The following is a 244,313-nucleotide window of genomic DNA, read 5'->3' as shown; positions in this document are numbered from 1 at the left end:
AGGGATTTTAAAAACACTTGTTATCCTAGAAAATCTGTTTGAATCAAACTGGGATTTGCTATGTGAGGTCTTATGGGCGTACTGGATGTGTTAGACTCTATTTGCATCTGCCTTGTCTTGGAAGTGAAGTTACCCTGCAGTTAACAAAATCAACATATCCCCAAAGAGGCAACTGTACAGTCAGGCAACGTTTGTCCAGAGAGAGCCACTGATAACAGACATGCCATAAAATTTCTCAAAGGCCTCCACTTCTTTGACCTTTAAAAACAGCCTCTTTATCCCCCTCCCCTTTCTGTCATATAATCCACGAATGGTTCATGGCCAAGCAAAGCAACAGGACACCCCTCCAGAGGGCCCCTATCAGAAACTCTGTAATTTTTATGGCAGGGTGCTTCTGCAAGCTCTGTTCTCTTTGCACAGCTGCGAAACAACTATCCAACAGCAAAGCCACGTCCCAGCACCTCCTGGCAGAGACCAAAAATTACAGCAACAACTGTGTTTTATTCAGGAAAAGTATGATTCCTCTTAAGATCCATGGCTAACACGGTCAACATTGTGATCAGAAATGTGCCATTTCTCCAATATGTTTGTTCTAAATAAAGCTCAAAACAGTGATAAAGCTGTCCCTCTCCTTCTGTTCTTGCAGGTCTTGCAAATATGCATCATCTTGCTCACGGGGACACCAGTGACATCAGCACAGCTGGCAGGGCCAGCTGTGACCGGTGGCTGAGGACAGTTGGCTCTCTTTGCATGCTGGGCACACAGGCTTGCTTGCAGGGCAAACCGCTCTCCCGGACTCCCATTGTTTTGCTTCCAGGAGGGCCTGAACTAGGTGGGGAAGCAGTTAGGCTCCAGACGTTGGAAAGACTTTTACAGCACAGTAGTTATTTATAGAAGCCGAAACAGAAGCAAGAGCCTAGAAAGCAGCAAGAAAGAGGACATGGCAGGGCTATAGCCAAGTCTGGCATGCCTGCTGTATTAGCATCGTGGTTTAACTGCAGGGCTTGCAGTACACATGCATGGGAAAGTGCCCTTTCAAGTCCCATGGGATGTTGCCATGCAGCTTCTCAATGCTCTTTTGACCCCGTACACTCCCACCACCGTGAAATCGGCTTAGTATTTCCCCCACAGGCAGCAGTGACTGGCAGCAGCTAGGGAAGGCAGATCTGATCTGCTGCAGAGCCTCCCCGCTGCTGAACAGGGCCAAGCAGCTACGCCTGCCCCCAGGCAGCACCTGCCCCCAGGCAAGATGCACGTGGCAACCGGAGGTAAAGGAGGGTGCTTCTCATCTGGTTTTCATTTTCACTGCAGGGGAAGGCTGTCAATAGCCCTGGGAGTCCTAGGGAGACCAAACTAGAATTTAACTGTGGGAAGAGGTGTAAATCAGTCTGCCTCTAAAGCCCCTTGGGCTGGGCTTTTCCTGCTGTCTCCAACACCATCAGCATCTTTGCCCTGCTCTTTCTCTGGGGCAGGGTGAAGGCGCACAGAGCAGCGGACAGCCCCAGCACAGCACCCTCTCTGGGAATACAAAGCACCTTATCTGCAGGACCCCAATCTCCCCGGCCAGGCACCCAGCACCAGCCAGCTGAGCGTGGGGCTGGGACCTGGGCTGAAAGCCACTCCTTTTAGCTCACCTGTAGTGCAGCAGTGCCTTCAAAGCTGCCTTTGGCTCCTCTGGCCTCCTTGACTAACGTTCACAACGGCAGGGCCAGCCTGATATGGCCCCTGGATGGGTACCTGTCCCTGCTCTGCGCAAATGCCTCAAGGCCTGGAGTGGCTGCACCCAGGCAGATGAGATCTCATTGGCGGCTGCTTAGGCACAGATGTGCAGCAGCCTGCCATGCACATCCTCTGCCTCGGGCTCCTTCCCCTCCTCTGCACAGGGCAACACAGAGAGTAGCTCCCTGCCTCCACAGGAGCAGGGCCAGAGAAGTGAGAAGGAAGGATGCAGGAGGCAGGATCCAGTATTCAAGAAAATGTCTTTATTGTACATGTTGGCTTCTATTGCTTGTATCCCCTCCCCAATCCCATGTAGTGCAAAAAATTCAGAGAAACAAAGTTCCACATAAATAAGTCAGATAACTTACAGAGAAATCAAAGTGAAACGGTTTGACATGGAGTAGACCGGCTCTGCCTACCAGTAAGGCCAAGCGAACCTCTCCCCCCATGTTGGGGGGCAAGGGCTCCTGCCTGGTCTTGCTGTCTCATGGCAGACCGACCCCGAGGTCCCTGGGCAAAACACATCAACATACATAGCCTGGAGCCACCCGCTCAGGGGTGCTCCTCAGCTGGGAAAAGCTCACATGGGAGATCACACAAATAACATCTTGGGTGAGACATCGCTAACTAAAACTGGCAGAGAAGCCACACACAGCTGACAGTTCTCCTCCCCTCAGACAGGGAACTACGCATAGACAGACAGACACAGACACACAGCCCCTCCGAGGCCTCCTCCTCGGCAAGGGATGTGCAGCACCAGAAGCAATTCCACCCTGGAATCTCCCAGGGCAGATGCTGACACCTCGTGTCCACACAGTGTGGGTCAGGGTGCTCCAGACCCCTGCAAGCTGCTGGGGAACTATTTTGCCCTTTCCTTCCTTCTTTATCTTTTACAGGAAAGCAGTGAGCATCTGCATAGTTAGTACATCAGAGACACAAAAGGCTCCCTCCTCCCCAGGCTTCTGCAGAACAGGCTCAGTGGTGATATTGCTCAGGACCCAGCCGGTGGGTGACAGGAGCCACACTGCCCCTTTTGCTGACCCTCGAGGCAGGACAGCACTGCACATCGTTTGTAGTGTACATTGCTGAAGATCACTGGGGCCAAGGGTGTGTGGCGCAGAACTCTCCTCGGCCTGCTGCACTGCCAGCTTCCCCCGCTGGTTTTGCCTGCCTGCCACCCCTCTAAGATAGCAGCCCCCCTTCACACTACAGCGGCCACAGCTGGACCAGATGCTGAGCCACTGCTGTAACAACTCATGCCGTGTCTGAAATGAGCCCCGTTCCTCCCTTCAGCAGTCCCTGCGCTGCTCCTCTGTGCCCTTCAGCAGCTGGCTGGGCTGCACCGGCCTTTCGCCGTTCCTCACACAGGTCCTCAGCAGGACCTTGGCATACAGGGCCAAAGCCCAGCAACAACACCTTCCACTTCTGACATGGCTGTAGGGCTTTTAGGCTCATTCTCCTTCAAAGAGGTCCCTAGAGCCAGGGGCACCTTGAATGCGCTGGCCGATACAAGTCCAGCAGAAGACAAAAAAACCTGATGTTGCTTACAGGAATGGGATGGGAAGGAGTGGGAGCTCGCCCATGCGTAGGCACACGCACGCAACAGGGCAGACGTCACCGATTTCATCGTTACTCTGAACAAAGCAGATTCATGTCGCCTAGTTAGGGCAGCCCTACCGGGGTGCTGACCAGGAGGCAACCTGCACTAGCAGAGCCCAGACATTTACAGGGACCTCTGCAATACAGAGGACTGGGAGAGCTGCCAAGCTGTGACAGGCTGGGGCAGAGGCTTGACAAGTGAGAGAAGAATGAAAAGCAGATTTAGAGTCTGTTCCAAAAGCCAAAAAGGCCTCCTGAGCCTGAGGGGCCCAGACTGTTCTTGGGGAAGAGGCTGGGGGAGAAGCAGCCCAGATTTTCAGAAGCTGCTGGTAATTTCAGGTGTCCAACGTTAGGCACTGTAAGTGGGCTTGTAAAACATGCAGGCACCTGTCCAGGATAAATCAGATTGCCATAAAAATTGTCTTAAGCTGGGGAGTCCCTGTCTGATCTCAAACTCTCCTTTCACCCCGAAAAAAAGAGAAAAGAAGAAATCTCTAGCCACTAGAAAATTTAGGCCAACGAATACCGTAACAAGTGAAATCTGAACTCTACAAATGAGAAGAAGTGGGGGGGGGGGGGGGGGGAGGACAAAGGAATGAGTTCAAAACAGTTAGACCATGTTTCCAATGCTACATTTGAACACTATTGAGGTACCAGTGGTTGAGTCATTCCTATGTAACGTGGAGAACACCTGATAATATGTCTCAGTTCAAGGCTCATACATTCACCCTACAGCATATGCATTGAAAACACCACCCAAGAGGTTCCATGGCACAGGTGGGTCTAGGCCAGACCTGTGACTTACAGTACTAATTTATCAACCTTTACTTCATTAAAGTGGTTGCTTAATTGCCAGGGAGTCACTAATTGCAAATGGTCCCTTCCATGCTGTTTTCACTGTAAATACAGTATCTCACACATGCACACACCCCCACACATCTATAGAGAACATCTTCCAGGACACAGTCATCATCTCATCAACAAATGAGAAATCAATTGCATCCCTTCTGCTGCCTTAAAAGCAGATGGGATGGGGAATACAAGAACAGTGTAAAAAATAAAGGGCTATGAAGTAATTAAAAATTAAAATATTAGCATTCAAATAAAAAAGGCAAAAAATTAACAATAAAAAAAAGTAATGCCAGGCAATCCTCATTTAGAAGGCTAGACTGTCCTTGTTTAAGAACCAATACCTTTCCATAAACTCAGAATCTGCTCTGCAGAGAGGAACAGCAAACAGGCTGCTCTGTTCCCAGCCAAACTGTGAACCAGGACCACGTGCAGGGAGTAGGCAGCCGCACAGTCATTTGAACCTGGGACAGCAATGGCATGGATGCAAACAAGGTCATTCAACCCATCTGCCTGGCTGGGGACTCCCCAGAGCAATGGTCAGCTGGGATCTTAGTGAATGAGGTGGGGCCAGCTGAGTATGGAGATGCTGGAGGGTTCAGGATGCTGCATCCAATTTTGTCTCCAAACCTCACCTCCTCCAGATGCTGTCCCGTAGCTGGGCTTCTTTTGTTTGTGTATTTTAAGGCATCAATTAGACACCATTGAGAACCATACAGTGGCCTCAGAGTCTTTAACAGTGCACAATAGGCTTGGTAAAGAGTTTGGCTACAGTGACATTCAGAGGAGCAGTTGCACATTCAGCCATGTCCCTGCGAGGAGTGCTGTCCACCTCTGCCACCCCACTGGACTCCTGGAAGCCTCCAAGGCTGGCTGTGCTCATATGTGTGGCACCGGCTGGATCACGTGAATCCAAGAAGCAGCAATGGTTTAAAGTTTCCCCTCCCCAAAGAAAATATACGCCCTTTGGGTGAGTGGTGAGATGAGTCTGAACAGAGCAGAGAGCATCCCCTCTCCTCGCCCTCTACAAGGAGGGTGCTCGTCCAGGAAGCACATTTCTAACTGCTGTAGTCGTGCTGATCCGATGTGTGCACCAGGAGTGGGGATAGCTCCGGGGGTCTGCAGGAGTGCTGGGGCTGGAGGCAGCAGCCGGTACCTTCACTCTCCTCCTACAGCGAGCGGCTGCCCCGCGGGGCGGGCCATGCTGGCCTAGCACTCCGCCAGGCACCCCTGTCCCCTTGAGGTAAGGTAGATCCTGACTCTTTGTCAAAGGCTTGTCGAAGACACCGACAAGGTGGGCGAGGAGGGGGGGCGGGAAGTTGAGGAGTTCCAGCACAGCCACCCCCACGCTGCTGCGGCGTGTGAACATGCACGAGGCTGCTACCCACTTGTTGGTACGGGGGTTGTACTTCTCAATGGAGTTGAGGCTGGAGCTCCCATCGTTGCCACCCACTGCATACAGCCACCCATCCATGGCCACCAGGTCGTGGGTGCTCCTGGAATGACCATGAAAAGACCACAGTGGTGTGAGGCTCGAACACGGTGTATGTGGGGCATTAGGGGAGCTCAGCACCTCAGAGGAACCGGCCAGAGCTCTGTCATCCCACAAAAGGGAGTGTCCAGCCTCACAAATGCCCAGTGAAAATGAACTACTGGTGCTCCGTCAGTCAGTGGCAGAGTGCAATATAGAGCCTCAGATCTTCCTCTTCACTCTGATACCCTCCTCCTGCTAGAGGAGGACCACCTCTAAGTAACAGGCCCTAGGAGCCTAAAATCCTTGGACTTCCAAGCCTTAAATCCTCCCACAGCCCAGCAACATCTCCTACATGGCCTCAGCTAGCTGTACCACCTGATTCTTTATGGCCACAGAGACTGCCGAGAATAAATCCCTTTGCAGAAAGTGCCTGCTGCAGAATGTCCCTGCTCTGCCCTCCTGGCACATGCGTACCAGTCCCTCGCAGTGCAGCAGGGAGTATTGGCTGCCTTTGTGCAGGCAGCACAGAGCCAACCAACTGCAGCATTAGCCAAGCCCTGGGGCATGGTCTGCATTTAATGGTTTGCAGCGCCAAGCACAGCAGGGCTCTCGGTGAGATGGGATCCCTGTTCCTGACTGCAGGAGCTGAAGCTCCCCTGCAGCTTGGGACTGTGGCAGTGGCAGAGCTCCTTACCTACGGATGTTCATGGGTGCCACACTCTCCCACGTGTTGGTTTTGGGGTTGTAGCGCTCAACAGAGTTAAGGCAGCTGGTCCCATCGTTGCCACCAGCCACATAGAGCATCCCCTCCAGCACGGCCACTCCTGCACTGCTCCGGCGGCTTAGCATATTGGCAATGGGCGTCCAGGTGTTGATCTGGGAAGAGGCAACGTTTGTTTGTGAGCCAGTAATTTTCTACGTATCCCTGCCAAACCAGTCCTGTGGTAACCACACAGCTCCTCAGATAACAGTCCTTCCCCCAAAAAGACTGCTGGGGGGACCTAACTTCTCTCCTTTTGGCTCTCCAGCAGAAAAGCTGCAGGCTCCAGGAGAGGCCACTGCCGACTGGCTTGGGAAGGCGCAGCCACAGCTGGCAGGAGCCCTGCCAGCCCAGGGCCCTGAGCAGAGATCCCTGTGCCAGGCCACCAGTCACGTCACAGATGAACGCCAGCCCATCACTGGAGTTGAGCTGTATCTATTTCAAAACTGTACAAGCCACAACTGTGGCTTGACAGCTCATGAAAAACCTCCAGGACCCTCTCTGATCTTTTTGCAGTCATCTAACCTGCTCTTAATAGAGCTGAGAGATCCAAGGCCCAACACATGCCCCTAGCCTGCCACAACCCCTTCTAACTGCTCTGGATGTGTGTGCAGGGAAGGACCTCAGCTGGAAGCTGGAAAAAGCTCAGGGCACGTACCAGAGCCTTTCCTCTTCGAGAAGTTGAGCTGGCCTACAGGCAATGGGGATAGAGTGTTCTGGCAGCTGACAACCTCAAGGAGATAACCCCGAGCCTGCAGCTTTGGCTCACTTTGCTCTGGATTGCACCCCAGATATTCTGCCCTGCCAAAGAGCTGGGGAAGGGGCTGATACCCGCTCCATCTCATAGTCACGCACGGTGGCTTAAGTCTTCAAGGAGGCAGGCAGGTGAGTGCTGAGCAGGCTCCTGTGGGCACACTGCCTGCTCCACTGCTGCTGCAATACATTGCTAGGAAGTGGTCTTAATCACTTTATTAATCACTTAATCACATCATAAGCTATGGCAGCTCCAAGAGACCACGCGTACCTGATCTCTCATTGTCTGCTAAGTTCTCTAGCAACTTGTGTAGCCCTCAGCTTTCTGCAGGGCCCTTTCAGGCACGCATAAGGAGGGGAGAGGGAAAAGGGTTATCAGGCATGCTCTCTCTCGTATTTACCTGGGGCTCATACTTTTCTACTGTGGCTAAGTGGGATGAGCTGTCATATCCCCCAACAGCATAGAGGTTGCCTTCTGCAAAGACAGTCACACATGCACAGGAGTTAGCTAAAGAGCACGGCCCCAGTCCCAGCACAGCCTCCCACAGCTCTTGCACAGGTATCAGCTGAGCCGCAGTGCCGCCTGCTCCCCAGGCAGCCAAGCTCCTCTCAGCAGGGCTCCCCCAGCTCCCCCTCCCCTTGCAGCAGGAGCACTGTGAAATATTCATCAGGCAATTTCTCTGCCACACTGCAAGCTTCCCAAAGAGCTCGTTCGCCTGCCACTTCTTGACCTCCTCATTATGGGAGCTGCAAGTGCTCCCCACCAGAGCAATGGGTTGGTTATTTTTAGCAGCAGAGGCTGGAGCAGGGGAAGGCAATAAAGGCTGTGGCAGGCAGAGAGTATGAGCTGGTGATGGAGGGAAGGAAACCTCTGAGTCAGCACTGAGAGCTGAAACCAGAGAACAGGGCAGGGGAGAGGCACCACAGAGACACTGGGACACTGCACAGCAGTTCCTGGGATGGTGGGGAACAGCATGCTAACCTGGCATCCCCAGGGAGGTCCAGCACCTGCTAGGGTGAAGAGTCATACTTGCATTAACCCCATAGCTGCACTAAACAATGAAGTGGTTCTCACACTGCACCCTCCTTAGGGACAGAACTCATTCAACCAAGTCAGGAGACATGGCACCTAGCGTTGTGACACCCCTGGCAGAGACAGTTTTGACCCTGCACCACCGCTTGGATCATCACTAAAAGGACTGTCCTGCTTTTGTAATGATGGAGTAATAAGGTTATCTTTTCCTTTCTAGGGACAGGTGATCATCCACAGCCAGCCCTCTTGCTCCAAAATGGAAGGGCCACAAAGGAGCTGAGGAACAAGTTCTGGGTTCCCTCATGAGTTGCCTGCAGAATGTGATGAAACACAATTACACTAGGGAGACTGAGGAGGAGGGCAGAGGCAGAGAGCATGTCAGGACATCGCAGAGGAATGGCTGGGCTACTGGGACTCACAGCTAGGGAATCTAGGAAGAAGGGGTGGGAACTGGAACTGAATAACATGAAAAGGAACCACCAGAAATGCAAGAGACAGTTTGCACAGAAGTCAGCCAGGTCCTCATGCCATCACCCACCTAGTGTTGCCACCCGGACGTAGCGTCTCCTCGTGCTCATGGCAGCGATGGATGTCCAGGTGCCTGTCAGAGGGTCGTACCGCTCTGCGCTGCAGCAGGCAGGGACACAGGAACATAAGGTGTGACACTGGCAAAGCCCAGGTCAAAGCTCTTTGACACAGGCCCTCAGGGGCAGCTCCCAAGGAAGCTTGGGAATAGACAGGGAAAATGGAGGGAAGAACTGACAAAGGCTGTGTTCTGTTGTGACAGAGGGCTACAAAATGGGTTTTCCCCGCAAAAAACTTTGCCTGGAAGGCACTGGAAGACATAGCTGGATTGCAAGACATGTACTCTGGGGCCAGTCCATCTGTCAGGAGCAGGCCTCGTGGGCTCCCCCAGGCACCCAGCACCAAGGCCAGTGCAGGCAAGAGCAGTGGAGGAGCCTGTAGCAAGACAATCCCCTACCTGTTCAGACATGAGGCCCCATCGTACCCTCCAGCAGCATAGAGAAGCCCATGAAGCGCTGCTACACCCAGGCAGCTCCTCCTCGTGCCCATGGATACCTCAGGTTGCCAGGAATTGGTGACAGGATCGTAGGACTCCACTGTGGCCAAATCAGAGGTCCCATCGTAGCTGTAGGGAGAAAAAGGGAGAATGCGTTAAGAGCTGTGAAGCCTGGACCGCAAGTGAGGCTGCGGGCTTGTCCCACTGCGCTAGAGACGATCAAGGGCCTAGACAGCACAGCTTTGCTTGTGTCCCTGCCACCACCCCTCTCCGCTCCCCGCTGCCCAGCTTCCTCGAGGCAGAGTGCACCGCAGCACCTGCTGGCAGCGCAGAGCCCCGAGCAGGGCTCTCCTGGGGGTCTGCGAAGACCGCGGGTCGCAGAGCCCTGCACACTGGGGAGGGGGCGGGCTGGGGAGCAGCAGCGTAGGGCTAAGGGAAACGGGAGGAAACAGCACAAGTCCAGGACGTAGCCACCACCAAACTGAGAACTAGCAAACTCACTGCTCCAAACTGCAGGGGCAGCAGAATAGTTTTCAGTTGCTATGCCCACAGTTAGTAACCCAGAGATAGCGGACTGCTTTGTCCGGAGGCTGGCCCTGGGAGGTTCTGCTGGCCACCTCTGCTCCCAGAGCAGCTTTTTGCCACTCTTGCTGCCGGCTCTGTACAGCAGGTGCTGAAGGCAGCCCTGCCAGCTCCCTGCGCACACCTCCCATGCCCTCCTTACCCGCCCACAGCATACAGCTTGTTCCCAATGGCAGCAACGCCCACTCTGGCCCTGCGAGTCGACATGGAGGCCACCATGTGCCACCGGTCCGTCCGTGTGTCATAGGCCTCACAGTCCCCATGGATGGCGAACAGGCTCCCCCCACCTGCACACGGGATGGCAAACAGAGCAAACAACAGTCCAAAGGCCCTGGGAAGGGGGGTCGCACGTATGTGAGCATGTGGCAGGGCCTTACCCACAGCAAACAGCACAGTGCTGGCCCCCTCGCAACGCCGTGGCCTCGTCCTGCTGTTGCTAAGGACCCCTCTCTGCTCTGGCATGAGGTGGTACTTGAGGGCTTCGATCAGCAGGTCCTTGCACTCCGAGTGATGCCGCACCAGCAGCTCCGTGTCCACATTGCTCATGAGGAAGTCCCGGCTCAGCAGGGGCAGCCGCACACACTTCATAAGCTGAGGGGAGAGGAGTTAAACTCCACTGGCAGGGTGAGAAAGGTTTATGCCAGTGCTGCAAACCCTGGGGACCCTGGCAGGAGCCTGGACCGTTAGCTTTCACGTCTTTGCAGAGCCAGGAGCCCTCAGCCTAGCCGTGACAGGTCCCACAGATTCCCACCCTGCCTGCTGCCGGTACTCACATCCTCCTCCAGATCTGATGGTACAAGTAACAATCCTCACTGCAGACACCAGTCCCCTCCCACCCAGCACACCCCATGTTGCATTGCCCACAGGAGGGATGTCTGAGTGCACACAACCAGCAAAGGTGTAGACAGAACTCCTCTACCCCTGGGGCAGGTGGAAACCCTCAGACAGAGTCTTCCTCATCCTGCCCCATCTCAGTCCCAGCCTTCGGGAGGACACCCAGGGATGCTTCCTCCCGCCGCTACCACCTTGGAAGCATGAGAGGAGCGAGACTTCAGGAAGCCAGGGCTGCTGGAGGCACCAACAGCCTCTACTGCAGTTCAGGGCTCCGTCTGTGAGCGGGTGCCCATGCTGTGCAAGCACTGGCAGCCCCACAGGAAAGGGCTTAACCATGTCTTCTCCAGTTGCACCTTTGGCAGGCAGGATCGCAGGCCCATGCTCCAAGATGCAGATGCAGGGAGGCAAAAGCATGAGCTAAAAGAAGTCCCTGCTCAAATTTGCCTGAGCTTTTAGTTTGAGGATGCATGTGAAAGCTCAGGAAGGCTGCAGGCAAGGCTGATCTCTCCTGCTGCCCACACCCTCCCCAGAGCTCTGCATGCCCAAGCTGCCAGGGGTCAGACAGGGCATCCCCCTTGGATTTGTCAATAGTTTGGACTTCACTCTAGGAGACTGAACTTTCTCAGCCACACCCTCATCTATGCCTGGACTGGAAACGGTATGGCGAGGACCTGCTTGCTGTCCTCTGGCCATCCTGCAGTTTCCATCAGCTGTGTGTCCACTCAGGCCGGGCACTTGGAGCAGGTGGGTAGAACCAGGGCATCCTCCTCAGCAGACTCACCCTGGGGACATGCTGTCTTCTGCTGTCCACATCATGTTTGACCCAGCTGAGCACAGCCCGGTATACCTCCTCCTCTGATGGCACATTGAGGCTGTCACTAGAAATGAGGTCCAGCACCTGCAGAGTGGGGTGGAAAGGGCAAGTATTGGTTGGTATGGTTGGGAAGGAAGGGACACGTTCACACCCCCAGGTAACTGGCCCAGCAGAACAGTGCTGTCAGAGGCAGAGCCCCTGCCTCCTGCAGATGCTGGCAGATGAGGGGTGTACAGCTAGTCTCCCACTGGATGCAGAAGGACCCAAAGAGCAACCAGGTCCCCCCAAAGTAGGCAGGTGCAGCCATGTGTCTCCTCTCCTCACAGCACTGGTGTGGAGACAGCTCTGCCCTCGATCATCTTTCTTGGTTCATTCCCCCGGTTCTGTGTCTGAAGCTGCTGCAATGCCTGACACTTCCAATTAGCATCGGTGAGATCAGGCAGCCGACTCTGCTTGCACACGTCCCTTCAATATTTCATGGGATAGAGCCAGGTGCCCTGGCTGTTCCCAGCACACTCCACCAGCCCAGGACTACAGAGCTGGAGCAGGTGGAGATACACACCCTCCCCTCGCTGCCACAAACCCCACTGCCCCGGGAACAGACAAAGGGAGGTGTATGCATCCTGGTAAGGGACCATACAGGGTCAGTTGATGCAGAGAAAGGACTGGGAATGCCTCCAGGCCAGGGCACAGCACAGTGCCCTACAGAGAGCAATGAGCCAGGGGCCATACTGGCACCACGTGAAGAGCAGCAGGAAACATTAGCTGAGCGCCGAATTAAACATCACAGGTATGTGACCAGGGCAGCCAGGACTTTTCCCTTGTGCTGTGTCCCTGGAGAGAGGGCAGTGTACCCAGAGCTCACATGGCAAGCGCCAGCAACAGCAATTATCCTCCGTGTTACCCTCCCATCCCTATTTCACATGGGATTAAGCTTATGCACAGCATTCTTCCCACATACTGTCTCTCCATTGGATGGAGAGGACCAAAGCACAGAATCTGGATACATTTTCCTGCCAAACCCTGTCCCCTCAGTGCAGGTTCCTTGGGCTCTTGACACACAGACCGTGCCTTCCAGGACAGAGCACAAAAAGCCTTGTCACACACATATCTTCACACTCCCATCAGGACCTCACCTGTTTAAGAGGCAGCAACATGAACTCCTCCGTCTTGGACACCTCCACAAAGTGTTGGAGGACATACTTGTGTGCAGACTTGAGGAGGTCGCTGCACGAGTGCGTGTCAGCAAAACCCCGGATCCCCAGGCAGTTGGATGGGTCGAGCTGGCTGAGTAGGAACTTGCAGCAAGCATCCCGCACACCATTGAGCTGAAGCAGGCTGGCAGCAGGAAGAAGTGTCTGGCAGTGAAAAAGAATGAGGGAAAATAGAGTTTCCAGGGCAAGGAAACCATTTTCACCCTTGTCTCACTGCAAGTCAGTAACAGAACAGGCTTACTGAGCCCCTTCAGGCACACAAGCGCATAAAGGACAAAGCATTCTTTGTTTCCAACAGGACTAAGCTAAAGAACAGCTGAGAAGGGCACCTGTAACTCCCCACAGGGCCAGGAAATGGCAGGAGAATGGCAGATGCTCAGGACCAGACCTGGCCACTGCATAGTGCCCCAAGGAGCCATTCCCAGCCACAGCAGTAACAGGAGCCACCCCTCTGGGCACAGGGGAGCAAATGAACTCCCTGACCACTGTTAGATGCAGATGCCATCACAAAACAACAGCTGAAAGTGTTGAGCAGAAGGAAAGAAGAGTCCCCAGGAGGCAAGTATTGTACAGAATGGCTTTGTGGAGAAGACAGATTTTGGGGTAAGCTCCTACCTGTACATTCCCCTCGCCCACCACAATCTCAGCTGTGTAAGCATATTGCACCAGCTGCTCCAGGGCCTGTGGGTCAATGTCGTGCAGAGTCACATGGGTCTGGCGGCTCTCGCTCATCTCATCTGGGGCAACACAGACATTAGACATGGACAAAGTCCCACAGCAGGATTGTCTCCCCGCAGGAAGACTTGACCATGCACGGAACAAGCCACATCCACCTCCACAGCCCCGCATGACAGCCCAGGAAGGTCTCCTGCCCAGCTCTTAATAAGGAGAAGCAGCAATATACTCTAGGGAATGGGGTCCGTGTCTGCAGGATGGGCATCAAGATACCCATGAGGGGGGTTACGAGCAAAGGGCTTCACAGAAGGGACTCAAATGGGGAACGTTACTGCACTTGCTCACAGAACTGACATACAAGCACCGCATTTCCATAGGGTAGGGCAGTGAGAACAGGGAGCAGAACAAAAGGGGGCTTGCAGAGAGGAGAGGGTTTGAAGAGCGGGAGATAACTGGCCATGGGAAAGAGAGGACACTACTTGCTTGTGAACATGGCGTGGAAGTATGGGCTGCATGACGCCAGCACCACCTTGTGGGCCTTGATCTCCTTGGTGCCCACATGGAGCACAATGTCACAGAGCAGCCCGCGTTGTCGCATGCGGTTCATGCACATGAAGGCGTCGTGATAGTGCCGCTTGGAGTTGTGGGAGATGCTGTGGCCATCACGGTTGAGGAGCTGCACACCCCCTTCCATGGCTGCAGGTAGTAGATGGTGTGCTTCCCTTCTCACCAGCACTGATACGGAGGAAAACCAAAGCATTACCCAGGCAGGAATAGCTCTAGCCCCAGATATTTCCCACTGTCCCCAAGTATACCTGCCATTGCTCAAAGACCCCATTCAAGAACACCTCCCACCCAACCAGCCCCTGCCGGGGAAACATCATCCAGCTCATAAACCCATGATGGGGAGGAGATAGTCTCTGGAGGAACACAAGTAATAGAAAGCGATGCTCAGACTCTTCTCAGCTGTGACACTGCTTCCCAACTGTGTTCATCTTTGGATCGAAATCCTCCTTACCTGCCTTCAGAAGGGTACTGCTCTACAACATATGCACCATCTCCAAATCTGCCTAACAAGGCACACTCCCAAGAGCAATGTTATGGACCACAGCTCTTCGAGTGGTGGCTGTTCCCTTCCAGCTTCCAGAAGACGCTAGGAGATTTGTAATGAATACATCTGCCTTCAAAAGTTCAGCTTGGAGAGCTGCTGTCTTTCCTGTGCCCACACAATTCAGAAGGATAAGGCAGCGGGCAAAGGCAGCTGCAGCACAGAGCTCTACAGTCCCAGTCCAGACTCCTGCAGACCAGGGGTTCAACTCTTCCTGCCATTTTATATTCCAAGCCCCTTTTTGGGGAGAGGCTGGGGATTCCCAGGTGGTCCGTTAGGGAATGGGAAACATGCATTTTAATATCCTGATCTCCACTTCCCTCCAGCATCCTCTACCCAGGCTCACCCAGCCTCAAGGCTGCACCAAACAGTCCTGCTCCAGCACCACAGACTCCTGTTCAGCGCTGGCCTAGCAGGTGATCTGGGCAACACAGAGCTCCTAGATCTCCCTGGAAGCATCCCAGCTGAGACGCTGGCTGTCCTTCAAGGGGTAACTTTGAACCTCAGGTAGTTTTGGTTTGACAAGGCTGACAGAAGAAGCGGACAGCAAAGATCAGTGATGCTGATCAGGCCGCTGGGACCCAATGCAGAACTCAGTCTGCATGCACACCTACACGCCACTGAGCATGGAGTGGGACAGTCCTTCCACACAATCTGGGACAGCCCCGGCAGGGAACAGGAGTATGAACTTGATCAGCTTGTAGAGCTCAAACATTGCCTAAATCAAGGAATAAGGGCATTTATTTGCGCAAAGATATTTTCTCTTTCCATTCTGTTTGCATCTAGGCTGCTCATGGTGTTTTGAAAGGCGTCTGACTGTCCCCCTGCAGCAGCACCAGAAGGAGAGGTGGGAGAATGAAGAGAGGATGACTGAGCAGCAAGAGCAAGGAGAAGGAGGAAGCAGGAGAAAAAGGCAGCTTGAAGAAAAAAAAGCCCGTGTGCTGCACTCGTGCGCCTACCCCCGCATCCCTGCGGTGAGAGAATCCCCTCAGTCTCTGTGCTCCTCACGACACCTACACATTGCCAGCCGTGCCGAGCCTAAAAATAGAAATCTACCATGCTGTACCGGCTCAGCCCCGAATGCAGCTATCCGTTTTTAAATAGCAATTGTAACATGTACTAGAGTCTGGGGGAGGAAAAAAGATGAATAAACATCTTTCCTGAGCAGGAGAGAAGCCTGCAATGCCCTCTTCTATTTGTATCATCCCACGTGATACGAGATTCCTCATTTCACTGTCAGCAGGGAAGACTCACGGGCACACAACAAAGGCAACACCTGTTGATGCTTTCCAGTAATGAGTAGGATGCTATTGTGCCTTTGACAGGAAAGAAGAAACCCTGAGCTAACTGGCCCTCTCTTCCAACACCCCTCAGCTGAGCTTTTCAGAAAGCTGCCACATCTCTAGGGCACCCTCAGTGTGTTAATTCACGTGCATGGACACTGCTGGATGAGAGCTGCCTGCACAAAAGTGGTTTATAATTATTAGCATCTCTACCTGGGCTCAAGAGCTCCTTTCCCAGATCTGGTTCAGTGGCACAGACAGTGCCTTCTTGCTTTTACTCCTCTCCCTAGCTGCAAGCCTGAGGGTCTTCCAGACCTGCTTGAGCTGGTCTACCTTTTTAATGCACTGCTGAGGCATACTTCTCCCCATCAGTATTTAATCACGCCCCAGCTCTAATTGAGGGCACTCGCACCACCTATTCTGGGTGCTGATAGCCAGGGACAGGAGCTCCCAGCTCCACAGTGGTGGGAGGACCCGGGGGGGACAACATAGGACAGGACAGAAGAGCAGGAAAAAGATGGGATTGCTTCTCCTTGTGCTCTTGGAGACTTCTGAGGAAAGGTTTGCCACCCCAGCCAGGCAGGGGGAGCACACAACTCCACTCCAGCGGTCAGGGGAGAGACACAGAGAGCAGACCAGACTGAAGGTTGCTGTAGCCAATGCACTGGCATCACAGTAATCAAACACATTTCCAAAGAGGGTCCGAAGTGCTGGGCTCTCTTCCCAGCCCTGCCACTGAGTCATTGCACAACTCTGAACAAGTGCAAATGCAGAGTGACAAGGGTGACATCATCTTTCCTTGCAATGATTCCCCTGGTGAGGGGGTAGAGACCAGCTATTGCTCACTCCCGCTCCACCCACACCACCCTACTGTCACAGCAAGGGATGGCATGCACCTCACAGAGCTCTGAAGGGCTGGTGCCTCCCTCACCCACACCGCTGTGCAGCACCCTGAGCTACACCATCACGTCACTGTCTCTGATGTGACCCAGCAGGGAGCAGGGCCAAAGGGAGATGCCATCCCAGTCACCGCACTGCCACCAGGCTCCCAAGAGCATCCACACACCAGGGGACAGCCCACAGCTGACCTGACCCACAGGCAGCCTGAACCAGCTCTGCTTGATGATTTTTCACTACAGCTTCAGCCGTCCCTCCCTCAAAGAGCAGCTCACTCACCCACCTTGGGAAAAGGTCACCCTTCCAAAGCGCAGGGAGCGCTGGCATGGGTCTGGCCTGAGGTTTGCCATGGGTACAGCCCCTTCAGTCCCACTTCCCAGTGTCCCCTCTAATCTGCAATAACTTGTTCCCACCAGAACTCTTTTGCTTTAATGGATCAGAATATGATCAGTGGGGAAAAAGGGAAAGGACACCCCACTGCTGCTTGTGCTGCTCCCCGTGCCCAAACTCTCAGCTTCATTGGCAACACTGAATACTCCTTATTTCCTTGTAAAACTTCATTCCCAGGAAATGAAGGTCTATGAGCACCGCTAAGATATAATTAATGAGGAACAGTGCCTGGACCTCGAGAGACAGTAAAGCAGTGTCCAGAGCTCCAGCGCGGGGAAGTAAATACAAGCCCACTTTTGTGGAGCACGCAGCAGCATGAATGCACGTGTTACGCATCAGCTATAATGGATGCGGTGGTTGACTTGTAATAACTCTTAGGTTATGACAAAAAAAAGAAGGCGTTTGTTTGGCCTCTATGCAACAGAGCGTGGCCATGCATAACAGCTCTGTTAATTAATGCAAATGATCCCTGCCCAAAGGGAGGTCTGTTCTCTTTGCACAAAAAAACATATTTTGCTGAGAGTGAAAAGAAGCATGCTGAGCAATAAACAGGGAACAGAGTATCCTCCAGGGAAAAGTTCAGAGCCTGCCCTTTCCCCAGGAAGGCCCTGGAGAATGGCTTTTTGTTGACAGCCTGGATGGAGATTTTGTGTCTGCCAGGCTGGCTAGGAGACTGCAAAGACACATCCTGTACAGCTGGTCAGATGTTGGGGATGAGTCTTTGCTGTGGATAAGGTGACATCCCCTACTGTAAGGCGTGACATGCCCTAAGTCCTGACATACATTCATGCTTAAATCCATCACTTCCATGTGTGCCCTATCCCTATGCTGATATTCCGGCACCTCTTTTCTGGTAAACCAGCTACAAAGCCCTGCTTTGTGCACAGCACTGCATCTCCCACAGAAGGCTGCCATTAGACCTTCAGGATAAGACATCAAGTCCTTGCGGGCACTCACCTCTATCCCAGCATGTCACAGCGCTAACAGAGCAAAGGGCAGCACAAACAAGGTCAATAAGGTAGCACTGTGTTGCCAGTTCCCCTTTCAGAGGAGCAGTTTTCCCCCCCTTCTTGGTGCTGGGGTTCTGTCTCCCAGGCACAAAGTCCTTTTTTTGCCTGCAGACCTCCTCTGGCTCTGTCCCCAGGCAGGAAGGGGCTGCTGGCGGTGCTACTCTGTTGTGCCCTGCAGCTTCAGATCTCTAATCCGGGTGGTGGAGCCAAAGCAGTGCCTTCCACAGCAGCACAGCAGAACTCATCCTGGGGCCGAGCAACAGCACAGACACCTGGGGAAGAAGGAGCTTGACAGTAGAGTCACAGGCAGGAATCGCTGCTTCCAAGTGCATCTCCATCTCCCCCACACTAGAAATCAGAATTCTGATTTTTAACCCCTCTAAGAGGAGTCACAGGCCATTTGCTGGTAAGCAGCCTCGGGCAATTCAGCACTCTCCCAAAGAACTGAAACACGAAATACACATTAAAGATCAGGGCAGGACTAGACTGGGGCAGCCTAAGGGGGGACAGGCAAGAGCCCCTGCCCAGCTATGTGTGGGGGTGTGCATACAAGGACAAATAGCTTCTTTTCTCCTGGGAGCAGGGCTGGGAAGAAGATGTGCTCCTGTGTTCCTGCAGACTCTTCCTTCCCGTCACCAGCCAAGGGACACAAACAGCTGAGCTGGCAGTAACAATAGCTGCTGTTATGCTGTTGCAAAGTAGGACCACTCATACAGCTCGTACCAGCATCCAGAGATGCAGCCGAGTACACTACAGGCCTGCAAATTTTCACCTTACTGCTTTGTGGAGGCCCCATTAATTTGGCTGAGCTACCCCTTTTGTTGAACCCTGTCCGTGGCTCTGAAGCCGATGTCTAACAAGAAGCTTTAAACTACCAGATGACTAGCAGTATTTTTGCATCAGTAATCCTCCTGCAGCAGGCATGTCTAAGACACCAGGGCTGCTGTCTTCATAAGCTACAGCAGACAAACACTGCCCTTACACCTTTAACTTGGGTATTCTAAATTCTTGCTTCTTTCAGAGGGCCTAGCACTGCCCATCACAAAATACATTGCATTCTTACCTTTCCTGCTCCCTTCCCCACAGCAAACACAAAGAGGATTGGAAATCATCCAGTTGTCTAAACCCAGGACTCAGATGCAAAGCAGCCGCTAAATTGAGGAATTGTCCCCACCAGGACCTGTCCCATCAGCACCACTGATACAGACAGATAACTCTGTCCCCTCAACACAACACTTAGGGGTTCAGTCCCTTCTCAGCCCCTGTAGCACTTTACCTGCATCCAGGGAAATCAGACACTGACAGCATGCAGCAGCTCACATCCAATCTTTCTAATACAAGGTTAACTGTGCATTCAGCCTAGAAGAGCCAGCAATTGTGAGGAAGCAGAGGGACCTAATGGTTCAGGACTAGAGGCTCTGAACTACTCTGAGCTACCGTGAAGGCTGATTTAGAGCTGCACCTATACAGAGGTCAGGACTGCAAATACTGATGGAAATGTGCCTTAATGTGGCAATGGGAGCTGTCATTCCTGACACCAGCTCTGCCTTCAGAGGCAGCAGTAGGGACAGTAGAATTAGGAAGCTGACAGCAGACTGCTAGACTGAGGACTCTGACACCTTGCACCCCTTTGCTACCTCCTGATGGACACAATGGAGGACATAAGCACACCAAGAACACACAGGTGGGGTGAGCTGCAAGGAGAGGTTAGGAGCATGCACCTCAGCCCAAATGCTTCTTTCCACCTGCTCTCCTCTCTTTTCTGCTCCCACTGCCAGCACTGCCCCTGACCACATTTGCCTTCTATTCCCCAAGCCCCCTTGCTATGGACGGGAGGGTGAGGTGAGCGCTGCTCCTGCTGATCAGTGGAATTAATCTGCTCCGAGCTAGCCTCAAGGCAGCACAGGGCACCGCAGACAGAGCTGAGTCTGCAGGACTGAGAATCCCCAGCTCTCAGTAGGGTTTGGGTTTTTTTAATGAATTAGGCATAACTGACACGCACTGAATCCTCCTGTCTAGACATCTGCAGAGAAGTGACAAGCTGCCAGAGAGGATGTGGAGCCTCAGCAAGGGGGTGGGGAGGACGAAGAAAAACTGCACACAGTTGCCAGCTCTACAGCACAGAGACAGCACTGGCTTCAGGCAAGAAGGGCACTCAGCACATTGACCTAGTCAGTGTCTTTCAGCAACTCAGTGGGTTGTAATCAATCGGCTCTGGTGCACACAGAAGGTTGGAGGTCTTTTCTAATTAAAGCCTCTTTCCCCATTACTCCTGGGGAGTTTTGTTTGGAAACTCAGCTCAGAGTGGCTCTCAATCATGCCAGCTCACGCTCAGAAGTGCTTTAGCTGAGAGGGCAGGGAGCACAAGGCCTCAGTGCCTGCATTGGGACATTCCCACACCTGAAAGAGATCAAGGGTATCAAACCTGCTTAGTGCCTCTCTGCGTACACAGTTTTCTCCCTCTCACACACACTTTGCACAGGCAGCAACTCTTCCTGCAGACATCTTCAAATTCAGCTTTTGCCTTCAGTATTTTGCACTCGGAGGATCACAGCATCTCCAAGCAGGACTCCATGGTTGAGGGATTTAGAGGCATCTGTGCTAACATTTGGGTCATTAAATAATTGGTTCTAAGCGTCAGGACCCAAACAGGTTTGGGACTGCCAAATTCCCAGTTTAGGGAGAAACAAGAAATGGAAACTAATTCAGGCCTTGAGATGCTCAGCAAAATGTGCAGGTCTCCAGATGCACTGGGATTAGACAGTGGTTCCTACACTCCACCACAAAGTGCACCAAAATATAAGCACAAGGAGCCCTTTGCCTCGGCCAAGGACTGGAAATATGGGTCACGGCTCAATTCCCCCTTCCCAGTGTCTCCCTGCAGACACAGGAGAGGAGCTACCGTTGCAACCAGTGCTATTTTATGGCACAAGCAGTGCCAAACCTCTACATGCCAGCATCAAGCAAGTCTCCTCTCCAGGCAGCAGAGTGATAGTTAACAGCTTCAGCTGTGCTACCCATCACTGTGGTATTCCTAATCTCCCTCTAGTCTTCACCATGACAGACATCTCTGTGCTCATTTTTCAGACAGGTAAACTGACAGATGAGAGTGCTCAGGTCATTGGAGGCAGTCCGTATCAAAGGATCTCAATATTCCTGGCTCGTAAATTTGCCCAGGAGCTCCCTCTCTGCAACATCCTTGGCCAGCAGCTACTCCAAGAGGGACTGTGCCCTTTACCTGTCCGCTGTGCAAGGTGATGGTGTCTTGAATAGGTGGCAGCAGGCCAGCTCAGAACAGGTTGCTACCACTCAGCAATGCCCTGACGTCAAACGAGTGGGATGAATTCGGTGAGACTCAGCATGAGCTACTGTTCAGCTTCTAAAGGAAAAGTTGACTCCATGATGTGAGGCAGCGTGGCCTACAGGCTCTAGATGAGCAGATCTTTTACAGACGGGTAAGCCAGGGAACAATGCTAGTGCCGATGCCCTGAGAAGCACTGCTCACAAGTGATTCTCTGAACCAGGAGGTCACCAGCTGCACTTGTCCTCATCCATTTTGCAGAAACTGCGTGGCCCACGCCATGTTTATGGACAGCTTACAAAGCCTCCTGCCAGCTTCAGTCATAGCGTGGGTTGGCAATGTAGATGTACTGGACCACATAAGCAGAATGTGCTTCCTCTTCCAAACAAGCCCAGTGCTTCACTTCACACTGTGGAGCAGCGGGAACCTGTTTTCAAGCCAGAAAATGATTAAGAGAATTCCCTCACATCTTCTTGCAGGCAGCAGCACAGGCCACATACATGAAAACTCAGATATTTGGAGCACGTGACATAATGGCCTTGAGTTTGCTGGTACACTGGGGGCTCGCCAAGGCCAGCGGGTCCCAGACCCTGGGAATTTCAGCTGAAGGAGCTGTCCCTGAGAAGTCATATCCTTTAGAGGAGGTAGTGTGCTTTGTAGCCAGTTCTGGCAGGCCAGGCAGAAAGGGTGAAGCCTCTCAAGCCTACCAAGCCCAGCTTGCCTAAGGGTTCGGAGGCAAAGCTCCAGCACCTGAGAAAATGCAGAAACCAACACTGAGACTTTCAGCGTGGCTGTTTGATTTTTTTTTTTTTTTTTTTTGAGCTGCTGAGCCTGAAATGCAGCAAAGCAAAACCTGAACCCAGAAAAGTCTCCCCACCAGATCTCCAGTCTTCGGAGCACACCTGCCTTGACGTTCACATGCCACTCCATCTACAGAGACCCAGACTGATGCCGATGAGAGCAAGGCTGGATGGCCACCAGACAGGCTGGCAGCACAAAGAGGTTCCATTGCCACCCTCACCAAGCTGACCTTAGCTGACAGAAAGCATAAGGGACCATCCTAGCTACCCAAGATGCCAAGGAGTGACTCCATTTGGATCCTAGACTGTAAAGCCAAGAGAGCAGGTGACTGCTCCATCTGCCAGCTCCTGGTCCACTCTGAGTTAGATTTTACTGTGATTCATGAATTAGTCAGTTCTCAGGAAGGAAACTCAGATCTTTACACCCAAGATCCTTAAGAGTCTTACTCACTGCCATGATGAATAAAGTATTTCCAGCAGATGCTTGTGGGCCAGGAGAGAAACTTGGGGTGCACAGGGGAAAGATTCCACAGAGATGTTTGCTTGGCTGTAGCGATCATAACCAAAGTACATTCAAGTGTCAGCGAGCCACAAAACAGCGAACTCGTAACAAACCAGCACTCCTGGTGCAAAACGCTAGCACACAGACACCCCAAATGTGTTGTGTAGGCCCCATCCCTCCTCCCATCCTTAAATGCAGCTTCTGCCTTCGGACCATCCATACTGAGAAAGGGCAGCAGCTCCCTGAGACTCATTTGAGCTGTATCCTGTCCTAGGGGCAAGAAATTACCTGCAGCAGCCTAGCGCACCTGCAGACTGTCAGGACCAAAAGCACCTGAACATCCACATGTTGCTGAATCACTCCCGAACTAACCCTCCCTCCCTGTGGTCTCCAGCAACAGAGCGTGCCCTGAGACAGCGCTCATGGGACAGTAGCCCCTGAAGTCAGAGGAGAGCAGGCTTCCTTTACAAAGCAACTCCATAGAAGCGCAGCCACCATTTCTGCAGTTTTCTGGCTTGGCACAAAAGCCTGGTCAGTCAGTGGCTGTGTACTGACGCACAGAGCGCGGGGACAGCCACCAAGCCGCTGTGTTTCTGCCTTGTTGTAGGGCAGCCGAGGCTGCAGGGCCAGCGCTCGTCAGGGAGGGAGGCATTTGCTCAGCCAGCAGAACCAGACCAGCTGCCTGCCCCAGCCTGATGCTCCCCAGGACCACCACCGCCAACAGAGATGCTGTAGCTCAAGGAGAGCCCTCTGCCCTCACAGCCACTGCAGAGGCCAGAATAAAGCTGCCTCCCGCTTCCCCCCCGTCATGCTATCAGAAAACCTGAGGCGACATTTCTCCCTGTGCCCTTCAGCTCCCCCACAGCCAACGATACCGAGCAGCCCGGGTGCTTCCACCAAGGGGGAGTAAAACCGCGATGCCAGAACCTCCCTGCGGCTCTCCCCGCCCCCCTGCCTCTCCAAAGGGCCCCCAGCCTCTTCAAAGGCTCTGAAGCTGCGGGTTTTCCCGTTACTAAAGGGATCTCTCCGGGACTTGGCGGAGGACGGGGACACAGACCGCGCTTGGCACAGCGGCCAGAGCCGCCGAGGCGCGGACACGAAGCGGCCGAGGCAGCCGGGGGCTCCCCCGGCCGCGCTGCGCCGTACTCTGGCCGGGAAACGTGCCCTCCCGGGGGGACAGGCCACCGGCAGCGCGGAGGCAGCGGCGTGGAGTGATGGAGAGCTCTGCCGGGGGATCCTCTTGCCACTGCCCCCCACCTCCCGGTAACCCCTCCCGGGGCGCTCCCGCGGGGCCCGGGCGCCAGGAGAGGCAGCGGAGGGGGCGCAGGGCCGTGCCCCGGCGGTACTCACGGCTCCGGCGCAGCGGCGGCCCGGCCGGCGGGATGCTGCGAGGACCGCTCTGCCCGCAACCGCCGGCCCCACGGCGCGGAGACGGGCAGGGGACAAGTGCGCGGCTCCTCCTTGGGCCGCGGCGGGACCGGGGACAGGACCAGGGACGGGGCGGCCCCACGGCTGCGGCTTCCTCCGTCACCCGGAATAACCCCACCGCGGCGCGGAGCCGTGCGAGGGATACCCACGGCTGCGCGCCTCCCCCCCCCGCAGTTAAATCCCGCCGCGCACGTGCCACCGGGCTGCGGGGAAAGGGGAGCTGGCCCCGCCCCGCCGCTCACTTACCGGGCACGGGGGCCCGGCCTGCGGGGGGTGGGGACACGCGTAACCGCTGCCCCGCTGAGGCAGCCCGCGGCCCCGCCGCCGGAGCCCGGTGGGCCGGGCGGGGGTGGGGCTGTCCCGCCCGGCCGCGCGGCACTCTGGGAGCGGAAGCGGCGGCCGCGCGGGGCTGAGGCAGGCGGCATGGCAGCTGCCGGCAAGAGGTGAGCGGCGGCTTCGCGGGCCCGGGAGGCGGGGTGGACCAGACCGCACCGCACCGCAGGCGGGGGGTCGCTGGAGGGCGGCAGCGGCGGGGCCCGCGGGGCGCTGCTGAACTGCGGTGCGGCTCGTCAGCCTCGCGCTGCCGGCCCCAAGGCCGCCGTGAGCGGGTATGCCCGGCGCTGCCGGCCCGGCTCCCCGCTGAGGTGCCCCCTTGTCCCCCTTCGCTGTCCCCAGGAAGCTTGCGGAGCTGAGCCTGGACGAGTTCCTTGCTGCCGGCTGCGAGTCGGAGCCTGACGGCGGCTCGGAGGAGGAGGCGGCGGCCCGGCCCGGCCCGGGGACCGCGGCGCGGCGGCGCGGGGAGGCGCGGCGGGCCGGCGCGGAGGGGCGGCGGGCCCGGCCGGCGGCCAGGTGAGGGAGCGCTGTCGGCCCGGCCCACCCGGGCCGCGGCCTCGTCCGCTCCGGGGCGGCTGGGCACGCCTTCAGCGCTTGTTTGGCCGCTTGCAGTTTCTACTTCTGCGTGCTTTTATAAGTAACGATCGGGCTTCGTTGCAGCATCTGTCAAAGAATGGGCTAGTTCTGGGAGAAGCTGGGCCAGAGGCGTCTGAAAGGGCAGTGCTCAAGGTTGCAGTGTGGTGACAGGGTACAGGACGATCAGGTTTTCTGTCGTGCTCATGTCAACTCAGTAACTGCAGTGGAGAAGAGCTTGTGTGTGCTTTTAATCTCTTACAGGGAGGGGATGTTGGAGTCAGGCAGAGTTTACTTTGTTTTTCTTCAGTTTGTGCATATTTGCTTTTGTTGAAAGACACTGTAGTGTTTGCAAGACAGAAACCTACAAAGTAGTTCTTGGGCATTGCTAGAAGCCAAAACATTTCTTTAGCACTAGGTAAGATCTTACTAAGCTTTCACTGTCAAGTTTCTCTGGCACTACAGCTTTCAGTGTTCTTTATAAAAGCTTGCAAGAGCAATTCAGAGAAATTGAAACACACTTGGGTTTTTTGTTTTGCAAGGTGTTTTCATGACCTCTGATCAGTATCCCAATACAACCTGATAGCTTGCTGTCCAGATTTCTTAATTCTGAATGAAAATAATATTTCCCGAGTCCTCTAGAGTAGCTGTTAAATGGGATCCAGAACCCTGGTAAATCCATCACCATTCAAATTAGCCCCAGGTATGCTTTAGTGCTCAGAAGTTGCTTGCTTTTCTTACAGCGTCAACAGAAATTTGAGCAATTAATAAATACATGTTAATTTTTGTCTACCAGGAAGAAGGGAAAGGCATCTGAACATAAGGATCAGCTCTCCCGGCTGAAGGACAAAGATCCTGAATTCTATAAGTTTTTGGAGGAAAATGATCGCACGTTGCTGAATTTTGATACTTCAGACAGTTCTGATGAGGAGGAGGCATTGCATATACCACCTGATACACTGGAGGTACTAGGCCCTATGGAATGTGGAAATAATTATCTTAGTTACTTGCATGTTAAGTATTTGAGTTTCAGTGCAAGACCTAAGTATATTTGGGCTTATAGTGGCACAGGTGGCTGGGGAGCAGCTTCCCCAAAGATCATCTGCAGGTGTACAGGCTTGTAATCCAGAAGTCAGCTGTGGATTTGAACTGAGCATGAGGAGTTTGTTAAAGATAGTGAAAGTAGAGTCTCAGAGTGTATTTTTTCTGTGGCTTTGGTTTTGTGTCGCTTTTTCCGATGAGTTTATGATATGCTTTCTCCTTGAGGTTTCATGTTATTGCACATTACATTTATGTAGCAAAGCTGCAGGGCTTAAGTAGCTTTTCTGAATTTAGATGTATTACAATTTCATTATTGCTTTGCACGAAGTGCTGATAGCAGCATTTAATAAAATTCACTGTGCCCTGCCTTCTTCTTCAGTAGCTACTCACAAAAGAGCTGGGGCCAGAAAAGATGCCTGTAAACCTTTTTTCAGTCTTGGTACTGACTTCTCTAGGAAGCAAGTGATGAAGATGAAGAAGAGGAGCATGAAAAAGTCAAACGGAAGAAAGCTACTTTCATCCCCGTGAGCTTGAAAATGGTTGAAGAATGGAAGAAAGCTGCAGAGGTGAGCAGGGAGTTGGAATACAGCACATTGAGTGTTCTTTAAACATTCTTTCACATGTCATTGCCTCTAAAAGACCAACTTCTGATTTATTCATCTTTCACAAAAATGTACAGAGAAGATGGATGTCCTACATACAAGGTCATACTCCTACAGCTCTTGTTACTTCAGCGTGACTTATCTTTGCAGTTTTTGTTGGGCTGCAATATTATAGAATGCTTGTACTGCTTCTGAGGGAGAAGCTAGAGAAACTTTTGTGGCTCAGAAGAGGTCAAAACGGTTAACTTCTGATTTTTCACCCTCTTGCTAGCATTGTGCCAGAACATTTCAGTCACATTTTTAGTCGTAATGAGTAATTTTCTGCTTCTGAGGGGGATGGAAAGGTCAAACTGGATAGTTGCTTGCAGCTGATTGATTGCTTTTCAACCCCCAACCAATGAAGAGCCCTAAAAGCCTGTTTTAGAGCAAGTGAAGGCTACTACTATGTGTTAACACTGTCTTAATATTTTTTTCCTCCTTGTTAAAGTATGGAGCTATTTTTGCAATCAAACTTACGATGAATTCCAGTACTCCTCTCCCAATAAAGTAATTCAGAGTTTCAGAACATTGCTTTTTTTTCCTCAGCAATCCTTTTTTTTTCTTTCCCCAGAGAAGGCTAACACCAAAACTTTTCCATGAAATCACTCAAGCCTTTAAAGCATCTGTAGCAACCACCAAAGGAGATAATGGTGGGGCTGATCCCAGCAAGTTTCAAGTCACTGATATGGCAGGTGAGTTTGTTGCCGTGCTGCTTCTGTGAGATAAGGGAAGTAATTCGGTAGGGAAGGTTTAGTTATTGGAAGAGAATAGGGATAAGTACTAACAGGAGTTAACTTACCCTTTCATAGGCTTCATCTCACTTAAGTAGCTTATCTTCCTGGTGGTGAGTCTGTGCAGTAGTATTTCTTCTGGTGTCTCAGTGTGTAAACATACTTCTCTGCATGCCTGGAGCAGCTGGGCTTGCAGACTGCTGAGGGAAGTACCATCCTGCATTCACCAGACTACTTAGAGTGAAGCTGAAGTTACATATTATTTATGTACTTGTAGTGCACATTTCTTGGAATGTTTGCTGTGGCTTCTTGCTTTCCCTCTTAGAACTAATCCTACAGGACTATTTTAAGTCTTCTTACCAAATAATGTTTTATAACCACACAACAGTTCAGAGTTCAGTTGTACTATGAAGTTCACATTCCCCTAGCCAGGACCTCTAGTGTCTAGATCTCCTCCTCTACAGGATTTTCATGCCTGTAGAACAAATGAGATGCACCTTCTCTCTCCAGCCTAGCCCTCTTTTGCATAAGCTCCAGGTTTTGCAGACAGTCCTGTTTAGACTCAAAACAGCATGGCTGAGAGGAAAACGTTTTTGCTAGTATCTCAGAGGATGTGACCTGCAGCCTACCTACTTTTACCACCGAATTAGTAGGTACTTCTGCACTGTGTTTTATCAGCTTGTTATTGCATACTATCTAGAACTGGCACTGTGGGATGGGTCTACTTGTTCTCCTTAGACCTTTCTTGGCTGGCTTAGGGCTTTATATCTCTTTCATTGTTTTTGGTAAAATCTCATTCTTTAATGCAAGGGATTATATAGAATTCCCATGTTGTCAATTTCTGTGACTTTTTTTATTAAAAAGTGCCTTTAATTTTCATTATGTTTTGGGGGGAGATTGGTGGTAGACTCCTAGTCATGGGTCAGGCTGCTTTTGTGCTTGGTGCTCTTTACTTAGAGAGCAAAGAGATGACTCCTGTGCTGGAAGGCTGTCAGTTGTAATCTTGCTGTCTAGAGAAAAAAAAGTCTAGGGTAAGACAAACTGGTGTTTTCTGGAAGCTTGAGGAAACACAATAGTTCTGCTATGGGAATTACTGGCCTCAGTTCCTTGAGGAGCTCTTTTCAGATTAGCTGAGAAATCAGGAATATGTGAAAGATAATTTACAAATGCTTTGTTGACTTTTTTTAACCAGTGTTCAATGCCCTTGTATCCTTCTGTGTCCGGGATCTCTTCCGCTGCCTGCAGAAAGTGCTTCTTCTGAAAGCTCCAAAGAACAAACTAAAGTAAGTCTGAGGAGACTTGAGAACTGCAGGTGAGAGAAAGGTGGGTGAGGCTTTTCATAACTGCAGCCTGGCTGTGAAGCTGGAAAAAGATGGCAGCTCTTCCCAAACACTAGCAAAGTTGCCTGATTATATTCACAGTCATCTTAGCCATGTTCTTCCTTTCTTCCACTGAAATATGTCCTCTAATACTAGACACCAGCCATTTGCAGAGGACAAGTGGCTTCAACGGAAAGAGATCTGGAGCTGCATATGCTTGCCCTCAGGAGCATTGTGAGTTGGTTTTCAGAGGAAGGGACTAAACCTTCTGCCTATATGTAGTCAGTGTCACAAGTGTGTGACTATTTAATCCAGGGCTTTAGCAGCTGTATTATGGCTTAGAGACTGGTGGTCTGAGAGAGCTGGATCATTTGAGTTTGAGCTGTTCACTGTGAGAGCATGGATGGAATGGAAACAACCATGCAACCGGGCAAAGAATGGTGCAGTTCATATTTCTCCAGAATGACGGCATTGGTCCAGTACCTTGGTTCAGTCACGTTTGCTGATGCAATTTGATTTGACTAGAGAGGAGGAATGACAGTTTTGAAATCTCAGCTGCTGCCTAGGAGCTGGGAGTTCTCCGGCTATTTTGTGGGTTGATGCTTAAAGCATTTCAGAGTCGGGCTGGGCACATAATTGAATAGGTAACAGCATGGCTTACCCAGCAGCAGCTGGAAAAAGGTGAGAGAATTCAGTAAGTACCAGTCTGAACTACTGCTGGGTGAACCAGTGCCATAGCTGGGGGCTATAAGCCCAGTTTCATAAAATAAGCTGTGAAGTTCCCAGTATGTTTTGCAAGCTGGAGCAGCCTTACTTAGTCTCTGTGCCTGTTTCCTACTAGACATTCACAGAAGCTTCAGTTCTGTGACACAGTTCTATTACTTACTTCATACTCTGAGCTCTTCTGGTTTTCCCATTGTTGGGTACAGTGAGTATTGAGTGCCTTTCAGAAGCGCTTTCAGTTCCAGGATAATTTTTGTGGCAGTTATTTTTAATTTCCCTGTCACAGATGAAGGGAAGGGTGACCTAAACTTTAGATTCCTTGTAGACAGTGGTGCCTAGTCAGAGAAGTAAATTTCATTTCTTTGTGTAAGTATCAGTCTCTTTCCTCCCTAGGCCTGACATGTACAGACCATGTCTGAATTTTGGGGTGGCCTGGGGGCACGGCTTCATGAGTGCAGTGTCAAAAGTTTAGAAGAGACAGAACAAATGTCTTACAACTAGTTTGATCACAAAAATAGACTTTATTGCTACAAGCCAGCCTGCTCTGTTCTTGGGCAGTGGCTGCAAAATGCCTGACTAGAAATATCAGTGTGAGAGATTCAGGTCTCCACCAGGCTTTCTGGCTGTCATAGCTCCCTGTATCACACTTTCAGAGATCTAGGTACTCTGCTGGGAAGCTCTTTGAATTGAATTTTCTAATGCTGTGCTTCAGGCAGTTTTTACATAGTAGAAGTACTTTTCACCCGTGACAAAATTGTTACTTCTCTTAGTTCTTGTGTTGCAAGCAGTTTTTACTCACTGTCAGTATCAAGGAATTGAACTCTCTATTCTTTGTGCTGCTGAAATCTTTATTTGATGGGCTTTTTTAAAGCTAAACCCAACTCTTGCTCATTTCCAGAATGGTCCTTCCTTCCACCAGCCCGCTTTGGAGCAAAGTGCGACTGGATGTAAAAGCGTACCTCAGCTGTACCATTCAAGTAAGAAATTTCAGCCCATTTGTGTTACTGGGGTTGGTCTCTGCCTTGCTGGGCTTTTGTTCAGGATACTTTTGGAATGAGGCAGATGGGCCTTTGCATCTGTAAACAACATTGCTGAAAGGAGAGCCAAATGATCAAGAAGATAATTAACAAAGCAGGTAACAATGTAGCCTCAAGTGCTTTTCCCTTTGGAAAGACAGTTATTCCAGTTTGAGGGCAACTTTCAGGTCATCCCAATACTAGGAACCTTGGATATTGATTTCTGTGCCTTCTGTAGTGGAGAATAAATAAGACTTACTGGCTTAGACTGTGGTGGGCAGAAGCAGACTTGCTGAGTCTCAGAGCCCTGGGCATCTGAGATTTGTGTGTCCATCCAGTTCCCTGTCTTGTTTTGGAAGTATTTGGTTGTAACAATTTGGAGGTCATAGGATGGCTAGGTCAAAATAGGTAGCCTGTAAAGAAGGGCTGGGTTAACGTTCTGGCAGTTCTTTCTGGCTTAGTTTGTCTGACAAATTAATACTTAACAGGCTTTAACATAGTTTGCAGTGCTGTGCTCCTGTATTGTGCTTTAATTCAATTTTTGGCATTATGATCCTGCCACTTCTTGTAGTAAATACTAGGAAGTTGTTATGTTGATAACCTTGCATATGACATCTCCAAGTATAATTATGCTCCATCCTGCTAGGATGTCATATCTATCCAAAGCTGCTGATGTCTGGTGTTTCAGAGAATTCATGGATTATTTCTGAAGGAAATTGCTGCCTCCTGTTAAATTTTTTGTGTGCTTCATCATGCATTACCAAATTTGGAGTGGTAAAAACAAACAATATTATTGAAATAATCATTCTTCAGAAGCTGAGGGAAGGGAATATAAGGAAAGAAAAAAAAAAAAAGTGCTGATGTCTCTTAGCTGGAAGCTGGCAGAATGACTTAGCAAAAAGCATTTTGATCAGTAGAGCTTTTTTCTCAAGTTGTGGTGCTTCTTGCCAGCAGCAGAAGATTGCAGTAGAAAAGGGAAAGCTTTCAATGCAGTCCCATTGAAGTAAGCCCTGGTCCTGTGCTTACTTCTGAGTGCCCTCGGTCCCAGGCTTCACTACAGTGTTTTTATGACATTGTAGTTTGTGAACAGTACCTTTTACTTTCCTTTTGGGGTGTGAGGGACTTCGCAAAAGGGACCTGCTCAGTCCAGAATCTTTGTAGTGCAAGAAGGAGAATGAGGAAGAAAGTTAAAAGTAGAAAAAAATGCCACTGCTTCCAGCAACTGGAACTGCAGGCAAGAGGGGACACTGCATCAGGCAGAACCTCTCACAAATTTAAGGGACTTTGAGTTTATAATTTTCTTTAGAAACTGCAAACATCTCTGGGTTTGGCTCCAGGTGAACTGAGCTGAACAATCTGGAAATACAAAGATACTGTTTCTTAATACTTTGTCTAACCTTTTCCCTGAGCTAGAGTTTGCCTCTTGATACCCAGTGGTATTCCAGCTTCCCATTAGAGAAATCCTAGTGAAATCCAGTAAGTTATGAGATAGCCCAGATGGTCTGTTTCTAAGTCTTGTGTAGACTGAGGGTGTCTTCATCGTGCTTTGACCATTTGTAGTGAGATGACAGGCATGGGTGCCATGCCATCTGTAAGATGTCTTAAACTGTATATACACTTAGCTTTTGCAGTATACACAAGTGAGGCTTTAGTGACTTTTATGTGGTGAGCTCAGGTGCTATTAGCCATCCAGGTCCAGTAGCCTGAGCTCACATTTACCAGGATGAGGTACTTTCAGGTGGGTTATTTAACCTGCCATGTGTCTGTTCCTCTCCTGATAATGGTTTTATGGGTTTGTTTGAGCCTTCCTAGGGAAGGCTGGTTTTCCAGTCCTTTGGTAACACAGAAATACTTGGAAACAGCAAAATACAGATGCTTAATGATAAAAGAAGAGGTGATTCCCACGCTAAATGTGACTGTGTTTTGTTTTCCCTCCATAGCTCCTGTCTTGTTTAACAGAAGCCTCAGTTGGTGCAGCAGTCCTTCAGCATGTCAATTCTATAGTGCCTTATTATTTGTCCTTTCCAAAGCAGTGTCGTGTACTTCTCAAGGTAAGGGGATCTGCTGTGATATGTCATTTGGATCTGAGGTACTTTCTTTACCCCTTTAGATGAGCCTCTCATGGTATTTGGCCTGGATCCTATGGTAGTTCATTCTCTTGTACTCCCCATTCATTTGCTTTTCTTTTGGTCCTGGAAAGGACTCCTGATTCTCTTACAGGCCTTCTAGGTGCCATAAACCATGCCCACACTGAGGTGAGTGGGCATGTGTCTGTGGGTAGCTGCTGCTAATCCCCATGAAAGCAACACGGGGATGTTCTGGGGAAGCAGATGGAGTAATTGCTGCCTGTGTGTTGAGTCTGTGTGTATGTCTGTGATAGCATTTCACTCTCAAGAGCTGGGGGTGGAATATTTTTGCAGAAACTTAGTCCCAACTGCTGAGCACTTGAGAACAACAAAGGAGGCGTGAAAGAACAGAAGAGGGCAACAGGGTCACATTTAAATGAGAAGCTGTGACAAAATTTAAATGAGGCTGGGAACCCTTTGATGATAAAGATGACTGGTATACAGAGATGGGAGGCTGGTACACCTCATATCTGAAGGTCTAGCAGTCTGCTTACTGCTGCAGTAGGGATTTTTGAGTAGGCTTTTACAGCCCTGTAGCTGGAATCTTTCTGATGTCCTGTACAGTTCATTAGCGCAGATAAGGTAACTAGTTTTTGGAGGCATCAGCCATGATTGTGGTCCTACTCTACCAGATGCTTCCTGTAGGGCCAGACAAGTCCAAGTGAATCTATGCTCTGAACAGGCAAATGCAGGCAGGCCTGGGAAGAACAAAATCTATTAATTTGCTTTTCAAAAAGTTGAGGTGACAGATCAGTGTATGATTGCTTTATACAGTGCAGAAATGTGTAAAATTCAGATTGATGAGTTCACATGTCAGTAGTGGCCGTCTATGAGCCCAGACCTCTACGCAGACTAACCTACTCCTCTCCAGCTGGTATTTTTATGGTGGACTGGGTGCTTGTCATCATGTCTGTACTAGAGTGACTGAGGATATGTCTCGACATAAGTGCTGCCATACATGGGTCCTGTCTCTGGGTTCAAACCCTGCTGCTACTCTACTGTTTGAATTAATACAGTGAATGTGCAGGCAACTAGAATTAAGTCAATACTACCACTGTAATTGTGGTGTAGCTGTATTGCAGAATTCGGTGTAAGACATAAAAATTACTTTTTTGTTGAGCTGGAAGATATATTGGCCAGATGTGTAATCTGCTGTGGTGTTGCTGTCTAGTGGATGGTGAGGAAGCTTTGCAAAGCCTAGGACATTGAGTTGCACGCGCAGGCTGGTGCCTATGCTCAGAAGCTCAAATGTGTATTTAGGCACATGAATAAAAGTGCATGTATTTTTCAGAGATGCTCATTTTGAACAGTCTTCTTTATTGCTTGTGGAAACATCAACCTCACCTTTTGTGTGGTCTCACAGGTAGAGTGTGAGGACAGAATGGCTGTTGTGACCGATTCTGTGATGATACAGCCTGACATCTTTGTATCATCTTCTTCCTTGCTTTTTTGGCATGAAGGAGGGAAGCTCAGACCTGTCTATAACCAGGAAAGGGCTCTTTGTCCCTTCACTTATCTGTATGTTTTTACTTTCCATTCCAGCAAACAATTAATTTGTGGAGCACAGGTGAGGAAACAGTAAGAGTACTGGCCTTCCTTGTGCTGAACAAGATCTGCCGCTACAAGAAAGAGGTGTACCTAAGTCCCTTACTCAAGGTAAGGCTGGTACTTGCTGTACTCTGCAGCGTTTCTTACTCCTGTTCTATGCGAAGACCTTAGAGCATGAGCTGCAGCCTATTAGGTAGGATAGCTGCTGGAGATGGTGCTGGCTACCTTCAGTAAGTTAAACAGGGAAGAAATTCTGTGTTAGGTCAGGGAAATATCCTGCTTCCCACTACTGCCCTTCCTGCTGGAGGCACACAGGGTCATGGAGAGCAGGGAGGGCCTCTGGTACTCAGCTGTCTGCTGGATGAATACACATTTTCCCAATTCTTGAGGGCTTTCCTCAAGTGCTGACACACTACTCGGCACTATTGAGCTGCTCTGATCTTTCAGGTAATAGCAGAGGTTCCCAAGTGCAGTTTGCTTAGGTACCACTGTTAGAGAAAGAGGACTGGCCAGCCATAAGCATGTATAGCTCAAGGGCATCCCACAGTTCTCTGTTCTGGCAGAGAAGTAATGGTAGAGGCATCTCCATGCTCTGTGCTAAACAGATTCTTTCCTGTCTCCCATCAAGAAGTAGTAGCCTGGACTGTTACTTCTGCATATTCATTGAAGTGACTTGTCTTTATGAAAGGAACGTTTCACCCTGGTTTGGACATACCTGGGTGGGGAGGGTTAGTGAAAGAATGTTTGTAATCTGTTTCATGTGGTTCGTATCTCATCCTTTCCTGCACAGCAAATGTACATCGCATTTGTGAAGAATTCCAGATTCACCTCTCCCAATGTCCTGCCCATGATCAACTTCATGCAGCGCACGCTGACAGAGATGTATGCTCTGGACACACATACCTCTTACCAGCATGCCTTCATCTATATCCGTCAGCTTGCCATTCACTTGCGTAGTGCAATGACAATAAAGAAGAAGGTGGGTACCTGCCAGTGTGGAAGGCGTGAGTATACCCTCATATGGGGAACGTGTGGAGAAGGGAAAATCACAGTAGGTACTCCAGGCTTTTGGTAGTGTCTCTAAAGTGTCGCTACTTGTGTCTGACCTGTTTTAAAATGTGCCAAGGAATTTTTTTGCTAGAGGCTGGGAGCTTCAGAGGTCACCTTGTAGTTGCCTGTGCTAGTCTGGAATTTCAGCAAGGAAGGAGAGAAAAGGCAACTGCAGGTTGGGAGTCACATTTCTCTCCCCAGCTTGCAAGAGTGTTTGATGCACCTTCCATCTTCTGCCTTGGGCACCCTTTTTCCACTCTGTGAAGCTGCCATTTGCAGCCTCTGTTGCAAAACCTCAAGGTAAAGAAGATTAAGAACCATCCTGGTGTGTGTATGTTTCCAATGAAGTGTGTACTGTTTAAAGGACTAAATTGAACAAAGCAGCTCAGACCTTGTGGGAGCAGCCCTGATTTCAACCACCTCCAGTCTGACCTCGGAAATCTGAGTCAGATTGCTAATCCTGGCTTTATTCATGTTTAGCAAAACAGACCCCTATAGATTAATTGTTCAGCTGCTCTCAAACATTGCAGGATTGGTGACCAGTTAAATCTCCTGGCTGTTCAGACATGGGGATAAATGAAGTCTGGGCTGCATATGCCTTAATTGGATTGCATTGGCTTCTTACACCCTCTGTTGTGGCCCAGACAAGAACTAAATCCCCTTGATTTCACAGCTGGGGAGGGTTGTAGGAACTTTAAATACAACAGCACAACCAAAATTTACAAATCCAAGTGATAAGCCAATTTAAACTGGGTGGTTGTGGAAGGTGATTACAAGAGCAGATTGCTTATCTGTGCAACAGAAGCTGAGAACAAAGCTTCTCGGTATATCTTGGTGAGCTGGGAGAGCTCTACCACTTCCAGCTGCAGCTTAAGTCCCTATTGCAAGGTTTGGTCTGGTAGCTGCAGTTGAGGGCTTTGTACTTGTTTCAGGACTTGTGCATCATGCTTCATCCATGCAAAAGAGGAGGTGACCTGGGCCTTGAAAATCTGTCTGAAACACAGGCTGGAGCTGAGGCATCTTGTTAAGTGTGATCTCCTAGGTTCTTGATGCAGTTCTAGGGACTGTGTGGGCCTGCAGAACTCTTTGGAAAGGGGGTGTCCTTAAGGGACTCCGGCACTCTTGTAGGCTTTTATTTAATCTGGCACTATGAGCTGCTTAAGCACGTGGCAGGGAGAGCAAGGGCTTGCCCAAACATTCTTGAAGGCAGAGTCTCTTGGATCTGTGCAAGACTTGACCCACACCTACCTATACTATGAGCCAGCCTGAAATGCCAGCTCAGTGTGTCATTGCATTTCAGGCACGCTGCTGGCCTATTGCGTTGGTTTTGCTGGTAACCATGAAGACTGACTGAGAGACAGAACTGAAAGTTTGTTCTCAGCCCTGCTGCCTGTCATTTCTACTCCGCAGTTGAAAAAAAAAAAATATGAAACTGTACTGGGTAGCGTGTTTTCCAAAAACATGGAGTGTTGGGTTGATCATTTGGTACTTGCTTTGACAGTGAATGTTTATAGTAACATCTTTAAAATGAGCACTAATATACTGCCTTTCAGAGTTAGTAGGGCAGCTGTTTGGGGGTTTTAATTAATACAGCTGAGGGAAGCGAAGCCTCAGGTTGGGAGGACAAGCTGCTATGTAGCAACCAAAGGAATCTGAGCGCAGAGAGGGGAAATCCAGCTTAATTTAAGAAATTGTTCTAGCTTGAATCTGTAGTGTAGTTTTACACACCCTTCCCCCCCACACCCTCTGGTCTGCAGAGGCCAGAAGGCAATTTACAAGGGTGTCAGAGGGGTACTACTTTCCAGCCTTCCTCCCTGTGGGAGACCGGGGACTGTCACAGGGACTGTGGGTAAATGGAACAATTAAAGGTTTCCTAATGCTTGGCCACATCCCACTGTCTGCTGTGAGCTAGGTCATTAAATCATCCTTCTCAAATGAGCCATGCTTGTGAAGAAAAGCAGTCTGTGTGGTGCTCATTATTTCCTTCAAGGCACTAACTAGTACCAAATCGTAATGTTGCCAGCACAGCAACTTGCTGGATGGTGGGTCAGCCACTAGCATCAAAGGGACAGCTAGTATGTTAGTTACTCCCCTAAACAGTACACAGTGTCCTCTTGGAGAATGCTTGATAAAATGAGTCCTGTAGAGAAACCAGACTGAGCTCCTCTCAAATGCCACATTATCAAGTTTGTGCCTGTGTTTTTCCCTTTTCTGCAGGAAAACTTCCAGTCTGTTTATAACTGGCAGTATATTCACTGTCTGTATTTCTGGTGTCGGGTTCTCAGCACAATCTATCCCAGTGAGGTCATGGAGCCGTTGATCTATCCTTTGACGCAGGTCATCATTGGCTGTATAAAGTAAGTAGGATTTTTTTTCTTCTTTTGGCTATACTTCTCTTTCTTCATGTGGCAGAGCAGTTTCTAAGGGATGTTACAGTTACGTGATTTGGATTTAACCTCGCATTGTAAGGCATCGCCTGAGAGCTGCTTTTGATTAGAGTATTTCAGCTGAAGATGTGTTGTGAGCACTGGTAGGTTTAGGTGCTGACAGAGCTGTGGTGTAGGTTATTCTTTCCTAGGCTAAATTCTCTGTATAAGAGAAACTGCTGTCTGAATAGCCTGGACGGATTATCCACCCAGTGTATAAAGTGGCAAGGAAAAATGGACTGACTTGCCTCAAGACCTAACAGTGCCAAAGTACAGAACCAAGTCCTCATCTCTAGCTCGGTAAATACAGTTAGAAGATGCATTTTGGTGCATATTTGTTAGAAATTGAATTACTAGGACATATTTATTGCTTTTAGTATGTCCCTGCTGAGAATTTCTTTCTCTGTTTCCCATCAGTTTATATACAAAATGTTTGTGCTTAGAAATGGCTGTTAATAATGAGCATTGAGGGAATTTCTGAATCTCTCATGATCTCTGCAATCCTGTTAGCGCTGTTAACCAGATTCTTGGCTTTAAAACACCACCCGCCTGGTCTTGAAAAACTCCCAAGTGGTGATGAAGTTAAGCAGATTTAAACGATCATTAGAGTATACACATCCCTCTTCCCATCCCCCATGTGCACAGGCTGCTTAGCACTGCTGTTGTAGAGCTTCAGTTGTCCTGTGGATGAATCTACATAGTCTTCTACCTGTCCAGGCAGATAAATTGGCTATCTGGGGCTAAGGAAAGGTGAATGGGGTGGAACTTAGTAGGAGCAGCAGATACTAAAAAATGTATCTGTGATGGACAGGGCTGTTTGGCATGAAGTACATTTACTGTCTGACAAGGCTTTAAAGATTTGGGAACCTGACAGATGGGTTCTAGGGTTGGGAAGATAGAAGTAGATAGCACCCTAACTGAGCCAAGCTAGTGTCCGGGATATAAAAGGCGGGTAGGTGGGTTAGCAGATGTGAGAATGATGTGGCATGGTGGGCTACACAGTGGTGGGCTACACAGAAGGAGCTACCCAGTGGCTCCTTCCTGAGTATAGGCAACCTCTTCTCAGCGTTGGTGGCTGTGCTGTCCACACTGAGGCTAGCGAGAGTCAGTCAGTCTCTGTGCCACATCCCTGGTGTAGATACATCTGTAGCAACCTTGTGTTAGAGCAGAACTCGGGTTGTTTGTGTTTGAGTTGGGAGGAGAAAATAATCTAGCTTACAGGTCAAGGGCTTCATGTACCATTCTGTGCACTTCTGGAAGACCCGTTTAGGGGTATACATCTGCTTGAGGGCTGCTTAGTACCTGACTGCTGAGCTGAACCTCTCTCTTTGTTTCTCTGGGCTGCTCAGCTTTGAGAGGGGTGTGTATGTGACCAGGTGGTGGGGCAGGATGCTGGGTAACACCTGGAATAGCTCCTTTCACTTCTGCTCTTGATGTGGTGGTGTGCTCTGGGGTGCATCTGGAGGGTGGTACTGCCGGAGTGGGCTCCCCCGGTGCCTTTTGTGCCGGGAGGTGGCGCCTGGCTCCAGCGCAAGGGCAGTGAGCAGGGTGTCTGTCTGTCGGCTCCTTACACCGCGCTGGCCTCTTAGGTGAGAGGGATGGGGAGAAACCACCATCCATCACAGGCTTTTTGCTCTAAGCAAGGACCAGGACAGAATTTCAAAAGCGATTAAAGAAAACTAGCAGAAGACTGCTAAAATCAACATTAGCTCCCTCATTTTCTTGCTGCTTCTTCTTGCTTTCTGGCATATAAAATGCATTGAAACTATTTAGAATAATAAGTATTTAAGGAATGGACCCCATCTGTGTCTGGCAGTTACCTGTGTTCAAGATGTGGTCCATGGAAGTTAGACTGCTAAATGGAGAGGTGCTGGAACTGATGGTTTCTGACTTCTGTGATGCTGGGAGGAGCCTCATTGCTGAGTATGCTCGTGGAATTGCCATGTAATAATGAGCGGTGCTGTTCTCACAAACAGCTGAAAGGTTGCAGTTAGTTTGACCAGTGGGGCAGTGTTGTAGGTATTGCAGGGTTAGTAGAACATGGAAATTTCCACTTTCCTTTCTCTGCTTTGTGCTTTTCTCTGCCTCTGTAGTCCATTAGTTAATCCTTTGGATCTGTGCACTTGCATTTGTCCTAGCTGATGGTTGTTTTTCTTTGCAGCAGGGTTGTTGCAGAAGCTCCTGTTCTGGTATCCCTTTTCCCCTGATCCCATAAAGTGTTTTTCTAACCATGTCTGCTTGGATTTCTACCTTGCTTCCAGTCTAAGCTATAAAAATGAGGTTCCTCCTTGGCTTATAGTTAAATGAGGATTTTTGGTGCCTGTTAAGTTTTGGTTTCCGATCTCTCGGCACATATAGGGGAGAAGGCAGGTACAGCCTCCTCTGTGGAGAAGCAAGCACAGCTTTTGTGTCCCTGAGCAACTTCCTTGGTGACCTGTCCTGGTGGGGCAGAGGCTGATGTTGGAAGAAGCTTTCTCTGTCCTCTCTAGCCAGAGGAAGATTGTGATCACCCAGGAGTATAACTGAAGTTGCTGCAGCAAGTAAAAATAAGCCTTGAGAAGCCTTTAGGCTGTTCTCTGCATCGCAGCCCATGCCCTGGATGCATGTGAGAAATATAGCAGGTATTCCAAGAGACAGCGATGGTAGGACATTAGAGAGCGCGCTCTGCTGAGATGAAATGTGAGTCAGTTTAAACCCCCTGGCTGCACCCTGTAGTGACTAGGCAGTTGGACCTTCCTCAGCAGAGCTGGGACCCAGCTGTGTTTTGTATTCCCTGTGCATCCAGCCATTGGGAAGTTGAGCAGATTGTTGCATCGCTGCGCACTCTAAAATTAATGGTCTTGGTTTACAGTAAATCTATACACTTAACAGGTTTATTCCTCGATCAATTAATTCCTGAGAATGGCTTTCGTCATCTCCAGTGGTGCCAGATCAGGGGTGCAAAGTAGATTTATTTCTATAATGGATCCAATGATAATTATTTCACTATTTGGAGGGGGGGAGATGCAGGTGATTTATGGTGCCTGGTCAAGCATTTTTTTTTTTTTTTTTTTTCTTGCTCTCCTGGATTGCTCAGCAAGCTCTTCGGGGAGGGGAGGCATTCATTTATCAGACTTGAACCTGTTGTCTGGGAACTGTGGAGTTTTTTGTTAAATAAAATAAAACCCTTGTTAATGCTGGAGGCATCCACATCTTCAGGTACAAGTCATTCAGAGTGAGTGGTTTCTAGAGTGGTACAGTAATGAGATCTGGTGTCTTTTAGGGATATCTCTTCATTCTGCCCTCTGCTACTGGCTTACATGGTGCTGGGGGGAGCTGACCCTTCTCAGTTCCAGCCTTACAAAGGGAGGCAGCTCTACTTCTTTCTTAGTACCTGAGTGTGTAATGGTTTGAAGTGCAGGTCAAAAAGTCTGGCCTCTTGCCCTCCGTGCTGATTACTGGCTGTTCAAATGTACATGTTGCCTCCCTGAAGGAGATAGGAATAGCTCAGGTGCTCCTCTGGATTGGAGGGAGCTAAACAGATTTAGCTGTGGGAGGTCATTCTCATTCCCACTCTGTCATTTCTGATACGCTGATCACTGCTAGTCCAGCTTCTTCTGCCTTGGCGACATTCCAGTTGAAGAGGGTCACTCTTCAGGTGACAGCATGAACTGTGTGAGTACACAGAGGGTACATAGCCTGAAATGGGAAACATTTTCCTTCTTGTTGTCTGTCTGGTATGCTGGGGGAGCCCTTTTCTTGGTCGAACTTGCTGCTTTAGATGGGCATTTTACTGCTGGTTCCTGCCATTTTTTCTTGCATACCTACCTGTGCTGGAAGGATAAATGCTGGAAGTGTTGAACGTAACTAATCAGCATCAGTGGTAAACTTCATCTGCAGAGCTCTTGTCTTGTAGCACTTTCTCCCAGTGGAAGCTGGAGAACTAGTGCTTTGGTTGCAGGAATTTGTCTCTTAGTGTTACAGCTTTAACATGTGTGAGTTTTGTTTCCAACTATGGGATAGCTTCAGCAGCTCAAACAGTTTGCTGTACGATACTAAAGCTGTCTTTCTTTTGTAGAGTAGGAAAGCCTCTCAAGTGTTCCTGAAGGCTGCAGGTACAGTTCCTGTGTAAGCTTAGCCTAACATCCTTTCTTTTTTTCCTTTTTAGGCTGGTACCAACAGCTCGTTTCTACCCTCTGCGCATGCACTGTGTCCGTGCACTTACATTGCTGTCTGAGAACACCAGGACCTTCATCCCAGTGTTGCCATTTATCCTGGAGGTTAGTTGGTTCCTGCGGACCTAGCTAAGGCTGATGCCAACTACCTAATAAACACACTCACTTACTATACTCACTAACTAAAATCCCAAGGTTGCCTAGTTCGCTTACTTCCTAAAATTCCTGGCAGAGAACATCAGCCAGAATGTACTGTTTGGTTAGCAAATAGGATTAAACTTTTGTTGGCCTATGGCTGGGGAGCATCTGAGATCAGCTGTGTGCAAAAATACATACCTAGGTGGTTTATCTAATGCAGCTGGAATAGGCAAAGGGTTTGCCAAAGAGATTCAGAGCCTTGTCTGACTGCAGTAACTCCCCAGGCTGTGGTGTTAGTTGATCCTGCTGGTGTGTTCATATCTTAGCAAAAGGAAGAGTTTCTCCCAACTGCAGATAAAGGGAAATGAAAGGAAAAAGCCTTTCAAGAATTAAGAATTTATTTAGGAAGATCTCCATGAATGCAGCCTGACAAAATGCAGTATGTTTTGTGAAATACTGGTGCTAAGAGACCATCGAGCTTTCCTATATCTCAGACACCTGACATCTCTCCACATAGGTCTTTCTAGCTTTGCTCTTGTGAGAAGGTAGTACAGAAATGGAACAGCCAAATTTCACTGAAGACGTGAGTGAGGCAGGATGAGGAATGCAGAAGCCCTAGTAGGTCAGTATGAGGCTGGACACTGAAGAGGAGGGAGGGAGACTTCTGCAATAAATGACCTGAGCCAGCTGGGCTCATTTCTAATCAAGTTCTGTTGAAGCAAAGGCTTTTGTGGTTTTGTGTTGCTGTGAATGTCCTTTGCAAGCCACATCCTCTGAGGCTGTGGAAGGCAGTGATGTGTATAAATCTCCTGCCTCTGCTGCTGCTCCCTGGCCCTGACCTGTGTGGCTTTGCTATTTGCCTGCTTCCTTCCCCTTGTTCATGCATTTTTTTTTTTTTTTTAATTCTGCCAACCAGATTTAGTGATAGAGGCATTTCCACTCTGGGGTAGTGGAGCTTGGGGTGAGGATGGTTTTGGTGCTTTTTACTTCTTAGTGCTCTGAGGGATCAAGCCTTTTTGTCCTCAGGGCCTTCCTCCCTCTCTCTGCATTCTGGCCCCAACACCTCAGCTCTAATCGGTTTGTCGGGCCCCACACTGCAAAGTGAGCTTCCTCCGAGCTTCCACCAGCCCCCGACCACATCCGATCCTGCTGCGTGTGTTTGTGAGGCACTACTTTCCTTAGCTTGTCCAGGTGTTGGTGACAAGGCAGAGGTGGGGGCAGGGTAAGTGTGTGCATGTATGTTGCTTGCATACTCTTCCACATTACTCAAACAACTATTTTGCTTTAACTTCTATAACCCAATGTGACTGGCATGATATTAAACTCCCAAATCTCCTTGCAGCTGTCAGCCTTTCCCTTCTTCCTGCCTGTCTCTTGCAAGGGATCCGTCCTATACCCTGTGGAGCTCCCAAGAGTGGTCAGGGCTGTTCCCTGTGTACTTCCATCTCTCTCTGGCTCCCCCCTCCTCTCTGTTACACAGGTATCTGAACACTCTTATAACACATAGTGTCTCCACAAACTGTCTCTAGGCAGATGTATTCCAGCTGTGCAGATAAGGTGGTAGGAATCTTTAGCACACACAGGGGGAGTGACCTGCCCAAAGTCCCAAGGTGGCTGTGGTGATGCTGGGAGGAAAATCTGCATTCTAATGACCAGCCACAGTACTTTAACTATGAGCCTGTTTCTATGAGCTCAGAAATTCGGTTGTGGCTTAGTCAATAGATACTAGTTCCATGCCACACCACGTCATGAAACAAAAATCCATTTTAAGCCCACTATCCAAACCATCATGTGATTGAGGGATCTGCTCAGTGTGTTGGTACTATGCAGGGGTAGACTTGAGGGGCATGACTGAGGTCTGAGGCCTGGATTGAAGCCTTCCCAGCATAAGGTACGCTCCATTTGGTAGGAAGGAGGAAAGGCTGCTCTTTTTGTCACTGTTGTAACTGAATCCAAGTGCAGTAAAATAATGGCTGTGGAGTTTGTGACCCTGTCTTTTGTGCACTTTATGGAGAGTGCGCTGCATGGCCTTAGAGTGCAGATTCTGTGAAGTTTCTTGTGTAAGAAGTGACTATAACTCTGTTTCCCTGCCGTCTCTCCATCAAGGAAACCTAACCCTTACTATCTCTTGTCTCAGCCCTGTCGCTGCTGTGCTTTCAAGAGATGCCAGATTGAATGTTTGTGCAATTCCCATAGTCACAGGAATTCCCCAAGCCCCTACCAATAGAAATGAGAGCTGGCTGCCTGATGCTTCTTGACAAGGGCTGATGCTCTCCAGCATGGGCATCCAGTGCTCTCCTCTCTGCTTTCCAGGGTGGAGCTTGCTAAAATTAAGTCTTGGATAGGAGGTGGCAGCTTGGGAGAGAGTGTGAAGCAGACAGGCTTTTATTTTTGTGGTGTTATTCCCCTTGAAGGTCCTGTGAGATCCCAGGCTTTTTTTTTTTTTTTTTTTTAAATCACTTCAATTATTGTGTGACAGACACTAGTTTCTGCAGCAGGAAAATTGGTGGCTTATCTGCTGGAAGGCAGGTGTGGATAAACAAGGTGGAAGTCTTCCCACAGGCAGACTTCACACGCCAATTTAAAATTGGCTTCATCTATGGAGGGATGGGAGAGCAGGTTAACCCTGATGCTTAGGAGGGCATGAGTTTTTCACTTTGACACTTAAATGGCTTGAGTCTTGTTCTAGGTGTGTAGCTTGCTTCAGAGAAAGTCCCCAGGGGCTTGGAGTGCAACATATATGGGAACTGGCAGCAGATCATGTTGGAGGAAATTGGCTGATGCCAAGATTTTAGTTGGAGAACTGGTAATGCTGGACGTTGTCAAACGTTTAAGCACAGATCTGAAATTAGTTTTCTACAAGACATGGACTCTTTACCTCCTTTGCACAGAGAGGAAAAACTGGAATTTTAGACAGACTAAGCTGAACCACTGCACCAACTGAAAGTGTATTCTTTCCTTTTCCTCACTCTCTTCCCTCCACCGCAATATTGCAGCTCTTAAATTCTGGATCACAGCCCTGCAGGTACCAGGGGTTGTTTGAGTGAAATCATGCCTGACCAATCTAATAGACTTCTACAGTGAGGTGATTGGCTCCATGGATGAGGGGAGAGCAGTGGATGTTGTTTATCTTCTCTTTATCAAGGTCTTGGATACCAACTCCCATAACTTCCTCACAGACAGGTTGATGAATTGCAGACTAGATAAGCAGACTGTGAGGTATATTGACAGCTGGCTGAACTTCCAGGCTCGTGCTGCGATCAGTGGCATGAAATCTAGCTAGAGGCTAGCCACTAATAATGCACCCTCGGGATCAATATTGAGGCTGATACTGGTTATCATATTCATTAATGGTTTGAATAGCGGGGTAGAGTGGCACCATCAGCAAGCTTGCAGATGGTATGAAGCTGAGAGGAGCTGTTGATACACCAGAGAAGTGTTCTGCAGTTCAGAGGGACCTTGACAGGTTGGAGAAACAGGAGGGTGGAAACCTTATGTAGCTCAATAGAGGGAAGTGCAACATCCTGCACCTGTGGAAGAGTAACCCCACAACATCCTGGGGGCTGACTGTCAGGAAAGCAGCTTTGCAGAAAAGGACATGGACAACAAGTTGACTAAGGGCCAGGGATGTGGCATTGTAGTCAAGAAGGCCAATGGCATGCTGGGCTGCGTTGGACAGAGCTTTGCCAGCAGTTTGACTACGGTCTTTCCCTGCTGCTGAGCACTAGTGAGACAACAGCTGGAGTGCTTTGTCTGATTCAGGGCTCTGTAGGGCAAGAGAGACATGGATGTACTGGAGTGAGTCTAGTGAAGAGCCATCGAGATGAAGGGATTAGAGCATCTGTCATGTGAGGAGAGGCAGTGAGAGCTGGGACTATTTAACCTCAAGAAGAGAAGGTTCAGGTTCTTATTAATGTGTATAACATACCTGAAAGGAGCGTGCACAGAAGACAGAGCCAGGCAGTCTTAAATGGTGTCCAGTGACAGGACAGGATGCTGTGGGCACAAACACACATAGGAGGGTCTGTCTGGACATCAGGAAACACTTGTTGGGTTTTTTTTTGTTGTTTGTTTGTTTGTTTTTTTTAAACTGTGAGTGTCACTGAGCACTGGCATGGTTTGCCCAGAAAGATTGTGGAGTCTCCATTCTTGAAGATACTCAAAAGCAATCTGGACATGGTCCTGGGCACCTGGCTTTAGGTGGCCCTGTTGTCTAGGTTGGACAAGATGACCTCCAGAGGTTTCAACTTCAGTCATTCTGTGAGTAAAGAAGTTGAAGCCAGATTTTTTTTCTCAATGGCAGTTAGACAGGCAGTACACAGGAAAAGAAATACAGAAGGTCTCACTTAAGCATTGAATGAAAAAAAACCAAAAACAACAACCCCAAACAAAAACACACACACAAAAAAATCCTGACAGTTTTATATAGTGAGGCTGGAGCAGGTTGCCTAGATAAATAATGGAGTGTCTGTCCTTGGAGATACTCAGAATCTGACTGGACATGGCCCTGAGCAACCTGTGCTAGTTGACCCTCCTAGATGACTTCTAGAGGTCCCTTCTGACCTTAACAGTTTTGTGACCAAGTGCTTCAAGCCAGCCTCTGCAGAAAGTTGGACAGCTTGTCTGAACTTGACAGTAATCAGACTGCCTGAGTGGCTTAACTAGACTCTCTTAGCCCTTCCCTCCCTCAGCTAAGTGGGAGGGTGACTGACAGACCTGCAGGCAGGCCCAGCAAAGCGCTGTATGTATCCCTGCTGCGAGCTGGCCTGGGGCAGCCAGCTTTGGGGTGATCAAAGCAGTTGCCAGGAGACTTTTGCTAGAGCCTGAGAAAGGAATGGGGGGTGACTGGGGCGATACAGTGGGAAAGTTCTGGGTGCAGAGCTGGCTCTCTGCTTTGCGCTCTGCCAGTACAAACTGTATATCTGAGCACCCTTCTGACTAGCCATGTGGAAGTCATCTGTGAGCTTGAGATTTCCAAAAATCTCCTTTCTCCTTCCTGCCTGTGTTGACCCATCCTTTCCTCTGTCTGCTAGTGGTTATCACTTAAGCCAGATTGTTGGTTTCTGACATTTTCTGGCCCTCTAGTCCTTCATTATTGTCTTTCTACCCTGCCACAGGATTCCCAGACATCAGTCATCCTCTTCTTCAGTCTAGCTGTTAGCTGATCTATTCTGCACAGTCTTGAGATGGGAACCACATTTTCCCCCCTTCCCGCATGTCCTGACCAACTCACTAGCACCTCCTGGGAGACTTTCAGAACCTCTGGTTGCATTTCCCCGCTTGCCTAGCGGCACGTTAGGATCCCACAGAGCCTGATGCCTTTTGCTTTAATGTGTCTGACCTCAGGGATCAATACTACTGTTTTGGCCAAAGAAATAACCGCGCATAACGAGGTTTATAGCATCGATTCCCTAGGCTAGGGTTCTTTGTTTTCACAAGCCACCAAGCTTGTCCCTCCCTTCCAAATAACCTGGATTGACAAATAAAATGTAAAAAAATCAATAGTCGTCTCTATGCTTTTCTGGCCTGGGGGCATCTATGTGACCTGAACACCCTCCCTTTCCTTCTCACTGCACCCTCTGAGCAATCAGCGTGCTGCATCCCCATGTTGGGCTGGTTGGGGTCTGATCATGAATGTGTTGCTGCTGCATAGAGGGGAATAGAAATTGTTTCCCATTCAGGAGTGCTGTTTAAAAGCACTGGGGATAGGGAGAGGAACTGCAGGCTGCTTTTGAGATGCTCGAAAGTATGGGTGGGCAGGATATGCTCCTCATCAGCCCCCATCAGTGGTTGTCATCAGATATGCAAATTATTACCAATTGTTGGCTCTTGTAGATTTTTTTTTAAAACAAGATCCTAGTGCTGGTGAACATCTCCCTTGATTGCCACTTGTTATCCCCTGATGGGGGTCTCGGGGACTGTCCCGGATCAGTTGCGTTTTACAGATATTGCCATCTTTCTCCTGAGATCTGCCCCGATCAGGCTGGGAAAGGGCATATTTGAAATGCTGATCATTTTAAAAACCTTTTGCTCCTTTCAGTATCACAGCTTCAGAGGAAAAGCAGCACAGTGCACAGGCTTGCTGTGACAGTGTGCCCCGATGTCTGCCCAGAGCAGTAAGGACCAAGGCAGATTCTGGCTCTAGCTGATGTCAGCTGAAGATAGGTTTCCTGTGCACCAAATGTAGCCTTGGGGGGAAGTGGAGAATGGAAGCTTGTTGATTCATCTTACCCTTCCCTAGTGAAGTTGGAAAACTCCTCCCAAAAAGAAGGGAGTGAGGAAAAGGCTTTCATAGTTCTTGGTCGTGATTAGTTTGTTACGTTTTAAGGCAATAATGGCTCTTAACTAAAACCAAACTTGAGATGCCACCCTGGAGAGCCAGTCATACACACACATGTGAACTTACTTTCCTTTTTCTTTCTACTGTGTAAGCTTCATACCTTCCCTTTCAGAAATACTTCTCTCCCCAGCCATTATCATTAAACAAGCTCTGGAAAAACACAAAAGCAAAGGTGCAGGTCTGCCTTTTGACATTACATACTAGTCTACTGCGCATCCAACTGTACCCTAGAGCTTGTGTGTCCTCATCATTTTGATGAGTAGGGTGCATGGTCTGCTCTCAAACTTTGGGAAGGGACCGGTTTTCCTCCATGTTCCTTGCTATAAAATGAAATGTGTCCATGGAGAATAATACACACTTTTTCAAAGGCCGTTCAGTTATAATAGTTACAAGGAATGCCAATGGGAAATGTGCTAGAATAGAAACCTTGCTTGGCAAGGGGTGTTTTGTGAAAAGGGCTTACTGGTCTCTCTGCTTCCTGGGACAATCATTTCAGTGACAATAAAAGTAATGGATTTGGTGTAAGCAACATTTAGTCTTGCAGTTCTAAAGCTTCTCACCTTAAGGGACAGCTCCAAAATACAATCAAGCTTTGTAGTAGTATCCTTCTGACCATTAGAAGCATGGGTCTGAGGAACAAACCTCTAGTTTCTTGTGCTGTTGGTTGTGTTGGTTTCCTTTTACCTCACACTTCTGTGGAACCTTTTGCACTCAGGTCTCTAAAACTTCAAGTGTGGTTGGTGTTTGCTCCCTAACTATCCTTAGCTAGAGTATTTAGGAAAGCTGTGGGACAGTAACCAGAACAGGCAAGGAGGAATCAGGATTTCTGGATTGTTTTCTCAGCACTGCCACCAACTGTGTGATCTTAGCTGAGTCATTTGGGATCTATTTTGTTTTATGGTGTGATCATCTTTACGCTCAGTTTTTTCTGTTGTAGATTTTCCAACAAGTGGATTTCAACAAGAAGCCGGGGCGTATAAGTGCTAAGCCTATAAACTTCGCAGTAGTCTTGAAGCTTTCCAGTGCCAACCTGCAGGAGAAGGCCTTCCGAGTAAGTGGAACCTCAGTGGCCAACAGTGCACAGCTTCTCCGTAAACAATAGCTGCCCTAGGGATTTCCTTTGAGTTCCTGTCCCATAAGACTGAAGACTGGTTTCCCAGTCTGGGTGCTGTAGGGTTTAGTTCCTATCTGATATCTCTATTTCTGCTTCCCCTGCTCAGGATGGACTAATTGAACAGCTTTATGACCTGATGCTTGAGTATTTCCATTGCCAAGCCTACAGCATTGGATTCCCAGAGCTGGTTCTCCCCACTGTCATTCAGGTAAGGCGTTAAACACTTCTTTGTCACACTATGAATGTGCACAGAGCACGATAAAGGTGTTGAAGCTGCTAGTTAAAGTAGTCAAGATGGCCCTCATAATGTGAGGGGAGAGCTGTTTACTTCTTAATTATAGTTTTTCTTTGCATTTTGGGGAATTCATGGGGAGGAAGAGAGGCATTGTATCTAAGTAGGAGGCTGAAGGTGATTGAAAGTGGCTGTGGGATTAGCCGCTGTCTTGGGAGCCAAAGTGGAGAAGAGGGCTGCATAACTGCTGTAGAGACGTGGTTTTGACTAGCGAATGGAGGTGAGTTCTTGGCAATTCAGAGTTGTCCAGACTGGTGTATCGTCTCAGAGCAGTACCTGTGCTCTGTGAGCTCATGTTTCGCCTTGCCTTGCGGCCTCCCTCACGTGCTCTCCACAAGATGGCAACCTTCCCTCCCTTCGCGGCATCTCCGCCAGCTGGGGCACTTCTCCCAGAGTCCCTCCGTGCTATACAGTGCTTATCTCCATCCCTCCTCCTTGCTGCACCTGACAGCAGTGCTGCAAAGTAAGTCTCCTTTGACTCTCCTTTGGCATTCCACAGTGCAGGGTGTTCTTCCTAGCTACTTCATGTTTACATACTCTGTTGTCCGCAATAAAACTTCCTAATAGCCCTGTGCACCTGGGGATATTGTGCATAATACTTCCTTAATACCTCGCTAGCTGGGTGCCTTCGGTTTTGCATGAATAGTGACCTCTCTGCTTTGAACAGTAAGATTGCTCAGTACCAACATGCTGGAACTTGTTCCCTCCCTTCCTCATAGTCCTGTCTATTTTTAACTCACATGGCAGGTGTCATCCAAGATTGGCAGAGGACTAATGTTGTATCCTCCATGGGGACATGAACCTCTACTTTGCTGTCTGCCGTGAGACCTGGCGTCTGCATGCCTTGTGGCTACGATGCCTCTGGTGTGCCTCTGGTGTTGACGTGGGAGCAATGTCTCAGCTGGGACCCACAGACTGCTTGGGAGGCAGATCTCCTTGTTTCTGCTGTATGTAATAGGCTGGCATCTGTCAGGTGCATGACTCTTGGCTGGGTCCCTGCAGCCTGGCACAGGCCATTGCCTAGCTGGCAGTAGGTTGCTTTGGCTAATGTGAGCTGACAGGCACTCTCTGTGCTAGGAGAGCAACTCCTGTGCTTGCTCTCGCTTTGCGTGCTTCTCACTTATTGGCAGAGAACAAGGCCCTTTCCTCTCAGCCAGCAGCTGTTGAGAGCATTGAAGCTGTCGGAGCCGATGTTCTAGCTGGAATGAAAAACGGCTGACGGCCCTCTGGCACCAAGCGCCCTGTGGCTCCCAAACACACCCTGGGACCAGCCTGTATTTCTGCAGAGAATTAATGCTATCAGATTCCTATTTGGCTGCCACTAACCACAGCCTTGTGGCGTCGTCTGCTGGGCTGGGGTGCTGAGGTTAGCTTCCCAAAATCTCACAGTCTTCGGGAAAGTGTGGAGGGGGGAGGCTTTGCTCCTGGAATGGTTCCAGTTAACTGTAAAAATCCATCTGTCCCAATTCTTCCTCCCCGATGAGCTCACGCTTCTCTCAGTGCCGTGTCGCAGGGGCTGTGTTCCAGCTGGCGAGGGTTACATTCCTCATCTTCTGGTCAGCGGCTTTGGGAGAAGCTAGGGTGAACTGCCTTCAAACTGAACTCTAAACCCTCCTTGCCTGGAAGGCAGGAAGCACCCCGGCAGGTCAAAGGGAGGGAGAGCCAGCAGGGCCAGGAGACAGTTCGAAGTCTTCTGTTCTGCCCAGCCTCTGGGATGACCCCATGGTGGTCGCTGTGTCCATAGGCTGGTAAGGAGCTCAGAGTGCAGAGCCTCTGTGGATACTTGGAAGAGACTGCCTCTTCCCTCCTTTAAAGCCCTGACAGAGGTATCACAGAGCAGAGGTGGCAGGTTAAAGGGCAGAACGGCAGGCGTCGATAAGAGGTAGGTACTTCTGGGTGGAGGCAGGGGATGGCATGATCTAGGATGACTTGCAGCTAGATAGAAGGGCAGGAGGTGCCATTTGCCTTGCCAGCAGCCACTCCTACTGCTGCTTGTTCTCTGTCCTGAGTTGAATATTCCCTCTGCTTTTTGTGAGTGGGGGATTTGGCTTGATTTGTGTTCCCTGCAACACACATACCCAGCTGCTTCAGATCATTTATAGTTCCCTGCGTCATTTACAGTAAGAGGAGTTGGGTTTTGCTGTGGTCTATGCTGGTCTAAACCATGGGTGTTTAAGGCTGGCAGTTCGACAGAATCAATCCCGCTAATCACAGAGCTGCTTAGCTAGGAACTGATGTGAGATGTTAATGACATATACACGTACACACATACATGCGTGTGTTCTGATTGCTTTTATTCTGGAAAGAGATGATTGTTGTATTTGGCAGAGTGGAAAAAGGCATATACAGTGTCCCTTTCTCTCTCTCTCTCTCCTCTATCTCCTTTTACCTTCTTGGTTGTGTTCCCTGCCTCGTAACACAGGAGTGAGATCTCATTACGTTTCGTTAATATCTGTGGCAGATAGTGGTGGGACTGTGAGGGATTGCAGGGGTAGGAGAGAGGAGGGGGAAAGAAGATATTGCGCATACGGCTGTGAGAGCAAACACACAACACCAAACTGCACAGATAGAGCCTGAGATTTTGCAGGATTTCTGGTGACACTTCTGCAACAAAAGAAAAATGATAATGTATGTGGCAGCGGATGAAATGGATCTGGGGCTGCAGCTGTGGGGATCAAGTGAGATAAATCGAATGACAAATGCATCTCTCGGCGGAGATAAATATGCAGCACCTATAAAAAAATAAATATTTTAGAAAGAGGGGGGTGAGGGTAGAGACAGGCTTCACCAGCAGAAGTATAGTTTTGCTAAAGGTTTCTTTGTACTTGTTTGATTGGCTGTATGCTTTCTGGAAATGGGGGAAGGTGTTCACTTTAACTCCCATTTTTCTGAGGTCAATGTATGATGGCAGGTGGGTGTGTGCTGGGGATAAAGGGACAAGAGAAGCCTCTGCTGCTAGGTAATTCTCCATGTGTGTAGCAGACAGCAGATCCTGCAACAATATACCCATCAGGAGAGCAGTGTCCTCACAAGAGAGGGCCTAGGTGTAACTGACTGTCACCTCTTGATTAACATTTAATACCTATCCTCTTGGCATGTAAGATCAAGCCAACATGTAGGCTTGACAGGAGGGAGACATCTTTTTCCTTCCTCCAACTGTGTCTTTTGAGGCAGAACATTTGAAGCCATAAGCAGAGAAGGCAGTACTGTATTTGCTGACTGGAAACCCTTTATCTCTACTATGATAGCATCTGCAGGTCCCAGCTGAGATGAAGGTTCCATTGTGGTTAACCATTCTTTTTTGCCTTGTTGGAACTCTTTCTCTGAATCGACTGTCTGTGTAGCATTTGTGTGTACATATACATGGCCTGAGTAAAGAGCTTGGCCTGCAGAATTTGGACAGCACTCCAGAGGCTTGTACTGGAGCTGGTGAAAAGTGTTAGCAGATAGTGTAGTAAACTGGAATTCAAGCCATGAGTCAATCTGGACACCCCCATCTCTCTTTCTGTCATCAAGAGCATCCACTGCTGCCTCAGCTTTTAGTTTGGAGGTGTTAGAACAGTGCAGTGGTGTTGGAGGACAGTTTTTATCGGGAGGGAAAATCTTCTTTGGCAGGGAGAAAAGACGTTTGCTTGTGGATAAGGCTACTGAGATATGAAAAGAAAACAACACAAGAACGTACCGTGTTTGCAATGAAGCCTCATTGTCTGAGAGTAGTGAAGTGTGCTTTGGGTTCAGAGGGAGGGCAGGAACAGATTCTCTGCGAGTAGGATGGTCCTTGCCCTTTCAGACAGCAGTAGGGTTTGTAGTTTCTGTGCAGACTGGCCCTTGTTCTGAGGGTTACACATAAGGCCTTGGGTCTAAAGGAAAGAATTCTCTAGGCACATGCTGCACAAGTTGCCCACAGAGAGGGTTATTTTGTAAATTTTTGTGTGGTGGCTGTGTGGGTTTGCACTCTTGAAAAATGAGTGGTGCCAGTTGGAGCTAGGTTGGTAAAGTCAGACATTAAGTAAACTTCACCCCATGTGAGACTGCAGATGGCCATTTGTCCTGACCCACAGCCCTGTTGCTGTACCAGCACCAAGTTTTCCCACTGAGCTATGCCAAAGATGCTGACTCCAGTCCACAGACACTTCCACCCCGATTTTAAGTCTCTCCTCAAACTCTGCCTTCAGTCCTAGCCATGAGTCTCATCCACAGCCTATTTGATATTCCCATTCCAATATAGACTGGTGTTAATATAGTCTTTAACACACAGACACCTTCCCCCATTCTAATCTCCTCTTCTCTGCGCTTTTGGCCAACTAGCATGCACAGGTATCCCCTGTTCCTGTTCTCTGTGCATCTGGTCCGCAGTCCCTCTTACTGTCAGGCTGAGCAGGAAACTACCAACAGCAGCTAACAGCTGAGGCCCCAGGGAGCATAGTCTTTTTTCCTGCTGGCTGCTTGAACTCCGTCGATATGTTTTTTTCAGAAAGAAGTAGTGTTAAAGGGTGCAAAGAGCTGGTTTTGAGCAAGGCCTCTGTGCTGGGTTGCATACAAACATCTGACCTGTCACTGCAACGCTTTGCATCCTCTCAGCCCAGGGTGTCAGGACACCCAGGGCTGAGTATGGGTGATACATTGAAGTATGGTATGCATGGAAGGGAAAAGGCACCCCATGCTGTCTGTCACTGGGGGTGGGAATTGATTTTTTGCTGATGGGATCTGTTTATGGAAACTATTACGTTGCTTTCATTCTTCCTCTCCTTTTCCTTCTTCCAGTTAAAATCTTTCCTGAAGGAATGCAAAGTTGCCAACTACTGCAAGCCCATCCGGCAGCTCCTGGAGAAACTGCAGGAAAATTCTGCCTACATCGCCAGCAGGCGTCAGAAAGCTACCTTCGGCGTGGCCAGCAGGGAGTCTGTGGTGAGTCTGCTACTTCGATTTGGGCTTCCTGGAAAGACTGTCAGACTCCAGCTGCTGGGGTTGAGCGGGTGGCAGAGGGGGGAGGGACGACAAGATATGGAAACAGTGTGTGGGGTGGGGCAGATGTTCACAAACAACTGAACTTGGCAGGGCTCTGATGCTATAGCTGGCACGACTGTGTAGCCAAGAGCCTCATGGAAAACACAGTCCATAAATTGTACCCTTCTATTATAACACACGTGCATGAAGGCACCTTGCTTTGCTGGGGCATCTCCTTTGCTGAGAGATTTCTTGTGCTTTCATCATCCCATTCCTGATACATAGGTGCCAGTTCATGCCTAAAGTGATAGGGATGATTCTGCCAACTCTGTAAGCACGTTTACTTCTAGTTTGTAGAGACCAGTCTCCAGCAGTGTAGAACCAAACTGTCAGCAGACTAATATTTGGTAGTTTAGGATCCTGGGGCAAACCTTTCCCCGTTTTCCTGGGCCTTTGTGGGGACAGAGCTATATAATCAGGAAAGTTGTGAGCCATAAGAACAGTGATCAGGCATCTTGGGTGCTTCACTGGCTTCTCAGCAGAGATGGTGGTATATTCTTCTGTCTGCAGCTGAAGCAATCCAGCCTGCTGAGAAAATGCTGAGCACATTTGACACCTAGAAAGGCTGCAGCGACTCTGGGTGGCTCATAGTGCCTGTGGAGCAGTTGAGTTAAATGTCAGGATTCTACCTTAGTGATGAGATGGAGTGACAAAGGTGATGATGGAGACCCCCCTCTTCTCTTAGGGAGTAAACTGTAGCACAGCTAGAAAACAGTATATTAGAGAGTGTGTTAGCTAGTAGTTGGCCACGTGGCTACCAGGCTGAGAGATGTTGCCTTTCTCCTTGTTTCTTCTACTCCAGGAGTCTGCCCGCTCTGAGCGAGGTCCTCCTAGGGATGGTGTAGCATATTGTCAGGACGTTCCTTTCAGTGTCCTTTCCTGAATCTTTTTTGATTTTGCTTTGCTCCACCCTTCTTTGGGGTCCTGTTGACCTGCCTAAACTCTGAGGTATTTGAAATCTAGGCTGTATGTAAACGAAGCTAAAGGGAGGAAGACTCGCTAATGAAGCTTTGTTTGTGTGTCCTTTGGGTTGAACATTTTATCTGTGCCTTTTATCCAGCACAGCAGCCTTTGCAAGCCTGCAGCAGGTAAACTTTGTGTGTGTATACCTCTGTGTGAGAGAGGGTAGTGGGTCTGACTCTTCCTTGTGTGGCAGGAGAGAGGTGAAGACATCTGTCTGCAAGATAATTGATGGGTCAAAGTAGTCTCTTTGGCCACATGGTATTGGAAAGTCTGGAGTTCTGCATCATTGAAAGCTCCACCTGTTGGCATGGAGCTGAGCATGGAACAGAAGTTGCAGTGCAGACTAATTTGTCTTCAGACACTAAGGGGCAGGGACTGCAGGAAAATTAGCCTTTGAAATCCTGACATATCAATGCCAGGACACAGCAGCACTATTCTGGCATTAAGGGGTTGATGGTACTAGGTTTGAAGTGACTAAGTAGTGTTTGGTTCTGTAAATGCCATTCTGGGTTGGACTGCTTTGCTAAAGGAATTATGCTTCCCATCTGGAATGAAGTGGTTAGGGTTTTGCTGTTTAGTATTTGTGGGCAATGCTGTGACCACCCACCCACTCTGCAGAGTGTAGAGATTTCAGCCTTTAGGGCTCCCCATGAAACAGATGAGCTGGGGAAGGTTGTTGGCTAAATAAAACAGGGTTTCCAACAACTCTGCCACTGTCTGCCTTTCCCAGCAACTCTAGCTGCAGTCCCTTGTGTAAGAACTAAATTATTATTTTAACATCTTGTTGCCTGTGTGTCTCCTAGTTGACATTGGTGCATGTGCTTTCCGAGGGACATCTGGGTGGCTGAGTAGCATGCATCAGGCAGGGTTGTCTCTGGAGGGGCAGTAACAGGCAGCCTGCTTTCAGTAAGGGAGGTTGGTAAAGGGAAGCAGGCACCAGTTTGCCAGGCCCGTTTGGAGATGGCTGTTCTGCCATTTAAGGAGACAGAGCAACAGTGCTGTTCTGGGAGGATACCTGGATTGCCTGTGCAATCTGTATTTTTGCACCGTGCTGTTGTTTTGTGGGAGTAGGGAGCCCTTCTTTCCCTTCAGTTAATGGGATATCTTCTGGGAGCAGAGGAAACTGCCCACTCAGTACTTCTGTGGGGTGGAAGAGCCATAGTGGCTTATCTTTTGTGTCCAGAGGGCAGGTTTTGTGCCCAGGTGGCCCTGTGTTTTCCCCCTGTGCCTCTGCAAGCAGATGGTGTAGGTTCCCAATAAGGGCCAAAGCTCCCACAGAGACTGGGCTTCCCAGAACGATTTGGAGTGTCCCTCGAAGTCTGGGTTGAGTTTGCCAGGCTGTCTCCAAGATCTGTGGGGCATTGGCACTTCTTATGGGCAAACGCTGCCAGAAATGCGAAGCGAAAGGGGGGTGAAGGAAGAGGAGGTATTTGCATGTCCCCCTTGCCAGCAAGAGCAATTGATATCAAATGCTCTCTGGTTTTCACATGCATGTGTTTGTGCCTGCTGTGCTGTAGGGAGCAGAGCCCAAATTCTAAGCTAATTCTTCCATGCAGCATGCTGAAATGCAACTTTCATGGGGGGGAATTACAGAGTGGTGGGTGTGATTTATAAAGGTGGGTTTTGCCTAAGGGCCTGTATTATATAATTTTAAAGAAGAAACAGCCTGCGGATTGAAGTTAGTGCTGTGGAGGGAGCATGGTGGTGCAATGTTTAACTTAACGTGGAGGGACTGTGGAGGTATCCCTGCTTGCATCCCAGGAGCTGTGGTATGGAGGGATAGGCACTCCAGGTGTGTTCAGCCTGACTTCTTCCACGTTATTTTAAGATTGAGAACTTTACTTTTTTTCTTCTTCTTTTTTTGCAAGAAGCAGATTAATATTTGTCAGTGGTTTTTTGAGAGTACAGTGCTAATAGATTGCTATACTAATTAAGGTTTTTGTGAGGGGAGCCAAAAAACATGGAGCCCGCAGCTGAAGTTGAATCTAGACCCCTAATGTGCAGCTCGGGTTTTAGGTTTGTCTGTGCTAGTGCAGGCCCCTTGGATTGGAAGGGGAAAATGCTGGGAAGCAAAAGGACCTGCAGAGTGTGCCGGGCTGCGTTACAGCTCTCTGGCTCCCAGGCAGACCTTTGTGCTGAGCTGGGCAACCTTCGTTTAAAGAACATTATAGCCCAGCACGCTGTCATGCTTAATGAAATGTGAAGCGAGGCAATGAGCTGATGGAAAGCACTGCCTCATTTCTGTGGGATTTCCAGATCTTCTGCATTCGTCCCCATCTCACGTTTCAGATGGGAGGTTTTTCTGGAGGGTGGGTGATGATCTTGGTTACATCTGTACAGGTGCTAGCACTGGGCTTGATCCGTGCTGGGTGTTGCCTGACAGCACAGTGAGGCAAAAGCAGTAATAGGAGAACTGCAAATGGTTGAAGTGGGTGTGATCACATCCACTCTCTCAAAATTCCTTTTGAGGTGTTCTGACTAGAAAGATGGGAGTGTTTTAATGGTCTTTTTTATCTCTGGATTCCAGCACACCTTAAAACTGAAATAACTGTATCAGGCAGAACAAATAGACACTTGCCCTCTGTAAGAAGAGTCTTTCTCAGAAGCTGTCCATACCAAACACCATCAACAAATTGCCTGATTACAGCTGGCAGCCTGATATGAGCCTGATCTATAAATGGGGTGGCTTTGTATTCCTCAGGAATTGCTGCTCTTGCCATAGCGGTGGGTCAGATTGATGGTAAAGCTGTGCTGTCTGCTGGCTGGCGTCTCCGCTAGCAAGTGCTGCTGGAGTCAGTGGTACATCAGCTGTGCTTACAGTCAGCCTGCCGGGGAGGAGACCAGGGAGCAGATGCAGGCTCCAGCCGTGCAGACCTGGAGCCGTGCTACAAACAATCCTGTAGGGACTGAGTCTGGGACCCACGTTTATCAGAAAGGGCCTGTTTGGCTTGATGCAATATTGATAGCGCTTGTTGTAGGATGCATAAATAGATTCTACACCATTAGAGTGCAGGTGACACAAGGTGGTCACCATTTAATTGCCAAAGTTCAGCTCCTGGTGCCAACTGCAGAGACCACAGATTGTCTCCGCTTCCCTCACAGTGATGAGCCAAATCAAGCTGGTGTAGGCCGATGTATTTCACTGCACAATATATACCAAGTATTTGCTTGTTTGTGTAAGCTGGGAGCTCTGCGCTGCTATCCATGGCAGAGACCTGCTCCTTCTATCTTGTTCATACGCTGCTCTTCAAAGAAACTTCTTCCCATACTTGGCTCACAGGCTGCAGTGTACACACCATAGCTCCCTAGTTTTGTGGCTCAGCTCCCCAGAAGCAGTTGATTTGAGATCTGCTGAGGAATATTTGAGCTGCTGCTGTGTTTTCTGCTGTGAAGATGGTCTGGCCTTTTGTTCCCACCCTCAAACAGGGGCATTGTGTACACACAGGTGCCCACAGAGAGCTCCAGATTTGTTCTCAGCCCTGGATTCAGGATACTCTTTTTCCATCTGTATTGACCCTTGAGTGTATCTATGCTAACCTTTGTTGCTGTTGCTTGTTCCCTTCCTCCTTTGCCTGTTTCAATTCTTACCTGTATGTCTTTCTGAACGCATTAGATTGACTTTTTACTGTGGGGTAATGCAAAGCCTCTGGGCACTGTGGTAATCCAGTTAACAGGTACAGTTCTGGTAAGTTAAAGGGATGTTGGCAGGTTAAGAAGAATGTATTTTAATATGACATACCACCCGCGTTTCAACACTAACATGCCAAATGATTGAAGCGTAAAAGAATTTTTAACCATCTAATTTGCTTCCCACCGTTTACGGTGTCTGCACCTTCTTGTTCTCCCTCTTTGGACAGCGGAAACAGGCTCAGCACTTTGTGCTCTGCTCTCTCAAGGTTGGGATGAGTCCAAGACCCTGCGGGGGAATGTTTGTTTCAAAAATAAACACTTGGCTGTAGAACAGGGGGAACAGGCAATCAGACGTCTTTGGTACTTAGGTCTTGTAAATACTTGCGTGAGGTTTCTGAATTAAAAAGCAAGAACTGAACAAGTGATCAAATGCCTCTGTAGAAGGAGTAGAGGACACATTTTGTCCTGATAGGTCCTCTGATCTGTCCCTTTGATTCCTACTTTCAGATTTCAGAAGTAATTTCTTTTTCATTACAGTAGGCTGCAACATCTGACTTTACTTCTGTGTCAGTGTCTTCTCACTAGTGCTGGAGTAGAAGTGAATGTTCAAGGCCAAGATAGTAGTAGTGGATCCCAGAAGGCATTAAGCTGATTTTAGGAGGAGCCTATCGTGAGCTCTCAGCAATTCTGGGACTCAGGCCTCTTCTAGAATGGAGAAATAGGAATCTGGGAACCCACGTTTCAGACCACCATGCTGAGAAAATCTGGTGATCTTCCATAAGCTAAAGCATCTTACGCACCACCACACAGATGCTCCTTTGTGAGGATTTTATGCTGTCCTTCAGTGCCATTGGTATCCTATGCTTTGGTATTGCATAAATAAGCTGTTGCATTGGCCACCCTGTCCATTTCATCTTTGGGCTTTCTTTGATTTCTCTGCAGTGCCCGGGCATTGCTTTACCTAAGGAAAGTTGTCAGTCACACCACTCCTGACCCACTAGTTGCTTAAATGACTGTGTCTGAATTCACACTTAGTCCTGCTGGCATCTTAGTTATGGTTGTCGATTTCCCACCCAGGAGCTTGGAAAAGGTGGTTTGGGGAAGGGTCTTAACCTCTGCTCTTGACTCCCTGCGCTTGCCAGTTTTATTGGAAAACTGCTTTGAAAACCTTTCTTAAATTTGCACCCCCTTTCTCCACAGGAACAATGGGAGAAGCAGGTCAAAGAGGAGGGGACACCTCTGACCAAGTATTATACTCAGTGGAAGAAGCTAAGAGAGAAGGAGATTCAACTGGAAATCAGCGGCAAAGAAAGAGTAAGAATGAAATGCCTAACTTATTGAACATCATCTGTGCCATGGGTAGACAAGAGAGCCATGTTCTGGCAGCAGGATGGTGCTGGTCAAAACCAGCTCCACGGTGTGAGCTGAAATTGGCTTGAGCTGTGTGAGCGCATAGGCTGAGCATTCTTGGAAAGAGCATGGGCTGGTGTCTTCAGCTCCCTGCAGATTTGTCTTGCTGGGATCTCTAGGAGCAACATCTGTGTCCCCTGCCTGTAGCCTGCTCATTTGCCCAAGTTAATAGAGGACAGTGAGATAGGATGAATTAGTGCTAGGGTGAATTTCCCTCTGCCTCTGTTTAGGCTTATGCTGTTCAAGACTCATTGTAATTCAAGGCTAGGAAGCCGAGGACGGTACTGACAGAGCAATTGTGTGTACTGGCAGGGGTGGGTTGGATAACAGATTCGGTTGTGTGGGCACCTGGGGCAATAGCCTTGTGGATGTTGTGTTGCTTCTGGAACAAGCATTTGATGTAGTTTCAAAGTTTAGACTGTACACGCAGTTTGTGTTCTGTGTGTTCATCCCCACATTCATGGACCTTCTCACATTGCTTTGGGCAGTTTGCATCACGTCTTGCAAATTGCACTGCTTTCTTGATAGCAAAACAGTGTGGGTTGAGCTTGTGTAGGTCTTTAGCTCTTTTGCCAGCTCTGCAGAATGTGACTGGATTGCCATGCTGAAACCTAACTTTGCAAGAAAGTAGAGAGGGGAAAGTGCCTCCCTTCTTAGCAGAGGGAATATCAGAGATGAGTTCTGTTTGCATTTTCTTATTTTACTCAGGTGGGGGTGGCTGTTTGCGAGGTAGGATTTGCTGTCTGGACAGAAGTGTTCAGACTGCCATTTCCCACATCTTCTGCCCAAGGGAAGGCTCCTTGGCTGTTCCGCATGGCACTGCACTCCAGGATGCAGAAGGTGGGGGTGGGAGCTTGCTTACATTAGGAGTCTAAAGGAAAGCTGTCTTGATGCTAATGCAATGAAAGTAGCTGAGCTAGGCTCTTGGCCAGGGAGCAGGAAATAGATATAATTGGTTCTCCAGCGTATGGTGGGGAGCAATTAAAATAATCGATGGGACATGAAGGTGATTGGCTCTGAGACAAGTCCCAGAGTGTGGCAGAAGACCTGGAAGATCACAGAAATGCTCAGTATCATGTAGCATCCAAAGGTAAGAGCAGGAGGCTGAAATTTCCTGGGGCAACCATGCAGAGGGAACAAAAAACACACCTGTTTTCTGTGCAACCCCATCAGGAGAATGTGGCCTTTGCAGAAAGGAAATTGGAGGCAGGGGAGGGGAGCTAAGAAACAGCAAGAAGTGATGGCTGTGAGCAGGGCTAATCTCTTGCCCAAAACTGGCCCTGCTGGCATGAGCTGACACTTTCAAGGTACTGAAGCAGCTATCACAAGGGGAGAGATCAGCCCTCACTGTAGACAAGCCCCCGCCTCATTTTAAAGGGGGGAGGGGAGCTGGAGCTCCTGGGGGTGGCCAGGACCAGCTGAGGTGGAGAGCTCCCAGTCAGGGGGATTACTTTGGTATAGTAGGGCTCAAGACAGTGACTTCTGAAACCAGGGCAAATCTGAAAAGCAGTGACAGGGACTTGTTTTCTCTTGGAGAAAGTGGGCTGAACAGATAAACTGGAGAGAGAGACAGACTTTGGAATTAGCTTTCTGAAAAGCCTGTGGCTGCCTGGCATCTTTGCTTGGTGAATGGGGCCGTTGTCTCTCTCGGTGGGGACTGCTAGCTTAATGATGCAGCATTGTGAGCCCCAGCAGGAGAGTGAACACCATGAGGCCCATTAGGGCTGAGAAAATCCATGTCCCATTAGCAGCCATTGGGGGGAAAAAATAACAACAGAAAAAATCAGCCTGGCTCTCAGCTGCTACGAGCTGCAGCTTGCCTTGTATAACAACGCTGACCCTGTCTGCCCATTCCATTTGCTTTTTCCAATGGTTTTTAACGGGATGTAGACTAATCGGCTTCGTGAGACTCAGTAGATAGTAACCCTCTAGCTGGAGATTAAAAGACTGGCCCCCAAATTACCTAATTACTGCTACTGTGTGATGAACATAGGCTGTATCTGTGAGCTGTGGCTCAGTAAAAATCTCATTCCTTTGCTTTGTGATCACCCCGCAGCTAGTAGGGTTTTCTGCTGCCTTTACTTTGAGGTGCCCATCTTGAAGGCACTCCTGTGGAGCCTTATAATGGTGGAGGTAGCACAACTCGGGATGATTCAACACCAGGTCCTTTTTAATATGCTCAGGTTGGGTTCAGCCAGGACTGATGTCACCCAAAACTGTAGGCTGCCTTTGGAAATGGGGACTTTTCCCAGGCTGTATGAAAATACGAAGTCCAAACTGACAGCCTCTGCTCCCGGCTGTACATGCCCTGCACAGGATACTGGAGAAATTTTTCACAGTGATAAGTTTCTCTCTTTTGCTCCCTTGAATTGGAGAAGACTGTTCCACATCACGTTCATGAGACGTTTTACTCATACACAGCTCCATTTCCACATTAAACCTACTAAGTGCTGTGTTCCATGGAGACTTCCCATGTTCAGGATGTGTGAGGAGGGCCAGTAAGACCTTGGATTATTTTTGCATTTTATTTAATGCTGCTGAGGAATAACAGTGACTGGGGTCATGGAGAAAAGGACTAGACAACAGTGACTTGGGCAGTTGACGCAGCAGTTTTTTGTTGTCAAAACTGGGTTTCTGCTTCTGTTTGTGACACTTTCAACCTCAGTTATTTCCTGGTTAGGCATCACTGGGCTCGCTGCTGCTGTTGAAGAGTGATAGCTACCCATGCTGCCAGACAGGGATTCTGCAGGTAGCATGGCTGTTGGTGCAGAAGAAGGCCCAAAGGTGCTGCCTGTGACTGTGAGAACCTCCAGAGTCGGCTCAGTTGTACTGATGACATGCCGCAGGCTACAGTTCCCAGTACCTGGGAGGGTACTCCTGAGGAGTGACATCTCTGGGACATGAGAGGCCTTGACCCATATGGAACTACTGAGAAAGGACATGGTAGTCCAGGTCTTGGCTGCAGAAAGCACCAGTGCTTCTCCCCAGGGCTGAGATGATGGCAGCATGACCTGGCTGGAGCGCTTGAAGAGGCAAGGAATGTATAAACCGAAAGGGATCAGATATGTGCACTGTGTTTGTGATCACAGCCTAATGCTGGGTTGGAAACATAGCTGCTGATATATTTTAGCTTCTGAGACCTTTGTGTTTTATTTCTGGAGCCTCTAATGGAATCTCTGTTTCTGGAGCATCTCCCTCTGCCCTCCCACCTTCCATAAAATTACATGCTAGAACAAATGAGAGGAGTGAAGCAAGTCTCGTCCACCAAAACTGGTAGAGGCCAAGGAAAATGTTTTCACCCTAGCAGCTCCCCTGCCCCATGATAGAGCTTTCTGAAGCATAGCCACTCTAGGAAAGAGGATGGTTACAGTATGTCATTAGGTCAGCTGAGGGCAGCCATTTGGCAGTGACTCTGGATTGTTGCTCTTGCTGCGTTTTGCTTCCCAGATCTCTTCTCTAGCATGCAATGACTGCTGTTTGGAAAGCCAGTCATGCGCTGCTTTCTTCACGCATCTTCCCAGCACAGAGGCTGCTCAGCAGGTCTCTTCAGGGCTGGTGGAAGGAAAGGCATCTCATAGTGGAGAAGAGCAGGTGGGAAGATGATTCAAAATTAGGACCCTGCAAATGGTGGTTGGTGATTTGCTTCCCTCTCCCCTTCTCTGGTCAGCTTTTGACTTTCCAGCCTGGTGCTGCAGGTTATTGCTTGTAAGTGCTCAGCTCCCAGAATCAATACTGCCCAGCTGGGGATCATAACCGTGAAACAGGCTGGGAGAAATTGCTGGAACTGGCTGCAAGAGCAAATCCGGGTCTCTGTGTCTCTCAGTGTTTCCCCCCCCAACTCTTTCTGTCTGCTGAGAGCTGTCTTTCTATGTAGACTCTGCTTTGCTGCTTTTCCTGCTGGGGGAAGCTCACAGGAGGGTTGAAGTGGATGTGGTCATAGAAGAGTGTGTTGAGGGGTGGTCTGTCTGGTGGGAAAGCAAATGAGTTATTACTTGCAGGGCGAATGTTTCCAAGCAAGCTAATGTGTGCTAATGCATGAGTGCTTCCCAGGAGGTGTGCAGCCAGGAATGGGCAGCAGGCAGTTGATGTTCAGAGAGCACTTGGGATTTAATTTGCATTCTGATTATCTTTGCCCTGCTGGCCTGAGCCCTGCAAGTAAATCCTCCCCCTAATCCCCCTCTAGAGAGGTGTAAAGAGCAGTGAGGTGGTGTCGATTGCAAGTACTTAATGGCATTGATATTGGCTGTCTGCAGCAGCAAGGCTCTTGGCCCATTGATCCCCATCAGGGCTAGTAACCGGCTAGTAACTGGGGAAGCCATGGTGTAGACAGACCTTAAGCATCCTCAGCACCTTGCCATTTAACTGCTGAAATCTGCAGCTGAAAAGACAGTGCCTTTGCTATAGCTGTCACAGGTTTTGGTGCTGGTGGAAATCTGCCACTTCAGAGATGACCAGCACAGTCTTGCTTGATTGTGCTTGGCTGCCCAAGCTCACAGGGTCTGCATGGCTTTCAGTCCAGAGATCTAGGACAGCCAGCTTGTCATGGATGCCTTGCATTTTTATCCATGTTAAGGTACCAGCAGTAGATGGCCCGTTAGCAAAAGTACTTTATTGAGTAAAGATCAATAGAGCAGTGGTGCTTTGCGTGTATCATTCACCTTTGTAACTGACTCACAAATCTTTCTGTTGCTCCCCTAGTTGGCAGCAAGGCAGACCCAAATGTTCTTGGCAGTGTGGCTTACACATACTGGACAAAGCCAAGTTCCTGTGTAAGCTCAGCATTTTATGTTTGAAAGTACAAATTAAGGTTGTTCTTACTCTTGGTTTTGTTTTTTTCCAGCTTGAAGACTTGAACTTCCCAGAAATTAAGCGTAAGAAGCAAAATGAAAGCAAAGAGGAAGATAAGAAGGAATTCAAGGACCTCTTTGAGCTGGACAGTGACTCTGATGAGGAGAATGTCGGATTGCCTATAAAAGGTATGCCCAGCCCCATAGCTTCTCCTTGTCCAGAATTCTGTAGGGCTCTGTCCTAAGGGGGATGTGTGCTGGCTGTGTTGGGTTCGAAAGATACACTGTCAGAGAGAGAGCGGGATGATGCTGCTGCTTTTTGGAGGCATTTTAAAGTGACAGGCAGAAGGGTGTTGGGAGGCTTTTATCTTTCTCTCCCTCTCCTACTTTGTCAGTCCAGCTCATTTTAAAGTTTTAGTCCTGCAGTCTTTTTCTGTACATGACCCATCATCTGTCCTTTCCTTAGCACCTTTGTTTTGTCATGATAGCCCAAGAACCAGAGGAGGTTTGGCTGAACACAGACCCGGCTTTCAAAGGCTTCAAAGTAGCAGCTATGGTTCATATTGTAATTCCCAAAGAGTGAGTTCTCCTTCTTGTGCTTACAACCTGTGCAGGTTCTGGACTGAAGTCTTACCTTGGAGAATGCAAAAGTGTTTTCACTTTTCTTGCACCACGAGTGGAGGTGCACAAGTCCATGTTTTGTTTCTGCACTGATAAAAGAGGAATAAGAATGTTGTTCTACCTGACAGCATGCTGGATCTTTGCTGTATATGTCATTGCAAACAATAGCTATCGCAGGGGCTGGCTACCAGAACAAGGATCTTCGATGGAAGAATGATTATCCTCTCTTTGTGTGCACTTCTGATTTATTTATTTTATAGTGACTGACATTGCAAGTATTTTGGACAAGCCAAGAAGTGTAGAGCCCCTGGAGAAAATGGAGTGATGTCACTCTCTGGCTGTGACCACGAGGGGGCCACAGTAAATTGTGGAACCTGCCTAAGAAGTTCACCGCATAGTCTGAGGAAAAACTTAAATGTTCTTTTTATAATTTGCAATGTTTGGGATTTCACAGGTTTTCTGAATGCATTGTTATTCATATAGTAGGGCGACTTGCAGGAATATGGAGTTTTCTTGTTCGGAGCTTTAATCTACAGATAAAATCCTAGTCTGTCAGATGCATTGTAAGGCACGAGGATAAATCTTGAGGCCACAGAACCAATGAGCATGGTCTCCCTCACAGGCATCTGTGACACAGGAGGAAGGAAAGGTTGGAAAACTCTTGTTTGATGACTTGAGGTTGAAGTCAGTGAAGTTTTGTAGGTGACCCAGCAAAGAACGGGAGGAGAGCAAAAGTGAGCACATGGCCCACCAAGGTACTGACAGATCAGTGTGACATCAAAATGATTTGCTGAGATACATCCTTGCGATCTGGGGTTGTCCTGCCTGCCGTATGAGTCAACGCCTCAGAAGAATCCCGGTGGGCTCTAAAAATCAGTGATAACTGCAGTTCCAAAGGCAGGTTACTGGGAGCCAGGGAGACCCAGGGTCTCTTCTTCTGCTTCCCAGGAACTGACTTTTATGTACACTTGGGAGGTTTCTTGGACTGATGGATTTCTGGATGTACACTGGGACTCTGAGGCATGTCCATGATGGATGTTACTCATGATACAATATCTGTGACAGCTGTCTGTCTGGCACCTAAAGTATACAGTTTCCACCTTGTTTCTGATGGCTGCTTGGTCACTGTAGAAATCAGTTGAATGTGAAGGTTTGCAATCTACTTGTTAGGCACGGCTTATAGCCCCCTGCCTGTTCATATGCTTGTGACATCTGTCCATTAGGTTCTTGGGCAGCTTTAAGGGGCTGACATATATTGTGAAGCGAGCGCAAATGAGGACTGAGGTCCACGTGATCTGTCAAAGGGCTCTCCCTGCTCTGTATCTGGTCGTGGTATCTAGTCACAGAGCATGCATCAGCACTGCAGTGTCAGTAATGAGTCTTGCCTTCCAACATTCCTGGGTCAGCTGCCTCTCCCATAGCCTTTGTTCTTAGTAGGGTGTTTTCTGGAGGGAGGAAACAGGCCCTGAAGGCAATTTCCATCTCAAGGAGCAACTGTGCTCAGCCCTACCGTGGATCCTGAGGTGCTGGGTGGAGGCAGCAGAGCACTTGGTCTGTACTGTAGTATAGGGTGAAGTCCCCTTCAGACAATGGTGTGGCTCTGCAGTGAGAAAGGGACGGGGAACAGGGAGGCTGGGAAAAGTGCCTGTGTCTTGGGAGATGCATACAATGAGCTCTTGTTCTTACTCTGTGTGGGGTGTGAGATGTTCCCAGCCGTGCTCAGCATTCAGTAAATGTCAAAGCTGGCTGCAGATGGAAGTCAGAGAAGCCAGTGCTTCAGTTTGCTGCAGTTCCCTGTCTTTGTGGCCATTGTTCTACTGGGTGGTCAGATGCCCTGCAGCTGCTATGGCCTGTGTATTTGCCTCTTTACCTGTGAGGTTTGAAGGCATAACAATCTCCTCTTTTCAAATACGGCAAAAGGAGAGTCTAGGACAATAGAAGGACTTTGGTTCATCTTGAGTCAGCCTCAGACTACTTCCAAGAGAGACATGTTGAGCAGCTGATGGCAGAAATCTAGGCAGGAAGATAAGACTGCCCTGGATGAACCTTCTGGGAGAGGAAAACAAGAAATATAGCTAAGAATGCCCGATGATGCTGACCTCCTTGAAAAGTGGCAGGGCGAGACAGGTTGGTGCTATGAAAGTAGCTGTGGCACTGATATGTTGTGGGGGTCTGGGAAGGTTATCAGAGCAGAGATCAGCCCTTCTGACACAACACTACTTCCAGACATGGATCGATAGAGATGGGGCTGGTAGACTGTGCCCTCCTCCCTGCTCTGGGAATGGAAGCCCGGGCATCATTTAGGACTGCCAAGGCTGATGTGGGAAAAGATTTACTGGAAAGCTCAGCCATACCCAGAGACATCCATGCTTTCCTCATTAGCAAGGCTTAGCAGCAGCACCCAAAACTCTGTTCAAAGTTCTTACTGGTAAGAGCCAGTTCCAGAGTCCTGGGGATGTGTAGGTCTCTGCGGAAAAGGGGGAGGGAGGGACTTCTGGAAGGAAAGAGTTCCCTGTCAGAAAAGTCCTGGCTACATAGTTGCAGCGGTTGTTCTGAACTCATCCTCTTAGGCAGCCCCATGGGTTAAATCTGTGAGCGTGGTTGCCCTGGTCTGGAAAATGCTCCTCCCCCTGATGATGACTACATAAAAATCTGAACTTCAGAACCTGCTGCTGGTGCAGCATCATTGTGGCTTTCTGGTGGAATGTTGGGTATGGAAGCATAGTGAAAAGGACTCCCGTCTCTCACCTACCACAGCATTTGGCTTGGTAGAGTCTTTCCTATGTTGACAGGATGTTTTTCTTCTGATTAGTAATTGTTTGGCCTGTCAGGTCCCAGACCAAATTCATGAGAGTGGAAAACTGCTTGCTAAAAGCCTAATCATCAGTTTTCTGTTATTTAGCTGCTGTTCAAAGCCCACTATTTATTTTTATTTAAATTAGGTGTTGTATCAGGGAAACGTTGATTTCAGTTTACACTGTCCCTAATCTTTCTGGAAGAGGGTAGGCCTGGAGAGTGTTCTTGGGTTAACTATTACTACCCAGAACATCTTGCTCATTAACTAACTTCTGCCTTCTGAGGCACTTTTGAAGACCTTTGTATTTCTCACAGCAGAGCAGGCTTCTGAAGAGCTCTTTCCAGTCCCAGGCAGGGAGGGAATGGCATGCTTCTCCCAGACTGAGAGGGTTGGGGAGCTCTCACAGTTTGCCATTATTCATTCCGGGCGGGGGAGGCAAAGGGAGGCAATGAAAAGTGTCCCTGCATGTGGGAGCAGGGGTAATGTGCAGATCCTATTGTCCTCCAGCAGCACTGGTGCGGTTGTGTATTACCTTCCCTTCTGTTCTGAGCGTCCCCCTCTTGTCCACCCCCACCTCCACCATTTTCATCTGTGCTGTAGCAGAGAAGGGATATTTGCTGCATCCAGCCCCTGGCACTGCTGCAGGAAATGGCCACCAGCAGACTGGTGTTTGCAGCTCGAGCAGCCTTTGGCCCCAGTGTGCTGCTCCCAGATGGGAACCACCCGCCCCTGCTCTCCTCCCACTGGGGAGCAGCAGCAGCGGCAGCATCTGTCAGAGGCACCTGCTTCGGAACCCTCCTGGAACAGCATCCCTCAAGCAGGCAAGGAGAGGCCACTGGGGACTGCTCTGGAGTTGAACAGGAAGCATCCTAGATTTCCCAGAAAGTAGGAGAGACTGTGGCACAGGCTGAGGAGCAGATTCAGATGCGGTAGGTTCCTGTGGGGAGAATTGGTGTGGACATAACATTGCGGTAATGGATTCTCACAGGGCAGGTGCTCCTGGAGGTATCCTTGGAGTGATTCCACAGTGGCAGTCAGCTCCAGCCAGGTGTTACAGCCGCGAATCTTTCTGCCCTTCAGCTCCAGGGCTGCACTATAATTGCATGTGTTGAGGAGAGGGATAAAGGGCAGGTGCATAAAGATGCAGGTGCCAGCTAAACACCTCCAGTGCTCTTGCAATATATGGAGGCAACTAGGAAAGAGGAAAAAGTGTGTTCAGGGCAGGGCGTTCAGCAGCTTAGAGATGTTCTGAACTGAGGATTGCGGAGAGACTGTTTTGTTCAATATCCACTGACGGATCTGTTGGTTCCCTGATTGTGCCTGATCCTTCCTGTTAATGTGGCTTCCACAGCATCCTCTGGTAACACAGTAAGACATGCCACAACTGTAATGTAGATATTTTTTGGAGAAAAAAAACCCACTTTTTTTTTCTTTAAGCTTACTGCCCACTGAACTCATTGATTGGCATCTTGTGCTAGCTACAGCCATCAGTCTGCTTTAATGGACCATGTAGGATCCAGACATAAACCTATCTCTTAGAAGTCTGTCTTCTTCTGAATCCTAACCACAGTTCTGCATTAGGCCAGAGATGAAAGGCTGATAGCAGGCCATCCACTCCCCTTGGCTCAGGCCTTCGTCCTAGTCCTTCAGGTCTTGCAGGACACAGCAGTAGCTAAGCTCTCTGATCCTTCCATATTTAACCTTAGACTTAGCAGCCTCACGGCAGCCAAAACCATGATAAGCCATTTATCTTTGACAGCAGCAGCCTTTTCCCTAGCTCTGTAAGCTTTGCAGGTTGTCTTCTTTCCTGAGTCTGAATCCTGACTTCAGCCTTTGCTGTAGGCCACAGGTCCTTGGTAGAAAAAGCCTCCCACCCCCTCTGAATCTTCATTCTGTCTTCTCAGGCCTTGCCAAATCCAACAATGAATGAATGAATCTCTTCTGAATCCTAACGAGGCTAGCAATAACAAATGTTTCTGTGTCTGGTGTCACATTTATAGAAGTCTCATTGGGTTTTCTGTGTGGTTTGGGCCCCCTGCTCTGTCAGTACCAGCATTTCTGTTTATTTTAGGGGTTCCTGAAAGGACAGAGAGGATGGTGTACAGTTTTTTAGAATTTGTTCAGTAAGTTCATCAACACAAATCCATACTGGCTTCTTTCAGAACCTGGAAGTTAGGAATGCTGGTTAGCTCCCTGTCAGTGCATCTTGCATTGCATTGGGACACCTCAACCAAGATCAAGTTTGGTAAGGGGTGCTGCTGCATAGCCCACTGAGGAGGAGTAGTCCCTGCTCAGTGAGTTGGTATGAAAAATTCAGGTGTAATAATTGAGGCAGGAGAGGGAGGGATGCCTTGACACAGTTGGAGTGTAGTTTGAGACAGGACTTTGAGGTCACGTGTCCAGGATCCTGGCACAGTGGTCCTTCTAACAAGGTGATGTTGCCTGTCAGCTGTCTATTTCTGGTTGCTTTGTTTTCGTCTACACCTGGCTGTGGTGCAGCCACATCAGGGAGTAAATGGCTAGCAGTGTACTGATGCATGCAGCAGATATGGCTGCACAGGAAAAGGAAGGCAAGTGGTGAATTTGAAAACCTTTTTTAATCTTGTGGATCGGAGGGGAGATTCCCCCTACCTTGTGCAAGTGGAGCTGAAAGCTGCCTGCTCATTTCAGCAGGATGTGCGCCCCCCGGCATCCTCTCCAAGGGGGCAGGAAAGGTGGCGAACACAATTCCATCATATCAAGACAAGCTGTCTTCTACGATGGAGAAAGCATTTGGCAGGCAGGAGAGACTCCCTTGCTTGGGTCTCTGCAAGGTCTGAAGAGGGGAGAGAAAAAAGTTTGCATGTTTCAGGAACCCCCGAGCAGGCAAGGGCAGAAAGAGCCAGGAGATGCAGAGGAAAGAGCGTGGATTTGATCAATCTGTGTGTCGCTAGTGGGGGTGGGGAAGTTCACGTGTTCCTCCCATTTACCAGCTGACAGATCTCTGGGAGGAAAGGTGGCTGCTCCTGGAAATTATTAATGGCTTAGAAAGAGGTGCTGGACTGCCTCGTCATGAGGCAATTAAAGGCGAGAAGGGAGTGCAGCTGCAGCGTCTCTCTGGGCCTGGCCGTAATGAGTGATCTGTCCACATTAGGTGTTGGTGTGCCTTTAATGAACTTGAACAGGTTTCTTCATTTGTCCCTCACATAATCATATTACATCAATTTAATGCCAGAGTGGTGAGGGCTAGGGGTGTGGAAAGAGAGGTCAGACATTTTCATTTCCTAGCAGAATAATCGGGGCCCTTTTCAGTGGCAAAATTCCTGCTGTGGGCTGTCAGCTTGAGGATCTAGAGGCAGAGTGAGGAAGAAGAGGGGAGGAGCACTGGTTAACCACAGCACCCTCAGCATCGTCTTCTGAAACCTGGCTGATACACTTCTGCCTCAGAAGATGGAAGCTCGAGCTCTGCCTGAAGGCTGTACTGGGGCCCCTGTGTGTGCCCACCAGTGGGAGGCGAGCAGGAGGCTGGAGAAGTTCAGTAAATTCCTCTTCGTGGCCTGCTGCCTGTGTTGTAGCACACAGGAGTGACCTTGTACCCAATTCCTGCCCCATAGCTGGTTTCTCTGCATACCCTAAGATGAGCTGGTAGCTGGATCTGTCAGTGCTTTTGCTAGTGCTGCTTGATGGATGAGAGCTTGCCCCTTGATTGTTGCCTGAGCTTCTCAGGTGCCCATCAATATGATGTGGTGCAGCGAATAGCACTACAATCCATCTCCTGTGGAGCGGGTGTTCTCCGCATGGCTGCAAGCGCCTGAGAGCGCTCCGTCCATGAGATGTAGCTTCCGATCCCTTGGGGGGCAATTGCACAGAGGCTGCATGCTGGCAGAGCTGACAGATGGGTGAAAGCAGAGCAACCAGGGTGATGACGGGGAGCTGGGAATGCTAGCAGCCAGCTTATTAATGGCTCTGTATCCAGTTCAGTGAGTAACATAGGGCAGCTGCTGAGGAGGGAGGATGGGCAAAAAATAGATGCCATGATGGGGCCCAAGAATCACAATGTGAGAAGGATGTACAGCCAGTTTCCAAGCAGAGTCTGAAGTGTGAATTAATAGCTTCTTCAGCAGCTTTTATAAGCAAGAACGAGCAACCTGCAGCACTGAGCTGGGCTTAGCTCAGGGGTGGTGGCTGGAAGGAGGCAAGAGGAGGCTGGTTCTCTTCTGCTCCCTCAGTAGAGAATGTATGTTCTGTCATTTAAATGCCTGGTGACTCACACTGTCCTCAGGAGGGGAGAGAGGGGAGAGGCATTCCTCCAGTGAAGTGAACTCTACACCAGTAAAAGAAGTCCAGTTCCAGAGGCTCAGAGGCAGATAATTTTTCCCCAGGTCAAGCATGCAGAGGCTCTTAATACTTCCTCCCACGCTGCCTTGGGTGACGTGGCTAGCCATCTACAGAGGGAACTTGCAGCAATATCTGTTCCTAGACCTTTTTGTTGTGACTAACAGAGGGAATAAAGCTAAGAGAGGTTTACAAGGATACCCTGAACCAGAGAGTCTACCCCTGTGTTCAGTTATATATAACCATAGAGGGGTGGAGGTGGTATATGCAGGCACGATTTCTCAGTGGAACAAATCCTTCTCTGGTCTCAGCTTTGTGACTTACTCCTTCTGTTGGCTCATGTCTGTTTGTTAGGCCCATTTCTTCTCACTCTACTCTTCTGTCTGTCTTCCTCTCCTAGCTTTCATGTCTCTGAGCAGGGCAGGCAGTTAGGTTAGTGATGGACACTTGGGTGCCACAGCACTGGTGCTCCATAAATACCAGGTAGCAGCAAGTCCTGGGCTTTAGCAGTAAAACCCTGCTATGGGCTTTTGAGGTGATTTCTGTGATTCTCTGCATCCTGGCCTTCCTAGCCTCTAGCAGGTACCTCTGAAATGAAATGCATCCTTCTCTGGACTTCTAGTGCACGGGGACATGGCTTTTGGAGAAATATGGTAAATTTCCCCTTTAGTGTGTATATGACTGTACTCCTGAGGATGAATGTTGGGATGGCAGTACTTTGCCCTTTACATCCTGCCTGCATGTATGCTTGTGTGCTGCTCTTTATGTTTCCATTTACACAGTAAAAATACTTGCAGGTAAAGCCAAAGCCAAGCAGGCATCAGATGACAGTTCAGAAGCAAGCAGCAAAGACTATGGTGAGGATGATGATGATGAAGAAGGAACATACGAAATCGAGGAGGACGAGGAAGAACTGGAAGACTCAGATGGTAAGTAGTGTGGTTAGGCAAAGGGGAAGGGAGTTACTGACAGCACTGGTAACTGCTCCTTTGCATTCTGGGGGTTCCCCTGCAAAGGAACTGTCTCCTCTTTTCTTGCTGTGCTGCTGTTCTGAGCTGTGCAGTGTCAGGAGGGGCTTCTACACAGACACACAAACACCCTGCACAGGAAGACCTGGCAGTTCTGAGTTTATGCTGAGAAGAGAGCGAAAGGGTTAAGGTTTTGCAGGCCTTGCTCTAACGAGCCACCAGTCCTTTTCATCTTTTTTCACGGGCCTCCTGCAGAGAGGCTCAAACAAACTCTTGAAGTACAGCCCACCCCAACAGGGTACAGAAACCTTGCTTCAGGGCTCTCCTTGCTTCAGGGCTCTCCACAGGTTACACATGTGTGGGGGTGTGGAGGGTGCACTTCACTTTTCATCTGAGCAGTGCTGCAGTATGGGGCACTGTGCAGTAGTAACCCTTTAGTTGCTGCTTCTCAACAGGTCTTCCCAGGACAGGAGACCTTGTCCAAGTCCTGCACTCATCTGGGTTATTTGCCAGTGTACAGTCCCTGCTAGAACCACTGGCTTTGCTCTGTGCTTGGTCCTGATCGCTTCTGCCAGTTAGTAGCCACTGCCCAGAGACAGAATCAGTAAGAGTGGTGGGTGTCGGTGTGAGACGCCACCAGTTTAGCATGCTCCTAGCAGGCCAGAAGAACAGCTGTCTCAATGGCTACTGAGAAAGCTGCCAGCTCTGTCACCAGGGCTGTGCCAGAATGCCGAACCAGGCTTTGTTGCAGCCGAAGAGAGAGTATCTTTCTCTTCCGTCCACTGCACCGAGCCACAGCTAGAGAGCCTGCTCGGCACCCCCGCAGAGTGCAGCTAACCACACTCAGCTCAGTCTTGCCTGCATCTGCCAAGTTGCTCTGCTAACGTAGCAGACGGAAGCTGGGCCTGCCAGGGGCTCTGGCTGCTGTGTTCATTTGCTGGGTTTTGTGTGCCACTTGCTTAGGCCTTTGTATTAGAGTGCCAAGCCTCTGCTCCTCGGCATGCCATTGGGTGTGATGTGTGGTTGTGGGGAACAGCCACAAAGCTCCTGTGTGCGGGCTTTCTTTACTAGTTTGGGGAACAGGGAGAGCAGGAAGGGGGAAAGAGTCCAAGTGAGAGCAAAATCTGAGTGATTTAGCATGGCAGATGGCTGCGGCTTGGCATGCACACCCAAACCTCGGCGCCGAGAATAGATGGGCATTTGATGCATGTTCTGACAACGCTGTAAAGGATAAAAGAGGGAGAGTTTTCCCTCTCTGCCTATTGGAGTACTCAGACAAGCTGAAGGAAAAGCACCCTTCCTTGGTGTCAGGGGGAGCAGGAACTCTGATCTTCCTTTCCTTCAGCCCTAATAGCAGCTTCCTTCACTTTGGGCTGTAGGAGCATGGTATAGAGCCAGCAGTCTCTTAAAGCCCAGATATGCTGGTGTAGCAGCAGTCACATTCAGGCCTGGGTGCTTCTGGCCTGTGGCACTTTTTCAGACATCAATCAGGCAGGGCAGAGAGGCAGATCCGCCCCTTCTAAGTCTTAAGCTGTGTGTGCTGAGTGTTCCTGTTGTGCTTTTTACCAAAACACCTGCACGCATGCAGTCTGGTTGGGTGATGGAATAGCAAGAGGCTTGTGTCTGTGACAAGCTTCCCACCCTCCAGCAGGTCAGTTAGGGCATGCACATGCTCTCAGTGCCCTGGAGAGGCACTTCTGTGGTCCTGATGCTCTTGTGTCACCAGCGTGGTTTTGAAGGATGGGAACTGCAGTGACCATCCAGCCCCTGATCTGGGGCAGGGGGATAGCTTTTTGTGCTTTTTGTACTTTTTGGCAAGGGAGCTGAATTAGCAGAGCCTGGAAGCTGATTCAGGAAGTGCTGAGCAGAGAGAGCAGAGCCACATCCCACAGCTGCTGCTGCCACCCTCCACAGCCGGTGAGAGGCTGTGGGAATAAGACCAGAGGTAGGAATTTGTGCTGAGCAGATGCTTTGCTCGTAGAGCCTAAGAGAGATGGTCTGCAGGGCTCTGTTTGGAAGCAAGGTGTAGGAAGCTCAAGCCACACTTCTGGAATGAAAAGGAAGGGCACTGGGAATGGGGACATGTACGGTCCCTAGAAACCAGTTCTCACTTGTGCTCCCCATTTAAAATACCATTCCAAAAAGGAGGGAGCATGGGGCTAGTTTTGCATTTGGGAGTCTGGCTGTTACCTATGATACCTTCTTTCTGTCAGCTCCTAGCGCCTAGCCTGACATCTCCAGTGAGGAAAACTAACCTGAACCGTGCAGGCTGAAGGTTTGGAGGCCTGTCTCATGCCCCCAGTTCTTCCTTTGTGTTTCTGCCTCAGTTAGGTCTCCTTTCCCAACAGTTAGTTTGGTCTCCTCTCCTATTGCCCCAAGTACTTCAGAGCCAGCGCTGTACTGAACACCCTGCAGCACTCTCCTACCACTATCTGGGAGCTGCAGTGGCGCCAATAATTAATGAGCGTCTGGGATTAATTAGCAATAAGTTGCCTTGACTCACCTCACTCTCACTCCCAGTAAAGCAGGATTTACACCTCTCACTCTTTCCACCCACAGAGGAAGAAAAGGAAGCCGCTCGGGTTTCCCAAGGGTCACACAAGCAGAGGAGCTGCACTCAGGGGCTGTCGCGATCTGAGCTCGAACAGCTAGCCCAAGGAGAAGAGGACATTGTGGAGGATTTAGCTTTCTCTGACGATGACTGAGCACCCTCACAGCCACAACCCCCCTCCAAGCTTATTCTTTACAAAGCTGCTGTGTATTGGATCACCCAGCCTTCAGCACCTGTAGCTGGTTCTCAAAGAGGTGGTAAGAGCTGGGGAGCATGGAGGGTGGGAGGCCAGCCCCAGGTGCCACCAAGGACTTTCTCAGTGACACAGCGGAGATACTACTTGGACTTTCAAGCCTTTTCTACCAGCCATGTTTTTGGTAACAGTAAAATTGTGGTCACATCAAGGCCAGTAAAACTGCTCATCATAGATAATAAAAAAGCCCTTACTGAAGTCTGCCGCTTGAAATAGCATAGGGTTCAGTTTCAGCTCCTGCTGGAGCATGAGTGAGCTGACCAAGGGAAGGACAAGTTCTTTTGTCTAAAGGTCCTCCTGTCTGTTCAGCCAACCACCTGTGTCACCTCGTATTTGCTCTGGGGCCCTCACTAAACCCTCCCTGTTGCCAAGAAGTGCTTAAGGATTGCATGGAGTGTTTTGCAAAGCCTTCATCAGTAACATCAGAAGCAGCTCAGTCAGTTCAATCAAGCTAGCTGTAAGTATGCTAAAGAAGTTAACTTTACTTAAAGCGCCTTAGGATACGGAGGAGGGTGGGCACAGAGATGGGAGGTTGTGCAGGCGGGAAGGAATAAGAAGAGGCAAAATAATAATGCAGGAAACATACTTTCATTTTGTGATGGCTGTTGGATTTGCCTGGGATGCATTTGCTTAGCAAAAACAATGGACAAGTCTGAGCCTGTGTTTTGTAAACAGATATATTGTTATCCACAGTGACATAAAATCACCTCCTTCTAAGGCCGGTCCTAGCTGCTGATGCTGGTGGTGAACACGGTTTTGTTCCGAGTCCTGAAAACAGTAGTGATGATTGCAGGCTGTCTTGGGCACCCAGCCTTTCTTTATGACCTCAAAGCCAACTACTGCATCACCTGGGCAGCTTCTAGATGCAGCTCATTACATGTCTTCCTGTAGGAGTGGTGCTTGTGGGAGAACATTGTGTAGCTCAAGGTGGGTAAATGCAATTTGTGATCTGCTGGGAAAATATAAACAGCTTATCTCTTGTTAGTTTGCAGGACTGGCAGCTGGGAAACAAATTTATTTGGAAAATAAACTGGCAATAGAGGGTATTTGCTGTTAAGTATTCTTAGGGCGTATTTGACAGAGTCACTCCTGAAAATTAACTGTGCCTTTTGAGAGCATTGTTATTTGTTAATGCAGATTTTTAGAAAAGAAGATAGGGGGCCAAGACTAAATAAAATTTTTATTCTTTGCCATCATTCAGTCAGGTCAATAGCTGTCTGTAAGCACTAGGGGTGGCCAAGCCACCTGCACAGACACAGCCATCTCTGCTTTCTGCACTGCCTACATGCTCCCCTCCAGGCATCTTTACTCCTGCGCACCACAAGAGGAAAAGATGCTTTTTTAAAAAACATGTAAAAAGAACAACTTTTCCTTTTTTTCTTAAGTTCTGTTTTCATGGATTCAGAAGAACCACAGCTCAAAAACATTGCCTTATTGCAGATGAAAACCCAAACTTACTAATGTGTACTATAGCCTGACTAGTGGTCTCCCTTACCCACATGTGTAAGCGGTAACAACTTGGTGTATGTAAAGAGGTAATTAGGCTCTTCCTGTCCTACACCGAGTGCTGCTCCTTTCCCGCTTCCAGACATCGTTACCACACGGGTAATTACTGCTGTAGTACAGTGTTCATACAGCTTCATTCAGAGTTTTGGAGCTTAGCGGCAGGAATAGGGTTGGCGAGGGCTTCTTTCTGCAGTTACAGTAATTACTAGACCTGCCCTTCCTAGACATGCACCCAGATACCCTTTTTCCTGTAAGGGGGAGGAAGTAACCTCAGAAATTAGTAATTTGGGTTTTATTATGGACATCACGATTATCATCATTATTATTATCACTTATAGCCCACTCTGAGGAGGCCAATGCACCAGCTGCTTCATTAGGGGTTTGGGCACGCTCAAGGCTGAGGTTCCCTACAGCTGGTAAAGGCAATTACAAAAGGGAGCCTGGGATATGACTGCAGAGATGACTTGTAAGGCCCCAACTGTAAGAAAAAGGTTTTAACTTACCTTTTTTTCCAAAAGAGAAAGGAGTTGCTTTTCCTCCTTTCTCTAACATAGCTGGGCAAGATGCTCTCTGCCTTTTGGCAGCTGTGAACCAACCCTCAGATCGGTTTTTAGGCCAAAAATGTAGTAGCGCTAACACACACAGAGTTACTAACACCAGCGGTAAGGCATATGGCCCCAGTGTACACAGTGAAAGAAAGGAGACATTGCGTAAAGCAATCACTTGCAAGGAGCTCAGGAAGCTAGGTACCATTTGTAAATTAAGTGTTTTTCTTTTTTATTTAAATTGATTGCTGGAAAGCATTTTTATCGTGATGTGATGGATAATGACGTTTGTTTTTTTTTTTACAATATAAAGAAGCTAATGTACCACCAAGCTATTTTGTAAGAAAAACGGTAGCACGTGCAATGTTTAAACAAAAAAAAAAAGGGGGGGGGGGGGGGGAGAGAGAACAGTACCACATGTGCTTGTTGTTCACAACTGTACAAGTCACAGGAGGTCACCCCCAGGAGTTACCATCTCATTCACAGTAGTAAAAACTCTATCCATTGTTTTTAGCCTGAATCCCCCAACATCCCTCCCCCTCCTCAGGGAACGCACAGGTATCTGTCTCATGGTCCACAGCAGGCCAGAATGTGCAACTACATCCACCTCTGTAACAAGGCTTTAAAAAGAACAAAACCAACCCTACAAACAAAAAAAACCCACCCCAAATGTATAAATGAGTCTGTTGTACACGTGAAGGAGGGAGGGGGCCACACTGGAGTGAGGGCTGTGACCCTTCATCCCACCAAAGCACACACTTTTTTCTTCTTTTTAAAACAAAACATCTAATAGGAAAAAAGCCCCACCTCTGCAGGGCTGGAGCACAGGCAGAGTCCATTCTCTGTGTGTGCTGACAGGGACAACGTGCCAGGGGAGAGGGCATGCCCTAGCCTGCGGGACAGCACTGAGCCGCCTGTGCCGTACCATCCACACTGAAGTAAACATGGACCGGAACTTGCCTTTTTTTTTTTTTTTTTTTTTCCCCTTTTTTTTTTTTTCTTCTTTTTGTCTGTCTTTGGTATTGTTTTAGAAGTTGCTAGAGATGCATAGACACCTGAATGAGGAACTGAGTACCATTTCCAGGGAGGAGGAGATAGCTGGGAAGGTGGTTGGTTTCATTTTTGATGGGTTTTTTTGCTCAGGGGTGCTGAGTACCATTGGGAGGAGCAGTGCCCATTCCCCTTGCCTGCTTGGAGTCATACCCAGAAGTTCCTGAAAGCCATGTTTCTTTGAAGGCAAAGAAAAACGTTCATTCCCTGTCCATGGCTCTCCATCTCAGACTGGTGAGCGAGAAGGGGTGTGAAAGGGAATGGGAACGCTGCTGCCATCCTCTAGAAACATTTTCTTTCTCTTCACTTGCCTTGTCTCAGTACATCTTTGGATAGTTTTCTTTCCTTCCCTTTTTACAGTTTTTAGGACTTTTGTTTGATTTTCTTCTTTCTTTAAACAAAAACACATACGCATCCAAAAAAATTAAAAACCTCCCTTCCTCACTCCTGTGTCTCACACTGCTGAGGGAGGCTCTCCTGGTCTCTCAAAATGCATTACCTTCAGTTTGTTCAACTGAATCTCAGTTCCAGAAGCAGTCAAGAGCTGTCCTGCAGTTAAGATGGAGGTTTTGTGGTGTCATTGATCCCAGCAATGATGGAGGGGTTTCCATTTTCCTGCTTTGGTGAGACACGGCTGGCGGAGGGCAGGCCACTGCTGAAGGGGGAGGCCACGCTGCCGGTGGAGGATGGCCGGAGATCAGCTGGGGGCAGGTCCCGCTCCGGTGGCCGTAAACCAGGAGGTTGCAGTGGGAAAGCCATGGGGAAGCCTGCCATGTACAGAACTCTGCCCACTCTCTTGGCAACCTATTAAAAAAAAAAAAAAAAAAAGAAAAGAAAAGAAATAAATGCGGGGGGGGACAAGCAAAAAGGGATGACAATGTGCACAAACTGTCTTCAGAAACCCACAGAGGCTGCATTTTCATGCAGCAAGCCCAGGTTCTGTACTCCAAAGTGAACTGCAGAGGGAAGAGCTAGGTTACATCATTTGAATGAAGAGCTACCATTCCCAATCTACAAAAAAAGCCCCAAAACAACCCTTAGTGGTGACTTAACAGAGAAGACCAGGGATGGTTTCCTCCTCTCTCTTTTTTTCTAAAGGACTCTGTGTCCTACAGTAGTGCTCCCCAGCTCTGTTTCACAGGGCGCTTTGGTGCCATGCACCAAAGTACTGCTGGAGCTACAGGGTCTACCCTATAGATCATGTCTCAGGCTAAAGATGTGCTGGGACTTGCAGTGCAGGCCCTTTTCCTGTGACGTGTTTTGCATATGTCCGTGTTCTTTGGCTAGAATGAGACTGAAGGTATTGCTGAGGTGAGGGCTGAAAGGGTGTGCAATCTAAAGCTGAACCAAGTCCAGCCTCTGATCTGAAATAATTGGATCTCACCGTCTCATCAGGGGACTATGGAAACTTGCAGCCTGTTTCCCCGGCTAGATAAGGCTGCATGCGCAACTGTGACAGTGCTCTTCATCTTTCATGGAGCCCAGCTCACCCCTGTTGTGAGTGATACACAGTGGTGGTAAGCAGCAGTTCCTAGGCATCTCTGCGACACGAGGCATTGGGAGCACACCTGGCTGTAGCTGCCTTCAGGTGAAGGTGCATCAGGTGAAGAGGGTTGACCAATTCCTACCATGTCTGTTGTTAACAGGCACCACTGGATGGGCAATTTGATGCAACACTTCTGCTCTCCCTTCGCTAACCCAGCCCAGGGTGCTGGACTGGCGGACGGTACCAATGTCCACATCTGAAGAGCTGGAATTGCTCTTAAGAGGGGAGACAAGGGGGGCTGGGGCAACAGGGTGGGGGAGAAAAAAACAATCTGGCTACAGGGTGGCTGCTGTTAACTGCAAAGGAAGCTATAAGCCTGCAGCCTCTCCCTTCTGCAGTACTGAAGAAAACTCCTGAAGCAGTTCTCGCCTCCCAGCAAGGGCCAAAGGCCCCACAACTTTCCAGCACCTACACAGCTGTTTCACATTTAAGCTTAAAGAGAAACACAGGCTTGTGTTCAAACCAGACAACTGCAGCATTATTCAGTTAGCAACATCAGGACTTTGCTCCCCACTTACTCCCCCCCAACCATGCCTTATACTAGAACTTTAAACACTATTGATTAAATTGAAGCAGGGTTTTTCTAGTTTCAGCCCATATCCCATATTCCCCCTGCCAAATCCAATCTCGGAATGTCTGTGAGCTATTTGGGGTTCTCTGTTTTTTAAGAAATATACGAGTTTTATTTCCTACTGAATTGACCCACAGGGAACAGTTGCCCACAGAACCTTTTTATTAGCCCCCTCATAAACAGTGAGGGCTGTAGGGAAAGCAGTAAAGTTGCTCTTATTGTTTTAACATAATGTAACAAATGTATAGCTTGTGGGTTAGGGAGGCTATGCCAGAATAGTGGCTGTCTGTGCAACCCATGTATGTGCACATGCACATGCACATTACTGTCCTAACTATTTGCATGACATAATACCCTAGGGAATATAATAGAACAGCCTGTTCTTGACATGTGTCAGAAGCTATTTTCCGATTGTTAAATGGATAAAGAAGAAGCTAGTGGAGATGTTCTTCTAGATTGGAGTCCAACCCAGAGGAAGTGGAGGCAACTCAAATGGAAGTTGCCATGACTGCTGGTGAATAGCGAAGCAATTTTACGAAAGCAGCCCTCTACAAGCAGGGACTTGGGAGCCAAGTCATAGAGGGAGGGGGCTGGGGGGAAGGTATTTTAAGAAGAACCACCATCGCTATAAGGGCACAACAGCAAACTAGTCTGTTGAGGATGAAATACAGCTCCCTAAAAGAGAGAACTTGAGTAACTCGACAGAGGCAAGTATAATTTATACTTCCAGTGTATCAAAATACAAGCAAAATAGCACAAGCTGGAGGGTGGGGTGGGGGAAGTGGTGCAGCGTGGGAGGGGGGTGGCATGGCCCATCAGCAAGACCGGTAAGCTATGACTAGCAAGAGGTAAAAATGTTACAGAAGTCTATTACTAGCACAACAGAGAAGGGAAAGAACTGGTCCATTACTCACTGGGGAGGGAAAGTAATCAACAGATGATGCTGAGACATGTTAAATGCATTTGTGCTTCAAGCCTCGCTAAAAAGGAGAAGCACCAAGAGCCACCTAGTTATGAGGAAAACGAGCAGCAAAAGGCCTTGCGTCCAGTCTAGAGAAAAAAAAGAGACAGCAGGTTCCTGAGATGGCTTTACCCAGTCTCTAGGTACTTCAGGGTAACTACTTTCAGGTTCAACTGATTTTAAACAATCTACCTTGCCTCAGAGTTTACAGCTTTTCTCCCTTCCTGGCCGGTATTTGTGGGAGCAGCCTGTGTCTTTTCTGGCAGGAGCTGGTCCATTTTAGGAGATGCCCACTGCATCCCTGTTACTCCCTCCCACCACTTATTCTGAACTGTTCGCTTCTGCCCCGGGCACTGAATACCACCTGTGTTTTCTTCCTGAAACAGTTGTTTGACTGGCTCCAGGTGAGGATATGGAACATTCTGGAGGACACATCAAGCTTTCTTGAAACCATAATTACAAATAAATAACTGAACAGTTACTGCTTAATAAACTATATTCAATAGACTTAGGTCTCTTGACAGCCCTATTCCGACTAGGGACAACTTTAAAGCGCACCACTTACTGCTACATAGCCCATTTTCCTACCTGTGACCTTATCTTCAGTGCAGGTCCGAGTTTGAGCCCCATATTGTTCAGCAAGTGCTCTTCCGTTAGGAGGGGCAGGGTCTCACCATCAATGGCCTGCTCTCGGAATACCTGGAAGAAACCAGAACACAGGTCCAGGCTTAGAAATGACAGTGACTTATCTGATGCGCTTGCCTTGCCGTTGCACAGAAGGGTGCTGTAGAAGAGGTAGCTTCTAAGAGCCTCGGTGGTGAAGCAGGCCCCTGTTAATATGACAGGTATATACAATCCTGTATGCACAGCTAGGAGCCAACAAGTAAAAGGAAACACGTGAGAAGGTGAAATTAGGGCTGGTTGGGCCAATTTAGATAAAGCATTACTTTTTTTTTTTTTTTTTTAATGCTGGGATGGGACATGAAATTTTTTCTCTGGGGAACATCCCCAGGTTTAGCAACCAAAGCAGCTGACCTAAGCACAACATTATGAGTAAGCCCAGCTGACAGCATACGACAGCAGACTTGAGAAAGAAGAATGACATGCCCAGAGGTCCTACCCCAACTACATAAAGGGCAGAAGACATAGGAGAAAAGGTAAGAATCTAAATTTTGGCAAATCCTAGTCACTCACACTTGTGTGAATATTTGGAAAAAGTTGACCCAGTAGACTCCAAAAGTATTTGCAGTCTTCAGTGAGGCATATGCAACTGAGAAGGAACTTGCTTGTTCATGCATTTCCTTCTCCAAGCTGCTAATTTCCAAAAGAGTCTCCAGGCAAAATACATAAACAGATCTGTGAGGCACATCTGCAGGTTACCCGATTCATGTGCAACACTGTTTTACACTTTTTTTTTTTATCTCCTCCTTTGCCTGTGATATATTGCAACTATGCCTAGGACATGCAAGCAGCCAGGAGAATGCAGTCAGCCGTGCTGTTTGGCAGTGGCTCTCGATACCCAGACCGGTATCCCAGACTCTGATTCCACCTGGGATCAGAGAAGATGAGCCCTCCTGTTTCAGCACTGGGCCCTTTCTTTTTCCTCAACACTTCTAGCAGCATAGACTAATAAATATTGCAGTACCACTGTACTGAGGCAGCCGAGCGGTACCACTAAACGTGGCATGAGCCTACTGAGCCAGCCGCGCTGGCCCTTCAGCCAGTGTCCATCAACAATACAGCAAGACTCTTGCCTCTTCTCCTGGTTAGCTGCGTGAGGCAGACCCTGGACATGTGCATAGGTTTAATCACAGAAATGACAGCAGGGCTAGCACAGCCTTGTAAAATGGCAGTTTCATATGAATGCATTCTAATACCCCCAGCCATGCAAAACTGTACCATTTTAACACATTCTTAGGGACAGGCAAAAATACTTTTTTTGCCTCTCTTTCAAATGACAGGGTCATACAAAGGTTTTCCACCTCATGTACTATATTATAAAGGTTAAGGTCTGGATACGTGGTCTTACTGCTCCATTCTTCATATATAGAGCAGGGCTGCAGTTACACCAGCTTCCCCTGGGTGTTTATTCTGGATGTAAAGGCTTAATACTTCAAGAGTAAACTGCCATCGCTTGGTAATTTAGCCAGCAGGTTCCCTTTGGTTCTGCGAGATGTCAGTCAGATGCTGGTTTTCTCTTACTAAACCACACCTCCGCTCCACAGCTTTTTTTCCCCACCCCAGCTCATGCTGGATGCTTGCCCAAATGAACTGTCTGTGGGGCCTGATCCTGCTGTCTCTCTCCATGCATGGCTTATGCATAGCATTATTATTACTAAACACTATGGCAAGGGAGGGTGTTTCAATTTACTCTAATGGCTGCTTCTTCAGCAGCCAACCGTAGCCCAGAGCCATCCCTTTGGAGAGTGGCAGTGGCTGTTACAGCCAAGGCAGCTGAGCTGTTGCAAGTGGTTTTTATTGCTGGACTCCACAAGCAAAGCTGCCCGTGACTGCAGCACGTGTATCTGCTCTTTGACCTAGCAAAACTTACTATACTGATTTCTTTTCCTTCCTCTGAAGCCAGTGTGGCTGGGAGCCAAAAGCTTCCTTTCGCTCTGCACTAAAACTCTCCACAAAAAGCCTTAACTTGAGAAAAGCATCCCCCTTGGGTGTCCCACAGGTCTTGATCCGCTGCAGAGACAAAGCTGAATATTGTCAAGGGCTGAAATCAGGCATGGCAACTTTTGTGTTTGCTGAAATTTTCTTGTTTGTCTGCAACATGTTTCTAAATGCACAGCATACCACCAAACTCTTGCTGGGTTTTCCTGGCAGGAGAGGCCTGCAGACCAGTGCCAGACCTCCCCGGCAGCTGTGGTTTTGGAGAAGAGAACACAGACAGCTCTGCAGTTTAGAGCCATGGAGCTGGGTCACCCTTGAACACTGGCATTTTCACATAGTAAAAAACCTGTTAAGCATATAACCCTAGAGCATAAAAACGCATCATCCCTTAAGCCATGCACCCCCTACATAATGCAACATAGCAAGGCCACGACAGGAGGCTGTTTACAGCAGCTCCCCTTATCGTAAAACATTTTGTTTGCAATGCACTGAGAAGATTGCTGAACCTTTGTCTCAGCGAGCTATTGATTTCTTCCCCACTGGTATACCAGGAGCTGGCATGGAAGGTGTAAATGGATGATCCCTCTGCAAGGTGGTTGTGTTAAAGATTTCTGCACATTTCCTACAGGCCTAATTCAGAAGCTTCCAGGCAACTCTGAATTTCATTCCCCAGTGCAGGAATGCAGATAAACTGCAATACCACCAGTGCGAGAGCACGCTATCTGGGGTGGGGGGTAATAAGGAATGCGAGTAGCTGTATATTTTGGCTTCAGAGCCTTTTGCTTGAGCTCTCTTCAACACACACTGCAACCCACATGTACTCTCCTGAACCCACCACCCATCCCCTTATCATCCTCACTAAGCCCAGCTCCTGAACCAGCTTCTACACCTGCAGACCTGCTGCTTCTTGTTCCTGTAAACACCCATCCATCCACCATCATTTTTTAAGCAGTCCTTTCCCTCCCTCTCTGCATCATCAGAAACTGACCCATCTCTCTTCCACACACCCAGTCAGCCTGATCCGCTCCCAAGCACATGCGAAATCTCTGTCATTCCTCTTGGGGAATGTTACATGTACCCCATCCCCATAACAAGCATTCACTCTCCTAAACAGTGCCTCTCGCGTGCAGGCACAGCTGCTTGCTCCAAAGCACACCGGTTTTACAGGTGGTTTTATTAAAGCATGTTGTGATGGGATTAGCATCATGGTTAGGGGGCAAGGAAGGACAGACTTTAGATTGAAAACACATTATATCCCATCACCTGAGCAGGAAAGGGGAGGTGCAGGGCAATTCCAGGTTTCCACTTGCCCATCCCCTCCGGAGGGATGCAAAAGCACACACATTTCCCCATAGCACGCTACCAAATCAGCATAACCTAAAGGGAATTGCTTCCCAAGGGCCAGGTAAGCACACTGCTCTCCTAACAGGTGGTTCCAGCAGAGGCAGGAGTGCTGAGCTTCACCTTCCCAAACAGCTGGGAGCAGGGTGTAAGTTCTGGGAGAGGACACTTGCCTAACACAACTAGTAGAGGGAAAGACAGCAAGGGCCAAAGGGGAGGAGGTGGCAGAGTTTTAGAAATCAGATTTCAGCCAGCCTGGATGTCAAAGCACAGCTTTGCACTCCTTAGCTGTCCATCAGGGAGTCTCCTCTCTTGAAGTGGCATCTTTGGAAAGCTTGACTCCTGCTCTCCTTCCTTGCAAGACCTTGTCAGCCTAGGATGTCTCTCCGCTGAAAGGCTGGATTGTTCTGAACTTTGGCCCTTTGCCTCTCTATCTCTGCTACTTTCAGTCCCTCCCTTCTAAGCACACTAGAGCCCCTTTACAAGGGTGTCCCAGACAGCTCAGGAATCTGTGCCTTCGTAGTTGGCGCATTCTCTTAATGGGGCATTTATAATGGACTCTAGAAGATGCAGAAGCAAAAAACACAGGGTTGTTTTTTGTACTGCACCTCATGATCTCACACTGAGCAGGCTTTATGAAGCCCCCATTACTGATGGACGTTTCAACTCTGCTATAATGAGCTTAAAAATCACAAGTCACTATCGCTCTACAGCAGGGGTCCTCAAACTTTTTAACCAGGGGGCCGGCACGCGGATGCAGTGGCAGGCCGTCATCTGCGGCTGCTTGGTTTCCCCCCCAGCCCCCGGCGGGGGGGGGGTGTCTGTAAATACCGAGGGCGGATTGAGGACCCTGGGGGGCCGTATCCGGCCCACGGGCCGTAGTTTGAGGACCCCTGCTCTACAGTGTAAGCATGGAGGTTACTTTGACACTTGTGCAGCCAGGGTCTCTCGCAACCCCCCTCTGTCCCCACAGCGCTCTGTGTGCAGCAAGAGAACGCAGCACCTTCTGCCAGGCTGGCTGGTACCACAAGCTGCCCACCCCGATGCAGGGACTATGTGACAGCCTGTCCCTCGGTACAGCCACTCCACACAAAGCCACCACTATGCCCACCTCTGCCACAGAACACAGGACAGCTTCTAAAAGCATGAGCTGGACAGGGAGAGACAGTGACACTAAGTCACTAACCACGATCAACCCTGCCACTCGAATGCTCACTCCTGACTTTGCCCCTGCTCCTATCCTCTCCTGCTGTACTCGCTGCTTATTGCCGTCCATCCGCGACGCCCGTCACACACCTTCTCAGGGTCTTTGCTGGCAGCAAGTAGCAATTTAGCAATCCAGGAGAAAAAAAACCAAAAAGCCCCTGCAGGGCTCTAAGATACACCTTTGGTTTATATTGCGGTGGGCTGGGCAGTCCTGGGTTAACGGCTGGACTTGGTGACCTTAAAGATCTTTTCCAACCTAAATGATTCTCCTGGGAGGGACACTGCAAGTCAAATAGGCACAGACAGGAGGGAGAGAACAGGGGCTCGCAGGGAGGATGCTCCTCCCATGATGTTCTTGAGGCTGTTAAGAGATTTACCTGAGTGTACTCGGTGCAGCCAGACAAGCTGGACACAAAGCTGCATACATCCTCCACCGTCCATTTGCTGATGTCTTCCAGCGCAGGGCTTTCCTCACCATCCAGAAACAGACCTCCCATGGTGCCTGGATTGTTTGGAGTTGGGGGAGGGTAAGAAGCAGGGGAGGAGAAAGAAACATAAATCATTAAAATCCCACACGGACAACAACTAGCCTGCAATCTGAATATTTTTCTCTAGCCACACATTCATCTTTAATGACCTGTCAATTAAAGCACTGGGCAGGGTCAATTCATAGGCCTCTTCCTCCTGGAGGTCCCCAGCTTAGAAAGGGGGGCAGGGGAAAGGAAAAATCCTAGCTAATGCATTTCATGTGTTTAACGTTCTTCAGCTGTGGGGAAGAAATTGGGGGAGGGGAGAGAAAAGAAAAACCCTGAAGGAGTGTTTCTCCACATGCACCGCAAAGCGGAAAACTCTGACTGCCCTGTGGGTTTCTTTCCCTCAACCCTTCTCCTGGCTACGTGCTCCGAATGGTAACAGGCCCTGATGCCTCTCCCTGGTGGCCCACTGCCTTGCCGGAGCGCGAATCACTGGAGAACATCTTGCTCTTTCAAAGCGTTCATTTTCAATCCACCCCAGCCTGAAACATCCATCGGATCGGTCTGCCCCAACACAGCCACCGTCTCGGAGCGCGCTGCCCTCTGCTCCGCCACAGGAGCTGGGCATCTCTCCTGGCCAAGCATCTGACGGGTAATGGGATGACCCCTGCCAGCCCCTGCGACACTCCAAAGACAGCACAGCTCGGTTCAAGCTGATATGTCAATTCTCCGAAACGCAACAGCGGTTCAGGTCCCAGCCCTGTCAGCAGAGACGAAGGTGATGGGTTCCAAAAGGGTGGAAGAGAGCCCCCCCACCCCTGTGCTGCCCGTGCCTGACAGCACAGGACGTGCACACGGGGAGAAAGCTGGGCTGGAGCCAAGAGGAGCCGGAAGAGAGGCACAGAGAATAAGAACAGCGAGAGAAACGCCAGCCAGGTATCGACTGCAGCATGTAAAAGGAAAAAATGCAGAAACAAGTAATGAAGAAACCTAGTTCCAGAAACCACCACTTCGGGGGTGGGAAGGCACCATCAGCCTGTGGAACTCACTGCTGCATGATGCCATTTACACCGCAACCCGGAGGACATTTATAGGGATGTGAACATCCATGATTATAGTGGGTAGAGAAAGAGTTTATGAGGGGCTACACTATTATGCTTCAGGGCGTGAAGCAAGAAATTACCAGAAAAAAATGTTTCTCCCAGGGGTCTATCATGACAGAATTATCGGTCCTGCAGGCTTAAGGTGCTTCCCTGAGGTGTGTGATCAGCACCATGGACGCAACCCCTGGCTTCGACTCCTTTGCTCTGGCCACAGCAGTTCAGAGAGCACTTCTGCAAACAGTGACAAGGTAAAGCGGGACGCAACAGAGTCATGGCAGGGAGCACGAGCCGGGAGAACGAGGAGTGGCCGGTTCCCTGGGGGAACGCACCAGTTCAGAGGCAAGAGGCACAGAAAGAGCCAACAGCAAAGCCGCCAGCACAGTCCAGGGTAACGGGAAAAGGACAGGATTTACAGAGGAAGTCATCATGCCAATAAGATGCATGTAAAACACCAGCAGTCTGCGCAAGAAGCGGTCAGATGCTGTGTAACCATTTCCACCACATTTCCGCTCCCTACTTCCTGCTTCCCGGCCCAGCCTCGTCCTCCGCGCCGCACCACGTGCCCTCCCACCGCCCCACCGAAGCGAGACAGCAACGGCTGCTGCAACCGAAACTGCACCCCCCGCCCAGCACTGAGCGGGTGACGGGCACCCCCCGGTGCAGCGCCAGCGCCACCAGCCCCGGGCCCGCCACAGCTCCACATGCCCCCGGCAGATGGGGACACGTCTGCATCTCTCACATGCACAGCCAGGGCAAACAGATGGGCACCAGCCCCAGGGCCAGAGCACCTTGGCTGGAGCTGTGGGGAGAGCCAGGAGGCCTGCCACCTCTGCCAGCTCTACCTGTCCTTCTGGAGCAGGGATGGGGCTGTCCCTCTCTCTCCCCACACCTCGGTGACTCAGACATGTCCCTGCAGGCCTCTCTGCTGAGCGCTTCTTACCAGCCCGGGACCCTCAGCGTGCTTGCCTTGCTGTGGGCAGCAATCAGACATTTTGCACCTCCTTCATATCCTTCATCTCTACCGCAATCTCCTTCGTGCAGGCACAGGGCTCGCAAGATGCTCTGCTTGCTGCTCCCCAGGACAGCTCTGCCTGGCTGGGACTTGCCGAGTATGGGGAGCTCGTTGCCCCTCACCTCGCCACCCTCCATCCCCCTGGAGGCCAGGCAGCCCCTTGCTCACTTCACACCCCTTCTTTTTCCAGCTATAAAAAGCTTCAAAGACTTCTGTGTGTCTGATAACAGTTGCAGAGAAAACCATCGGCTGTCATGCAAGCCTGGCGTCTGTCAGCACGGGAGGTGGAGGCAGAGGCCATGGCCAAAGAGCCAGCGAGCACTTTCCTCCCCCTCGCCACCCCCACCTACCAGACAGACAGATGGACACGAGCCCTCATTCCCCTTCCTATTGCATTCCATTTTGCAGGAGACAAACACACAGCTGCTTATGTTAAAATTCACAAAATACTCAAATGGCTCAGGGCTCCTTTTCCTTTTCTGCCATTTTGGGGGAGGGTTTTTCTTTCTCTGGGTGGGGGTAATTCTCCTTCTCCTTTTTGGAAGAGTGGCTGCAGCTTGGTAAACAGAGGAAGTGAAACTGAACTCAGTTATTCCAGGCACAGTCAATGCTTGGGCGAGACACCTCCATCTGCAGCCAGAGCAAGCGTCTCTGAGGGGATCTGACTGTAACAGCCAACTGCTTTAAAATGAGGTACTTCCTTATTCCAAAAGCAAGCCAAGGATTGAGTTGCAGCAACACAGTGCTTGGGAATGAACTCCCCAGTCACTAGCCAGCCAGACCCATCCTCAGGGTTTAACTTCAGCCGGCACAGGGAGAGGCTGGTGAGTCCCTGCCAGGCACACGCTGCCCTTCGCCAGGTCCCCACCGCTGTGGGCAGAGATTTAGCCCAGATGCTGCATTCACAACTGGCAGGGATGAGGGGAAAAGTGTAAGGCTTCCCTACAGTCCCTCTCCTGCACACGTGCTTGTGATCCCGGAACCACACTGAGTGTGGGATTATTTGCGGGGTTACAGACATTGCCAGCGGAGCTGGAGTAGCAACTGCTTCTCCTACAGAAGCCTTTCTCTGTGGTTTTCCCTCCTTTGTCTTGTCGTGCCCCCAGAAGAAAGGAAGGGAGAGGTCAAGATGCACACAGATGCACACACAGTAACCTGCTGTGTCCAAGACTGAGTGCAAGACAGGCCTGCTGTATGGGAACAAGAAATATTTTCCACATACCCACACACAGACAAATGCAATACAGCCAAAATATTTATCTCAGAGAGTTTGTTTTCCCTTCCCATTTATAACAGGGAAACAGGGACTGACTGATGGAAATATTCTTGGGATGGGGAAGGTAAATACCAATACTTCGGGTTCCGGCCACAGAACTTAAAAGCTAGAGGGTGGAAACCTATTTTGACTGAAGTTAGTGGCAAAACACTCCCATTCCCTGCAGAGAAGCCCAAAACCTCATGATGACTGCGGAACAGCTCAGCCCTAGTAGCTCCAAAGACTCGGTCACCATTCTGGGTCCTCAGCACCCTTGATGTCAAGGTTGTGGAGCCTGGTATTCAGGTGTCCCCCCTGCCCTTTTGCTCCCAGCCGTCTGAAGTCACCAGATGCAGGAATACTGGCAGGAAGGACTGCTGCAGGATGACACAGCAGCTGACCACAGTGGTCCCTCTGGCCTCAGTGTGTATCTAATTTGCAACTAGTACAGGTCCAGCCCTCAGCACACTGCACGCAGTCACCGGCCCTTTCCAATTTTAACATCCCTAAAGCAGAAGGGTTCCTGTCCTTCCTCCTGTCCCTCCTCAGGAAGATACATCACCGTCTGCTCCATCTCTGTGGATGGCTGCACCCACTCACCACTGCTCTGGCAGTCTGGAGAATGATAATAAATAGGTGCCAAGTGGCTAGAAGGGAGGCACCTTCTATTATAATAATGACATGTCACTGGATCCTGCTGGACTGCGAGGATGCATAAAGGGCAGCATCTATTCCCTGCCAGGCCTCCTCTGTCTTGCTCTATGATAAATGACGGTCCGAGAGACTGGTAATGGATTACAGAGCATTTCACCAGATGGGGCCCCGCGTGTAAGAACTGAAAAGAATCCATCGTCCCAGGCCAGTGTCTTGTAGACAGGTGTCCACGTAAAAGCCCTCACCACCCATGCCGCAACCCATTTATAATTTCCCTCCCTCCTCCTGATATCCAGCTGCTTCAGAAGAGAAGCCAAACGCTGAACAGGTCAGGGAGAGCAACCCTTCTGGTCAGCACAGTGCGGGAAACCTCTGCTGCAAATCCGGCAGCCAGGCTGCAATAGGGTTGCCTCTGCCGCACGGAGACGGGTGAGTTTTTGCTCCTGGTATCACAGGAGACAATTCAGGTGCCAACTGGGAGACCAGTGCACAAAGCAAACCCACTTGAAACTCAGCCCACCTATGGGTTTAATCAGTTTTGCTACCTCTCTCTAACCCCTTCCCCATTCCACCCTGTGCACGCACTCCCACTCCTTCTCACACACCAGAGAGGGCTTGGGTCATGGAGTGGCACTGGAAGGCTTGCGTTAATTGCTCTCCAGACTACAGATCAATAGAAGGATTTTAGCCTCCTGCACACTCCATCCTTCACCTTTTCCAAAGGACGGGGCTGGAGGAGGGCGGTGGGAGGAGGAGGGGAGCAAGGCTGCTGAAACCTTGACAAGATGAGGTCATCGAGCAGCCGCCAGATCCCCAGAAGGCAGCTCAGGGAATCGACCAAGCTCTGGCTGCCTCATCGATATTCTTCCCAGTGGGGACAGAAAACGGCTCTGTGCCTCCAAAGGAGGAGCCTCCCGGTGCTGGAAGACCAGAGGAACTGCCTGAAACGCAGCAGTCATTTTCAGCCAGCCACTTCCCTCCTCTCCTCCCTCTGGCTCTTCCTCTCGGCCTGCCATGTTACCTGCCTTGTTCAGGTCGTTACTTTATAACGACAGCCTCCAGCCTCCAGCACAACATAGTGACCATCCGGGCCAAAGGAGCAGTCCCTGTGCAAAAAGGGGTTACGGAAATTATCTGGCACCAGGGGAGAGGTGGGTGCAGTTCTGCCTGTCTGTAGGTGCTTTGTGTTCCCCGAACCGAAGTAACACATTTTTCATTGACACACCTTACCCCAGCACACCCCACGATCCCCGCAGCATTTGGATCAATATAGCTCTCAATATTTCAGTTGCTGAACTCCCAGCCCCCCTACCAGCCTGCTGTGCTGCACCGAACAAGATGCCCTGCCTTCCGAAGAGAAGAGAGAGAGCTTCGGCCATGGAGTTGTACAGTGCCAAGCAAAACGGGGCCTAAACTCTGTGCTGCTTTCCCGCAAACAGGCAATATTAACAGCCGCGACAGCATGTGAAGCTAGCCAAAAGCAAAACTGTCCTCAGGAAAAGACCTACAGCCCTGGAACAGGCTCCACAAATCACAAGTGCTCGAAAACCGGGCAGTGAAACACAGCCCTGATCTTTGCCGAGGCCTCAAGACACGATCGTGATATAAATTCGAAGTGATAATAATAAATGGCCTATTACAGTAACTCACGGATTGCTGGGGGAGGGAGGAAACCCATCTACAGTCCTGGCCTCCCTGCAGAGCCTCACACAAGTGATGAGCACCACAGAGCCGTGTGTTTCCCTTTTTAATGGCCAGGAGAAAAAGGCTCCTGTGAGGAAGCCTCAGCAGCCCAAGGCAGCAAGAATATTTATCATGTTGGCCACCTGCCTGTCATAGAAAAATCGCTTCCTCCTTCCTGGTTGGAAGGCAGCTCTAATGAGTGATGGGCAGCCGCATTCACAACCGCAGCAGCTCTTTGCATAGAAAACAGGCAGCCTCAGCGACCCACATGCCATGCCTCCCCCCCCCCCTCGCCCCGTTCTCCCTCTTCTGTGTGGCAGGAGGTCCCACCTCCTGCTAATTGCTCAGCCAAGTAATTAGCTGAGGCAGATTTTGGCTCTGGGCTATGCTGGCAGTGCTGCCAACCTGCTCCCCACTGGAGACCCCTGGGCAGACCAGCTACCGGGGTCTGAAGCCCCACTTTGTACCACCTGTACTCACTGCTCCCTTCCAGCTCCAGCTGTGCCTGCCTCTGCCCCTCTCCACAGCCCAAGGGACTGCGCCGCTGAGGACCAGAGAGCTGGCAAGGACCTCCCTGCCTGCCTGCCGTACCCAACAAGCACCAATGCAGCTACAGCAGTGCCTGTGAGACTGAGAAACACCCCACGGGCAGGGGAAAGAGCCCACCTACCTCTGCCCGGGGAAAGGGGCACAGCAGCGGTAACTCCGACACCCCCAAGGGCATAGGGCAGCCAAGATCTACAAGTCACTGCCGGGGGACTCTGACACCCCATCCCAAAGGTGCTGTCTCACATGCTACCCTGGAAACGTGCCAGACAGGACACTCAGCAGGCAGGAAAACGCTGCAGCCTTAATCCTTCACTTCCCCCGCCGCAAGCCACGGCAATGCACAGAGGGAGAGACGAGCATGTGGGAACCAGCCAGGCACCCTCCAGCCCCGCACGTCCCCAGTGCTGTCCACACCTCTCCCTGCAGAACAGCCTCTGCCTTGCTCCCAGCCTGCGGCCTCTGCCCACACAGCGCAGATCCACGTCACCCCGGCAAGCTCTCCTTTGGTTCTTTGTCCTGCTGTACCCGGGTGTTTCTCTCCAACCTGGGCCCTCCGGTCCCTACTCCTCGGCAATCGCATGAGCACAGCCCAACAGTCTTTACAGCCTTTCAGGCCACCCTCCCTGAGACAATGCTTCTGGCCCTTCACTTGTAGGGCAGCACCTTGCAGCCATCAATAATTTTTGTTGCCTCCCCCTGAAGCCCTCCATTATTTACTGGTGTCTGTCCTGAAACATGGCTTCCAAAGAAGGCCCAAGCATCTGCAAGATCCCGTAGTCCATCACACTGAGATCTCACATGCTCAGGATTCGCTTTGTCCCTGCTGGCCCTCTTTATGACCCTTGATTTGCTTCATTGCAAATGGGTCCATACTAATTGAAAGAAGGTGCTTGGTTCCCTGCAGAGAAAAAAGAGCTGCAACCACACTGCAGAACAAGAAGGGGGAAGCATCCCACTTCTGGCATGCTGCAAAACCTGTCGCTGCTCCAGCCAGTAACTCAGCAACAGGCACTCACCTGCATGGAAGTACGGGCTCATCGTGTAAGGGAATCCGAAGGGCAGTGGCTGAGGTGGTGGGATGGAGGCTGGCGGGAGATATTTCACCTCGTTTTTGTTGATGCCTGGTCCAAGCAAATGGCTGGGGGACTCAGCACTCGAGGAGCTGCAGGGGACATTTTGGACAGCAGCCGTTTCACCCAGCTCCTTGGCCCCTTCACAGACTTTGCCCGTCTCTTTGCACTCCTTAAGCTCAGTAGCCGAGCTGCTGCTCTCAGCCTTCAGGCTCTCCGGCTTCTCATCGCTCACATCCGCATCGCTCTCAGAGTCCTTCATCTCCTCATCATTACAGTCCGGTGCCCCGTCCCGCACCCGGGGCTCTGCCAGCTCCTTGGCCTCACTCAGCCCCTGCGGCTCAGCGCGGTGGTGTGCCGACTTACGGCTGCCCCGCCGGGGCTGCTCCTTGGGCGGCGTGGCACTGTTGGGGACACTGGGGTTGAGCGACAGCAGGGGAGTGTTATTGTGCCGCAGCACCAGCATGGCATTCCTCCGGGAGAGCTCCTCCCGCAGCGGGTGGCCCTCAGGGATGTCGTGCACATTGCGCAGGGCCGGGTGGTCTGGGGGCAAACCGGGATGCAGGCTCAGCGGGTCACCAGCCAGTAGCCTTTGCCTGTGGAGATTCTCCAGCTCCTTCTGGCGGATGATCTCAGCTGACATCTCCAACCTAAATTGGGAGAGGCAGAGAGGGAACGTCAGGGAGGAGGGCTCCGAGTGACGTGCTAACACCCCGCCATGCCGAACCTGAGCTTGCAGGACCATGGTGTCACCTCCACACCCACGCCTTGTTTCCACTAGTCTCACCTGGGCACCACTCTGTCACCTGGGCACATCTCACCCCGCACAGCACCCCACGTTGCTCTGCCTGCTGCTAGGAAAGGTAAGGAAAACCCCAACCCCAGCCCAGGCAGGCTAGCCCTCTACACTCTTTACCTTGCCAGGTTTTGCTTTCGTAGCATCTCTTGCTGCCGTGCGAACATCTCTGCTTGTGCTGGCTGCAGGAACCCGTAACCTGGGGACAGGGATAACAGTGCCAAGGGGTTATTAATCTCAGCATTGACTCTTGGGTAACTCAGGGTTGGCTCCCCAGAGGGCTAACTGAGCAGGAAAGGGCAAGCGGGAGCTGCCTTTCTGTTCTAGGGCCCATTTATGCCCTCGCTCCCAAGGCAGTGCAGCCTGCTGCTCAAAACATGGGACCAGGAGGGCTGCTGGGGATTAAAAGAGAGAGCAGAACAAGGCAACCTGCTCCTATCACTGCAAAACCAAGGGTGAAGTCAGCACAACAGTAACAGGGAAACACAGAAATCATGTCTGGGCTGTGAGGCTACAGGACGGTTTGTCACAGCCTGCGCCTTCCCTCTACCCGCTTCCCCTGGCTGACCGCCAGCATTTCGTACGCACTCACCTGGTGTCTGGCACAGAGCCGAAGGCACCCCAAGGAAAGGAGGTCTCAAGTGGGGCCCCAGGGCAATATGGGGTGCATTCTGGGGTGAAAGCAGAGGCGGTGGGTGGGATATCTCCCTGCAGAAATCAGAAAATAAATCCATGTTGAAAACCCGGAGGCTCCATCCACAGTGCCCAGGGGGCCCAGGCTCGGGAAGAACATCCTTTCTGCAGGTGACCTGCATTCTGTGCCAGAGGCTGTTCTGAGATAGGAAGATACATATTCACCCACATGCAAAACTTTTAAAAGGGAGATAGAAAAAGAAGCAGAACCAGAAGGGGAAGAAAGCAGCCAGGACTCCGTAGGTCCCACATACTTCCCACCTTGACACGTCTGCTTCTGTGGCCTTCCAGCTGTGCTGTTCAAAGGGGTTTTGGCTGCCCAGGGATAGCAAAAGCAAGGCTGAAGATGCTACACCTGCCTGTCCCCTTGGCAAGCTTGGGTTTCTATCTCAACTACCTTACAAGTGGAAAGGCATTCTGTATTTTGGGAACTGAAGTGTGGGTCCACGAAGACTGAAAGGCGTGACTGACTGGTACACCTCACAAAAAATCACCATCCTAGCTGGAAAAAGGGGTGATTTTTAATTCTGGATGGAAAAGCTGTAAGAGAGGCAGAGGAAGATGCAGACAGGCAAGACTGGGAGAGGGATGTGAGCAGGAAATGCCACAGGGTCAGTGGAAGGGAATACGACTGGTGAAGGAGCGGGTGATGGTGGCCAGAATGGGTAGAGCAGATGTAAGGTGGCAAGTAAACTGGAAGAGGCAGGTTTGAGGGGTGGGGAAGAGGATGATGCCTGGAAGCAAGGCAGGCAGCACTTGCTTGTTGCGGGGAGGTGCGTGGGGGAAGCAAATGAAAAAATTAAGACAGAAAAAAAAAAAAAAAAAGGGCAGGAAGGGAATAAGAGCCAAGGTCTCTTCCATTAGTCAAATCTGTCCTGGGAGCCTGCAACCAAATCTCTGCTTTCCGGCTGCACGTCTCTTAATTCCTTTTGATGGCCACTTACAACATTATTACCTTCACCAGGGCATCTAGAGGCAAAGCCAAGTGCTGTGCCGTTTATTTTCATTTTACAATATCTCCCTATAAAATCTGCTTCAGGAGAGACTAGAGGGCAAGAGAAAGGGAGCAAGGAGGTGCATGTGACTTTGCAAAAACCAGACCATACGCACAACCATGCTCCCCCTTTCAGTGCGGGGATGCCATGCCAAGTGTGGGATAATGTGACAATCCTAGCCATCCATGCCCCCACCCCACACAGTCGGGGATGGATTACTACCATGGCTCATGGAAAGCCAGTCAGGGACTCTCTGTGGATGAGGTGGGCAAGGAAAAGATTCCTGTCCTTTCCCTAGATCTTCCCAGCGCGGTTTTATCCTCATTCTGTGCAACTGCCACTACAAAACACTGCCACACAGACCCACAGCACAGAACAGGCTGACTCCCCTCCGAAATTCCTCCTTCTCCCTAGCCCTTGCCCATGTGCCTGTCTCTGCCTCCCCCCTTCCCGTCTGCCTCTGCTCCCCTTCTCCCCTTCCCCTGGCTCCCTCCGTCTCTGCTTTCCTCCTCCTTCCTCCCCTAGCTCTCCTCTAAACTAATTGCACAGCTCGCTGTGTCTGGAGGAGAGCCACAGATCGATCCGTCGCTGTTGAAATGTTAATGCTAATCGTATAACCGCTCCGCCAGCACCTCGCACTTCAGTGGCAGCTCCAATTAATCTCAGGTAACGCAGCGCGTGACCTTCGGCTCAGAGCCGGGGCAGCAGCCAAGCGATGCTTATGTAATTACACCATGAAGTGTGTAATCACCTGCCCTAATCCCCGAGGCCTCACAATTAGCCGAGGCCTCGGTCGCTGGGCTGCCAAGTGCTTTGCCACCCCGGACAGCCTGCAGATGAATAACGGACAATTAAAGCGGCATGACGGGGGCTAGGAGGTGTCCGTTCGATCGTAATTAGCTGTAATCATGGGGAGACGAGCCTGGCAGACGTGCTGTTCGTTTTATAAGAAGCAATTTAGGAAATCAAGTCGCTTTTAACCATTCCGCAGCCAGGCAAACTGTGACCATGCCCTCCGTGCCCTTTACATATGCAGAAGAGGGGACCCTGTCCGAGAGGTGACAATGCGCAGAAGCCCCAGGTGCAGGCAGCACACAGCTCAGAAGGAAATGCTAAAAACAAAGAGAGCTTCTTGATTTCAGCCAAGACGCCACAATCTGTGCCCAGGAGGCTTGGTGTCGTGTCCGATGGGGATCAGGACTGGGCACTGGGAAACAGAAGGCTCTCCCTTTGGTGGCAGCCCAGTGTTCATCAGAGGGCATTTTTATGCTTTAATTTTGCACTACAGGGCCTAACTTTGATCCCTAAGGAATTCACATCTGCTCAAGACTCTGCAGTTCATTCCCTCTGTCCTCTCACCAGAGCTGTGCGGCTTCCCTGCCTTTCAGGGCCAGGGATGAACTCATAGTTTGCAGTGGTCAGTAAGCGGTGCCGGGGGGGCAGGGGGCGGCAGGACAAAGCAGTCACTGCGGGACCCGATCACATTGCCGGGCACGTGGCTGAGCACGGCACCTGCAGTGGCTCGGGAAGGGGCTGGAGGTAGTTGGAAAAAGGGCTGTAAGAAACGCATCAGGAGCAACTTTGAACGTGAGAGGTCAGTCACTGCTTATGTTACACAAGCAAAACACACTGGGGATGAGTCCAAAGGTTTAGAAAATTCAGGGAGACGTTTACACCTGCTGTCATCATGCCTGCCCGACACAGTGGACCACATGGAGACCCCAGAGCTGTTCTCTCAGCAACACTGGAGCTCTCCACCAAACACGCGCATAGGGCAAAGCTGCTGGCTGAGGCCAGATAACCAGGACCAGCCCAAGGTCCCGTGACTGACACCGTCACACCCCTGGAGCCTGTGGCCTGTAGTCTGAGATGGGAGGCTGCACGTGCCCAAACATGAAGGGGTCATTGTACCTCTCCTGGCATCCCCCCCTAATGCTCAGCATCAGTCCCGAGCAGCAGGTAACCTAGAAAGAAAGCAGGTATGCTCATGAATATTTGGGGGACAAGGGACTCCTCTCCCTGCAGGTAGACCGATATTCAGCAGGTGTAGCAGGATACTCACAGCAGATACTCATGCTGCATAGCCCCCGTGGAGCAGCGCTTCACACTGCCTGCGCTACCACAAAGGACAGATGCTTTCTGCCATCCCACAGACCCAGCCCCCTGGCCGTCCAGGCGCGGGACCTGTCAGAGCCTGCTGCTGTCCCCCCCCCCAGCCCATCTGCCTGATCCTTGGCATGGAAACCTGGCACTGGAGGGAGGGAGTATGACCAGGTCGTGTCCTGGCACAGAGCTGGGAAGACCTCCCAGGCTGCCTGGTACAGATACAGCCAACTGCTTCCAAGGAAGCTTGGAAATGTACTGGCAACCCCAGAGCAAAAAGCCCCAGAGACTTTAACAAGGGCTACTGTGCTTTTAGACGGATGTGCACCAGAACACAAATCCTTGCATGCTTTCTCAGGTACGTATCAGCCTTCAACCCCCCCCCCCCCCTTAATTTCCTTCCTCCTCTTCTTCCCCTCTCAGAGTAAGGGCTGAATTACAGTCCCATACTCTGAGGATGTGTATTTAGCCGTTGGCAATTACATCTGATAAGCCTTGTCCTTACCTTGCAGAGAGCAATTCTGTGTTACTACATATTCCTCCCCTCACCCACCCCCCCCTTTTTTTTTTTCCCCCTAATATGCCAGCTGGAGGCTTGTGAGCAGGGTATTAGGGGATTTGCACTGCATGCTGCTAAATTTGATATGTCCTTTAACAGGAGACAAATGGTTCACAAGGCTTAAAAAGTATCGACTTTTCTTTAACAATAAGCACTAATGGCCTTCAAATAATCAATATTTAAAGTCATTATGAGGTTACACATTATACTGTTAAAATCAAGCCTTTCACTTTAACCCCATCATATCCTCCCAACCCCAGAGCAGTGCTCCCCCCAACTCACTCCAAGCTCAAAAGGAAGGCTCGGAGCACAGGCTGTGACTGGAGATGTGAGAGGGTCAGGAAATGCAGATTGAAACCGGCAAGGCATGGAAATAAATTTAGAACGGATGGAAGAGGGGGGGAAAAAAAAGAATGCATGAAAGCCCTGCTTTCTTCTGCTTTGCATTTGATAGGAAGAGACACTTTAAACCTGAGGTAATAGCCAAGCAGCACACAGCTCCTTGCTGTTTTGCCATCCGCAGACGCTGTCTGTGCCAGGAAGGGAAAATAAATAAAATGAAAGGGCTTTCTAAAAATGGTGTTTGGGATTTCCAGGCAGAGACATGTACTGGCGCTGCCCTTCTAGGGCAGCAATGAGACCTGGACACAGAGAGGGTCTGGTTTATGCTGCCAGGAGAAATCGCTCACTCAAAATCCAAACTGGTGCTAAAACCAAATTAGTTAAATCAGGTCAAGCTCTTTGGCCTTTGCTCTGCATAACATTCAGCCAGCTGGGATCTGGTGAGGCATCCTCCCAGTGCAAAAATCAGAGAAAGAGGGATACAGCATTCAGAGCAGAGAGGGGGATGCAAGGCTGGAGTAGGAGGGAGAATGTGTCCACAGACGACAGGAGAATGTGCCCAAGGAGCCAGGAGTGAAAAGGAAAGCCTCTGCGACTGGGGCGGGGGAAGGAATTAGGTGATGAAATCAAAAATGGTAGCAACAGCAGATGGAAAGAACACAATCCAAAAATCCTTGCTGGGTATTTCAGGCACACCTTTGCACAGAGAAAGACCTCTGGCTGAAGCACAATGTTTGTCAGCTTTCTGCAATGAAAGGGCAAGGAGTGTATCTCTGAGACTCTGCAGCTCCCACTCCCAGAACACTCTAGCCAAAGGGCTTGGCTTCCCAGGACCTCAGCAGATCAGGATGCTGATGGCATCTCACCCAGGTAGTATTCCTTGCTCCTTGGCACTCCTCCTGCCTTCACCCCATAGCTGTCTACGGTCCTAGAAGATGAATTGTGTCCCTAATGCTCCTTATAGACAGCACCAGAGACAGCCAAATACTGTTACCAAAGTACCTGCCCCTCAACACTTGCCCTTTCTCTATCATCTGCCTTCTGCCCCTCCTGTGAAAGAGGGCAGGCTACCCCACACAGACCCCATGTCATATACTGTACGTATGTGAACAAGCTCCCAGCAACTATAACACAGACCTGATGCATCGTATTTAGCCACCAAGCTTCACCACACTCATCACACTGTTAAGCAGCTCATCCAGCCTCATCTGAGAACCCGTGCAATGCCTTTCATTTTCAGGGTATAAAAGTTTTTCTTTAAAGGGGGGTGAATGCAAGTGTTCCCTAGGCTTCATGCACACTAGCCTGCTCTGTGAGAAGCATTCTGCTCATTTCAAGAGTACTATCAGGAGCAAATTCTGCAGCATGTACAGGGAGATGAGCACTTTGGGTAAGAACATGCCAGGCTAAACGACCCCAGCAAAACCAAGTACACTGCCAACAAAATTTGGAGACAGGATCCAAGGAGTAGGATCCAAGCAACTCTGCATCTCTGCAGGGCACAGCCACCTGCCATTTTTGCAGGAGACACAGCAGTTTGGAGATGGGAAGTACTCCAGGCTGGAGTAGTTACAATGACACCTTTTAGTTGCACCCTCTCCTCTTCCAAGTCTTTTTATAACACTGAACTCAACAATCTTTTCAAACAAACCACCAGGTCCTGGCACTCTGTAATCCAAGTCTGAAGCAATCTAGAGAAGCATCTAGGAAACCCAAACCATGAAACCAAATGGATTCTCAAGCCTGCTGCTTGACTGTACTTTTGGCAAGACATATCAGTTTTACTAACTCTTCAGCAGGCGGAAGCTGGTACAAAGAGGTGAAGAGACCAATACTCTGCTACAAGGACCTCAGCTGCTCCAAGAAAATCCGTATTCAGTGTGTCTGCCTGCACACGTGTGTATCATGTCCTTCAGAGCCAGTGCCCACCTGCCTGCCTTGGGCTTAGTATCATTAAACCTACCAGCCTGTTTCTGACCAGCAAAGATGGATGCTAACTAGTTGAGAAATGTCTGAACGTACCCATCTTCACCTAATGAATGTTTGGGAAGGCTCATCATCCACCTCTTCACACCCGGAAACTGGAAAACTGTATACGTAACTCCCACTAGCAGGCAAAGGTCTCTGCAGTCCTACCTTTGCAAATCCAGCAGCTCTGCCCTTATAAATAGAACTAGGTCACCAGTATAGGTTTTCCCCCCTTGCTTTACCAGAGATAATGGATGAAGTCTGGAGTGGCCAATTATTCTTGCCCACAAAGCTGCTGCACTAGAGAGCTGACCTGATCCCCACAGATCTCCCGATAGGAAGCTGAAATGGAATTTTAACACCATGCCAAACAGTTCACATCCCCCTGCATCATGTGCTATTACTTCTGCTCTTGGGAAAGGAGATGCCATAAATCTACCTACAGTTTGCCTACGTATGTGAGCCAGCTTCCTCCATTCCCTTCTCCTCTGTCAGTGCCTACTTGAACCTTTTAAAATTTCTATACCTTCATAACAAATGTGCACAGAGGCTGCTTTGATTTATCCTGTTGACAAAGACCACGGCAGCCAAGTACAAAACTCAAGGCTAACAGCAACAGGGAGAATGGAGGGGAGAAATGAACCCAGACAGCGCTTCGCTGCTTAGAATACATGCCCACGGCCTCTCCTGGCATACCTAAAACGCCTGCAGTGCTTTGGCAAAACAGCAAGAAAACAGTTTGCACATGACGGCTCCAACCAGGCCATTTCTGAGTGGAAGCAGAGCGATACATGCCGACCCTTAGTGACACTCAGGTGGCTGCAGACCTCTGGGGAGAAATAACAATCATGTGAACCAATGTCAAGGAGACATACCAAGTCACGGCTATGGGGCAGACTTCTAGCTTCCCGTTTCCCAGCAGGACTCCCCAGCTCTGCTAACAGAGGATTATCACACCTGAGAGCCTGGCCAAGGAGGCAGGCCATGCAGGGTCGTATCACACCCTCCTTGTGGGAGCAGACAGCAGCAGAAAGAACAGGCAGTCCGGTCTGCCATGCCCTGGCACACTGGAAGAAGCAGGCACAAGATGTGCCCAGCCAAGTCCACCATGGTGATGTTTCATGTCGTTTGTCTCAAAGCTCCCTGGAGAACTACTCTGTCCAGGCATTTAGAGCAGGTCCTGTACGCATGGTCCAAGGCAGGAGCAGTGTAGGAAAACAAAACCAGGGCTGATAACATGCTATGAGCTTTGTTTCAGTCTGCAAACTCTTGGACAGAAATGAGATTACAGGAGTATGTAGCACAGAGAAAAAGGCAGCTTCTTTCTTTCATTCCCACCAACACAGCCACAAGTGGGTGCAAGTGTCCTTGCTCTATACAACATGCTGCATTATACTGCTCTTTGAACTGAGGTGCTCAAAGGCCTTCCCAAACATTCAGTACAACCTGCTTTCAAAATGAGAACCACTATCACTGTGCAGCAAGGGAAAATGAGACACAGAGTGACTTCTGCAAACTTAACCCAAGGTCCTACAGATATTTCTCTCAACATCAAAGGCAGGTCATGCCCCTATGTGTTCCTTTCCCCCACCTCGCCTTGCTAGGATTTTCTCCTCGCTTATGCCAGCGCAACTATTCCTAGGGCTGCTTGGAGAACTGAATCAAGATGAAAAGGAGTGGTCTTCCAACCGTTAACTCCTGGCCTTCAGTCTCTGTCCTCTGACCTAGCGAATGACTTCCCTCTCCCTCCAGTAACTGCTGATGAACAACGGCCCTAACTCCAGCCCTCTCCTTAACCTGCTAATAACACCTTCTTCCCAAGTGATTTACTGCTTCCTGGCCTAGCCCAGCTCCATTAGCTACAACACCTGTCTGGCAGTGGCAAGTACCTCTGGATTTGATACATATCTAATGCACATTCAGGTTGCCCCTCCTATGCGAAGCACCTCACCATAAGCAACCTCCACCCTTCCATACGTGCCTTTTCAGCCAGGCCTCTGGCTGGCCTGGCACTTCTCCAGGCCACACATGGCTGGAGAAATTTTCCTGATGACTAGCTGCACTAAAACTCATCTATCTCTGCATTCCTCACAGGTCTGCCTACAATCCGCATGGACTGCACTGGATTTTATTAGGTGGGTTAGCCAAAGTACACCCTTGTAGGAGAAAGGTTTACCAGGTCTGCCCAGCGCCTACACACTGCAAACCCATTGGTGAGAAAGAAGAAAAAAAAGACAGGATCTCCAAGGCTATAAGGGGGGCGGGGGGAATATTTTAAACTCAACATAAACATATGCGTGCTACAGAACTAATACTGCAGCCTGCTGCCTGCCCCCACTCCAAGATGAAAGCCAAAAAAGTCTAGTTACTGGAGTCTTTCATAGCTTGTCCCGTGATACCCAAAGCCTTTGCATCCCTGTGGCTACCAGGCCCTCTCCTGCCTCTGCTGTCCTTGTCAGAAACACACAGAGCTTTAATTTAATTTCCTTCTAAAGTTCTTGATTGAGGAGGGAATAGCTTATGGCACAGAGCAAAATAAATGAGCTAGAATTTCTGGGGCGGGGGGGAAGATTTCTAGCACTCCTATCAGTAGTAAAGGCAAACTGTGCCTCCTTCTTCCTCAATAAAGAAAATTTCTTTTCTTTCTATTCCATCCTAGAGCATTCCTTCCCTCTCACTATCTGAGGATGCTATACAACGCAAACTTAAAATAATCTTAACTTGCTCTGTGCCAAAGAACAGGTTAGAGTCTAGCATCTGCTCTGGAGATCCAAGGCAGGACTGGGACCGTTCCCACCGCAGCCGAGACCGGGGCCGTTCCCAGCAGGCAGAAGTCGCCGGCCTGGATGCGGACACACACCGCAAAGCACAACCGCCCCCCGGTGCAGGGACCCCAGCACGGGGCAGCACACCGGCACCTGCATTGCCCTGGGATGCGTTAAGGACCCAGCCTGCCCACCCGCAGGGGCACTGCCGCCCTCACCCAGGGATGCCCTGCTCCTGGACCCTTACGGCACAGGGCACCCCCTTCCAGAGCATCTCCGAGGTGCGGCCCAGCCCGCCCTCCCCCTCCCCGCACCCCTGTGGATGCCGCGGCGGCGGGAGCAAACCCCGCCCCGGGGCGTGGGGCAGCCGCGGCCGGCCCTTCCCCCGCGGTACCTCTCGGGGAAGTGGGTGTCCCTGTGCTGGGGGAGGCCCTGCTTCCTCCGCTGGCTGGAAGAGTTGCTGGCCGAGGGGATGTGCGCTTCCATCGCGCCGGGGTTGCGCGCCGCCGCCGCCGCCGCCACCTCTTGCCGCGCCCGGAGGAGATCTGGGGAGAGGGAAGGGATGAGCTGCTGCCCACCACGGGCCCCCACGGCCCCCCCGCCACCCCCCTCCCCGCACCGGCCCCCCGCAGGCACCCACCGCCCGCCCGCCCTCCGCCGTGGGGGGCTGCTGCGGCCCCTTCGCCTACAGCCGCGCACCGCCCGGCCGGCGGGGCTGCTGCGGGGCTGCTGCGGGGCTGCTGCGGGGCTGCTGCGGGGCTGCTGCGGGGCTGCTGCGGGGCTGCTGCCGGCCCTCCGCGGGCGACAGGGCTGCTGCTGCCAGGGCTGCTCCCGGCCCGGCCCACCCCGCAGCCCCTCGGGCGACAGGCTGCGCCTTTGCCCCCCCGTCCCCGCCGCCCCCCGTCCCCGCGGGGCGGGCAAGCTGTCAAGCGGCGGGAGGCGGGGGAGCGCGGCCGGCCCTGCGGCTCGCCGGGCCCGGGCTGCCCCGCGTGCTCACCCGGCAGAGCGGGCTCTTCGCGGGATCCGCCTCCGCCGCCACGGGAGTTTGGCAGCGGAGGAAATTGTGCAACTACGGGAGGGGGTGGATTGCTGTTTAATTGCCTTCCTGTCGGAGGGAGGGAAGGGGGGAGGGAGGAAGGGATTCATGCATGCATGCATGGGGGGGAGACAAAAAGGAGAGGGAGGCTTCCTACCCGCCCACCCCGCGCCCCCCCGAGCCGCGGCAGCACCTGCCCGGCCGCGCCGAGCCCAGCGGGGCGCAGCACGATCCGCCCCTCGCCCCGCTCCGGGAGCCACCGGCCCGGCCCGCGGCCACCCGCGCCGAGGCGACCCGCAGCCCCGCTCGCCGGGCACCGCCGGTTTTGGCCGGTCCACCCCCGGAGCCCCCTCGAGCAGCATCCCCACCCCCCCCCCCCAAAAAAAAAAGCCGCGACCCAGCATCTCCCGCTGCTGCTGAAAGCAGGGGACTGGGTCCCGCTTCCCTCCGTAGCCCCTACCCCCTGGGGCAGGCACCCCCCGCCTCTCACCCAGCCGGGGGAGCCCCATCCATGCTACCGGGTCCATCTTAGCTGCGGCCACCACGCCTCAGAGCACCGAGGGCTGTTTCCCCGAGCGCGGTGACCCCCCTGCCAGCCACGCAGAGCCTGGGGGATGCTGCGGCTCTGGCCTGGGCAAGGGGGGGGGGGGGGGGCAGCTGGCCCCGGCAGGTCCGTGCCTGCCTAGCACAGCTCTGCTCTAGCAAAGACTGGGCCACAGAGCAGGTGAGGATGGGGTACAGAAAGAGGCCCCTTCCAGCCATAGGCACAGCACCTCCATCAGCAGGTCATGAAGAAATGCACCCCTCATTAACCTGCTCTGCCATGGCACCATCGCAGAACCCTCTACCTATTTATTACATGGGCAGACTGTGCAATGACAGCTTATACGTGTGTACAGTCTTTCCAAGGTGGGTGTCAGTGCAGACAAACTGCCCACACGAGTGCCTTGTGATGGACAATGCAGGCATGGCCAGACACACCACAAGCACAAGTTAATGGGGATCACAGCGCACTCCCAGGAAGAACAGGCAAGGCAGCAAGTACAGTTGGCGTGCTACTGCACTTGCCTTCTTGGGGAACAATGCTGGACAGACCTATGAGAAGGTCTAGCGACACGGACACCCATAGCAGTTGCTCTGGCAGAGGCTTTTTCCAGAATGCTACTCTCACAGTTAAGCACCAGGAGTCCCTTAGTTCCTGTACGTATTTGAAAACATCCCGTACACAACTTGCTTATATCCCACAACAAAACCTTTGCTGCCATTCACATGATGCACAGCAAACACACACACACACACACGCATACTTAGAGGAATCCTCCTTCACACACTCACTGCACACCGCTCTGCAAAAGGAAACCAAAACACAGCTGGGGAGAGGAGGAAGATTTATCTTAATGAACACACCCTGGTCAGGACCAGCTTGCTCTATGGAGATTTCAAAGCACTCCACATCCAGCAGCATATTAGTCCTCTCCCTGCAACTGATTCATAAAGCTAGGTTAATCTAAGAGTGTCGCATGACCCTGGTAACGATACACTTTTCATCTCCTTGCCTTCCTTTACGCCACCGTGCTGTCTTCCTTTGGTTCTGGAAATCCCAGCCATCCATACTCCCATTAGCCACAAGATGTGCGCAGCTAAGCTTGAGCTTCACCAGTCACTTTTTCAGACATTTTGGCCAGGGCTGAAGCCCCGTGGTGGGGCTGCAAGTTGGGGTGGAAACACTTTTTGTGGGCAGTAAGAATGACATTGGTACCTAGGCTTTTCCAGCCACATTCACGCACATACAATCCCTGTCCCCACATCCCCACAACTGAGGGGACAAACATTAAAATAACATACAATTCTGAACTGAAAAAGTACGTAAGAAACAGTGAAACAACAAACTCTATCAGATCACATAAAAAGCCTAGAGAATTCTCTGAGCCAGGGACCATGCACCTTCAATGTTTATAAATTAATTATCTGAAAAACCCAGGTCACTCCTTATTGCCACAGTGCCTGTAATTTAGAAGTCTGGCATGCAGCCAATTCCAGAAGCTGCATTGATCCTGAATGACCGCAACAACCCCCCACATGCACACCCTCTCCTCTTTCTCTCCCCTCCCTCCCTCCCTCCCCTGCGGCCCTCCCCCCTCACAGAGCCCCCCCCCCCCCCCCGGATCTGTTATTTACAATCCTGTACTCTGACAGTTGGGAAATCAGATTGATTGACAGTGGGACGCTGGCGGATGGAGGTTCCAGGCACAGAGACAGACTGAATTCAGAATGTGGGATGAATGCCACTGGGAGAATGGGGGTGGAGAAGGGGGGTCGAAAAGCAATTAAAAAAAAAGATTTCTAAATTATTAACATTTTTTAAATTATTAATGTTATTGGTGCCTCCATGTGAGCCCGCAGATAAACTGTGCTTTGTACTGGCACTAATAATTTATAGCCCAACCAGAGCCCTGTGGTGTGGAGACAATCCAAAATACACAAAGTTTTGTCTTGTCAATGTTACACGAGAGTCTGTCTGTGCAGACTCCTTCTCTGCCTCTGCCTACCCCAAAACCTCAGTGTGACCCCTCACCTAACAAATGCTGATAAGACAATTTAATCATAATCATAAAAAATACGTCAGGCTTTTAATGTAATGAGCTACTTTGCTCATTACAAGGGGGGAGAAGGGGGTGATAGCAGCTGTTCTGCAGCACACACTCTGCCTGGACGTACATGTTCCATGTGTCCAGCAGCCACCTGGTGCCCAGGTTAAGCGCTCTATCCTGACTGTCACAATACCAGCACGCGCAACACATTTCATGTCGCGTACGTGCTCTGTTGTATTCAACATGGTCTACGCAGACCTATGCGTCACGGTTGAATATGCAGCATTTGCATGTCTGCATGTGTTACCCTTCTGTGCATGGTACATGTTAGATGTTGTCCTCTCACTTACCGTGCTTGTGTTAGTTGCATGAATGTGTGGGAACTCTACACCTACAGTGTGTGGCTTTGTCCCCGCACCTATGTATCATGCTTGCAGGAGCTCTGCAGCTCTGTGAATGCCTGGGGCAGCTGAACACCACACACAGAATCATGTGCCATGTTCACCACGGTGTGCCTAAGCACAGGTTTATGTCGTGCCTTTGCTGATAAGCAAATCCTTACTCCACAGTGGAAGGAATTGCCTTCTTGCCCCCAGAGAAGCCAATCAAATCAAACAGAGTGGAAAGGAAGACAGCCTCTTCATTAAACTAACAAGGAGCCCTGGGGATTTACACTCTAGACCAGAGATTCTTCTCCAGTTCTTGCTGGATGCTTCGCCAACATTGCTTGCACTCCTTACCTGGCTCACCCAGGCAGTACAGGTCAGCCCTCCACACCTTGGGTTGGAAGCAGCAGAGGGGCTACAGATTCATAGTGTTGCTTTTTGACGACACTTCGACCCTCTGCTTCCAAGACTGGAACAGCATCACCACTTCTGTCTCCCTGGCTTTGCCTGACCCAGACAGCTCAGTCACTTCCTGCACGCCCAGCTCCCGCATCAGAGGACTGGGGTACAAGGCACAGCTTTACTCTCGACCAAGCGGAGCCAGTGCCCGCAGCCTTCACTCACCCGAGGGAAGGCGAAGGGGGCTGAGGAGGACATCGCCTGTGGAGGGATGCTCATGGCTCCCGCGCTCTGCCAAGCAGTTCCCAGGGTAGAACCTGCAACTGCCTAGTGCCCCCTTTAGACGCAGCGCGGGATGCTGCAGGCAAGCGGGACAAGCCAGCTTCCTCCACCAACGAGGCAAAAGCCACCCGCAAGCCTTCCTTCAATTCACGTGGCACCCATTAGATCCTGGTACTGCAGCACCCTTGTCCCCTCGGGACACCGCTCCAGCCCCAGGACAGCATCACTGGACAACGGTATCTGTTAATGAAGAGGCTGCTGCAGGACTAGGGTTTGGATTTTTCTCCTCATTGCATCACCCTAACTGCACAAGCACCAGCCTCCTTTTAAAGAGCAGAATGGCAGCACCTTCCCTTGAACATAGGTATTGTGCAGAAACACTCCTGTGCTGCTAAACCTAGGAACAGCAGACAGGGAGGTACAGAGGCACCATTTGCACTGTGCACATCAGGCCTTAAATAAAGGGGGGGTCCCTCAGGAGTCCCTAGCACCCAGCTCAACCTCAGAGAAGCCCACCATCCTGGGAAGGTCTGGGGACAATTTCTTAGTGCTGGAAGCCGTGATCTACAGGGTCCTTAGGGCAATGTTCTGAGGAAGCCCTCACAAAGTGAGCATACACCGGGTATGGAAGAGGTTCTCTACCTTTCAGCAACCCAGCTCCTGGCAGGGGGGCTGGAACTAGGTGATCTTTAAGGTTCTTTCCAACCCAAACCATTCTGGATTCTAATCCTTCCCCTCACTTTTCCACAGCAGACCTGGTTTCAGCTAGCAAAGGACCAGATCAATCCTTGGTGATATAAACATAATTGCTTTCAGTAGATGACACCATGGGTGAACCTGTCCCACAGACTTCAGCATTAGCCTGCTAAGCTGTCTTCACTGCAACTTCGCTTCACCTACACATTTTAGTTTTCTGTAAAATCACAAGACACCTAATTCTCATTAAGGTGAAAGGTCTTTAACACCAATTTATGCTATGCCTGTGTGTAGCAACCATATTGCACAAACTTTCTAAACCTACCACCATCAATGCTTAATTAAATCCTGCAATATCATCTTGCTGTTTCAGGTCCTATCACTAAATAGCAGGAGTACCTGGCACTGCCTACCTCTCATCCGCCCTCCCTGCATGTCAACACTCATTTCCCTTGCTCCATACTATGACCCAAGTAAGACTCAGACCACAGATTCTGAATATTCAGATTGACACAAACCCTTGAAACAAAAGGAAGACAAGGACCCTCCTCACTGCCATTGCAAAAAGTAGCAACGGTGCAACTGATGTATTCCAGTACACAAACGCATAGGCCCTGAGATAGCTACAGAAGGTATTTGCATTTATAGATGGCTGAGGGTAGATGCCCCCACAGAGATGGTAGGAGAAAGGGTCTGTAGGATACTCTTTAGCACCACCTGTATTCACTGCATGATAAACACGCAACACTGCAGCCCATAAATCCTCCTCACGTGCACACAGGGGTTAGGGACACCTTACAAGACTTATACAGAATTGGTAAAGCGGGCGCCCTCTTCTCCCATGGGTATGAGCCCATACCTCCGTGGCTGGGCACCGCCATGCTGTTGGCCAGCTGGTAGAGACGCTGTTGTTGCTGCTCTTCAAAGGTGCCATGTTCATTCAGTGCTGACATCATGCGCCTGTAGTGCTCCTCTGGGGTCATCTGAGTCACCGAGTCCTCAAGCAGAGGCGTATGGGAGTTTTCTGAAGAGCAGAAAGATTTGGTCTTTTTTCCAGAGAAATATAGTGGAAAATCACATAAGTATAGGGACAGTGCAAAGAAAGAGAAAGGGGGGCAGAGGGATATTAGCACACTCTCCCAGAACTATCGGCTGTACCCGTTGAACTAACCTGGTGTACCAAGCTGCCAGGTGCAGCTGTCCTTGTGCCCCCAGATGTACCATTATATGTTGTCAAGACACACCTACAACTTGCTAAACCTCCAAATGTGGGCACACATGTACAATAAAGTCTACAGCTTCAATTGCCATACCACCCCAAAAAAATCATGAACAACTCCCCCCACCCCAAGCAACAAGCACTGCAATATAGTAACACAAAATTACCAGCAAGCTCTCTGTCCCCAAGGTGGCAAAGAGGACAGGCAGGATGAAAGAGTTCACTGAATTCTCACCCTTTCATCTTGGGGGACATGCTTTCTTGTTTTCAACTGATACCTGATCAGACATGTGCCTCTTTCCCCCACCTTTCTGAACACCCACAAGGACACAATAATGTGAGAGATGTTCAGGCACCCAGCGTAGGTGATGCTGAAAACTGCACAACAGACAGTGATGACAGCCCACCTGCCCAGGTCTTGCAGGGATGTCACAAAATTTCAGGTAAGTACATACAGCTAAACTCCTTGAGGCCGTTAAAATTACACCCAACATGCCTACCTCTCCATCTTCCCAGAATGGCTGCACAGCTCAGGAGGGAGGGCTTTGAGGAAGGGCCTGCCTGCTCCCTGGGCTGTAGGGATCCCAGTCTAACAATCAGGGAGATAAACCCACAGAGGGTTTCTGTTTACAGTAAGCAGAACTCAGAGTAATTACTGTTCACTGCCTTGGTGGTGGCTGCTCTAACACTATTTTATCTTGGATCTTCCCCACAGGCAAAACTTTTTCAACAGGGGAAGGGGAAGGGCTCCCCCCCCATGCTGCAGTCACAAGACCACCCTATCGTGTGACCCAGATTTGTGCTGCTTCATTCACTTCATTTTGCAGACAGAGTCCTGCAGGGATGACTCCGCAGCTAGACTGGCTCCCAATTCAAGGTGGTGGCTCCGAGCACAGGCCACTTACTTTACACCAGCATCAGCACTGTGATGAATATGCAGGCGCTGGACATCTTGCTGGGAAAAGAGCCATGGATCTCAAGTGAGAGAAAGACCCCTAAGCTAGCTATCAGAAAAGAGCCCACGGCAAACAAATATGGTCCAAGAGACAGAGCACCTGTAAAACGTGGCCCTGCTGCAGCAGCTTAGGGACCGGCTCACTTCTGCCTTGGCTGGAATGAGAGGCCGTCAGTGGCAAGTGCTGCCTGCCACCAAACTCATTACACAACCAAGCATACAGGGGCTCAGATTTTGGGGATGCAACCTTCACATGTCATAACAAAGCCACCTCCTGCCCAAAACATAGGAGGGGCTAATAATAGTTAATAATAACAATAATGAAGAGTCTAGCTGCACAAAGTTTCAAGTTAAAAAGGTTTGCATCACTGGCTCCTGAGGCGCTTCTTCTGCAAAGGGGGATTTACTTCAGTCTCCTCCAGCTCGGGCCAGCCACCCAGCTCAGCAAGGATTCTCAATCAGCATCGCAATTTGCGGCCATATCTGCAACCACCGATCTCTACCCCAGCAACACGTACCTGTATCTCGGGGACCACAGGCTTCCTTGTGTGAATCACAGGTTCATGGCCTGCTTCAGGCCAGCTAGCAACAGGAGCTGGGTCCCCACCCTGCGCTGTGAAACCCCCACGTGTCAAAACCAGACCCAAAACAGGGAGGCTGCACAAGATGACAGCCATGCATACCTGCTGCCTCCCACTCCTCCCTGCCTCCGGTACCCAAGCCTGCAAGACACCAGTGGAAGATGCAGGGGGGTGGTGGGCAGAACTCGCTCCCAGGTTCCCTTCCCGCCAAGTCACTTCGCGGGCCAGATTCCCGCATCCTCCTCCACACTCCTGCTGCTCCTGCCACCTCCCCCAGGAACGCAGAAATGCACCAACTGTTTCAGTTCCCTTCTGATGCTCTTAACCAAAGGTCTAAGGAGCAAAGCCGCATGCCACAGACCTGATTTAGAAAAACACAGTGGGTTTCCCCCCCCCGCCCCCAGCTGTGTCATTAGAGAAAAAGGGAGGGGGGAGGGGATTTAATAACACTTAATTACCATAAACTCTATCCGATCAGCCGCAGAGCAGATTTCAGGTGCAAGGAGGGGAGGAGAATGGGGGTGGCAAGAGGGGAGGCTAAGAGGAAGGAGGAGTCCAGCAAAAGGCTGGATTTCCACACTTAAAACTTGGAAGATTTCACATGACTCAGCCAGCGGTAATTCCAGCTTTGCTGAAGCTTTGCTGTCTGCTTTTGTCATTACCAGGGGGTAATGCGGGAGACTGATCTTGCCAAATCTCTCCCAGCCGCTAGGTGTGTAATGGACTCTGGCACAGCCACTGGGAAGGCACAGCTGAGGCAGGCATCTGTCAGGCCTTCCAGCTCTCTGGCATGCTCCCCCCTGTGCCCCAGCCGAGGTGACACACACCCCCCCCCCCCCCACCTTCAACCCTTCAACAGCGCTGCAGCATCCCAGCAGCAGCAGCCAAAAGGAATTCAGGCTCCCAGAGGATGCAGGTTTTCTGCTCAGCCTGAAGGACATGTCATTGCTGCATGGCCTTTTCAGCAAGGTTTTATAAAGCTTGTGCTCCCCAAGCAAGCCCAGACAGGGCAGGAGCACCCAGCCTGCCTGCCCCCTCTCCTTCACTATGACAAACCCAGGACAGGCCCAGGCTCCCTTTACAGAACCACAGTAAAGTTCACGGAGCCTGCTGCAAAAGCATCTCACCCAGGTTCAAAGCCAGGTCTTCATTGTTAGCTTTAGGGTCTTTGCTGCAGAAACTGTCACTCACCAGGGCAGAGAGGGTCCATGCCCCCCGCCCCACATTCAGCAGAGGGGTCTGGGGGGCAGTGAGATCATTAGCAAGAAAGGGGCCAAACAGACAGCTGCCAAACCAACCAACACACAGACATCCCCACCAACGAAGAGGAACAAATTGACAGAGGTGGGATCTGAACTGCTCAGCTGTAGTCCAGCTCTGTCTCTGGCCTAATTCATTAACCAAAGATGCAGTAAGATTTTGTTTTCTTTTAAATGATCTACAATAGCAAAGAAAACAGAATGGCAGAAGGAGCAGCATATGAGCTCATCAGCCCACCACAGGGGGCGAATGCAATATTGTTCCCTACGTGTGTTTTCCAGCACTTAGTCCAGCCTAGTTTCAAATCTTCCCAAACGATGAGGCTTCTACCAGATTTATTTTTCAGCAGTTCAAACAGGAACCCAAATACTCTTACTGATTTTCTCTTTTTGCAATCATTCACTTTTATTTCATGTCTCAAGGAATCTGAGCAGCAGATCTCCACACATACTGTTGCCGCAGGAGCGAGGGTTTTACTTGGGGAATTGTCTCCTGGGGAGAAAGCTTCCCCCGTGACCTGCCAGCACAGCCCTCGCTCCGAGCCTCTGATATGCTCGCATTTCCATATTAGACACGAGAACGTTCTGCTCTGTTTGACAGCAGTGCTGGCACGGCCCTGCTTCCACTGAGATAGGGCTCTCTTTTGATCTCTGGTGCGCACACCGTGAGCGCTGGGGAGGGGGGAAGGGAAGGTTACTGCTTCCCCACTGGAAGGGTTTCCAGCCCTACAGGTGTTTTTTCACTCAGTCAGAGAGAAGGAGTGATTTACTTGGCTGCCTCTGTTTTCCTTGCCTTGTCAGGCGCAGCCACAGCAGCACAAGATGGGCCGCAGGCACGGGGTCACTTCTCCTCTTCAAAAGGCTGTTTCAGGGACAATGCGGCTGTGCCCTGAGCAAGCGCTGCATCCAGGGCCAGCATGTGATGGAGAGGGGGACAGTCCCCAACCTGAGCTGCACACACCCCCAGAGCGCGAAAAAGGCAGAGGACCAGCACCCACCCACCCAAGGCACACGACCAGGCTGGACCAAAAGGAAGGGGTGCATCCCAGGGAGATGCTGCAGACCTGGCTCCTACCAGCGGACGACGTGGGGCTGCACAGGCTACAAAACTCCAATCAGTCCTCGCTTCCCTTCCCACTCCTAAATCACAAACAACACTCACAGCACCCGGGTCCCTTCAAGCTTGGGGCTCTAGCACAATCCCGCACTACTTGACAGCAACAGTTTCCAATTCCAGGTAGCTAGCCGCTAGGGTCCATCCTGTTTGAAAACAGCATGTCACAATACTGGATCCTTCCATTTCCAACCAGCTCCCTAGTGCAGAGCTTGGGACACAGGGATCATTTCCCTCCCGGCCCCCAAGGGCACCCGTGCCACAGGAACACTGCCTGACTGCCAGCAGGAGAGGGAGTCTCCTGGAGTTATCAGCTGCAAGATGCTCTCACTCTTTGGGGCTTAAGACACAAACACTGGCTACAGCCTCTCCTTTGGCCCCCTTCTCATAGCAGGAGGTGGGCAGATAACGGCCCCAGAAGCACTGAAGTCTTTGCCCCTCACTATCCTGACGGTATCTTTGCATCAGCACAGCCTAGGCTTAAAACGCCTGCCACAGTGCTGGAGAGAACAGGGGTTCCCCAGTGCTCCAATATAATAAAAAACAGGTCATGTGGGAGATTAGTGAAAGGCCCCGCTCAGAATTTCCATTCTGTCTCACACTCTTTTAAAGGGCAGGAAAGGCTTTCTGAGAAGAAAGTGGGAGTAGAAAATGAAAGTTTGCTTTTATTCTGGGCTTCCTCGGAACCCCTCTCTTAATGAGTTGGGGAAGTCCTGAGTCATTCAGAGGTAAGGAGCACAATTTAGATCCTGAGCGCATACTGCAAAGCCTAGGGCTGCTTGTCTGCCTCACGCTGCACTCAGCTCTCTCAAGTAAACCAAAAATGGTGGGAAGGCCAGAGGAAAGAAATAGAACAGGATCATCTGACCCCGCTGCTCCCATGGCAAAAACATTCATTTGTGCCAGTTCAGCCACTTTATTAGGGTGAATCCAATTGCAGCCATCTGGTTTCAGATGGCTTGATTAAAGTTCAGCCCATTCTCACCTGGACCACATAGGTTGCTGTTACCAGGATTCAGCTCCTAAGCATGCACTGTCTTGGAATTACAAAGGATACAGACTCAGCAGGAACAGCAAAGATGACATCAGGTGTATCAAGTGTGTCACAGGAGTCTGATGTCCCTATGTATCAAATGCATTTCCAAATCTACAGAAGCATCCTGCTTGAACTTACCTGCACATCTACTAGAAACATTTCAAGGATAACAGGAATAGGGCAGATTACCTGTTTTCCTTGATTTTTTTTAAAGAGCAACAGCGTATAGGGTTCCTCTCTACACCTTTCAGAAAAGCCCAGTGAAAAGCTAAGGCACTTCTACTTGTATTGAAGAGTTAACAGGCAGAAGAAGGTTATGTGAAAGAAAAGATTTAGCATGTTCTTAGGTAGCATTAGCAATATTATAATGAACGACACTTAGCATTCAGCGTCCTCTCAGAGTATGCTGCCGTTCAGATCATAATTTAGGGACAAGGAGTCAAGAGGAGACAATATACAGGAACACTATGTGAAATCAGGATGCAGTAGAAGTCCTTACAATGTTTCTTTGTATAGCATAATATAAGGTATGTAGTTTAAGAAGGCTTCAGGACAAACTGCTGCAAAAAGTCCTCTTTGAGATTCCCCGGATTGGTTATTGAGAACATATCCCTTGAAGAGTCTCAGCTACTGGACTCCAAACCCATGAAACAGGATCTAGCTTCAGATAGCTGGTCTGCTTTTGTATTTTTTTTAGTGGCCAAAGAGTGCAGGTTAGGCAGAGTGATCAAGATGGGTATTACTGACAGCTAATTAGTTTGAACTTAACAACAAAGACTTAAGTGAACGGCCTGCAAAACCTCATTTACGCAACCTTGAGACAAACTCATTAACTGCAGGCTCCATTACCCATTCCACTTTGCCAGTGGTAAAGAAAGTTTAAAAATCATGTTTATAGGAAAGAACCGTAAGACAAATCAGGAGATCTTAAAAAAAAAATAAAAATAAATCCCTAAAGAGAAACCTTCTGCAGATTCCATCTCTATAGGAACAGTGCCATAAATGCCTAAGAAAGAACTAGGCAGCCCTATTCTCCCTGCTAGGCTTCTTTTTTTCCCTTTAAAGGAACAGATGTCAGCATGATAAGCCTGTGTGTATCTTTCACATTAAACACGTAATCAAGACATTCTGCCTGAAAAGTAGAAACACCCCTAAAATCCACCCCAAAAGCTGCAGCTTACTTTTTCCATCACAAAGCAATTATTCTAATTAAGAGGCAATTCCTTTCCCACACTGCAAGCTTCCCTCCGATTAGATAAAGAAAGCACAGTGCACTGGTAGCCTCCTTCATGCACCCTTAGCGCCGGATACTTACAGCTCCCATACCACAGCCTCCTGCAACCCTCCCTTCCCTCCCTCCTTAATTTCAATTAAGTTCCACTCTTAAGAAAGGAAAAGAAAGGGGAAGGGGATGGGGGAGGGAGAAGCAGCACTTACCCTTTGGGGACTCACTTCTGGCTTTCTTGCTTTCTAAAGGACACTCACTGCTGCTGTTGGGAGAACATACTCTTCTCTTGCCTAAAATTTCATCTAGAAGAGAGATGAGAAATCTGAGCATCAGATAAGGTTGTACCTTCCTCTTTGCAGAAGCAACCAGAGAGACTTTGGCATTTTGCTTCTCTCTCACATAGGCACACACGCACACACACACATTACAAGCAAAGGGGAAAAAAAATGAAAGTAAGAAAAATCATCATCTTGAGAGCCTTGATCTGCTTTCCTAATCACGCAGTCCAAAAGCACATAATGACTATTCATACACTGATCAATGCAACATTTTAAAGCTGTAAATTCTGAATCCAGTTGATTTCCTTACTGAGTTTCATCATTTGTTCTGTTGCCTTTTGTCCCCCTGGTGTTTCCACTCCTTTCATGCCCTGATGCAAAGCAACTGGGGGAGAGAAAGGGGAGGAAAAAAACAACACACAAAAAAAGCACAACAGATCTCCGAATCTTCCTACCACAGTATCTCTCTCTCTCTCTCTCTCAAGCTCTCTCCCCCCCTCTTTCCCCCCTCCTCCTTCAAAACCTCAAGGTCCTTAGCAATCTTCCCCCTCTAGATTGTACGGAAACACTCAAGCCTTTTGCATTACTGCAGCCCTACAAACCAACACAAAATATCTAATATACAATTACAGCATCCCTGAACAGATTTAAAATCAATATCCTCCTATAATAATGCTAGGGAAACTGAAAGCATGATGTTGCATATGGGCAGGAAGGAAGAGACTGTTTGTCACTGCAAGCATCAAATTCTCATCTATCAAGGGCTTGTTAAAGATGCAGCATCTTAAAAGAAAAAAATTACTTTCACAAATAAGCACCATATTTGAGTGACTATATGTTGCATCTGCCTGTGAGTCAACATGCACACGAAGCTTCTGCAATTTGCCCAGAGTGTATTGGTTAAGAAAGGTTACAAACTCCCTTGGTCCTATTTATAAGAACAACAAAATTATTTATGTTCCGGGGGACATATTAAGCCAAGCAACTCAGTATGTCCCTCATACTCAGAATCACTCCACATTACTTTGAATTCAGCTAAGCAAGCCCAGGTTCCTGCCTTGCCATTGTATTTATCAAGAGATCCAGGGCACAGATCTGTGGCTGCTCACAGGCTGAGCAGCACCGAGAGCAGACAGTGAACGCGCCGAGGGCACAGCCTGCCAGGCAATGCCTTTATCCAAAGAGCAATTCTGGAACTCTGCAAAGTTACAAGTGGCATTTCAAGGTTTTAAAGAGCACAAGCTGCCTCCAATCTTATCTTGCCATGACCCTGTCACCCAGCCTGTTAACAAAACTGGTACTCGGAGACAACTGCAGAGGCTTGCAATCATCCATAACCAAGAGCAAAGTAAATACAACAAAACAGTGGCAACTGGAAAGCAGATGGGAAAGGACTGTCAGCCAGTGACAGCACTTCAGCTTTCTCGGTGCTTCACATCCCAGTTGTTGAGTCAGCCTCTCAATACAATTTGAATGCTATCAATCCTCCTGCCTCAGTTTACCCTTTAAATAACTTCTCCAAAGCCACAGACGTATCAGCTTGCCAAGCCAGCATCAAAGCTAGGAAGTACCTGGCCACACAGCACAAACAGAGTCACAAGCTCCCTCCCCACGGAACGCTTCATTCTTCATGTTGATTTTCCTGGAAATGTTAGTCTGATGCTGCAGACCCTCAGCGGTGGAGGCCAAGATCATATATCCTCCTCAGAAGTGTTCTCATCTGGGATTTGTGGCTTTGAAACAACAAAAGTCCCGTTGCTCTGCTCGCCCCTCCCAGCCTGGGCAGGAGGCAGCAAAACCCAACAGGGCTTGTTCTTATGTACTTGAGGCAGAAGAGACTCCATGGAAGAACTGGTGACAGAAGCACCAGTTACATGTGACAGCAGTTAGAATATGAGCAGTGAAAATGCCTTGATTTCACAACTCTGCCATCACTCCTTCTCTCTTGCTGTTCCACTCCCACCCCTGTGCACCCATCTGCCAGCAGACATTCGCTCTGACTAGCGCCGTGCCCTGCTACTCCCACACGCGTCAGCAGGACAGGTTGCAAGTCCCATCTCACTCCCACCTGCCTGCACTTGTGCAGGGGAAGACCAAGATCGCACAGTAACTCTGAAGCGGCACCAACTCCATCAGACCCATGCCCCACCAGTCTCCAAAACACCCACTTCTTGGCACACACACAAGTGAGCTGGCAGCTACATGAACAGTCAGCTGGGACAGCCTGCCATCACCAGCATGCCACAGCAAAAGGTCCCAGATGTCTTGCACTTGAGATTTGAACTTGGCCCTCCAGAGAGATCCCACATTAGTGTATTAATCTCTCGGGTGATCTGCAGAATTTTCCTTCCAGCATCTCAGGTTCACATTGCACCAAAGCACCAAATCCCACACACCAAGTTTATATTCAGGTTGCCCCCCAGCAGTTTTTACGGCAGTCAGTCAGATCACAGAATGAAAATTTTCCTCTTCCCCCCCCCCCCCCCTCCCCCCCCCCCTCTTCGTTTAAGGCAAAATCCTGGAATGTGTCAGAGACTGCCTCTGCCCCCAGAAATGTGGGGACTAAATCAGCAAGATATAGAGTAGGTAAGGAAAAGGGAGTAATTATCATCAGTAGCCAGTTATGAAGGCACAAAGATCTAACAATCCATCCCAAATTTACCGAGTCAGTAGGAGAGCACAAGACTGAATATCAATCTTTCAAATTCCAGCCCTGTGTTAAAAGAAGTCATACCCCCCTCTTAGCTTTCTTAACTGCAAAGGAGGGAAGAGCCTGGTCACATTTTCATTAACTCACAGATTCTGGGGTACTACCTAAACAGCGACGTATTTATATTACAGCACCAATGCTTTCCTCTTTACATCTTAAATCATACGCACAGCTTTAGCATACCACTTACACCTGCTAAACCCATGCCCTTTTACGGGACCCTATATTCTAAATTCATCCCTTTATGCCCCCATGCCATTCACCCAACCACTCTTGGCACTCACAAAGTACTAGGACAGTGGTTGAAGGCACTGGGATAGGAGCATCCACAGTCCATCTCCCTCTGACTTTGCAGCAACAGCAGCAGCAAAACCAAATATGTTTTGCAAATGAGTTGGCAGTGTAGCTTCTGGATGTCTTGCCACCCTCTCAAAGACAGGTTGTGCATTTAGAGTACGTTGCTACTCATCAACCAGAAAGCCAAAGCGACCTGAACTGTTTGCTCAGCCCATGCACCTGCAAAAGGCAACACTCCACCTTAGAGGGTGGGAGGGACGGTTGTAGGGGGGCTGGTTTTTTTCCTGCCCTTTTTTTTTTTTCTTTGTTCCCCAAATCCCTGGTTTTGCCTCATCTCTCCTGCCTTCTATAAAGCATTTCAGTTGAAAGGAAGCCAAATCAGAGCAGTTTTTAGTATTAAAGCTGAAAATGAAAGACATTATCAGTAGAACAATAACGTTATGAAGCTAGCCCAGGCAATAACTGAAGTACAGAGTGCTAGAGGAAGCCCCAAGCATACTGATCACTGACTGCCACCAGTGCAACACAGCCCTGACCACACGAGCCTCCCCGCCAAGGTCTCCCATGCAGGTCCCCAGATCCCACGTTACGTTCAAGGCTCCTGCCAGCCTGACAAGGCAGTAGAGAAGGTGATCCTGAAAGGTTTTTGGAAACAGTCAAATCTTTTCCCCAAAGATCTACAAAGTGAAGTGGATTTTTCCCCCCTCTTTCATGGGAAGAGAAACTCCAGCACTCCCCTGCTGCGTTACTACAGTGAAACATGAATAGAGACAGGTCAGCTGGAGGAGGACAGTTCTTCTCTCCCCATACAGAAGTATCACCCAGTGGCTTTGCAACCATAAAGAGAAAGGATGTGGGTATGGCACCATGAAACGAGCTTGTGTAGAAGCCAGGAAATGCGGCCTTTCCCTAATCACAGCCCTCTCTAGACTTGAGACACACTGATCAGAGGTCACGGGTGGAAACGTCACCTGGAAGTAACAGTGCTTTGTACTCCTGCACTGCCACCAATCCTCAGCCTCCCAGCACTCATCAGAGCTGGGTAACTTAACAGTCGTGTTCACCAACACATCTAAAAATTCCAAACCTCATTATCAGCTTTGAAGAGAGGACATGGGAGCCTAAGTCAGCTGGGAAGATTAGAAAGCCTAACTAGGTTTACCCAAAAATGGAGGGACTTTATCTCCACTCTTTACAAGGGAATCTGCAGCAGAGAAGCTGCACCAAGGACACACGTTGCAGCAACAGCAGGATGAGAACTGAGCCTGTGTCCCAGTGACAGAGCACAGGGTTTCACCAGGAGAAGAAAAATGAACGAATGTGAGGTGGTCACAAAATGTTTGCCCTCCCAGTGTTAAATGGGTGGACTATAGAGAAAGTGCCAATTATGGCCAAGAGACCGCACCAAGTTCTTCTGCACTGTGCTATGCTGCAGTACAATGGCAAGAGATTGAGACCTATCTCATGAGCCCTGTCCATATCACTGGGTTTGCTCTGAAAGCTTCTTGGACCCTGAAGTCCTGAGTAAACAGAGGGCTGCGCCAACTTACATGGGAAATCACCCAGGCTCAGATAGCCAACACCTAATGAGAAGAAAGTCCTTTTTTCACCTCTCTTCACATATTTTAAGAGGAGGAAAACATCCTCCCTTGCTCTTAACTCCCCCATCAAACTTAAACCCTGGAGATGACAATTCCCACTGACCAGTCTGAAATGTCTTGGCAGCATCTCAGTTTATTCAGGTCTCCCCTTTCCTTTGGTACAATCAGGCGATCACCAGAGGAGCTGCTCTGCTCAAACAGCGCTGATGCTCCAGCCCTGCTGCTCAGTCTGTTCCTGTGCCGAATGTGACAGGTTTGCAGGGACCCTGGAGACTCACTTGCCCAGTGATGGGCTTGTGCCTTTGTAAGAAGCTGCACCAGCTTGCCGAGTCTCAGCAGGCCCAGAGTTGCTCTCAACAAAGGCTGGCGTACAAGGGGCCACGCAGGAGGCTGAGCACAGTAGCGTGGAATCTGGCTGCACATCGGCCCCATCCCTGGCCAGCAGGAATCAATGCAACAAAGGGAGAGTGAAGCACAAGGTCATGGGAATAACAGGCCATAATTTAACTGAGGGCAACGAGAACGGAAAAAAAATTATTGGGGAAGCTGGGGGAAGGGGAGCCGTGGGCTTCTGGGACTTGGGATCCTAGAACAATACAAGTACATGCCAGCTCATGGGGGAGGGTTAGGTCTAGCAAGGAAGGGGGAAAATACCACTGGATCTCTGCAAAAGGGATGTTGAACCAGCTGCAAAATAAAGGTAGCATCCTCCTCCCAGCAGGTCAGCTTAATGGCTTTAAGGACATGGCAGGCAGCAGGCTTCAAACCTTAGCTATTGCACTGGCTTATCTCATCATTCCTTTATGTCTCCACATCTGTATCTATTTGTTGCTTGTCATTTAGATTTAGACTGCAAGCTCTCCAGGGCAGGAAGCATCCTTTTGCTTAGCTGCTGTACCAGGCTTAATAATGCAACAGCAGAGCAAACTGGGCACTCCTGGCTCAGGACTGTCCCTAGCCTAGACCAAGGTATCTGCAAATGTTCCTCAAGCATCACACTTCAAGTTCCCTGTGACAAGAGGCTCTTTGAAACAGGAAGGAAAATGGGACACAAAGGGGAGGGAGGAATGGGACACACTAATGGTCTCTTACTATAAAGCAAGGAGGATGCAACAGTGAGTAATCAAAGGTTTTTCTCTTTCCTGTTCACTTTGAGAGAACTTTGGCATGCATTCAATCTCAACAGCAGAGAAGGACTCCCAACAGGGAAGAGTCAGTGACCACCACTCACTGATCCAAGTGCGTTACATAGAAAGTAGCATCCCAAAGGTACACCTAGCACCACTAACCACTTCCTAAATGAGAGCGAACCACAGCATATGTCAAAGCTGTAGGAGCGCACAACAAGACAGTAGTTGAGAAGAAGGATTTCCAATGTATAACATATCAACCATCGTTTCCTAGGCATGAGAAGCAGCCTGCATCCTCTTTCCCAGCTCTAACCACTAGGCCATCTGCCTTTCCTCCTACCATGCAAACAGTATCCTGCTACTTCCCACCTCCTTGTGCCCGCTCAATTTGCCTAGCTGGAGCTAAGCACCTAAAAGGACCATGCAATATTTCAGTTCCCAAGGAGTGAAACAGAAGGAGGTACAGGTCATGCTGGAGCCACCCTCCTGTCTGTCTGTAAAAAGGCCATCTATTAGGGAAGGTGCACCAGCATCCCCTTGTCTCCAAGATTCTTACAAAATCCATTTTTACAGCATGCACCAAGCCATAAAAAGGTGGTAAATATTCATACTATGAAAAACACTTATGGAGAGAGGATATACTGCACTTAAGAGAGAGATCTGGATTAATTTTGTATGCTGCAGAGAGGCTTTTTCGCAATTGCAAACTTGTGAATCCTCACTCCCTTCCAGAAAAAAAATCTAAAAAATTAGCCTGGGAGGGTGGGCTGGAAGTCCAGGTCTTTTGGAGACTCACTTTTTAGCTCTAGGAAGGAGCATGTTCTAACGGGCAAGACAGAAAAAGGTGGAAACTTGTTAAATCAGATGACTTAAGCATGGTTCCAATAAGGTTCAGGTTTTTCTTGAGGGACCACAAACCTCTCAGGCAAAGTTCATTTGGCCTCAATTTATGTATCTGTGATAAAAAGCTATGAAAACTGGCATCACTTGTCTGACACTGATACCTCCCTCAGTCCTGGGGGAATGTCAGATGACATCTAACCATGCCAAAAGGCAGGCAAGGCAACGCAGCAGGGACAGCACTCGTGTTTCCCTGTGGGCTTCCAGGTGCTTCTGCATGTGGTCTGTGCCAGCAACCTGGTATTCCCTCCAACACCCAGGTCAGCTACTCCACCTCCTCCAGCTGCACCTTCTCCAAGCCTTCCAGCATTTCTCTAGAAAAGTGAACGCTGAAGATAGTGATTTCCAACAGAGCTGCTGGTGGTGCTGTACCCTTAGCACCATTTAAATGTCCAATTGCACTCATTCAGCCCCTGAAAAAAACAGCGCTCCTCCAGTCCGTGACAGCTTTGACAGCCAGACTCCTTAATTCCTTTTTCTTATTCCCTTAATCTGTCATCTTTATCAGGCTGGGGAAGTGCCAGGCAGTGTGCAGGAGCCCCGGCCCCGATCAATCTCCACATTACAGCTGACAGAATGGTGCTAATAACTTATTGATCTAATGTTTGCCAAGCCCCACTGGGGCTGAAAGGCTGCCATTGATTGGCTTGAGGGAAGGAGCCTCTCAGCTGAGAGCAGAGCGGAAAGCCTTCAAATTGTCTTCTTCCCGAGGAGCTTGGAGATGGAGGGAGGGTGGGGAAGCAAGAACAGGGAGGAGGAGAAGGGAACTAATGAGAGGAAGAGAAATGGAAAGGAAGAAGGGTGCATGTGTGAGATGGGGATTAAGAATGGAAAAGGAAAAGGTAAAAAAGGGTTTGAGAACCAAAGAAACATAAGCAGGAAGGAAAAGAGCAGGAAAGGGGAGAAGATCAAAGGAAAGAAAAGGAATGGGGAACAAAAAGACTGTGCAGAGATGAAAAATTAATGAAATAGGCAGTTGACCCTCTTCCTGCTCACAGCAAATCATTAATAATTTTTCCAACCCCCAGCCCTCCATCCTAGGAGGGCTCCTCCCAAGTCTGACGTAAAACGTGTGGCACTGCTGAGTCCCCTGACCAGGTCTGACACCACAAGCCTGCATCTGGGGACAGGACATCATCAGGACAGATTTCAGTTTAATTTATGAGTCTGCTCCCCACAGTGATATACATGCAACTCAACCCTTGAGAATCCCCACCCATCTCCTCAATTTGCACTGAAGAGGCTAATAACCGTAGAAAATCAGACATGCTTAGCAGAGGGAAAGTAGTTCCCCTGTGGGGAAACGTGGGCTTACCTGCATATGCAGAGGCAGCAGGAGGAAAAAACCCAAACCAATACATGACCTTTCACAAATTACAGTAATGGGTTTTGTCTTCTTTCCCAGATCAGCCCAGAGCAGGCCAGTTTTGCCAAAGGGTACACGGGTTGGAGCAGTGCTATAAGGCAGGGACTGAGCTGGCAGGGCTTCAAGAAAAGGCAGCCATGTGCACACGCTACCCTGGCAGGTTTGCCCACCCTGGGGCTCTAAATGAACTGTGCTTATTGTGCTCAGGTCTGTTTTCCTGCTGAGACTGCGCACACCGTCAGCAAGTTCGCTGATGACACCAAGCTGTGTGGTGTGATCAACACACTGCAGGGAAGGGATGCCATCCAGAGGGACTTTGACAAGCTTCAGGGATGGGCCCATGGGAGCCTCAAGTTCTACAAGGCCAGGTGCAAGGGGGTCAGGGCAATCCCAAGCACAAATACAGGCTGGGCAGAGAATAGATTGAGAGCAGCCCTAAGGAGAAAGACTTGGGGGTGCTGGTTGATGAGAAACTCAACGTGACCCAGCAATCTGTGCTTGCAGCCCAGAAAGCCAACCAAAGCATCAAGCGAAGCATGGCCAGCAGGTCAAGGGAGGTGATTCTGCCCCTCTACTCCGCTCTCTTGACACCCCACCTGCAGTACTGCATCCAGCTCTGGGCCCCCCAACATAAGAAAGATGTGGACCTGTTACAGAGAGTCTACAGGAGGCCACAAAGATGCTCAGAGGGCTGGAGCACCTCTGTGAAGACAGGCTGAGAGAACTGGAGTTGTTCAGCACGCAGAAGAGAAGGCTCTGGGGAGACCTTATAGCAGCTTCCAGTACCTAAAGGGGCAGATAAGAAAGCTAGAGAGGGACTTTTTACAAGGCCACATAGCAACAGGACAAGGGGGAATGGCTTTAAACTGAAAAAGGGTAGATTTAGATTAGATATAAGGAAGAAATTCTTCAAAGTGGTGAGGCACTGGCAGAGGCTGACCAGAGCAGCTGTGGGTGCCCCATCCCTGGCAGGGCTCAAGGCCAGGCTGGACGGGGCCGGGAGCCACCAGGGCTGGTGGAAGGTGTCCCTGCCCACGGCAGGGGGTTGGAACTAGATAGTCTTTAAGTTCCCTTCCAACCCAAACCATTCCATGGTTCTGTCTAGGATTCTCTCAAGCCTTAATCCAAAAGAGTGGGTCAACATTTTCACGCGTCTCCTCTAACACATCTCTCTCACACACACAGCACTGCACCCCTTTCCCTTCAGCAGGACTTCTCCCTCACTCTCACCGGAGTCCTCACGAAGCTGTGAGCCATGCAGTGCCCTGCTGATTGCTTGAAAGAAATGTGGAGCAGAGCAGCAGCTCAGTCCCTGCCACCTGAGCATCTAATCACAGCACAAGCTTTCCAGACACGCAGTTATGAGGAGCTCGTGGGGGGAGAGCGTTACCCCTGCTGTGCAGCAAGAGCAGAAGGCTAGGCTTTGCAGGACTAAAGCCGCAGCATTCAGACCTGATGACACAGAGTTACACATATGCACTGGAGCAGGAACAGTGTCAAAACCCTGGCTCTGAAGTATCAGCTTGACCTGTGGCAGGGTCAGGAGCAGCGACTCACTGCCTTTGCCCCCTGTGCTTCCTTCCACCCAGCAGCAAGCAAGAGTGGACAAGTCAGGTGCTACATTACAATCTGTACTGGATTTCTACATATAACATCAGCAAGATGTCACCACAACAGTGATCCGTTTTCAGCTCTTTACTAGCTGCCTGTAAGGCACCTGGGAAAGGAGCTGGAAGCAGGGGGCGGGGAAGAGGTTATTTTTGGAAGCAGGATAATCTTGCTCTTCCTAGAGCTGCAAGGAAAGGAAGAAAGAGTAATGTTTATTTCTGTTTCAGCATATACTGGCCGTGAATTCGGTGGCTGATCCAACTGCCAGAGAGTGACACACTCATTGTCCTGTCTCTGGCCAGCCTGCCCTGTTCACACCAGGCACAGCGGAGGCCAGGCTACCTACACTGCCATGGTGAGCCCTGTCCAGCTGCGGCGCTCCTTTCCTAGAAGTGAGGGAGATACACCTTGAAACACATCACCGACCTTCACAAAGGTGTCTGCAGAGCCATCCTACAAGAACCGTGCTGCCAGAAGCAGGCTTCAAATCCCTGCCAAGTGCAAGGTTTATTGAAGTCCAAGAACAGGGCACTAAACTGCCTTGGCTCCTTCTCCTCCTGCAGCAACAAAGCCAAGAACAAAGCCTGAACACTCACACCAGCAAAATCCTATGCCCTAACCTACACAGCAAGTGCAGCTGCAGGGCACAGCAAAGGAAATGCTCCCATGTCGGGCTTTCCCATTCTTCCCTCACCTCCCAAGACCTCTGTACTACAGAAGGATGCTGGTTACCTCCCACTCCCACAAGGCTTCAGAAGAAATAAAAATGAACTTAAGTAGAGCACAAAGAAAGGACAGTCCTCCAGATCCAAGCCGAGAAGCCAACTGTCCTTCATGGTAAAATATGTAAACAAAGGTGGCAAGGCTTACAACTCCTAGATGCCCATTTGGTGCTGATTTTCTGCTCAATTTAAGGCAGCAGTTCAATAAAGGCTTCTGCTTTTTTTGTTGTTTGGCTTTGTTAAATGAAAACATGTCTGCATCCTAGCTCATTATCACACACTCAGAAAACAGCCATTCACTGTGATTCTGTCTCTAACCATTAGCTACAACATCCCGGACCCCAATCCTTTTTAACCCTCAATACTAACTCCTCCTTAGCAGATGAAAGATCTAGGTCTTGGTGCGAAGTCAAATGAAGTCATGGGGAAGCCCTCCATGGCAGGCACACGAAGTTCAGGGATAAGTGCAAAGAAAGTGAGACAACTAGTTTGATCAGCTGTGGATCCACATGTACGAGCCATAAGCACTGCCTTGTCAATAAAAATTCCAAGACCAATTGTTAAATGTGAATCTGTTTACAGTTCACTCCTGAATTTTTTTCCTTCTCCCTTGCTTAGTCAACAGAGCATAAAGTGGAAAGATGAGACAGGAGTGTTAATACAGAAGAACAAATAACCTTGTAGAGAGAGAGGAGGTCTCTCATGTTCTTTTTGAGCCACGTAGACAAACACTGCTCTTCCAGGACCGCAACAGCACCAAGTATACACGCCCTCCAATGGAGCAGGGCTCCTAAAGTGAGACCCCTCAAGGGACATAGATATCGCATTCTCGCTATCACGTGGGATTTCCACAGGAATCGTTGCAGTTTAACATGCAGCTATGCTGGGCACATCACTACTCTGAGGTCAAGACTCTCAGGGTCTGTCATCTCATCCCATTGACCAACAACCCTTAGAAAAAGCTCAAGCTCTCCAGGAACTCTGCACCATTGGAAAGTTGGCCTTCTGCTTCTTCCCACACCACAGGAGTCTCTAATCACTGGGGAAGAGGTCTTTAAGCCATGCACAGACCCAAATATTGTATGCAGAACCAGAGCAAATTGCTTGCTGTTTGGAGCGAGACCTGATATTCTGCCACGTCTCCATTAAGCATCCTGTCTCAGACAATATTCAGACATCAAACCAACCCACTCTAATCACGAGAGGCAGAAGGAAGAGAGGGAAGATCTACCCACCTTCCTCTAGCATCAGTGAGCCTGATTCCTCCACTTCTATCCATGCAAATAGTCCTACTGCAACTGGAAAGTCATGAAATCTGGCACTGCAGAACAGAGGGTATTTGAGAAGAGAAAGAGGAGAAATTAACAGGATTTTTCCAGGAGAGAAATTATTTAGAGCCTTGGGACCAGGACTCTATCGCAGAACACTTGTTCAAATCCTAAAGCAGCGTGCAAAGCACACACACACACACACACACAAACACAGAGACAGCACCCATGCCTCCTCTGCAAGCTATGGAGCCCTGCAAGGCCCCCTCCGTCCTCCCCCATGCTACGAAGGCCCTGGCAGACTACATTAGCCAAACTGGATAGAGGGGATTGAACTTGTTTACAGACACACTGCTAGCTGCTTAAAGAGGTTCTAAATCCGTGTTTGATGTGCAAACCATCAGCTTTGCTACTGTGCCTTTGTCAAGCAGCCCTGGCTCTGCTCATCCTTGTGTGTGTGTGTCTCTCTCAATTAAGATTAAAAGCACCTTGTGTCATCATCCGCTTGCTTGCAAGGTAAGCCCCTCTGTAGTGCCAGTGCTGTACCCTCTCTGCTGCCTTGCCTTTATCTGATCCATTTGGAAACAACTTTCACATTCTCATTAGGCTCATTGCCTGCCCTCCCCTCCCACATGCACGCTCCCCCTGAGGCATTTAAGCATACTTGCTCTACCTTTGCAGATGTTGTTAAGCCTCTTACTGAATCTCACCCATGCAGGCTGCCTCTGTATGTTCCTAAGGAAATACAGACCTATTATACATACTTTTCCTTTCTTCCTCCATTTGGCATATTATAGCCCCATCATGACTGCTATTTAATTAGCACCAAGGAAAGCTTTCTCCAGCACTTTCCACTGCAGAACATCACCAGAAAAGGAGGATGCAGCAGAAAATCAGGTTCACAGGGTTCACAGAGGACAGACCATTCACATTCCCTAGGTAAACTGGCCTGGGAGCTCTGGGCATCACCAAAGCTTATTTTTCCAGGTAGGCTGTCAACATTCCTCCCAACGGCAGACCTGCAGACTGTCAGCACTTAGGTGAAGTAGCTCACCTTTCCTCTCTGCCAAGGGAGTATCTCTCTGACCAAGAGCCAACCTTACCTCTCAGCAGCTGGACTGGCTAGCCCCAGGTTTAAAAAAAAAAAAAAATTCTTAAAAATGAAGAAAAGGTCCAACACTGGCTAGAGAAGTAGAAGAGGATTAAATTTAGCAGCTGACACAAGCCCAATGTAGACATAATCTAGACTTCAAAAGAGGGGCTAGATACCATTTTGATCAGTGAAGAGCAACAGAGATGGCAGAGAGGCAAGTGCCCTTCCTTTACACTACGTTCTCTGATCCTCCACAAGAATTTACTGCACTTTCAATCCATGTGGGAAACAACAAACTTGGCACACTTGAAATCTGCACAACTGCTTGGTGTGCAGGCATTTATTCAGGGACTACAGAAACCAGTGTGCTCTATTTTGCAAGCACAAGCACCTCCACTCCCCATCAGAAAGGCAGAGAAAGCAGACATTCGCTATTCTTAAATGTCTGAGGACATGATACTGTCAACAGTCAACCCAGATGAGAAGGAAGGAAGAACAGTGTGAGAGGGTGCAGATGGGTAAAATCCTAAATCGGTGAGGCAGATCTCCTCAGCCAGTTAAGAATCCTTCAGAATTACAAACAGAGCAGCTCCTCCTGAAACCCAGGACCCCTGGGATCTAAGGAAATCCGAGTGCCTCAGTGGTAATTGTAATAAATCCGTAGTGCCGCGGAGCGGGCCCAACACACACAAGTTTGCTCCATGATTAAGAGATCTCTGTAACACCTTAAGGTCCCCCGTGAGCCCAGAGCAGCGAGATACAGCTAACACGCATCAAACACATAAGAATATCTCAATCATTACCACAGCTGATGGTGGCTCTGAAACCAATCGATAGGGCAATTAGATTTTATCAGAACACGCCTCTCAGCCACCTACTTCTGCTGTCATTGCAGAAGCCTCAGTTACCCCTGCCAGTGCCAGGTCTCCAGGTGACTGACTGAGAAGCACCAGATTTTTGCTTTTTTTGCAGGTTTTTGTTGTTGGCATTCTTTATTTCCTTCAAAGGTTCAGTATCAGGGGATACTTCAAACACGAGGTAAGCTGTCAGCTATTCTTATCTAGACATCGTGCTTCAGTACACACACTAGCGGGGGGAAACACCACCCCCAAATCTCTCATATGCTGAATCTCTAGAAGTAGCCCATAATCCATATCTAGTCCATATTGTCACTGTGGAACACCACCACTGAGGTCTGGCAGAGAAGCTAAGGAGGACAAAGCAGGAAACTGAGCTCTGCTGTTTAGTCATCACTTGCTTTTTGATCTTGGGCAAGCTTGCCGTTTTGTGTCTCGGCCGACTCGTGCACTTCTACAATGTACGTGAAAACTGGTGGAGGGCATTATTTGTCCAACATTTCTGATGAAACTTTCCTTACTGGCAGCATACCTCCCTTTCCCCTGTAGACTAACAACAGCACTGTAGACTAGCAATAACAGTCTGTCCATTTTTTATGGTAAGTGTATTTCCAAAGCACTGCAGTTCTCAGATTTGCTAGCCCAGACTTCTGTAAATGCTAAACTTATGAAGATGTCACAATCACTACACTGGTCTTAATCACACCTAAGTATGCAACAGAAAGCCTAGCCATTTGTTTTTGGTGGCTCCAGATTCCTTCTAGCTCTTTGGGCCTCCCAAGATCCAAAGTACGGTGACTTTTTTTTGTCCCAGCTACCCCAAGCCCTAAGACCGTATGTCCTCTAAACTTATCGTTCCAAACTGCTAGTGCCCACCACTGTGGATTATTACACCCACTGAGGTGGGTTATTAAATCCTCTTCTAGTCAGGGTCAAACTCTGAGTCTTTCAGGACCCAGTTATTTTCTAAGTCTTTCGGCTCCTGCCGTCCCAAACTAAGCTTTTCAGCTTCTGTTCCCAAACATAACCACCGCCATTGACATAAAGTAACCTGTTTTCACTTCTAAAATATCCAGAAGACTTCCAAGGTTTCCAACCAAAGGCCTTATACATTCCAGTAATACATCAGTCTCTTCAGCCCCTTGTGACCTGAACATCAGCCCAGCTCTAGTCTGAACCCTGACTCTAGTCTCACCTATCTCCCAGAATTCATGAAAGCCCCAGAACTAACTATACGCCATCATTTTCCATTAGTTTCAGCCCCTTCCTGCATTTCAACGACCATAAAAGATCCAGGAATACTTCTAATTTTCCAGTCCGTGCTGTTCGAAACCATAGCACTGCCTCTAATCCTGGTTTTAACTGTAAATCAAGGAACTCCCTCACAGAATTAATCATAAACCAACCAACTCTGCCAACTGCAACCCTCTTCTTAACCCCACAAGCCCTGCAATAAGCAAATCTCTTCCATTTGTGCTATCCTTACTCTCGATCCTCTATTTAGACTCAGGCATAGCCAAGAAGCCACATAACACTTCTGAATCCTGTTTTAGCAGAGCATGCACTCACCTCTCATCGTGCACATATAGAATTTGCAGTCTGAGCTGCAGAGCAGACTCTGGATTGTCCAGCCTCTACCGGCTGGGGCTGTATGCCTAACTTCAAACCATAAGTGCTAAACCAGCAACAGAAAACATTATAGCAGCAGATTCCAACTTACTTTGAGAGCACTGCAGCTTACAGTCATGAGTGATGCAGGAGTTTTTAAACATGCCAGCATTAATATCATTTATTCAGCACTTTCCATCTCCAAATGCCTTTTTGAGGGAAAGTGTCTCAGAACCCAATGACACAGTACTGTTCTCAAAGGCATACAACGCAAACAGTAGACAACCAGGGGCACATTTCTTCTTCCCTTATTGTTGTAACTAAATGGTTTAAACAACAGCCAGCCTTTTAGACTAACCCAACACTCTCTTAAAATTATATATGTAGCAAGTAGTTATACCACCCTCCCCTTCCAGTGAACACAAACAGAACCAAGATGTAAACCCAGTAATCGGCATCAACTACAAATACCAGCACACTTTGTATCTGTTCCCTTAACTTGTGTGTCCAGGAGGTGGTGGCATAGGTACCAGTTCAGCACATGCTCTATAGCCAAAGCTGACAGGTTCTGCATAGGCTTTGGCAAATGAGTCTTCCCTTAATCAAACAAGCACATAGAGCGACCCAGCTACAGACAGCAGGGAAAAATTAGAATTAAACTGTCCCTGTGGAGAGGTGACAAAGCCTCCTCTCCCTTTAGAAACCTAATCTCCCCACCATCCCCCCAGCTACTCTTTTGCTGGTCAACTCTTGTTAAGACACACCAGATCTACCACGTCCTGAAACCCTGTGACTTGCTTGGTGGCCTCTGGGGTGAATGAGCCCTCTTCTATTTCATTGCTCAGACTTTCACTGAGGTCACAGCCAAGCACTGTGGTGCGTGTGCACGTGTGTGTGCACATGTGCAGCACCTATGTTTTTAAGAAGCTAACCAGAGAACCTCAAACATAAATTCTAGCAAATAAGAATGAGGACTTCTACATCTAATCTTTTCTACTGCTTAACAACGATGGGAATGAAAAGTATCCCTAGTATTTCTGGAATGGGTCCCAAAGACTTTCAGCAACGCTGGTCAAGACTAGCAGTTCGTCTGTAATGCAAACAGTATTAAAAACCATTTTAACATACAGGGTCAGCTGAGACATATGGACTCAAGCAAGATCATACAGAAAAACTTATCTCTCTGCCCAGTCTGGCTCTTAGAGCTGTGTAGGAAAAGGGGCTGAGAAGACAGATTAATGAAGAGGATATGAAGATTTAGCTGTGAAAGCAAAGACTGGTAGCTGCCCATTGTCGCTTTACAGATGTGTCACAGATCCCCCAGTTCAGCACAATACATATATGGGACTGAACACTACTGCAGAAGTAGTCACACCAGTACAAATTTCACTGCAGGAAGAAGGAACCCTTCTCAAACCAAAGACAAACCAGGTACCTGCCATGTTGCTGAATATCCTGCAAAGACATTCTCAAAGTGTATTAGATGTGGTATTCCCTTAAGATCCGGGCTTAAGTTACACAGTCAATAGAATGACTTACAAGAAAATATGAACAAAACCCAAAACATACAGATTTTCAGGAAAGGCTTGCGTTAACATACACCGAGGGATCAAATTCTGATTTGGAAGGACAGGGATCACTCCATATAAAAACTAGCGTAACTCCCAGGTTTTCCTCAATTTTTATTTATAATCAAAAGCAAATTGTAGATTCTGCAAACAGCAAACAGATCTCTAGTTTATTACCAGTGCCTCAGTTCTTGACTGATGAATATCTCACCAAAGCATCCTTGCCCATAGCTCCCTTACTGACCTGCAGAGAGGCACAATGCAGGAGCCAAGAGGAGCATTTCTCGTTTCACCATGTGAAGTTGAAACCAGGTGAACTTCCCCAAAAAGCAAGGATGCGCTACAAAACCAAACAATCATGCTCACAAAGGAGTTGGCAGGCACAGAGGCAGCATGGGGAACCTCTGATTAATGAAATTACAAATCAAACCATGCTCTCTGCAAGGCCTTTCTGCTTCACTTGACACTAACCCTGGGGACATTTCACTTCTTTGCTGGCGCAAGCTCCTTTGCCAGTAGTTTAACACAGACCGCTAGATTTGAGAATAACATAGGGCTGAGATCTCAAAAGGACTTTAACATTACCATGAAATCCTTTCCACGTTAATCTTTAGCCAGAATATTAAAAGCTTTCATACAGCTCACTCCAAAGAGTAACACAAACAGCCACAGAAAAAACAGCTGCTGAAAAAATGAACAAATGAAGGAGCAGAAGAGAGAGGAGGGAAGTCAAACCCAGACCAGCAGGACCTGCTCCAGCTGCTTACCTGCTGCTCCTAAGCCAATGTCAATGCTGTTTCTCTTGAATTCGCAGCGGCTCTGGGTCTCTGGCATAACGAGCTGACGGCTCTGATGCAGGTTGGAGATGATAGTGGAAAGGTCGTTATCACGGCTGCAACAGAGCAGAAAAGCACCAAGTTAAGGAAATCCTATTTGCCACCACATAATTGATTTTTGTGTGTATGAGCATATGTGTGCATGCACGCAAGATTCTTTTGTTTGCCCCAACATAGCTGTATCTCAAGAAGGGTTCTCCCCCTCCTACCCATCAGGTTCCTAGGTAACCTCCTCTAGTTTTGGGGAGTGGAGACTAAGTGCAAAGCACTTCCCAAACAGCACTCTCATTTCCCATAAAGGACTCTGCAGCTGCCAGAGCTCCTGATTTCAGTTTTGCCAGATATAACTTGCGTGGGCCAGAACTTACATCTCAGATGGAAAAACTGAAAGTGTAGAAATTGGCAGATCTATTCCAGAATTAATAGGAACTTGAACTGAAATAACTGATAGTTTTCTATCAGTTGCCACACTTCTTTTCTTAAAAGAATTAAGTTTTTCCATTCCATCACTGTTGGAATGCAAGAATACTTTTATTTATTTGAATAATAATTTTGGGTTTAGAGAGAAACCCACCATGGTCCCGGATATCGGCATTACTCAGAGCTGAGGGTACAGATTTGTTTACAAAACTAATTTTCAACTCTTCACTAACAGATCCTGAAATAATTCTCTCTTCCTTCTGGGAAAACAGAATGCATTAGAGCAGTTCAGCATTATTTTGCCTGTTATCCTTGCATGAGACTGCTGCTAAGTAGGCTAGTTTAGTCTTTTTCCTTTTCTTTTTTTTCCTTCTATGGAGAGGAAGAGCACAAAAAGACATCCACTGTAGCAGATACTGCAGTTCAGCTGGCAAATGCTTCTGCTTGCAAACTGCTATCCACTTGCTAAATATTTCTGAATAAATGATATACAAACACTGAAGAGGAAGAACAAGCTAAAACGTATCCATGATACTAAATGGAAATGCTGGAATATCTCCCTTCTGTTTGTTTGCAGTATATGTTAAATCACCCATCCTTCTAGCACAAGGTGCTTGCCCCAAGCTAAATGTGGCTATTTTTCTTCCTTCCGTCTTTCTAAATGGAAGATGACAGCCAGAAGAACTAGAGACACTTACAAAAAAATTATACATATTAGAAACATTGCCCTCCCTCCCACATCCACAGCTCCCTCCCAGCCTCTACTCACATGACAAATGCACCCACTCTGTGCTGCTGTGACACACAGCACATGACCACCAACTCACTGGTGCAGAGGAGAGTGTCCTCACCTGGGACCAGCAGGACAACACGGAGGGTGCATTATCTGCAGAATTACCTAGCAATCATCTTCCCTTAAATATCCCCCACTTATCCCCCCCCTTACCTCCTCCCCACCTGCTGCACCCCCACCTACAGGCTATCAGCACTAGCAACAGGAGCAGATCTGCTCAAATGCTCCAGAGAGCCCATCCCTGCTGCAGAAGCAGGGGCTAATCTGTCGTCTAGCTCTCTGCTAATCAGATAAGTTTATGACAGAAAGTCTTTAGACAGAGGTACTTTCAGCGGGCGTCTGGCTCCAGATTTTCACAAGATGTAGCAGACAAAAACAGACTCTCATTTCAGCAGCCGCTGTCATGTTCCCTGCTGCTCCCCCCCCCCGCGCACTCCCCCCCACCCCCAATCTTAGCAATGAGATAGGATGCTCAGATCTCAAAGCCTTTGAGCACCCATTGCATCTTCCTCCGCTAAACCAGTTCAGATTCCTCCTTATGCAAGCAGAAGGCTAATTACTTAAGCAAGCCCACAGGTGAGTGGGAAGCCCATTTCTCCTGTGCCAAGCAGTTTTGGGTCTTATCCTCTTTTAGCTGCCACCTTTAAGATGCATTATGCAAATATTTTGGTGTCTTAAGTCATTTATGGGATTAATGTGAAGTGATTATCAGTTCTTTTTAATCATGCCAATCAATAACTGGATGTCAGGGACAGAGGACAAATGCAGATAAACGCTGCCATCAGCACAATGCACAGGAAAGGGCAGAGGATATGAGCCAGAAGTGCAGAGCGAGAAAGGCAGGGAGTAGGAAGAGAAAAATGGGATAATTACATCTTTGCATTTGCAGAGTGTCTTGCATCCCAATCGAGCCCAAAGCACCTCTGATATGTAAACACATTAAGAGAGCTACCAGAAGGAATTGTTTTCTCCACCACCAAAATGCAACTACCTGTCCTTCTGGAAAAGAGCATAGCAACTCTTTCACATGACTTGATTCTCCAAAATGCAAAGAGTGCAGAATACTGTGATATATCCACCAAAAACTATATCCCGGAGATGTATGTGGAAGGAAACGTTACCACACAAGAAACTGTATTTTTCTTCCCCAAAAATCTTGAGGGTTTAGGAGATTTTCCAAGGCCTTAAAATTAAAATCAGCATGGTATGCAAAGGAGCATTAGCAAGTCGTAACTCCACATGGGAGCAGATACCACAGGGCTGATAGGCACACACTACAGGCTTTGAATTCAACTCAGTCCACCCACGCAATTCGCAATTCGGCAGGATCCCAGGAAAACATGGCTTTGCCGGAATACCTTTGCAGAAGGCAAACGGAACACCAAGGTGACATTGAGAGGAAAGGGGAGAAAGACTAGAGATAAGGCAAACAGGCTACGACAGCTTTTAGTACATCAAACTGTCCCCAGGAGTTGTTCCTTTTGTCTTAGCGCACCAGAGGTTTGAAGCAGACTGCCTTTTTGTTCAGGGCTTGTTCTACACCTGGCGCAACGGGAGATAGCTTATAGCTGGGGCTCAGTCTTAGCATGAGAAAAGAGAGTGAAAGGTAACCAGAGCTGCTTATGAAAAATTGAGATACCTTTCTGTGTAGGTAAAGGCTTTAAGCATTTTTTTAAAATGCTGTAGGCCAAGCTGGCCCCAGCAAATATAGCTCCACGCAGCTGCAAGCACACTCAGGGACTATGTGGACTCTAATAAGGGACGGACTTGTGTAAGGCTCTGCTCAGACCACAGAGGTCTTTCTACCACCATGTTGGGTCAACAGAATAGAACACCAGCTTTGGTTCTGCAGCTGACAACTCTCCCACCTCCAGCTTACCCGTGACTTGCATGAGATAGTAAACAAACATCACTTTTACAAGAGACCCTCCTGAACCTCCACAGAGCAAAGCCCAACCAACTGCTTTCATCTCAATGCCATTTAATAGAGGTAGTGAAAGTTTAACTTTTAATTGAGTTTCAGTTCTTCATGTCCTATGCTATTTACACAGTGCTTTAGCCAGGAAGAAGGACTCTGCCCAGCTACAAGCAATTTTCAGAAACTAGCTGCTGCTGCTTACTTGCTACCCTGGGCTGCGGCACTGCAACTGCGCTCCCAGCCCTGACACCCCACTGCCTCAGGTTCGCTGGCCCAGCAGGAAGGCAGAACACCTAGCACTGCCACAGGCTGTGGGACACCTGCTCGGTCCATGTACTAAAAGTTGCAAAACATGAGCTGTGCCTCCAGCCTGGCCAAACCCCTTCACAACTCAGTCCTGCCCCCAGCCCTGAGGCGAACACCTCAGCCAAATCGCCTTCACCCACACCAGCGGGCAGACATCTACCTCAGCCCTGCCCCATCCACTGGCCACAAAAATCCTAGAAAGAGCCTGGCAAGTTTCTCCACAGAAAACAGCTCTCTGAAAATTCAACCAACCACTCACCCTCTGCTGAAGGTGAACCGCACAGCACGCTCCTCTCGGCAGAGCAGCCCCGGCGCCCAGCAAACGCCCACGGCACCGCGGCACAGGGAGCCCCTGTGCTCGGTTAGTGCCCACACCTGGGCAGGGATGCTGGTCCTCTGCCCCGTGTTTCAATGGCCTTTGACTGACTGTTCCCCCATTCCTCAGTCCCACTCCTCATTCTTCACTCCTACCTGTCAGCTACAGACTTGTGTGCCCACATCCCGTGGAAAAGGCCCAGCCCAGCCCCTACCAAAGCCCATCTCGCAGGCACTGGGTCTCCATGTCCAGAGCTGAGCAGCGCAAAGCGCATCCTGAACAAGTGGCACAGCACAGAAACGAGACCCTCAGCCCAGAGTACAGGGTGTTCTCTGTGTGTTCAACCTGCTCACCATACAGGACAGTGTTTTGAAAAGACAGCAAGTCTCTTGAGGAAAAGGATGTTTGTTCCTCTGGGTTTATACGCCACCAAACTCGCTCACAGGAATCCTGTCATAGACCGAACAGGCAACAAATTCATCAGCTCAGGGCCCCAGCAGGCAGAGCCAGTGCAGGATTAAAGATCCTTCCCTCAGAGGGAATACAACAGGCAAAAGAATATCCAGCTTTGCAGGACCCAGGTCAAGCGTGCACTTTGGGGAGACCAACATACATGCAGTAACACCTAAAACTTGGCTGCTTTGTCTGGCATAGTGAGTGATGCAACTGGAGGCTGGGACCTAGGCTCACTGGAAGGGAAACTGGAATGGGTGTAACAGCATTCCCACTGAAGTCCTCACCAGCAAAAGCCCAATTCTTGCATGACCTCAGCGGGAAGGAGCCCGCATCAAGGGGAATGCAGAGTTAGTCCTTCGCATGTAGAGGATTCCCCCACCTGTGTGCTGAAGGCAGTCATTCCACCGAGATGCTCACTTGCAGCCCCAGCAGGGCAGAGTCACACTCTGCTCTTCCTTTGTCTTGTCTCTGAGCCGCTGCTGGGTGCCTGTTAATGCAGGCACCCCCCCAAGACATGCACTGACACATGCACACACAATCAGATTAAAGGTCTGATCCCTTCCAGTAGCATAATATTATATTTTAAAAAACGGATTAGAGAAGGGGGCTTGAGCAAGATACAGATCTCCTGAAAGGTCAAGGAGGAGACAAATAGCCTTCTGTAGGGCTGCAGGTTGCCATGGCAACGTGCAGTTTGCATGGGTTTTGGTAATTAACGGTTTGGGGACCCACAGTAATACAGGTATGTTTCCAAGCAGCAAGGGAACATGTTCTGAGGCATGACTGCCTGGGCACTTCCATCTCACGACAGCAGGTTTTGCTCTTGCAGTAAAATGAAGGGTAGAAAACAGAGTATGTACTGTCAGCAACTCCAGGGGGCACGTGGCTGGTTGGCCGTGTACAGATTTGCCTTCAAACTGGGAAGTGACTCCATGTAACTGACAGTCTTGTAAGACCTTTCTTCTGCTATCTGGCTCAGGATGGTCAAAGCTCTGATCACAAGACATTTTTCAGTATTTCTGCTATTTTGGTGGGCAAAGTTTTAGGAAAGAACTTGTAGCACTACAAGATTTTTGAGTCTGAATGTCAAATCCAATAGACATTTAACCTCAATACAGAACATTAAAATTCACCCTTGTCTGGTACCTGAACAGTGAATATAAACATGCCTAGTAAGGATAATCTCCTGATTATCCTGTTGCTCACTCTCTATTTGAATCCACCATCCTGTTTTTCCAACATCATACTTAGCAGCAGCGGAGAGGAGTACAAGGTTACAAATTTGGAGGATCTTGTGTGGCAAAGAAGTATGTGGTGACTGCTGATAAAGAAGTGAGATCCCATCTTCAGAAAGCTGTCCCTCCTACTAAGAAAGAAGGGAAAGGTAGCAGCTACCTAACAGCACTGTCGAACCCTCAAGGCCAACTCTGCAGCTTTGGGAACAGCTGCAAGTGGCACAGACCTCATAATGAACCTGGCCTCATAAGGAAGACACTTTAACAAGGAGTAAAGCTGGCAGTGGTGATGCGTGCTTGTTTATGACTGTGCTCCACATAGCATCGGAGAAGTAACCATCCCACCAAACATGCCATGTATCTATCCTGCCTTTTCCTTGCCCATTTACCCACTGAAAAGAATGTCCTAGGCTTTTGCAAGCTGCTTTCCATCCAACAGGATTCCCACCCTGCCACAAGGCTGTGTCCTGCTGCCAAAAGCAACAGTAGGATAAGTGGCTAGGTATTATTATGAATTGGGCAATTTTCAAAACCTAATGAAGAGAGGGCACAGGAGCAACAGATCCATTTACTAGGAATGCAGGAAAGCTGTGATAAGGGTTTTGCCTAAGCCACAGGCAACTGAGCAAGCTCACTGGTACACCACAACTCGGGCCATGCATGCTGCAAGCAGCAACCACAGAGCTTTTAAGGACAAGTACAAATGGCTCCTTTACCTGCATGTAATATGAAATGAAATCTGCTCTCTAACAAAACGGCCATTTGACCTTGGAGGGTATTTCTGAAAACACTGGACACTTGACCTGTTACACTGGCAGCAAAAGAAAACTGCAGGGGACCACAGCATAGAAGGCATATGCCACAGGTTCCATGCTAGGTGCAGGAAAAAACAAAACAAGTCTTTCTCATCCTCAGACCTCACATCCAAACCCAATGAACACCACTGTAGGACTCTGGGAGTACAGTCAGGACACCACAGATACAGATCAGAGCCGACAGTCTAAAATTCCCTGTCACAACCCAATGCTCTGATATAAGAAGACCATTCTGCAAAGCAGCAATGAGATGTACTAATAACTAATGGCTGCAAAAATTACCACTGGAGGAAAAAATACATTGCTAATGTTCTCTGTGAATGCTTTGATTGCTGCAGTGTCTATGTTTAATGGAACTAACTGGTCCTCTGTCTCTCCCAAAGCTGGTTGTTCTGATGAGACTTTCTGTAATGGCAGTATAATGGTCCACCAGTGGTCATTTGATAGCTGCAGTGCTTACAGGAAAAGGCACTCAAGGAGACAGACAGCCACATCAACTGGTGGAAACATCACCCAGACAGAAGGTGTCTATTTGGGACAAGATGTCACAACAATCCATTGACTCATCTGTGCAGTCCGCAGCGAAGCACCTGCAGGACAACAGCTAAACCAGCAGGACTATCATTTCTGGCACACACTGCATGAGCAACGTCATCTAATCTAGTTAATGAGCCACAACCTGTGCTCAAGGAAGGAGAAGTCCATCATAGGAACTGCCACTGAACTGTCAGACTTGCTAACTGTGGCCATCCCTTGGGATGTATAAATGAATTAGGAGCAAGCCCTTCCAGGGACGCTGTGGTAATCAGACATGCAGCAATCCAGTGCGACCAGCTTCTGGGAATGATAATCTTTTCTTGAGCAACATCTGCACCATAATGCTCTGACTGGCACTGTTTGAAGCCAGCAGCTATTGCTCCAAGATCCCTTCTGGTCCTGTCTTGTCCCCTGGTCCTCCTGCTGACCAGCATTTGGACCCTCACTCCCGTCACCTCTCCTCAGTCTCAAATGGTCCCAGCAAACTAGTCCCTTACACCTGCTGAAAGCCCTCTTCCCAGCCTGGTTCTGGAGCCAGCCCTGCCAGCACATTCAGCATGCAGTGACTTACAGAGGGGACTAGACAAACGGAGCAGACACCTCAGTCTCTTGGCCCCTCAAGAGAGGGTAAGCAGAGAGGTGCTGACAAACGCCTGGGCTGCCCTGCCCCTGTACGGCACCAGAGTGCAGACATACCACCCTTGGGATCCTCCAGAGGTGGCAGCTTCCAGCAATTGTTAACCCAAGCCGGATTCAGACTGGGAGCAATGCCTTTTAAATGTATTTCATTTACAGACATTAGCAGCAACTGCATCTTTAACAAGGAGAAGGATGAGGAGACTAATGGATGGAGACAATTAACCAAAATATAAATCAGTGTCAGAGTCTCTGCAGTTAGCAGAGGCAGCCAGGCGCCCGCAGGGTCTGGTGATTCTTGCAACATGCTGCTCACAGTGACTGCAAAGAGTGATTGCAAAGAGAGGGAAGGAGAGGGGAAGGAGAAAATTTGGTCAAAATGTAAATAATTTTCAATAGTGGCTGCCTCCCTGTTCGCTGCAGCCCTCTCCAAATAAGGAGGCAACAGTAACCTCACTACAAAGGCCATGCCCCGTCCTCCCCACAGGGTGAGCCAGAATGCATGCCTCCTACTGTCTATCCTGCCGCAGGCAGGGTTTGCTCCACCCATGCTCTGAGCTGCAAGACCACATACAGTAACCTTTCAGTGCTTGGTATCAGGCATAAAAAAGTGCAGGTCACTCTGCAAAGGCGGTATTTCACCTGTGGTGCAGCACCACTCAGCAGTACCCAAAAAAGGCTGCTCCAATGGTTAGGATACTTAGCACAGGTTTGAAACTCATGCTGTCATTGTTTTGCTCCAGTTTCCTGCCCAGACTTCGCTGGCTTGTCGGTTAACCACTTCGTGCTGCTGTTCTCCATACACATGGGGATGCACAGGGGCACTGTGTGAGTGAGAAGCATTAGATACTAAGAGGCAACCTGGTACTTCACAGCAGGAAGTTCCAGATGCATCTGAGATAAAAAAAGAGGGAGTAATATTCTCAGTAGACACAAAGTTACAGAGATTCAGAGACTGCAAGACAGTTCACTGAGAAAATGGTGAATTAATCTAGCACTGGACCAGACAGGATAAGTCTTTTCATAATCATTAATCAAATCAAAGGCAAACTGGGAAAACCCAGTCAAAAATGTATGACTGTCTTTGAAGGGATGCAAAGCAGGAGATTGATGCCAGGTTTGGAGAAGATAAGAGACTCAGAAAAGTAGCATGGGAGGAAATAAAACCAGAAAATATTTCTTTTTAAATATGTTTCACTGGCTCTCCATCCCCTTAACGATCACACAGTAAGTGCAGGGATTATATTAAATTTTACTGATCAATACAGTTGCCATAAAACTGTCCCGACCCTCGGTCCCTCCCTACAATAAAGAAAAAAAATCCAATATGCAAAAAGAGGAATGTCAGAGCTTGCAGGGGATAAGATGCAAGGACATTGATTAAAGCCAGGGAAAGTGGGAGATCAACACAGGTGTGTGCCCATGCATCCTTCACACAGACCCTCCTGTGTCACTGAGGAATACACATGAGGTTTCTTTTCCTTCTCATTCCCAGCCTGACCGGACACAAATTCAAGAGTGTATTCCAATGGTACCTCCAGCTCAGGTAACAGAGTCACAGACTCCGTTTACTCTGCAGTGACTTCCTTCTACGCACTGTATGCACCCATGCCAGCCAGGCCCAAGCACCTTGCCTGGCCAGGTCGATATGCCAGGAATGACAGAGACTTTGCAGCTCCAAGGAGATGGCAACATTGCCAGAACCTGCAGAAGCACAAGTGACTTTTTCTTCTCTGTTGACCTCCTCTCCCCTCTCCTCACCATCTCCTCAAAAGACAAGTTTCTGGTGTGAGGATGAGACCAGTGTCACAGTCAGACTGTTGTCAGTTACTGGCTGCTCACGGCTGGGATGGCTGTACTGTTTGTGGGGTGAAAAGCTGGGTGGCTGGCCAAGCCCAGCTAGTGGTGGTGAGCGGAGTTATATCCCACTGGCACCAGGCACACAGGGTGCTCCCCAGGGCTCCATGCTGGGGCCAGCCCCGTTTAATGTCTTTAATCAATGATCTGGATGAGGGGGTTGAGTGCACCCTCATTAAGTTGGCAGGTGACACCAAGTTGGGTGGGAGTGCTGAGCAGCAGGAGGGCAGGAGGCTCTGCAGAGGGGTCTGGGCAGGCTGGACTGATGGGACAAGGCCAGTTGTGTGAGGTTCAACAAGGTTCCATGCCAGGTCCTGCACTTGGGTCACAACAGCCCCATGCAGCGCTACGGGCTTGGGGAAAAGTGGCTGGAAAGCTGCCTGCGGGAAAGGACCTGGGGGTGCTGGTCAACAGCTGGCTGAACATGAGCCAGCAGTGTGCCAGCAAGGTGGCCAACAGCATCCTGGCTTCTGTCAGAAACAGTGTGGCCAGCAGGACCGGGGCAGTGACCATCCCCCCATACTTGGCATTGGTGGGGCCACAGCTCGAATCCTGGATTCAGGTCTGAGTCCCCCACTGCAAGGTGACACTGAGGGGCTGGAGCGTGTCCAGAGCCGGGCAGGGGGCTGGGGCACAGGGCTGATGGGGCGCAGCTGGGGAGAGTCAACCTGGAGAGGAGGGGGCTCGGGGGGACCCTCTCGGTCTCCACAGCTGCCTGACAGGAGGGTGTAGCGAGGTGGGGTCGGTCCCTTCTCCCAGGTAACAAGCGACAGGACAAGAGGAAACGGCCTCGAGTTGCACCAGGGCAGGTTTAGATTGGGGATTAGGAGAAAATTCACTGAAAGGGTGTCCAGCACGGAACAGGTGCCCAGGGAAGCGGTGGAGTTGCCATCCCTGGAGGTATTTAAAATACTTGTAGATGTGGCGCTTAGGGACGTGGTTTAGTGGTGGACTTGGCAGTTCCGGGTTAACGGTTGGACTCAATGATCTTAAAGGTTTTTTCCAATCTAAACAATTCTATGATTTAGCAACAAGCAGTCAGTGTGAGTGTGTTGCTCAGGGCTACCCAAACTGGAGCACACGCCCAGGGACAGGACAAGCATGTAAATCAGTTGGTGACTGTGTGAAGGGAATAATGAGCTTTTTATGGAAGCCATTAAAAGCAAAACCCAGATTGGTCTATAAATACTGTTGCATCATTATAGCTCTGAGAAACCACCTTATGTAACAGCACAACTATGTGAAGTCAGGACTGGTATAAAATAACCACTCAAAGGCTCTCGTAGTTTTTAGTTAGCATTTTTTCAAACCCAAAACAAAACTAATAACCAATTTCCAAAGAAACATGTGTAATGCAGCTCAGCCCTTGAAAAAAATCCACCTTCTGTCTCCCTACCATACACAGGTAAATCTGGGGCTCATTAAAAGGACCCAGAAAGACAGACATGACCTGGGGATCACTGGCTGTTGTGCTGCCGCAAGAGAAATACCTGACCGCAGCTCCCACATGAAATGCCACCAATATCACTCCTTTTCCCTTATCCTGCAATGCCCAGCCTCTGTGGGCCATTTAATCACAGATTCATTGATTTTAAGCCCCAGAAAGGACCATTATATCTACCTTGTCTGACCTCCTGCACAGAATCTGTCAGAAAATCACCCTATTGTACTCCCAGTTAACAGTGGCAGCTCAGAGTGAAAAAAATGTGTGATCTGTGTCTCTGCCCACCAAGGCGCAAATAGAGACCCTCCATCTCAGAACCCCAACCACACTGAATTGAGTGCTATGGGAGTAAAATAATCTGCTCATTCCCAAGAGCTGATGAATCCTCTCAGCTTCTTCCTTACTACCATGTAAACCTTCCCACCCAGATGAAAAAAAGTACATTTCAAAAGATGACCGCTCTGACTCCCTGCTGCATGCACAGCATCAAATCAGTGCAGGATTAACCACCTTCCAGCCTGGCAAAGCTGAGAGTCATCTTGGGATAAGAAATTCTGCAAAATAACTTTCTCCTCAGCATGTCTTGGTTCACTCTGGCATGGCCTTTGAGCAGACAGGCAAGGTCACTGACTGTGACACTCCCAGGCAGTAAAACTAGGGTCACTGAGTCAGCAGAAACAGAGAAGGGATGTGGATCAGGGAAAGCTCACAGCTCAGACCAATCAAGGGCTCTTCCCCTCCTCCCTCACTCCTGCTTATCACCTTGCACACAGCTCAAAACATCCAGCAACATCTCCCTAATCACACAGAGCACAGCCAATACCTCTCCTCTCAGGTCGACGGTGGACAGAACAGCCAGAGCAGGGTAAGACCTAAAGCTGGGCACAGGAGGATTTGGGTCAAGGATCTGAAGGCTCTGATCAGGTGACTAATAAAGAAGTGGATGGGGCTGGGGGTGGTGCAAGGGGGGGCAGCAGAGTTTGTTTCACTGTTAAACAATAGGCGGCATGACCCGCTGACAGGCTGTGTCACTTTTCCATCAGAGATAGGCAGATAAGCCCCAGACAAAGAAGCTGGATGCAAGCAAGCATATGTATGTGCAACTCTGAAGAGCAGAGGGGTTGCCGCCTTCCTCCAGACCACTCTGTGCCTTACTGCCTCTCCCCATCCCACTCGTCACACTCCCCGACCTCTCTGGCACAATCTGGGCAGCCTTAGCTGCTCCAACCTGCCACTTCATGAACTGCAATTTGGCAAACTGCTGGGAGGCAAGCTACGTTATGATGCACTTTCTGGCTCCCTCTCCTTATTCCCAAATTAATTTCTAACTTCGCTATCTGCTGCAAAAACCTAGACCACTCACTTACCTGGCAACTGACATTTGTAGCCAGCGATGTGTTCAACAGCACTTTCACACGCTCAATCCAGTGCAGACTGGCCCTGTTGTTCAGGAACCCAGCTTAGGGCCCAGTAAAGCTAATGGAAAGACTCCCAGCTACCTCCCCTGCCACAGCGGTAAAGCTGTACCCTGCCAGAATTTTGCACTCTAGACAGAAGCAGAAGCATGACTTCCAGCAGGCAAAGCTCAGGGCACAGCTGCCCCTCATTCCTTGGCCTTCTTGGTTATATCTTTATTGCTCAGTCTTTTGGTTGCCTTTTAAAACTTCGTCATTGATAAAAAAAACCTCTCTGTCACTCTCTGTCCTTCTTAGACATCAGTCTTTATAGACCTTTTTTTTTTTACCAATTTACCAACATCCCACTTCTGCCTCTTGAGCATCTCCACCTTCTGACAAGATGCCACCCATCAGACACAGGCAAAAAGGGAAGGAAAGGGAAAAAATGAGGAAAGGGTAAAGAGGAACAAGGGAGGGGTAAACAAGTTTGACCAACTGGAGGGAGCTGAGAGGCCTGAAAATCCCAACCCCAACTATGGGCCATACAGCCCTAATTCTCCCTGCAGACTTATCTTGAAAAAAAAAAGTATAAAAATAATCTTGCAATGTCCCAAGCAAAATGCTCATAAAATTTCATTAATACTCATGACAGTTCATAAAAATGATCAGTAGAGTTGGCAACTCCAAAATTAGGTGTAAAGATGTTTTTATTCTAATCCTGCTTTGTCATTCAGCTCTGCAAGACCATAAATAAAAATAAGATGGAACTACACCACATTGATGCTGGACTGGAGGTGGAAGAGATAAAGCACTGAGATGAAGTGTAAACCCAGTCTATCACTGCTGGCACCTTATTCCGAGAGTCGGTTTTGACATGTGCCCATCTGCTAAGGTGCCACAAAAGCACTTGACAAAGGGGATGCCCACGCATTTTAGCCTCAGATTTCCCCTCTTGTCTACAATAATGCAGATACGGCTTCTGAGTTTGGAAAACTCTCAGACAGGCCTAATGCATCTTGAATCCTGCACTTCCACCACAGTTGTAATGTTGGGAGCCAAAAAGCTTACTGTGCTGCCGGATAAAGGAGCACAGGGACTTGAGAAAAGGAGGAGCTCACAAAGCCTAAGAAATTATGAGAGCCTGAATCCAAGTAAGGTAGGGAAAACCTTAAACACAGTCAGTCACTTTACAACTCCTCCATCACCAGCAGGATACACCAGCCCTCCAGATGAGACACCTCACCCAGACTTGTAAATAGTACAGGGATCACAAAAGTATGGTGTAAGCACTGTGCGAGACCGTCACTGGGAAGGTACAGTTCCCGGGAAGCACCTTTCCCCTGTGATGCTTGCATTGCTGCAGTCTTCTGAGGCAAAAAATATGAAGATCTTGTGCTATCTTCCTCTCATAAGGACATGGAACCCAGTACCCCAAGGTGGCAAGAAGCCTGAAGGTTAGTTACAGACTTTTCTCCCACCTGCCGTTCTTTCTTAGTGCCAAAGTGCAGCACCCAGTTACACACAACTAGTCCCTTGAAAACATCTTCCACTTCTGCCTTCCACGCACACATTTGTTGGGCAGCAACCCAACACAAATTCACCAGAGTCCAGAAAGATTTTCCGTAACAGTCCATCTTCATCAGTTCATCTGCCACAACCACTACAAGTGTCTGTACGTTTTTTCCCTGAACATCCATCAAGCCCATGCTATTGATCACCCACCCCTCTCCCCGAGCACAGGCTGAAGCTCACCTTGGCCACTAACAAAGGAAGTTTCACTAGGAGAATAATGAAGGCAACCATGGCAAACAGAAATGCAGTTGGAGGGTGGGGCATTGCATACTTTTAACACCCCCTTATTGTGGGTCAAGTGCATTTCATGAATACCTAAAACTGTCTACATTCTGCTCTTCCCTGCCTCCTCACTATACAGACCGTGTGAGTCAGCCTCCAGTACTCCCTGCCTCATGAACTCCTGCAGCTCACATTGGAATCCTCCCTCACCCTAGAGCTTCGGGGTCTCTTTGTTTTCCCTTCCATCACTTCCCAGTGGCTTAGTGTGTTCCCATGTGTTGTGGTTTAACCGAAACCAGGACACCATGCACATTTATAAACCCTTCTTCCAGTTCCCTGGTTCGTCCGTAACACCAACCTAATCATCCCTGCTTACCCCAAATTTCCCCAAGTTCCAAGGTCTCCCACACTGGATCTCCAAACTCGTCCCTTAAAAAGCACTTCTGGAACTCTGTTCCTTGTCAGAATCCAAGTCACACCCACAGCCTCACTCTCTGAGCTAAGCAGCTGCTCCTGCTGCATGCGTGCAGTGCAGGGAAGAGCCAAACAACTCCTCTCTGCCTGCAGCACCAGGCAGCCTGGAGGTCCTGATTTTTCTCCTGACAGGTTTTTTGGCACATTTGATTTGCACCACAACCAATGGGCTTGTCCTGCTGACATGCAGAGCGTTCCATGAAGTTTTGGACTTGCCTAGATGCCGCGTTCCAATGTGCCTCGGTAACAGAATGTTTTGCTCAGCCAATAAAAAGAATGTGTTGCTGACACGCAGCTAGGCGCCTAACGGATAGAAGGTCTCTTTAAATCTCCCAGATTCTTCTCATTTTCTCAATTCATTAAGACACTTGCTTTGAACTGATGAAATATTAAAATACCCAGATGAGTGATTTTTGAATGGGCGATAGGGTATAAGTTTAGACAATGGACAGTGGCAACCGATGAGCTACAACAATCACTCACATATCCAATCTATTAAGGACAAGACAGACATATTCACAGTAGGGTGTGAAAAGGGAGGTCAGAAAACCTTCTATTCCAGAAACACGCCCTTCAAGTTTTGATCCAACGTACCATCTAAAAGCAGAAGGATACGATTCTCTTTTTGATCGCTACATGCAGCTGAAATACATCAAGAATGCCTCCCCAAAGCTGCAACCAAGCTTATGCATATCTCAATAATATACCAGGGTCTTAAGATGCCCTCACATGCCCGGTTTATCCAGAGTCCTTTCAGCTGCCCTACAAAAGGTCCATTACACTCCCCCTCCCATGATAGATACCCTAGAGATGACAACACGCTGGGGATAAATACGAAGAACACTACCCTTGAATAAACATTCCCTCTTTCCTTGTAGGTATCTAATAGCTTTTCTCACCTATCTTATTTGAAATATAATTCTATTCTTCTAGATTTAAAATGAAAGCTAAACCTAGTTTATCAGCTACCTACTCTGCTCCATCACTTCTCTGAATCCCTGCTAGTACACAAATGGTCTCCTTTCCCCAACCCCAAATGAAGCTTCCTGGGAATGAATATATGAGCAAAAAGTACTGCTAATGAAATAATTTTTTCAGATCAAATGATACTTTTCAGCAAACCAATAGTTACTCATTTTTTCCTCCCTGTTCATCCACTCTTCTCTACAACTATGTTTGCTCCAGAATCTACATCAATAAGGCATAGATAAGGCCTTGTTTGCCTTTATCCCTACAGGAAAGGGAGAAGCAAAAGCTACCTGTAACTCTGCTCTGCATGCGTCCTTGCAAATCCCCAGCCTAACACACTCACGTGGCCATGGGGAACATCCTGCCAGCAACTTCTGTGGAGTCCAGGAATACACACAATGTCTATGGCTAAATTTCATCAGTGCCTTCCAGCAAGGTGGTATCAAGAATGACTGACTTTGCTTCCTGCCAGTAGCAGTCTTTTGTGTGGGGGGGTGTGTTTAGATCCACAAATAAAAGGAAATATTATACTCTACAGCATAGAGCCAGGTCTGTCCTGTTGCCACCTGAAGTCCCCCAAAAAGCAGCTGACGGAACCTCGCAGCTCCTCCTGGTTTATCTCAGCATCTATGCTTTCGAACTTCATATGGATGCTTCGTGGCTGATGAAACGCAAGCAAACCAAAGGTTGCTTACAGGGTTTTTTCTACGGAACTGGAGGCTTAGCTCCCTAGCTGAACATTCCCAAATGCTCTTCATTCAGACACAGAACGTTCTTGTTAATGTCTATCAACTGTGTGGATTTGCTGTGTATTTACTTTACTTCTCTTCTCCCAGTTAAACAAAAGAACACATCCATTTACTAGCTGGGCAACTATTGTCCATAATCAAACAGGTATGTCACTGTTTGATGAACAAACTGAGTTCACCCATCTGGAAAGTCTTTTCCTTTAACATATTGTCTCCACATAGCCATGCCTTGACTGCCAACAACAGTGGCGTTAGCCAAGAGCTTTCTTCTATTTATCGGCTTTGCCTTCAGGAAGCATGTCCTGGTTCACTGGTTTAACAGTTACAAAGGTGAGAGCTCTTTGTATATGCCGCCAAGATGAGGATTAAAACATTTCCTTAAGCAGTCTATGTATGTCCCAAAGCCACAGCAGAAATAATCTGGAAGGACTGTATTCAGCCTCATGTGAAGTAAGTGTCCTCCTCATACCAGTCCAGGAGTCACAGTTAATGCATTCTGCTGTATTTCACTGGGATCTTTTTTAAGCTTTCTGTACTATACAGTCAAGAGTCAGCTTCACAGTTGTCCTCCAAAGTCATCATGAGTTATGGAAACAGCTCTGCAGGTCTATATACAGTATCTCATCAGTCTTCTCTGCCCTGACTTAAGTCAGATGGGCAAATTCTGACTCCTTCTGTTTAGTTTAGCTCACTATCAGCTTTTTCAACTGGTGCTGCTGCTTCAGCCCTGCTGTGCATTGGTGTCGAGGCAGGAATCAGTGCCTGACAGAAGGGCAAAGGCAGGCCCCCTTTTGAAGGCACTCTTGTCCCTCTGCCACGGTCTGATTTTTCTGCTGTAAGTTAAGAGGCGCTTATCTGACAAATACCAGCTCTTTTAGCAGCAGATGCTAAAGACTGCAGGGCATTAAGGGATCGCATCCAGCTTCCAGCTGCTAAAAACTTCTTGTGACCTTTTAGTACCTACTTCAGGTCTCCTAGATTAAAAGGCAAAAGCTTACTAGGATAAATAAATAAATAAATAAATAGACAACCCAGAAGCCATCCTATATCAATCCTTAAAGGGCAGAGCAGCAGGATGCTCTGGCACTTGATAACCTTACCTGTACCACACAGCAATACTTTGTGCTGAGTCAGGATCAGCCTTGACATGTTCAAAACCATCTACTTTTCAATACTCCTCTCCTGCTTTCCTTTTCTCTCCCTGTGCGCCTTTCCAAAGGAATGCACTAAATCAGTGAATTTCCCTTTAGTTTGCTTCTCCTGTCCCATTTCCCATGTATTTTTCATCTGCTTCTTCCACTTGGCCTCATTTGTTTAATGCCCTCTTCTTGACTAACCTGTTTCATTCCTCCTTAAATACAGTTTTCTAAAAAGCGTGCCGCTGTACCACGTAGATCAAACACATTCATGTAACAATCCAGTAAAAGCACTGCAGTTTAAACTTGGTTCTGGCTGAGCAAGGGTTTATACCAGGGTTAAATCAATGTGGAAAGGCCCACTAAGTATGTTAAGAGTCAGATTTCAACAGATACATACACAGGCTCTTGGCCAAAGTCTGTCTGCTTAAAATACATTCTAATATGGTTCATGCCCATTCAGAAAGGCTGGTTACACATCACTGTAATCTTTGTTTAAATTGTGGTTGTTAAATGCATTTTATTTACTCTGGGCAAATGATGCTTTTGTTTCTTTACATGTCCTTATGCAGCCTTCATGTGACATGCACCTAGATAAAATTGCCCCCTGGGAGGCCCAATAAGCTTGGAGTGTCCCCTCAAGTGGATTTTTTTCTTATGGCAGTAAAGAGACTCTCTTGCATGCTCCTGCCTCTGTCCTTTGTCACTGTTTTATGCCTGCACCAGCACAGGACTTTGAAGACAGAAATGCTACCTTGGATAGTCTTCAGCTTGCTTACCGTGGAACCAAAAGCTAAAGCATGTACCTGGACGTCAAGATGCCCAGATCAATTCTCCGCTATGCTCCTTGTCTTTGTACCCAGCTTTAACCAAATCACATACCACCTTCTTTCCTACCAGTCAGGCCATCTTTTAACAAGGGCAGCAGTAAACAACTCTGGAAACAGAAATGGTTTAATTGCACTGACAGCCTCTTGAAATTCTCAGGTGGGCAAGATGTTTATTCCATACCCAGCTGCATCACTGCATGGCATTAACATGCACCACCTCTTATCTGTTTGTCACTCACCTCCCCAAAGTTCCCTCAATACATCAAGTGGCAACAAACAGAAGAAAGATCCTTTTCCTCCCTGGAACTCCTTTCTATTCCACAATTTATTTTCATGAGATACCTCAACCTCAGAAAGGTAATCCTGCCTGTGGTGCTGAGCAACTGTGACTCATGCTTAAATCTATGGGAGCAGAGAGCAGGCATCTTGTGGTGGAGACCAGGCTTTAACCTTGTGTTCACTATTTCAAAATAACAACTTTAACACATTCCAGCAAATTATTCCAGGAACAGAATGTTCATACAAGGGAATTCTACCTTAAAAAGGAAATTTTAAAGGAAGACTAGTTGTAAACAAAATCTCAAACCTGCATGAACTTCAAAGGTTAAAAGGGAAGGGAGCAAAGCACCTGGCATGAGAAGGAGAGATCCTAATCTCCCCTTTCAGAGCAATTCCCCTATCTTGAGTTGTTGGTTCTTTGCATATAGAATGATTTGTACCAGGTTAAATGCCTTTTTATCCAGGGCAATGCAGGCAGAAATTCTAAGGTGGCTCAAGCCAATGAATCCAGGTATCCTCTGACAACTTGGAAAGGAAGATCAAAGACAAACTTATGACAAAGAGGCAGGTAAATTAAGATGGCAGTTCTCAGACCTGCTTGATTTAAAGTAGCATGGTGACTGTGTATGCATGCAGGTGTAGTGCATCATAATGATTTCCTGGCACTGGTTTGGGATGACCTGTGTTAACTGCCATGGGCTGAATTTGCAGGTCACTGACAACAAAGGTCAGTCAAACCTTTTTGCCATCCCATGATGTATTTTAGATATGCCAGATGTCTTACAGAATGGTGTGGCAATTTAGGTTGCTTAAACATACAACCTTTTTCTGTACTGACATATAAGCACACAAATTACTTTCTTTCCTACACAGTGTAACACATTGTTCTCTTCTGAACTAGCGGGATGGGCACAATTTTTTTATATTTGGGACTAACTGTTTAATCTCCAAAAGCAAAACTTCTGTTCCCAGGAGGAACTACCAATGTTTCTACCAGGACAGAGCTAAACTGAAGGGAACAAACACTTAAGCCAAGGAAGCCCAAGAACTGTACTTGTTGAAATAAAAAATCAGACCATTATTTTATTCTATGCATTGCAAGTTCAGATTTTTTTTTTTTTAAAACAGGAATTCTAAAGGTGTTTGCACCCTTAACTTGCTATTGTGCAGAATCGTTGTTCACGTGGCTATTAATTAAGGCTTGTGTCAGCACTTCCATTACAAACCTTGGCCTTTTAGGAGTTTATAACTCAGTCATAAAACCCTGCTCTAGGCTGAAATCATGGAAGGGTCTGCCTGGAAGGAATCCATTCTTTTGTGTTTTAGAGTCCCAAAAGCTTACAGCAACAAACCAGGGACTTTATTCTAAAGGCTGCCATACAAAAAACTTCAGCTGTTTTTTACAGAGTGCTGTGTGAGATATGCCTTCTCGACTGGCTTCTAGATGCTTACAGACAGGGTGGGGTTTATGTATTCTTAACACTGTAAATTTTAGGACTTACTGGGTTTTACGTGTCAGGGCCAAAGTCTGCGCTTACTTAAACACCAGTGAATACCTCTGCCCTCACTTGTTCCCTAATGGAGTATGAATCAGTACTGATTTGCCACCCTTCACTCCCCACTGCCTCCGCTGAGCCTCATGGCAACACCAAGACTTAACTCATACTCTAGTACTCAATTAAATACAGATGCGACTTGTCCCTCCAGGTGCAAAGTTTAGGCTATAACCTTCACACACCAATGTTGCCAACAGAACAGTCCTAATTATTGGCAAAGTGGGTATGTGTGAATGGGTTAAAATGCCAGAGCACATCTGTCCTTCACTTCTCTGCTGCCCACTTTCACTCTTGTGCCACAGGGGTTTTTGGGAGCACACAGAACAGGGGCAGAACTTGTTAGCACTGCATTTGAAGGGCATGTGATGGTGATGGAAGTAATTTCTAATACTCCCTGATTCTGTCAGTGATGCATCAGTCTTGCAGATACAACAGAAATGTCCACATCAGCCGCAGCACTGATAGGTATGTCTCCCTAAAGCTCTTAAACAATGTTCTCTTGAGCAAACACTGTATTTGCTGCACCGAGTCTTACACATGTTAAGCCTTGTCATAAAAGTCATCAGCTAAACTTATTTGCACTCCCTTGTCCAGACAATCTGATGTCTCTGGAGTATGAATAATTTCTTGAAACGTTCGTGAAGTACCTAGTGTGCAGTGGACACTTCCACAAGTATAGTAGCAGCAGCAGCAGTTGTAGTAGCAATAATAGCAACAGTAATGTTTTCCTACCATTTATAAATATTTAACTGAACAGGAAGTTTACATAAAGCATCAGAAACTACCTAGCAAAACAAAAGTTATTAGTGGGCTGCTATTTGCAAGCAGATCCAATGGGCCAGATCCTGATTCCTATAGTACGCATTTATGTATGAAGCACCTGCAGAACCAGATTCTGAACTGTTCTGCACCCTATCTAGTTCCTTCTGTATTCCCCAAAAAGTTTCACAGCTGCACAGATCAATTTTTCTTGTTCTAGAAAACAAGCAGTACCTGCCAGGCTCTACTATTTCACTCTGATGTGGCAATTCAGTATAAAAGAGAAATTTCAAAATTCCAGTTTTTCTAGTACAGAGGCAAATTTCTGCAGTTCTATTTTTAAAGGATTAGGTAAGTTTATGACTACTAGCAACACATACAGAAAACACACTATGTTCAGGATACCAACTGACCCAGAGGTCACAAAGGACTATTCATGTTTGTAACTGGGTACCTTCAGTTTATGAATTTCCACATTCTTAGGTTATCTGTTACTGCAGGAAACCAGACTCCAAAACCAATATACCAGAAAGGTTTTGCAATCCTTCTCACAATTCAGATTTCTATGTCATTCCTTTAATTTATTCTTTGTAAAACACGTGTAATTTTCTGAATGTCAACTTTTTCCTGAGCTGACTTGTGAATACTCTTGCACTGCATGTTTGCAGCTGTAGTTCAACCCATTCATGCTTCACATTGCGAAATGCAGAGTCCTATTGGCTCCAAGACTTCATACTTCAGCACCTACATGCATAAGTTTTTGCAGGACCAGGGTGTCTCAGTGGAATCGTATTATATAAAGCATCTGTCATCCAGTGATTTCTTGTCATTTACAGTCACAGGCCCACCTTTTAAGGTAGCACTGCTTTAAGCTGGCTAAGCATAACACTGCAACTCCTGAGCAGTTCAGGAGCATAGGTCAGTTTGGCCTTTAATGAGCCTTTTGAGCAAAGGAACACTTTTGCAAATGAGATGCATACTCCCATGTCTGTCATGTCAGGAAACAGATCTGGGCCACCCCAACCCTGCATTCTTCCAAGAAGGGACCAGAGTAAACATATCAAAACCAACAACAGGCTTTCTTTACATGTCGACTCAAGTCTCTCTTCCACCATAACAGAGACTCCTCCCCTCCCCTCATAACTTTCCCCAAAATAAAAAGAAAAGAAAAGAAGGAGAGAAAGAAGAACAAAGGAGGAAGAAAAAAGCCACAGCACTAACAGAAATGTTCATTCACATCTAACAGCATCCATATGCCAGTAACATACCGTAAACTCTTAGCCTACCATACAAAGAAGGTGCCCCAAAATGGTACCTGCAAGAGGTCTCTCGGAAGGAGATGTTTAAATCCCAATGGGTGTGTATCCTGTTAACAAACAAACAGAGAGGTCAATGGCACATGCTGAACACTGCATCTCTTGCCACTTAAAAGATCTGCTCCATCATGACAACCCCCCCACAGTCCTCAAACTCCCTCTTCCTAGCTCTCAACCACAACTCCTGCCACCTCCTGAGCCCAGTGTGGGATGCTGGGATGGGCCACACTGCACGCATGTCGCAGTCCTGAGCGTCCACAGCAGGACTCGCTGCTGGAAGTGAGACCTGCAGGTGAGCTGGACAGCAGTGAGAGAACCTCTCCTTGCTGCATGCAGTCTCCCTAATGAGTGTAGGGACTGCAGGATGTTGCCCCAACTAACAGGACATGTTCAGAGGAAGCAGAAAGAACTAAGCAGTGACATTTTATGAAGAAAACCCAAATATGTCTGTACTGTATTCCCTCCTCCACACCTGCCACAGCTGTAAATAATTAGCCATTTCCCACCTCGGAAATTAACGTCACATATGCTGTCACTCTGCCCACTGACAAGCAGGAATAGCAGATTCTAGATGAACAATATCCTAAATTAAGACAGAGCAACCAAGGGCATTAGGGTTTTGTTGGGTTTTTTTTCCCCCCCTTGCTATGAGACAGCATCTACACCAATCCAGACGGCTAAGGCAATGCTTGACCTTCTGTGGTCTGGTGTCTCCACTTGATACCAGGGAACACTGATCTCCCCCACTACCCAAAGGAGGTCTGTGACCACCACTGTTTCTCCATGTCAGTGTGATTGATGAGAAACCCAGCCATTTGAGACCAAACTGGCAAGCAAGCCCGTATCCTTGCACAAATGCACTCCTACATCTCTCAGCACCTGCCAGTGAACATGCTCGTTCCTTAGCTGTGTGTATACATCAGCTCCTGCAGATGTACATTCCCAACAGCATTAAACATAAGTGGCTGCAAACATCACAAGTATCAGAGGCCAAATGCATTTTTGTGCATTTTGTGTATCCCTACAGCACTCCTGCCTCTGTCCTCAACTAGAAAAAGCAATAGTGTGTAGCTGAAGACCACCTGACTGCAGAAAAAGCCTAATCTAAAACCTGCTGAATTAAGAGCGAGCCCTTCTTCCAATCTCAATGTGCTTTGAATTGGGCCTGAAAACACTTAAGCATGACGAGCGAAGTCAATGGGGCTTAACTCAGGTTTGAGTGTCTGTTTACGTGCCTTCCTGAATGGCTGCCCCTGCTTCAGCCTAGTTCAGAAATCAACTGAAAACAAATCTTAGCACGGAAATAATTTCACATCCAAGACATGCTGCTGCTGCAAGTTTTACTAACGTGATAGCACGCGTTTTGCACTCTTCCTGCAAGTCTGGCTCAGAAAAGCAGCCTGGTTGCACTCTCAGTAGTTCTTTTAGGGGATTGTTAGATTTTAGTAGATATTAACTTCCACTGATAAAGCTATGCTCAGAACTGTACTTAGTAGTTCCACATGTACCTCATTTTTCCTATTCTTCTTCTTCCTCATATGTAGCAGTTTAGAAAACCTGTCCCAGCTTCCCAGCTTCCCCACATTTTATTTGCAAACAGAGACGGGATAGGCACTTCCCAGCTACTGAGCTTACAGCAGTAACAGTTGTTCTTCTAAGTTAAAATTCAGACATTTGAAAACTTTCTGCTAAAGACAGGCCAAACTGGGGCATTGAGTAATATTCCCATGAACTGTAGTTTGGTCAAACTCTGGGACACGTTTGGGCTCTCCAGGTAAGCTGACCTGAATGCAAAGTTCAAAGCAAATTTAAGGCAGCCAAAGCCCTTACTGCCCAGAAGGGTCTGGCCTGCTCACAAGGGAGTGCGGGGTGGTTAAGCCTAGCTGCTTCCTAGAGTACAAGATTTCCTCCATACACAAAACATTTACAAACCCCCTTTAACTCCAGCTCTGCACCTTGTGCTGTGCAGATCAGATCCTGGCAGCTGCAGAGTGGAAGTGGGGAGAGCTCCAGGTGCCGGACAGCAACGAACACTGTGGGACCAGCTGGAAAACAAACTGCAGCTCTGGAACAGAACCCTGTGCCTCCCCTACTTCTCTGTCCATAAAACATTCTTCAGTGCCCTCAAAAAAACTGAAAGGGTTTGGCCCTGAGCTGTATGTAGATTCAGCACCATGTTTGACTGATTAAAACTCCATGATCCCATTCCCAATAAAAAAAAAGTCAATTCTGAAAACCTATGTTTAAGGTAAGCTGCCCCATGGGCCTCTGAAAGCAACATGCACTTCCCCCAGGCAGTGTTCAGAGCCTAACAGGGGGCCACAGCCCACTCTGCAGCACGTACGTGCTCCCGTTACACCGCTGTGTGCGCTCGGCAGGGCTCACGGAGCCTGTGCAGCTGGCACACACAGACCCACAGCAGCACAGCATCCCGCTCTGCCACACCACCAGCCATCCTGCCTCACCCTAACACTCAGCTACCTACCTGCCTCTCATTTCCACAGATGCTCTGCTCTGGAGCTCACAATGTTATATGTCATTATAACATGTTACAACACTACCCAGGCAGGTAAAAAGCATTATTCACACTGGACTTTCAAAGCAGGGCTGCAACGCTCCTTTTACTTGTGCAGCTGACACACCTCATTCAGAAGCTCCCATCCACAGTGCCATCACTTCCAGCTCTCTGGCTCAGATCCTGAGACTGCACAACCTGTACCGTAACAGGAGGGTCCACATCCCACCCAAATGCCAAAGAAGCAGGCGGGCTCCTCCCAGCTTTGGCACTGCCCAAGGGGGCACAAGGACGGAGGGTGAGATGATTTGCTCACGCAGCCAAGGGAGCTGGCAGCAGAGCAGGAGCTTGCCCGGGCTCCCGGCTCTCTCTTGGGGTTTAGTCTCCAAGTTAAACTCTCAGCCTTCCGTACATTTTAACTTCTTGTGGTCTGTTGTAGCTACTGACATGGGCAGACTGCAGGTAGTGCTCCTGAGCATTGGGCAAAGGCAAGTCTCATAATGAGACTTAGCACAGCTAAACTTCAAAGTGTAAGAACACTGCATCAGAGTTGTAAGTAGGGGGGAGGGAAAACCTCATACCAAAGGAATAGCTCAGATCCACATAGAGGCACACATAGCTATCTGCTGAGATGGATAATTAAACACTCATATTTAGACAAATGAATAGGTGAGAATGAAATTAAATTCTAATTATCTTTTTTTGGGTGGGAGGGGAGAGCGATAGGGAGCAGAACCAAGCACTCATTCCACATCTCTGTGCCGTTATCACCAATTAGATTTCTGAGGCTAATGTACATCTTGCTTTAAAGGGTTATTCATCCAATTGAAATCAAATTACTAAAAATTTGCAAACTATCAGCTACACAAGCCTGTCCTTGGGTTGTATAAAAAGTGGTGAGTAGGAGCCAGTCCCTAACAAATTAATAACAGAAACAGAAGCGGGGGGAATAAAAACCATAGCCAGGCAAGCAAGGGTGCTACTGCTGCTACTGCCTCTCCCACCTCCTCACCTACCCAAGGTCTCAGACACAGTGTGATCAGTTAGCAAGTGTTTAATAAAAATGGCCAGGTGGGCCCCACAGGAATGGAAGATGGGCTCCCTGCACAGCTCCGTAAGCAGGGAGCGTGGGCTGAGGGGTACGCAAGCTGGGGGAGTAACAAACTACTGCATCAGGCACTTCAGCAAGCAGGGACAAGAATGTCAGGGTTTGGTCTGTGCAAAGACTGAAATTGCTTATACATGTATGTGAACCAAACTTTAACAGGAAGGACTCGAGGCTGTTGAAGGTATCTCTGGAGCCTGTACTGGAATGAGAATCCAGCACAGAAAAGAAAGTGACAGAGCTGGCAAAATAATAGAGAGCAGCTGGGACAGTTTTTAATTTTTATGTTGGTTTTTTTCCTTCCCTGTAATTTCTTTTTTACCCTAGCAGTTCCTGCAAGCTTTCAGCACCACAGTGACAACCTGGAAGAGGCCAACAGGGTGAGTCAGGCCATCCCCCTAACATCTTATCACTCCAGGGGCAGTAGCAACCTCATTCTGCAGCTGAGCTTCTGTGCTGTGGCCGACCTGCTTTCTGCTGCTCCCTTTGGCTCGCCCTGTGCTGCAGCACTCTCCAAACTAGCCAGCTGCAACAAGGTCTTTTACCATCACATACCAACATACTCTTCATGCCAGTCCCTCTGCTGCCTTCTCCTAGTCTCTCCTCTTCCAGGGTGCGCTCTGTCTTCTCATGCTTCTTCCACTCTCTCTTCCTTGGCTGCTCCCTCTTCATTAGCTGCCCAACCCCTTACCAGAACCAGCCACAGCTGCACCTGATGTACATCAGCCAACCACCCCCATCCCCACCCCTGAAGCCAGCCCACAGCTGTGTATTTTATATATATATTTCAATGATAATTAACCCAGCTTTATTCCTCTCCAGCCCCACTGTCCCAAGTGCATGCTGCGTAACCAATACATAGGCCATGTAAGTTGTAGAGAACACCGGGCAGCATCCAGCTATAGGAACAGGTCACGACTGCCACAAGGAGAACCCATCACAGCCCCATCTCTTACCCACAACTGTCCCTTTCTACTCCTATTTAATTATAAGACAAACACTTCCTTTGTCTGTACCTTTCTGCTTTTTGAGCACAGGCAAGGCCACAGAGAAGAGAAAAATACTGACAAGGTTTCTCCACAGCCTCTGATTTAGAAGACTGCAGTGAAAGGACAGTGTTGGCAAAAAGGTGAATTAAGGACTTCTGCTCAACTGGCACGGGCCACCACAGTCATTGGGAATTCAGTGGGTCAGGCCTTGGGTACCACCACCTTGCATGGAAAAGCCGAGCACTCAGGCACACAGGGAGGACCACGCAATGCAAATCACAGTGCTGCAGGTAAGCAGCTTGGGAAGGTCTATTTGCAGGTGGAATTATGCAGCCTGCTCAGCTGGATGGTCAGAGCTAGCTCCTCACTCCTCCCTACTCTTCGCATATATCACTGCATCAGCTTCCAGTCTCCCTATATCCACATCACGCTGTTTTCAGGCAGCCAACACGAGGAAGCTTGTGCAAGCAATGAACAGGGCTAGGGTCCTCCAGGAATCCTCATACCTGATGGCTGGTAGAATGACCTTAAAATTGCAGCCAGACCGAGACTTGGACTTGGGGCACCGGTGTTATTCTCCACCATGGAACTGATGTTGCAAGGGTCATATACAAGGAGGTACAGAGAGCAGCCAAGACCCCTTGCGGGTCAAGATTTTATTTGCTTTCATTGTCACACTTCACCTTTCCTTCTCATATCTCCTTCCTAGGCAAGAAGGGTTTCTTGCTGTTCGTTACATTTTGTCTTAGAGCATCCCTGAGAAGTAAGTAGACATTTTCTCTCTCTCTGCCCCCCTTTAAATATATGTTCTCATTAGGTCAATGACTGCTTCCTGGCACTCTGGACCAAGTCCAGCCTCTGCTTCCCAGAGTGATCATTAATATATTTATTGAATATGGTGACTGTTATTGTGGTGCATGGTTCAGAGAAAAAGAGGGAAGGGGCAAGGAAAGAGAAAGGAGAAAGAATAAAGGGTTGCAGAGGAAGGAAGAAGGGACTGACAGAAAATAATCAGTGAAAGCTGTGAAAGAAAAGTATCATAAAGCAGCAAAATATGCCACCAGCCACAAGAGGGGCCCTGCCTCCCTCCTTCTCTTGAGTCATGGCAATTAGCAGAAGGGCTGTCGAATCTAATCTGAGAGCCTGATTCACGGCTGGAGCCCAGAGCCCTGCAGAGTCATGTGTCTGGTCTCTCCTCAGTTGTCTGCTGCCTGGAAGAGCCTTGTCAGCTTAACTCAGACCCCAGACATGCTCTGGCTTCGGCAGCAGGTGAAAAGCAGTGTTGTTTGGCATATCCTGCCTTGAAACTGAGCTCCACCAGGAGCAGGGATGTCATACGGCTCTTGTCCCAGGGCAGCACCAGGGTGGACTGTCTGGGAGCATTTCAGGAAGAGGCCAAGCAAGAGAAGGAAGGCACAGGGAACACTGTGCACATTGCACATCAGCTGGGAAGGCACTGGGACCTCATGGCTCTGTATTATAAGCAGGTGCATGTGACAGATATCATGGGGGGGTGCTCGGGTTTGATCTTCAATCAATTAGGGAGTCAAAGAGCAGCAGCCTTATGGGATATAAGAAATAGCTTTCCACTTAAGAGAGGCAGGCAGTGGAAAGGCTGACAGCCACTAGCCATTAAGGCTTAGTGGAGGTCAGTAATTTCACTATTAGAAAATGGATGCTGAGTGAGGAGAATGCCGTAAAGCTGGTCTGTGAGGTGAGGAATGCTGAGGAACAGGGGAGAGCAACTTGCCTCCGTCTGGCCTCTCCACACTCATGTGTGAATAGGTGCAAGGCGACACTGTTCCACCATTCCTTGTGTAAGCACCTTCATTTCAAATGCTGTCCTCTGGTTTGAAGTAACACTAATCCCATGCCAGGTGCTAGACACCGTGGTCATCCTGCTGACGCAGCCAGAAAAGCTTTGGAGGTGTGGTGGGGAGTGACAGAGAAAAAGGAGAAAGGACTTAAGGGCAGTATGAGATTCTCCAGAAATCTGCTTCTCATTGCACAGATGCCCTGTTACAGGACAACTCTTGTTATTTCAAAATAACAGTGTTCTGTCATTTTAAAATGGATTTTATTTCAGAGCAGTATTTGAAAGGAACCCAGCCCGTTGTGTGTTCTCATTGTACAATCAGCTCCTACTTTTGCTCCCAATCCTCTTTTTTTTTAACAAAAGAATTCTAAATTCATTTTCTCCGTACACGTCCATTTGCACCTATCTTGCCTACTTCTCAGTCCAGTGTGCGTGTTTACTGATACTCATAAAGGTTACTTCAGAGACAGGTCAGGTCAAAAACTCTTTACAATTTTAAACAGGTGCTCAAGTATTACTGCTTCATTATTAGCCATGCCATCATATTTTGCTGGGGACTTAGACAAAGCTCCATGTGAACAGTTCCCAACCTAAGACAAAGCTCTGTGTGAACAGGTCCCAACCTACCCTGTTAAATCTCAGATGCTATCATTACGTTTCCCCTCTTCTCTTTCTCTCCCCTCCCATACTAATGAAAACAGCCGTTCTTTAAAATTGAAATTAAATTCATGCACCCACAAGACAATGCTGGGTTTAAATCCAACAGCATGTGAGGCTCTTACTGTTAAAGCTGAACCTTACTCTCTGGCTACACTGGCTTTCCTCTGTTTGGAGATTCTTGGAATAACATAATGGTGATCCTCCAAGGCAGTTTGAACCTCAGTGTGAAAAAGCACACCGACTGTTCCTGAGGTAATGCATTCATCAGTGTTGGCTAGAATCTCCCAGTGAGTGTAAAGAAGTTAATGCTCCCCAAACTATTGCAGAGCAATGTAATTCGTAGTCTCAAACATCTGCATTTGCTTATTTTCTGTTTAGGATAAACCAGAGAGCAGTAACAAGAAAGCTTGCTGGCATAACTTTTAGTTTAGCTTTCTGGGGAGTGAGAAAGGAAAAAGCCTTCATGAAGCCAAAGTTTCTAACTGGAGTCTGCTGTACACAGTTCCTGTACCAGTTCAGCTATGCCAGTATTGTTACAACTAAAATAACCATACAGGTGACACAAGTGTATCGGTATAAAAATGCCCTATACTAATTCTTTTCCCCAAATAGGAAAAGCTATTTTCATAGCCAGACAACCGTTCTCCCCAGGAGTCAGCACAATTTAACCAAACCACAGTAATTAAGGCAATGCAATTGTTGTATGTAGGCAATGCTGTAAAAGAGCAAGATTTTCAGGAACCTGAAATCTGATTGAAAGAAAAAGGATTTTCCTCTGCAGTGCTGTCCCAATAATCTTCAGAGCTGAGTGCTTACAGTCTGGGTATCAGGCTATGGTATCAAGCTCAGCAGATGCCTCTGGTTATATGAGACAAGATTTTAAGCCCTGTGTCTTCCAGACAGGAGGCATAACACAAAGGCTACTTAGCACACCCTGCAAAGCAGGCTAAAGAGGACTCAAGGGGTCTCAGTACAAGATGAAAACATTCACCTTTAAGCTTGGGTCACCTGGATTTCAAAGCAGATGAGCCAAGCTCACTTCAGTGTCAGGCTTGGCTCCCTTAACTTAATTACATATAGGCAAGACAGCAAAGTCTTTGCAAGGACTTGGTCATGAAAAAAGTTGGCATGCACTGAAACTTCTGTGGTCATTACAGGTCTCAGCTCCTTTCTAGGACTGCAAGAACATCATAAGGCAGGTTTTCTCTGCCTCAGACCTCCTCGGAAGGCCATCACCATGGGCAATTGCCTAAGATCACAGAGAAAATCACTGCCAAAGGCTAGGATGAAGGACTAGCTAAGAAACTAAGCTTCCAACTCCTACTCTAATCCCTAGAGTCTTCTCTTCACCAATGCCCAGACCTCAAAGCAGCAGAACGCCTACTGCCAACGTTGGAGAGAAACAGTCAATACAAAGGAAATTGGAAATAAAAAGAAAAGGCAATCATGTTCAAGGCCACAATCCAACTGTTTATAATGGTAAATGCATGCAGATGTGCACGAGGGCCATCCAGGGGTACCAGAGGAAAACACTGGTTTGCTCAGGCCTTGACCTTGTTTTCCTACTATCACAGTTTAACCTATTTCTTCCTCTCAGTGGGAGACAATAAAACCTCAGCCCAATCCATCACCAACTGGGGAGGATACAACAGGTGAATTAAAAACAGAAAGCAGATGGGGCACTGTCTCTGCCAGGCCCCAGCTGTCATGTCTGCGAGCTGTCTAGCCTGTATGCCGCTGCTGCTGCTCTCTCTGGAGCCAGCCCCATCACACCTTCCACCCCAGTCCCCGGGCCACTAATGGCACTGGGAAGAGAGCCAGAGCCTGCTCCCCCAGCCAGGCTGTGCTGGAGTGGGGTCAGGTCACTTTCCATTCATTGCTGTTTGGCGGGTGGAAACAGCCAGTCCTCCCCCGCCTTGGGACAGGAGGGTGCGGGACCCGTTTGTAAGGGCCAAACTGCTTGGAAATGCTGGGGGATTTGAGCAGTCGATGTTCCCTGCCCGGACATCAAGCACTGAATTACGTGCCCTGTTTTTCTGCTATCACTGCACTCGCCAAGAGTGCTGCCTGGCCTGTTTGCTCCAGCTTTGCCCTTTTAGCTTTTCCCCCACAGAATGTATCAGAGCTCCCAGGAAAATGAAAAGAACTGCACAAAAACAACGAGAGCCTAACCTACCTGGTAAGAACTGTGGCTCTCCTCAAAGGAATCAAGACAAAGCTGAAACAAGAGACCTTCAGGCAAACTGATTGAAAAGTACTGAGAGCACAGAAATGGTAAGCTAGGGGACCTCTGGCTAACAACTATTAAGTATTTTTTGTTCATTTCCTAATAAACAAGGCAAAGTAATTACAGTAATTAAAGATTCAAGATAAGAGCACTTTATATTTGGGGGGCCCAGCATATCAATTATACAGTTATCATGTTGTTCTCCCTCCTAATGAGACAATCTAGCACTGTAATTTTACAGAATTAGAAGCATAATTAAAAGGGGCAGGAGAAGAAGGGCAGTTTACCAAAACTGATTAGGAGGGATCTTTCTCCTCTGTGGCTCCTGTGTACATGCACAGTGAAGATGCATTCCCCAAACACCTTTTCATTTCCAAGCGATAACCCTTGAACATGGCTGTTGGACAGCTGCAATGATAAACCCAGACTTTAATTACAGGTGTGTTTTATGAGAAGAGCTGGTTACTGTTTTGTCTCCCTACTTTCAAGCTCTCGGTTGCTGATGTACCAGCATCTGTTGGAAGGCAAGCGGGGAAAATAGCTTATCTACTCAGGAGCAAGAAACACATAAAACATAAGAAAAGCAATTACATGCCTTCGGTTTCCACTCCTCTGTTTTTATAGGGCTTGTCTTAGAATCTGAGTGATTTTATGCACCAGAGGAAGATGACAATCAAGATGAGTTGCAATGATATGCATGGGAGGCTGAGACATGGTGCCTTTAGGTATTTATTTTCCTGTAGTTACAGGTTTTCTAAACATCATATTTCTTCAGAGGGATGAGAGAACCCAAAATTTTGCAGCTGAGTATTATGGGCACTGAGACTACACATGACAGCCCAAGTGACAGTTGCCAGAATGTAACTCAAGACAATCCTTTCTCCTCTTCCTTTAAATCTGCATGATTCCAGGATGAATGTGTATGGTACTGAGAAAGACACGGTGAAAATACGTTAAGTACTGTGGTAAGCCCCAGTATCTGAGTGACCCTTTGCCTACTGCAACTCCATTACTTCTAGTTTTAGATTACAGAGGCACTGAGGATCAGGGAGACATGGCTATGCTCTTTTGACACTTGTAATGAAGAACATACATCCACCACCACTGCTGCTACCTCCTTGCCAAACTTTGTTCCTCAACGTTAAACTATCCAGTTCATATGACATCAGAATTTGGGGACAACTGAAAGCAAAAGGCAGGACTTCAGGCCCATACAGCTCTGTGTATTTTCAGAGCTATGAAAAAGGCCCACAGATGACTTCTTGGTCTTGCAATTCATTGGCCTCGCCAGACACAAAGATACAGAATGCTGGACAGAGGGTGAAATAAAATTTAGTCTGCAAGTACAGATGCCTTTAGTGCAAATGCAAGGTGCAAGGCCCCATAGAGTCCTACTCACCCCAAACAGGAATAAGCAAGTAGAAAAGAGGACCCAACTACTCTTTCTGAGCTATAATGTGACATCTGCACTTTAATTTCAGGCCCTGGGTGTGACTCCTTCGGGCAGCCTGGGCGGTATTGGTCCACAAAGGCTGGTCACCTGCTGCCCGGTTTTCTCTGTCTTTGCTCTTGCAATGCAGCACTCCCTAGCAGGAAAGTACCTTCTTTTCATGATACTGATATGGAGATCCTCCTCCTGCTTTACTTCAGGGTGTTGACCATTGCTCTTATCACTCTCTTCACTGTCATCACTGTGTGAGAAAATTGAGGTCAGCTCTTTCTTCAGGATCCTGGTTGGAGGTAGGGGGATCGTCCTCTTCTCTGCCAGGCGACCCCGGTTCTGGCACGGGATGGAATTAGTTGGAATGGGAAAGGGCAGGAGGAAAAGAGAAGAAAACAAGAATTTGGTTAGGCAACCCAGAACCAAGCAGCTCCTCTCAAACAGCTGCCCCGGGAAGGCAATGCTGTTAAGTCTTTGCAGGTTTCAAACTGGTATGCCGGGTGGACACTGGCTGTGTTTGCTTTGCAAAACACTTTTCAGCAGGGGCATATTTACATCTAGTTCTTCCAGTTCTAATATTCAAGTCATGCACTCTCCCCACCTCTTCATTCCTAGCTTGTGTCTCCTCTACACCAACAGGAAAGGAAGACGGCAGCAGAATTAGCACCAATCTCTCTCTCCAGAGTATTTCCTACCAAATGTTGCACATTAACATAGCAAAATAGGTTAAATTAAACCTTTGCCAGTAGCCCTGGGAAGATGGGATCCAAGTAATCCAGAACACTTTGGACTGCAAAGGGAAAACTGCCTATGCCAGCCAGCAGCAGGTTTGTCTCTCACACCAGTGAACAGTCCACATCAATTTAAACGGGAATTACTGAGGCTACTTTTCACTGTTCATTTGCACGTTCAGATGAATCTAGCAGGTCTTGCCTTGTGCAGCCTTTCCCTAGGTGGTCCTGGCAGCATACTTCCCCCTCAACAATCCACTTCTGACAAGACACAAATAAACAAGAGGAAAACTCCCAGGAGGCACAAGCTGCTTTTCCACTGCATGTGTATTTGTGTACGGAACCTTGCACAGCATGACCCTGGTCCAAACCTCCTTTCTTCTGCAACTATTACTCTGCCCCTGCACCCTTTGTGCCTGATCCACAAGAAGGTATGAGCCTAGCTACAGCATGTTGGGTTTTTAGGTCTCACTGTGATAGACCCTGTTTCTAGAACTTGGGGTATCCAGCTTGATCTGTGATTGACCAAGACAGAGAGCCATAATATGAGCACTTACAGTGGAAGGTATACATTGGAAATCCAGGGAGACTGTAATGTCATTGCCCACAGAATTTAAAATTTTAGCAAACAAAATCATGAAATTAGGAAGGGAACCACAGCAAAGCAAAGGAAAGCACAGTTTCATGCACGTTCTTTGTACAGGTATGTAGGCATACTTCCTTCAATAGGACAAGTCATAGAAAAGAACCATTTTTAGCAAGGATTGGAAGAAAAGGAAGGAAGGTGTCTGAAAGAGATCAAGTAAGTACAGAGTAACATTTAACTAATAATAGTTTCTCTGAAACATCGACTCCAACTTTGCAGCTAAACCTAGGAAAATGAAAACGTCCTGGGAAAGCCAGTCAGGCTCTCTGCAGGGGAGAACAGAGGAAGACTAAGTGATAGAAGAGCCCATGTTTTTTTAATTAAACAAATTAAGAACTTTACACAAATACAAAACAAAAACTTCTTGTTTACCTCTGTCAATAAATTCCAGTTGTGGTCATTAAAGGGGAGCCCTAATCATTGTGATAATTAGCCAAATCCATCTGGAAGGCATCACCCCAAGGAGGCACATTAGCTTTTCCATTCTGATGCACGTCCAAGCCAAGAACGCAGCTGTCTGTGAACAGCAGACACCCAAGGGAGCAAAGCACAGTGGGCCAAACTGGCTTAAAAATGGGGAAACGTGTATACAAGGAAAAAGACACGCACTTTCCTCTTGAGAGAGATGCAAAGAGGAAAAACACACCTGTGGACAGCAACAAGGTGAATGCTCCCACATCTCCAAGTATCCCAAGTACCAAACTTGGATACAAAAGCTGCAGCAGGCTCTGTAGTGAATCCAAATGCCCAGACTCAGACACAGGAGAATATCCGTACTCTGATTATTGCTGGGGGCTCCCAGAGACCCACCTGCACAAGATGAATTGCTATGGTGGGAGGAGCCAACTGCATCTATGTGACAAACAGCAAGTGCTTTTCCCTTGCCCCTGCAGGCTCCCCTTAAACAGCAGCAGAGACCCACTCACATGGCCCTTTGCAAAGAGGTTTCTCACTGTCTGTCCCCAGGAGGAACATGCAACACAAACAGTGCATCTCCCAGCCTTAAATACTTCTTCGCGTACAGATAGATTTCCACCCCTGCCCCCTTTTCTGCTCCAGTGCATAGAGCAAATGTGCAAAGCTCACCTCTGTCTGAAGCCACCTTAGTAACTGTAGCTAGCACAGCGTCAAAAGGGCAGTAGGGAACAGAAGAGGAGAGAAAGGGAAGAGTGAGAGGAAGGAAAGAAAAAGCAAGGAGGTCAGTATTTGCACTGGATTTCTGTCATGATGAAAAGCTAGGGTTTGATATCAGCATGAGCTTTATCACACCAAAGCTTTACATAGTTTTCTGAAGTTGCAATTTATCATAACAATTAAGGGGGGAGGGGACGGAGGGTGTGCAAATTTCCACTTCAAAATAATTGCAATTCACTCTCTGCTGTGACTTCACAAGCTAAAGAGAACAGCGCTGATCAGATACTAAAAATCATTTTATGGTCATTATGGTACCTTTGAGCAGTTACCAGGTCTCAGTGACTGCCCAGGGACTCATCAGCCTTAACAAGAGTGAGAGTGCAGCAAACAGGGAGGCACTAAACCTAGAGAAACAGCCCATCAGACCAGGAACACAGGATCCCCCTTCCCCCTGCTCCCCAGAATGCTTATTCTTTGCCTTTCTGTAAATTGTATCCCTACACCTAAAGCTGCTGCATATATACAGACACCTATATATACACACATATATATGCACCAATTATGTAATAATCAAATAGGCATATACCTACCTATACAGGTATCACCTAACACACAGAAAGCTTCTTCCCTTAAAAGACGAATGAAAAGGAATGGAAAACAGAATCTGCATCTGCCGCAACCTCTGGTCACAGATAAACAGTAGTACTTTTGTTCTGACCAGGGCCCAGACATGGACAACATCCGAACCAGGGCCACAGTGGTTCCAGTGCCCTCGTAAGCATCTGCATTCCAGCACCAGCAACACATGTTTTAAAGTTGTGTTTACTTTGTATTTCTGCCATTGGGGCATTTTATTTATTTATTTATTTATTTATTACGTTTCTCCATTCCCAGAAAATTAAAATAGACTTAGCCAATCAATTTTGCCTTTTATGTTCACCTATAGTCAGTTTTGAATCAATTGCGCTTTCTTAATCTGTTTAGAGGCATTCACCAGTAGATACACATTACTTTTAAATTAAGCACAAAAGTAGCCAGAAGCCTGGTCCAGAACCTGCTACAATCAATTGTCTTTCCATTGACTTGAAAGGGCACTGGTCCAAGCTGCAAATAAAAACCACTCATTTGTGAGAAGCACTCTATCCAAGGATTCATTGCTATGACCCTGGCTTTTGCTGAAGTCCTTTGCCAGTTGTACAGACAGCTTACAGGACAGGAATGTACCTACAGAACTGAGCAGTATATCAAGATACCTACAGTTACTCAGAGTTATCAACTATCACTTGCCACACAGCGGCAGGTAGTGAAGTATGCACTTAGCAGAGTGGTGTTACGTACGAGAACCCACCCAGAGACTGCAGTGGCATCGCTATGTATGGGGAGGTGCATGACGATTTATAGATATTTGATGTAAGCCTTATAATCTCACATTTAAAAAGCTTGTGTTTGTGTGCCATTACAGAGTGATCTCATACTTTAAAGGGATGCTGATGTTGAACTATGAACCCTATAAGAAAGTTGGAATATTTTGAAAAAGAAAACTGCCTCCCAATTTGTTGATATTCATTGGGATGTCTCATGCTTGGGAAAAAAAAACAACCAATAATCTCCTGCCACCAAAGAGCCAGGCATCTTGGGACTCCAGCTCCCCCCTGTTAAATAACTCCATTTTTACACACATGAAGGAAAGGGGGAAGGTGCGCTTTGCCAGCTGGCTTGCTTAAACTAGTAGGAGTGTTTTGGCCAGCGGGTCAGAGGAGCATTTTCTATAGCTGCAGAGCCAACAGCTGTTAGTACAGGTGCAGCACCTCCAGCAAAAAGATGAAGTATACGCAGCCGTAAATACGTCTTATAGCTTGGTCCAGCAGAGCCAGGTTGCCTGCCAGCCCCCTGGCACAGGGACTACAGACAGAAGGTGATACAAGGAAGAGATAACATCTCCTATGCACAGGGGGAACACAGGATCCCCACTGAGGACCTGTCCTCAACACATACGTCTGGGGGTGAAATATAGCTAGCCCCTCAAAACGCTGCTGCAGAGCTACTGCACAGGTACTCTCCCCTTCCCTGCAACAAACCCTCCAACAACCTCTTCGGTGCCTGAGAGCAGAGATGTTTGCTTTCAGGACAAACGCTGACTCAGATCAGAGGAAACCTCTTCAGAGCATGCACCTTCCTTTCACAACACAAGGATTTCCCCCACCCCTTGGATAGAGGGTGGGGGCATGGAACACGGAGTATCACTTACCCTCTCTTTAATTAGTGTACTAAAAAGTAAAATGTCTCTGCAATTCTCCAAAGCTTTTTGCAAGGGTGAGTGTTGAGGGCACTGCAGAACTGCCTCACGTATTAGGACTCCCTTCCCTTTATACATTGTTAAATATTAATTTTGTGGGTTATGATTCCAGCTAACGAAGCACAGCTGGAGTTTGAGTCAATAACCCTCTATTCCCCAGACACATTCAGCTACCCACCCAGCCATTCCTGCGTCACTCCAGCCCTCAGTCACTCACCACTTCACCCTCCTAGGGTCTTTTGACACCATTAATTGCTTTCATTGCCTCTCAAAGTATTGTCTGGGTGGGGGGTTGCTTTGTTTTCAAAAATCACAGGCAGGCATATTTCCTTTCCCCAGGAAAAATCAGATGGGTACCAACGCTATTTAAAGTTACTGATTACCCAAGTCTAGAGATGCAACTACAAATAAAAAAAGCCCAACAACTTGGGAACAGTGGTAGGTTACCTGAGTGGTGAAGCCTGGAAGCCTGAACGTTCTGTCATGAAAGCAAAGGACCATCAGAAAGATGGCAAAGAAAACCGTGGTGATGTTTCTTCCCCTTCCAAAGAGCGGAGAGAAAATTCCGCTGTGTGTGGCTAAGCAAGGTCAGTAGCATTACAAAATAAAATCTTTCTCCCGCCACCCATCCAACCCCCTCACAGCTCTCCCCTGGAGCCGTGTTCTCCCAGCCAAGAATACCAAAACCAAACTGTTGCATAAGAGCCCTGGGAGAGCCTGCAGATGGAATGACGGGCAGAGAGCACAGGGCTTGGGGGAGAGACAGGAAGGGAGGGTTAGGAAAGGTTTCCTGCCCTGGGAGCTACTGCAACAAGGTCAAAACAGCTGAACGCCCTGGTGTGACATTCAAAGTCAGCCAGAAAAGGAAAGATTCCTTGCAGAGAGAGTCCCTGGTGAACGTTTAATTGATCCCAGCAATGGAAAGGCCTTTGCTATGAGAGCTGCAAGACAAAAAGCTCCATGGAAAAAAAAATGCACATGAAAGCAAAGCTTTTGCCAGTCCACATTAACTGCCAGCCAAACTCTGGACATTTGATCCCATTGGGAATTGACCCAGGAGGCTGAGCAGGTGCAGTCCCTATGGACACCACTTCTTCAGCATCCAAATCAGTACCAGAAAAAAAGCACAAAAATGCAAATGCACAAAGAGTTTGCCCACCGATAAAAATATCAAAGCTGTTTACAAGACGATTCACGTGCCTGTGACTCAACTCTCAAATATAGTTTCTATTGGATTAAAAAAACACCCTTGCAGAAGCAACAGCACACGCATTCTTTCTGCATACGTAGATCTGGGAAATAGAGGGAGCAGACAGGGAATGCTGGGGGAAGGTAAGAGGGGACGTTTGTGCACTGCCAATGCTGGGAGCTGAAGAATGCTAAATCTTTTCCATATGTGAAGGAAATCCTCAAGTCCAGACAGCATTTTCTCTCTCTTTTTATTGATAATAAAGATAGGGAAAAGGAAAGGGGGAGGTTCTGAGAGCCTGGAATATTTTCCTTTTACTTTTTTGAATAGCAAACCTAGTCAAATGGCTTTAATTAGGAAAATCACGCAGCAATGGAGCCCACATTTTCCCCTGTAGGATAACTGACAAGAGTCTGCATTTACCTTCAGCTGTGATTAGTGTAAACACCTAAGAAAGGGTCAAGTTGCCTTCCAAGATAATCCTCCACTCTCCCCTGGGCCTTCATTAGGCGTTTGGGCCAACGCACTACCAGGCTGACTGTTTCGGGAGCAAATCCGGTACAGGCGCAGTTCTGCTGCCCTGCGCTTACCAGCATCTCCGTCAAAGCTGAGGTCACAGACAGAAGCAGCTCTCCAGGCTCTCATCTCACCTCCTGCTACAGTGTTCAGTAAAGAACGAATGAATAAAACAACAGTCGACAGCCTTCCGCCGCATCTGCCTTCCTCCCCTCCTTGTCAGCCGCAGTCCCACCCTTTAACCTGACCACTAATAAGCTGATTATTTATCATCACTTTCCAGTAACACCAGTGTTACACTGGAAGTTGTTCCGGCACAGGAGGGATGGCCTGAAGTACAGACAGAGCAGAAGAGAACAGACAGCCATGCCCAGGCAAAAATATAAGGCAGTACAGATTACTAAGATTCTTTGCAGGTTTTGGGGACCACGTCGCACTCTTTGTCAGAGTCTCAGGAAAGTGGTTTACAAGTTCTGGCAATGGCTAGAGGCAACGTGAGGAGGCAACTCAGCACAGCCAGGCAGGTCTAAGAGCTGCAGCCAGGGGGACAACAGATTCTGGGAATAACTACTCCAGCCGGCTCCTGAGGTCTAATGATTCCTCATTAATAGTTTTGAGTTGTCATCAACTGGTTTAAGACAGAAGATACCAATTCCAGCACAGACAGTCCAGGCCCATTTTTAGGGTGTTTTATCTTTGGAGAGAGGGAAAGTATATCGAAGGAGAAAATTACTCTTAACCACAATTTCCTGGTGTTGATCCCAGAGAACTCACCTGACCCCACTGTGCTCAGTCTCCCTGCTAGAAAAAGCCATTAGTAACACTTTCTCTCTCACTTGTACCTGTTTCTCTGTACTGTTTACATTGTAAGCTCTTTGGAGCAGAGAATAATGTGTTGAGTCTGAGGCTCTGCATAGAAACAGGGCTGTAGGTACTACTGTAATTGGAGAAAATATGTATGTTTTAAACCAAAAGAAAGTCACACTTTTGAGTACAGAAGTAGAGCTGCTGCTCTTCCCATCAATATTAACAACATTATTTTCAGAAGCCCTAAAGAAACAGATGAACAAGATCTGTGAACAGAAGGGAACATTTCCCATTTATTACCTCTGAGTGAGTTATAAAGCCTAAGGGATAATTTGTTAATAGAGTGAGAGCTATGCTTTTCTGGAAAAGCCAACTGGAATTTCCAGTCTTTGAAGGGAGGCAACTCTAAGATAGGAAATCTATCAGTCCTTTGGAGCTACCTGTTTTCAAAAATTCTTTGGAAGAAGGCTGAAAAGTGGCCTAGGCTTTGTTTTCTGTGTCTGTTCCACATCAAGTAACTTTGTCCATTTCAGTTTGAGGTTGCAAAGAAGGAAGCACAGATATGAAGCCAGGTCCTCAGGCAATGTACGTCAGTATTAACGGAGTAAGTCAACCAGCGGAGGATGTGATACACTGATGCTATCTCTTAAACAAAAGCAAAACTTACATATTTGTCTCTTTTTTCTTTCCTTTCCTGCTCCTCCTCTCTAGTGAAGAGACAAGGAGCAAAAGGGCACAGAAGCTTTCAGACGTTTTCCCTGCTTTTCACACACCTCACTGCAGTACCTTTTGAGTAACAGAAAGACAAGAGAACAAAATAATTGTCCGTCATTCCCCCCGGTATTAATGTTTCACTCCAAAGTTTCATTACATCAGGTCCAAGAGAGCATGGCCTTTCCCAGCAAGACTAAAATATTTCATCAAGAGGAATTTGACTGGGGTTTATACTTTTATTCTGCTCTGGAGACACAAGCTTAAAGCATTTTTTTTAGATTCTTGAAATTTCAAAGTGTGGCTCACAGCCTGCTCGGCCAAAAGGAGACAGACCAGGCTTTGTTCGGGTCCTACAAGAATGAGGACCAGCCACTGCAGCTTTTCATTGGGTAGAGTGCAATTTCTGCCTCAAGTTCTGTTTTGAGCTTTTTTTTTTTCTTTTTGATAAGTCTTCACTGTCATAAAGACCAACTTTCACAGAGATCAAACAGAAACGTTAAAACAGTTCTTCCCAAAATGCATGTTGCTGCTTTAATAGAAACCAAAACAGGCTTTATCTAAACAGTTCAGTGTGTTTTACAAAGTTCAATCATTATGATCTTCACTTAATGGGAGAGACAGACCTGGATTTGTTGAGTCAGTTCCTCCTCTTCTTTAGTTGTCCATATGGCAGAAGCTTTTGCTGCTGCTGTAGTTAATGAGAGCTACAGCTGGTTCTTTTGGAAACATCAGGTCCAACATAATCCTAAGCTGGTCTTCCAAAATACTGAAGTGTCCCATGATCACCGATGACTTCGAAAACATAAACTCATAGGGGCATCAGTGGAACTTGCAGGCTGTCAGTCCCTAACCCCAGCCATACTCACCTCAAACACCCTGGCATAAGACTAACCCAAGAAAGGTCTTCTGTCCATCCCCACAGCTGGACCACTCCTGTCACAGGCAGAACGAGATGGAAACTAACCCAAGGGCAATTTTTCTCAGCTTTAAAGAAATATATTTCCCAGCAGTTTCCCTCAAAATTGAAGCAACCAAACCGACAAGAGCAAAGAAACAGCAGCTGCTCCACACAGCGGAGACAGAGTAACCAGAGATTTGCATTGCATCTTAGTATTCCCCAAGGAGGCTGGTGCCAAATATCAGCGACATCTGCCTCCATGACAGGACCACCCAGCAATATAGCACCATCCTCCCTGGACAGTAGATAAGCCTCTTCAATAACCTTAAGCGCAAGCATTCAGTTAACACCTGCACAGGGATCATTCAGGCTGGTAAAAGATATAAATGGATCCCCATACTGTAGTGTTTCAAGTCTGGTGCCAGCACTGAAGAGCAGATCAGAGGAATCTGAGGAAAGAGCTGCCACTTACTGAGGAAGCAACAGCCAGGTCTGCCCACAAAGTTTCCTCAGAATGACTCAACTCTCCAACAGCCAAGCAAACTGAAAATCCAAAGCAAACAAGAAAACTACAAATACTAATTAAGGCATTGCTTCCACTTTTGCAAAAAAAAAAATGCCTGGTGTTTAAGTAGACTTCATGCTTTTAAACTATCAATACCAAAACAAAACAGAGTAAGGTGCAGTTCATTCACACATGTGGCCCGGTTGGTGGAGTTCGTATGAACAGACGGTACCCTGCAAGCCTACTCAAGGCTTTGAAAGGCCCCTTTTTTACAAATCAAAAGCTCTGACACCTGCTGCATGCACAAGAGTGAAGCCATAGCTTCCCTGGAGCCTCTTCCCTGTCACCGAGAGCCAAAAGCAAGTGAAATCGGAGGCAACAAGCCTATCATCTGCTACAGTGACCCTGCCATTCTGCAATACTTTCATCTAGAAAGCACCACGTGTTTTATAAGCTTTTGTTATTTAAGGGGGTTTAACACATCTGGGAGGCTGGTGAGGAGCAGGAGGTCCATTTAACAGTGGTGCAAAGCGTGATGAAGATACATAAGGTGATGAGCTAAGTCACACAGAGAAGGGCTGCAGAGCCAGGAGCAGCCTGTTGCACTTCCAAAGACAATATATGCACATCCAGTGGGGAAAAGCAGCTCTGTGGACCTTTTTTAACTATCACAGGAACGGACTACAATACCTTAGCAATGCCTTCTAGTGCTAGGGTCATAAATGCATCCTTTCAAGTGAAAAACAGCTGAAGGTGTCCCTCTCTGCCTCCTAATCTCACTACCTTCAGATGTGCGCAGGCACACAGCTGCCGCTTAAGGAAGCACAAAGGATCTGGTTCAGGCAATTGGAAGAGACTGACTGACAAACTGATCCCTAGCTTTTTTAACTTGACCAGTGTCAACATGCACCTGGGACAAAGTGCTGCCTGGGCACAGAGCGCCCATCACCAGCCTTGCGTGTTACTGTTCAGAAACAATCGGTTCTGTGCTAAGGCTGCAAAAAGCCTTTACTACTCAACAAACCCCCTTAAAAGTCATTTTGGGGCAACTACCTGATTTTACTCCACACACACAACCTGCACAATGGCAATGACTTGCCCAAGATTTGCTGGGTAGATGACAAAAGAGGGAGAACCGAGAAGGTTGTGTGCCTGCTGCTCCTCTGCTCCTACTGCTAGAGCACATGTACCGCACGTCGTTCCACAGGGCCTCTCTTGGTAGCCTGTCACCCATCAGGAGAGCACCGTCCTTGCTGCCACATGGGGTATGGTGTCACCACTACCGCCTTCCACCACCCTCTGCGATACTAAAGCATGACAAGGACCATTTCCCCTTCTCCTCCTCTCACTAGTACCTTTCCTTCAACTGGCTGCACAGCTAAAGGGACTCTTTTCTGTAGTTTTATTCCTTTTCCTAAAGCTTTGTCCCCCTTCCCCACAGCCCCCTCACCCCCAAACCACCACAAACTACCTACAAAAACCACTGCTTCCATTTCCACTTCATGATCTGCCTGCCACACCTGGGGGATTTCCCAGCAAATTGTATTACTTTATTTGGTCAATTGGCCTACAAATTGATTTTCCTGTACAAATAATGAACATTTATGGTTATTTTCCCCATAGACTGCTTTATTTTCCATGTAACAAAGACTGATTTCCTGCAGTTTTTGAGACCGGAGCATATGATCTGCAGTTACTGTGACCCCTGGTTGATGGATGGCAAGGATTCGAAGCACAACAGGAGGGTTTGGGGCTTTTTTTCCCCCTTATGCTCTTAACAGTAGTACGAGAGGGATGTCAGCTGGAAGTAAACACCAGTACCAGACCAAGCAATCCTACAGCATGTTTATTCTGGGAATAAATTGTATTGTTTTAAAAGAAATCCAGTCCTGGGTCCGGCCAGCCACAAGGCCAGGCAAAAGCAGATGAAGTGATCAGGGGGACCAAGGGGGCAGAGCAGACTGTGCCAGGCTTGGGGGGTGGTGGGCTTGGGGGGTGGTGGGCTTGGGGGGTGGCGGCAGGAGGCCGTGAGCCACCGCAGGGCCCTGCCCTGCCCGCCGGCACGCCCAGGCGCCCAAAGCATTTGAGATGGCAGCCCCTGCTCATCACAGCCTTTGGGGAAAGGCTGCAAGGACCTTCTTTAATCTTAATTACATTACTGCGGAGGGGAAGGGAGGAGGAGTCAGGGAAGAAGGTTTTCTAGAAAACCGTCTGGGAGTGAGGTGGCCTGGTGTGATTTGTGGGCAGGACTAGAAGTGTTATTCTGCACTCATCTCCCCAGAGATGCAGAGACAGAGCAATAGCTCCACAATACATTTCATTTCCACTAATGAGAAAACGACTTTTGAGACAGAGCCTCGAGCAAGTTTTGAAGGTCACTCCCGCAGGTGTGGAAATGAATTGGGCTAGATCGGTCCAAACATAAGTTATTCTACTTAAACCACAAATGGATTATTGTGTGCATGGGGGGTTAACAGCCTCAGGCCTGTGATGTGTGTGTATGTTTAATTTAATACATCTTGATGTCTGGGGCTGCTGGGGACAAAGGCCTCTCAGCCTCAGCACTGCAGAGAAGCAAAGATAGGGAGGTTTGTTAGGTGAATCTGAGAGTGAGGGGGGACACAGAAGAGAAAGTCAATTATCCAGAATAAGTCCCGACTGCCTGCAGTTCCCCATCCCAAGTCCTCTAGGGATAGCTTTGGCCCATGAAGTCTGACTTCAAATCCAATAAAAAATTAACTGATTTTGAACAACTACTAGACATGCCTCCTTAGAGTTTTAATACGTGCTCTTCAGCTGCAGCACAGAGTGGAATTAATGAAAGGAAAGAGTCTGAGAGTATCAGGCATGAGGCTAAAAGCATGCCAAATTCCTGCTTAGCTTCTTTGACTCAGGGGAATCCCTCACTCCTTGGCACTGCTAAGGGCTGACATGCCCTTAGTCCATCAAAGTGCTGCATGGCTGAGAGCACCAGGAAGAGGTATGTCATGACTGAGGATGACACTCATCCTTAACACAAGCTAATCAAGGCAAGGATGCATCTCCCACAACCTACTGGTGTAGTGGGCAGATGTTTCACTCCATGGTGCACTTTTATGGGCTTCACAGTAACTGCTTGCTACACGGCAGCTACCAGAACACATTTGAAAGTCCACCTCAACAGGGAAGTCAGTCCTTCAAGATCAAGTTGCTCTCATATCCCACTCCTACTCAGAAACCAGATTACATGTGCTGATTAACTGCCAGGAGAGAGGGAACCTATTCCAGAGACAGTACAGTGAACTTCCCAGCTCTGCTGCTCTGTATAAAAAATTGGGTGTTAAGACAGACAACTTGCTGTGGGCGTCGCAACAGCTCTAACAAGGACAACAAAAAGGAACCAATTATCAGCTTCACAAGGTGCAGCCCCTCGAATCACAGTGTGAAACCCATTCTTCTCACTCAACACACACAATGCGCAAACATTAAAGTCCAACTCTAGTGTATCAGTAACAGCACTTTGCAGTTGTCTGTAGCCTTTCACTTTCAAGGCCTGCATCTTTTGCAAAAAAGGGCATGCAGTTCTTGCTACAAAGTGCTTTTACATCATCATCTAGGCAAGTGAGACCAAGGAAAAGTATGGTGGGACAACTTGCTCATCCTCACACAGTAAAACGGTAAAGAATCCAAGACTAGAACGGAATGGTCCTGTCTCCAAATCTGGTGCTCCCACCACTCAGTAACCAGTGCACCCCTGAAAAAGAAACCTAGCTGAGATCTACTTGTGATTACCTGAAGGAAGATCTGATACCGCTGCTTGCAGGCTGTGAAGAACTGTGTGCAACACCCTATACCTGTATCTTTGTCCTGAACTCAAGCAGTCTACCTGGTTGCCTCATACAGGTGTTCTGCAGGCACTGAGGCTGAGCTCATCATTCGCTGTGACTGTGCAGCACCCAGAACCACGAGTTCCACTCAGACTGTGTGTACTCACAAAACTGCTCACAGAAATAAACAACTGGTTGGCTCAGCACATCAGGAGCAACATGAGATGATACTGCGTGATTTACAATGCATCTGTATATAAAAATATAACACTGGGAAATAAATGACCAACAAATACAATGGCTCTCCGATGAGTACTGAATGGAAGTAGGGAGTATTGGGAGTTGTATGTTTTGAAGATAAACACAAAGAGAATATATATTAAAAAAAACCCAAACAAAATAAAAAAAACCAGGAGAGGTAAATAATTCATCAAAAGCATAAAAAACAAGAAGCTGCAAAGAAAAGGAAAAAAAAAATACCAAAGGGAAGAGTTTTCTGAGCGGGTGGAAAAAATTTCATCTCTCACGGGAGTGAAAACAAGAAATAAATTAATCGGAACAAAAAAAAAGGAGAAGGGGGGGCATGTTTTTAAAGGTGAAACATTTTGTCTGGAAACTGGTATTTCCCTCTTAGGCATTTAAGCATTTCCCTAAGGTGGGGAACAGTCTGCCACTGTGCTGCTGGCAGAGACAGCATGGTCTTATGTCGCTCCCAGCAATACTCCAACCATGGACAGAGACTTCAAGAAGCAAACCTGCTCACGCAGCCAACACTTACTCTGAAGCAAGTCTAGCAATTTCTTTTACTCAAAGCCACTAAATCATCAAACAGTCTAATGTACATAAAGCCATGTTAACATAAGTTGCCCATAACTATTTGTAAGTCTTGTAGGTTTTCTTCGTTTTTTTAAACAAAGAACTTCCTCCAGAAAAGGGTCTATATTTGGAAGCTTGCTGATGTCAACTTTTGCAAATGACATTCACTGCTTTAAAACACATCTGTAAAAAACGAAAATAAAAACCACAAGAGTTTTCTAGCACATACACTTTTGCTTTCTCTTGCATGAGTATACCACCTCAGGCTGTGGCTCCTTCCCATCACATGAATGATGCTGAGCTGCACCCTATACTAAGCTTTCTGAAGGAGGGGAAATTTGTGACTCAACAGGTGGCAGTCTTCCTTCTTGAATAAATGTACTTGGGTATACTTTGCCATCAGAGGTGCTGGAGAGCAAATTTAAGGTCCCGAATTATTATTTAGTTGGTGATTTTCTGGGCCTGTTAAAACAAAAATCCCAGCTAAATACAAGCTTTACCAGTTAGACTCTGCCAATCCTAATTCCCCCCCTGCAGTTCCAAGAAGACAGACTTCTCTGCAGTCGCATGATCCCCTTGTGTGCTGTTAAGCAGCTCTGTTTTACCCGGCAAGCATCTGCATTTGAGCAGTCCATGAAAGTGAAAGTGAAATCCCACCCTAGGCATGTTTCCATCACATCTTCCTCCTGCAGAAATCACCAGTTCCAATTAACAGCTTTGGTCTTTCCTGCAGACACCCAGGCATACAGTTTCAAAGCGTTGCAAGAAATGCTGCATATGCCTCCTCATAAGGGCGCCAGGCTGCTACGGAGAAAACCTGCTGGAGGACTCCCTGTCTGCAGTCTATCTACAGGAGCTTCTCCTCTCATTAGCCGAATTCAGAAAAACGACATAATGGTTTGTACCCCAGAGCAATAGAGGACTTGTTTTCTATAGCTCTTTAGGGGCCCTCCATGGGGAATTAGTCATGGAGTTGAGTAATATCTATCATTTGACAAAGCCCAGGAGAGTGAGGAGTCATTTGACAGGTTAACAGGAGCACAGAGCAGCTGCTATATTTAGGTGCCATTAGCATGCACATGTCTTCACACATTTCTACTAGGCACACACCTGTGCTCCTGGACGTCCAGAAGGCAGGGGAAAAGCACAGTCAAATGCCAGTACCTTCCCCACATTTCCCAGGGAGGGGGTAAGAAATGAGGGGATTCTCTTCTCCCTGCCTTATCCCCACCCAAGTTTAGAGCCATTTAAATCCTGAAAGCAGACCTGACTTCTGCTCTCCACAATCACCACTTCCAGAGGCACGCAGCACCAATTCTCTCCTAGTCTGAAGAACAAGACAAAGACACAGACCGTATCTGGCTCCAGGTCTTCTCCCTGTGTGGACCCTGCCCCAGAAGTAGCTTAGATAACGCAAAAAAACCTGGAAGTTTGAGCCACTGGTTTTCAAATGCTTCTGATCTGCTGAATCTTGAATATTTTCAGTGAAGGACTGGACCCCTGCAGACTGAACTTAAATTTCCTGGTAACAGGCTTGCTTTCCCCGATTATATCCCAGAGACGCTCAGAGTCCAAACACCAGGTAGGATCAGCAGACCAAAGGATGAAAAACAGTGGTCCAGGCTGTGACAGGGACTCTTCGAAGCTGAGCTCAGAAGAGAGCGCCAAGCAACAGCTGGGGCAGTGGCTAACCTCCAGATCCGAAACATACCTCTGCTGCTGCTACTGCTCCTGCCTTCTCACCACCATAACAGATCAGGAAGGACGCAGCAAGGTCAGTCATTACATGGCAGCTCAGTACGATACCTGCAGTGGTGCTGGAGAAGCCCCGCAATGGCATGACACAGCACACAATGACATTAACTGGCCCTGCTGTACTTACTACAGAAGGCAGAGATGCGTCAAGCATCCCATTAGGTGCCCCTCCTCTCTCCCCGCAGTGCCCCTCTCCTACCGATTTCTCAAGCCAACTGAAAACCATCTCCCCTGCACCCTACGAGGTCCCTGTGCTTTCAGCTGTGTAAAAAAGAGCAGCAAACCAAGCAGCAGCTCCACCCCCAGCTGCCTGGCTGCCTTGCCTGGGGGCCTTTCATACCCCCCCTCCCCGCAAGCAGCCCCAGGATTCAGCCAGCCTTGGATGAGTCACCTTGCTCATCTGGGTCTCTCCCAGGGTAGTGCGTGGGGGTGGAAGGGCTGGGGCTCATTGCAGGAATTTCCACACAACCCTTTCCTAACCGCACCCCACTACAAGCCGCCAGTGAAGAAGATGATAGCACACAGCAACACTCGCCACGGGGGACAGAGATGAAGGGAAGAGAAAATGAGCAAGGATCCGGCGCCCACTTGCACTCTGTGCTGGGATGGTACTGGTATGGGGATCCTTAATGCAAACACAGCTCAACAGCAGTCTTGCCAGGGAAAGCCCCTACATAAGGAGAGGAATGCAGTCTCTTTCAGATGGATTTAAACTATTCCTCTGGATTTTCCTCCCTCCAGCTCAAAACAAAAGAATACAAATGCCACAGTACAGCACAAAACAACATCACTTGAACTCCACAATGTAGTCTCCGCACAGGCGGTAACAAGACAAAACCAAGACCCAGCACAAACCCAAATTCTGAGGGATACATGGAGAAACAGCCAAAATAAGAGTTAACCGAATCAGGGCCAAAATCTCACATCTATTAGTTCTGGAGACATACTACCAGGTCTAAGAGACACCTCTTGAGAACTAAATGCCCTATTAAAATAAATAGGGATCAGGTGGAGAAATCCCTCCAGACATTTCAAAAGGCTCCACTGAATCTTCCTCTGCACAGTATTCAGGCAGGTGAGCGGCAGGTGAGCCAATCCCAAACAGAGAAAGGTAACAGTAAAGCAATACCAGGCACTCCAACAGGCAGAGGTCTGGGTTTGTTTAGACACTGGGTGCCAGCTGGAACTCAAGAAAAATCCCCTCTGAAATCACATTTGAAGTTGGCCGGGTAAAAGAAAAGCAAGGAATAGTATTCAAAAATACAAGTTCAATGAATGACAATTGTGCATCCTTTAGCAAAGGCTGCAAATGTGGAATTTAGGTGGAAGGAAATTCTGCCCCCTTGGGAGGCCACTGATTGTTCACCGATTCCTGCAGCCTCCTGAGATGTTATTTGCTGAGCCTAGGAGGTCAGCTGGAAGAGGGATAAGGGGAAGGTGATTAGAAGAGCTCCCCTGGAGGAGGGATACCGCACAAGAGTGCCTTATTTTCAGGCAGATCTGTTCTGCTGTCACCACTGTTCCTGCCTGTCTTGCCTTGCAAGCAGTGAATATGCTACTTAAATCAGGAACATGCAGCATGATTTCCTGAGCTGTTGCCTCTCACCCGTTATCTTCTCCTAAGAGTCGCTGTCTAGTTGTTTTTTTTATTCCTGTCTTAACTCACCTGCCAATCCACAGTTGGAGCAGAGCTTACTTTTTCTTGAAAATAAGGTTACACGCTGTCCTCTCTGCAAGGAAGCAGAGCACAAGTTGAAAAAGTTTGCTGACTGCTCTGTTCTGCCCAATGGTCCTTTCACCTGCAGGGAAATGAGTGTACAGGTTGCAGAGAAACATGGTAAGGCAGCAGAAAGTAGCTCCTCCTGTTTGGTACACATCCTTGATTCTCCAGGACCTGCACTAAACTCTGTGTCTTCTGGCTCACATCCAGCTGATCTTGTCCAGTCAAACACAGAATGCTCTCTTGTCCAGTTCTGTCTGAAACTCAAATGCCTTGTTAGTTTTCAGGTGTCTCCCACTCTTCTCTAAATTGTACCCCACCTCTCTTTCCCACTAGCTCATCTACTGGTTTCTTTCTTCAGTGTTGTCAGACATGGGCTTTTTTCAGCCCCTTTTACAGAGGTCCACATCACGCTTATCACTGCAGCTACCAATATACAAGAGAGCAAGCACGCACTGAGGTATCTGTCGCTGCAGCACATGCTCCTGTCTAGATCAGCACTGTGTACTCTTTGGCTGCAACAACAGCTAGGATACCCCGAGCGTAGCTCCGTGGTGCTAGGTACTGTATAAGCAGAACAAAGGAACAAACCCGACCCCAAGATCTCTGCTGTTTAAATAAAGACAATGCTTGTAAAAATATCTGACAGCTTCTTAGCCCTTATTTCCCTGGAATTTTCCCTTCTTGCTTATTTTATTGCAAATGCAACAGTGGGAATTTTATACAGTGCAACTATTTCTTCTGAAGCATGTTTGCAGCTGCTTTGGTATTTCCTTCTGGATTTTAGTCAGTATTTCTGGTACCACAGAGGGAGACATATGTATTTTTAAAACTAATTACTCAGAACAGCCGTGTCACCTCATGTGACAGAAAGGGGCTACACTTTACCTTTCATCAACAGGAAGGGAGCCCACACTGCACTCTGCGGCAGCAGCCCTCTGCAGCCTATTAAGAGGTAATTCAGCAGTAACAAGGGAAAGAGAATTATCTCAAATATATTTCAGGCTGCTTTGGTCAAGATTTTGTCAGCCAAGTTGGGTAAACACTCTCACTGTGCCTTTTGGCTTCCACCTGTAAGAACCTGACTTTTTGCATGTGTAAAACTTTGGAAAGGGCTGCAAATTTCTATGGGGTATGTGGGCCAGATGTGACAAAAAATAATAACCAATATAGTGTTGTTTCTATAATTCTACTGATAGCCATGGCCTGGGGAAAGGGGGCATGTGCTGGGCAGAGAGGGCAGGAGAAGCCAGGAGCCAACACATACTCTGTATCAAGCTATCCCTGCTTTGAAATTCCCCAGCAGATCCTCAGACTGTTTCTTAACAATTCTTTGCTGACAGCAAGGGCAAAACTGGGGAAAGCCGAGACATGCTAATGCACATTCCCTTCCAAACCGTGTGGGTATCCCGGTGGGAGTTAACGCAGCATTAACTCCACACCCTCCCCTTTATGGCTTTTAGTACACAGCTAGAGGAAGGAAAGGTATCTTTAGGGCCCCCTGTAAGGGAGAACTCTGCAAGCAAAGGTTTTGAATTGTATGAGCTGCCAAACCTCTACCCATTTCCCCCAGATGTAGACGTTTTGCCTAGGCTGCCTGACCACTCGCCTCTTCCCCTCCTTCTTTCCAGATGAACTTTGGTACCATTGTCTGCGCTTTGTTAACCCAGGAAGGTGTGCTTAGAGGCATCATACGGTTTCAGCTGAGGCTCTTGAGGTTTTTTTTCTCACCCAATTTTCCATCTGGAATGATTAGCACACAGGGTGGATAAGCCACTTACTTGCCCAAGGTCACAGAGTCAGTTAGGACCAGGGCCCCTCCTCCATGCGACTGAGGTCCTTTGCTCTTGCTACTAGGTCAAAGAGTTCCATGAGCCAGCTCCTTCCTCAATCTGCCACTGACTCTTTTAGAGGCAACTTGTGACACTCACAAATCACCACTCCACAAAGGGTCTAATTCTGCAGCCTTGGCAACCACATCAGTGTGTAAAGCCAAACCCTACTGAAATCTCTAGAATCAGTGCCAAAAAATGGCCGAGAGTGAGAGAACAAGCTGCCCAGAGCACCTCATCCCTCAGATGGTCTGCACTGCACGCCCTTTTGTGTATAGGCATCAACCTGGTTTGCAAAACCACCAGGACAAGAAGGCCTGTGTAATTCAGTGCTGCTGTTTGTACAGCAGCTATGACAGCAAGACTGTGATCCACATTACGGATTCTCAAAGCTTTCCCCTTATAATGCGAACTTGCCATTCATGTACCTGGCAAGCACGTTATCGTAAGGCTCAGCTCCTTGTCCTCTCCATGTTTTATCCTGGAATTAGACTGAACAGGTTAACGGCGCTAGAAGAGACCTGGTTAGGAAAAGGAGGGAGTGATGACTTCAAGAGAGAGGGATAATCTAGATGGGCCAGAAAGGCAGTTTTGAATTTCTGGCTGTATTTTTAATTAATTGCATGGCACTTACAAGCCAATGACAGGTGTTCTATAAAGCTAAAATAATTAAATAAAATAAGCATAAGCTAAATAACAGTTTTGTATGTGCCATGCATATTTAAATATTCAAATCATGAGTGTGATATTAATAAAATATATCAAAGTTCATATTGATATAAACCAGATTTATTGAGCTATATATAGTACAGCTGGGCCTTATAGCATCACAGAGGTGGCAAAAGCAATAAAAAACTAATCTGTTTGTAGGCAAGCAGCCATATTCATGTTTGATGGGTTCGTATAGACAGCAACAAAAATCTGAAAACCTAGCTTTATTTTCTAATTTTCAAAGATCTGTAATGAGCAAGTATTGCTGCATTTCTGTATATGACATCTACAGATCCTTCTCTCCACACCTGACATGACTGGGATGTAACACGTTCCACATACAACATACGTGCTTTGCATTTTGATGACTATGTCTTCTGGGGCAGCCTTTGCCCCAGCACGGCACACTCCAACCTGTTTCCCACACATTCACTTACAAACTGTTTAAGCCTTCAGTCAGCCCTAAGCTGCTCTAATTTATGTCACAGAACAAAAATGCTCTCAACTACCATGAAAGAGCTACATAAAAGAAAGTATCTTCCTCTGTCACCTTCTTCCCATTGAGCCCTGCACTGGGTGCAGCTCAGCTAAATCCCATAGATTTCATTCCAAATAATCAAGTTGTTCCAGTTATGCAAATTTAAAACCCCAGGAAAGGTGAGGGTATCAGTGATAGAAGAAAAGGGGAAGCCACTTAATCTACCTCAGCACCTACAGCCAAATCCAGTCTGATGACACAGTTAGGGTAACTGCCAAGTAGGTGCCCAGCACCCTGTGTGTTACAGTGAGTTGATCCTGATTCAGAGCCTTCTGACCAGCCTGTCAAACCACACCGAAGGGCTGCCACAGCAGGGCCTCTGTTTTTGGTCAGTCTTAGCTGACAGGTAAAGATTGAGTGAGCCATGGAGACTGAGCATCACTTCTGCTCCCCTGGAATAATGCCTTCTGCTCAGGGCAGCAGAGGAGGTGCTCTCAGGGCTGGCACAAGAGAGGTCTGAGGATAAACAAGGCATCTACTAAAACAGAATGGAGCCTCAGGGACTCTGACACAGGGGCTGAACTCCATTTCCAGCTCTCTGGGATGAATCCCTGGATGGTTATATGGGGTCAGTTCCTCTCCTTATGCCCCAATTCTCCCTCATCCCTTCCATTTCTAAAACAGGCATTTTCGTACTGAGGGAAAATAATGCAGCACCTAATATTGGTCACTTTCTGGCAGTAATAATGGAGTCCTCCTTCAAAAGCAGAGCCTAGCTAACGTTATATCATGAGAGCAACCAAAAAAGCCACAAGAAGCACACACACAAACGCCAGCATGTTTCAGAGTACCCTGTGGAGCAGACTGAGTGATATCACACATCTTTTTCAGCTCTAATTACCAGGATTCTCTGATCAAGGTAGAATTATTTGCTGATCAAGGATATTATTGATTCTAACTCTCTGGCCTACTGGGATCAGTCTGAATGACATAGTAGACCCTGACAGATTAAAAATACTGTCAGAACTTTCCAGGGAAGCTTTGAGGAAAGATTCTCTTCCCATTGCTGCCTTAGCATATGTCAAATTTCGCAGCTCGTAGGATATCAAGATGTTTCATGCCAGCCGAGGCTAACAGCACAGCATCTTACTGCAAGCCAGTGCTGGAGATGTTTCTCTGTACAGATGAATCCAAGCCTTGTGAAGAGGGAGGTGGATGATAGGGTATTTCCTAATGGTTATTCTAGCAAGCAGTAAACTTGAAGAGTTCCAGGTGTGTCACATCTCCACTCTTCTCTTGCACATACAACCCCACCTGACACCTTTCCAAGACCATTTAAAGAAAATGTCAAAGGAAGGTAGATTTGATTGTTTAAGGAGTTGCAAGCTTTGACACAACACACCGTAATCACTTCTCTAGGTAATTCAAATACCACCTCGCTTTGTCATCTGGTGGCCAGACAGGATGACTTGACTGAAAGATCAGGAGAGAACAACAGAAGCAGCCAGACAAGGAATGTAAGCTACCATAGCATCTACGTGGGGGGAAAAGGCTTGGCTTACATGAGAAAGCCATAGAGGTCGGTTTTTTGAGGCTCAACGCATCTATTCATTACCAGAACCCACAAGCTGTAAACATTCAGTCTGGCAAGCAGTGTACACCACAGTGAGAAGATGAAGAGAAAGCATCATTCTCTTCACAGAGCCCTAATGCACCACCAGCTGATCTGCACGCCAGGTTTCCGATTAAACCAACACTGAACAACAGGAGGAAAAAAGGCAGAAATCCCACTGGAGACATAAAGCAAATACTAAGGAGTAACAGACTTTAAGACAGCTGGACATTTCATCAGCGTAATATGCAGTAAAGGGCCTTTGTAGTGCTGAAGGCCTGTCCTTCCCCACCCATTATAAAGATTTTAATCTTAAATAATTGCATGCGTAATTTTAATAATTCTTTCATTCATTGGAGAACTCCAAGCTGGTTTGTAAACAATGGCTTATGAAGGATGGGACAAAATAATGGTTTCAGTCCATTGCTATATGGGAACGGCAGAACTGTCAGAAATGCTGATAAAGTAAGAATGTTCAGTGACTATTTAATTTCTGCACTGGGAGAGAAATCCAGCTCTAACATGGTATGAAAATTAAATACTTTTCATTCCAGCATTGAATTAGGAGTCTTCCAAACAGAAAATTCTAAAGTTATATAGTTTTAAATGCACAGATTTAGGTAACTTGCTCACAAAGAGTTTCAGAGAAGTTCCTTAGACGCTTTACTCAGGATTTTTAATGACCCTCAGAACAATGAGGAAATACAAGGTAAGCAGGAAAACATAGCACTGTGTCTGTGTTCTAAAAAGCATAAGCAGAATAATCCAAGTAATTTTACAACCCCCAGGAGAAATAATGAAATAGAGGAAAACGGACAAGTAGTAATAGATTAAAGGAGGGTGATATAATTTATGCAAATTAAAGCTTGTTAATGGAAAGATGTTAAACTAATATATCTTTTTTGCTGAGACAATAGTGCTAGTGTAATATGCTTAGATTTCTGCAAGTTATTTGATCTTACACCACACAACTTTTTGAATGAGATATTAGACCATTACAAGCCAACACGGCACAAATTAAATGGATTAAAAGGTGATCAGAAGACCTCAGAACATAAGCATGTAACCAATTTTCCCTAATATTTTTATCCACGACCTGAAGAAAACAAAGAGTCTTCACTGATGGTTAACATAGAGAATGTACGAGTTAATGGCAAGTAACGAAATCCCAGGGTCGCAGACACAAAATAGTGTGGCTTAGCAGGTGAAGCTGGCGTTTTAAACGCAGGGGATATTATCCCAGGAAAATGTGACTCTGAAAAGAGTACAAGGGTCAGGGTGGGAATGAGGTGAAAAGGTTTATTATGGGCAATGCCCCAGCCATATCAATAATGTGGACATAAATGCCAGAGCAGCAACCTGAGCGGGAAGATTATAGCATGTGTATATATATATATGCTTGACATTACTCGAATGCTGTGCTAACAGTTAAAGACAGATGCTGATATATAGTGTTGAGGTTTTGCAGAAGAGTGTAAATGGATCGAGATTTGGGATTGCTGCATTATGTGGAGAGACTGAAGGACTCCACTCACCAAGGAGAAGGCTAAAAGGTTTCTTGGTGGTGGCCTAAGGCTACTAAGAGGGAGTTCCAAAGGGTGACACACAAAGCTGTAAGGAGACCAAGTAGCAGGAATGCGACACTGAACAAATTCACATTAGCAATATCATCATCGTTTCCTAAAAAGTGATAGTAGTTACCCACTGAAACTATTTACTAGGATCAATGCAGGACAGGATCAGGACATTTAATCAAGATTGGATGCTTTCCTTAAAAAGAAAAGTACAAAGACAAGCCACTATGAACAGGAACTAGCTTGGGGAAGGAAGTCCTACTGCTTACCATAATGCAAGAACTCACTCCTGATGGCGTTGAGTGGTCTCTTGCCCTTTTATCCCATAAATCTAAGTATTTCAGTTTCCATATGCAATAACAGAGGTGCTCTCCCCAGCCAGTATATGGGGAAGCTGAATCATGGAAAGGTTAGCACCTACGTCTCCAAAAGCCATGCAAGGGTACCGAACACTACACAGATTCCTGATGTGAAAGGGAAAAAAGGCACGTGGGCCCTGAGAAAGTATGTTTCTGGGCAAGTCAAGTTAAACATCCCAAGTAAGAAGCTGCATTTGATAACAAAAGTTGGGGAAAGCAATGTGGGTTATCCTCAGCAGGGAAAAGGGCAGAGGCCCATACACCTGACTGCCAGCCCACTGCATTCACTACTCCACAAGTGAACAGAGCCAGTATACACAGGACGATTATCCTGATGTGCAGGGTATGGTTTTGATTCTGAAGTTACAAATCAGGTTTTCTTAATTAAACACGGAGTTTGCATAGTTACGTTTTGGCTTTAGATGCCTCTCTGTCCATAGGAATATGTAGTAAGCAGGAAGCAGGACTGCTGCCAACTGACATCTCAAAATCTGGTGTCTATTATATTGGGTGGCGTATTCAGTGGTAATAAATAGCAACCAACCAGAGCAAAATCTTTCTCTCCCAATGCCCTGTGCTTTGCCACTGAAGTGCGTGATTAGCAGCCTTCTAGTATGATCCCCAACACCAGCCACAGAAGAGCCCCAAGCACCCAAGTTCATTTTGCTCTTCAGTGTCAGACAGCTCCATCCAGAGAACATGAGTTTAGAAAAAGAATCATGCACTGAGACATGAAAGAGTTCCAACAAATTAAGGGCAACTCCTCTTGCGTACAATTTAAAACATTCAAGCAACTTGAAGCTGGAGTGCAGCCTCACCACAAAGAATTCTGCACTGTGTATGTTTCCAATTGATTCTCCCTGTCAGTGCCGAGAGACCTCCCCAGGTGGAGGCTGGTCTCCAAACATGGGAAATCACTGAAGCAACTGATACTTAAGACTTTATTGTGTATTGAACACGTGTGGTCTTTACCGCTGCTGAAGTTACAAAGCCAGATTCTTCCCTGGCTTACGTCTTGGATCCCCCCCCAAAGCTGGACAGGGGTCATGTGGGGCAGATCTCTGGGCAACAGAGTACGATTATCCCAATTGAAGCTGAAACCTGCAACAAAAGTGAACACCTGGGTCACTTCCTTTCATACAGTATTTCCAGCTCTTCCAGTAGCTACACTGGGTGTGATACAGCAACAGCTCTGCCGCTTTACCCACTCTAGGTACACCTGGAGCCTCATTTCCCAAAGCAGCCACAGCCAGTGCACAGCAGGACAGGTGAGAAACTTGATCACAAGCTGGAGCTGTCTTGCTTCTGTTATAGGGTAAAGATCTGAATTCCAGCTTTTTCTGTATTTTGGAGTAGTCCCTGCTTTGTTTCCTAGTGGGATTTGACACTTCACTGCTCTTTTCAGTGCACTTGAATCCTGGATAAAGGCAGGGGTGAGAATTCAGACTACCGAGCAACAATATTCTATCATCAGTGTGTCCTGTTACCCTGTTAGTGAGGGTGGAATTATACGTGGTACAGATCAAGACAGAGTTTGGTCTTAAGATACAGTACTCACACACAAGCATTTTTCAGACTCCTCTGTCCTTCCCTCTCTCTTACTTTACTGCATGTAAGTATTTGCCTGTGATATGGGAGGAAAAATTAGTTTTCACTCTTGTTTCCAATGTTTGGTGTGATAAGTGGTCCAGGGCATTAGGAATTCCACCCACAACAACATCATTACTCTCAAGATGTAAGTTTTCCAGCATCACACCCCTAAAGGAAAAGCACACTAACTTGCAGAACATGTATTTCAAACAACCTTTAAATATACTTTTTTTTTAGATTCTATAGTGATTTAAAGACAATAGCAGAAACATCAATGGAAGAACTAAATCCTCCAATAGCAAAGATGATTTTTTGTCCTCTGCACACACCCAGGGAGAGAAATGCTCACCAGCCTCATGGAATTACTTTTGCTGAACTCATTTCTGAGAAATCCATCACAGCAAGGTGAGACTTCAAAAAAGCAGATCCACAGTGCTGAGGCAAACAAGTGCAGATCCACAGACTTCCAGCCCTGAATTACCAGCTCATGAATTTCAAGCCAAAAGTGTTTTAACAAATGACATTGTTAATTTGGGGATTAAAAAAAAACCAGACCAAATGTATTATGTTTTTATTCAGAATTAAAAGCATCCCTATGAGGAATACGCAGACTGCCCTTCTCACTCTGGAGGGTCTGCTGCTTGACTATTTCGAGACCACATACTGTCTACTATGCCTACAAAAACCTCAGCAGAGGTGTTTTGAGCTGCACCTGAAGGACAGGACCACCACCAAATAAATAAATAAATTAATAAATCAGACCTCTACTCTGAAAGAGCCAATTTAGCTTGATAAGAGACGTAACTGCTCAAGGGCCAGAACACACCAAATTTTCCATGCTCTGCTACATGTCCTCTGATGCAGACTAAATTTTGATGCAAGCTATGCCAGTCTAAAGATGAAAAAGAAGTCAATGGTGTTAAACTGATATAAATCTAGACTGACTGCGATCAAAGTCCAATCCTGCATTCACACTTCCATGCTTATTTTAACCCACATATACTTTAGATCAGAATATGATGTTATCAGTTCTATTGCAGCTAAGTAAGAACATGCCAGGCATGGATGAGGTCCCAACAGTTTTAGGCATTGAACGCACAAGGAGCAAAAAAACTACCCAGCCATACACAACATAAAACTTTTTTTTTTTAACTGACCCTAATACACTATAATACTTCAGACTAACAGTGTACAATTTTTAAATAACACTGCTATTGTGACCATCACTGAAGAATCTTGTGGTGCCTTCCTTTCTAAGTGTACTTTATGGTTAAGTGGGTGAATCACAAGGGGGAAATAAAAAAGGAACTGATATCATAGTCCCCTCTGGGGAAAAAAAAAAAAAAAAAAAAAGAAGAAATAAAAAAAGGTGTATTTGTGTGGTTCACCTCATGTCACAGAAAAAGAGATCTCAAGAATTACAGCTGTGATGAACGGTGGGAAAAGTTATTGATCTAAAAGAATTCATTTTTACTATAAGGGCTGGTACTTTTACTTATTTAATAAAGGTCTGGCATCAAATCACTGTGAATTTCAGGATTATCTAATTCTATCTAATCTCATTCAATCACTGATGCTCCAGACTGTAGCAGAAAGGAATGGTTGCCCTTTCCTGTCTTCAGGGGCTATCTCCGGTTACCCTAGCAACACAGCAAAAGCAGCTTCAACAGAGCTGAGTACCACCTATCACATTCATCTCCGGATGAAAAGAAAGGATGGGGTTACAAGGGAGTTTTTGCAATTTGATGGGTAGAAGTAGGCAGAGCAGCAGCTACCACTGGAGTGGAATTTGCTTGTAACTCTGAATTAGCAAGGCCCCAGAGACGCAGTGATAAATACACCCTTCTAGGGGTAAGACACTCATTGACAGCGAACTAGTCTGGTAAAGCAGCCTCCTTGCTTTCAAAAGAAAAAGTTTTATACTAAGAAGCTGCAGTGATTAAGAGGCCCAAGTTAACTGAAGCTGTTTAAAATCCCAGGGCTGCTTTTTAAATTATTGGAAAAAACCACACACCTCCCAGCACTAAACTGGGAATCAGCTACAAGAAAACACACAACTTTTTTGCAGTGTCATGACTAGAAATATTTCAGATGTATTCTCTAGACCAAAAGGCTGTTGAGTATCTCTTCTATCACCAAAAGCTCTCAAGTTTTCCTGCTTCCGAATTCTTGGGAAACCATTCAAGAAAGTTCTATCTCCTTAATCGATCAGCACAATGCAAGAAGTACGAAGTACTGCCCATCATCTTCTATCTTATGACAGAAGATACTGTTACTCTTAGAAATGTTGATTAAACCTTACCATAAAGTCTTTTTTTTTTCCTTCCATTTTACAATGTGATAAAACAGAAGGCCACATCGAGGCCCAGGTTTTTCAGTATGGGCAGGCATCAGCACAGAAACCGCTCCCAGGCAAGTGCCTTCAAACCACACTGAGGCACAGCAAGGCCTCTTGCTCCACAGCACTGCCCCTACATCACTTTCAAAGGGCTGAGCTCCAGATGCATGCTGGTAAACACAGCAAATTTAGACAAATACACATGGCATTGCCACTAGCAAAAGCAGCACATATGCAGCTGAACAACATATTTTTCTGGCAAGCACCCCACTGAAAAAAGCAAGACTGTGTGTACAAGCCCCTAGTCCAGCATGACAGTACAGCAGCCACGGGGACAACAGCCTTCGCTGATGTCTGTGGACGTTACACCAAGGTGAGGCTGCCTCCAAGGAGCTGGCTTGTTGGCAAACACTGGCGCAAGTTTCTTTCAGGCTGAAGATTTAAAAGATTAATTAAGCCTACTTTGCATACTTATTGAAGCTATCTTGACATCTTAAAATGAGAGATTTGATGTGCAGGCATATTTTTGTACAGGTAATCAAAGAACAGGGCAAATTTGGGCTTGACAGTATTCCCAGATTCTGTGGCTTTGTATGCATGTGCAAAATAAAGTGAAATCACTAAGAGCTTAAAGTTCCACGTTGACTAGAGGTAAAATAAACAAGCAAGAACCTTTCTTTCCATGCTTGGGAATTCCCTCCATCCATTCCTCCTCGTTGTCAGACACATTATAAGAAAATCCCCTATCAGATTATATTTATGACCCAGGGGAATGTGTAATTTCCTCTCTGTTCTCACTGGTTTTGTTAAAATAACAGAGCCAAAAATAAAAGAAAGGAAATGCACTGCTCCAACAGTGGAGGTAGTACATACAGAAGATTTACCTTTATATAAGAGGAGTATGAGAGTAAAGCAGTGGTGCTAAAGTTGTTCTCTGTTTTATTTATGGAACTGCGCATGATTCCTGCAACAATATGCAACTTTTCAGGAGATGTCTTTCATTGCCCTCAACTGGAAAACACAAGTTTGGGACACAGAGCCCTATAATGAGTTTTTCACTGACATCTACCAGAAGTGAGGAAGGTGAGCACCTCCAGACAGCAAAAAAACCTAAAATGGTGAGAACAGTGATTCTTCAGCTGTTGACTAAGTGAAGATGACGCATTTCAATATGGAGAAGGAAGAAGGGAGAAAACAGGGCATAATAGATACCAAACAAGAATCTGCTGTGTAGTAAGACTTCTTCCAGATGAAGAAAACAGACTGTGAATAAGAGACAATGCAGAAAGGCGGGGGGGGGGGGGGGGGGGGGAGGGACTGGGACGGGGACAGGGGGACCGAAGACACAACCCAAACAAAAACCACAAAAACAAACAAACGAAAGACAGAAAAAGGAAAAAATATAGACAACACAAAGTGATTTTTGCAAGTATAACATTCTGACCAAGCACTACTTCACTAAAAACAGAGTGGATCTCTTCTCTGAAGTCTAGTGCCAATAGAGAACTGCTGCTCTCTCCTCCCTGTCCCGTAACTGAACCAGAACAAGCCATCTGAAAAGTTCATCATCACTGCAAACTTAAATTAGTTGATAGTTTTAAACCTCAGGAAAAGAAAAATGAACAAAGTTTATGACTGAGTTAATTCTGATCCTTTAGTCACCTCTGCCATTTAGATCCCATGTTCAATAAAGGCATTTGCCAACAGGCTCCAAATTAGCACTGACCCCTTTGAATAGGGCCAGCAAGTTTGGACATAGACCACTGCAAATTAAAACAGGTGTCTGTGCCCTGAAGCAGCAGAGACAGCCCTAAGCAGTTTAATGACATCTCTAAATAATTCTGACAGCAAAACTACTTATCCTATGTCACCTTTACACTGCCCTTTACACACTGCTAAGAATACGATGTCGCTTTCCCTGCTTTTACGTATTTATTTTTCTTCCCATGCTCAACTTTCTTTTCCTCAGACCAGGACATTTTCTAGACCTGATGGAGTACAGTACAATTCACCAGGCAAGCAGGGCTGGCGGCAAAGCCCACCCTGCATCTGCTGACTTAGTGTGTAAAACTGACTCCCATGGAGGCTGAAGGCTCCTACAACTGAGCCCACCAGAGAACATACCACCACGGTGCCAGAAATGACACTCTGTCTTGGCTCTGCCAGGGAATCCACACCACACAAAAGTCTGCAGGACAAGGGAACCCCATCTGCAGTCCTTACAGAATTCCAGCAGGAGGAAATTTGCTTGCTCCAAGCAGAACCCCTCATACACGCCAACCTCAGCACAAATACTCTTCCACCATCTTTCAGGGAAGGTTAGCTTGGCTTGTTATTCACAAACACTAAACTGAACTCACAGATGGATCTTCCTCCATCCTTCCATCACCAAGATCTCCTGTGTTCAGTTTCTCATCGTTGCTCACTGGAACAGCAGAAACTCTCTACAGCTCTTGCACTGTAGCAGACCTCCCCCACTTGGAACTCCTTAAAACCCACTGTAAGATAAAATTACTTTCCTAAGCTATAGCTGCTTATACATCTCTGCTGTTCACTCACAAGACTGCAATCCAATTAATATTTTCCTTTCCAGAGGGTATTTAATAATCCACAAAATTAAATCCTTCAGTATTGTGCTGGCACTCTTAGTACCATTGATCTGGGTTTGTTCTGCCTCTGTGTAAAATAACAACTAGTCATTTTATTGGTCAACACCCATCTTCCAAATCTCTGACAATCGTCATGCAGTTGAAGCATGCCCTGCTCATGAGCTGAGTTTAAGGACCATTAGGAAAAACTTCCAAAGCAGAACACATTTACGAACACCTCTCCTATAGCCACATCAACTCCCATTCCAAGTTTTACCCTGTGAACCTCTGTATGACCCAAGAGCCTTCCGAGGGAGAAGCAGACATACACGTGCCCACTGCCCTTGGATTAGAAAGCCTTGCAAGCTAAGGCTGTGGACTCAAACTCAGCACCTCTCCACAGTACTGGATGGGTTGTGTGAGTCCCTCACCCCGTTTAAGAGCACAACATGCCTCATCTCCAGTTTCTCTCTGAAGGTGATTGATGCCTGACAGATTTTGAACAAACTCTTGTTAAGCATTCAAGTTTAACTTCGAAGTTTGCAGTGCAACACACACACTGTAAAAAATGTAAAAATCACCTGAGTGAAGTCCATTAAAAAACAGAACAACAACAACAAAAAAAAACCAAACAAAAAAACCCAACCAACTGGAAAAAAACCTCCAACAAATGCTAACCTAAACTAAAATGTGCTGGATTAAAAGCAACAATCCAAATCAGCATGAAACCACAAATAAAAATCAACAGACTATGCCAAAGACCTTGGGGGGATAAAGAGTTTTATAAGTCTGCTTTACAGAGGGGCTTTTTTCACATTCATAAGGCAGCCCCCAGAGACACGAAGGCAAAAGTTATAAAAACAGTCCCCTTCACATAAACCCCAAGATTCTCCAGCTCCAATCCTTAAGTCCACAGCAGCTCAGGAAGGAACCTAAATCTAATCTATTCAGTTAAAAGCAAAATTTCAGATTTAATCCTGCCTCTACAGGCAGCCAACTAAATTTTCCAGCAAGCAAAGTCCTCTTCTCATAGCAAGGTCCTCTTGAAAGACTCACATCCAGTGTGGAAGACTCTCCTTTCTGGGCCAGCCGCTGAATTTGGACCCCACAAGGCAGCAATCTACTCAGTAGCCCAGGGATCTCCCTGCTTTCCCCCTGTGCAGCTCCATCCCTGGCTTTCCAGGCACACAGAGCAGCCCACGGCCAGGAGGGCGTCACTGGGGAAGGGCAGTGAATGCAGCTGCAGTCAGAACCCAATAGCCCAAGTCACACAAAGCCACGCTTTGGGGGAGATGCAGAGCTGCCTTCCACCCTGGCACCTCTGAAAACAGGGAGACAGGAGAATGCTCAGAAATCTTGGGCCAAATAACAGAGATCTTGCTGATTGCTGGCATTCAGGTTTTTAAGTAAGCAAACAGTTACTTTTTCCATTCTTGACAGTCTTGAACTAATGCATTAACCTCAGGGGCATCAAAAGAAAACAACAACAACGATGAGAAGCAAATGAAAAGAATCACATATAAATCAAACCAAAACACAGCCCCAGCAAGCAAACGAACTGCCATTGTCATTAACCCAATAACGCACAATTACCGTGTGTCTCGACATGCAACCAAGGAGATGGAATAAAAGAAAATAAAATAAAATATTCTGTTGTGCTTTTTGTTTTGTTTGAATATGGCCATATCACAATAGCTTTCTGAAAGCTTGCCTCTCCTTCTTTACCTGTGATCCGAACCTCAAACTCCAACATGGGTCACCTTTCCAACAGGCACCCTGTCCAAGAAAAGTGGGGAAAAGAGGACGAGGAGGAGCAGTCAGCGTCCAGTCCTAACACACTTTCAGAGGCAGCATGACTAGTACGAAAAATACAGCACTGGTCACACTCTGATAAGGGAAACAATCGAAGTATACCTACCATTGAGCAATGCCTTTCTGCTGTTACACTGGATACACCATGCTGGACTTCACAAATCTAAGATAATTTGGTTTAGGAATAAAGCTTTTAGTGCTGTTCTGAAGACCATTTGGTTTCCCCCACCCTCTGGGTGAAAAGACTGCTGCCGGTGAGCACACTGAGAAGACGTGCCCCCGCTGTGGGTTTGAAAGTGGAGACGGAAAGCACGCGTGAACGGTGTTTGGAGCACACAGGGCAGCTCGATGGGGACAGCCAGAATGCCGTAGTGAACGGGTTTCACCAGACTGGACTGAAATCCATCCAGGGCTACAAACAAGATGAACTGTCTGCCCAGCACTGGCAAGTACAAATGTAGGGAAGGCCCCTGTTCACAGCTCACAACTTAGGTGGTGAAGGCTTGGCACCCCGCACTCCGAAACACTGCAGGGACCCAGAGCTGTGCCATTTCTCCCCTCCAGATCTGAAAGACCTGGGGTGCAGGGAAAAGGGGATGGGAAAATCAGAGGCAGAGGCAACCTCCAGAAGGAGACAGGGGTGGGGGCACAGCACCCCACTCCCCGTCCCTGCAGACCTGGAACAAGGCAGCCACCCGGCCTGGGGGCAAGCCCTGCCCTCCCGGCCCCACGGCGGCACGGGGGGAGCCCTCTCCGCCTCCGGAGGGGGCCTCCTGCGCGCCCCCGTGCCCGGGGGTTTCCCCCCGCACCCCCCTCCCAGTTCGGAGCGACCCTGCGGGGCCCTCCTGCATCCCCCTGCCGTCCCCCCGGGCGGCAGCGGCCCCCCCCGCCCCGCCGCTGATTGATGGCTGCCGGCGCGCGGGCGGCCGTGGCCGCGGCCCGGGGGAGGAGGCGCCAGAGCGGCCGGCGCGACGCGGCTGCTCCCTCTCCGCCTCGCAGGAAACCGCCGGTCGGTGGCGGAGGGGGACCCGGCGCCGGCCGCTGTCTGCAGCTGCAGCAAACGAGCTGCGACGGGGCGGCGGGGGGCGGCGGGGGCCGGGCGCCGCTTTCCCGGGGCGCCCTCGGCACTGCCGGCACCGCGGCCGGGGGGGGGGGAGCGGCGGGGGCGGCGCGGCGCCAGCGCCGGGTGGGGGGGGCCGGGGGCCGGCCCGGCTGGGTCAGTGCTGGGACGGGAAATGGGAATGGAATGGGAATGGGGGGGGGGGGGGGGGGGGGGGGGGGGCGCGGTGTCCGGAGGGCTCGGTTTTATGGCGAGGACCCGGCCCCCACTGGTGCCGCGCCAGGCGCGGCCAGCGGCGGGGGTGCACGGCTCGGCAGCCGCGGTTTCCAAACCCGAGTCGGCGGCACGATGCAATTTCCTCCCCGGCGCAACCCCTCCTCCCCCCGACCCCGAAAGGAGCCCGGGGCCTCCGGAGGAACAGCCGCTGCTGCTGCTGCTGCTTCCCGTCTGGTCGGGGGGCAGCTGGATGTGACCCTTCCCGAGGGATGAGCCCCGGCAGCGCTGCCGTGCCTGCGGCAGCGAGCACACAGGAGGATTCACATGCCCAGAGCAGCTGGCCTTGCCCCTGCTCTGCTTTGCCCCCTGCCCCTGACAAAGGCAGCGCTTTGGGTTGTTCTGGCCTGTTCCTGGCCCGATTTCGGGGCAGTAGAACCAGCTGCTGACTGGATTGCTCCCCGCCTCCGTCCCTGCCGGTGATAACACAGTAGCACGAGGACCCAGGCACTGCAAGTCTCTACTTACCTACGCTATAAAATACAAATCATTTCTACGTTTGAGGAGAAACGGCCCTTTGATCTCTGTGGTGCTTAAATCAATGATCACTAAATCGGGAAAGATCAACTCTGCCCAATTTTTAATCCTCCTTCTTGTGTAGCCGTTTTGAACGTGTGCATGTAGCTATGACAAGGCACTACCAAAAGATTTCCAGTTCAAAATGTGAATTGTTGAGTCAGGTATATGTTCTAATTCAGAATATGCAGTAAGCACCGAGAAGAAGCAGAGTTCTGATAAAAGCTCTTACTGGGTTTTGTCCTTGCAGCACAAAGTCTCGCCCCTCTAACTAATTTACACAGCTGGGAAAGCTGTAGGAGGCAAGTCCAGAAGGATTTACTTCTTTCCCAAAACTACACCAACCTCTTCTTTCCTCTATCTGAGCTTCTCAAATTCAGTTCAGTTTTAAAAAAATGCACTTGTTTCATGCAGAGCTGCCTTCCCATCTGTAAATGCATAGTGTATCCCTGTACCACTCCTAAAAACGTTGCTGCTTGAAAAGCACAATGTGCCATTCTGGCTACCACCTAATACAACTTGGTACCCAGAAAGCAACCAGTACAGCATCATCTAGCCAGACACTTCTCAACACCACCAGCAACTGTGGCATCACTTTGGTCCACAGAGCCCTTGCTCGTTGGCTGCCTCTGATGCATGACTGGTAACTAAAGCATATGCAAAGCTCAAAACTGGAGAAAGCTTATTACAGCACGTTGCACTTTGCCCTGTAAAGTCAGAGGAACTACGTAAGTCCGTTGGAAAAGCTGGGTTTCAGTCTATCTGCCTTGCTGAGTTTGAAATACCATGGCAATGCTGCAGTATCTAGTACTCGTAAGCTTGGTGGACAGTTACTGCTTTAGTATGGACTGCTGCTACGCAAAACAGACACAAGAGACCTGCATCTCTTCATGGTATCTTCACATTAATTTATGTAATTGTTAGTTGTTGCTCTAAGCCCCTTCTCATGTCAATGTATGTATTTGTATACATAAGCACGCATGCACACATACATACTATGCAGAAATAATTTAAATTCACAATTCTGTCATGCGAAATTGCTGCAGAGATACTGCATGTGAAAAGAGATTGTCCGTTTGATCTCAAAGAAACAGTAAAAGAAAAAATAGTTGATTTCAGCAGTTAAAGGACATAAATTTCCACCTGCATCTGTTTCCACAGTGCTACTGGCAATACTCAAGTTGGTTTTTTTTCAGACCAAGACCTGCTTTAGCTCCACAAACAGCTTTGCCATCCTGTTTAGATGTTACTGTATTTTATGGTTATTTTTACACATGATGAACTGGTTTTAATGCCTTCGTTTACTGTGATTTCAGTAGCCTTTTATTTATAGCATCAACATCTTTTTCATGAAAACACCGATGTTGTATAGACATTTTGGAAGTCTTAGGATAAAGGCAGACAGCAGAAAACACAAGGAAATCAAAAGTTGAAAAGAAAAGATCTATAAAAGAAATCACTGTGATATGTGACATGAATGTTGTAAAAGTTGTAAACGTTTAAGATGAGCCTGCTCCTCCTGAAGTTTATCTAACAAAATTCACTACTGGCTTGTAAACTGTTCCGACTCTTAACACATGGGTGCGATTGTAATTCCCTTTTGCTTTATTTAGCCATTTTACACCTCTGCACAATACACAAAAATGAAGGGATGAGAACAGGGAAGAGGCTGATGAACGATCTGCCGTTTGCGTATAGACAGCTCCCCCTGAAAACTATGCAGTCACACTGTATGTTGCATCCTTTAGATCAAACACTGCTCTTCCCACCTCCTCTGTTAACAAACCCCTCTTCTGCTAGCCTTGCCACTAGACTGCGGGTACACTCGCCGTGCAAGCAGTGCTCTGGCACAGACTCAACGACTAGCCCTCAGAGTTCACGGTTTCATCATCTCGGAAGCAAAGGGATTTTTTTAAGGGAAGGAGGCGGAGGGGAGATGTCTTAACTAAAGCACATAGTTTAACAATAATCTTACCACTGGAGACGAAATTCGACACCCAGGGCAATCACAGATTGGAGGATGTACCTGTAAGATTCCTTTGGACATAAGAGTCTTCAAACTTTTCCCTAGATGCAGAGAAGAAGAAAAGAAGAAGAAGAAGGATCAGCATCTTTATAAAAGGAAAGTATTTAAGGAACGGGGGAGGGAGAAGCACGCGTCTCCTTCCCTACAAACACCCCTCCCCTTGCCTGCCTGCCAGCACCCACCCCCCTGCCCGCCCCTTCATCGAACTTTCTCCCATGCAGATACCCGTGGAAGGTAGCACCAGCGCAGACCTGGCGAGCCCCTGCCTAGCCTCGGTACCGGCGCTTCCGCAGCCAGGGGGAGCCGGGGCAGAAGGCGCCGCCGCCAGCCCGCGCAGCCTGCGCGCACCCGCGCGGGGGGCTCCGCGCTGCCCACGCCACCCGCGCAGCCAGCCCCGCGGCGGGGGCCGGCCCGTGCGAGCGGGGCAGCCCGCTCGGCGCCTCCCCCCACTGCCTCTCCGACCATTTCAACCTCAGTCCTCCTGACTCACCCCAAAGGAATTGAGATTTCCTGATGGCAGCCAGGAGCCCAGTAATAAAAGAAACAGAAGAGATGAGTGGAGTAATGACAATTAGCGCAGCCCCCGAAGTTATTCCCCTTTTCTCTGGCGATCAATAAACAAGGCGAGGTGTCAGTCACCTCCTAATAACTCCTCAGACCCCTGGGCTGACACCGCCAGCTCTCAGCTAATTACGTGTCGCACTGATTCTCCTCTCCCGCTCCCCCCCCGCCCCGGCCCCGCTCTCCACCTGCCGCCCGCACCAGCGGCCCCGGTGCCGGGACTGCGGCGCTGGCTCGGGCTGCACCGCGGGCGGGAGGGGAGGGGAGGGAGGCAGGGCAGGCTCCCGTCAGCAGCCGCCAGCGCCGCGGAGGTCCCGCACCACCCAGCTGCGAGGGGAACACCCCCTCCGCCCCGCCTGCCGCCCCGCCGGTGCCTGGGCTCGCTCGGCGCGGCGGGGCCGCCGTTCCCCCGCCGCCGCCGGCACGCACGGGCGGCCGGCTTCCGCGCCCCGCCGCCCCCACACCGGCATTTGTCCGCTGGCCAAACCGCTGCCTGCGCCAAACGAAACTTATCTCCAAAAGACACGAGACGTCGTCCCCCCGCCCCCCCCCCCCCCCCCCCCAAAAGAAAAAAAAACCCACAAAAAAAAAAAAACCACACACACAACCAAAAAACTGTTCCCAAATCGCTCGGAAAACTTCGCCGCCCTCCGGAGAGCCCGGTACCGGGGCGCTCGGTGAGGGGAACGGGTAGAGAGGGACCCGTGTGCGCGGGGGAGGGGGGCACGGCCACAGGAGACCAGGTCCCGGGCTCCCCCCCCCGTGTGAGCGCCCGCAGGCAGCAAGCCCCCCCGGGCCCGCGGCCAGAGCACGGGAGCGGGAGGCAGGGTGCTCGGGGGAGCGGAGCCGCGCGGGGACCCTGGCACACGCCGAGCGGCGCCTTTACCTTTGTGCCTGATGCTGCGCTTCCAGTCCTTGGCCGTCTCCCTGCCGCTGACAAACTGGAACTCGTTGGGGGTGAGCCACTCTCCCCGGTACCGGATAGAGGGTCCTTTGCTCCCCTGGCACAACTTACTGATGTAGAGCAGCGCCTTGTTCTCCCCGCACTCCACCTCGATGCAAGGCTCTCCGTTGTCAAAGAAGGGCTGGAAATCCGGGATGGAGGAAAACCTCTCCAGCATCAGGTCCTCGGGGAGGTGGGGGGGGTGGGGGGTGGTGGGTCTCGTGGAAGCCCAGGTACGTGCGGTGGGCGAAGATCTGGTCGTAAGCCGGCGGGTGCGGGGTTACCACCGGAATGGCAGCGGCAGCCAGAGGGGCGAGATAGTCAGGTAAGGTTTCCATGGGCTGGTTAAAAGCTGCCAGGGCCATCTCTTCCCTGTCAAGTCGCTCCTTCTTGATAGCAGGCATGGTGCTGCTGCGCTCCCCGTGCGCCCTCGTCTCTCCAAACCACAGTGGCTCTAATGTCTCCGGTTCAACTTGCCCCCGCTCTGGCTGGAGTTTGGATGAAACGCGCCAGCAGCAGCAGCAGCAGCAACACAAGCACCTTTGGCGCTCGGGTGCCGGAGGTGGCTGGTATCCCCCGGAGCAGCCCGCTAACAAATCTCCTGGGCTGGCTCCCCAGCAGAGCTGTCTGGGATCCCTCTCCCACGGAGAGGCTAATGTACCGTAGACCCGGGAGCTGCTGTGTGGCTCGCAGATCTGCCCCTCTGGACTAATACCTGACATCTCGGAGAGGTCTCCGCTGCCGTAGACATTATTTTGGTTAAAAAAAAAAAAAAAAAAAAAAAAAAAAAGCAGCTTATTGATTCCCCTAGATCGACCCACCTTCTCACCAGGCTGGAGGGTTCGCCGCCGCCCACCCAGCCCCCTTTCACCCTGCCCCCCTCCTTCCTTTAAACTGACACCTGGTTTATTTATTTATATGCAATAATTACAATTAAATGCTGCGCCCCCGCCGCTATGCCGCGCTCCTCCCCTCCCGCCGCCGCCGGGCGCGGGGCGGTCGGTGCCCCCGGCTCTGTCCGCCGGGCTCCAGCCGCCCGGGCGCGGGGAAGTTTCCCGGGGGCCGCCCACCGCCACCTGCACAGTGCGGCCTCGCCCCGCTCCCACCGAAGCCTTTACGATCACTGCGAGTTGGCGTTTAATTTCCACTCCTGCACAACATTTTAAAAAGCATGTTATTGCATTACACACATCTACATGTGTGTGCGTGTGCACAGACAGACATCCACGTTTATATCCCCGCGAGCTCGCGCCACGGCACGGCGGGCGCTCTGCCCCCAGACCATAAATGCTCCGCTGTGTGGGGCTACAGGCCCGGGCTGCCCTCCGCGCTGGGACAGACATATATTGATCTGTGCGCAGAAGTCACAGTATAGTTCAGAGACTCTGACCAAACAAGATTTCCCTCCGCCGCCGCTTCTCCAACTTGGCCCATTTAAACAGCAGAGGCGCTTGCAAGCGCCGCGCCGGCGGCGGGCGGGGGGTGAGCGACGGACGGCGCGGCCAGCACCAGCAGCCGCCAGCCCGGCGGGGCGGCCCGGGGGCCCCGACTTCGGCGGGCGGCGGCGGCGGGGGGGCACGGGCACCCAGCGGGGGGTGTGCTCCCGTGCGGGAAGGCCGGCCGCTTGCTCTCCTGGGCAGGCTGCTCTTGTCACCATACCTCGAGAAGGCGGGCAGAGCCTTCTCGTTTCCCATGTGGTGATGTAGCAAGGGTCAGGAGACACGGGTATAAATTTGTTTTCCATTGCGAGCTGTGGCAGGCATGGCACAAGGTCCATGTGAAACTGCCCCGAGAGGACAACACGGACCCAAAATTAAGTTGCACAGTTGTTACAGAGATTTGTCACATCAACAAGACGAGTCCCCTACCTTTGGATAGTAAGTAGGATCGACTACGCAGAAAGAATCCCACCTAGAAGGGAAAGAAAAATAAATTATCTCCTTAAACACAGTACAAGGAATATGCCCCACAAGTCTTACAAGGTGGAAGAACAGCAAGAGTTCTGTATGGGTTCTGTCTTAAGAGTTCCCAGAACACCACCATGAAGTTCTTTGTCGCAAGGTGTGTCTCATTACTTGCTCTCTTACTAGGGGACCTTGTAGAAAGTTGAACTTGCCTTCCAGCCAGCCCGACATGGACTTGCTGGTGTGACAATCAGCCATTGACATAGTTAGCAGGGTACTTTCTGAGCAATAATAGCACTTCAGCACCATCTCTCAGATGATCTCAGAGCATTCACAGACAAGGAGAAAGAACACCACCTCCTCCTCACACCTTTTTGAGGAAGCTGCTTTTAGCTTCGTTTTACCAGTGGAGAAGCTGAAGCGTAAAGAGGCTTGAGATGGAGAACATGAATGCTGTACTCACACCGGGGTTATGCAGTACTGAGTCCCACTATGAGTGAATACAGGCTAATGCAGGTGATGAGTTCACATCTGTGCATCCAGTGATCTTCCTGAGATCTCACAGGTGTTATTTTCTGCCACCACCCCCTCCCCCCCAAGCTCTCAGTGCTAAGTACCCCTCTCTACAAAAACTCCACTAATGGACCACTTAGGGGAACTTCTATACCAGTCAAGGTGGAGGAAACTGCCTCTCTGGGGTTCAGCAGATATGGGAATAGAATCCAAGCCCCAAACCTCAGTTTTCTCTTGACGCTACTTGACCATGATCCTTGTTTCTTGCCTATTTATTCTCAAGAAATGCCAGCTCTGGGAGGCATCCTTGCTTCTTGCTCTAATGAAGAAGGCAGATGTACATACCCATCAAACCCTCTCATTTAGCCTTTCAGGCTTAGGCTCTTACTCTTAATGCTTCTGATTGCTCAAGATGACGGGGAAAATCACTTTCTATTATCACCTAATGAACCAAGGAAAATGCTTGGAAGCAACTCCAGGAGACACAAGGCATTCTCTGTGAGAGGGTGTAAGTGGCTTCTGGATGGAGGTCAGGTGAGAAGGCCAGACAGTGAGAAGAACTGCTTGCTCTTACGCTCCCAGAAAACCATGCCCGGCACACCTAGAACTAGACAGAGCTCTCTGCAAAGGCTTGAGAACTACTTCAGACCTCCTTTGACTCCACCTTCTTTGTAACTTGGCTTCATGGGACTGATTTCTTTTCACATTTTACAAGGGAGTGGGTATTTTTTTCTCAAGCCTTCTTTCATTTTTACAGCCACAAGGGTTACTACTCTTCTTCCACCTCTTTTCCTTATGGCAACTTCATCTCCAAATGCAGAGAAACCTTGGCCGCAGCCTTCTCCAAAGAAAAGTCTCCATGCTTCCTCCAGGAGGGGTCACAGGAGAGCAGAACAAGAGTGGCCTTCATCCTCCAGGAACAAATCCTTCCATGGTACGTACTTCGAGACTTCTCAGATCTCTGTGGTTTGGATGCACACTCAAACCTAACAGCACTTTGCATTACCATCCAGTCTGCCTGTATTAAAGAGCTGTAATGAAACCTTTCCTAATCCAGAGAACTTCTGTTTACCTTTTATTTCAAAGGAAAAGGTGACTTGCCATGGGGTTTTCCTACTGCATGTCAGCTCAGTTGCTTTTTACCTCTACAGAAACTGGGTTCAAATCTGGACCTAGTCATAAGTAACTGAGTATGCTGAGTTTTCGTTCTAGAAGGGCAGCACCTACTTGGCTGTGTTTTATTCCTGGAAAAAAACAGGCACCTGATGCCAGTCGTGATATAGGTGTACACTGGCCAAGCGGTGTAGAGGTCCAGCAGTGGAAGAGCGAGGCCTCATTTTGGTGGCTTCATACAAGGTGCATGGCTTGGATCAGGCAGGGTTTCTCACTCAGACCTAAGGTGTTCTGGCAGAACTCAGTGAAGTTTAGGGGGATTTAAGAGGCACAGAGGCAGGCTGATTCTATCAGTCTCTTACAAGCACTAAAAGTTCCTAACAAGTCTTCCCTGCTCCTCTCCACTGTAATATAAAGAACAAGGGCTCTGCCTGGATGCTGGAGTCCAACAGCAGGAGTCTGATGTTGTTCAGCTCCAGTCTCTTAACAGTAGAGCTTTCAGGATTAGTGTAAACAGATTCACCACTGGAGACCAGATCAGAGAGATCCAAGCAAGTCCATGGACATGTGGTTAGAGAAAGAACCAGGTATGCTTTGCAAATTCCACTGAGGGATTGGGACATGTTTTTAAGTCTGGGGGCACAAATCACCGTGTCTTTTTGTTGTGTGCTTCAATGGCACCTAGCAAAGGGAAAGCATGATTCTTAACTTGCTCACAGAGGCACTACTACAGTAAACATAGTACATAGTGATCATTTTCCAACATTTAATTCTCCACCTCTGGAATACATCATGTTGGACTGAAAGAAAAGCTAGATCTTTTATTTCTCTCAGGTCAAATGTGTTAACAAGTGCAAAGAGCTAGCTGTGCTGTAAAGCATTTTACAAGAAGAGATGGTGCTCCAAGTACAGGTCTGAAAGTTAAGAGATAATGATTTTTCTCTTTCTAACACCACTTTCAAGGATAAGTTACTACTTGTCCTGGATATGTCTCCCTTATTCTACCTGTAAAAGGAGGGGAAGCTTCCTAAATGTAATTTGTTATTTACATGTGTGACAGTAAACTTCTGAGTTTCTAACTGAGATGAAAGGTCCTTTGTGTTTTTAAAATTCATTGCAGATGCAGGCCCTGCCCCTTTACAGGAAAGACAGGTTGAGGCTGGGGGGAGAGAGATGCCCAGGTACATGTAAAATGACCAGCCTGAGTTTAGAAACTAATCCAGAACATCTGTCTTTGCAGGATTCCAGCACAGATGCTATACATGCCGTCCCTGGCACCACTTAGCCTCTGCCTAAGCTAAGCTAAATGAACAGATGATAACATTCTGTCAGCACAGCAGCATCTATAGCACTGGTCTTGCTGACCTTATTATAGCAGGTATGTAGTCTCACAGTCCAAAACTGTGCTGGAAAAGTTCTGTCCTGTACACCAGAAGAGCTTAGACAATAAAGCAGGACTTTCAACAATTGGTGTAGTATCCAACTGAATCATGTTGTTTCCCCCAAAGAAGACGGGGTGGTTAACCTTTAAGACTTCAAGTTAACAGCTCCTTTCCCCACCTTACCACATAATTGCCCTGACAGTATCACATCAATGATGGAAAGCAACAGCTCTGTCCCTCCCAAATCATCGAGCCTACCAAAAGACAGGGAAGGAGACCAGAGAGCCACACCACCACCTCCTGAGCCAGGCAGATTCACACCTTCCTCAGTCTCTTTCACAGTCTCAGAGGACATCAAGGCTGTCTAACAGCCAGGATTCACTGCATTTTGTCTTTCATTCCTTGCCAGGTGTAGCCCAGCTCTATGCTCACTGCATGTGAACAGCCAGCCATACTGCCAGAGTCATGCTCAGAGGGATCAGTTTTGGAGGTAATAGTAGCCTCAGGCCAGACTTCTTCATTATGAGAGATACTTTGACAGTCCAGCAGCAAGAGCAAGAGCAGGGAGGGCACAGGTTGGTATTCGGGGGAGGAGGGTTGGGAAGGAAGACACTGGAAAAGGCTTTGCCTCTGAAAAAATGCTTTCTTGGGAACTACTGAGCTGTACCCTTTTTAATCCCACTGATACAGAACACCGCTTTTTTGAACCAATTTATTGGAGTGAAAAATGGAACTTGGAGAGTTTTTTCTTTCTTGAAAGTAGTGTCAGGGTAGTACAAGCTTACGCAACAAACCGGAGCTGTGAATTGCATACATCCCTATCTAACCCAGGCATTTTGTCAGCTTCCCGGAGGACAGCCTGGGCCAGTCAATGGTGCTTTAAGGAACTCTCTCCTCAAACTATTTTCACAAAATGTCTCCTCCAAATCACCTTCCCTACAAGTGCCCTGTATAGCTATGTGACCAGTCTAAATAGATCAGTACTCTAACCCTAGAGGAATTAAATGTCGGGGAGAATTGAAGGAAGTTTTATCTGGGAGGCAAGGACTAATTCTAAACTAGCTGCTCCATTCTTCTAAATAATGAATAACTTCCCATGCAGGGAACACATTTTCTGTTCTCTCTGACTTGGTATAGTGGTTACACTGTAAACAGTCACCTGGCCTACAGCTCAGAGACCTTTGTACGCTGCTGCACATACTGCACAGCAAGAATCACCCTGCAACTGCCCTGGGAGGCTGGCTGTGCACCAACTGACCATTTTGCTTTGTGATGTGCTGTCAGAGGACGTGACACTGGAAAACCTATGAGATGATAGGAGGACTGATGCGCCTCTCTTCCTTACTGGTTGAAGTTCAGCTATCTTGGGGTTATGTAGATCAGAATCAACCTTGAGATCTGTACAAGAAGTTTAAATTAAAAGGGCAGAATCCTATTTCCATTAAAACCAACAGCAAATTTTTACTGATTTGACACTTCAGTGTTCTAGTCCTCCATAATATAGCAAGAGATTGCCCTTCTCTGCAAAGGTTTTGGAAAACAACAAGTTTAGCTACACTCAAGTGATGTCTCCATGATGTAAAAAAAACATTTACAGAAATCACTAATGGAATAAGGCTTTACGTATCAAAGCTGCTGTTCTAATAACCATGCTCTCTGACCATTCTAAGGCAAGAGCTGCCACCTTTGCAGTCCCAGTTTCTGGACAGCTTCCCTGTACTTCTCTCTGCATTTACTATACTTCTTTGTGCATACTGCAATTAAAAATGCATCTTTCTCCCTTCTCTATTCCTCTGTCCTCAGAGGTTATTTATTGCTAATTCATAACTGTTGTGAAAGACTTGAGATATCAGAGATGTAATGCAGAAGAAAGCCTCCACCAGATTCTCTCTTTCCCCTAAAGCCTTTGTTTGTGCTGCTCCACTCTGCGCCACTGCTCAGAAAAACTCACTGTATCAAAAGATGGTGAAATGACGGTCACGTATTAATCTAAAGCTTGGCTGTGTCCCAACACTTGTGTATCACTCTGTGCTACTCCACTTCCCTAACTTCCCGCCTGCCTTCCCTCCTACAATCATAATAACAAAAAGATACACTGAAAAACTGGCTATCCAAGAATCTGGGTACGGTTGGAATCTATTGCTGGGTTAAAACAATAAAAAAATCGTGACCATTGAAAAGACAATAACATTAGGCGTGCCATCCCAACATCAAACAGTGCCACAGACAAATAAGCCATGGGTCTCTCCCTTAATTCACATGCATATACAAACATGGACAAACAGCACTTTTTTTAGGATAGGCCGATGAACCTTGTTAGCTAATCCTTTGGAAGTAGTGTTTCAGAAGAGTCTAGTGCAATCAAGGTGTGACTGCTTTTAATACATGCTAGAAAGATCAAATTAAACACTAGGTAGAACCTGCCTTGACCAATTTAGGGGGTGCTAAAGTACACACCACCTGAGCTGGCTTACAGCTGTCAAACACATTAATTAGAGCTAACACATTAAAAAGTCTTTAAATCAGTCATTGGGCATCTCTGCAGACAGGTTTTGTATTGTTCTTATTCTCCTCTTCTAGAAATTGATGTAGTGTAGTCACTGCCCTACTAACAGTGGGATTAGTGTACATCACCTCTCCGCTAGTATAACTGCACCCCACGAGAGAGCTGTGCAAATGCCACTAGGAATGTTTCTGAACAATTACTGTTACAGCAATGTGAAACTATGTACAGATAGGCCCTAGTCAGAGCTGTGTCTATACTGCAGTTTCAGATATGACTGCAGCAAGTGCCCGTCTGCCATAGTTAAATGTTCCTAAATTAACACTGGTACTCTGAGAAGATATCATATAGGAGCTCCATCAACATGGACCTACGTTTGTGTAAGGAATTCTCACTGAAGTTTGTGCTGCTGTGCTTTCTCTGCAATTGTTTCACAGACTACCTAGATCAACGCCGGTACAGGCAGGCAACTGTAACTTCAGCGCCACTGTGACCAGAACTCTTACATGGTCTCTTCTACCATGTACGTTGTATTTGAACACAACATACTCAAAAGACATACCTACAAACAGTCACAGGCACAAGCAGAGTCTCCAGTGAACTCAAGGAGACAAATGCACATAAACAACTTTGCACTCACTCCTCACTCGAACCTCCTCCATGACTATGAATAAATGCTGGGTCAGGACCACATGAAGGCTTGTCTTGTCTGAGTTTGTTTTTCTTTTCTTTTAAATCTTACATTCCTAGAAAGAGACTCAATGAAGTAAACTTGTTGCCATGACTACACTGCAACAGAGTGCTTAAATCAAACAAAAACTTAGATTAGATTAAGAAAAGAATAACAAAAACTAAATAAAGGGAATTTCAAAAAATATGTAAACAGGCATTTACACATTTGAATCTTCTCATGGGGATTTGAGTTCCTTGGAAGATGAGCAACTTTTCTGCTCCGTCCTTTGCATTGCTTCATAGCAAACGCAGCATGCTTGTGGACAAGGGAAGCTGCCTGCTGCAACTAGTTAGCACCAAGTTTTATTTGTTTGTCAGACTTCCAAACCTGAACTTTTCTACATGTGGAGTCAGGCATTCCCATTTCTATTTCTGCCTATTTTGTGCCGCTGTGTGACTGCAGCAATTCACCTAGTGACTCCAAACTCAGGTTCTTCACTCATGAAACAGAGAAAACATCTCTGTAAAGCAGAGTGGGGAAGTACTGCTCTTCAGGTGCTCACACTCCTCATTCATTTCCATCTCATAGTATAGATTTCTATAGCTCTGTTTCTCTCAGGTTCAATACTTGAGCAAAACCAAGTAATTATGAGCCATAATGCACCACAAGCAGCAAATGCAGAAATGTCAGAGCATGCAGTTTGCGCATAATTTACATGCCTGATGCCTAAAATTGTTCATCTAAACTCTTTGGAAAATACTTACAAATAACTATTTTGTTCACAGCAGGAGAAAAAGATTTTGTTTGTCATACATCTTCCTTTTCTTAGCCAAAACTAATCTGCATCCAGACATGGCACAAAGCATTTTCACTCACTCTTCACACTCAAAAAGCACACATGCAAATAAACACATTGTCAGCACACACTTAGAAAACTACTCTGTACATGGTCAGAAACATTAAAGTTTTGCACCAAAAGAAAAGGATAAAAAGGCATTTTGAACATTGTGCTGTTTACAAAAACTATTCCTTTCATCTGTTGTCTATAGCACAGAGTTAGCCATAGCTGCAGATAAAATGATGGGAACAGCTACAGTCCTGTAGCAATTGACACACACAGTAGTAGTGACAGCCTGGCACCGAGGGCCATCCATTGTTAGACACAGACACACAGAGATGCACGGGCATGTGCACTCAGAAAATAGATTCTGGGTAAACAAGAACGCAAATTTTTCTTTGTTTTGTGCCCTGAAAAAGACAGGAAGAGCTAAAATACCAAACCTGAGGTTCTGTGCATATCAACTGGTAAGAGACATGCTGCTGAAATATTAGTTTGGCTTTATAGAAGCAGTCATCAGAAATTCAGTCGCTAACATTTCAGCCATATGGTAACATGCATCTCATCCTCAGCAGATGAACAGATGTGCCAACAGCTGAAGGGGCAAAAAGCTGGGTTCCAACACACATTTCATTTTTCACTACCTGGAAAAGACTTAGGAGGAAGTTGGGGCCAATTATGGAAAACGAGTAGTGCAGGAAAGAGATCTTCTTAAGTTCCTGTCTTCCCTTTTAAGTACATCAAGCATGCAGAAATTTCTCACGTGTGCTTTGCACCCAGAAGCAATGCTGGCATTAGCCGTAAACCACTGCATATAGGTTAAGGCTGCACTGACCCTCAAATAAAAAAGCCTAATCCATTGTAAATATGCAGAAGACACTAAATTCTATTACCACCCCCCTCTTGTTACTTTCATTCAGTTTTTAAGGAGCCTGCCTCTGAGGTATGGTCTTTAATCACAATTACAGCAAAACACTGATTAGGATGCACATGGTAACATCATAGGAAACAAATATAAAATTGTCTTGACTAAGTAACTGAATGCATTTATTGGGATGGTATTGCTTTTAATTAGCCTTAATTTCCAAAGAATTATTACTTGCTAAAAAAAAGAAAATCTTTATGGATCTTTTAAGTTTTTGAGTGCAAGATTCTCCCTCTCTCTCCTACTAATACCTGAGAGAGTAGACCTAGCATAACTCATCAGGAAATTTGCTGTATTTGACTGGAGGAATGCTCATTGTTCTAATATATTTGGGGGTTTTGTTGTAACTACAAAGACTGTATTGGTTCTCACTGAATGGATATGGAAATCAATTCCCAATCTGGATTAACCTTCAGACTACCACAAATACGTTGTGCTTCTTGGAAGTAATCTGTGTGTTTGTACACACGTGCACATTAACATACACACACACACACAGAGGCTATATACATCCGTGCAATTTTATACCTCATTCTGATCAAACTTGTAGTTTGCTTCATGAAATACAGTAATGCAAACCAGGCCATTCATTTCTCTCTGTAACATGAACGTGACCCTATTAGCGTCAACCTTGAGAAGTCCAGGACACAGTGCAAATCCAGGTAAATGGGCTTGGTTAGGGATGTTATATCCACATTATTCTGGGCTGAGCCTCCATTCTTTCTCCTCCCTTCACTCCCTTAGTTTCCTGGTCCCCATGGCTAATGCTCATAGTCTGCATACGCCCCTACCATTTGCTTCCATCCTCACAGAAGAAACACCCTATGCTGTTGCTGTCAGGACATCTGGTGTGGTACAACAGGAGGAGGTTCTAGATACCAGAAGTCATAAGGCCAATTATGGGACAGCAACTCAGAGTCCTTTCTGAAACGGCTGACATCTGTCCAGATCCTTAATTCTACTGAGAGAAAAAGGGGTTTAAACTAAACCTACTGAATCACCAAGGGGGTTTCTTTGGAGGAGTCTCATCAAGCACAGGCATAGGCCCCATCCTGCTTATTGTGGTGGCAGGAAAATAAGCAAGCAAGCAAGCACATCATTCAAACTAAGATACAGTTTTGTGCATGCCCCACACCTTTTTGCACGTTTTAGACCTGTTCAGCAGTGCAGTTTTATCTTCACTTTGAGCTGATGGCAGCCACTGCTGCATGAAAGCTCCAAAATGGCTTCAGCAGCTAGAACGACTGTATCAAGACAAAGCAGGGAAAGAGATCTGAATGACCTACTAGAAACAGCTTGTGCTCCAGTGCTCAGACATTCACATCATCTAAGAAAAAAAGATTCCCCCAAAAATGCATAAAACCAGCCCCAAATCTCAGCTCCAGAAGCAAGACAGCCTGCCCTTGATTATGGAGATTCGCACAGTAATGTGTCTGGTTAACTTCCAGCCATCCATATTGAAAATTCCTCAGTATTTGCTTCCTGTCATATTCTTTGCAGAGCAGAGCTCATATTCAAGAAGTCAAGGACTGTGGTACCCATAGTGCGTTCACAGACTCTGCAGAGTGAACCAGTTTTAGATTCCACCACTTGCCTTCTCAACTGTAACTCAGGAGTGGCTCAGGGCTGAGAGGTTCCCATCCCTGTTCCCTGGGTGTCTCAGCACCACCAGAGATGTTACCTTTGGTACCCCTTGCTGAGGATTCTTCTGTGCATTTTAACCTTTATCTCAGGAGGCAAACACAACATTTTACAGAGGACAGAGACACTCTCCCCTCTGTGCTCTTGTTCTGCCTCATGAGAACACAGGGATGATGGGTCCCAGTCTCCTGTTTATCAGCAGTCCTGGAAGCTGACACGGCTCCGTGCAGTGCCCGTGGTCAACAGCCAAGTAAGACAGACAAGAACGTGCATGCCTGGGTGAATGCAGCTTTTTCTTCCATCTGGAGCTATAAGCCTTGACGATAAGTGTGTGACTGGGTGTTTTCATCCATAAGGAGATCTTCAAGACGTTGTTACAGGGAGTATCTGGCACATCCCATCTATCTATCTATGTCACTATGGTATCTAGGCACTGTATAATTTCACATTATAGCGGATTATGGAAAACATTTCCCTAGAAGACTGTTGGCCCTTTAGTAACACTAATGCCCTCTTTTGTGACATTCCCCGGGACTGTTACAAGAGCAGGGCTTGTGTGCACCAAGAAATGTACCATTAAAATTATAGAGCCATTTCATACTGCATAACTCCCACTTGGGATGCTTTTCCAAAAGAGGCACTTTTCTGATCTTATTTGTGTTGCTCAACTGGGGAAAGGCATTATTATTTGGAATAATAATAGAGATCATGCTGTTACACCTACAGTACTTTAACTACACTGATAACTGTTGTAACTTTTTTTCAAGCGAATAGACCTTTTTTCTCAGTCTCTGTCATTCTCCATTCATCCAGTACTGTGCCACAGGAGAAATTCTTCTGGAAATACCAAAGAAACCTGCAATGACAGTCTGTAATCTGAGCTTCTGTGAGACCAGGCATTTTGGGATTGGATTTGTCTCCTCCTAGAATAGACAGGAAAAATCTTCCCCAGCTGATTTCTGCTAATACCTTGATCTGTAGCCCATTAATGAGCAACTTATTACAAAACCTACATCTTTGTATTTCAAGTTGTTTTGCTTTGGTTGGATGTACTGTTCATGAAAAGGTCTAGGTGCCAGAATCAGGCTTTCAACATGCCTATTTGCAATGACAAATTCAAAATTCCCTTTCCATTGATGTTCTTGGAGCCATCTTCAGACTTGCTGCTGCAGTCGCTACCACTAAATGCCACTAAATCAGTAAATCCATTTATTGAAATAGTCATACAGAAGTGCAGCAATGAGACACAAACTCAATCCAATTCAAAGCTCTTCTAAGCAGAAGGAAATAAAGATTCAGCTCTGTTCTCCGGGAAACTTGAGTAAAAAAAGGGTGGAAGCTTAAGGATGTATATGGTAAAGAAAAGGCCATTCAGGAGACAATACAAATAAACCCTAGCAATAACTCAACAGGGACAAGAAGGTAAATGGTGTCCCAAGCACTCCTTTAGCAAAGCACTGAAAATACCTCTGGGATTGTCCAAGGCCCCTTGATTCAAGATACATCTTTCCATCAGCTCTCTGAAATGCTCAGCAGTAACATCTGGAACCCCCATCCAATTATAAGATGAAATGCAGGAGGATCAAAGAGAGAGTTTCCCAGTCTCATGAGAACAAGCTGGAGCGTGGGATAATTAGCAGCTTCTGACTGCTGCTAACCACCTCTTACTCGTTAGCATTTTCCCCTGGCCTCCCCACCTGCATGTGCAGTCCCCATTGCCTCCAGAGTACCAAGGGCCCCTCCATGCATGTTTCTTTAAACCTGCCCGTAACAATCGTTGCCCTGACACATCCTGGAAGTTTATAGTGGTCTCTTCTCTCCTCTCGCCGTTAACCAGAGGCAATGCCTTTTGGGACATACTTGCACTGCTTGGGAGTGGGGATGAGGGCAACAGACTGGGAGGCTGGGGGGTTCAGGAGCTCCAGGGATCCTGGTGCATCTCCAGACAGGTGACACCAGGGAAGATATACAACTAAAAAGTAACAAAAGAATATTTACTTTGCTTCTGGTATTCCCTTGTGTCCAAGGAGTTCTAATCAGGATGAGAGGTGTAATTCACTGAGAGAGAGAAATGCTTGTTAGTGCCCACTTTTTTTTTTTAACTGGCTAATACATCGCAAGCAGCACAGAAGTTTAAGTCTGAAAGGCACCTTAACAATAGCGAGGAGTTAAGCTGTCAGGAGCAAGACTGAATTGTGAATTGCTTGACCTTGCAAAAGAAACGTGGGTTACATGTCTGTCACACATGGGGACCCTTAGAGTTGCATCACTGGATTTGGCTTAAGTGCCTGCTCTTGTCAGGAAGAAGAGCAGTCAGCAACTCTCCTCTGTCCAAGGGACAGACTAACTCAGAAGGCATAGAGGGAAAGCTTAGACTGGAATCCCCATCCAGACCATTTTCCCCATATGCCATGGCAATTCTCCACAAGACGGGGACATTTCCTTCTGACAAGTCAGCCAACAAATCCAGCCCTTCCCCGATGCTACGGCGTTCCTGTCTCATCACTTTGAGCAGACTCATGTCACAATCCCAGAGACAAAACCCATGGAGGGACCCTGGTCACACTGTCTACTGACAAGGGAAAAAACCTGATTGGGCACACATGAAATCCACAAGCAAAGAAACAAACAACCTGAAATAAGGGTGAAATGCTAATGAAGATCTGGAAAGCACTGGGGGTTCCTTAGATTAAAGGTATCCTGGGAACATAGCCAGTAATGGCAGATAAGGTCAGCCTAGGGACTGCATTCAATTTTATCTTAAAAATCCAACTTTACATACAGTGACTCAACAAAAATATAATAAATGTAAATCACATAGCAGTCTATTGTGCAGATTTTGAGCAGTTCTGCATTGGAAACAGTTTACTGTGTGGTTGCCAGATTGACACAGCTCTGACCCCATTCTCAAGTCCAGACTGTCCACCTCCCCCGCTTATACAGACAAAGCACACCCCCCCCAGAGACCTTCAAAGGCTATCCCAGGCAAACCTATTTTCTCACTCCTATCGTTTGGCCTGCAGGTACAAATGAGTGTTGAGGTGAGCTGCAGCCTCATCCTTTTGCAACCAGCCTCCGAGGGCAGCTCTGCCTGGCTACAGACCTCACCAGTGTAAGCTCTCCCTGCCTGCCGTGCAATGGCATGGGCTGCAGTCACTGAGAAGTCTGCAGAACCTCATTTTCTCCCTTGCTTGACAGCGACTTCCAAGCTCATGACTAAGGAAAGGATGAGTTTGTTCGGGGCAGCAGGAGTTTCAGCTAACTGATGGACGCCAGTGGATGCTGGGATGCTCTGCTGTAACAGTCTCTCCAGCTCCAGCAAATCAAATCACGAATAGAAATACATTAGATTCCTTTTCCTCCAACTCGGCTCCAGACTCCTTTTTAACAACCAGCCCCCCCCAGCCCTGAGGAAAGCCTTCTCCCTACTGCCGCACCCCCACCCCCTCCCCCGCCATCTGCCCGAGAGCCGCGGGGCGACCGCGAGCACCGAGCGGCGGCCACGGCCGGCCCTGGGCCTGGAGCGCTGCGGCGAGACGAGGAGCGGGGCCAGCCGGCCCGTCGCTGCTCGAGAACCCCCCGGCGGGGCCCCCGCCGCCGCCGCCGGTTGCTGGCAGCAGCCCCCGGAGCCGCAGCGCTGCCGCCGGGGAGAGAGGTAATAAATAACCCGGGGAGCGAGGCGCGGAGCCCGGCGGGCGGCGCAGACTCTGACCTGACAAATACCCACTGGAAAATCATCACCTCCCGCCCCCGGGAGCCTGGAGCCAGCCCCAAGCCAGCCCCAGGCGGGGGGGCGGCTGCGCAAACACTGGGGCGCGCAGGAGCCAGGCGGCCCCGCCACCCGCCCCGTCGAGCCGCGCCGCGCCGCCGGGGGTGGCGGCAGCGGGGGCGGGCGGCGGGGCCGCGGGGCCGGGCGGGGCCGGCTGCGGAGGGCGGGCGGGCGGGGGGGAGCCGAGCGGCGCCGCCACCACACACACGGACAGCACCGCGCCTCGCCTCGCCTTCGCGGCTAGGCTACGGCGGGGAGCGACGCCGAGCTGACCCCCGCGCCGGGACGAGGCGGCCGGCGCTCCCCGGGGGTCCCGGCGCCGAGCGGGAGCAGCCGCACGCCGGGGAGGGGTTCTCCTGCCCCCGCCGTTGGGAGCGAGTTTCCCAGTGAGCGAGGCTCCCAGTCTGCAGGATCACCCCGTCCCACCGCTGCATGCCCTGCCCTAGAGCCTGCTCTCACCTGCTCCGTCAGAAGACACAGCACCCAATTTCCCAGGGGTAGCGAGGAGGAAAAGGGGGGCTTGGATAGATGGATGCTTTATTTTCTGCTCTATGCAATAAAGTGTGATTATAAAGAATATAACAGGGAGCACAGCTTGAATTCCAATTGGTGGAGAGCCTGTTGTTAACCATCAGGGAACTATTTATTCTCTAGCCTTACTGATGCTCCTTGGTCAATAATGATAAGGGGGGGGGGCGGGAAGGAGAAGTTGAAGCCATTATAAAGAAGCAATCACATTACAAAGAAGCAGCTGCAACAGCCCCCTCAGAATCTATGATTCCCTTAGGTCATGTCTGGCATGCTCATACCACTGGCCACTGTCAGTATTTACCCTGCATCATTAACCCACCAAACAGTTTTTTTCTTGCCAGAAATGACTGATTTCTCAAGCCTGATGGCCATCATCATTCTGGAGACAGAGCAGTGCTCCCCTGCTGCTGAACCATCTCCAGTGATATTTAATAAATAAATAATAGCTGGATGGTTGACCACCTCCTCAGGAAAAGAGAAGAAAACACGTCTATTTACCATGATTAAATATTAGCTACTCCCTAATTCTGACAATCATACATATAGACATGTAGCATACATGTATACTTGCTCTAAGCCCTGATCAACTCACAAAACATTATTATTTGCACTGCTGTTACATCTCCGTCCAGGACCATACTGTGTAAGGTGCTGTACAGACAAAAGGACAAAAGATGGTCCCCATCCCAAACAGCTAGCTGATAAGCTCCAAAACTCTGCTCTCTCTTGCATTACTGAATTCCACATGAGTTTTGCCAATGTCTCAAATAGGATCAGAGTCATACCAGGCCAGCTTTAGAAACTTCTGGCATCCAAACTGGATGCCAGATCAAAAACCCCAAACACAGCACTGAAACCTAAGCTCAGAGTTTGTTTCTTTTGCTCTGCCACAGGGGAGCTGGTTGTATTTGAAGGTTTTCATTAACTCCTCCTTTACTGCTCACTGGCATTGTTCCATCACAGGGGCTCTATAAGCCACACAGTGCTGCATGCAGATCTGAATACCCAGCAAAGATTATTTATGCCATGTTACAATGCACAACCCATGAAAAAAAAAAAAAAAAGAGCTTCCATGTCATGAAACAACACTTCACACCACTCACTGCTGTATTCCCAACCCCACAATGGTTCTCAAAAGTTTTTCCCAACTCTGCCTTAGACCCGTTTCCCAAACCGAGATTACCTCTTGCTGCCAGCATCACAATCATCTAAGTCATGGCCTGTAAAGAAGTGGGAGGGTGGGGCATTGTTGTTTTTATCGTTGTCATGGGTTTCCTGTAACACAAAAAATCTGACGCTCCTTGCCATGTGAACGACATCAGCTCCGGGAAATCCAGGCTTTCTGACAACTTTACCACTTCCCATGTGAGTTCAAGGAAAAGTCCTAGAGGCGCAGTGATGAGCGAGGGGCAAGAGAGCAGGTGGCCAGGGGGAGTGCAGCTATGGCAGAAGATGAGCTTTCAGGGGGGCAGAGCCTGCACTAGATCACAGAGCGGACAGAGTACAATGAAGAAAGCAAATACGGGGCATACAAGGAGAATCAGTCACCTCGAAGGAAACAGCAACATTTTCTTAAGGAAAGGTTCTTATTCCTGTGGTCTTGCATCTCCCCTCTTTTTTTCTCTGTTACTTGCTGTTACTCTGTTACAGCATTTTCAAAGGCGCTCAAGCACTGGCCCAGCTTTAAATTTTGATGTGGATGAAGCAGTAAGGCCTTGGCCATAAAAAATTGAAATTTATACATTTCAAAAACACGTATTTTTTCTCAGTGAAGACAAAAGGTCTGAGGGAGTGGAAAGCACATGTCCTTGGGCTCCCCAGATACTTAGTTCTGAAAGTCTCATTCTGACACAGCTCCAGTCTCTTTTACATTTCTTTGAAGATTCTGCCTTTAGCTTGCTAAGCAGGTTCCGGCTTTCAGTTTTCTGGTTTGGGGAGCTAAGCTATTCTGTTACCAAAGAAAGAAGAAAATTTCCAGGGTACTGGAGACATGGCACTTTAGGATTTTCCAGCAAAGCAATGCTACTGACAAAACTGGGCATCTTTTTGCTCAGAAGCAAGTGACAGGCTAAGGTTCCTTCAGGTGAACACTGAAACATTATTGGCAACTTCGAAAGCATTATTCACTTGATCATTGTTATTTACACATACGTACCCAAATGTAATGCTGCCTCTTAAGACATTTTGAGCTGTGGAAATGTCCCTAAATTTTGACTAATTTTAAGAGCAGCACTGGGTGAAGCTGTTGTAAACCAGTCCAGGAAAGTTCCTCCCCAACCAGAACAAGGATCAGCCTGCTTTAAGGGCAATCATTAAGTGAATCTCTTTTAATAGGCAAGATGAAAATCAAGATCTAGAAGAGTAAGCTGGAGAAGGGAGGGACATTGTTCCAGCAAGCAGCTCCTGTTGACACTATTGGCAGTTACTCACACTCAGCTGCAAAGGAATTGGGGACCATAACCATGGATAAAAGCTTGGCTCACAGACTTGGTACAACTAAAACCAGATTCTTTTGTGGAAGCCAGGAAATGATGTTCATTATAGCTTAGGAGAAACATTGGAGTCACTGCTTAGGGAGAAAGCCATGTTTCTTCCCCTATACAGGGATGCCTGTCTTTTTGCTATGTGAGGCCTTCTGTAACCTCTTTTGAGGGCAGAGGAACAAATTGTAACAAAGCCATGGCATATAGATCATAATAAAGAAAAATAATATGTAATAAGGACAAATAATATTAAGAGAACTGTGTGTGAGAGAGAGAAAGCATGCGCCTGCACACATACATATGCACAACTGCACAGAGATAGAAAAAGTGGTTGTCACTGTTCTTCAAAGTGAACTTTTTTTCTCAGTGAGTATTTTACTGTCAACACATTGACCCCAGCCTCCTTTCACCACCTTCTTTTCCTGCTTTCCCTGCCCTGCTGCACATGGAAGGCCAGTGAATAAACATGTGCAGGTATTACACCATTCAGAGGGTCATGAACTGATATTACAGTGGGAGTTCAGAAACACCCAGCTCCCACAGGTCCTGTGTCTGTCTGTATACAAAGCTTTCCCACTGCTTTGGGTTGCATTATGTCACCTGAACAAATCACAAAGCAGGCATTACGCTAACCACAACACACAACTGTCCCTTTCCACTGATGCTTCCAAACAACTCTTAACTCTGCCTACACTCCACACTACTAGTACAGAGAGCGTGCCTTGAAGAGTGACAGAGATCCTATCCTGCTGGAGGGCCTGTTTAGGGAACTGTTAGGGAAGATACGGTTCCCTGAAGGCTACAAGGAACGGCAGGAGATACTCTGGTACTTTACCCTTTCTGAGCAGTTGTAATAAAGGGAACTAAAAAAGCTGCCACCTGGACAACTAAATATCCAACCTCACACTGCTGAGGAGAGAAGCACAAATGGTGAGAAAAAATACTTCAATGAGCACATAGCAGTTGTAGCAAGAAAACAGAAAGGAAAAAATCCTCCGTGTCCATCCAGCAGGATGCCCCATTCTTCATGTAAACCCAATGCAATTATACATAAAAGAACAAAAGACAGGCCCATGGCCGTCTGCTAGGGTGGAAGGAAGGAAGGCTGCATAGGTAAAGACACAAAGAGAGAGAGATACTGGGAGGTGAGAGAGTTTAGATGTAGGTAGGAGTCTTTTTTTGACCTGTCTAAAGCACATGGCAGATTGTTAGAGCTATTCAGAAAGTCAGGAGTACAACAGACAGTAGCACCAGGTATGAAGTAGTCTTAATACTGTGCAGAGCTTTATATACTCTCCAAATCACAGGATTTGTTAAGCATGGCTCTGCTGCTTCCACTTTTAAAGCAATAAAGCTGAAAGTGCCAAAGAATGATGTTCCTGGTTTTATCTCCTTTGTTTTGTGGGACCTTTTCAATCTGAAGCTGTATTTTGGAGATGCTGTGCTGATGGTTCTACCACCCAACTTACACATTTGAGAGGGTTATTTTCTCACCGTCTTTTCATGCTGGCTGCACAAAAGTTAAAAAGCAAGCTGCCCTCTGAGACAAGAGGAATCCCTTACCCCCACACCCTGCCCAACCTCTGGTGCTCCCAAGAACCATTGGTAACTTCTGCGCATTGCTGTGTCATTTTTTAAATGCATTTAAAACCAAAGGTGGGTAGAATTGGTTTGGCGAAAGTCTGTAAAAGTCTATAATTACAACACTATAAATGAGCCTTGTAAAAAGTGGGAGAAACCTGACACGAAGGAGAAGCTGGGAAGGCAGGGCCCCTACTACAGGAACTCCAAACAACGCTATAACCCATGGGCATCTGCTAACACACCCTGAGAAGCAGATAAAACCAGCACCATGAGAGGTTCTCTACCTAGAAACCATCCCTGCATGTTTATCTGCAACTGCAAATTCAAGCTCAGGTGTTGGGTGACAGCAATCACAATTTCAATATGGATTTAGTGTAGGTGAGGAGGACTGCACGGGTCAGGCTGGAGAACCTTGGGCCTCTTCTGAATTCTCAAAGTTAGGGGAGCAAAATGGCAAACTTGCCTCTGCCACTGTCCTGCCTTCAGGGCGTCCCCACTCAGGTGCACAGCTCAGCTATATGGCAACGGGGGAGCCTGCTACCTATCGCACACGTCTTCGCCTCTCTAAGGAGGCAGGTGATAGAAGTGGAAGTTCTAATTTCAAAACCTGCTAATTGCAGAACTGGATTAGTGAGCCAGTTTTACACTATACAGTTATGTTTGTCAATTTGCAGAGAAGGAGGGAAATAAATACGTGTTTGAGATCTTCAGGGGTAAGATCAGACTAAGAAGTAAATTTCCTAGTGCTTAAATAGCACAGCAATCCAACTTCCTTTCCATGTCCTTCTCCCTTACAGGTACATTTGGACTTCTCAGCTCCTTGCAAAAACTGATTAATCTATTACCTGTACATTAGTCTAAAGTGGTTTTTTGTGTCTGATTCGCCACAAGAGCTTGACTAGAAAAACCCAGGGATAACTAGATTGCTAGTGTACCTGATTAGCCAAAGGAAACAGGATGGATGGGTTGGTATAACTTTACAGAGCTGACTAAATTGGGGCTGATAGTTATTTGCTGGCCAAGTTAGCCAGTTCCATTTCAGGTATGATGAAACTGACTTTCCAGTCACTCAATATTAGCAACAGAAACAGTACAAGGGAAAGATTGCTTAGCCGGTTAAACGTGTATTTAAAATGCTGATAGCCCACTGAGATCCAAAGAAAAAAATGTATATATTATTGTTATTAACAATAATAGAAATAAAACCAGTTTTAATAGCACACAGGGTTTGATGCATTTCCCAAATACAAGGATTTATTAATTTAAAGCCTGTGTATTTATTTGTTTCTCTCTCCCCAGTCCTGCCCCCCCTTCCAACCGTCTTGAATTTTTAATGCACACTGTTTCTAATGTCAGCCATTTTTCTTGTAAAGGTTTTTTGACATAACTTTATATTGCTACATCCTTTTGTTGTTGCCATTCCCCATCCTTGTTAGAGACTCCACTCCCCTAATGAAGCTTGTCTCCTGCCAGGATAATAAAAGAAAATAGATAGAGCTGAAGTGAGCCAGTGAGAGGTGTGTGCATGTGTGTGTGTGTCTGATTAGAAATAAGGGTGACAAAATAAGTGCAATAACAGCCTGTTCTCCAGGGGCTCCCAAGGCTGCCCCCGAGGTCTGTAGTTATGTGGCGCTGTGTGTGTGCATGTGCGTGTGCATGCACATGCATATGGGTGTACACACACGTGGTTTGTACAGATCTATATGCACACATAATTTGTATGGATCTGATTTTCTATACACACACTGACAATGTGGAAGGACATGCTCAGAAGACGTGTACTGCAAGTAGTAGAAGTAGAGGATATTCAATAAAATTAAAAAAACAGGACTCAAAGGAGCCCAGTGACTTTCTAGTCCCTAAATTTTGGGGGCATCCTTTTAGTGTTTCACAGTAGCAAGTTGCTGATTAAGCCTGATCAGTAGCTTTCTAGACATTATGTCTCTTTTTTCCTCCATCCATCTTCACGAGTGTCTAAAAAATGAGAAGGCACTTTACTCCTGTTGCCATTCAAAAGAACAAACAGAACTATTTTCACAACCCATGAAAAGACAAAAGACCTCTGCTATCCTGAGGGCAACACCCACTTCTCCTTCCCAGCACTGAACTTCCAAAAGCACAGATCTGTTAGTGGCATGTACACACTGACATTTTTGAGCAGTAACAGCCACTGCAAAAAACATATTGTAGCCTAGAGAAGAGCTCCTCAATGCCTTCCAGCCTTAGGAACAGCCTCCTGTGCTCTTCTGGGGCAATTCCTGGTCTCACTATAAGCTATGAAAAAATCACCAAACTCCATAATCCTTCTTTCTCTTCTCTCTATTGAGAATTAAGAAACTTAATGCTCCCGTAACTTTCCTCAGACTTCTAGCTACTTCTATAGATCCTTGATAACAAAGTCTCACAATTTCAGTGTGATGGAGATGGCCAGTGATTATGCTTGTATTACAGTCTATCCGATAAAGATGACAGAACTTAAATAAGGCTCCTGGGGACACAGAACAAGGAAGTGGCAGAGTCAGGGAAAGACCTGAGGTGTTGTGAAACCCAGGTCCTCCTCTTTCTGATACACAACATCTTTTGCTCAATGTTAATGCACGCTAAAGGCTGTGCAAGACCTCAGTTGCTAACGTCACCTATCAGAAGAAACCTCCAAACTATGAGCTCTGAGCAGCTCAGTCACTGTGGGTTAGTGTTAATCAGGCCAGACCTGTAAAATTTCTATTAAAAAAAATTTTTTTAAAAAGGCAATGAAACCCAAAGACCCTTGAAGAAAGGACAACTGTCACTTCCATTTATCTTGCATTCTACATTCCTGCCTAGCGCATAATGCCAGCAATATTATTCTTCTGTTTCCACAATGGTGCTCAAACAGATGCTTTTCAGGGTTGAAGGCACGGAATGTGTATACTGTGCCTGCTGCTGTTAAGAAGCAAAAAGCCAGCTGTCTCCCCAAAGATACTGGGAATCAGGCTTGTGTGTTTCAGCTGAAAACTCCAGTTTTCCAGCCCAACAATTGCTGGGATGCAGTCATTCTGTCAGCACAGGGAAACAGCTAGGTCTGGTACTTCAGAAATAACAGAACTCACAGAAACAGCAAAGCAGTTTCAGCACACAGGATCAGCACAGAGGATCCCACCTCTCCTTTCAGAAATGGATTAGACACTTTGCAGCACAAGTCTTATTTAGACTGTCTATAACAGGGGTCCTCAAACTTTTTAAACAGGGGTCCAGCACGCGGTCATCTGTGGCTGCTTGGTTTCCCCCCCCCCAACCCCCAATGGGGGCGGGGGGGGTGGGTGTTCTTTAAATACAGGGGACGGATTGAGGACCCTGGGGGGCCGTATCCGGCCCGTGGCCCGTAGTTTGAGGACCCCTGGTCTATAACAACAGTGATGATGGACCAATAGGTCCCTCTCCTCCCCACAGAAGAGAGCACATAGTGAAAAGCGGTAATTGCTGAGCCATAGTTCCTCTATAGGAAATGTCTCTTCAAAAGTTGTTTGCCTGTTAGGCAGAAATTTTGGAAAGGGTCCAGCAATGCATGCATACATACCCTGAGCCCAAGCACACTTACAGAATACTAGTCCTCTTGGATGCCTCAGAAACCCAAATACATATAGGATACACGTGCAGCAGTGTTATCTTGGGGACTAGTCTATTGAATACTCCAAAAGACGTAAAGAGGACTGGGTCTCTAGCTGAAGTAAAGATGAGGAGAAGAATCTGTTTTGACTTGTTTCCAGTTGGATATCCAGCTTTTAAGCACATCAGACACATTAATATGAGGAGAACCTATACATATTTGTGGCTTTCATAATCTGAAATATTTACAGCTATCTACAGCTCTACTCAGTTGTCTGTAGCAGTGCCACATACTTCAAAACTCGAGAAAGCTCTGTCTCTTTCTTCCTATCAGACCAATTATAAAATTAAAAAAACAGAGTCATTATGTCTAGGCTTGGTTTACACACTAACTCCATACCGAAAAGCTTAATTGAAATTTCAGGTGGAAATTAATCTAGTCACCTCTTGTTCCCTAATGGATTTTGATCTACTTCTCCACCCTGTGACAATTTCTGGCATGGTAAGTGATGTCTGTTTTAAAGAAGGCTGTAATTATGAAGTCTACAGGGAACTGTAGGTCAAGACAGAGACGCAATGACATAGCTCTTACTAGACCAGAAAAACAGGAATTACTAGGGCTACTGACACGCTACAGGAACAATGACAAATCAGTAAGGAAAAAAACTTGCAGCATGCAAGATCTGGCTCTGTTTTGTCCTTTTCAAGTTGTATTTTAATAGCTATGGAAAACATCTGACTAATTTTTATAACTAGAACAACGTTCACTGTCCCTCTTCCAAAATTCTGGCTGGAAATCTCAGCAGCAGTCTCAAAACAGGAACACAACACCTGCAAACAGATAGGGTAATCTAGCCAGCAATTTTTTACCATCAGAATCCAAAAAAGCAGACTGAAGTAGAAGCAAAAGGCAGCTGAATTTAGGCATGCTTTTAAGGAAAAATAAGGATGTTTGCATGTCACTGCATATGTGTGAGCAAGTATTACAACCAGATGGGTCACGATGATCAAGACCCAGTATCGACACATAGGCTAGAGATAACCAAGCACTGGGAATGATGAAGGGCTGTTACTTCTGTGAAAGGACAGGTCACAGTTCTATGAAGTGCAACCAGTTCTGGCAGAGTTATCAGCAAGATCAATAGAGTGCTTCATGAAATGGGGAATCAAAGCTCCAGGATGAATGTGGCTCCTGGAGCAGAAACATCTCGAAGAGGTAAGCTCTTCTCCGATTTTGTCCTTAATTCGCTAATGCCAGGCAGGCATCCCAAGTTGTCCCTCATACCCAGCATGACACTGCAACTCAAAACATCTCTTTCCAGTCCCAAACTCTGTACCAGCCCCTCATTCCTGCTCTATAGTATCTGGAGTGCTATTTTGAATCCTAGCCCGCCCTCATGCAACCCAGAAGCTATGCCACACCATGGTGGGATGTAGGAAGGGTGGTCTGTGGCACCCGCTAATGTGACCAAGAGTGTGAGACCAGCACATTCTTTTTCTGTCATCACCTAAGGCAGCAATGCAAGCCCTCTACCCCTTCTCCCTGAATACTGTTCCCCAAGCCACTCTCCTCGAACTTTCATGCATTTGAGACAGAAAGTCCTCTTGCTTAAAAAATGGAGCCTGGTGAGTGATGAGAAAAATTGCTGACCAGATTATGCCTCTCCATGTTCTGCCATCTCCTCACAGACACACACAACACACACTCATGCAGAATTCTGCTAAAGTAAACAGAAGCAGTCACAAGTGGACAGCAGGGGTGTTCTTGGTGCTGTGGGGTAGCAATGAGGAGAGCAGATAAGATGACATTGAGAAGATGGATGTAGACATGGGAGAACATGTATGCGTGGAAGATGGAGAGCTTTTTTTGTCCACAGAACAATGGTGGAGATATTAGGAAAGTCAGAGAGAGGTTTGGTATAGAAGTGGTTCGTTTTGGACCTCCCCTCCACTACCATGTCATCAACTTCCGAAGAGCTATGATTTCTTCTGAAGCATATCTATCCTTCCCCTACAATTAAACTCTGTGCCTCTGCTGGATCCTGACATGTTCCCTTCTAGCTGAATTACTGGTACACACTGCAGCCAAGAGACAGATTATACCAGCTCACAACAGACCATGATCCAGAAGGTCTCAGGTACAGTAATACTTAAAAACTTCCCAGGGGAGCTGTCACAGTGAAGACAGACAGAAACACAAATAGCAGAAGTAAGCATCTGTGGTTTCTGATAATCTCTCAAACAAGACAAAGTTCACTAAACTGCTGAACCTCTTGATAACCAGGACAAAAATGGCTTGGAAGCTATCATATTCCTGAAAATAAAATGTTACATTGCCTTGGCCGTGGTTACAATCCATTTTCTCCTTAATTTGCTAATGCCAGACAGGCCTCCCAAGTTGTCCCTCATACACAGCATGTATCTAATCTAATCTAAGACAATCTACCTGTCTACTTTGCCTCTGGTGTCATCAGCATTACCCTGTCAAGCTTGGAAGCTGTGGCCAGCACACCTCAACCAGAAAAGATGATAAAATCCCTGCCATAGATAGCCTGCAAATTAACGTCTGATGCATACTCCTTTTTTTGCACCATACCATCCAAAACCAGGGGCAACTGTTCTCAAAGATGGCAGGACTGTACATCTGCATTCTGCTGAACAATGGAAATACTCAAATGTTAGTACAGACTCAGCTCACCAATTCCTCTACTAGATTTGAACAGGAATTTCAAAGACATACACCACAAACTCTGGAGAATGGGAAACCTCAAGAGGGTATCAAAATTATGTGGAACCTATCTTGTGTCTAAAGCGTACACCTCCTCTTTGTAACAGAGCTGCACATTTGCTATCTTTTTGGACAGCATCTAACATACAATCAACTAACGGTGACAGTACATCACAGCAACAATTGCCCATTGTGTCTTAGCTATAGCAAGGTACATATGTGAGTGTGCTCTTGAAAAGCTGTTTCAACATAAAAGCATGAAAGACCAACTGAGACCTCTTCCAAATCAAAACCAATATGTCTGTCCCAAGGCAAGTTTTGATCAAGGAGAAGAAAAAGAGTCATGACAACTACAATGACATTAAGACAAAACTATTGGTTTCACACAAACAGACTCCTGGGTGGCAGTGTGAAGCCAAGAAAAGAAAGAATGGGTCTTTCATGGATAGATGGATCACAGAAGGGGAATATGCTACACAACCAGCAGTTCTGAAGGGCAGATGATATTTTCCCCTTTGGCTGTCCTGAGCAGACAATGGGACCAGCAGTGTTATGATCTAAGAAAGACAATGGACATGACAGACAGAGGCACGGTGGCACTGTCAGTAGACCAATTATTTAAATGGAGAGAATCCATACAATATTTTTTTGGAGGGGGGAATTTTTTGTTATTGTTTTAGTTGGATTTCATCAAGGAGGGCAAAACACAGCCCTGCTGAAAATACCCCACTCACAGAGATGCTAAAGGACACCCAGCAGGTTCGCAGCTGCTGCATAACACATCCCAGCCATCTATGATTTTAATGCTTAGGAGGTGCAGGCTGTGCTGTATTAATATGCAAAGTGTGCCTGCCTTCCCAATTAAATGGAAAATGCTATGATTAAAGGCAGTCAGAAGATATTAGATGGATAGCGCTGAACTACAGGCTTTATTTCCTACACACAGAAGCCCCACAGGAGTGCTGATGGAGTACATGCCGGGGAGATTACCAAAGGCGAAACAGAGCTGGGAAAGCAAAAATGCTTGAATACATAGAAGGGGAAGAAAATGAGGAAGCTGTTTACAGGAGGATTGAATTAACATAGTACCTCAACCTGGTCTCTCAGACATAGGCCCTCTGGGCCACACATATCTGGAGGTAAACCAAGCACCACTGCTCATACAAGCCAGATTCTGGCACATCATTTTGAGGGAAGGCGGCCTCAGAAGCTGAGTGACTCATGGCATAAAGCCCAGAGAGCTTCACAATTCATGGCTGCACAAGCCTGAGGCAAAGCTCAGAGGGGACAGCCCTTTCCTATGCCCCCCTCTTTCCTTCTTAGCATCAGTGTGGTCTCTTCTACTACCTACCTGGGATGGGAGAAGAAAACACAGCAGAAAAGTACAGCATGCTGGATAATTTACAATTAAACCCATGAAGATGAGAAGATAGAACGGGAAACATTAATAACTGATTGCAGACTTCCCTTTGCCTTGCTGTGAAGGGCTCGCTCTAAATCATCCGCATAGCTTTAACCCTCCTGGCTCTGCTCTGCATTTCAGCCCCAGGCCACAGAGCCAGTTCCCCCCACTTACTCTTCCTTCCTGTCTCTGAACACTGCTGCACCCTGTCACTGACACACTCTGTGCCCATGTTTCATGACTTGCATTTAATTAAAAGAGATGGCAAAATCAGGTATATTTATGGGGACTTCTAATCCTCACACTTACATTTTCAGTTGCTATGGGTTTCCTTCCAGATTTCGCTCTTTCTTCCCCACCCCCACCACGTAACATGCACTAGAATAAAGTCTAATAAATTCTGCTATGTAATTGGCTGTATATTTTAGGGGTCCATCTATCCCAGTGCTGTGAAAACAGAGGCCTTCAAAAAATTACTGTAAGGGCAGAAAACCCTGGGGGAGAGAGAGTCCGAAGTGCTTTGCTCCCTCAAATGACTGCTGCCGAATCGTTGCAGGTACTAGGCTGGAGTGCTGAGTGGAACAAAGGCAGAGCCAGCCACAGCCTCGATGCTACTGGACAGCACCTGAAGGCAAGCAGTTGCCAGAAGTTGCACCTTTGTCCAAAACCAGAGTTTGCTGTCCTGCTTTGCCTATCTGAGGGCAGGAGAACCACCACAGGGGCTGACCAGAGTGCACCGCATGCCCACCCGGTGTGCAGTTCCCGTGAGGTACAGATGCCTGACGTATATTAATGCAATAACTCTTCAGTTTCTAGCGCTGCTCTCAACTGCTAACACTCCAAAGACACATGATACTCTTTAAATGAACCACTTCCACCACAGACTTTCTAGAAAGGTTGGAAAAAGGTCTCCACATTTCTGTATTCCTCAAACTTTAGCTGCTTTTTGTCTTTAGGGAGGGATTCCTTCCACCAGCAACATGCCCCCAAGTGAAGCCACACAGAGGAGAGGATGCACATTACTTCTAGACTGCCAGCTTAGCTCCAACATGGGTTTGCAGAACCACGTGTAATGATGGTGCATGTTACTGACTTACCCTCTTAACCGCAGAGCTGGTTGTAACAGGTAGGATGTGAAGTATGTTGGAGTTAGCTGTGTTTGAGGAAGCCTGTGCTGCTGTCTGTTAGAACCCTTTTGAAGATAAAGAGAAAAATATTGGTTCAGCACACTGCAAGATTATGAAATACTCTTTCTTTTCTTTTTTTTAATGTGCATTATTTAACAGATCAACACATACAACCGAGGAGTGTTAAAAAGGTGACATTTATGTAAATGAAAGCACTAATGATACATCAACATTGCATGCTGTATTTAAGGAGAAGAAGCTCCTTAAATATTTTTTTATTTAAGATTATTTATTTTTATTTAAGATTATTAATTTATTAATTATATTTATTTATAATAAGAAGCTCCACTCAAAATATTACAAATACTGCCAGCAGCTCCATATCTCCACAAGAATTTCTTCTACAATGACCTGTAAAGAGGAAACGTGCACACACAAAAAAAATTATCTGACCTGTTCTACCAGCGTTTAGGATGAGACATCTGTACCAACAACAACAGGAACTGCCCATATGCAGTGACAGCACTTGCAGATGAGTCTGCCGCATCACTCTTAACGTGTTCAGCACTTAGGAGGATTTACTGGTTGTCATCTTTCTGCACACAAGGAAACCCCTCTGCATGAATACCCAACCTGATACCAGCATAGCAAAGTCTCCCCTCATATCCAAATTCCTACTGACCCACAGAAATTTGAAATCTCCCATTCACTGCTGAATCCAAATAAAACACCACAAAACAAGAGGTTTACTTTACTTTTAAGTACAATAAAACTTTAAATTAAGAGAAAGACATAAGAGAAGAGGAAGGAATTCTTTGAAGTTGGCACATATATGCCTGCCCCAAAACCATGCAGAATTATGACCAAATCTGTACGCCTGAACGCCACTGAACAAACTCTTCTATTTTTCTATCATTTCTCCATGATGCTAGCAGATGCTAACACCCCTTAATTCATAGTTTTCCACATTCTAAGTTTATATCCAATGTTAATGGTATTTAAACGTCACCTTATTTTTTTAATTCTCTCTCCTGTGAATTTCATGCTGGGTTTCTTATTTCCCTCCATTTTTTAATGAATAGTTTATTAAGAAAAGCCGACTGTACCTCCACTCCATCTGCTGGAATAGCACTGATGAAAAAAAACCCCACCTCACAGGAGACAGTTTTATTCTGTTGATCGGAAGTCTGCCAGCCCAATTTATGATTGGACATAAGATCTCCAAATCTGAATTTATGTGTTGTAGTATAATGACAGGTCAATGAGATTAAAAGTATGTTCATGAGAGAGCTGTAAGGCAATTTGAGTTTCATGGTTCTGTGGCAATTGGGCATTCAGTCTAAGAAAACCTGCATTAATAAAACACTTGCAGTCCTCAGGAACAATCTGCACATTATTCATTATTGCAGCCCGGCTGCGGTCGCCTTCACCAACACCCCCTCACCATAAAAAGAAAGAGAGGGGGAGAGAGAGGGAAAGCAGTGCCGCCTCCCCCCCCCCCTCCATTCAGATGAAGCCATCAGGGAGATAGTGCCATCGATAATGAATGGGCTGAATTAACAATAGAAACGCTTTTCTTCCTTATCATATGGTTCACATAATCAAAACGGGGAGGGGGAATGGGAGAGAAGAAGAAAAGTCTAAGCCTCACATATGGGTCTCCTCCACCAACTGAAAAAAATATATGGACTAAACACAGACCAGCAGCTGCTAATTGCATACAGAGTAACTCCCTTGCCTTCAAGGAACCCTGTTTATTGAAGAAACATCACCCTACATACCTTAAACACAGGGCTTAAACGAGTCTTAGCCAGGTCACACAGGTTTGTGTAGGTCATCTGAATCAGAGCAAACCTGCGTGAATTGTAGACATGGGACACGCAGCTGCATTTGGATAAAGGGCCAAAAAGCCTTGCCATCCAGAATGCAGGCTTGGCTTCAAAACAGGTTGGATGCAGCAAGTCCTGCAAACTTTAGGTTCAAATTAAAATATCTCCTAGGGTTGGCACCCAGACCAAGATTTAGGTTAGTATGTTGTCATGATAACTTTCAAGTGAAAGTCAGATCTTGATCCAAAGCTACCTTTGGGGTCAAAGTTGTTTTGCTTCTACCATTCTACTTCGCTCTGTCTCCCTGCAAATAACTACCAGTCCAAGCCCAAATCAAATTCCTATCTTGCTTTGGCATCACACCCAAACTCCTAACTACTTCTACCTAACACAGGAACACTGTCACCCTTTAGATAACACAAAGCACCACGTAAACAGAAGGGAACCTGCAGTAAATCCAAAAGTCATCATCTTTTCCCTTTAAGATGTTTCATTCTTCATCAATGCTTCTTTCCTTCATTCACAGTAAAGATTTTAATTCAAGAAGGATTACAGGATGTAATCATTTGGTGGTAGGGAAACTGTTCCATGTTTTGTTTCCATATGGACTCTGTCTAAATAAACCAAACTCCTCATGCTCCTTTCCCCATGCAAGTACAAAGCCCAGATTCACCTTGACCCAATTTAAGAAGGGCTGAGAATCCACAATTCTCATATACTTCAGTAATTGCTGTAGGTACCTAGCACTTCTGGATATTAAGCACAAACGCTGAAAACCTAGAGTAGAAGCATATGGAATGCAACACCAGCAGCCCTGAGGACAAAGGAAGGACATGAAGAAAGAAGCCTGAAAAGGGACAGGGCCAAGGGAGCTGTTATTTTTCTGTATATTTTCATAAATAAAGGTTCACTATGCTGCAGTTTGACTGTTACAATTCACTTGCAATGGAGTCCCAAATCAGAGATCCCCAAGTGCCTACAGAGCTGTTACTACCAAAGGGGCCAGAAAATGTTTGTTGAGCAAACCCATCTCTGATAGGCAATGAGATACTAGGATGTCCCTGTTTCACCATTGTTTAATCTGTTCTGTTGTCAGGCAGGGCACTGGGCCAGTAAAAGTTCCCATTGCCTCAGCTTCAGGGGTGGACTGGCTTCAGAATTTATACAAATAAAAGAAGAAATGAAAAGCGCCAGCAGCACCAATCTGATTACAGAGTCATTTATTTTCTGGTCGTTAATAATTTGTGCAATAAAAGATTGTGTGCCTTTCTGAGTTAGTAGGAGTTATTGGCACAAATTTCCCTCCACACTGGTGTGAGTCTGTGCTTGGAACATAAATTATTAGTTTCTTATCGCACTCCTCCTCATTTTTCATGCTGCCACAGCTAGATCGCCAGAAGCCAACCCCTCAGTCTTGGTCTTATTTTACGCTGCATGAGAAAGGCAGCGAAGATGGCTATTCCATCTTTAATTACACAAACTCACTTTTGCATTGCCTCTCCCTCAATCTTCCTCCCCACCTGAATACTGGCATGTGCATGCACTGTATTGCGTCTGTGTGTATGCCACTATCTGTGGAGACAGGCAGGTACTCTGCCATTTGCCAGCTACATTTCTAATGAAAGCACTGTTCTTTGACAACACTCAAGAGTAAGGAAATGACAGGCTTCCACCATCCTGCCAGCTTCTATCACATATCTGTTTGGAATACTAGCAAGAAAGTTGCACGTGTGCAACTCAGTGTGAGGAAAAAAGGAGACTGGAATTCATACCATCCTTGAAAGGAGGAAAGTACTGGCACAGAATCGGGCTGTACACAAGACAGCTGTATCTCCAGTTGCAGGTTAAGAAGTTTCAGTTCTTGGACGTAGCTGAGAAACTGCTTGGGCTTTCTCTTTCTATAGCATTACGCAGGTAAACACTAAGAATGCCTCAATGTTCCTCTGTAAAATGGATGCTTTACTTACATTTCCAAAGTACGTGAAGTTCAGTGGGGGAAATACACTAAGGATTAAAACTCATTTAAAAGCTATCAAAACATCCTTCTTGTTTCTCTGACACACAGCAGCTGAAATGCTCTTTAGTGATGCTAATTGTTTTGTTAAATACAGCAGTTCACATATAAACCACACCAGAATTCTTGGACCTTTCCATATGTCAGCCTCATGGCCTTCTCCATTCAATGTGTCTCTTTCAATTGTGTCCCAGGAACAGTTGCACCAACATCTACTTAACTTCAAAAGAAGTACTGACAGATTCAGGCGACACAGCATGTCTGGCATCTGCCAACATACTTGCCAAGGGCTGTGCAAACCATGAGCTCCTACAGATAAGTGAAGTCAGGAGGTGCAGCAGTAGCTTCATTGAAAGACAACTACCCACCAGTTGAGAGTGTTTTTCTATGCAGCGCCTGTTCACAGCAGTCTTTGCATCCACATTCTCTTCTTCTCTCTTTACATACTTCACCGGCAACTCTAGTGACTCCTCTAGTCACAACCAAAGCCCACTACTCTCCCTCCCAGGTTCCTGAAATGTTGAATACCTGCTGTGTAAACAAGGTCGGGGAAGGCCAAGAATGGCTGTGCATACTGGAGGTGTCTACTACAAAGAGCATATGTGCAAAAAGCTGCAGTGGAGCCACAGGCTGGAGATCACAGGGCATTTTATTCAGCTTCACAGAATGCTTTTTCCTGCTAATATAGCTAAGCACAAGCAGCCATACCAAGGCCCGATGATGTCTATCGATAACAGAATGATGTGACATGCTTGGGGCACTCCTGTGTAGGTATGTATGTTCCTCCATTCCAAGAGGATTTATAACAAGGGTCTTAGGCAGGCACAGCACACACATAAGGGTGTATTGTCAAGTCAAGAGTGATTGATGGCTCAGTGCTCGACATGTCTCTGGTGATTATACTGCATTGGTGAGTCAGTGATCATTTCAAAATGATGCTTATGTCTACAGGGTAACATCCGACACATCCATGGCTCATGCTATGTTCCAAATGTCCACCCTGAGTTCTTATGATCTGCTGAAGGAGCATCAATAGGGCTCTGTTTCACTGGGTTAATTCTTGTCAGAATCAAAGAGCAGCCTTTCCCCCCACAGTACAGCTAAAATCTCAGTAGCCAGCAGCATGTAATAGAGCTGCAGAGCAGCACATCATCCTCATCAAGGGTAGTGGGATGCCCCTGCGCACCGCCACCCCCCCCCAACCCCAGTAATTTAGGAAGCCCATGTGCTACAGAACGTTCCCCAGACTGCTATCAAACGAAAGTATTGCTCACACACAACACTCCAGCCCACCTACCGCCATCTCACTGAGTACCTATGTTAGAAAACTCCCTTATCAGGCCCACCCAGGAAAAGAGCACGTCTATGTCAAAAATATTAACACAGGAGAGACTCTAGCTGCAGTCAGTTACAGCTGTAATAAGTATATTTAAAACAAAAAAATGAATGTAAACTGAATAGTTGCATGCTTTCTCTCTTATCAGGTCTGTCCTTGAAAAAATTCAAAGACAGGAACACCAGCATCACAGAACTCCTTCAGAACAAAGTTCTACAGATCACAGTAGAAACCTCTCCAGTATCACAAAATTACACTAATGGACAGAAAAGAGAAACTTTACATCAGCAAAAGAAATCACTTTGCACTGTGTATGTGCTCCTGGTTACTGGACACAAATCTGGCTGATTCCCTCACTACCAGGTTCACATATCCTATGCTGTTTGCCTTCACTACTCTGATTTTTCTCCTAGCTCGCTCCCAGTTTGGACTCTCCAGTTTAAAACTGCAGACTAGGCTAGAAAAAGCCATCTAGTTACTTTTGAAATCATGACTGGAAGCAGACACTGAAAAAAAATATAGAGTGAGCAGAAGGTTATTTCACTGCATAAAGACCCAGAAATAAGGATGAAATAGAGCCACCAGCTTCAAACACACATCAACTGAGAGGGTAGCTGAAATCAGGGCTCCTGATTCATTGCATTTAGAAGAAAGGCTGACTGTCCCTTCAGGACCCAGGGACCCAAAATACTGGGTAATTTAAGTCCTTGGAACAGGCAAATTTCTATCCTTGGAGAGAAAAATACTGAAAAAACACTGAACAAAAATCTTAGGTTTTCACCATGCCCCCAGATTGTCTTACAACAGCCAATGCATTAGAGGACAGATCCTGAATGCTCCAACAAGCACATCTTCACTCTTCCTGTGATCAAACAGTTTTAAGATATTTATCACTTTTTTCCACTTCCCAAGAGAACTCCCTTTATCACAACTTATTCTAAATTTGTTCTGCTGCCATCAGCACCTGCCAAGGCCACGCTTTCTGTAAAATAAATTGGTAGCATGCCACAGGCAGGACTTGTCAAAAATACTGTCTCCATGGTGCCTCTTGGAGGACCCAAACTGGTGACATTTCCATGCCCTCCCCAATTCCTTAGTCACATCCCTCACTGAGACAGCTGGCCAAATACCAGCTCCTATGCGAAAGATGAAACCAAACTACAGAAATGTTTAAAATTTCTGGTGAAGCAACAACAAGACATTGGAGGGGAGATTACAATGGAACTTGTCCAGCAAAGATTCTGTGGGTTTAAAAGCAGCAGACAGATATCACAAGAAAATACTTGACAGCTAACATGGAACTGGACTTCAGTGTCCAGTTAAAGGTTAAAAGCAGGCTGACAACTCTTCAGCAGAGTAGTCTGGTTGCAAATCATTCTCAAACAAGTCCCTGGAAATCCAGTGTGCATCATTTGCTCAAACCTTGCCAGCTTAATCTGAATAATATAAGAGAAATGGTCCTTATAAGGCTAAATGCTATCAAGTGTAGGACCAGCCAGGAAGATAAATCAAGTAGCATGCATGGCTGAGACCCTTTAAAAGAAACAGTGCACTTCCTACTTTCGTATCTCGACATCTCAACACTATAGTAGCAACACTCAGTCACTTTTTTCCTAAGAGGTCAGCACTTCAAGCAGATGTCCTTCTCCAGACCCCTTTCTCTTCTTTCCTATAGCCAGCATGCCATTGATTTAATTCATGATGCTTCTTTGCACAGAAATAGCAACCATCATCTGAAGTTCATGCAACACCTGGCAAACAGTCCTTTCTCAGCTTCCAGTAGTATGGTGGGAAGCCAGGGAAGAAGCAAACATGGACAAATATTAGTATGATTTCCAATGTGCATGGAAGTAATGTAAAAAAAAAATTCCCATGCTTTAGTAACAGTGCCCCATAGTACTAAGAACCTCATAAAAACATTCTGCTATTCAATATTCTTGAATATTTCAATACATAGTTGAATTTCCAAATCAATTTCTTGTATCTATTCTGCTTTTGTTTTTACTTCACAGTGTTTAACCTCATGGATATTTGCTGCCTTACAGTTCTGCGCACAAAGATTCAGATAAATCAACTTATAACCCTTGATTTGCCTGTGGAAAAATGAAGGCACAGAGCAAGCATTTGGCATTTCAGAATCAACAGCAGACAACTCTGTTTCCTTACACACAAGCAATTCCACATGCCCAGACTGTTCTAAAATGGACCATGCGTGTTACTACCTACTAAGCATAAAATAATTCAATTATTTTCCTTACATACAATGATACTTAACTTTGCTATTTCTAGAAGGGGGAGTGATTCCCTCCATTTCTCCAGTCCTTCTCAGTCTGAGCTTTGCACATATATCTTCTGAAAAATCTGCCACTGTGCATGCACAAGCTGTATTGCACTTAATGAGGCACTTCAGGTTCAATGAGGTCCTTCATCTTTGCAGTTCTAGCTCTGTGCTTCTCCCTTCCAGGCATCTGAGTTGGCTCCTGCACAACCTTCATTATGGTAGTTCTTTTTCCTGAAGTTATAGCCCCATGGTTCCTTTCCTGCCTGCCTGAGGCAAGAGGCTAAGGGGTTAGAACTCCCAGGTTCTGTTTCCAGATCTGTCACAGAGCTGTTGTGACCCTGACAGCAAGCCAGGAAGGTGGCATATTTCAAACTTGGGTGCCTAAATTCAGGCACCTGATGGAACCTTATTTACCGAGATAAGCATCCATAGCTCTTATTAAAAAAGAGCAATAATTATGATAGTATCCAGTGTCTCATACTTCTCTCTCCCCTGCTGTTTTCACATTTCATTAATCCCAAATCTGCATCTCCCCGTTACTGTAATAGCCAAAGCTAATGCAAGCTTTATCTTCAAACCCAGTATAATCTATACTCCCAGTTCTTCTGGAAGCTACACTCTACTGTCAACAAAACCTTCACCTGCATGCCTGAAAGGTTAAATGAGAACTATAGATATGAGTTTCTGATATTGAGCAATG

At 47.8% G+C, this 244,313-nt stretch overlaps 3 protein-coding genes and 1 long non-coding RNA gene across 7 annotated transcripts; 2 read left to right on the top strand and 2 right to left on the bottom strand.

Moving 5' to 3' along the window:
- Nucleotides 1–5,303: 5,303 nt before the first annotated feature.
- Nucleotides 5,304–23,961, bottom strand: KLHL17 (kelch like family member 17). The gene is given in 12 exon segments (XM_005238324.4): nt 5,304–5,478; nt 5,480–5,663; nt 6,336–6,517; nt 7,556–7,629; nt 8,726–8,814; nt 9,170–9,337; nt 9,933–10,077; nt 10,168–10,381; nt 11,406–11,522; nt 12,575–12,796; nt 13,268–13,389; nt 13,811–23,961. Coding segments are annotated over 12 exon segments (1,917 nt in total). The 5' UTR covers nt 14,166–23,961; the 3' UTR covers nt 5,304–5,433.
- A 372-nt stretch (nt 23,962–24,333) lies between these two features.
- Nucleotides 24,334–77,110, top strand: NOC2L (NOC2 like nucleolar associated transcriptional repressor). Of its 2 annotated transcripts, XM_055800643.1 has the most exons (19): nt 24,334–24,489; nt 24,722–24,895; nt 25,749–25,917; nt 26,449–26,559; nt 27,206–27,326; nt 28,558–28,648; nt 30,306–30,384; nt 32,364–32,474; nt 34,092–34,205; nt 34,888–35,076; nt 37,365–37,504; nt 41,721–41,832; nt 49,143–49,256; nt 49,426–49,527; nt 54,376–54,519; nt 60,412–60,525; nt 65,462–65,597; nt 73,938–74,069; nt 76,668–77,110. In XM_055800643.1, the coding sequence occupies exons 1-19, from the start codon at nt 24,470–24,472 to the stop codon at nt 76,811–76,813; spliced, it is 2,319 nt and encodes a 772-aa protein (XP_055656618.1). In that variant the 5' UTR covers nt 24,334–24,469; the 3' UTR covers nt 76,814–77,110. The 2 variants fall into 2 exon arrangements, with proteins under 2 accessions (XP_055656618.1, XP_055656619.1); XM_055800644.1 differs by lacking the exon at nt 24,722–24,895 and having other exon boundaries at nt 24,455–24,489.
- A 514-nt stretch (nt 77,111–77,624) lies between these two features.
- On the bottom strand, nt 77,625–236,193 carry SAMD11 (sterile alpha motif domain containing 11). The gene is given in 17 exon segments (XM_055800642.1): nt 77,625–80,817; nt 83,680–83,790; nt 88,635–88,759; nt 96,003–96,706; nt 96,973–97,051; nt 97,445–97,560; nt 106,672–106,822; nt 112,527–112,691; nt 119,269–119,361; nt 136,833–136,957; nt 158,893–158,943; nt 169,807–169,985; nt 205,898–205,989; nt 207,396–207,658; nt 207,660–208,190; nt 209,321–209,363; nt 236,124–236,193. Coding segments are annotated over 15 exon segments (3,018 nt in total). The 5' UTR covers nt 208,175–208,190; nt 209,321–209,363; nt 236,124–236,193; the 3' UTR covers nt 77,625–80,568.
- Nucleotides 208,212–222,292, top strand: LOC114012425 (uncharacterized). 3 transcript variants are annotated; one of them, XR_003554854.2, is made up of 3 exons: nt 208,212–212,854; nt 221,968–222,056; nt 222,143–222,292. It is a non-coding gene; the product is annotated as an uncharacterized LOC114012425 (long non-coding RNA). The 3 variants fall into 3 exon arrangements; XR_003554853.2 differs by having other exon boundaries at nt 208,213–212,360; nt 212,774–212,854; nt 221,968–222,292; XR_003554852.2 differs by having other exon boundaries at nt 208,214–210,803; nt 212,223–212,854; nt 221,968–222,292.
- Nucleotides 236,194–244,313: the final 8,120 nt, after the last annotated feature.

This window comes from Falco peregrinus, chromosome 3 (genome assembly GCF_023634155.1).
Source record: "Falco peregrinus isolate bFalPer1 chromosome 3, bFalPer1.pri, whole genome shotgun sequence".
NCBI lineage: Eukaryota > Metazoa > Chordata > Aves > Falconiformes > Falconidae > Falco > Falco peregrinus.
This window is presented reverse-complemented; position numbering and strand designations above follow the sequence as displayed.

What these genes read in the sequence shown, in the direction of transcription:
- NOC2L (XM_055800643.1), top strand. Translation starts at nt 24,470, where the DNA reads ATGGCAGCTGCCGGCAAGAG. An exon ending in AGTGTCGTGTACTTCTCAAG is followed by an intron (nt 32,475 to 34,091) that starts GTAAGGGGATCT and finishes TTTCCATTCCAG; the next exon opens with CAAACAATTAATTTGTGGAG. An exon ending in AGAACTGGAAGACTCAGATG is followed by an intron (nt 74,070 to 76,667) that starts GTAAGTAGTGTG and finishes TTCCACCCACAG; the next exon opens with AGGAAGAAAAGGAAGCCGCT.